We start from the raw sequence: 288,358 nt of genomic DNA, 5'->3' as shown, positions 1-288,358 counted from the left end.
TGTCAGGTATGTGCAACAGAAGCTGCAGGAGCCCCAGAGATTGTGGCTGTGCCCAACAGGACGAGGAAGGACAGCCAGGCTGAAGCTGTTCACACTTCTGCAGTGGACTTGTATGCTGGTAGCAGATACACAATTTCAGACAAGCATCTGCTCTTATCAGGGGAGCGTTCGCTACCACACAGCAAGAAAGAGAGGATGTCTATATTTCTCAGCCCTGAGAGCATGTCTGTTTGGCTTGTAGACTTCTGTTATTTCCTGACATGCAACTCACAAAGACTGTGAGCCAACATAACCCAGAAGCAAAATCCATAGGGATATATCTATGTACACGTTATTAAGCATCAAAAGTAAAGTTAGACTAGAAATAACCCAAATAAAATGCATTGTGATTGAATAATTAATTGAAGTAATAATAAGTAAAGCAATTCTGATTCCTTTTTTTTCTTTCACAAAGCTCTTATTATGCAGTGTGAAAATGATCAGAGAACTAGAAAACACAAGCTACAAAGGAAGATTGAACTAATTGGTACTGTGCAATCTATGGAAGATAAAATGAAGCAGAGATATAACAATAGTTTTCAAATACAGAAAAACTTGCTGCAAAAAAGGGAGACTTATGTTTTCTCTATCAATGATGAATAAGACAGAAACCAGCAGGTCTTATCTGCAGCAAAACAAGATTCTGGCAAGATATTAGGTAGCACATTGACTCAGTTAAGGGCAGCAAAGACAGTGAATAGCCCACTTGGGGAAGGTCCATCTGAGGGGTACTTAAAGAAGACGTTAGAGAAATATCCATCAAGGTATCTGGCCTGCTCTGCAAGACATTTTAAGGTCCTTTCCAGCTCTCTTTTCTATGATTCTACTCATTACTTGTATTTATGGTGATTATTTATATGACAGAAAGCCTGTCTCAACACATCACACTTAACTGAACATTCTGTCATTGCCATCTGTCAGAAAAGTATCAAGCTGATCAGGACCTTCAAGAACTGAGTACAAAGCAGGGATCAACACTGCTGAATGTTTTTTAATTTATCATATGTGTCAGGCCTTGCTGCAGTGTAAACTCATAGGACAATACAGTGAGTGAGTGATGCACACATCATGTATAGGAGCCTCACAAACCAGAGCCTGGAATAAAAAAGATGTTAATAATGTGTTAGACATTTCAGAATTATGGGACAATTCAAGAACTTGATGTCAGTGGCATTTTATATAAAGCCAATACCATAATTTCAGTTGGGAACGTCAGGAATCAATGTGGAACTGTATCTAATAGTAGAGTTACCCTGCTACCAAGGGATGACCATTGGGGCACCAGGCACAAGCAACCTTCTCTACTGTACTGTACTGTGGGGTTCAAGGGAGGTCTGTCAGCCTTCTGCAAGATCATACAACAGCTTTTTACAAGGAGGTTGTGAGAAATTTCATGACCAGTTAAAGTACAAGAGGAATTACAAAGCACAGAGGAGAGTAGCTACGTTCTCATCAATTATTTTAAATTCTCATAGATATTTAATTTTGAAGCTTTGAATTCTCCCTTGAGGGAATCAGTGTTTCTTTGCAGACTCTATAAGTGACTTGGGAGCCTAAATTAGCTCCTAAGTTATATAGTATGAGACCCTCCCTGTGTAATTATCTTGGTATTTGTCTGTGACACTATGTTTAACATCTTAACTGGTGAGCAATAATTCACTGAATCCAGAACTGGTGATCCTTGAATTCAGACAAAGTTGCAGCAGTAGCTGGGTTTCAGTGACGTGGCTCATTGCCAGTTTCTGGTCAGATCAGTGAGGGTCCTAGCTGAAATATCTAGAGAGGGAAGTTGGCCTCTTGCAGTCCAGTGACACCTTGCTCAGGGGAGAAGCTTGCAAAAGGAATGTTAACCAGTTATAAAACCTGACTTTCTGCCCAGTCTTGATTTACCTGCATGGGAGATACATATACATATACATATACATATGTAAATGTGACATATTACAGTATTTGAGCTACCTGCCACGTAGTGTGCACCAAATTTGTGACAGACAGGTAGTCTTTGCAGCTGCAAGTTTATTAGAGATTTACAAGCAGTCCACTGACTTGCTGGCTGCAGGGCTGTAAACCCTTGTTTCTCAAAAGAAAAAAATCAAAGAAGAAAGAAGTGTTTCTGAGTTTCACACAGCTCCTACCTAGAAAAGCCACATGCAAGCTTGGTAAACTGTACAGTGAGTCCTTGCAGTTACTCATCCCTCCTTAAACATGATGGGTAATGAAATGCCATGGTGGGACAGCTGTCCAAGAGCCTGTTTGGTGCAGACTCATTTGGCAGTGATTCTTCACAAGTAAACACCATGTAAGAGCCCAACAGGCAGAAATGAGTGCATGAGATGTGCATATTATCCTCTCATCTCTTGCTGATTTACAGCACTTCACAGTCATTCTAGCAGAGATACCCACAGCTTCAATGCCTTACATATTTATGCAGGAAAACTTCCTGGGCAGAAATTTCTACCCTGAGGTTTAAAACACACCATAAGCCTGCATCTGCTCTGCATGGATGCAAGAGTGAGGTTCCCTCAGACAAAGGTTTTTGGAAGCTATTTTAAGAGTCCCAGTTTTCAGATAGCAAATAAGCTGGTTTTTAAAGTATTTTAGCAGATACATCAAAAGCATTAGTATATGCTTGAAGTTAGCCCCTTTTTTGTCCTTAATTGGTATATTTTCTTTCCTATTTTTTAATAGCTACATCATATTCCTGTGTAAATTGAAGATTTGTACCGATTTCAGTGGGATCTCAATGGCACTCCTGCTTGCTTTATCTTTAGCCATGTCAACATTAGCTTTAAAATCTTTGAATAGTGTGTGTGCCAACATTTGCCTCCCTTTTATATCACCTCACTGATTGATCTGCATGGGGATTTGCTGTCATCTGTGGGTAACTGATGGGCCTTACAACAAAATTGTATCCCTTGGCTCTTAACTGTCAAGAAGCTTTATTTTCCCCCCTCATTATTTGAAGGGTTTCCAATTCAGGCAACAAAGTAATTAAGGGCACTGGATTTAACGTTGACTGTAACAGGACTATCCATCCAAATTTGACTTACATTACCTAATTTTGATTTTTCCCTGCAGAACATTTACAAGGCCAGGCAGGTGTATTATCTCTGCATATCATTCATTTTCAAGCATGACTGGAACAGGTGGCAACATACTGATGTGTGTTTAATGGAACAGACGTTCAAATGCATATTTCAAAACTGGGAAAATTATTTCCTTTGTAATGCTGTCAAAACATGAGCAGTGACAATTTCAGGAATATGCTACATCATCCTAAACTGTGTCTCACTTTCATGTCTAGCAGCTGCCAACCAGTATTTCACTTTTCAGATTTCTGTGGTCTTCACTGATGCCTTGGAAAAATTACATGAGGGGTTTCAGTGTGTACCTTACTTGTTATGATCCAACAGCATGTGGCCCTGCCTGGACTGAATGACCCCTGCCTGACTGTTGCCTTAACCTTCTGCACCTTTCAGTCCACCAGCATTTGAAGTCAGTGGCAGCTGTATTTATATCCTAAGCTCAGAAGCCTGACCTGGAAGTCAGTCTTGTGCCAACTGCTTCTGCATGTCTGGGGAGACCACCCCCTCTCACAAGCAGGCCAGATGGCTGGAGCAGTCAATGGGAGCATCACTGGGTCACTTCTCCCAACTGGGGACCCACACAGTTCCTGTGCCTTTTCAGAAAGGTGTGCTTCTCCCAGCTGCATACCTTCCTTCTCCTAGGAAAACATAGAAAAGACTAGAGGGTTTCACTAGAAGTGGAAGTTTATTAACACTGTTGGCATTAAGTATGTTTAGGTATTAAACGCAAGTGCTGGTAGCTCAGTTCTCCCCATAATTGGAGGAGGGAGGTACGCACTTCCAGTGTGGAGCATCAAGGGGAAATGACCAAAGTGCCCTTTGGTGCATGATTTCCACACTTACAGCTTTAGCTTTCACTCAGTGCCTATGATGCCTGAGTCTCTAATACTGTAGACTCAGAACCAATTTTCAGGTGGAGCAAGCTAAAACCCTCAGAGAGTCTCACTGGTTTCAGCAGAATTATTTGACTGTGTAATGCAAAGGCCGAGTCCTTTCTTTTAAAAAAGCACAACTAATTTTGGTCTATTTAAATGCTCCTGAGAGTCATAGGAAACTGTTTTCACAGAAAGGGATGCACAACAGCCTGATGGACATCACACTAAAGTCAATGACCACCTTTCTACCTTATTGTTACAGGCAACTGCAAGTTTCTGGCTGACTTGATACCACAAATAAGGTGTTTTATTTTATTATTACTGTTTTAGAAGCATAAGGAATTTTTTATTTCCCTGAAAACCAAAAATAGGTGAAATTATAAATATTGTGTAAGTCAGTTTTCATAATGGTAATATTCAGAACTGTTTAAATGAGCCAAGGTATTTGTAGTAACTGACCTAATTCTTGAAATGAGGGGATATTTTTAAAAAGAAATTTAATTAAATGTAGATAGAAGATGTATATTTAATCAGTATCAGATATTTCAGAAATAGAGCTATTTTTAATTCTATACTTTAAGTACTTCTTGATTCCTTTGAACTTTATTGTCAAATATGTAGAACATTAATTAAGAAATTTTCTTCAGAATCAGGTCACAAAGTGAGCTAAAACAACACAACTTATAAAACAATATCCACCAACATAGACTCCTCACAGCTCTGAAATCTTAATGCCACAGAATATTGACAATAATTTAAACTATGTTTAATCTTTCTCTTGTGACTTTCTTTTTGCCTAACCATGTTCCCACCCCATCAACATAGTCACTAGATGGCAGGTGTTCAAACATAATGTCAAAACATGGTACAAATTGATTTTAGCCCAGCTAAAATGGAAGGTATAGGAATTTTAGGCATTTTGAAGCAATGGACCAATAAAATGTCTCAAGAAGAATCAGTGACCAATGGGCCAGGTGGGAAAAGAATGTACCAAGCATTCCAAATACATTAAGGAAATGGCTTCAATTGACTGAGATTTTATTACGTGGTAATGGAGGCATCTCTACTTTTATTGTTATTGTTGTTGTTGTTATTGTTGTTGTTGTTGTTGTTGTTTTGGATTTTATGGAATTTTGGGAGGGTTTGGGGTTTTTTTGCTTTTGTAAGCTGGAAATCAGCAAAGACAAAAGATATTTTTTGTTCAGTGCAATCACTGAACTGTCTCATACAGATGTGCTACTATTTCCAGCTAGCTATCTACCTGAAGGAGCCTAATCTGGGCAGGCTTGAGAGCATTTAGCATCTATTTCCTCTACAGCTGTAGCACATCAAAACTTCTGATCTTTAACTTCATGTCTAAACACAAATGCTCTCAGCTGGTTCAAGATATTCAGCTGTCATGCTTTTTCAAAAACGGTCAAAAATAGAATAAAAGAAATGCAGCAGAATGTCATCTTAGGAAGAAAATGCCTGGTCAGATTCTTTTTTTTTTCACATTACATGTCCAGCATAATGTCAGCTGCTTCCTTGAATTCCTTGAATGGTGCAGAGATTATACCAAGCACTTGAAAAAGGAAAAAACCCACTTTTTAGAATTGTATACCACATTTAAAATTAATAAAGACACTGACCTATTAATAAATGCCAATTAAGTTTAATCATCTGACCAGTGACATAAATGATCTTGTTATTCACAGATATGAAAAAGGAAAAAACAAGATATTGAGAACTAATGAACTATTTCTGTGCAACTTATCGATAATCTTTGGAAACTCAACAATTGGGAGAAAAACCTTTTAGTTCATTCCTATCTCTTTAGAGTTACTCTGATGCTCTGGACATGCTCGGGATTTGGATGATGTCCTCACCTCAACCTCCATGCAGACCATAGGGCACATCCTTTGAAAACTGATCTGTCTTTTGGACATTTGTCTTTCTGCTGACTTTCACAGGCTTCACCCAAAAAAAGTCTCCATTTTGCTTGACAAAGCCTGGAGTGATTGCCACCAATTACTGGAAATTTATTCAGCAACCAAATTGTGTCAGCAAACACCCATGCAATAATTCTTTAATCCTGACTCAGTCATTCTCTAGGAAGGTCACAATTATAAGCAGTTGACTGTAATTTGTGTGCTTTATTTTCTCCATGGCTAATTCATTAGCTAAGATGTCCACCTTTATTTACTACACTGTTGTGGGATTGGTTGGTTCCTGGGAAGCACAGGTCTGACCCCATATGCTGAACATGAGGCTCATACAGATGATTCTTCTCAGCCCAAATGTTGGTGGCAGCTTGCTTACTGCAAGCTGCTTGTCTCCATTCCCTGATCACAATGTACCTGCCAGGTGATAAACTGATTTAAGAGGCCATATTGCGTGACACCACAGTATCCACAAGATCTTTTCAGATTTAAAAAAAGAATACATCGCACACCACCACCTCTTACTCTCCAAAAAAAGACTCAACTAGCCCCAAAAGAGCCAAACAGAGAAAAAGCAAAGTTGACTGTGAAGGACCCAGCCATAAAATGCATAAGATGAGAGATACTGATGGATCTCAAGCTGGAAATCCCAATTAAAGGCTGCATCACACTCACTGACAGTGTGCCATAAATTTCACTGGCCATATGGCACAGCAAAGAAGCTTCATGTTCTGTAAATCACTGTAAATCAAGTAACTTATGAAGTGGGGTAGAAGTAGACACCAATCAAACAAACCTGACACAGGCACAGTGTGGAGGGGAGTCTGGACTGTGAGGTCCAGAAGGTCATATGAAGCAAAGAAACTGGTTCCCTCTGGCTCTGTAAAGGTCTGTGAAGCACCGACTCTTGGTCTCAAAGATCCTGCTTAGGTTCACTCAGAAACACTGCCTTCACGTTTGGTGCGAGGTACAAGTAGGTGTTTTTCGGAAGGGCAGCACGAATGAATGGTGAATGGTGGCTGGACCCTCCCCTCCCCTGCCTTTCTTTCATCCAAACCTGCATTTTCCAGCTGGAAGTTCTGTCATCAGGACCCCTTCTCCTTGGCTTTGCTGCTTCCCTTTCCAAGAGAGGCCATAAGAGCATTCAGCTCACACAGATGGAACCTAAATTCAAAAGAGCACAGTCTGTCAGACTGAATAAAACCGGAGGCTGTCTCAGTGCATAAGTGCAGCTGTACCTTTGCCCAATTTACAGTACATTTTGAAATGTACTTAAATAACAGTCTTTTTCACTGCAGTCAGTTATAATGGTCATTAGAGTGCTCTGCATCGGCTTGATGCGCTCATGAGCCTGAATAGTAGCAATTTATTACCCACAGGGTCATGCAGCTTCAATCTCCAGTGGCACAATGAGTTTTCTTTCATTACTATAGAGACATTTCCGTGCGTTCATTCACCTTCCCTGAAGACAGCCAGAGTGCCCCAGTGAGAATTAAGTACACAAATTTTCCACACTGTATGATACACCTACCAATTTTTCTGCTGCTATTTTGTAGGATTTAGAAACCATTTTCTGAAAAGAATAATTTTCTGAAACCTGACAGTTTTATCAAGGGCTGACTCACACCTTCACTAGACCTTCCTGCCCACAACAAGCTGGGTAACCCAGAGGTCCAGTTCTGTCTTTCCTCATGGAAACAAACCCAAGAAGTATACTCTGGAAAGCAAACCTCTCTTATATTCCCTGAGTGAGATAAGTGTAACCAATGCAGCACAGCAGTTTCTTACCCAAGAGATACATGTCTTTTGACATTGTTGATGATTCAGGCCTCTCTAAAAGCAATGCTAAATGGTCCTTGCAGTCTCAAAGGCAATACCAGCATATCAAGTGCTGGTAGGACATGTTTTTCTGAGGCATCCACTTTTTTTTGAAAACTCTGCCTACATTTGAACTATTTATTTATGACATATTCTGACTGTAGACAAAATATAAACTGATTTATTTTTCTTTAGTCAGCCTGTTCCATAATCAAAATCATATTGCTCCATTTTTAAGCTTTTCAAGCTTATAGTGCACATGAGGCTCACCAGTAGTATTCCCAAAGATTCATAGATCCTTGCAACAAGTCAGTGAATACCTGAGTGACTCATGAAAAAGGAAAATACAGTTGTAAGACCATTGCAACTCATTGGAGTTTTATTCTTTAGGACTGAGAGTTGACTGAATAATGAGTCAGTCATAAAGTTTGTGGCCTGTGCTAAAATCAGACAGGGATGAGTTGCCTGCTCTAATGTGCTCATTAGGGACAGAGTAAGTACATCCTGGTATGCTTGAATAGAACAATTATTTTCTGCTGCAATTGAAATGAATTATCAAATGCCAAGCAAAAAGCTCTGTTCTGAGTCATCATTCATCAGGAAAGATTTGTTCACAGCATTATAAAAGCTTGCAGGATCAAACATTTATATAGAACTGCATTACTCGTGCCAGCAATCAACATTTGCAGCTCTTTCACACACCTAAATGAAGTTTGCTTTCATCTTTCCTGCCAGCACTCAGAATATACTTCAAATTATTGTTATCAAGATGTAAGTATAGTACTGTTGCATTCACTGGTATTTGCTTCACCTTTTTTGAATTTTCTTGAGTGGCAAAGTTATGAAAAAACAGGACTTGGCAGCATGAACCCACTGGGAACCTCAGCCAACTCACCCTGAGGAGCCAGATGGGAGCCCATGTCCACGACACCATCCACAGCCAACTGCAGACCCGTTTGTGGTACGATAGGAAATCCAAAGGGACTAAAAACCATCTACTTTTATTCAAAGGTTAAAGTGGCCTTGCCCAGCCCTTAAAGGCTGCAGGGCAAGCTGTAGTATGTGTGATGTTGGAAAACAAAATTAAACTTACCCTACTACAGGGCCCTTATTTTCAAAAGACAAAAAAGAAACAGCAAAAGCAGGCTAAAATGAATCATATCAAATTACCATAGTTCTGCTGGATTCCTTCTTATTTAGCAGAAGACAAGTTGATATTACTGCTGAACTTATAAGCTTTATTAAGTAAATTACATTGAAAGATAAGAAGCTATGGAAAGCAAAATTAAAAAAAAGGGGGGGAGGTTACATTATACTAATAGAATTAAATCCTGGGAATTAACATGCACAGTTTAAAATTTTATCAAGTACAAATAATCAAACTTGTTAATTCATTTCTTCTAGGCACAAAATTGCAATTAAACCAAAATTATCTCCTTGGTACACAGTGAATGCACTACTAGAACTAAAATGGTGGATCATTTTGCACCATTTTTTGCACATGAGGCAGTCACAGGTTTGCACTACCCAGAAAACAGCTTTGACTGAGACACTGTTCAATACCTAGTAAATAAACCTTATATTAAAAACACGTACACATGCTACAGTTCTGCTACTAATGCTTTCAAGTCACATACCCAATGGTTACCTGCTTCAGGCAAATCCAGGCAGGCACTCAAGAGCCTCCTTGTCAATCTGGGCCACACCTAAAGTGGCCTCTCACATTTTAGCACCATGTGGTCATCCTATGAGCCTCAACCCTCTCCTGTGAGGCTGCTACAACACTTTGCCCCCAGGTCTTGCACTGCCCTGAGAGTCCTCTTGCTGTCTCAGGCTGTTCTTGGATTTTCCACCATAACGTGGCCACTTTTTTCATGCTTTGCCTTACACTGCCTTGAATGCTGATTTGCTGGCTGGTTCCCACTCGCTTTTGTGGTGTGCTTTTAACTTACCCCAGAATTTTCCTTTGAAGTGAAAGACTCAATAGCTGAGCATTGCTTTTTTTGCTACAAATCTCCATTTAGAAAACAGTTTCGAGGTAAAATTTGTGTGTCCCTCACAGCTGTGGGCGCCCCATTTAGCATGCTGGCATGCTCTACCCAAGGGGCTCTAACAGAGAGAGCTCTGCTCTAACAGGATGAAATGAGGGAGAGCACAAGCAGGTAAGGAGAAGAAAACTGTCAGGTTTTCCTCCTTGTTTTGTAACGATTTTCCTGATTCCCTATCGTTCATTCTAATAAGGACTAGTTCTCAGCAGAGAACTCTGAATCTTTCAAAATATCCTGGAATTTAAAGACGACAATGAATGAACAAATAATTACATAAAAATGTTTGAGGTCAGAAGGCAGTTTCAGAAATTTTGGAGACAAAATGAAAGGGAGTTAAGGGGGTAAGAAACTAAAGAAGCATTTCCTCCCAGCCCCCTTTCCCGTCCTGCCTTCTCCTTTGGTTGCTGCTCATGGGAATGGGAATCACGTGGCTTTAAATGGTCATGATCCCGATACCAGATGCTGTGGTTGAAATACTAAAGCCATCTTGGTGGGGGCAATACCTCCACAGCTGCTGACCTCGGGCACGGCACTTTGACAAGGAAGCTGCCCTCCGCACCTGGCGGCCGTGGCGGGGCGGCCGCGCCGTCCCCGCTCCATCCCGGTCCGGCCGCTCTGTCCCCCCTCCATCCCGGGATCCGGCCGCGCTGTCCCCGCTCCATCCCGGGCCCCGGGCCGTGCCGTCCCCGCTCCATCCCGGGCCCGGCCGCGCTGTCCCCGCTCCATCCCGGGGTCCGGCCCCGCTGTCCCCGCTCCATCCCGGGCCCGGCCGCGCTGTCCCCGTCCATCCCGGCCGGCCGCGCTGTCCCCGCTCCATCCCGGGGTCCGCCCCGTGTCCCCCCGGCCCGGCCGCGCTGTCCCCGCTCCATCCCGGGCCCGGCCGCGCTGTCCCCGCTCCATCCCGGGGTCCGGCCGCGCTGTCCCCGCTCCATCCCGGGCCCGGCCGCGCTGTCCCCGCTCCATCCCGGGCCCGGCCGCGCTGTCCCCGCTCCATCCCGGCCCGGCCGCGCTGTCCCCGCTCCATCCCGGGCCCGGCCGCGCTGTCCCCGCTCCATCCCGGCCCGGCCGCGCTGTCCCCGCTCCATCCCGGCCCGGCCGCGCTGTGCCGCGGGCGCCGCAAGGATCCGGCCCCGTGCGCGGGCGGACGCTGCCACCTGCCGGGCGCGGCGGGGATGGCAGCGCAGCCGCGCCGCGCTCCGGGCCGACGGAGCAGCGACCCAGGGCCGGCGCACGGGTTCAGCAGCGCCGCGCCCCCTCCGGTGCCGGGGCTCAGAGCTGGCCCCGAACGCCGGGAGGCGTTTGCTGGAAGGTTACTCGGTAGCACAGGTTTCAGGGACCAAGGTGGGAGTCCCTTCTGGGGGCATTCCTGAGACGGAAAAGAGCTAAGCCCGCATCCGACAGAGGGGGATGTCGCTGTTGAATCGCAGAATGGTTTGGATTGAAAGGGATATTAAAGATCATGTAGTTCCAACCCCATAGTCCCTTCCAGATTGACCTTGAACATTTCCGAGGATGGCATAGCCACAACCTTCCTGGGCAACCTTTTCCAGTGTCTCACCACCCTCACAGTAAATAATTTCTTCCTAATATCTAATCTAAATCTACCCTCTTTCCACTTGAAGCCATACCCCTTGTTCTATCACTGCGTGCCCTTCTCTAGCTGCCTTGTAACATCCATTCATGTCCTAGAAGGCTGCCCAGGCACTCTCTTTCTCTATGTGCAAAGAAAATGCTGTGATGCCACTTGAATAAAAATCAAACAGAAAAACTAATCTGTTCACCTCCTTATCCATCTCTAAGCCCTGGCTCCAGCTCCAGCCACCTATACACAGGGACAGGATCATGGATGGCTTAGGTTAGAGAGTGCCCATGGCCCATCAACCCCAGCCACGTGGAATTCCCAGCACACTCCTAGTGCCCAAAAATGTTATGCCTACCCCAGTAATGTCTAGTGTCCACAGCAGGAGCTGGGCTTTTTCTTCTCCTCTTAGGAAAAATTGAGATAAGCATTTAACACATTTCCTGTTTCAGAATTAAACAGTGACAGAGAGTAATTGCTAGCTGGAGCAAATAACAATTTTGTAATCTATCCAAGTTCTTGGAGGAGGGAAAGTAATACAACACTGCACAACAACATGTAGGTACTTTAAGCTGTTAGGTAGAGCACTGTGCTTGGCAAGTTGTTACATTTCAGTTGTCTGGCTTATAGCCCCGTACACCACAGCTGCTCCGACAAACAGTGCTTCTTAGGAGCTGACTGCAACACATCTCTCCTCATCAAATTCACTAGTACTTCTATTGGTACTACTCAGAACAAGTATCAAAGCTCAAGGACTACTTATGTTAAGTAGTTCGATATTGGATATAAAACAATGGTGTTGGTGCTGAGGAAAAAAATGCAGCTTATTTGAAGAGTTATACCAGCTGAGGGAAGTCACAGGCGATTGAGTGGGGGAGAATTTAATATTTAACTTTCTCATCTGCTGTATTAATCACTTGATATAATATATAAGTCCTTGATCTTTGATATTTGGAGTACAGCATAAATTGTCAGATTTTTTGAAGCATCCTTTTGCATCCAAAGAAATGTTAGGTACAAAGGATCAGTCAGTAATTATCTGGCTAAATGAAATGCTAGAGGAAAACTCCAATAAAATAATGTAACATTACTATACAATACAGCTATTGTCTGATATTTGAACCCCAGGCACTTACATGTGCTTATACAACTACTGATAATCCATTTGAAGTGAATCTGCAGAATGAAGCCACAATATTCAAAATCAGCATCTTATCTGCATTTGCTATGAATGCTGAAACTGATAGTGATCTTCAGTGCCTCTATCTCTAACTTTAAGCCCTGCAAGATTTGTGTTTTCATCAATTTGTTGGCTTAGCATGGGGTATGTTTTCATGGCAGATACAGATTTATTTAGAGGAAACAGACACCTGAATTGTCAAGTTATTTATATACTTTGATGTTTTCCAAGTGCTATTGAGCTAGTATTTTTCCCCCAGATCATTTCTTACATTAAATATGCCTTTTTGTTCCTCACTTCTGCCTAGGTCTGAGATATAGATAGGTCACACACCCTCTCCCTCAGCGGTTACACACATCTATGAACCAAAGGGAGTTGAAAACTCGCATCAGTATTTAGAAGATTCAAGTATTGTTCTCCAGGCTGTGCCAGGACAGAGACAGAGAGGAATGCGTGGCACTGGTGAAAAACTGGGGTTGGTGACATGAACGTGGTTCTCATTCTGCAATATTCCTTGGTCAGTGCCAGAAGCATGAGGCTGTTTTTCCTTCTGTCCTGAGACAGGGAGCTGTCTGCCCCTGGCAAGGAAGAGGTTATGGATACTCTGTAACCTCAGCACTGGAAAAGGAGAGCTACTTCTTATTCAACCTGAAGTCTAAGAGGGTCAGATAAATGGTGAAAAGGAGACTTTCACATCCAAATTCTTAGTCTGGATCAACAGAGTTCCATCCAAGTTCGTTAACATTGCTGCTCTTGGGGGCTGGCAGCAGTGGGTTGGGAGGGGAGAGGCTTTCTGCTTAGAGTTATAAAGAACGAATGGTCACAGTGTCAACCTGTCCCCAGTTTAAAATCTCTGAACAGGGTGCAGGCCAGAGGGCTAAAACACATGCTCATCATTATGAGCAGGACAGACAGAACAGGCTGAGCTCAGCTCAGGCCATCTGCTACCTTGAAATAAGTGCCTGATCAATTCTGTTGCAATTGTTTTTAGGCATGAAGGAACTCTCCATCCCTTAAGACTATTCTGACATTTTCTTTCCTGTGCATTTTTTGGTTCTCTGGTGGTCTTTGACTCAGCAGCTGCTTTGATCTCTGTGTAGATATCTTTGCCATAGTCACTCATTAAAACTCCTTGCTCAGCAGTGGCATTAACAGAGGATGTATAAAAGTTACTTCATATGTTCTAGACCTTCCCAACAGAGAGCTGACCCTGCCCAAGTGTAGAAAACTGATCAATGTTGGGTTGATAGCTCTCTGTGTCCCACATACCTTTGCAGCACAGTCAGACAACCACATTTCTTTCAGACACAGAACATTAGGCCATTCCCACAGAAATATGTAAGACAAAGCTGAAGTTCATAGGGAGGCTGGATGCCTGCTCAAAGAGTTGCAGAACCAGAACCTGTCATGTTACAGATGAAGGAGAAATCCTTAAAACAAATTGAGGAATCACAAGAAGTCCTTCACTCCATACCAACATGTTCCTCAGTGTTTTCACCTAAGGCTTGATTTCTTTAAGCGTAGTCGAACATGGGGTACATACATCTGGACACCTTTTCCAGGGAGATAACAAAATGTGCAAACTCATAACTGAGATAATAAGAATGCCTAGCTCAACTATTATGCAGATAAGAAAGCAGGCATCAGTGCAAATTCATTTCATTCTGATAATTAGATCCTGCTGACATTTTCTGTGGGAGTAAGTTGAGGAGAGCCACTGATTCTAGCTGCTGTTCAGATACCAAGGAGGAATATGAAGTAATTGCAGCTTGTCATAAAGAAAGGTGGCATAGAGCAATGCCTATTTCAGACATGACTTTATTTTCCAAAAGACCGCAAAGAATAACTTTATATGTGAGAAAAATTATTCTTTTTTAGGTTAACCTAATGGCTTTTGGGGGACCATGTTGTTCCACTAGCTAATCAAGTTCCATGGTACACCAAGACCAGGTCCTAACAAATTTCAGTAAGCCAGAGGGGAATGGGGAGCTCTGGTGGGCCAATTTTGTGGTTTTAAGTGACATGTCAGGGAGGCAGGAACAGTGGTGGGTGGCGCTGGGCATGTTTGCCAGGGGACCATGTCTTTGTGAGATTTCCTCTGCAAACTTTATAAGGACCTGTCTACAACAGGAGTGTGGCTGCAGCTTTCAATCAGTGCAGCCTACAGTCATGTCTCTCCAGGGACAGAATGACACTGGGACAATCACTCTCACAATATTAGTTTTCTGAATGATCAGGATACTGTCTAGTGGTTGCTTAGCTTGGCACATCACAGTCTCACCTCTCTGCCTTCTTTCTACAAGGAAAAATTCTCAAAAAAAGGTGAAACTTGTTATTTGTATGATGCTTGAGATCCATATGCAAAGACACTTCCAGGGGCAAGGGTTTTGTTGTTTAAAACCTTAAAGATATTGTGCAGGGTGCTCTTTTTTTTTTTTTTTTTTTTTTGAAGCCATCAAAACTTACACTGTAAACACTACACTATTCCTTGTAATACCTTAGTCAGATAGTGTAAAACTGGGTGCATGTTTAACTTGTTGGAGTAGGACCTTTCAGCAGAAGGAATCTGCTGGGAGTCTTGCAAATCTGAGCAAGGACAACGCTAAGATAGTGGCTGGTAAATTAGGCTGGTAAATTAGGAAGCAGCTATATTTTCTTCATGTAGCTGCTAACAAAAGTAAGTCTTGGCTGTCCCAGATGCAACATTTGTCTTTGCAACTGTATTCTAACAGCAGAATTGTGGCACAAATCTTTTTTCTTTTCTGTCTATGGATTAGAGAGCTGGCAACAAACAAAGGCATTGAGGTGGTGATATGTAGCTTCACACAAAGAACTAGGGAGCATGTCTAGAGGAAGAAGGCATCATCAGGAATACTCTCAGACTTTCCCATGCTGGGGCAGTAGAGATGCTGCTGGCCAGCCATGGTTGGGCTGGAAGGCCTCTAGAGTTCAGAAACAGACCCTGGATCTCCCAGAAGGATCCTGGACTCTCCCAAAATAACTAAACTTCAGCATGAACACTGATTCAAGGTACTGGGGAAACTGTGGCAGAAACACAACTTTGTGCTTGATTGCTCTTATAATGTCTATATTTTATTTTTTGTGCTGCTAAATAAAGAACAACTGTGATTTTAAAAACTCAATCCTTTCCTAATTAGAACAAACCAAAAGTTATCTAGAATAATTTGAAAACAAGTTTAAAATGTGCCAGTGTCTTTTTATGTCCCAAGTCCCAGGTACTGAATTTGACACACTTTCCAGCTGTCTTAAATGAAGCACATGCAAACAGAAAAATTTCTTGAAAAAACTAACTTAGTATTCTTGCTGTTTAACTCCTTGGAGAGATCACTTCATTATAGTGCTGGTCCTTTTCTGTGAGAACACTGACTGTGCTTGCACAAGATCTTTAACTGGTTTTATTCGCAATGTTAAATCACTGAAGGGAAAGTTAAATACAGAAAGAAAAATTTCTGTGTGCAGCATTATAAGGCATGTCTGTAATAGACAACCTCTGCTTTTTTTTCATCTGCCTGTAAATTTCTGAAGGTGGAATATTACTCTTGGGGCTCTGAAAAACTGTTTCACAGATGCAAAAAATTGCCTCTAGAATATTCACCATCATGTACACATTATCTCGTCACCTTGGATAGTAAACTTCACAAACATATTTTCATCTTTTTCATGCTAAGTTTCCTGAATAAAAGAAGAGTACATCACATTCCTTTGATTTGTAGCTTGTATAGTTTGTAAACAGCTTTGCCACAAAAAATATGACAACACTAAGGTAACAGGACATTCTTTTCAAAGTCCCCAGGCTTACAGTCTTTGCTATTATTTACACATATCAGCTCTGAAATACTGCAATTAGTAGGATGAATTTTGGAGGAATGCATCCAGAGGAACAATCAAGGCTGATTGTCTTAAAAGATGCAAAAGCTATTAGTGATCCCGTGAAGTATTAGGAATGTTGATCCTGCTTCACTAAACAGCTTGGCATTTCCAGCTCTTGCTTTTTACTGACAAAGCTATCAGAAATGGCACATTTGTCCCATATAATTGAAAAATAGCTATCTGCCTACTCAGAACTTCCTTTCATTTAGGTTTGGTGTGAGATATGCAAAGCATATTTATGCCTGGCATATTGGATTGTTAAATTCAATTTTCTAATGTCTGCCACTAGCTTGAGGGAAAATAACACACAGGTTCTTTCATGTACCCTGAGGACCATCAAGGAAAAACAACAGCCCCAGAAATCACTTGGGCTGCTCTGTTTTCAGGGCATTGAGGTTAAGAAGTATCTATGTCCCGAAAAAACCAATTACAAACACACTTTGAGACAGTCAGCTCCTGTAAATGCTTCAAAAGACAGTTGCATGAATTTTCAAAGGTAAATTTATGCAGATATTTTGCATGCCTATCCTGTTTTTACCTCAGGTTTGAGTCATGGCCACACTGTTCAGTTTTTTGTCTAAGCTTCTGATATGCTGCATCAGATCCGTACATGCAAATACAGGCATCTGCAAAGGATGTTAAAGGTGTGAGGCTCTGAATCCCTGTAACCATCATGGCCCCAACCCCACTTCAACCTGGCACAAACCACTTGAAGGAACAGTTTGATTTCTATCACTCACCACTCCACCACATCAGTGGGACTAGTTGCAAATTCAGGAGAGAAAGAAAAGAGGACCAGAGCCCCATGGCAATAACCACATCTGTGATCTGAGTGTCAAGCTGATTCATCAGCTCAAACAGATGCTCAGTTTGGGGTTATTTTTTACAACATTTTGAAGGCAACTGACTTGTTTGTGGCAGCGCCCTATGCCACTGATCCCAGGCACTGCTCTTCATCATCCCTTCAGAAGGGCTTTTGCACCTCTCTAAGTGGAGATGAGTTTTTTGTCTCCAAGTACAGCATCTTCCCTAAACAATCAAGCAGAGGAGTCAGCATCCGTTGTTGTGTTTGAGAGGTGGTGATTCACTGCAGGGGGAAGGCAGGAGATGTTGCCAGTTCAGCACTGCAGGCTTGTGGCAGGACAGGGGGAGAAAGAGAATACTGGGATGAGAGAGGGAAAAATAAAACAAATTTCCTGTTTGTGGAGATGAATTCATCCCCTCTGGCCAAATCTACAATCACAGTGTAAACTCATCTGAGATTCATTGCTACCCATTCTGCCACACCAGCAGCATGAGGCAGGACACGAAGACCTCAGAGCAGTTTCAGCAGTGTCTGTGAGGAGGCAGCTTCAGCTGTCCAGCTGTCCCTGTGTTCTGAGGGGCCTTGGGGACACACAGCTGCCCTTGCCTTTGGTCTTCACTTTCTTGTCTCTCCCCTCCTGGCCCATGCCTTTGTGGCCTTGGTGGCACTTAGCAGCTACAAAATAGTACTGGAGGCTGATGGAAGTTGGTTGCTGTGACAGACCCCTTTAAAATGAGGATATTTAGAAGAAAACATTCTGTTTCTTTTTGGAAACCTTTTTCCAGCTGCTAGGACATTTTTTCAATGTACTTGGCTGTGGTTGAGGATGAGAAATTTATGAAATTTATGCTTCCTACTGGTATAGATGACAGCAAATCTCTATGGAGGAAAACAGCACACTATTTAGGCTCAGTAGTGAGGCCAAACTCATCAAGTACTAGGTTTTTGGGGACATTTTTTCCTCTGAGCTCTTCTACTTTAATGAATGCCATAACATCATCTCAGACATCCCCCATCTCCTTTTCTCCTATTTTACCTCATATCTTGCTGTGCTCCCTCACTGCTGCATGCATTCAAAGTCATTCATGTACATGCATCCAAAGAGATCCACAGGAGCTGTGCACCTGGCCCATTAGGCACTCAGGTGGCCTGAAAATCCAACCCAGGTGTGCAACAGCTCTGTGGAATCTTGATGGATGTGTCTTCAAGGTCAGACCCATCACCTGTGAGTACAGCCACAAACACAGCCATGGCACTGGTTCCTACAAGCAAGGCACCACTGTGCACACGCAGGCAGTATGATTCTGGGGCAGAAGGTTGTAAGGCCTTTCAAATGCAGCCTGAACTCAGTCCTTAGCTTTTCCACCACACCATTTTTTCCTATATTGCATGGTACCTACTGCAGGAGGAGCAATCAAGGTATGAAAATGTAGCTAAGTGGAGTGCAGATCTGATGATCTCCATCATCAGATGCTGAGATACATTTTTTTTTTAAAATCATGCTTTTAAGGTTCTTTAGAACTCACAGGAGTCTTTTTCTGGTTATTATGCTGATGCAAAATGATGTGAAATAGGCTGTTGTTTCACAGCGATGTTAAATAGGATCCTCCCTGTACCCCAGAGAATCCTGAGTGGATTCAGAAAAAAGGCAGCACAAAGGGAAATGTGACATTCCAACCTATCAGCTAGGATATTCAGATGAGAAGGGAGAGGACAGCCTGCTTGGTTTTGCTCCCTGCACTATGTCTATAGTTTACACAAGTATTGAATAAATGAAAAAGCTGCTTCTGGAGCCTGGGTCACACAATTTGTCAAGAGGGCTGGACCCACACATGTCCTTCCACCACTGCCTTCACACTACCACTTGAAAGGGAGTGAGTAAATCCCATGTCATCCCTGCTGCCTTTGACTTGACATCTCCAAACTCACACACTGACCTTTTATTTTATTTTAACTGTCTGAACTTTCAAGAAAAAGGTTCAAGGGCAGGATCTGGTCTACCAAGCTTGGTTAACCCTGCAGTCATACAACCCAAACAAGGCAGAAGCCAAACTGAGTTGCCCCAGGCAGCAGTGATAAAAGCAAATTTAGTATAAAAGAAGTGATGATGGTCAGGAGTGCTACCTAGGGTGGGATAAAATCTACCTAAGGATACATTAAAATATAGCCAAAAAGAATATAAGCTTCTCCTTTCCCTTCTCCTTGAATGCGCTCAGGTATTAAAAGTAACATGTTTCAGGGAGCTAGAGATTGTGTAATACGTTAGTGCTTAGGGAATATAACCTGAGAACAGAAGTGATGAGGTGGGGAAAGGAATCCTTAAACAGAAAAGGTTTGAGGTTGTTAGCAAACAGCATAGTGACATACAGGACTAGCTGGGGGTGGGAAGGAGCTCTCTGACTGCTGTCATTATTCTGTGCTTGAGGCCATATCTGTTGCTTTGAAAATGGCCCACACAGGAGCACTACCACTGGGTTCCCAAGTCTAGAGAATTTTTCTCTTCATGTAATTAAAGTACCCACTCTACCTGTCAAACTGAAATCTCCAGCTCATACAGCTCATTGCACACCATCACCATCTTCTTTCTGTGAAATACAAAACTGATTACAAATGGTGATTTTCACATAAAAAGCAATTAAGACTATCTTTCTTCACCTTATTTATTGCTAACTACTGAGCTAGCCTAATTCTACCATAAAGTAACCCTGATGATCTTCTTCATAATTTAAAATATATATTTGGTCCCTTCTGAATATGTACAGTGGCATCTTAAAGAAGAATGAAAGATCTTGATTATTTTTTTCCCTTGTGCTGTCAAGTGCTATTTATAAGTTTATTTTCTATATTCCTGCATACTCTCTTCAAATTCAGAAAAGACCCTCACGTGCTTCCCTTATTCTAGCACCCTAATCTGCTTGTCAGACCTAATGCTGCACAAGAGACGGGAGATGTATCTCCCCTCAAGACATCCAACCTCCCATTAACTGAAGGAGAGCTCTCCCTTTTGCAGGGAAGAAGGGGGAAAGTGTCTTTTAACTACATGGGAGGAAAACATAGCCTCAGCAGCCCACAGTAACCTTCTGTAATTATATCAGCCACCTGACACTGACATCTCACACTACTACAGGAAAGTTGTTACAGGATATGAAGAAAATTGCTTGCCTATACCAATGGCTTTTGCTGTATCAAGATAATCCACTGGGCCTCTGCAAACCGTGATGCCATCACCTAGGTTTGTATGTGTGCAGAACTGACTTAATGGCTTCAGCTGGTTTAATGATCCCTGACAAAAGGAAGGCTTTTAGCTAACAAAGGTGGGGGGGAAAAGGACTTTGAGGGCATTGAAGAGAAGGAGAGTAGAGGGTTTGCTCTTTACTGGTCCTATCTCCAGTGAGAGAAATATGCTCTTTATCAAAAATACTCAGTAAAGGATTTCTTGCAGAAATTACAAGAGCACACAAGTTCCTTCTTCACATTTTACACATAGAAATGTAAGTATTTGCATGAAAGTGGAGCCTAATAATGGAGAAGTATTGTTCAGTTTAATGAAAAGCAAGCATAAAAGGTAACATACAAGAATAAACCACTGCTCACTTACAGTTCCGTGCCCTGGAGAGGCCATGGCTGCAGCCTCCTTCCTTTCTGTCTATTGCAAATTTGAGAAGGGGCAATTTGCAACCTAGAAACGGATGCTCTGAGTGAAAAGACAAGACCCTGAAAAACCGAGGCTGGAGTTTGTTTCTTTGGTTGTGAGGCTTATGAAAAGGAAATCTTTCTGCTTTGGAGAATTTTGCTCATTTTTCGGAGGAAAAGTTGAAGAGATTTTGCACCAGGCTATGAAACAGTAAAAAGTTTCCTACTAAAAAGTAAGGAAGAATATGAGGTACCTTGTATCAAATGTACAAATGAATATGTTGCAGAATCCTACCACCAAACCAAGGCTAGAGAGACAGCACAGGTCACAGCTATTTACCTGTGCCACAGGACCTGCCACAAAATTCGTTCTGGCTGGTCTGAGGCCTGTAGGTGCTGTCATACTAAAGATGACCTGTCCCATAACCTTGCGAGGCACTGGGGTCAGGCTAACGAGCCTGGGGTTTCCCAGATGCTCCTATTGGCCCTTCTGGTGGATGGGTGTCACATTGGCCAGCTTCCCTTCATCCAGCGAGCTTCCACTCACTGGGACCTCCCCAGTGAGCCAGGACTGATGGTAAATGACGGAGAGTGGCTTTGCAAGCTCATCTGCCAACTCCCTCATCACCCTGGGATGGATCCCATCTGGTCCATAGATTTGAAACCATCTAAGCGGCTCCACAGGTCTCTGACTCCCTCCTCCTGGATAACAGCAGGGCTACTCTGCTCCCTGACACCATCTACCAGCCCAGGAGGACAGCTGTCCTGAGGACAACCTGTCTTAATGTTCAAAACTGAGGGAAAGAAGGTGTGAAGTATCTCTGCCTTTTCACATTAGTAGTAGTCTAGTAATTATATTTCTCCCCATTTCCAATAAAGAATGGAGGTTTTATTTGCCCTTTCTTTGGCCCTTAATGTATTTTTAAAAACATTTTTCATTCTCCTTTACAGAAGTTGCCAGGTTAAGTTCTAATTATGCTTTCACCTTTCTAATTTTCTTTCTTCATGACCTAATGGCATCCTGAAACACTTCCTGAATTGACTGTCCCATTTTCCTAAGGTGATGCACTCTCTTTTTTACCCTGAGCTCCTACAGCCTGGTCATCTTCCCCACCAGCTCATGTTTCAAAACATAGGGACAGTCTGTTCCTGCACCTTCAAGACTTCTGTTTTGAAGCACTTTCATCCTTCCTGGACCCTTTTTGTTTTTAAGGGCTGCTTCCCAAGGAACTCTCCAAATGAGTCTCTTGAATAGGCCAAAGTCTGCTCCCTGGAAGTCCAGTGTGAAAGTTTTATTGATGCCCCTCCTTGCTTCACCAAATATTGAGAACTCTATCACTGTGCCCCAGAGAGCCTCCAACCACCACATCTCCCACCAGCCCATCTCTTTGCAAACAGCAGGTCTAGCATAGTCCCTCCCCTAGCAGGCTCGCTCACCAGCTGTCACAAGTTGTCCTCCACACACTCTAAGAACCTTCTGGATGGCCTCTTCTCTGCTGTGTTGAGTTCCCCTCAGATATTTGGCAGGTTGAAGTCACTTACAAGAACAAGGGCTGTTGATCTTGAAATATCCTCCAGCTTCTTATAGCATAATAATACAACCACCTCTTCATCCTACAGACTTGGGTTGTCTATAACAGACTCGCCAGGTCGTCAGCCTTGTTGGCCTTCCCCCTGATTCTTGCCTATGGGCACCAACTTTATCATCATTAACCTCAATTTCCATGGTGTTGAGACCCTCCATAACAAAAAGAGCCACCCCTCCGCCTCTTCTCCCTCTCCTGTCTCTCCTGAAGAGCTTGTAGCCATCCAGCGCAGCGCTCCAGCTATGTGAGTCATCCCACCATGTTTCTGTGACAGTGACGGTGTCATGGCTTTCCTGCTGTACAATGCCTTCCAGCTCATCTTGTTTGTTACCCATGCTGTGTGCATCAGTGTACATGCACCTCAGCTGGGCCACTGATTTCACCCCTGACTTACCACCCTTGGGCTGATCTCTGGAGGGCCTGGTTTCATCCCATTCCCCCTTCAAACCTAGTTTAAAGCCCTCTCAACCAGCCCTGCCACCTCAGGGGTGAGAATCCTTTTGCCCTTGCTAGAGAGATGAAGCCCATAAGACTCTAGCCGGTCTGGTGCTGTAAAAATTGCCCCACGTTGAAAAAAAAAAACCAAAATTGTGCTGATGGCACCAATCCTTAAGGCACTTATTGGTTACATGGGTTTTCCCGTTCCATTCATCATTCATCCCTGCTACTGAAGAAAGTTAACAGAATACTACCTGTTTAGGGGACAGGGAAGTTGGAAGATAAACTGTTTTTTCATATGACAGGATTTACATACAGCCCATCAATCTTCTAAAAAAGCTTTTTGATTTTGGACTGAGGTTTTCCTTGTCACTTATTTCAGTCTTTCTTTGCTAACAGTGGTTTGATGTGATCAGTCTCTGTCATGTTTCTGGACGGGCTGACTCAGTTTCCTCAGAAGAAATAAGTAATTTAAAGAAGGAGGGAGGGAAGACCACCCTCTCTGTCACTGTCATGCATCTAAAGATCCAGAACAGACTCTGTCATTACCTGCTGATGTCAGTTTCTGGTGCTGCAGTGCATTTTTCCAATAGGCTGATTATAAACTCTGTAGCGAGGTTTCCTTTCTTAGAACCAGAAGTCATACCCCATTCTCAGAGCTAGAAGACATCCTCTCACCAGAAGAGGATTTGACTCTCAGGCTTTACTCTCACTTTTAGTTTTTGACCACCATCAAAAATAGAATGCAAGATGAAAAGGATTGTCATTTAAATCAAAAGACCGTTTGTTAGAGTGAAGCAGGAAAAATAAATCAAGAACAGCTAATGCCTATGCCTCAACAGCATTGTTTTCCATGCAGAGTTTTTATTTATTCAGCAATGCTTGCAATTTACAAAGAGAAATTTGCAATTCACTTTATAACCCTGCCATTAGTTCTTAGTCCTATCCAGCAATTACTTTCCACACCCCTGGTTTCCAATGCACGCTGACTGCTGAGCATGTGAGGAGGCTGAGCTGGTGTGTCCTGCTCTCTGCTTTCTTCCTAGGTTTGACAATCTTGCTTTTGAGATGAAAGCATCTGATGCATCTAAGATGCAACCTTTGCTCATCCATTCATCTTTGACAGCTGCAGTATCATTTGGCCCCTGGGTCCATGTTTCCAATTTATCTTGGTTTCCAGAGCAAACTAGTCTCATTCTTAGTGCTTCTTGTCAGATGATTTGGTAATGCCTCTGCTTTCTGCATATTCTGTGCCTGAGTTATTTTTATTTTTTGCTCTTTTTTTAATAGATATTAACTTTTGGCTTTTCTTCAGTGTTTGCCACAGTTAATGATGTGACCAATGGATAGAGCCTCATTTTTCCCATTAGATCTCCCCTTACATAGGGTCCCTCTGATCTTATTGAACTCTCCAGTGGAATAACCTCTTTACTGTCATTTAGGGACCATATTGATAAAAAGATACCATTATCAGATGTGGCATTGTGCACATCTTTTCATTTCCTGACACCTGCATTTCTGTTGCTGCCATTTGCCTTCCTTGTGCATGTAAAAATCTCACAGGATTTGTTTCAAATGTAAATTTTATGGCTCTCCAGTCCTCCCATGCATCTCCCTGTGAAGCAAATCGCACTGGGTAGGTAACTGCTCCCCTGTTCATGTACACACTTGTCCCTTCCTTTCTTGGATTGTCTCTGTAGTAGTTTCTTTGTTCATTTTGTACTGAAGTCAAAGCTTACAGACACCCAAAATTATCCATAGATCATGAGAATCCCAAGAGTGATATTGCATATTCAGGCCACATGGTATGCAATGCATCCAGCATTAGGGAATCAATTTCAGGGGAACACAAGATCAGCTTGCTAAAAGGTAATTCAGCACAATTTTATGCTCACCCTCTCTGTGCTTGTACTGTCATTTTCTGAAAGCTCAGATCATGGACTCTAAACCAGATTTGAACTCCAAACTTTTTAATGCTTAACATGTTCATCTTTAAGTGTCTATACAGATCAGTTGTAAAATGGCCAAAGTGTCTGTAAAACATCTGCAGTTGTATAAAATAAGCATAAAGCCAGAGTGCTTCAGAACAATGTTTTTTCAGCCTTATAGTAAAGCTGCAGTAAAGTCTGTCAACAACAACAATAAAAAAGAAAGTTCATTTCATTTGTTTTCACACTGAATTCATTATTTGTAAACAGCTAAAGTTCTTAACAATGTTTCACTGGAATCTAAAGCTTTCCCCTCTCCTCTCTTCCCCACGTCCTTTAAAAAATACCTGCACTTTTAAAAATCAGATGGCAAATGTAGGGACAGCAGGTACAGCATTTTCCTGCTTTGCTGCTGTCCCCCTTTCAGCTCCCACTGAGGCAGGCAGCGCTCCCTCATATTTCTCTAAGGTTATTTTCTCCCACATTTGCTCTGTTCCAGGCAACAGATGTCTGCATATCTTCTCTTTCATTTTTTTTCAATGTAGTCATTCCATACAATATCTCCCTTATTTTATAGGCAGGGGAAAATTAACACAGGGTAATTAGATGAGCTGCACAGAGTTGTGTGGTTTAGCTGGCAAAGCACTGTCACCCCAAATTCGGGACTGCTGCCACATCAACACCTCACATACCCTCCATACCACCCTGACCATGGGTGAATCATCTCATTGCTGTTTAACATCTTCAGCCCATCAGGTAACAGCTTCCCATTTCCTTTCTGGATCGCTCCATTCTTCCTAGCTTTGACATTTATTTATTTTTCAACAGCTCCAATTCTTCCCCGACATCCTCCAAATCATTCCAGGCACCCACTGTGACCCTGAGCAGCCAAACCTCTTTCTGCATGCTGGGGGGAATTGTGGGTTTAGTTCATTTTGGGTCAGGGCTCCCAGAAGGCAGGAGGGGTGACAGGTTCAGCCTGGAATGCTGCACCCCATGGCCATTCCTCTTCCTTATTCCCAGGGGGGTCTCAGGAAGCTGCTTGTCTGGAAAGAGCTGGTTTGATGTCAGGAGAGTGGTCAGTAAATTCTGGTTTGCTTTGGGAGGGAAGTGATGAATTCCCTGTGAATCAATGGCCTGTCCCAGGCCACTGAGGGGATGTTTGTAGCAATGGGGCAAACACGACCAAGGGATGCCCATTTAGCAAGGCAGGGCTGTACAAAGCACTAAGGTTTTCTGCAACATAGGCAAAGTCTACAGGGATGAGCTTATTTAATAGAGCAGCTCAAACCATTAGAGAAGTAGGATGAAACACCTTTAAAATTCATGTAATTAGTTAACAACGTGATGATGGCTAGAAGGATGTGCAGAAAAGAGACAAGAAACCTAAATCTCTTAAAGATCAAATTATTTCTTCTAGAAGTGTGGCGCAAAATTTTCCTGTCAAGGTCATGCAGAAGTACAAGGCTTGATAGAGGGTGAGCAATCTGGTGAGCAATCTGGAGAAACTAAAGTTTGGCTTCTGGAGAACTTCATAAGGAAAAACATGTCAACCAGGCACATCATTAAAAAAAAATCCAAATTTAGCTAGAAAAGCAAAGTTGTCTCACAGTTTGTCCTCTGCTAGATTTCAATAAAATCCCTGGCACAACTGGGGCTTGATGTTGTGTCTTGCAACAGCAACAGTGCTGGTCCCAGTGTGAGCTTGCTGTGCCACCTCAGGGGGCTGGCAGAACTTGGGCAAACACCGTCAAAGCCAGTTGTATTAGGAAAGGCAAAGAAGAATGAAGCAGTGAAATAAGTTCTGGACATCTGTTATCCAATGTATAAATATGTTTCCATGTATAATAAGAATGAAATGAAGATGTCAGCAGATTTTTAGTCTACTTTTCCTGACTTTGATTATCTTTTTTTGACACATGAAAGGAACATAACTGTCCCCTTTGTAAGGTGTTTGCAAAGTTACATAACTTCCTCCTAATAGTGAGTCATAATATCGATGCCGCTTATTCCCAACAAGCCATTAAATCTAGAAAACTTTTTATTTTCTTTAAATGTGGTAGATTTCTGCTATAGAAACCTCAGCTCGCTAAGGACATTACATTACGCTTTGTAGCGGGCTGGATGCATCACCCCTAGAGGGAAGCAGGTCCCCGTACCCATTTTTGCTGCGCTCGTTGTCCCTAATCCCATTCTCAGAGGTTTGTGCCCGGCTGCCCCGGCTGGGGACACTCGGCCCCGGCTGTGCCGCTGCTGATGGTGGCGGTCGCCGTCCGGTCGGGGCGCTGGGCAGGTTTCCTCGGGCTCGGCGCTTCCTGGGGCTGGGCAGGGTCGGCGGGGCCAGCGGAGCCTCGCCCGCCGCTGCCGGACCCCGACCGCGGAGTGAGGCGGGGGAGCCCGAGCCTGCCGGGGCCTGGGGGCCGGAGGGCCCGTGGAACAGCGGCCGGGAGGATGCGGATGTCCCCCCCAGAATTTGTACCTTCTTCTCGGCGTGCAGCTCCCCTCTCAGCCCGCTGGCTCTCTCTGTTATCGCGCTGTCATTCGGGCTTTCTGGGGCTGTGCTTGACAAAGCAAGGCGCTGTTGGAAGTGTTTGTCACTTCGGGTGGCTTCAGCTGTTGCGTCCCCACCGCGTGTGGGAAAGCCCTTCTGCACGTGTGTAATTTCAAGACTGTAGATAATCCCATTCCCTTACGAAGGCAGAAAAATCAACCCTTAACTGAAGCATCCATCCTCAGGTTGTTTGCTTGTAGAATTAGCTGGGCAGCAGAGATCAGATTAATAAGTCTTCCTGTGTTCCTTACGGAGCATAGTTTTAAATACAGTTACTGCAATACACCTGCCGAAAGAGCATAGCCCATCTCTCTGTTTGTGAGACTTTTTCCTCATTCTGTAAATTGCTGGAATGTTGCCTTTGCTTTTTCCTAGCTACCTATTTGTGGTTCAGTTTGAAATGCCTCTAACATCTTTTCCCAGCCAGACTTTTCAGCAGCAATTTTTTTTTTTTAATCATTGAAACACTTCTTAAGTGGAGGAAATCTGGGAAGGGAAACAGAATGAAAAAATTTGCCTGAGTCAAGGCAGAATCTTGCTCTTTTGGGGGGTTTGTAAACTGGAATTTTCACAAACGTCCCATTGTCTCATACATCTTCCTTTAGGAAATTAATATACACAGAATTTTAAGAAAATGTTAAAGAAATAAGAGTAAGAGAGAGGACATTACCCTGGCCCTTTCCAGGCTTTGGTATTGATAGAGAGAATAATTCCCCATTAATCAGATGTTTACAATTTGTTTAGTTCAAGCACACAGAAATTATCCTATACATCACTTGTTATTGTATTACTTCCTGACTGAATAACTGAAAAAGGAAATTCAGCTGTGCTGAATGGCATGTATTGCCGGTAATACAGAAGAAGAACAGATTTCACTGGAAGGCCCCAAACCATTATATGCCTAGGTTTCTTAAAGGTAACCTGTTATTAGACGTGTTGTATTAGTAGTGATAAAAGGATATTTAAAAAGCAAGGTTGGTAGGTAGGGGTAATATGGTCTATAAGATTAACTCATAAAACAAATCAGCTTTTGGAGCTCACGGGTACTTTGACCCCGCACAGAGAATCTATAAGCCTATATTTGCTTGTACTATGGGGCCTGTCACATATGGACCCCATGCTTTTTGAGGGAGTTTTTTTTCCACACCATTAATGCTGCAAAGTCACAGCTGCTGGTGGTGTAACTTGTGTGGAGTACTGCTGCGATGGAAAGTGGAAGCTTTCCAGTTGCTGCAGCTTACTGGAGGCATTGCTGCAGCTGGGTTTAGCCAGCTGCATGCTTTGTCCACCTTGGTCTGGACATGCACATCTCCTACTCCTGACAATCAGGCTCTTCCCCTACAGCCAACATTGCTCTATGCAAGGCCTGAAGGCAATTCACAATCCAACACCTGCATCCAGCTTGGATTCCCCAATGAAAGACTGAGAGCAGAAATTATACCTTCCTGTTACGGCACTTTTATAAACTCTGTTAAATTTTTACAGCCACAACTTTGTCATCCATTTGGATTTGGATTTATGTTACTGGGAAGTTTGCCTTTTGCACACCAACGCACAAACCTATTTTTTTTTTGCTAGATTCATGAAAATGATTGAGGAGAGAAAAAGGAGGGAAAACTCTTTGATACCATCCAATACTCAAAGAGGACAACTTGATATTTTTGTTTGAAGAACTTATATAATTCTACCTTTATGGTCCCTGTTCAATGGTCTTCGAAGTCGGCAGTGTTCTTTGAATCAAACTCTATGACTGCAGAGACTCTTAAAAAGCAATTCCACACATTACAGTAGTCTGGGATAGTGATTCCTCTTTTTCAGTTTAACTTGCTGAATGCACCTCCTCTTTGCATTAATAAAGACATATGGGAAGACAGGAAAGCAACCTTCCTGTTTTATGATAGGAGTTGTGATGTTTGCAGGCTGCACATGCTCCTCTAGGAAGACTGCCGCTGCTTTTCCTAGATGTGGGAAAAAATTGGAGGCCATAAGTTATTTCTATTTTTGTTCAAACAGCCTGTGGAAAGAAAAATAGAGTTTCCTGTGAAAACACAGTGCTTCCAAAGCCTTCTGAGCCTGCCAGTGACTATGGTACAGTGTCACACAGCCAGCATCCCTCGCTTTTGCCTGTGAGAATTTACAAAGGTGAACAGCAGTGCTGCTCCTTAGGGACCTGTTTCTCACACAGACTGGTAAGGACAACTCCACAGGGGTGACATTTATAGCTCTGTGTTTCAGAGAAGGTTGTGGTCATGATGCCAATGCCTATTGTTGCATGATTTCTGCTGCTGGCCAGTCAGCAAGTGTTCCCTGAAAAAAAATTGTTCAGACCTGCCTCATTAAAATGCTTTCCTCTAAAATGGACAGGGGCTGTTGCCAGGATGATTTTGTAGCCTCATTATAACCCTGGAATCCCCCATAGATTGTAGACACTTTCATACCAAGAAACAAGAGCTGAAACAACACCTCATTTTCAGTCAAAGTTGCAGACCAGAAGCAATTTTATTCACATTTCCCAGGCTTAAATTCATGGGATGCCCTTTACCTGCCAAAAGTGAGATTTTGAGCTGCTGCTTGTCCTTGCTCAAAACACACATTGGAGGAACACCCAGCAACTGCAACCAGACAGAGACATTTGTCCAACTATCCTGAGAGGTTATGAAAACTGATATGCTGACCATCATTTGGGGTGTCATTGCTAAATTTCACTTTCTTTAATCACTGTCCTGATCCTCTAAGTGCAGATTTCCAGGAACAGCAGATAATAATTTTGCTTCTGTCCTGCAACTAAGGTAAGGTGAGACCTCAATGGTAAGTACATTTTCAAAATAAAAATTACTTCATAAGTCAAATACATGCAGTGCAGTGCTTCAAACTAGCATTTCTCTCCTTTGCTCACCAGCTTACTTCTGTGTGTTACAAGAAATGGGCATAACCAAGACAGTCCCAGGTTTCTTGTAGAAACTCAGAAGTCCGCATCATTATTTCAATCACCATCTTTTTCAAATGTAGATATTTTGACACAGCAGATAGGATTAGTAGCAAAGGGCAGAGAAGTCCCCTGCAGTAATGGGCAAATACCCCTGTAATACCCTTCCCAGAGTATCAGATACTTCACAGTAACTAGCAGCAGAGAGCAAAGAAAGTCAGGCATCTTCCAGTTCCTGGTCTAGGCACAGCTACATCACAGGTTATCTATTTGTCCTCATCCCAGCATTGCTCTTCAGCTTAAACAGCCCTTTTCCTTTTTCCTTTCTCTACAGCAATCAAGCTCTTCTCCGTCACTTTGCTGAAGTGGCCAAATCCTTCCATCCCTCTTCATACCTGCAGGACAAATCATTGCTCCTCTCTGAGACAGTGGCTGCAAACAATATTTTGGATCCATCTTTCCTTAGATTCAGGGTTTCAGACCCATAAAGTCTTACCAAAGGTACACTAGCAGCTGACCTGAGTAGAGTGCTTCCTGACCAGAGAGGGTTAATCATCAACAATGTCCAGATGGTTTGTGACTGGGCCTGCTGATGATGCATATTCTTAGGGAATTTCCAGATTTTGTTCATGATTAATTCAGCTTTGACTTCCCTGGGTGAAAAGGGAAGATCTCACAGAACACAGCAATTCTTTGCATTATAGAGCTTTTCACACACAGCTTTGCATGAACTGAACTGGAGATTTTGAGATTACTATTTCAGGGCAAAGTTGTGGTATTATTTCATGAGACTAGATCTGTACCGTTTTCCTTTTCTGTTGTACACAAGCACAGTTTCCCAGGGATCTCTTTTAAAGCCTTTTTATCTGTCTCCAAAGCCATTTGGAGAGGCCTTAACTACCCTTCCAGTCTGCTGTTTTGCTTGTATCCCTGCTTTAATAATGACAGTAATGCAAACTGTCACTCTCCCTTTATTCCTAAGGCAGCTGACTTTTTACAACCTGACACTGGGATGGCGTCTTAGAATATAACTACAGTCATTCAAATAAGTGATAAGAAATGCAGGAGGGCATCCTTTTAGCAGCAGAAATACAGGCATTTACTGTTGGCACTTCAATGATAACGAGATGCACCTTGTCAGCGTGTTGTGCGAGCATCTGCATCATCCTTAAGGCATTGATCCCACTTCATCTAACTTCAAGTCTCACTGCAGCTAACTGCCAGGAGTATGCTTTAGTTAGAGGATGTGGTAGCAGTTTCAAGGTCAAATTGTGTATATTGCTCACAATCTCTGTGCCTGATATATTCTGAAGATATTTATGTAATGGGTTGGGCTTTGTTCTCCTCCTCCTGGAGCAGAAACTTGCAGAACCTTACAAGATGTTGCTTAGCATGAATGTGCTCAGCAACGTGAGCATTGCAGCACTGCTGGCAGCCATGCATATTTAGCACCGACCCATGTTTTCTTCTCCTCTGCCCTCACTACACTCACACTCCCTGCCTTCCACTGCGGGCTGATGGCTGCTTTAAACTCTCACAAGCCCCTGCCCCTCCAGACATCGCCTGCTTTCACCTCTGGGCTGCTGGGCACAGGGACACGATCTCTAGAGGTCCCAGTGCAGGATGTCCCTCCCATCACTCTCCAACATCCCGGCTGCAGACTGCATCCCTGGCTCTCCACCTGTGCCTGCAGGAATGCTCAGCTTGTATGGGGCAGCAGGAAAACCTCCTGAGAGCTGTAGCACAGCCTGTGTTCTTCCCAATGGCATACCCTGTTGCATGTCCGTTCTGTGGAAAGGCCCTTAACCAGTGAATGATCTCGCCCACTGGTTTAGTGTAGCCTGCAATACTCTGCTGGAAAGGCAGACCCCATTTCTCCACTGTGCCATTCCCTCCTTTTGCCAATGACTCATCTGTGCTATGACTCCTTTGAGATGCAAGCTAATACCATGAATTAAAAAGAGAAAAAAAAATATTAAAAAAGAAAACAAAACAGTCAGTCCTTCCAGCTTCTCAGCTACTTCCTTTGTATTTCTAACTGCCAGCTTTTTGAAGCATCTCATTTTGTGTGCTGAACTGCATCAAGCACTGGTGTCTCTTTCACAATGATCTATAGACAAATTAATTTGGATCATTGTGGTATTCTGTGGATGACTACCAATTAAATTTCAAAGAACTGTATAGCGGTAAGGATAGAGTTATGTTTACACAATCTAGAGATGCAGATTTATTTCTTTACAGCATCCTCAGTATCTCAGGGTGTGCTGCTGAGCAATGCAGCTTTCTGGCTCCTAAGATAAAGATACACTTTCACAGATATGATGTTTGAATATTGTGGTGTTTAAACATTTTGGGAGTTTGGAAAATGTGTCCTTTGGATTTAATTCTGTATTGATAATCAAACCACAGACCTAGATAAGAAAGAGATTTGAAGTAAGAAAAATAAGGTAGAGCATATCAGAAATTGAGGCCAATTCACATAAACCTTATAAGACTTAGAGGGAGAAAGCAAAAATACCAATCCCATATTTCCTAGAACTTTGTGATGAATCTATAAAGATTTTTAAGCCATAAAGGACTCACTGTCAAACTTCTGATTCTTTGAAGATTTCTTTTCATGAAATGGCAAACTTTTTGTACAGTGCTTATAGTATCACAGTGAGGACCTATTCAAGTAAAGAGAAATAGAAAAGTTGGTACTTAACTGTGGAGTCTTTCTAAAGTTTCTGGGGGTTCAAAGCAGATAATCAAATAGTTCCCTCTGCTGAAGTAGCCTTGGCCACCTGGAATTTATCCCATAACTGTGACATTGCTCTGAATTACTTTGGTAATCCAATAAATGTGAATTCAACCCTGGGGAAATAGAGCTGTGCAAAAATGTAATTATAGGCTTATAAAAATCATACTTTTCTAATATTGCATTGCTTTCCCAAGAGTAATATATTACCCTGGGGATTGAAATGGGCATATATTTGCTTCATCCATGATTATAATACATGTAATCAAATGCCACTTCTACCTACAAGTACAAGATGTGAGACTGAGGTCCTCTTACTGTAACAACTCCAGTAAAATTAGAGTACTTATGTAAAAAAAAAATCTGCATGCCTTTAGATGAGTATCAGAGCCATTAAAACAATTTTATTTTAGTATTATTTCCACTCATAACAAACAGTTCATGTCTTCATAGAGATGTGCTGGCTGCAGTGGGCCTACACCAATGTACACTAGCTAAGGGCCAGAATATGTGTGTTTAAAACTGGCAAAAAGCCCTTGAGAGGAGTATGTCATCAGGAATATGCTTTCATGGGGTAAGAACTGCTCTTCACCATTCCAATAAAGCAATGCAAATCAAAATCCTTCAATCACCCTGAAAAGCCTTAACAAAGTTCTGCCATCATCCCTACTGCTTGTAGGCAGACCTTGAGACTGAAGTGGCACTCTTGTTTCATGATTCACTTGCCCTGTCCTTCAGCAGGGGAGATAGATCAGCAACATTGTCCTGTGGGAATTGCTATGTTGATTCCTTCAAAAACATGCTAAGAAAATGGACCAGGATTTTTTGAAAAGATGTTTTCCTTTGGAAAATGTTGATATATTAGCAGTGATCACCTGTGATCAAGAGATAAAAATCACTCCTGTCTCCAGCACCTTTTTCCACCCCAACAGCCCAAGCATATGTATCCTGCAGGTTAAGGTGTTTGAGAATTGAGACACTCAAGTGGGCATCTCTGCTCTGTGACAGCAGCCAACCTGTTCTTGGCAGTTTCAGCATGAGTGAGTCTCACTTTCTGCTGTCTTGTGCACCAAAACATCAAAGTCTACTTCATTCAGTCATGGAGTGGGAAATGGTTGAACCCATCTCTCTTGTGTGTGCTTTGCAAGCTGTTGGCAGCTTAAGGGGCAGCCCCTGTGAGGAGCAGCCAGGTCTGACTGTGGTACCACTGCAGGGCCCAAGGGTGGCTCCTCTGAACTGACCAAGGGCACTTCTGTGAAAACATATTTAATGAGGGCTGGTAAAAGCTGAGAAAGAGGGAAGAACAAGGCAGAGGAGTCTCAGGCACTTCATGACAGAGCTGGTAACACCCCCCAAAAGTGACTGTGGCCCATGGATAATCCATGGCACAGCAGGTACTGTAGCCCATGAAGCACCCTGTTGGAGGATAAAAAAAGCATAATAAGGAGCAGGAGAAGAAAAGAGTGAGAAACAATAAATGACAGAAAGAAACTATTGTGCTCAGACCCCAAGCTCCTGTATTGCCTCATGAATGGGAGTGAGTGTAACCTGCAGCAATAGCAAGTGGAATGAAGACAAGAAATGAAGAGGCGTCTGGAGTGAAGGTGAGACAGGGAAAACAAAGGAAAAGCCTTTCCCTAAACTATTGAAATGTCTGACTGCTTTGTTTCATGGCACCTGGATAAGTAATTAAATGTTTATCTTAATTGGCAATAAATTAATTTCCCAAGTCCTGCTTCTTTTGCCTGTAACAGTAACTGCAGGCAACAAGTGATCTACCTATCTTTGCCTCAACCTACACATTTTATCACTCTCATTCCTCCTTGTTCTCTTCCCTTCCCACTGGGGAGGATGAGCAAATGGCTGCTGATTTGTTTGGCTGAGGTCAACCCACCACATCTCCCAGATATTTGTGGCATGAGAAAAACATTTCTTGTCCTCTTTGACTGGTGGAGTAACTGGTGGAGATTATGAAAGATGTGAAGAAGCTGCCTGAAAGACCTCTGAAGTCTCAAAATCAAGTTTTTGTGGGTCTGTAGGCGAACTATCTGCTAGGAATGACATTCTGACCTGGGTGAGTAGGGAATAGATAATTCCTATGATCATATTACCTGTGGTGCTTTAATGCTACAACTACCACAGATCTTATCACTGAAAAATGGCAAATGAAAGTGATCTACCTTCATGTTTACAAACACAAACAAATGGATAATTATGCTTTTATAATGCATAATCTCCATCAAAAATTAGTTTATTTCATTATGCCTCACATAAGAAGAATTCAAGGGTGATTAAGTAGCAGTAGAGCAAAGTTATTTCTAATCTCTTGGGAATATTGCTGCATATCTTATCTCAACATCTCATCAGCAGCAATTCAGATGCACCACATGGGCAAATACTTCCTGGAGTGCCAGCAGGAGTTATCCAGACTGGGAGGATTCAGGCAGAAGTCCAAGAATGGTACTGAGGAAAGTACCAAACACAATTGTTTGTTTGTTTGTTTGTTTGTTTGTTTGTTTGTGTAGTTCCTAAAGGTAGTAAATTGGCCATCCAAGAAAAGACAATTGTTAGTTATTTTTCTTCCCATGTTGTCTAGCCAGAACATTACATACTTTTACTCCAAGTTAGTGTGGATGAGGAAATTCAGTTTCTACAAAACTCATACTACATGTGGCCTCCCAGCAAAGTCTGTTGCTCTTTATAGCCTGGACCACACCATTGGAATTAGGTCACCCCAGACCTAATGTGCTGTGGTCCTGATGTACAAGTGTAACTGTCTGGTGCTAAAAACCACTACTAGTGATCTTTAAAGAAAAAAATCTGGTTGTCTTTGTCCAAATAAGCAGTGCAATGAAAATTAGTACAAAATGAGAATTACTTTCTATGTATTTTTCTACAGTCAGCAAGAAATTCTCAAAAATACTCGCTGAGAAGGTAGGAGGATAAGAAGTGTTTAGTAATTTATCTTGTCTACAGTGGTTTTCATCACAATACTTTACTCTCATCCCTGCACAGAGAGCATCAGCCAGGCATTGGTAACCCATGCTGCTCCTCAGAGTCTCACACACATGGGTTTGCAGCTGGGGAAAGAAGAATAGCTCTGTAACAGATGAACCTCTCTGTCAGCTTATTATTTAAAGAATTTCTCCATACTGTGTATGGTCTTAGGTCACAAAAAGATCTTTTTGCTTGGGTTTTTCACCCCACAGAAATAATTATTTTTAAATGTTCCCACCTCATTTAACAGCAATTACTGCTAGTATACTTCCATGGCAAAATATTATAACTTTTGCTTGACTACATGAGGACGCAGGGATTTGCAAGTATTATTGAAAGTGTTGCTGTGGGAACCCACACTGAGCTGTGAAAGTAAGATCCTACACTTTCTCTATAATAAAGCAAAAGGGTTCCTGAGACCTTCCACCTTATCCTCCATCCATGCCCTGCCTTCTGAAACCTGGATAAACCACAGCATGTAACTCAATCAGTCAAAAATGGAATTTGTGCTGGAAAGCGAGACCACTGGGGTAGCACCTGCATTTGTGTCAGAAAGATCCCATGTGTAAGGCAGATAGGAAGTACTGGAGTCCATCAGCTGTCATGCTGAGCTCCTGTTGCTTTAAATTATTTACAGACTAACAAAACCAAGCAACAGCTCTGAAAAACACAATGTATCTTTGGTGGTAGTACAGCTCACAACTCAACATTTTCTTTTCCCATCCTAATGGATTCCCTGTGTCCTGTCCTGGGACTGCAGGAGCCCGCAGTGTATGGGATGTGAACAAGTGCACTCTGGCCAGGTCGGACACCACAGCGCTGTGTGTGACTGCTGTGGATGTGGCTGGTGACAGGCACAAGGCATATCCAAACCCCATGGCCCAGCAGAGGTACCAGGCTGGCACCATGTGCCCTGTGCTGGAATGCTGCTGGCCAAGCTCCATGTGCTCCAAACAAAGTGGTACTTGGGCTTTGCCTTTGGCTTCAAACACACTGTGAAGGAGGAAAATGTCCTTCATAGTTTTTTTCCAAAGGAGATTTTGCTGCAAAAAGCATCACATGAGCGATGAAGGCAGCAGGGAGAAGAGAGAGTGTTGCATCACTATTTTCACTCATGAGATAAAGGAATTGCTGTTTTGCCTTTTTTCTCCCTAAGGAACATTTTACCATTGCCCAGGTGCACTTTGAAGAAAAGGGTCAAAGCAGCAGCAAGACAAGGTAGGAGCTCCAGACACACTGCAAGGTATGGTAAGCCCTGTTTAAGTCAAGGGAGGCCTCTTGCCATGACACTGAGATCTATAATGCCCAGACATTAGGTCACCCTGGCCTCTGTTAAGAAAAAGCATGTGTTCAAAGGAAGCAGATTGTCTTGGCTGTCAGTTCCTGAATTAGTCTCTATTAAGTATTTCCTATCTGAATTTGGCTGTCCCAGCCAAACCCTGCTTGGATGACTGACATTTTTATAAGAGACTAGCAAATAGCAGATGACAAATGACTTACATCTCCTGTACACTTATGAAGCTTTGGATTTATAAACATTTTCATGACTATGCCACAGCTATTTATACGTTTCCAAACTAAGAGAAACACAAGCTCCCAAGCAGAAAAGATTAAGTATTAGCTCATTATTTCAGAAACTGGACTTGTGTTAGAGAACCAGCTCCAACACTTGACCTGTCTTTTACCCTTTTCTCCATCCTGTCACTCTTTTGCTTTCCTTGCCCACTTCTCATTGTTTATCTTCTTTCTTGCCTACATGCTTTCAACTTTATGATTTTTAATCAAAGTATGCAGAGATTTTTTTATGTTATGCTGATTTCTCAGATATTCAGAAAGCTTAAGGATACTGTTTTTAAACACTTTGAATATGAAAGCAACCAATGCATTCACTTTCCATGGGAGAGTTTGCATTCCCTCCTCCCCATGCTTTACTGATAACCATGTGCTCATACAGAAAAAAAAATGAAATTAATCTATTTATTCAGATACTGAGCTGCAACCAGCAGGAAGTATTGCACAGTATCCCCAGTCCAGAAAATACCTTCCCACTGCCACGTCTTCTTAAACACTGTTAGACCTTCCAAAGCCTCCACTTCTGCCCTTTCACACAGCTCAGTATTTCCCCTTGCCAGCTCCATGGCATGTCCACCATAAAGTGCCCTTGGCTGGCCAGTTTTATGCTTTGGACAAATGATTAGGCTCAGTGTGGTGGCACAAAAGGTGCCAGCTGAGGTTGACTCTCCTGTATGTAAAGGATTAAGTGTGATGCTGCATCAGCAGTCATGGCCTATTTCCACTCAAACACAAACTTCCCATAACCTTCCTTTTTTAAGTTCCTTGTTCACTTAATTGCAGTTGTAAGCCTCTCTTTACCTTGTCCCTCTGCTAATCTAATTCACTGTAACCTCTTCAAAATGAGATGGGTGGGCTCATCATTGAAATTCATGAGTGAACTTTTAATCTCATTTGGTTGTCAAAATGGGAGGGCAGAGGAGTCAGCATGGAAATTCTCAAGTCCTGGTAAAACGTTATTGCAGCTCATTGCTCAGTTGTAGAGAGCATCAGGGTATTTTATGAGGTGCCCCTAAGATATACCAGCCTCTTCTGCCCCAGGAGTGTGCCCTCACTAAACAGAGAGACTTTCCTCCCAGTACAGACTGGGTCTTTCACGGGCTTTATTGTACCCCGTATTGGTTATATACCTGAGTAACATCTCAGATTAACATCTGGCAGGAACATCTTTAGGCACATGACTTCTTGGGGAATACATTTCAACCCAAAGCAAACATGTTTCCCCCTTCAGACAGCCACAAGACTCTTTGAATGCCCTGTGGGATGAAGAAGGGGTTGAAATCATTGGACACAGGTTTATTCTGGGTGTGCAGTTCTGTAGTGCTTTCTCTCACACTGCACTGGCTGCTGCTGGGAATCACATTCTCACTCAGACATGTGAGACAGAGCCTGAAGGGGGTTTCTGCAGAAAGGCAAAATGTTCATTCTACTACAAGGGGAAGAAATCACCAGGGACCTTGCTTCTGGAGCCTGATCTGCTCAATGCTGTATTTTAGAGTTGTCCTGTTCAGCTGCCAACAAGCACCATGACAGTGAGGAATTTATATCCTGGCAACCCAGCCAGTGCCACATTAGCAGCACTTTCTGCTCAGAGCTCATCACCACTTCCACAATTAAAAAACTGAGATCAGTATCATCTAAAACAAGCTTTCAGGAGGTCTTTTCCAAAGAGAGGAATGCCTGACTTTTGGAACTGTTCCATATACATGACTAGAAGCAGGCAATGTGTCACTGAAGTGCATGCATGTTTGTGCACATATACATACGCACTGTAGAGAGATTTTTGTTTTGAAGCATGAAGGCATATTTGCAAGCACATAAATTAAAGGCAAGGAACTGTATTAGGCAGGAGAGCCAGAACACAGACCGGCAGGGAAACATCACTCTCTCCTCTGAGCAACAAAGAGAGTCTGCTGATTCCTGAAAGTAGCTTTCTCGCTCCTCTAACACAAAATTTTCTGTCTTTAAAGGCAGTCCACAAGGATTTGCTGGGAAAAAAATATGAGAGAAGCATTCCTCCTGCAGCAATGCTGCTGGAGCCTAATAACCTTAACCAACCTTAGGTGTCTCCATGTTCCAGCTCTGTATCTGCTCTTAACTCATTCTGCAAGAGCTACTTAACCTAATTACACAGGAGAAGACACCTCAAGACTGGCATGTGAGGAAGTGGGGGAGGGTGGACAACGAACGGCTTTGCCATATGTCCTCAGGCATGATTTGTACAGGACGAAAAACATCCTCTCTTGCTTTAAAATAGGATAATCTCCACCTCTGCGAGCACGGGAGAGCCCAGCCGGGAGAGCCGCGTCCCGCCGAGCAGCTGCGCGGCGCTTCCCGGCAGGCTGCGCTCCCGCATGGCCCGGGGCTCTGGCGCTGCCGTGTCCTTCTCTGGGGACAAGCCCTGTGCCACATGCAGGTCTGCCTCTGCGAGCGCTGCACCGGGCCCTGCTCCTCCTGCGGGCGAAGTCTGCAGGGAAACCGTGAGAATGAGTAAAGGATCGCTGTGAGTTTCCCGCATGGAGATCTTGGCAGTAGGACCGCTGAGCTGGAGGCAGTGTGACAGCTGCAGAAAACAGCAAATGATTAAGGGAAGAGTGAGCAGTTTTGTCTTTAATTCTTGCTATGAAAAAATGGGAGAGCATCTATGAAATGAGCCTGGCAAAGCTTTTTCTTGATTTGCCTATGGGACACGGTGAGAGCTGGAGATAGGATGAAATAAAGAATTTCAGTAGTGCTTCAGGAAACTTTTCCTACATAAGAAAAATATACATAAAAAGAGGCAAATCCCTTCTGAAGTCATATACATTTCCATAACTTTCAGTCATTGTAAAGAAAGTTCTTCAAATGGCAACTAAAGCAAAAGGAATAATTCTCTACAATAGATCTTTTAACAACTTTTTCTGAAATATTTCGTTTAGTCATTCAGGGGAAAATATAATAATAGACGAGCAGTAAGAGTCAGTATGACAATAGCACTATTCCAAACATTTCTGAAAGCAGATCATTGGTAAATGGTACAAAAGTGATCACTGAGGTCTAAGCCAGCCTGACCAGACGTGTACATGTAATTTGCATTCCTGCCTTTTGCAGCACGATAGTGGTGAACTGCTTCAGCCATTGCTGCCTGCAGTTTTGAGCATTACAGGAAAGAAGAAGAATGCTTATTCTGTTGGAAGATGTAAGGAAGTGTAAGGAGAGCTGCAAATAGTTTTTCATGGTGACACACAGAGCAAATCATCAGCAGAAATCCTGCCACTGCCAGGTAGAGAGGAGCTGTGAAGTGCTGCTCTCCCACCCTTCTGTCGTGCTACCTCAGGTCCCCAGCAGGCAGAGAAGGCAGGATTGCCCTTTCTCTGCACCAGGCCTGGTGTCACAGGCTCCAGAGAGCCATGGGGACAGAGTAAGGACATGACAACTCTCCAGATTTGCACACATTCACACTTGTAGCCGAACCAAGTCTCCCAAGTATTCCTTTGTGAAATGGACATTTTTCAGTAGGTTGTTTTCAGAGCATCTCTGGTTTTCAGCTGAAGTGCTGGATGCCATCCCTCATGCATCATCCTCCTGCCCCAGGCAGTACTGCCTGGGGAGTCCCACATGTGATAAACCCCTTCCTGCTGAAACCTGGAAGACACTGCAGCATGCTGCACTGACAAAAACCTTCCACTTCACTAAGCCTTCACTAAACTGTGACACATTTGCATTTCTACAAAAGAGTTGTAGCTAGCTGTAACCCCAAAAAGAGGTGTGACTTTCAGGCCCAGTACAGTACAAATTACAAGAACAACAGCAGGTCTGATTGCTACGTAGCAGAGTGGAAAGGACTGCAGGAGTGTGGCTGATAATGAGTCCTGACCACACCACAGGGTGGTGAACAAGGACACTTGACCACATTCCTAAAAAATTACAAAGCAATGCCTATAGGAAGCTTCATTGTAATTCCCCTGGGATAGTGCCTCTTCCACAACATCTGTCTTTCAGATCTGGCTCATCCCCACCTCTGGATGTTGTGAGTAAATCACCAAATATGCAGAATGGGATTTTTGAAGCAAGCAGTAAGCAATGGGTTTGTGTAGGGGTGACTTTCGTTCTGACTTCACTCTTCTGAATTGATTTGATCTGCAAAACCCTACAGGCATGAAAGCAGGTCTGGGAAAAACCCCCGGTCTTGGCACAGCACTTTTGTCACTGCTATCAGCAGCCCCAAGGAGTCAAGGACATCTCTGCAGGGTGGGAGGTCAAGAAGAGATATGGACTCTGAAATTACATATAACTAGAAGAAAGAATCAAATAAAGGGAAAAATCTACCTCCTCTTTAGTCTGTCAGTTTAAATGGTACAGAATCATTCCAGCCACAAAGGGAAATAGCACCAATCATGTCAGATTTGCTACTGGTAAGTGTATTCCACCACCTGCAATCCTCCCCTTTCAGAGAGACAGCAACTGGGGAGATCCATTCACACACCCAAATTTCAAACCCTGATTTCTGCAGGTGCGGCAGTGCCCCACACTTAACCCCCTCAGTCCCACCGGCGCTTTTCCTCGGAGGGTTTTACCGGAGTTGCGCCAACCACGGGCTGTTGCCTAGGCATGCCCGCTTCCGATGTGGTGGGCATCGCGGCTCGGAGCCGGACCGCCTTCCCCACCGCGGCATTTCTCCGCCCGGCGCTGTGCAGGGCCCGGCCAGCGCCGCGCCCGCGTTGCCCTCTGGCGGCCGCCGCGGCACCTGCAGCGCTGGGCTGCGCTGCGCGTTCACAGCAGCGCCGCTACCGGGAGCGCGCACGGGACAAACTCCGGGCCGGGGAGTGAATGTAGAGGTGCAGGTGAATAACTAGGGTTTGTTGGTTTTTTTTTTTCACAGCAAAGAAAAAAAAAAATCAGGAAAAGAAATTTTTTCTGAGAACTCGAAAGGGAAGCCTTTTGCCTTCAAAACAAATTGAATTTTTTTAAAAAAAGAATACAATCTGGCAAAACAAAACACAATTTCCCTTTTTTATAGCCTCTTCTAGTTTTTTGTTGGTTTTTTTGATTTTTGGTTTTGGTGGGGTTTTTTTTTTGGTTTTTTTTTGGGGTTTTTTTTTGGGTTTTTTTTGGTTTTTTTTTTTTTTGGTTGAGTTTTGGGGGTTTTTTTATGCAGTATAACTTGAAAGTGAAATTTGAGCTTTTTCTAGTTTGGTTGAGGAAGTATTGTCCCATCTTGCATGGAAAAGCCCCAAATGATTCTGTTACACACACTTTAAAAAGTTTACATTTGTCCAAAAACTTTCACAGAATTTTTAGTGTTGGAAAGGATCTCTGGAAATAATCCAGTCCACTTCCCTCCCCCTAAAGCAGGTTACAGAGGAACTTGTCTAGGTGAGTTTTGAATGTCTCCAGAAAGCGAGACTCAATGGCCTCCCTGGGCAACTAGTTCCAGTGTTCTGCCACTCTCAACAAAAAGAAGTTCTTTCCCATGCTGAGGTGAAACTTCTTGTATTTTAGTTTGTGGCCATTGCTCCTTGTCCTGTCACTGGGCACCACTCAAAGGAGCCTGGCACCACCCTCCTGACACCCACCTTTGCGATATTTATTTGTGTTATTGAGATGCCCTCTCAGCCTTCTCTTCTCTGGATTAAACAAGCCCAGCTCCTGCAGTCTGTCCTCATAAGAGATGCTCCAGACCCCGAATCATCTTTTTGTCCTCTGCTGGACTCCCTCCAGGAGCTCCTTGTCTCTCTTGTCCTGAGGAGCTCCGAACTGGGCACAGCACTCCAGCTGTGGCCTCACTAGGGCTCAGTGCAGGGGAAGGGTCACCTCCCTTGACCTGCTGGCGCTCACCAACTTTCAGAAAGCAGCAAAGGAACACAGCGCTGGTTGGACAGGCATAGTTTCCTAGGGAGGTTTCTCAAGGTTGTTCTATAGAAAGAGTGTCCCTAGAGGAAGTAAGCTCTGCCTGGCCATCATAATGCCTCTGACTTCAGTATTATATTTGGGGTGAAATTACCAACCATAGGAGACTAGAGACTAACTACTCTGAAAAATAGTAATAATTAAAAAATAAAATATTTTTTAAATTTATTAAAATTTTAAAATATTTTAAAAATAAAACAGAGAGGTATAAAGCCTAATGATAAGGGGAGTATGCTTGAAATTTCCCAAAGAACTTCGCTGCTTCAGGAACATGGCACAGGAAAGAGAGAGAACCTCTGTGGGGTGAAGTGCACTTGTCCTTCCTAAAGGAAAAGAGCTTTTTCCATGATCTAGAGAAACCCATAGTAAATTCTGTTAAAATATCCTGAGCTCTACACTCAACAGTGTCCACATACCATGCTGATCTACATGTTGTTGATGTAAATACATACGATTCCATCTGACTGAATGAGTTGTCTCTTAATTTGGAGCAGACCAAATTTGTTGCACTGAAACCCACATGCATAGCAGACTGATTCGACACAGCTGAAATTTCAATAATGTGTCTAATGGACCTCACTGTAGGTTTCTGTGAGGGTTTCCAGAGAACTTCAAGCAATTTAATTGATTACACTTTCTTAATGTTATTAGCTAACATTTTCTGCTTGTACAAAACTGCACGGTAAAATGTTTGAGATGCTATCTCAACTTTGGAATCAAGCTAGAAGGATAAGCATTTTTGTGGCACTGTTACAAAATACTGGAAAAGTGAAGTGCAGTAACTCCTTTTCGTACAAATATAAAGTAGGGTCATTTTTCATTGGAAAGCACCAATTGCTTCTAAATCAATAGATGTAAGTAACAACAATGGACACCAGGCACTGACCAAAGCCTCTCTGTCACTCCCCTCTGCAACTGGACAGAGAAGACCAAATATAACAGAGTTCATGGGCTGAGATAAGGACAGAGAGATCATTCACCAAATCAATCTGGGCAAAATAAACTCAGCTTGGGGATATTAATTGAATTTGTTACTAACAAAATCAGAGTAGGGTAATGAGAAGTGAAATAAATCTTAAAAACACTTTCACTCCACACCTCCCTCCTTCCCAGCTCTAGCTCGTCCCCACCAGCAGCACGGGAGACAGGGAATGGGGGTTATGGTCAGTTCATCTCGTGTTTCTGCTGCTGCTCAGGGAGAGGAGTCCTTCCCCTCCTCCAGGGGGTCCCTCTCACAGGCAACAGTCCTCCCCATACTACTGCTGCATGGGTCACTCTTCCATGGGGTGCAATCCTTCAGGCACAGCCTGCTCCAGCTTGGGTCCCCCACAGGGCACAAGTCCTACCAGGAAACCTGCTCTGGTGTGGGTTCCTCTCTTCACAGGCCCGCAGGTCCCTGCCAGGACCCTGTTCCAGCCTGGGTCTCCCACGGGCCCTCTCGCAGGCATCCACCTGCTTTGGCCTGGGTCTCCTTCCCGGGCTGCAGGTGGATCTCTGCATCCCTGTGGATCCCCATGGGCTGCAGGGCACAGCTGCCTCCCCATGGGCTGCACCAGGGGCTGCAGGGGAATCCCAGCTCCAGTGCCTGGAGCCCCTCCTGCCCCTCCTTCTCCACTGACCTTGGGGTCTGTTGTTCCTCTCACACATTCTCACTCTGCTCTTCCCTGGTCACAAGTACTTCTGTGCAATAACTTTTTCTTCTTCCTCTCAAATCTGTTATCACAGAACTGTTACCACCGTTTCTAATTGGCCCAGCCCTGGCCAGGGACACGTCTGTCCCAGAGCCATCAGGGATTGGGTCTGCTGGACAGGGAGGAAGCTTCTGGCAGCTTCTCACAGAACCCACCCCTGCAGCCCCCCTGCTACCAAAACCAGGCCATGCAAACTCACTAGAAACATAAATACAGGAATGGCTGGGGTGCTTTGGACCAAAAGTCTTGCTTATCCATGGAATCATCCTCTGACTTTTCTGAACCACTTGAAATTCTGGCAGGTCTGTTCCAGGCCAAAAGACCATATAAACTTTTAATAAATAAACAAACACCCCTGCCTTTTGTCAGATCCAGGGCTGCAGGAATACAGCCTTGGCTTTTCTTTCCAATGGCCTTTTGGATCATGTTTGGCTGTGAAAAGGAAACTGAGCAGTGAGTGTGTCTATTATATGCAGTTTCCTTTGAATCCTGAGCTTGAATAAAGGAATTATTATTTTTCTTCCAAAGGAGGAATAAAAACCGGGTAAGAGGCAAGTGGAGGTGCTTCCTGGATAATCAAGTCCTCCTTTTGTCCCTTCCAGCAGCATTTTATTTGCAAATGCCCATTCTGCACAAGCTGTAAAAGGCCTAGCCTTCTAACAATGCCATGTCCTCATTGAGGCTGACCTGGAGTGGACCTCTATTTACCAAACATAAAGATGCTAATTATTTTGTGTATAGGCCTTAACATGATTACAGAGAGCATGGACACTGGTTGTTGTTATAGCAATTTGAATTAAATTATGCTCATGCCAGCATAATTAGGATTCCACCCACCAGTTTATTGGGCTGTTTTTTAACATGGCATGGTAAAAACAATGACATGGTAAAAACAATGACAATTTCACTTTTGCACCAACTAAAGCACGCAGGCAGAGAGATTGAGAAAATCAATGAGGCATCTTGATCAAACCCTGACAAGGGAAGTGGTCAGGGTTTTATGTGAAGCCCAGAGATGGCTTTCCTGCCCCTCTGAGCATTTCAATAAAATCTTAATTTTTAAAAAAAGAAAAATTGAACTGGAGTTATAAAAACTAAACTTGGGCCAGGCCTTCCCTGTTAAATTCCTTGTTTTCGATGCCACCTTTGCAAGATAGGAACAATTGCAGCATTCAAGCCCTGCGGCACAGTGAGGTAATGGAGTTACAAGACCAGGCCACGGGTGCATGTCGGGGGGCGCAGGCTGCCCAGGCTCCATCGAGGTGGGGGCAGCTGACCTGGCTGGTGGGCCGTGGGCGGCATGGCCTCTTGGGAAGCAAGGAGGAGACATGAATGCAGCAGTAGGCCAGGCTGGTGTCCTTGGCCAGCTCTGGTCCCCTCCATGGCCTCAGGTCCTTCACCTAAGGCAGGGCATCTGTGGAAGCCCAGCAAGGCCCCAGGGCCCTGCCCGCACCCCTCAGCAGCACACGTTCTGCAGCTGCCAGCAGGACAGGTCTCATCTGCTGCTGTCACCATCTCCATGGCCACAACTCCTTCCACCTCCATCCTGGGAAACTCTGCTGCACTGGCTGCAGCTGTATCACACAGCTTTGGGGACAGATGAAGGTGAAAGAGCATCTCCTGCCTCCTTTCTGCTGTCCCAGAGGACACTTTGTCAAAGCCTCCTGAGGGCCAGGCCATTGATGCCAATGCAGTCAAGAGGGAAAAGGTGTTATTTTCTTACAGGAACTACAAATCCAGCATGAGTAACTTGGACATGCAGTTTGGCTCCTAAAAGAGATATTAGTTCATCAGAATGTAAGTCTAGTGGTGTCAGCAGAGATGCAAGTGATGCATTTAAAGGCTGTGTGGTCATTTCTACAGCAGAAAATCACTGTTCCACTTCCAGAAACATAAATGCACCAAAGTCTAGGCAAATGTACTGTAGCCTATGGGATAACAGACACATATTTTGTATTACACAAGTTCTTAAGGAATTTATTAATTTTTGAAATCAGGGATTGTAGTTCATTCAGATTTGCTTTCATTTCCAGCACTTTGCATAATTTGATTCGCTGAATATATTCAGGAAATATTGTGAAGTCAGAAACAAGCAATAAGGTCAAGCTAATATACAGACAAGTATAACACATCTTAGATGCTTTTCAGGAATCCACCAGGAAAGTTTCTGAATATATGACCCTGCTAGACACATCTGAATATGTGACCCTGCTAGACACTAGGATCCCAGTGAGCCATGAATGTGAGAGAGGCTGTGAGGGAACCCGTTCACAGGGGACTTCCCATGCAGCAGAGCTCACTGATCTAAATGGTCTGACACTGTCTTTGAAACTGTGAAAAACTGTGATAACAGCAGAGCATCAAATACAAACTTCCTTGGTTTTCACTACATTCCGTTCCCCCTCATGAACAGTAACATGAATAAGGAAATATTACCTCAAAGGCTGGTACTTCGAAGCATGTATTTACATCATACAATTGTCATATAATCAGCAGCATTAATTGCCATAAGAATCAAGTATTGTGGGTGAAAAACTGTGCTATCAAAATTTAATTCCTTTTGGCGGGATTTGATAGGCTCTTATGAAAACCGCTCACTTGATGGCCCATGTTGGATTTTGCTCCTCCTTCAGAGCGCTGCTGGGACAATGCCAGTGAGGAAATGCTCAAGAGCCTTATTCAAATCCTATATGACTTCAGTGTTCAGTGGAAAGCAAGAGCTGGGGAAGACTTTTCTTAGAAATGGGATCACCATCTGATACATTTGTGTTGTCCAGCTCCATTAATTTCTCCAAGGTGACCTTGATGCTACAGATTGCATTTATTGCAGGCTGGAGTGTCAAACCAGCACACAGGAGGCTGCCCACTGTATGGGAAGCCCACACACCCTACCAGAGTCTCAGCAGCACAACCAAAAATTATTTTACCCTTCCAGGGATAACACTAATTCAGGTATCTCCCACCACCCTACGTGAGTAGCTTTATTCTCCTAGCAGTCCAAGGAAAGTTTCTCCATGACCCAAGCAGGCCCAAGATCCAGACTGCCAGGGCTTTGCTTCCTCTGGATGATGAGTTCTCTCTAGCTCCAGGAAACGGGATATTTTGACCCCTGGCTCCTGTACTTGAAGGAGCTTCTCAGAGGTGCTTCTCAGCCTCTCACCTAGGAGCAGGTAAGAAGATGTGTGATGGAGGTGGAGGAATGCCCATTGTGGGACTAGTTTTACACTGGCAGCAAAGCTACAATTGTCCCCTTCTGAGGCCTCAGACTGTGGCCAATGTCAGCCCTGTACTCCAGCAGCAGGGCCCACTCATGAAAGCTGATTATGCACCCTAATGATCATAGCAACTGAAGGGGAGACAATGACTATTTGTGCAAATAAATTGTGGTCGATTTTTTTTACTGTGTGGCACCTGAAACAGGAACGCCTTCCTTCCCTGCCTCCCAGCAGCGCTATTTCTTCCACACAACTTTATTCAAGGCAAAGCACCTGGGACATGGATTCACGAGATCTTCTTGCTGTCAGCAGTTACAGTGACTGCATTTTATCTAGATTCAATCTATGGATCTTAATATAGATCTTTGTTACATGAGACTGAGTACTGTTCCTATGAAAGCACTGCCTTTTGGAACAAGTTTCAGTGAGTTTATTATAGGAGCACTCATCAAATGGAGGGGTAGAGGGTGCTGGGTGGGGACAAGCTATTTTAGAAATTGAAAATGAGCTCATATTTAGCATAGAGCAGCCTTCTAGGCACCTTCAGACTTAAAAAGAAATAGAAGTAAAGACTCAGGCTTTGATAAAAAACAAATGCATATATTTTTGTGGTGTATGTTAGTTCCCTGTACCTCTTAGGGACAACTCAGCATAAACCCACCACATGAACTTAGGAAAGAGCTTTTATAAACTAAGCTGACACTTTAGGTCCTGGACTAAATGCAAGTAGTTTACTGAAGTGATGTGACACGGAAATATTGAAGGGGCACACGTAATAGTCTGGCTTTATTTTCACATCATCAGGGCACTTCGTCTGAAGCAAAGGAACAAAACTAGTTCATGATTTCTGCAAAGGTGTCCCGATACTAGTGCAATCTGAATGCCATTAGTGTAAGTGTCGCTGGTTATTTTGCACTGACTTGACTTTTACTGTTCCTTCCTGAAATAGAGGAGAATTATTTACCTCTAACTCTTGTGCCGGCATGCAGAGGCTGTACTAGGGAGGCAGCGAGACCGGGAACTGAAATGGGAGATACTCTCAGCTGTGAATTTCTCTCCCCACTAGATGGCCCCTATCCCTACCCATGAGTCAAGGAAAGGAAGATTTCTTCCCCGCATGTAATGCTAGCTACAGAGTGATCCCACGCCGGCAGAAAGCTCTGCAGGCTGACAAACCTTCTGCCCTACCCCGGCATCGCTGAAGGCTCCGTTTTAGAAATCTCATTCTCTGTATCTAGGTAGAGAGAGAGAGGCATGGCTCCGAGCCCTGATGTACCTCCCATTTCACATAGAGCTCTCCGCTGGAGAACCAGTGCCAAATCGGATGGTGTTTTTCCAGCAAACTGTATTTGGAAACTCGGATCCTGAATTTAAAGGCGACTCATTTGTTTTTACTGCACACAGATTATTTCACCCACACGTTGATATTTCTCTAGCCATTACATATTTTTACACCCAGTGTTAAGCAGGCCTGACTGACACTGGCAACAGAAATTAGGGTACATCCCCTTTTATATCTATGTACACATACTCTTTGATACCTAACTCCCTCCGTGCATTGAAGGGGAAAGAATAACCTCCTCTCAAAAAATCTCAAGCTACATTTTTCTCAGAAGATAAAAATAATATATGTTAGTTATTCTTTGTGCCCCAGTCAGGCCAGGAATAAAAAATAAAAAAAACAACAATTCCCCCAAAAAAAAAACCAACCAAAAAAACCAAAACAAAATCTAACCAAGCAAACCAAAAAAACCCCAGCCCACTGTAAACATATTTACTTAGAGTTACAGAGCAGGAAGGACTGGCATAATGGCATATTTCAGTATGTATAATTTGTTCAAAGTCAGGACCTTTGATATAAAAAATGGGAAGAAACTAGCATGGCAGCAAAATCAACATTTGTTTAAGCTCAAGAAATTCAGATCCAGGTAAATAAGAATATCCCCACCCCAAATCCAGGTACTAGATGCTACGAAAGGAATCAGATGCACTGTGAGGGAAAAACTCCTCTGTTACAGATTTTATGACATGACCATCTCATTGCATTACATCTGCACCACTTTCAACTATATGTCAAAATCATATAGCCCAAGGAACCCATGTCCTTATGGCAAAGGCATAAAATATACGTACACATTATTAAAGTTGCATTAGCTTTGTTCATTCTGCAACACGAAGCCTTGGAGGCATTGTTGCCTTGATGAGCAAAACACCAGTTTTGGTAGTTAGGAGCATAAATACTAATCCCTCCTCTGATATACACCTAGCTTGAAACTTCAGCTATGTCATTTGTGCTGTAATTTCCTTCCTTGTGAAGTATGGAGGAAATAGTGTTCTGTTTGCCTTGCAGGGCTGTCTTGGAACGGTTAAAAGTTGAACTCTGCCTGAAATGCATAGGGTACAGCTACTTAATAGCTCAGTATTTTTAAAAGCCACTTCTTTTTCAAGAACTCAGAGGTCTCTTTAGTGATTCATCTGATTTTCTCTTGGTCACCCTTGTGACAGGCTGTGAAGATGTTCCCAGAGGAAGGAAGGAGGGGACACTGAATGGCAGAGGGTAGTGCATGCTGGCTTTCAGAGGGACACCACAGCTGCCCATGTAGAACAGCCCGGTGATGCATCCAGCCCAGCACGTCTCCCACAGTGGCTTCTGCTATGTGCTCTGGGGCAAAGAGTAGACATTCCCCCACATTTCAACCTGTCAGGTGGTCAACATTGTATTACAGAACAAGCTATGCATTCCTGACTGCCTCTGTCACTCATGCCGAGGAAGAGGATTTTTGAGCCCTGTAACGACCAGAATATAAATGGTACAAACAAATATCAATCTCTCTTCTCTGTACTATCCAGATTTGTACATTAGCACAGGCCAAGCCTACCTCTGAAACTTCCCAGAATTCCTAACCAAAAGTACCAAAATCCTCATGCGAAGACTGCACTGTCAATGTGATGTGCTCGCATCTCCCCTTGGTGCTCTGGAAAGCTTTTTGTCCCCTTTGTTGGGGTGGTTAATATGCCATTGTCTTGCCTTCCTCAACCATCCTGTCAGACCTAGCACTACTGTACTCACAACCCCCAAGGAAGAAGTACAGCCATCTCCAGACACCACACATCCAGAGAGTTTTACCCTGACCATTGTTACAGAAGCTCTGCATTTCATGATACGGAAGACATGAACATCTCAGTTCCATTCAAGACAGGCAGCCATAGAGTGGATGTGTCTAACCATGGCTAGTCTGTGGAACACTTTGCAATTCTTGGGTCTTAGGAATAAAGGGTTGCACTAGCCTGATAGATAAAAATACAGTATAATGTATAAGCAGTCTGCTGCTGACCAGAGCACAGGGAACCTGAATAACAGGTAAAACCTCATCAGAGCTGATATAGGGCCACAGCCTTTCTCCCCTCCCAACATACATGAGAGAGACCTCTTTTTTTTCAGTAATTTGAAGTGAGGCCTTAAAGTATAAAACATTCAGTGTAATACAGCTGCAGCACTGATGTCAGATATGCATAACCCAGAGCATGGAGAAGGAAAGCAACAACACATTGCACATGAATAATGACCAGTCTCTGAAATCATATGACCTGTCAGTTGGTGGATTAATAATTTTAGCAGCTGTTCCAACCAAACTGGCTCCCCTGAGGAGAAGCATGAAAGAAAAGTTTCCCTCCCCACTGTCCCAACAGGGAGAGACCCTCTGCAACAGAGTCCTTAGTACGAAATAATACATCGAACTGGAACTGCAATGTTGAATTTTTTTATGTCTCCCACACAGCAAGCAATCTTTTGAGCCACCAAAGTTTGGTCACTTAAGAAGTCCAGTGTAAGGTAATATAGATGTATTTATCAGGAGGAATGACTGACAACTGATTTCCACTTTCCCATCATGCTATGCTGTTGAAATTTGATAGAATCATACATTAGGAATGGAGCTGTATATAAGCACTTTGAGGAAAAATAAATTTCTTTTTTGATTTTTCTTTCTAAGAAAACCAGAAGATTTAAATCTGTTCTCAAACACTGATATTTGTTTTAATATAAGATTTTTAAATTCATTCTGGTCCTCTGATTGTAGAAAAAGACCAACTTCAAACTGCAGTATTTCTGTCATGAAAAGGTCATCACTCTAATGTTTTATCATTCTATTTCATTTTCCATCCATGAGACATGTAGGACATGGAGAAAGTAAGGTCAGTTGAGGTCACTTGTTCCATTTTTTAAGCTTTAGGCAAGACACCTCTCAAAGGGGAGCAAGTGCATTGTAGACATTGGTGCTGATTGTCTCTGTGAGCTAACAGGTCTGCTGCAGTCCATCAATAAAGCCTTGAGGTCTGTACAAAGAGGATCCAGATTTTAGATGAATCTGAGCACACAGATACAGGAACTTGCACAGTAGATAAGCATTTGGCAAGTATGTTAGTGTTTCATATTGTGTTTCTTCTTAGTAACACTACTTAATGTGCTAGGATACAGAGTCTGAAATTTGTTTAGCTGTCTAATGAAGAGTAAAATCATTGGAAGAAAAAAGTCTTGAAGCACCATGGAATGATGGAGTTTTAGGTGTCACATTTCCACATTTCCAAGAAATTGCAACTTGCCAAATATCAGATTACTGACACTTCTTTAGCTCTGAAAAGTGCACCATGACCTTTTCCAATCCTTCTTAGAAGAGTTTCTGTGTTCAGAAGCAAGAATCTCAGGGAGTTTGTGAGAGCTTGCTATTGCTGATAACTTTCCAGGACAGGTGCTCAGAGCAATGGTGGGCAGTTACGGGTCTGCACTTGGGCATAAGTGCTTAAGTCTCTATTGTAGTTAAGTGTCTCCCTAAGCAAACCTGTGATGTGCCAATCAGAGGACAAGTCAGAGCTCATGAAATGTCTCTGCAGTGCTGAGGAACAGCATAGTGACTTTGAAGGCAGTTTAGGTCAACGATTGTGAAATTCTGCACCCAAAAGGACATACAGATAGTCTATATAAATCTTTAAAGCCCTCACAGGACTAAATTTAAAATTATCAATGATGAGACTAATGCTTTGATCTCAAAGAAGAGAACACACTTCTTCTGAGCAGGAGCTGTAAGCAAGCCTCAAACCATCCTTTTCCAACTAGTCACGATGAAGTGGGTTATTTATCAAAGTTTTGCTTCCCCTTCCTCAGGTGTCCACCTAGCAAAACTCTATTTCCAGGACAGCAAAACTGAAAGACCAGAGGAAAAAAAGCATCCAACATCATCCGTGTTCTACATGTTCTTGAATAGAATTTAAAAAAAAAAACCAAAACATAAATGTGTCTAAACACTTTTAAGGAACCAGTACTTCATTCAAAAGTTTAAGACACTTTGAAATATAACTGAGGTGAACTTCCTCAGCATACCTTGACAGAAAATTGTTGATTTCTCTCTTACCTACCACATTAATTCTGAGCAGGAGCTAGATTGGCATAGGTTGGAAAAGCAGCAGGTGTTGAAGAAAAAGCTGGGAGGACAAACATCCTCTTCAGCAGAAACTATGAAGCACTTTTCTAATCTTGGTGGACATTCTTTGTAGGCTTCCAAAAATATGTCCCCTGAGAAGATCAAGATATTATTTGCTCTTGCAACGGCTCCTCCACAAAGTGTAACATAATGCCTGGCTTTCCTCTAAATTTTCTCTATGTGTCTGTCCTTTGACTGGGTGCTTCTCTGATCAGAGCATTCTTGGCATAATTCTAACATGTACTTGTGATTAATTAATCGTAATCAAAGAGAGACCTGTAGGCACAGACAGATTGCTTTCATCCTGGGAGAAAACATTGCCTTTCTCATGTCCCATATCTGCAAAGGAAACAAGAGCCGCAAACACCACCTATTGTCATCAGTCTGTTGGAAAATTTACATTTGGGGCAAAATGATGGGAAAAACAACATGTCCTACCCAAGAGCTCAAAGTAAACTTCCATCCCCATGAGTACACATGATTCAATGTCAAGAAGATCATGTCTCAGCTACTGGAGATTACTGGTGAGTTCGCTGCTGCCCATAGACAGCACAAACCTAGCACTCCCATGGAGTAACCAAGAGCCCTAAACCAGCAATTTCTGCCTCCCAAGCAACTCTCTGCAATCAAAACACTCTCTTCCCTAAAAATCTCTCAACATGAAAAGCAAAAGCCAAACTCCAGAGGAAAGGAACAGAAGGAAAGAGTCTGAGGCGATAAGCCTAGAGGAGATTGCTCTGTTTATCCATTTCCATATCTACGTTAGCACAGCCTGCATCACACAAGAAACTTAGTCAGGGTATGAAACCAACCAAATACTGCTTCTCTTGGAAGATTTCTGGTGCAAAGGTACACTTGGACCAAATCACACAGTCACAGAATTACAGAACAGCCCAAGTTGGAAGGGACCTTGAAAGGTCATCTGGTCCAGTCTTTTGAGGGAAAGGGAGCATAAATAGGATTATCTAGCACTCTGAGCTGTCACATCTTGAAAAACTCCAGTGATAGGGGCTCTACAACATTCTTGAAGGGACACACACAGAACACAGAATGACAAGGTTGGAAGAGACCTACAAGATCATCAAGTCCAACCCATGCTCTAACACCTCAACTAAACCATGGTACCGAGTGCCATACTCAATCCTTTTTTAAACACATCCAGGGGTGGTGGCTCCACCTCCTTCCTGGGCAGGCAATTCCAGTACTTTATCGCTCTTTCTGAAAAAACTTTTTCCTGATATCTAACCTATATTTCCCTTGATGCAGCTTGAAACTATGTCCTCTGGTTCTGTCAATTGCTGCCTGGTGAAAGAGACCAATCCCCACAGCCACCTTTTAGGAAGTTGTAGAGTGTGATAAGGTCACCCTGAGTCTCCTTTTCTCCAGGCTAAACACCCCCAGCTCCCTCAGTCACAGGGCTTGTGTTCCAAGCCCCTCACCAGCCTCGTTGCCTCCTCTGGATGTGCTCAGGTGTCTCAAGGTCCTTCCCAAACTGAGGGGCCAGAACTGGGCACAGCACTCAAGGTGTGGCCCCACCAGTGCCCAGTACAGGGGGAGAATGACCTCCCTGCTCCTGCTGGCCACACTATTCCTGATACAGGCCAGGATACCTTTGGGCTTCTTAGCCACCAGGACACACTGCTGGCTCACGTTCATGTTCTCCAGTACCCCCAGGTCCCTTTCTGCCTGGACACTGTCCAGCCACGCCATCCCTAGCTTATAACACTGCAGGGGGTTATTGTGGCTAAAATGCAGGACTCAGCACTTGGACTTCTTAAACTTCATCCTGTCAGACTTTGCCCATCCATCCAACCATTCCAAGTCTCTCTGCAGAGCCCTCCTACCTTCCAACAGATCAACACATGCTCCCAACTTAGTGTCATCTGCAAATTTACTAATGAAAGGCTCAACACCTTCATCCATGTTATCAATAAAGACATTGAACAGATCTGGCCCCAGTGCAGACCCCTGAGGGACACCACTGGTGACTGGCCCCAGCTGGATGCAGCACCGTTCACCGCCCCTGTCTGGGCCCGGCCATGCAGCCAGTTCCTAATCCAGCAAAGAGTGTTCCTGTCCAAGCCATGGGCTGCCAGCTTTTCCAGGAGTGTGTTGTGGGAGACAGTGTCAAAGGCCTTGCTGAAGTCCAAATAGACAACATCCACAGCCTTTCCTGCACCCACCAGGCAGGTGCTCTGGTCATAAAAAGGAGATCAGGTTGGTCAAACATGACCTACCCCTCCTAAACCCATGTTGATTGGGTCTGATATCCTGGCCATCCTGCATGATGACACTCAGCACAAACTGTTCCATAACCTTACTAAGTACCGAGGTCAGGCTGACTGGTCTATAATTACCAGGATTCTCCTTCCCACCCTTTTTGTGAATGGACATCACATTGGCCAGCTTCCAGTCATCTGGAACCTCACCAGTGAGCCAGGACTGTTGGTAAATGATGGAGAGCAGCTTTGTAGGCTCATCTGCCATCTCCCTCATCACCCTGGGATGGATTCTATCTGGTCCAATAGATTTATGCACATCCAAGTGGCTCAGCAGTTCTTTGACTGCCTCCTCCTGGGTAACAGAAGGACCATTCTGCTCCCTGATACCATCAACCAACCCAGGAGGACAGTTGTCCTGAAGGCAAGTCATCTTCCCAGTAAAAACTGAGGCTAAGATAGCATTAAGGACTTCTACTTTCTCCTCATCTGCAATTACTAAGTTCCCCCTTAAATACTTCCTGAGAGACCTGACCGTCCTTCCAAAGATGATATATCCTTTTTTTATTCCTAAATTCCTCCAAATCCTCCTGCCCCATCTAGGCTGGGCATTTGCCTCATGGACTTGTCTTTCAGCACACAGGGACAGTCTGTTCCTGTGCCCTCAAGACCTCTGTTTTGAAGCATGCCCACCTTTCCTGATTTCCTTTGTTTTTAAGGGCTGCTTCCCAAGGAACTCTGAATAAGTCTCCTGAATTGGCCAAAGTCTGCCCTCTGAAAGTCCATTGTAAAAGTCTTATTGATGTTCCGCCTGATTTCACCAAATATCGAGAATTCTATAATTTCATGATCACTGTGTCCCAAGCGACCTCCAACCACCACATCTCTCCCACCAGCCCATCTCTATTTGCAAACAACAGATCCAACATAGTCCCTCCCCTGGCAGGCTTGCTTACCAGCTGTGACAAAAAGTTGTCCTCCACACACACTAAAAATTTCCTGGACTGCCTTTTTTCATCTGTATTAAGTTCCCAGCAAATGTCCAGTAGGTTAAAATTGCCTACAAGAACAAAGGCTGATGATCCTGAAACATTCTCCAGCTGCTTACAGAATAAGTTGTCCACCTCTTCTTCCTGGCTGGGTGGAAGATAACAGACTCCCAGTAGGATATCAGCCTTTTTAGCCTTCCCCTTAATTGTTACCCATAGGCACCAGCTTCATCATTATTAGTTTCAATAGCTACGGTGTCCAAGGCCTCCCTAACATAAAGGGCCACCCCTCCACCTCTTCTCTCTCTCCTGAAGAGCTTGTAGCCATCCAGTGCAGGACTCCAGCCATGTGAGTCATCCCGCCACGTTTCTGTGATGGCAACTACATCACAGCTCTGCTGCTGCACCATGGCCTCCAGTTCTTCTTGTTTGTTACTCATGCTGTATGCATCAGTGTACATGCACCTCAGCTGGGCTGCTGACTTCACCCCTGACTCTGGCTTACTACCCTTGGGCCTGCTTCCAGACAGCCCAGCTCTATCCCCTTCCCCCTTCAAATCTAGTTTAAAGCCCTCTCAACAAGTTCTGCCGGTTCATGAGCTAAAAACCTTCTGCCCTTAACAGAAAGATGAAGCCCATTGAGTTCCAGCAGGCCAGGTGCCATAAAAATTGCCCCTTGATTGAGGAATCCAAAATTCTGCTGATGACACCAACCCTTGAGCCACTTGTTGATAATGTGGGCTCTCCTATTCTTTTCACAGTTTTTCTCAGCCACCAAAGGGACTGAGGAAGAAACTACCTGTGCTCCTGCCCTATCAACCACTTGATCCAGTGCCCTAAAGTCCCTTTTAATTGCCCTGACACTCCTCTTTCCAGTCTCATCACTGCCAGCCTGGAGTATCAGCAGAGGGTAATAATCAGAGGGCTGAATCAGCCCAGGCAGTCTCTCAGTGATATCCCATACCCAGGCCCCAGGGAGGCAGCAGACCTCCCTGTGGGGTGGGTCTGGTCAACATATGGGGTCGTCTGTTCCCCTCAGAAGGGAGTCACCCACCATGATTCTTCTTAGATGGTTTATGTTCCTTAGAAGCTGCCTGGGTCTGGGGCAGATGAATACAAAAAAGAGCCATCCTCCTGCCTGTTGCAGCAAAGATTCTGACAAGACAGTAGGTGTAAGTAGCTACTCATGGGAAAATAATAACAACTGATCTATGACCAGAACCAGCCTGCATGACTTGGACATGAAGGACAGTGAAGCGTGTTAATATGACACACTCAGAAGTGTGCCTTTTCTGCCCTTTGTGAGTGCTGAGTGTAACAGAGGATATTTTCAACCCCTCAAAAATCCAGTTTCTTCCAGAAGAAACAGTATTAACATGCTGAAAGGGTGATGACTAATGCTGGACAAATTAATTTTTTTGCAACATTTGTTTTATGAAAAGCCTTAAATGAACCTATTTATTTTATTTCCAGAAAGCGTTGCTCCTTACTGATGGCTGACTTTTACTGATGGCATCCTTAGAAACCCACAAATGATTGGTTTGGGGATTGTCAATGTGGCTATTTGCAGGTGATGAAGAAAGGAAGTAAATAAAAATATGACTTGACATTTCATTAGTAATGCTAGAGATGGCTGTGCAAGGAACAGAGGCAATGAATATTGCACCTGCTGGAGTGCAAGCAATAAAGGCAAATGCATAGCCTGCTCTGACCTCTAGCCTTCATTACCCAGACCAATATGCCATTCCCTGTATCCAAAATCATACTATGCCTGTGATAGCAGCAACCAGTGGCTGGATTTACATCTACCCAGCCAGAGCTAAATTGCTATGATTCAGCTACCTCCTTCCTTTCTCTCTTGAACATAACCTGTCTTCTAGCTAGACTGCTGCCTTTCCAGTTGGAAATAAGCCACTGTTTTAAAGAAAAAGAACTGTGTGGGTGGAATGAAATGCTTGCAGGATACAGTGCTCTGCCATTTAGATCTTTTTTCCCTAATAAAGAGAGTGTGCAAAAAGACACCAGCATCCAAAGCACAAACTCAAGTGTGCAGCTGCATCTTTGAGCTTCTTTCTTGACCATTTAGCTAACTAGATAAAAAAAAAAATGACATTTCAGACTAACTGCAAGAAATCTGTGGTGACTGGTCCAAATATTTTAACAATAACAAAGATTAACAGTAAAGTGAAATTCCTCAATAAAGATTGTGGCAATTCATGCAATTTACAGTGGTATAAAGAAGATGAGACTTTGACCCTGTATGAACACATAATCAATCAGTGAGCTACCCTATGAACAAAAAGCCATTTCCTTGTACTTGATACTTGAGGAAACTCTGAGAAAATGACATGTTTTGTATAAAACAGAGTGCAAAGGCTTGTGCCTGGAAGGAAAGGTTATATGCACAACCCATTATTAAGAAGAACTTTATTTTTCTGCTGGTCATTTAGTTCTTAATTTCTTAAAAATAAGTGCCTCTATTAAACATTGTTAGTTTTCTTTATAGTGGAGGTGATAAAAATTCTTTCCTAGCTCCATTCTTGTGTGAGGCATCCACATTTGACTCTAACAGAACCAGTGGGCAATCTCAGTGAGAAGTGCACTGGGACAAGCTGGCATGTGGAGTTTACCAATAGTGAACTTTCCTCATTTCTCCTGGCAGAGAGAGCTGAGCTCAGCCAAATAACACAATCTCCCTGTCCCACAAACCATCACAGCTGGGTATATTATCATGGAAAGTATAAAGCTGTTCATGAAATGGTTGAGGCTTTGTAATAGGTCTGGGCTTATATTGACTGAGGCAATAAGATTTATGTTTGTGCCAATCTAGAGAGAGGGAGAGATATATAGTGAGTATACTTATACACTTTGCTATGTATACATAAGAATAGATATAAAGATATAAAATACATAAACATTATATATCCTTCTTTACCAGTGGGCTACAGAATATTTATTTTGGGTCCAGCAACTCCCATCTCTCTTTGGAGAGCTGACCAGTCTCTGAGAACATCTGCTTTCTGGCTTAGCTCTCTCTCTCCCTCTTTTGGCCACTGCCTTCCAAAGAACAAATTATTTAAGGCCTCATTCCAGTGTGGATGGAAGTCAATTGTCTCATTGACTTGGTTGTTCACATGCATACAAACACCTTTATAGGATAATTCAATGGCATTTGGGAAGCTTGTTTTAAGGCATGACATGATGGCGAGGATGAGAAAACTAAACAGTCCTTCTCTGGAAGCTAGTGAATGCACATCCAAAGTTATTCTGTCGGTATTTCACTTTCAGCTTAACCTTGCTCTCCGCTTAACCTTGCTCTCCAATTTGAAGGATTATTTCAGACAGTGAGGAACAGAGCTACCAGTAGTGAGCACTAAGGCTGCACTTAGGGTACCTGGTAGTACAGCATTTATGCCACTCATCAGATGGGTAAGAAACCCAAGCAAATTCACTCAGGTAGAAAGTGGAGCTGAACCACTGTCCCTGTAGGTGGGTACAAGCTGTGATCACAGAGTTCTAAGATGTACCAGCAATAGTCTCATCTCCCTTCCAGACTCTGTGCTACATGATAAATGGTAAGTGAGACATGTACAGTTGATATAAACACTGGGTTTGACAGTAAATAAAACATACCTATGGAAAAAGAGTGTTTAGCTGTACTCCAGTGTCATTTGGCTGTTTATGAAAATATTGGCCCAACCCAAAAGAAGCCCTTATCAGGTTTCAGTATAAAACAGAAACAGAAAGATAAATAAAGAAAATGAAACCTTTCTGAAATGATTTACTATTATTAGAAAATTAAGAGGGCAAGGAGCAGGTGGGGTATCTGAAAAGAGTGGAAGAAGTGTCACAATCACCTGGAAAAGTGAACTGAACAGTCCATCTTACTTTCAGATCTGTGCAGAAATCAGTCTGAGAACGATGGTTTCTGATCCCTTCTGAATCATACCTTCACTCTACAAAGCAGCAATAGAAACAGCATCTAGTCTTACATAGCCCTTAAAATCTGCAGCAGTTGAAGTACAGGACTCATGCTTTGAATGACGTACTCAAATATGGAGTTAGGAGTTTGCAATTTGTTCTCTAAAGAGGGAAAGTAGGAACTATGTTCTTGTTTTGTCCAGGTAAAATCAAAACTTTCTGTGGCACTGAATAAGCTGAGAAGCACAGGTTTAGGCTGCAATATCAATCAAAATATGGTCAAGATAGCAAGCACAGAGTCTGGGGACTGCACATAAGCATGTGTTCAAAACCAAAAATGCACCTTTGCTGCTGCATTCATGTAGGCTAATGTCCTTTGAAGAGTTTCTTTGAACCAAAGTCACTGGATCAGGGCTCAGAGAGAAACAAATTCCTGGCTCCAGTGAGCTTTGCAACCTGCTCACAGGTGTATAAATCTCAAGGCACCTCATCTAATTACAGTTTCAAGCAAAATATCAGAGGAAGTAGTTCTAAAAAAAAATGTTGCCATCACTCCTGCCACATAGATATTTATGATCTCATCTCTGTCTGCAGGGTCAACACTTCCACCTAGAGGTGGTTTTCCATACGAATGTCAAATTTATGTTGACGCTTTTGTAGAGCCATTCTGCAGAAATGAATGAGCCAGAGACTGGGGAAAGCTGATGCCTGCAGCCAATTATTCCTGTTTGGCAGGACTCCTTCCTTCTGTTTTTAAGTTGTGGCTTATCATTTCCCTGTGATTCACTCACACTTCAGTGCTAACCCAATGTACAGATCCAGTGCAAAGCTCAGAGTACTCCAGTGGGTGAAGCCAGTTGGCAGTTCAGAGGAGCTAAAACCTGACCTGTTTAATCTTAAACCATTCCTTCCCTGGCTTGCTGTAGGGCTAGATACTACATAAAGTGAGTTTTCTCACTCTTTTATTGGTGATCACTTCTAAAGTCTCTTCTGGGAGAGGATGAAATCTTCCTTCCTGCTCTGTTGGAGACCTCTGCAAGGCTAAAACACACTCCAGAAGTGTTGCATGGGGCCCTTTGCACAGAGGTGAATTTTACAGAGCAGTGGCACATTGATTCCTTTAACACATGCACATTGACTCTGCAAATCCAACAATATGTTCTTAACTGCAGAAATGATCAGTTAGCATAACATTTTTGTATTCTGTGTTTTCATGAGCATATCTTGTACCTTGTTGTAACTTTAAGCATATTCAGATATAGTTTCTCTGACTGTTGACAGCAGAAGAATGGTTCACATTTATTTTGTCTTTGTGACTTAATACAAAGGCAAGTGGTCAGAGTATTTGTTTTAAAAATAGCAAATCATTTTCAGCTTTAAGCTTTTTTTAAACAATTGGCATTATATTATTCTGAATTGTGAAAACCTCAACAACAACACTGTTCTTGGAATACCAGGAAAGCTATGTCTGTCAAAACCAGTGCTGTCCAGACCATGAGACCAAATCTCAGTCTCACTGAAAGCACTTGTACCATTTAACTTATTTTCAGAGAAGTTGAAATTTATTACCAACCATAATTACTCAGAAACTGGAAGAAGCAACATCTTCACAGGGGCTTTCTACAGAAAGGGTTTTGCAGAATTTAACGGAATGTAAGTTTTCTGAACAGTGTGATGGGAAACAGCCTGCTTTGTCATCTCCATGTTTACACTGACATTCCTTTTAATCTGAATGTATTTTATAAGAAAAGTTGGATACCTGAAATTCATGAATTTTAGAAACTTATAAATAAACAGCTTGTTGGGTCTTTGGGTGTGTTTTGTTTTGTTTTGTTTTGGGCCTTTTTTTCAGAAATGCTGTTCAGCCATCAGCTCTGTGCTGAGGAGGTTAGAGAGTTTAGTGTGCCAAACAGTACGCGCCAAGCTCCCTGCTTGCGCTGGGCACAGTACAGATGCCATTCCCCCTCCAGGACTTGGAGCCATAACACCAGACAGGTCACACTCCACAGAGATGCTCCCCACAGCCAGCATCCTGCTGCCGACCATGGAGCACTGGCCCTGGGGCTCACAGAAGCTGCTCCTCAGTCTTCCTCTGCCATGTTTCAAAGATGGTCCTGCTTTTTCTTCTGGTTTTCTGAAGGAAGAGGCACAAAGAACATCCTAGGTGAAAAAGAGGGATATCTGCTGCTTCTGTGTTTCAGAAACCCCATGAAGATGCGCCAGGGCTGTTAAAGTCTGGATGAGGTCTGAAACTTGCTGACATGCAACATCCAGAAAGCACAATACAGAAAGAATGAGATCTGTATCACAGAAATTAAGCTTTTGTGTTGCTGCCTGAGTCCGTGAGGCCTGTACTCTGACAGCTGTGCAGAGATGGAATCACCACCCAGGACATAAACTTCCACAGCAATGGAGAGGGGAACTTTCTTACTGTAACTGGGTAACCTGTCTTGGGAAGAAAAGCATAATCACCATGGGGAAAAAAGTTGCTACTATGTTTGGGATTTTGAATATTCTGTTATGCACAAAGTTAATAGTTACGATCTTGATCCACATGGTATGTTTGATAGTAGGGAGGGGTGTGAATGTGGAAGATTAAGGGTTGTAGAAACACAGTTGTGCAACTATTCAGCTGATTTATATGAATGTCCTGGTGGTTTTACCCATGCTTCTTCCTTTTTGTCTTTTTTTTGAGAAAATATGTTGGATGCAATCCTGGTCTCTCTGAGATGAATGGGAAAGAACATTGACTCACTTTGTGTGGGCACTGTGGAAGAAAGTGGTGGGATTTTTTTCAGGGAGAACTTAAATAACAGGCTGGATAGACCAGCGTAGTGAAAGACGACCGAGACTGCTGTGCAAAAGTGGTTGGCGGTGTTGTGATTTTTTTAAAAAAGAAACTAGGGCAGAAAAAATATCGTAGGTGGCTTGTTACTTCATTGGGGGCTGGGAACAGTGGGGTGAGCACAGCCATTTTGGAAAGCTGATCAAATAGGACAGTGTCATTAAGTAATGTGCTGAGCTAAGAATATGAGGAGCTATATTTCATTCCCATTTCTACTGGTAAATGCAGGCTCATGCCTGGCAAAACAATTTACCTGTGTTGCCTTCTCCAAGTCCCTTTTCCATAGCTGTCCCTCAGGATTGCCCTGCAGGGCAAAGCAACATTTCTGACTCTGTATTTCTCAAAGTATGGCTTAGCAAGAAAACCCCAAATTGTTTTCCTTTTCCTCCACCTTTCCAGCAGCCACTCTGCTGCCAGTGCTTTCACCTCCCTGCTCAATGGTGTGGCTCTATCCGTGGCAGCTTGCACTGTGCACTCAGGGATCCTGACTGCGCTCCCGGCAGTGATGACTTGGAGAAGTCCTCAATAATCGCCTGGAGCAAAGCTGTTTATGCGCCCTTCTGGCAAATCCATCTGATGTATTAGCTGTCCAGTTCTTACCCTCTCCTGTTGTAACATACACAGTAAATAACAAACAGAAATGGCAGGCACTCACCACGGCTAAATGCTATCCAGACCATAAAACTCAGACAGAAACAACAAAGAAATGTTCCACTTTGTAATTACAGCTGGAAATATTTCATGCATTAGAAGTGTGAAGTAATATCAATAAAAAGAGAAAGTGCACTCAGGAGCCTAAAAAAAATATTTATTTGAAAAGTGATAATTTCATAAATTATGTTCACATCCTCTTCAAAAGAGGCTGAATATTTACTGGTTAAGCCAGAGACCTGTGACTTGGCCATGGGTAAAACTGCTGAGTAGGTGATGTGCTGCAGGCAATTTATACTTTGCTCTTAGTCCCAGTTTTAAGGCACAATGATGCCTGCAAGCCACTGCCTGAGAACCACTTCTTTGCACCAACATTTTTCAGCCTTTTGACCTCAACAGATCATACCTCACTCTTCCATCAAATAAGCAGAAATTTCTGTCCAGTGTTCCTGATCCCATGCTTTCCCAACCTTTGAGGAGCATGTCATACACTCCCCAAAAACTAACTTGGCATAGTTCCGCAGTCAACCACGTGAATAAGGCAACATCTCTGTTTTGGTCACTTAGCATATCTGTGTCTTGTTAATACAGTTTGAGGTCCCTGAGAAAGAGGGTAGAAGGAAGAAGGCTGAGAGATACCAAACCTCTGAGCTGGGAACATTGTTTGTTCCCTCTCCATGTTTGACAGGCTTCAGGAAAAATCAGGAGCAAACAGTGGACTTGGTTAAATCTTGTGACAGGGCTGAACTCTGTCTAATGGAAATTATTACATTTTTTTACAATACATACTGTGGCAATTTATTGGTACCCCATACTTGACCCATATATTTTTCATGGCCACAATAACAATAACAAAATTGTAAATTTTTTTTAATCAGAGCATTGTATTGGGTTTGTGAGGCAATGTTTTGGTAGAGGGGGAGCTATAGGTATAGAAAATCAAGAGTGAAGTTGAGACTGGGAAGAAGGGAGGGCTAGGGGAAAGGTATCTTAAGGTTTGATTTTCCCCAAGTCAAGTCTGTTTTACCCATGATGGTAAGAGCAAAGTGATCTCACCCTGTCCCTATCTCGGCCCATGAGTCTTTCCTTTTATTTTCTTTCCCCTGTTCAGGAGGGGAGTGATAGTGCTTTGGTGGGCATCTGGCATCCAGCCAGGGTCAATCCCACACACACATAATAAACCAACACTATCCACCCATGAGTGGCACTAGCAGTCTTGCTATCTTAACTGCAATAACACCAAGAGATCTCTTTCACTGGTTAGGTCAGCAGTCACATCACTTCAATTCCTACCACAGAGTAGGGTATGATCAATTTATTAAGGTTCCAGCAAGTCATCTTCCTGGGAACAGTAGAATTTTATCATCACAACAGAAGAAATGTAATTCCTTTATCACAGAAGATAGGCAGGCCTGTGTCTTAGAGATTAGTGCTATGATGAACTCTACACTTTAATATGAACTAAAATATTATGTCCATCCTGAAAATATATAAATAAGATGTAGGAAAAAATCCTTAGCAGCTTAGAGCATTGTAGCTCTGTTGATTTCAGTGAGCTATAATAATTTGCATGAAATGTAGGTCCAGGCTGCATTCACAGTGCATCCTTCTCAGATGGAGAACAGAAAAAAATATAGAAAACACAAGAGGAATCATGGTAGCTTTAGTCCCTCAAACTGAGCACTAATCAAGATAACAGAGACATAAAACAGACAGTAAAATATGGATCTTATTTCTCATTGTGCATATTCTTTTCTTGGGATTTTTTTTTAATTATTTTCTCCATTTGGGTTAGGCACAGGTGCATAAGATGTAGATCATATCTTTAAGGCTTCCTCTGATTCTGCATCTAATAATGCTTATCAGTTGCTTATTTAAGGGAGCAAAAGTCATCAAGTCATCTTGCCATATCTGCAAGAAATAATTCTCTTGGTAGTATCTGAGCAACACAAAACCAATTATTATTTTCAGTAACTTTTAACTAAAGAAAAATGCAATCTAATTTCTAGTGATAAAACCTCAAAACTCAACTGTTTTCTTAATTTTTAATAATTTACAGCTTTTCCCCAGTAGAAAGCTATGTGCGGTGATCAGAGTGGTTAGTAAATGGGATGAGGTGAACTTTCTGAGACTCTTAATTAATTGTCCCATGACCACCGGTCTGTGCCTAATAAGAGCTTGTGGTGGCCTCATGAACAAGGATGTTGAAAAATAAAATAAAAAAATCACTGTTGTCTACAGCTGATAAACCTAGCCTGTTTTCTAAAGCTGTTCTTCCTCCTTCCTTGAAGAGCCGGATCAAATTTTCTGGATTCCAGCTAGAGGTTTGAGTTTGAGAAAGAGGGAACCATTGTAGACACCAAATCCCATCCACCAAAATCACAGGCAGCCATGCATCTGTTGTCACTGTCTGCTTATCCCACATCCTCAGAATGCCTTGCTTTTCCTCAAGATTTCTTTGCTTGGAAATCCTTGAATCACAAATGTTACAGAAGATGCCCAAAGCTTGACAGTGTTCTACTGTATCTCAGTGGTGAATCATGGAAAAGACTGGTAAGAAATAATTTTTATTAAAGGTTACATCGTAATTTTTCTCTAAGAAGCCTTGGAACAATAACATGGAGGGTGGTTGCCCCTGCCCATCTTCCCTGAATCCTCAGTAGTGACAGCTGTAAGTCAGAAAAAGCAATTGCAGTGAGGTGAAGCTACCATTTCCCCTCTTTTTCTCCTTGAGAGCAACAAATGCCAGATCTGACTTGTCTTTTCCTAGAGAGGTGAATGGGATGATTTCATGAGAATATGAGGAAATATTGACAGTTTGAACAACATATATAGCAGTTAATGTTTGAAAAAGTCAAACAAATGGAGTAGTCTCACTGTCAATAAAAATAAATTATCTAGAACTATAGCCAAATAATGAAGAAAAGAGTACTCTGGGAAAATGGGTGTCAATAAAAAAAGCCATTCTGGAATTATGACATTCCTTGAGAGGTTTTATAGAAAAGAACACACAATAAACAGCCATCAGCCCAAACGGAAACACAAATTAAGACTGAGTTTATTATTTTCTTGAACAAAATCTTGACTAAATCTTGACTAAAATTGTGACTGCTTTTACTTTTCAGGCAAAAGCAAGCTAAATCTCAAGATAAATTCAAGCTTGTATGCTACATGACATCTGTGCAGATGATCTGAAGATATTTAGAACCAGTCTGGTAGTTTGCATTAATATTTCCAGAATCCTGCTAAGGTTATTATCTGTGAAATAGTAAATTGCAAGATAATTCCATAATTAATAACCCATTTCTTTTTTCAGACTTGGGGCTAAATTCAGTGGTGAACTCTATGACCATGTGACACACACCTCAACAGCTTCTTGCTGGTCTCCCTTCCAAAGGGACCTCTCTGGTGCCACCACCCTAAGAGAAGCAGAAACACTTTTGGAGAATAAATGAGGAAAAAACCTATGTCAAGGCAAAAATTGACCATGGGGCATTTACACAGATCAAAAACTGTGCCTTCACTAACATCAGAACATTTTAAATCCATTTAGATGTGAGGTGGTTTAACTTGCATTGGATCAGCTGTGGATTCAGTGGAGATGCAAAATTTAGTCCTAAAGGATCAAATTCAGACTTTAGTTAATTCTTGCTAAACACACAAATAACGAGGTAAAAGTATGGCTGTAGGTATGAAGGAATGTATGGACATGGACTAAATTAGGGAGATGCTTGTTTTATAGTCTTTTACTAACACTGTTCTTCTGTCTCTTCAGTACGTCCATCATACTCATTTTGTACGGTCAGATGGTCCAAGCTGCAATGCCTTGCAACTTATGTGTTTTTTCTGACTAATCTGTGATCAACCTCATCATGTCTTCAGCTACCTATTCTAACATTTCTTGCCCGTATTTGATTGTTTTTCTTGTCCCCAGATTTTCTTTTTTAATCTCCTTGTACTTAAACACACTGTGAGTCTGACCTGACACCCATTCCACATATCTTCAAAGGCCTACAAGGTATAGATCCCAACATCTAGACTAGTTTTTCTTCACAGTCAGTGGAAGGAATCAGGTACTTACAAGATGTGATTTATATCACCTATTTTAGACCCACAGTAGATGCAATGAATCACAGCCTCAGTGTGCTTGTTTTGCCTTCTGTGGACTCAGAGGAAGCCTGGAATGACTTGTTAAGCTATGGATACCTACGGTTGAGATACCTACACCACAGATATCTATATAATGTTAGATAGGTCCTCCCTCAGATTCATAACCTTGTCATAACAGCAGTGTGGCTTTCCAAAAACTTTTTTTTATTCATCCCCAAATATTCTTTACTGTTAAGAGCAACATGTATCTTTTGATGGTTTGAGGTATTTTTAAAATTGCTTCTTACATGTGTTTTTCCTTTTTCCCTTTTTCCTTTTTTCATTCTTCCTCTTAGTAATGCTGCTAAACTATAAATTGAAAATAAAGAGCAAAAGCAAATCTCCATCTACCAAGGATCTGATGATGGGTTAGTCAGACAAATGATGGCTTGGATTTGTATACTAGGTGGAAGGAATTTATGCTGGAAAGCATAAGAATTCTAAAATACGTTTGCTCTTTAATAATTCCCAGCCTCTTCAGATCAAGAAGGCAGGTCTATCTATGTTTTCCTGTGATTCACCATTTTATGAATTCGGAATTTCTCTTTAAGCAAATCCTAATTTAGCAAAAATTTCTGTTTATGTGTAACTTCTTAACAATTTGCTGGGACAGAGCTCATATAGTCATGGACTCTGTAGTTCAATACTTGTGTTTTGCAGTATCCAAACTGAATTGATGGTGGAGTCCAAAGAGTCTACAAAGAAGATGGGAGGAGAGCTCAGCAACACCATGGGGTGAATAGCCAGTTATTTCAAAGAGCAGACTGGAGACTCCTTCCCTTGTGACTCAGACATCCTATTAGAAGGCAGAAGGAATACAAGAAGTAAATCACATCGTCAGCATTGCAATGTCAAGGAAATGTCCAGTGGAATAAGCAATAATGAAGATATATTCACCTGTTTGCATAGGATTTGGTCAGGAAAAAGTGTACAGTTCTCCAATGCAGAATTGCAGACTCTCAGTGCAAAATTTACCTCTACCTCAGTGCAGAAGAAGAAAGAGAGCTAGAAATCCATCAAAGGCATAGACAGAAAAAAAATAACGTCAAAAGCAAATTTCTCAAAGAAAATACTATATCTAATAAGAAACACTGAATTTGTAAACAATGCCATAGCAGATAGCTTCACAGGCTCTTAGGCTATCCAGAGAAAAAGGAGAGAGAAATGACTGGAGATTATTCTCAGAATTAATCTGGAGCATGTCTCAAGGCAGCAGGATCTCCAAGTTAGCTTCAGAGAGCCTCCACTGAGCAGCACATATAAGGGGCTGTGGCATTTAACTACTGTGATGACCCACAGAGGGCAATCCAGGAGAGACAGGGATCCATGCTTGTGTCAGAGTGGTGTAGGAAGGACACCGATTCAGCCTGAAAAATTCCTAATCAGAGAGTAGGATGACAGTCATGGTAATCCCAAATTCTTGCAAGATCTCCCTTTTGCCATCTCTTGTAGAGATCTAAACAGTCCATGCACAGCACAACAGAGCCACCACTACATAGTGTATATCTCACTTAAGCCATCTAAATACTATTTAGCTAAAGGGGAGCAGAAGGAAATTGGTTTTTTGCCCTGCATTCATTAGACTAACACATTATATACCTTCTCTTTCCCAGTATAGCAAATTTAGGCTTGTGGGGAGCGTACATTCAGAGATACATATAACTTAGGAGTGTGTTTAACCCAAAGGGCAATGCTGGCATGGAAACACAAAGTCTAGTTTTGGATTTTTGTCAGCTGTGAGTAAGCTGACAACAGACAGTTTGTACCTCCTGCATCAGAAAGGCTCTGGAGGAGCTCTCCAGGAGGAAGATGAGGAAAGGAATACTATCTGGTAAAGTGATACATTTATAAGAGACATGGTGTGACCTGTTTGCCCATGATAGAAGCGAGCTGAACACAAGGATTTTTATGCAAAGCAAGGTGATGAATATATCAGTTAAACCCAAATGATGGCTTTTGTTTGTTACAGTCTTCAGAGTACTTTCCCATTATCAATCACTGCTTCCAGCAAATCCTTGTAAAAAAATTATCACAGACACAATAAATGGAAGGAGAGGAAAAAAGACAGCATGGGACAGAGTGGGGAGGATGTGCATGCACTCTGACTGAAGGCTGAACTCTTAGCTCCAAACTACCTGAAGCAAAAAATATATATATCAGCATGTGAAAGCAGCAGCACCCATGGGATCAAGTGCTGGCCTAGCTCCAAGCAGAGCAGGGTGCAGTTCAGGTCTTGGCGTGCTGGATGACCTTCACTAAATCCCTTTATCTCCTGAGGTTCCCCATCAGCAGTGATCATCAATGTTAATGATTACAGCCCCTTTCTTCAAGGGCTTTGACGTCTACAAATTTAAATTACTGCATGAAAAAATCTTGTCACTTTGCCACAGATTTAGTGACAGGAGATTTAAACTTTAAATCCAGTAAACTTTATCTAGTACAATACTGAAAACTCTTATTTCTACATGAAAAAACAGGACCTTGGATATGTTTTAGAAGCTGTTTAAGAAGTAAACACTCCAAATGCCTTTTAAAATATCAGCCTTGGCTATTAAAAAAAAAAAAGCAAATTGTAATCAAAATTAGGAGCAAAATTACACAGGAATTCTGAAGCATAAGTATAAATAGATGTTCACAAAAAATGGCAAAATAGTTTGCCAAAGATTTTTATGTCTCTACAAATATGTTACCAATATTTCTGAGAATGTACTGACTAGCACTGGAGTTAAGACTCCCACAATGTCCTTTTAATAAAAGAAGTTTTGGTTTCAGCTGACTCTGGTCTGATTTAGCACCCAAGAGAAAATTAATTATGGTGGTTCACCTTTCTTCATTCTTCTTTAATGGGTTACCAAGAGCTCATACACAAAGCCAAATATTAAGATTTCTAGACTGACATTAACTGTCACACCATATAGATAAGGCATTGCAATTTCTGTCTCTGGGCGTTTCCTTTGTATATTTTCTCTCTTTATCTTGTCCAAATATCCTCACCCCCAATAGAGAGCAAGATGCAGCTACCTGCAACCATTAGAAGGAACAACTGGGCTACTCACACCTTCCAGGGAAAGTGCACCCATTAGAACTGCATAATTTTCTAAAGGCTGAGGCAGTCGTTGGGATTAGAGATCTGTAGGTGGCTTCCCTCTCCATTTACTTTACCTTTCGTCCCATGTGTTTAGGGCTGAGCTTGCACTTGCTGCAACGGGCTTTGTTTTGTAGGAACTTAATGGCTACGTTACTTACTAAAAATAAAGCTGACCTGGCACTACTGGTGAGCCTATTAAGCGCCTAAATTTGTTTTGGCACATACTTTGTGTTTGGGATGAGGAAAACATGGTTTTTGACTTTGTTTCATGGCATTACTGAATGACTGCATTTCTTCTTGGCAGGTTTTATTCCAACTGAATTCTTTTCTCTAACTGCTTTTGTTATAAAACTGCTTTCTTCCTGCTGAAGAAACAGTAAAATGATTAAAATACGCTAACCCAGAATAAAACGTTTTGAGTGAGGTCATATGAAATATATTTTAATATAGTTCTCTTTGATTTTTTTTTTTTTAATGAAAAATTAATGCAGCACCAGTCAGTTGTAAGGCTCTCTTCCCACTCCCTACATGGGGCTGCCAACCAGTGCAGTCAGACCTGTGGCATTTTATACCCACTTCTGTTTGAACAAATACAATTAGAGGGCAGGGTAAGATACAAGGCTATGGCCTATCAGGCCTTTTGTCTGTATGGGTGATATCTGTGCACTGCCTATACAATTTGGGCAGGAGTCCAGCAGCCAGAGTTGACACAGCTGGCCTCTAGAGGTAGTCTTGCTTTTCCATAGTGTAAACTATGATAAGGTCTATATTGTAAACCTTTGTGGAGACTGAAACAGATTATCACAATGTATTTGGGAATTATAACTGACACCAGTGTAATTCTTGCTATTTGCTACACTGAGTAGATTTAGATACAGTTGAGAACATGGCCTGGCTTTATTTCCTGCCTGGGAATTTCCTATTAGTTCATCTCTTTATGCCTTCAGTGAGAGCCTAGAGCATATTAATAGGTTTGATAGAGATCAACCATAACAATTTAATTTATAATAGTTTACAGATTCTAAACAAGCTTCTGCCAATAAATTCCATCAATTGATCCTAACTTCCTAAAGCAAAATTCACTGCCTAAACCAAAAAGTTGTTTTTTTTTTCTTGCACTCTTGGTTGACTTTTTTCAACTTCTTTTAAATAACAAGAACACATATGTGGTGGAAAATACACCAGAAGACTTTGGTTGACATGAAAGAGCTGCATCATCTTGAGCTGCAGACACACAACTTCATTTGTAAAATGCACAAGTAATTATGTGGCATAATTACATGGTCTATCCAGGTAATTGCAGGTGAAATTAGGCATGATGTCATGTGCTAATGAGGATTACAGCTACACTGAAATTTTTGTGTGTATAATTGCATTGATTAAGAAATTTTAAATCTGCTCTAATAGTAAGAGTTATTCAATTGTCTGGTCTAAACTACTCTCAGCAGGCTGAAAGTCTACCATCACAGAAGTTTAGCACAAGGCCTTTTTATCACTGATATTTTTCAAGCAGAAATTAAATGTGAGCTCTTTCCCCTTCCACTGCTGGTCCAGTCACTCTGTAAAAAGCTGTCTAGCAATGATGCATTTCTCTTGTGCCAGTGGAAACCAGGAATACACAGGAGAAATCAAGAAAGTCACTGAGGTCCTGCTGCCACTGTCATGTGTCAATAGGCTGTGTACAGAATGGCAGATAAAACATGTCATGTACAAACTGGGTGTTTAGTGCTGACATATCAGAGCAGTGCACAGATGGTTATCCCATTGCCTCAGGGAGAGAGCAGGAGGAAGGCCTGGTAGACCTGCCCCGATATGGTTTTGCTCCTTGGGGTGATGGAGGGTATGTTTAGCATCTCTCAGAAACCTGTTGCCCATGTTATTTCAGTTTATTGTGCAGCCCCAAGGGTTGGTTTGAGATTAGGTACCCTGCCTAAATCCTGCAGAGGCCACTGTCCCTGAAGAACCTGCAGCACACGCGGCTTGCTGCTGGCTGGGGTCACTTGCAACAAGCACCAGATCTCGGGGGCCTTCCCCCCTCCATCAGTCCCCAGGCAGGAGCAGCATCATCACCCAGGCGTGACAGCAGCTCTCCTCCGTGACCCGCCTGGCTTCCCCTCACAGTCACCAAGCACTGGAAAGCAGGGGAGGCTCCGCAGCAACAGCAAGGAAGGGCCAAGTGACCCTTCCTGCATCCGGTCTGTTCTGCGTGCCCATGGATAGGGCCGGGCTGGGCAGCCCAGAGGGCGGGCGGAGGGAGCTGCGCCTGACCTTGGAAATCAGAGCTATGTTAAAGGCTCGTTTACAAGGAAGGTGAGATCAGACTGGAAGACAGCACGTGGCCTTTCTTGCAAGTTTATAATACTAACACCTGCTAACATTAAAAAAACACCCCATTAGGAAAATTATTTCACCCACACCGTCTCACAGTAGTCTTCCCTTTCACTGAAAACGATACATTAGCACCAAAATCTTCTGCTGCTGTTTCCCCACTGGCTACAGCAATACTGGAATCAAGCCTAAATGTGACTATAATTGAGAATTCTTTTGAATAAAATTATCTCATTCAGACATACTGGTTCTAGGAAGTCAGGCTAATGTAATCATTACAGTGAGTCTAGAAGTCCAGGGCTGCTTACCTCTCCTTCTGATTTGCCTACTGACATGTTTTATGACTTTAGATGCAACTTAACTTTTCTGTGATTCATCTCCTTCAGCTGGAAGATAGATATGAAAATGTTTGTTTATTTCAATTAAGTCTTGAGTGGTTTAAAAGGGATTAATTAACCTCCATCAGACAGCTTTGAAAGGTACTAATTCATAGTGTTAATAATACCATAAAATACCTAAAAATGAGGAAGAGGAGGATATTTTAGAAGTTGCAGAGCTTTAAGCTTAGAGGTGCTGTGAATAGGAAGGACAGACACTATTTTGGTGAGTGGGAATAGAGAAACTGCTGCCATCTAGTTCACTCTTGAGCAAGACATGTTAGATTTTGTGTATTTATCAGTGAACCACATATCTTCCGATTATCCTTTGGCTGCTAATTAATTCCATTTAGTAGGGGGATGTTTACATCTGTTCTCATAAAATCCCATTCATACCCTTCATTTTTTCAAAATAATTATCCTGGCTTAAACTTGGGTGTACCATCTAGAGATAATCCTTTCAAGAGTATCTTACTCTGTTAATACATCCAATGCACAGTGCTTGGGATAACACCACTTTGAAATAGCATTAGATTTGCAGCCTACACCCAGCCAGAGTGGTTTTTTCCCAGCACAAATGTGCATTTTGGGAGCTGAAAGTTTGAGCTGATAGTCTAAGTGACCTGAAGCAAACCACTACAATTTCTCTGGAGACAACTGAAATACCATTCAGAATACCCAAGGCTCTAGTCATGCCATAATAATTAAGACATGTGTCCATGTAAAAAAATGTACAATCTGAGTCCGTACTTATTTGTGTATTTTTAACCAAATAATTTAGTACTAAACTCAGACCTTACAAACAACTGTGAATATGCACCTGAGGGCAGAGTTGATTCTTTTCATCATAAATGTGATCAGTCTTCCTCTGCAGCTTCCAGTGGAAAGCATAAATCTGAGGAGCCCAAGGCTGTAAGATCCATCTCTTTCCACGAGCAGGTGGGGAGCAAATGGTGCTCCAAAGGTAGAGTTTGTGAGTGCCAGTGTGTGTCACAAAGTTATCACGCAAGTTCACCAGTTGTCACTATAGGACACAAAAGAATACAAGCACACCACCATTCTCAAGGTGAAGGAAGAAAAAGGGGAGTTTATTTCCTGACTCCAACATTTATAGTTTTCCAAAAGTGACAGTGGATTGGAGGGTGACAGTGACACCTCTCCAATCACACTGGACAAACCAACAGTCCATCAACTTTCTCCTCCTCCATAAAGGAAGACAAAACAATGGGTTATTTACAGAAAGTGTGTGATAAAGTTCACTACAAGAATGTCAACATCAGAAGGCTTAGAAAATCTTAAAAAACCAGGGTGACAACCAGTGTTTTCTGAGGTTATTTAGGCAGGTCAGTAATTGCATTTACAGGCTATTTTCATAATAACTAGTGCCTTGATTCAGTCCTATTTGGAATAAAAGCAAATACACAGCTACACTAAAAATTATCACCATTGTCCATGCAGCTGACCACTTTCACCCCTTGTCATCAATAAGTTGAACTGAGAGGCAGCTCACTTATCAGTTGTTATCCATGGAAAGATTGTTTGTCTCTGTCATAGTGCTGAACTATATAATAGCTCCCTCTATATAATAGCTCCCTCCTCTGTTGAGCAGCTATTCCTCTCCAAATATTAGTTTGTTAAAATTAGATTCTATTGGTCCCCAAATGCACCACTTGGTCTCATATGTATGCAACTTCCACTCTTCTCCTTGGTGGATTTATTACGAATGCAGTATTGGTGGTATTTTAGTCTTCACAGCAAGTAGTTGTTTCTAAGTATTGCTCCTAGGAAGCTTGTGGTAATGTTTTAAAAACCACCTAAGAGGCCAAGTTCCTCTATTAATGGTGAGCAAGGTGACCACGTCTCTGGCCAAATGAGCACATTGACAGCCAGAGGGCCATTTCAGCCCAGCGTTACGGAATTGCAGAAATCTCCCATGTTTTGGTCACACTGGGCTGCTGAAGGGAAACTCATGTTCACAGAGCCTTCTGGATATCTCCTACCTCATTTGCATTCATTCAGTATCCCTATGGCAACTACAGCAGCAATTGCTCACTTGGAATAGTGATCTTAGGACAGTGTTATATCATTCCTTCTTTTAACTTATTTAGCAACTGAAAATAAAAGAACACAGTCAAAGAGCATCCATGACTTAGCAGGTCTGTGGAGACAACTCAACAGGACCAGAAGATGTCCAAGCTGCTTACAACAACTGCACTCAACAAAAAGCTACAGCCTTCCTCTTGGGCAGCAGAGCACTTTTCCTCGGCACTAATTAGAATGATGGCAGGGGAAATAACCCTTAAATAAGAAAGAAACCTCAAAAGTTACATCTAGGGGAGGAGTATCTTTTTTTATATCAGTGCTTCTGATGTGTCTCATTTGTAGCATCACTCGCTTGAAAGGTTTTTGTATCTGTGATCTGAAATTCTTTGTCATGGACTCTAAATGGCAACCAAAATTATACAGTGAAGGGTTCAGTCAGTATTGGGATATATTTCTCAGCTCCATCTTATTATTGATTAGAATCCATATCAATGTGGTGGTTCTGCTTTCATCCAGCTACTGCAGGAGCATTAGACTGTCTGTGCACCAATAATTACAGGATATTTTTTGTCTCCATCTGCAGACGTTTCATGGAAAATGTCTGCTAAATTTTTCAGGCCTTCATGCGTTGCAGAGGTTTATGATGCTTCATTTTGAAAATCCATAGCTCAGTGTCAGTGTCAGCAAAGGTGAAGTCAATCAGACTGTTTCAAGGCCTCTACACCACTTTAAATCCAATTTAATGATGTCAAGATATTTTAGTGACATACAGTACTTGTGCTGGGCCTTCTTTTGCTGTTTAAGAGCAGACATAAAAACATGCCTACTTTTTGAGGTCATTCCCAAACTGGGTTATTCCATGATTTTAGTTTTTCTAGGTACAGTTTTCCAAATTGGTATCACTTGGATTGATACATTTGAATTGCACTCACCTTCAGTCTGCCCAGGTTTCAAATTGAGTACTACAACATGCGAACATGCAGCAGGTCACCAAATTGTAAGCTTATCTTAATGGCTAGAAGATTTTAAAACAGCAATAAAACTATTCTAGAGAAATTGTGGCTTTATGAAACAATGACCTTTGTAACACTCGGTAGTAAATTTGACCATAACTATCTAAAATACTGACTGGTGTAAGACTAAGAAACAAATTAAAGTTTCTATGTTTAGCTCCTATCAAGCTTCATGGGAAAATATAACATCACACATGAGCGAGACAGTGGTCCTGACAACAGTCAGAGTCAAGCTGGGGAAACTTCTTCTTTGTGGAAGAGGTTTGGGGTTTTTTGTTTGGTTTGGTTTTTTTTGTTTGTTTGTTTGTTTGGGGTTTTTTTGGTTTTTTTTTTAATCTGTGTGAGAACAGGTGAAAATTTCATTGCAAGTTATATGTATGTTTAGAAATACAAAAACAACCAAAGAACACCATTTTCATGCCCTTACTTTGGGCATACCATGCGTTCTTCCATACTAAACATGAATGAGAGGAACCTCTTGTGTGTGCATGTCTGTATACATCTAATCACACATATACTTTAAAACATTACTGAAATTGAACATTTGAGGAAGAACTGTGTCCCCACTGAAGCCAATGGCCTAACAGCAACAACTTCTCAACACAGCCATCCATACCTGTAATTATGTCTTGAGGCTGAAACCTCTAACTTCAGGGAATTAACTGAAAAAGCTTTATTTGCTGGCAGTGATACCAGTCTCTCCCCTCCTAGTTTATTATGGATGGTTCCTCCCATGAAGAACAAGAGAAATTGTAAAAGGCAGGAATAAAAATCAAATTTTACATTGGTACATGGGAAATCTGGCTGGCAAAACCATTCAGGTATTCTGAGATGAAAATCTGAAGATAAAACTTGGCTCAGATTATTGGAAATACAAAGTTTGAATGATTCAGAAGTGAGAAATGCTGACAATTATAATTATTTCACATAATAACTTTATTTCTTTAGTTGTAAGTAAACAGTAAAGTTACAATACAGAAATATATGCTTTTACAAGTTTATTCTTAAAAATATATTATTTCCAGTGACTTTCCTTTTCCATATTATGTTAAACATTGTATTTCCATAGGAGCCACAAAAAAACCCACCAAAACATATATAGAGATGTACATACTTCTAAAATAAACATATGTTTAATTAAATTTTTGTTTTGCAATGAAATCAGTTTTCTGCTTCAGAAGCTTTCCCGAAAAATATATTTGTGTGGATGAATCATTTTAAGATTCAACAGTCAGTGGAAGTTGACAGAGTCTTTTCATATGAAATATGACACAACCTTATGAGCATCAAAATTATACAGCAGGAACTGTTCTGTTGAGTACTACATTCACTTTCCCAGGATCAGATCAATACATTTTCTGTCAAGGAAAAAGAATCTGCTAAAACAACAGGAATTTTTTTGCCAGAAAATGTTATTTTTTATACAGCTAACAGTATAATTCAGCAGTGCAGATAGATGTTTTAACATGGTTCCTGATTGAAGTAAACTGAGGAGGTACTAAACAGATTTCCTGCACATATTCACAGCATCAGACCCTTCTTGCAAAAGCTTGTGGACAAGCTTAACTTGAGCTTACACCTCACAGAGATGTATTTATTTCAATACTAGGTCTCTGCCTGCAAAGTGTGCACATACGTTAAATCTTTTCAAAATCAGCCACGCAGGGACTTTGGTTCTGATCATACAGGCAACTGCATAAGCTCATCCCTGTAACAGGCTAAATCCCATTTACAACACATGAAAGGGCTGTCTTCACAAACAGCTCTCAAGGTCCAGCCAAACTCTGGAAACATTCTACCTATCCATAGCTTTTCAGGGGTGCTACAATTAAAGACTGCCTTATTCAATCCCAATGGATCTAGCCACAGTTGCACAATTGTTTTTAAAGAATTTTTATGTGTCAGATGCAGCTCTTTTTGCGTAACTCATGTGGAAGCTTCAGAGCAGCTTTCAAAGAATGTCAAGACCTCTTTCTGTTTGATATGATACAAAAAGATAAAAGAAAGGATTGATATTTCTTTGTTTTTTCAGAAATGAGAATTATCATTTGAAGGACAGTTGTTATTTGCTCTCTTTTGTTTGATAGACCTTCACTCCCGTTCTCTGGCAGTCAATATCCCACTGTTTCAGTAAAAGTAACTCATGTCCTGTGTTGGATTAAGCATAATTGCATTGTATTGATGGTTGCAATGATTGTAACAGGGTGAGGAAATAAAATAATTGTTGAATTGGATCTTGGCTTGAAGAATGTGTTTGCACTGTATAAACTAGATTATTTGAGGCAGTCATCCCTGTATGCTTAATTTACATCCAGTAGATAGGAAATTTAAATATGGTAGGCAGGAAATTAGCATTTTTAGGTTCTCTGTTCTTCTAAATCTTCATACAGGAAAGCTAAATGGAACTGTGACATCACTTCAGGCATGTACATGACTCTGACAAAAGACACTCTCATCAGATTCTGTATGTAGACAGTAAGGGGAGCTGAGCAACCACCAAAAGAAATCCAGAGTGGGTGCAGGTCCTGTAGGTCTCTTCACCACTTACAGTAAGAGCTGAAGGATATCTAGTCTAAAGTGAATCACCACCTAATTTTATTTGTTCTAGGCCTTATAATATTTTGCTTACGTATTCAAAGGACCCAATCACTTAACAAAGACAGCTACAATGCAACTTAGTCTCCCCATTCACAAATCCTTTAGTTATGAATCTGTACAAAGACCCAGTTAGTCATTCATAGATTCTTCTTAAAAAACTGTACCCAAAGTTCTACATTTTTTATGTGAATTACAGCACATAACTGGATAACAATGCCTTTGTTTGTCCTTCACCTCTTTTAACAGATACTCAGGGAAAGCCATGGAGTGAGGACTGAGGGATTCTTGTGAAGCAGCCCCAGAAGATGGCAACAGCTGCAGCGCCAGGCATCTCAAGAGGGAGTTGCACATGAAGCCAAGGTCTGAGCTTCCAATGCCCACATCCACTCTGGTGGTGCTTACTTGGACATTGAGGCTCCAGGAGGGTGCCTCACCTGCTTTCTGAAGAGCTGTCATCAATTTAACCACTTTCTATGAAATAAACCCAGCACGAGTATCTGCTGCTGTCCATGTCTGCAGACCAGCTTGCTCCTCGCCTCAGAATAAATTTCTCTGACAGGAAGGACCAGTTGTGGGGACTGAAGGCTGATTTTTTTAACTTCTGCCAATGCCTGAATTTTCTTTAGTTTCTTAGCTACCATGCAGACTTCCTGGAAGCTGGGGAAAGGTACATTCCCTTTTCTTCTCAGAGGTCATAGGGGTCCATACCTTCAGTAATGTCACAGTCCATTCTAGTGTGTGGGGGATGCACACCATGGTGTGAGAGTCTCCATCCTCCACTGTCTCAAACTCTTTCTCCTTGCAAGAAAGAGAGAAGCAAAGAAACCAATCCCTGGGCTTTGCCTCCTCTGGGGACACCAGGGAAGCCATAGTTCACCTTGGCAACCTTGGACAAGTTGACCCATCAGTCTGCAGTACTGTTTCATATCATCCCACACACAAATGAGGGCTGGGTCTGGTAGAGACAACTGTCCACACCTTGAGGATTTAAGTGGTTCTGTTCTTGATCCTGGAGTGCCAGCAACAGTGAATGCTTGTGTTCAATTTCAATTCAAGTTCTCTTCAAGGATTTCTTTGCGCAGACCTGTGAGGCTTCAAATTTTCATTGTCTCCAGCCAAGAGAGAATGTAAAATGGCCTCAACAGGTGCAACAAAGAAGCACTTCAGAGTCCTCTCATAACTCAACAGACACAAAGTAAATGTATTCAATAAATATTTTATTTTGACACATAGTACATATTTGTACTTTAAGAAAATACTATGACTAAAGGGATGCTTACAAAGAGATTGACCAAAAAAAAGAAGGAAAAGCATAAAATTATAATTTTCCTAAACAGAAATATTTTTGTACTTAGAAGAATTTTTATGCTTATCACTGAGTACCATTTATGTGTTTTGTACTGCTGAGAATGCAACCAGCCCTGGGATAAATATTTTCAGAGTCATCCAAGTGATTTGGAGATGAAGACCTACTGACTGTCAGTAGTTATTAGGTGCTTTTGATGGTGTTACCTGTCTTGTGCAGTCCACAGGGTGCCCTATCTAAACCCTTGAGGTCACTGGAAGACTTTCTGTTTACTTCAAGGGCTCTGTGTCGGGTCTGCAAAGTGCTGTAAGCTCTCTATAAGGAGATAGGAACCTTTCTGGAACAACAGATTGCTTTGGACTACAAGAGGTCCTTTACTGAGGACAATATTAAGTATTTTTAAATAGGTGACACTCACTGCTAAAATGCAAATAGCTGAGGGAGTGGTACTAGGGTAGTGCTGCTTTCCAGTGAATTAAGAAGAAAAACCTGCAAAACCAACACACCACTTTGCTTCACATCACTTCAAACTGCTGCAGTCTTCACTCACACCTTATCCATGGAAACCTCAAGTAATCTTTGGCACACCTTCAGCATCCCAACAAGATTAGCAAGGAAAAAAATATTACCCACCTTGCTCTCTTCTGTCTATTCAGATTTAAAAGAATGAGGGATGCCTTTTGTTATGAAACCCAACCTTGTGGGGATTCCAAGCTGGAGAGCATGAGTGCCTGAAAATATCAAAAAACTGGCTTAGCAAGAGAAATAGGGAGTGAGCGAAGGAGCCATTCTTTTGATTTTGGAAGGAGTTGCAAAAGTTCCCCTGACTTCAGCTGGGCATCAGCCAGGCCCAGTGGGCATAAAAATCCACTCTGCAAATCTTCTATCTGCCATACACAATACTGACAGGGGTCCTACAGACAAAATTTAATTGACTGTGGCACTCAGACACCACCAAAACTTGTTTCTTTGTGGTAGAGTTTACCCGTGTGTAAAAAGTCAGCACAAACATACATCCTTATGTACTAGGGTGGTACAATAAACCTTGTTTGGTTCCTCTGAATAATTGAATTCCACCCTTGGAGAATAAGCTAGGAAGTCTGCTTCTTGATGGTTAGTTTTCTGTTACAACACATGAGGGATGACAGTTTTTAAAATATTTGTGAAGGCATGTACGTATTATACTAAAGAAAGGTGCTATTTTGTTAGCATTGGGGAATGAAACCTTAGATTTAGCCAGAGATAAGAAATAATCCTTTAATACTTCCATAAAATCTCTGGTTGAAACAGAGACACAGCAGCATCCTATGCCTTCATCAGTCCCCAGCACTAAAACAGTTTCCTAACAGCTTTTTTAAGAGCCTAATACAGAGGACAAAGATCAACAGGATGCTATTATCAAGCGCCATGTACTGTGAAAGGCTAAATGGTGAAACAGTCTGTGCTAGCATCCTTGTTTGTATTATCTCTGAATCCATGGATAGTGAGAAAATGAGGGCTTCTAAAAGAGCACCTAAAGAAATTGGCCGTTGTCTTATTATAATGCTAAAATACTACATCATACATAAAGGAGTCTAAAAGTGGTCTAGGACAGTTACTATACTGAAACTTTTGAATACTGTAGGATATTATTCTCTTTTTTTCACACATACACACATGCCTGTTCAGCATAAAATTGATTAATAAGTGATCCATAAAATTTCTCAAAGCACACAGAAATTTTGAAAAAGAAAGAAATTAGTTCCACTGTCAAGGTATGTATTTGGTTACTGCCACAAGGAAAGCAGGCTACCCCATAGATGTCTTTGCAGGGGTAACGAAATCACACTCTGGGCTTTCTTCAGTGTCATTGTAAAAGCTCTGAATAAAGCTGGAGAACAAGAGGTCACAGCAATATTTTAAATGAGAGGTTGTATTCAAACAAAAACAACAAGATTTTACCAGCTAGGCCTTTTATTGGGAAGGTGATGAACAGTAACAGGGAAGGTAACAAATATGCAATTTTCTTGCCAAAATCTAATACTACCTTTACAGACAGTGCATCACTATTCATGGTAACAGGAAAATGCCTAAAAAGTTTTTGGGCCTTTTCATTAAACCATTGCAGTTGATTATATAAAAACTACTTTTAAGGAAGGATTCTCTATCTGTTACTGGCCCTAAATCATAAAGGAGAATAAATGTGAATAAACTCATTTTTCCTTGATTGAAAGCATTCCAGAAGCTGTGTTTGGCATAAAGAGAGATTCTGAAATAAGAAAAGCAATAAAATAAATATGTGGGAACAATGGACAATTTCCACCCAAGCGTGATCATGGTAAAAAACCAATGCAGAGAAAAGACAGGGAAGTGAAGGTAGTGAAAATAATAAAACAGAGTGTGCCCCAAATTCCTACTTGAATGTGTCTTGGAGGACAAGGGGCGCTCCAGCCTTTCCTACTGTGATGGAACAACTCAGCAGAAAACACAATACATCAACAGTCAGCAAAACTTTTTCCCTTGGGGGGCAATACTTATGATCAGAAATCAAACCAAGTCAATACAGAGGCAACACTTGCAAAAGAAGAACTACAAAAAACCCCCTAGCACAGAACTACCTACTTCAATAACACAGTTTTGACATATGGTGGCCCTTGCACTCTCATTTTCCTGAAAGCTACTTTCTTATAGGACTACAGACAGACTTGGCCTAACCTGAATGTTAGGAGAGGTCTTATTCTCCAGCCATTCTGCTGGCAAGGGCCATGCAAGCCCACAGCCTCCCAGGTATGTGCTGTACCCAGGTGCTGAACCAAGTAGAGGCACTGACATTCAAAGCAGCTCAGGGAGGCATCCGTGGGACGAGGCTCTCCCACCTGGCACTGATTTGAGGCCATTGCTGCCAGTTCATTTGGATTGGTGATACTCCATACAAGAATTCATTATTGTAAGACCTCTCAAAATACTAAACTAGCAGATAGCTGAAGTTATTCTTGTCCTAGCTCCCAGTAAGTTTTTTCCAGTCATAACTGATGTCCAGTAGTTTCAGTCCACATTTCTGTTTGTGTACACCATATCTTAATGGTGTCTTTGTTTTCCCTGTCCCATTTCAGAAACATGATAAAACATTCTGGAAATAGGTTTGCCAATAAAACGTTTGAATCCTCAGGGACATATTTGGTTTTAATCCATGCACTTTCCTATTTTGAAAGGCACAAAATTACAAAAAACTATTTTATTTTGGTCATGTTCAGCCTTGTGTGCATAGGATGAACCCCACAAACATGCTGGAAGAATGTATGTTTTGTGTAACTGAATTTACCCCTGGCAATAATCTGTATTCAGACCTGCATGCTTACCCCATTTCCATGTATTTAGCTCTTTCTGCTTGTTAACTTGTGTGTACAATGGAGTTCAGTCCAGTATTCACTCTGTAAGTGTATCAACAGGCAGGTGGAACTGTGAGGACCTTTTCTGCGCTGGTGGGCATTTACTTATGTCATTGTACCTGCTGAGAAAGTGCTTGCTAACACATATTACAGCTCCACAATCCAGCCTCACGTAATCAGGTTCTGCCTGTATGAGGTTAGAGGCCTTCACAATGAAGCATTCCCATTCCCTGAAAAACAGCTGCATGTGGAATCAAGCAAGCAGATATTTTTACCCACATAATTTTCCTCTTGCCAGACAGCTGCTTGGGTTTTATTTGCTTTTTGTTTGTTTGCACATTTGTTTGTTTGTTTGTTTGTTTTTATGAGAATGTCCATAGGGAAATGTCATTTACATTTAATGTTTTTATTTACTCATTTTGATAGCAAATTCAAACAACTCAACGAAAATAAACGTTCTGCTTGGCACATGTTGCATAAGAAATAAGAAAAATTTCTAGTGAAATGTATTCATTTGAAATTGTAAGGTGCAGGGGTTCCTGTCAAGTATGATGTAAAATACAAGGAGGATTTTTCCTTAAGGAACTAACACTTCCCACAGCAGTTAACACTCTGTGTGGTAAGGAAAGGAAACAGAAGAGGGTGCATGGTCACAGCTTCTGCTCCACTCATCTACACATGCCTGTTACACCTGCATGTGAGGATACAAAGATGCTGAGATCTAAATTATACCAATGCCAGCAGAAGGGCAGAGTTCGAGGACTGCCCTGCATTTATTGACATGAATGTGATCCTTTCCAAGAACTTTTTCAGGGTTTACTACAGCAGCCTTCTTAGAATGGGTTCACACAGCATTGCTACTTTGAGTTTCTGGGGGCAGCCAGGAAGAGGCTTCACCTTTGTGGACAATTCAGCATCTTATTTCAGGCTTATTTATGAAATAGTGAAAGCAAAGAGAGCACTGTATACAAGCACTCAGGAGCACAATGAGAAAAATTATAATCAACTTAAAGCTATATAAGCAAATGTTACACAAACTAAATCCCTCAATTCTTTCCATTAACAAAAATTTGGTATGTGACACTGGCTGAATGAGAAATCTCAGACCAGATCTTCTCTCTAGCTGTTGCCATCTGTATTGCAAAATAAGAGATCCTGGCAAGTATTTACAAACTCATGATAGCAGGAGAAGATTCTGCAGTAGTGAATGAGCTCTATCACTGCTTTTCACACTGTCAGGATTTTGCTCACCAACTGTAAAGTTTTGAAACAAGAAGTGTGTCGCAACACAAAGCTCCAGCTTCACAACAAAGACGAAGAAGTGACAGACCTTTGAGGCCAAAGTCACTTGTTTCTGGGCAGGTCTTTTTGGAAAAACCAAGATCATGCAGAGACTTAACCTCATATGCATGAACAGTTCCCTCAAAGTCAACAGAAGATATATAAACCTCCCTTTACCTGGGACTTAGGTTTTAACATAAGGAGCTCTAGTACTTTTAAAAATAAGGTTTTAATAAGTGCAGAAAAAGTGGAGTGGAAATTTAAGGATGAAGGGGAAAAAATTATTAATCTGATCACTGCTGAGCATGCATGACTTGAGTTCTTCTCAGTAGGACTTCAATAGAGGCACAGATTTAAGGTTTCTTTATGAACACTCAGTTCATCACAGACCATAAATCTCACCATAGATCTCTTCATGCCTTCCACTAGGCAAATTTTCAAATTTTCAATTTGAAAAAAATGCAGACATGGCAACAAATACCACTGATTTTTCAAAGTGCTGGAAGTTAAAAAAAAAAAAAAGAAGACAACAGATCACTTGTGATAACCTGGACTGATTATTTTTCAAAATTTTTTGTTGAAAATTGATATTTAAGGCCACGAAAATGCTATGTTTCTGGTTGGAGCATTTTTAAGGATGTTTTAAAATTTTGAAACATGAAAATGCCTAATTTTGAAAGCATCTGAAAATTTAAAATTTGCATGCAGATATAGGTACTTCTACCTCCCCTTCCCTTCACAGATATAAATATAACCGCCCCCCAAACAAGCAATTTACAAAACTCATAATTTGAAAAGAAATGGCCTAGTACTATCAAACTGGTTTTTTTTGCTGATGGAGTTAAAACTTAAAATAAGGATCAGCTCCACCACTTACGTTTAAAAAATTATAAGGAGACACAGCATTACAACCAGTGAAGGATTTAACTTCTTAGTGATACAGAGATTTCAACACAAACAAGCACTTAAGCTAGAGCTGCAGACAATCAGAACAGGGGAAATGCACACCTACTACCAGTGTTTGAGGGCTAAACCAAGCAGGGCTGACAGAAAGACAGTGTGGAATTTGCCTGCTTTCTAGAGTAAAGTATCTTCCTTGCTGCAGCACTTGGCATTGGGGAAAGCCACAGGAACCTGCTGAGTTCAGTAAAAAGCCCCATTAAGAAGGCACACAGGAAGGCACACCATATATTTCCAAAAGAGCTAGTTCTTACAGGCTGGTCTGCCAACAATTCTCATGTTGGAACAGGGAGGAGCAGGAGAAAGTGCCCTTCTAAAGTTTCACCTTCTTCTCCGTTTGAACCTAGTGGGACAGAAACAATGCAACGTTCTGATTTAATTTCCTCTCACAAGGCCTCTCACCTGGATGCACTGAAGCAGGGCACAGCCTTGATCCTGTAAGAATATTTATAGTAGGTGTCACTAGTCCAAGACATGAATTTTTATTCCTTCCTTTTTTTTCTCTAGAAGGCCTCAAGATCCATCCAGTTTTGCTCCCCACTCTACATATTTCTTTAAAGCTGAAAATTTTAATTCCAAAAGCAATGCTTCTAAAAGAAAACACCAGATGTGGTTCCCTGTCTTTGCGTTCCACTGGATTGGGTGCTTTTTTCTCTTTGACAGGAGCTGAGCCAGGACTTCTTCACGGTGTCCGCTGTCTTTACTGTGTCACATACCCACCACCTGAAGGAATAAAATTCTGATCTCTGCCTCTTTCCTCTCTCTTGCAGAGATGAACAAGATCCCTAATGCTACATCTGCAGTGCTCTGTATTTCCCTAGATATAACAAGAGTCAAATACCTTGTCTTTGAGTAGTACAATGACTAATGCATGCTCTTGTTATTCAGGGTCAAATGGTCACTTGCTTTGTTTACTTTACAAATGGTAGCAACATTGTGTGGCCAAAAAAGCATGCTGTGGTCTCAGAATGAACATAACTCCAGGCGTGGCAGTGGGCCAGTGAGACATGCATCTGGGAAGCTCACCAAGCTGCAAGGATTCATGCTCGAACCTAATGGGTGCTGCTCATTCACTTGAGTCACTGCAGGCACTTGGCACTTGTCAAGCACAGACTCAACAACATCCTCTTCAGCTAAGCAGTGGCACTACCAGGCTGAGAACTTTTTGCTCCTTGATTGTCCTCATTCTTCTAGACAGAAGTAAATACATATTTGTCAGGTAGCGTTGAGGTCTCTGGTGGTACTCTGGAGGTTGAAGAAAGACACTAGAACAGAGCTGCAGTTTCTTTAAAGCACTATGAACATTTATAGAAAAGGAAAAAAATAAATGTTTGAATAATACCAGAAGCAGAAATAGGAAAAAGAGACCCTTGGGTGGAAGAGGAAAAAACCTACTTGATGGCACTAAAATGTAATAAGGGGCAAACAATCTAAAATTGAAATATGAGTTCCAATTACATTTTATGCTCAAAGCAGTTAAATATTATTGCAGTTTACATGAGGATTAAAGCAGAATTGTAGAAATTGGAAGTGTGGTGTTGTGGGAAAGCTGCTATGGCCACACTTTTAACAGTGAAGGAATCCCAAGTTACTGGGTGTGAATGACAGACCCACTGCTTTCGTGTGTCATTGGCTATGGAAACTGATTTGCTTGCACTACACTAACTCAAAAGGCTACACAACATCAGGCAGGCAGGTCTGACCCGATTTACATATTTTGTGTACTGCAGCATACTTGTATAAAGACAAGGAAAATCTACTGAGTTTAGCGATTAGCAGACAATTGCTTCACTATTCTCGACATTGTATACTTCATGTACACTAAAATGGTTGGCTAATATATATTAGTTTAACATATACCGTTATGTCTTCCAGGGTCAGATGGTGGTTTTTACAGAGAAGATAGACTCAAATGGATGTAGATGTTCTGGCTAACCTATTATTCATTCCTTCTGAAACAGGAAAAAATGGTAAATAGTTCCTCAAAAGCTGTAGTAATATTTTTCTGACAAAGGGAGGCACTATGAAAGAAATCTCAGAGCGGCAGACAAAGAAATGGATGGAACAATGTGCTGGAATTTAGAAGCTCAGATTTGATTTTTTACTTTGCTGCTTCCAAACTGTGCGACTCCTCGCAGGTCATTTCACCTGTCTGTTCCCCTTCCTACTCTTGTGTCTAATTTGTCAAATGAAAGTGGTAGCAGCTTAGGCCAGAGGTTGCTTGTAGGATCTAATGCTCTTAATGTCTGGTTCTGTTAAAGGGTTGCAGTTACTAATGCTCCTCCAGTAAAAAGAGGCATTAAAAAAACCCCAAACAAACCACTTGATAGGAGACAGTAGGAATTAGATAACTAGATGCACTAGTATAGAAAAACAACACTCAGAAGTAGAATCGCAAAATTATGAGGAAAATACCCTGATTATTTTAATGTTGTGAAAGAACAGAGGTAAGGAACAGGAACAAAGAAATATAGTCAGAGTATAACTGTCCTCCTACAGAGAAACCAACAGAACAAGTTGGCCCTTTCTTTGACTTCTATAAACTTCTGTTGAGTTCTCAAGAAACTGAAAGTGGAGTTGAGGTGGGAACAATAGACTTCCTAGAAGTGTGCTTGTTGAAGAATGGCTGTCCTGCACTGATCCTGTGGCTCTGTTCCTACTCTGCAGTGAATATTCTGCAGCTTTAGTTCAGCTAAAATGCCTCCTCCCTTCACTGCTTGCACATAAGTTGCTATTAATGTTACCATGTTATACAAGTGCATTGGGGAGGAAAATAGGCCCACTAATGCATTGTCCTGCTCCAGTGTTTTTTAACCTGGAGGATGCCATGCTATTCCATGGACTGTGGGTGGGCATAGGCCACAGGAAAAAAGCAACAGAGGTGGGACATGCTCCACAAGGCTGCATCTGCCTCACCCTTTCTTCCCCATGCTTCTCCCCGGGCTGTGTGCAAAGCTTAACGCAGATAAAGCATATGCTCCCAGAGTTGCCTTATGGCCTTCCTTCCCTGCTCACATGACAACCGTCACTTGTAGTCAGCCATGGTAGCAGCTCAAAGGGATCCAGGGCCTGCAGGCTCAGGCTGCAGCTGGCTAGTCCAAGCTTCCTTTTTATTATTGGAATAAATTTACACTGGCCATGGAACACATGTCTACCTCAGTCCGGAAGGACAGGTCAGTTCCGCAGGCAGCAGGTATTCTGCCCTGGGCAGGAGAAGAAGAGAAGATGGCAATTCAGGATCTACTCAGTCCCCTCCCCAACACTACTGAGCTCCATGGCAGGCCACAAAGGAGGGGAGTTAAAAAAAATATATATAGTATAAATTACTATTATTTATATCAATGCTACTATTTTTTCCTGTTATTCTTAAATAAGAACAAAGTGAATGGAAATATTTTTTCTCTCTTGACAGACCACAGACACATGTCTTTCATGTTGTGCCACAGATTAACTACGAGAGGACATGCAGTTGAGAGGGAGATACTCTGCTGCCAGTTGAGCGCAAAGCAGACAAACCCAGATGAACTCACACAAATTCCATGGACGTGCAACTTGGAAGACCCAAATCCCACTGTGCATGCAACAGAGCAAATGCTTTATCTGAGCTGAACTGCACTGACTTTAGTGCAGGCTGGCTGTGCACAGCAGGCCACATGAACCTGCCACAAGGTAGGGTCAGGGCATCACTCTCAAAAACTAATACCAGTTATGCAAAAGTGACAGAAAAGTCCCATCTTATGACACAAGTTTTTGCAGAAAAATCTAGAAATGCAAGTTGTGTGGAGTTCTAAAATACTAATGAGCAAGCAACTAAAAACATTTCAGCACTTGCTGTCCCTTGAAAAATTCCGCACAGACACTTGCTAACACCTCAAAACTCTTGGTAACAGTGGCTAATGAAAGCCAAAAATATCTCCAAGTGGGCATAAAAAGAGATTAATTTGCTTGAAATCATATACAGAAAAATAGAAACCCAGAAATATTTACTATCCTCTCCCTCTCTTCATGACTTCAGTGTTTGCAAAAGGTCCTGTATTGACAACCCAAGAAAATACAGTTCTCTCTTTCACTATGAACAGAAGAAATCAAAGGCAGTGGAAATGCAAACATTCTGTTTTCTGAACATACTGGCATACCTCAGCTTACTCATCTCTCTTAGAGGGTGAAAAAATCCTTGTGCTTCTACAGACCTAATAGGTGGCCTGCCTTGCGACTAACTCACAAGCAATTTGTAACTGTATGAAGCAGACACAAAACACAATTGTTCTACTTAGGAGCACTGTATATCCATTTTGTACAGCTGTAAAAAACTACATTACAACCAATGTGTCCTTATCTTGGCCTCTTTTCTGAAAGGGCCAGCAAAGGTATCAAGTATAATAAAGAGATCTGTTAACAACAAAATAGAACAGCCTTTAAAATGAGGTTCATGTATACTGTCAAGTGCCTACATCACTTATATTGCTCAGTAATTACCTGCTTTGACAGGATTTTAGCAATGAAGAGGTATGAGAAGCTCCATGGTGTGGTGGTATTAATACGGGTAAAAGAATCCAGGACACTAATAGCACTAATACTGACATGCAAGAAACTATACCATGGAAGTTTTAACTGTCTGGATTAGGCCTCTTACTCTTGCCAGCAACTGTTTATGCATACTGAAAAGATGCTGCTTACCCACTGCTGCAAAGCACTGTACAATCTGGAAATGACAGGAGGAAGCTCTGCCTAAAAATTAGGCCAACCTTTTTATATGTGACTAATGAAATGTGTGTGCCTTCACTTGCCAGTGTCCTAGCCTCTGATACCTGACGTGCACCTGACTTCCAGTGGATAGATGGTCAGTTCTGCCTTCTTAGCAATGAAAATGAAATACTGAAGTAGAATGCATTAATTACAAGAATATGTTTATGCTGTTATTTTTATATTATTCAGGCACTGACAAATGCACCCCTGCTTACAACAAACAAGAGGGTGGGGCATTTACAATACTTTTGTCACATCTTAAGAAAAAATGTGCAGGCTAATTTAAAATGTTTTCTCAGAAACATGGATACAATTTAGTTTTCTAATATGAGCTTATACTTTACTGCACTGCATTATTCAGACATAAGAAATATTATTTCACAGTTATTTAACATAACTCAGCCATACTGAAAAAAGGGGTTGGGGAATGACAGAAGAGTAGACAAGCCATGGAAAGATGCTGAAATTAACCATATTACATTGGAAAAAAGCTCAGGACTGCGAACATATGGAATACACTCTGCAACATCCTTGGATGTGTAAAGTCAAAATGAAACACAAACATTGCTCTCTTATTGGAAAAAAAAAGACTACATGTCTGTTGCTTTATAACTATTATTTCTTAATTTATTATTAAATAAACTATTATTTCTTAATTTATTATTAAATAAACTTAACTATTATTTTCTTATTAGAACAATTTTACTTTTTTTAATATGACAATTGCTGACTGGAAGTCAGCATCCTGCCTAGAGACAGAGCCACACAAAAAAATTAGTTCTTCCTAACTCCAAGAATAAATGCCATGTGTCTTCTGCGTAAAAACCATGAGGGTCTCATGTTGCATATATTCAAGCCCTCACGAACATTAATACAGAGGGTCAGTGTATGCAGTATGCTTCCACACTGTGTTTCATTTCTGTAGTGATAGGGAGCTTCTCCCAGAAAGTTGGACTACACTTCCAACATCCATCACGACAATCGCCATGCAGCCACACAAAAGCTGCTGGCCTCACACTGTCGCTTTGTGCATATCAGCTCGTCAGCCACAGAAATTCTCAAATGAATTTCACATCCATGTGTTAGGTACGGTCCGCGAGTGCAGGGCAGAGGACCGGGCAGGACACGGAGCGTGGCGCGGACCCCAGCGTTATACTCGGCTAGTTCTGCCAACAGAGCGAACTCTGTGGGAAGCTGATGTGAAGCCGGCCGTGCTGTCGATGCTGGCCCGGTGAGGGCCTCTCCGCCACGCCTGGGCGAGGATTCCTACGGCAGGGGGCACCGCCCGGAGCTCCGCCGTATGCCCGCGCGGCGCCGCCGCCTGAATCCCCCTCGCCGGGTCAGGGGGCAGCGCCGGCCCGGCCCGTCCGTCCGCGGGCCGCGGGGGTGCCTGCCCGTGTTTACTGCCCCAGCAGGGACTGCGCGGATGCGCTGCTGCCTCCCGCAACTTCTGGCTCGCCGTGCCGTGGCCTCTGAATGAAACTCGCCCAACTCGGCCGAGTAAGTTATCAGGAGGCTGCTCGGGGTGCGCCGGGCCAGGCCGAGCCCGCACCCCGCTACCCCGCGGCACTGCCCAGGGCAGACGTAGTTTACTCTCGCGGCGCTGCCCGAGCGGCCAGTGGACAGTGGCTCCCGGTGCTGTGGGCTCTAGGGCTCCGCGCTGCCCTGGGCGACCCCCGCTCCCTACCCCGCTCCGGCACCGCCGGGGGCTCCCCGAAACCTGCGAGGGGCAGCGCGGCGATCTTTGTGTGAGTGTGTGCGGGGAGTGTGTGCGCCGGCGGCTCCCTCGCGGGCCGCGGGTGTAACGGCAGCGCTGAGTGGCCGGCGGGCCCGTCGCTCAGCGCGCCGGCCAATGGCGGGGTGTCTTATATCGCGGGGAGTGTTGTGGCGCTGCCCGGGTTGCATGGCTCTGTGTGGAGCCGCGTTCCGCGGGCGCCGAGGCGGAGGGGCTGCGCTGCGAGCCACGTCCGGCCCAGCGGCGCGGCGCGCACCCCGCCGAGGTGAGTGCCCCCGCCCGCAGACCCGCACCGGGCGGGCGGGCGGGCGGAGATGGGCAGCGGCAGGGAGGGAGAGATAGGGAAAGGGGTGCCCTCGCCCCTCGCTTTACGCTCCGCGCCCCAGCGGCGGAGCAGCCCCCCGCACCCCTCCTGCGGCGCTGGCGGACGGGAGGGACGCGCGGAGCTTCCCCTGCCCGGCGCGGCGGCTGCCGCGGCTCCCAGTCACTTTTCCTCCCTCTTGCCAGCCCTGCCTTCGTTTTGAAAGTTTGGGCAGCGGAGGACGGGTGGGTTGGTGCCGCCAGCCCTCCGCCCGGCCGGCAGGGTAGGGGTGACCGGGGGTATGTGACGGAGAGGGGGCCAAGTGGATCGCGGTACAGCGCAGGGCATTTAAAACACCAGCGAGCTGAGCCCGAGAGGCGGCGGGGGTAGGCCAGCCAGTGCCAGGCTGCGTTGGAAACCAGGCACCTCTCTCCGCCACAGAGAGAGGCAAGAGCAGCGGCGGAGAGAGGAAGGGGAAGGAGGACGAGGAGGAGGAGGGATGGCCACCGGCCGCCGCTCGGTGCGTTCCTCTGGGGGGACTTGACAGGGAAATCGCGGCAGACAGAAACGAAACTTCATCCCGAGGGGCGGCGAGGCGCGGGGGAGAGTGCGCGGATCGGTATCGGCTGCCGCCGGCCTGGGGGGCTCCGCGCCGCCGGGAGAAAGGGCGGGGGGGATATAGAACCGGAGAGGGGGAAGCAGCCGATCCAGCGGCCGCACGGGGAGCGGGAGGAAAAACCCCGGCGCCGACCCCGACAACAACAGCGGCGGCCGGGCTCGGCCGGAGAGTTGGGCTGTGCGTTTTCCGGTAGTCATCGGCGATGCACCCGGGGCGGCGGCGGCCCCGGTGGGCAGCGGGGGGGCGTGCGGGCGGGCGGCCCTGCCGGAGTTTCGCGTGGATGCGGGATTATGTTGTGTCAATAAGTTTAAGGTGGAGAGGGAGGAAGGGAGAGAGGGAGGGAGGAAGGCGGGCGGGGGCCGGGGGGAGGTGGCGGCAGGCCTCGGCCGCGCGAAGTCCTATTTCTGAAGGTAAGTTGTGACATTGGGTGGTCGCGATGACAGAAAACTTGGCGAGGGGCATCTTGGGGAGGGGGCGACTGCCTCGGGGGGGGTCTCTCTCGGCCGCCGGGAGCCGGATGGGTGCTCGGCTGTTATTTGCTGCTGCGAGATCGGGTCGCTGGTAAATTACAGAAAGCAGCCCTCCTCCTCCTCCTCCCCCCGTTCCCCGCCAGGCGCTTCGCTCTTCCTCCTCTCGGGTTTATTTGCAATGTATGAAACTTGCATGGATGTGAGGACAGCCGATCCAGTGTGGGTTTGCGAGGAGGAGGAGGAGGACGGGGAAGGAAGGGTTGGAGGCAGGGGAGAAGGAGGCAGTCGCGTTAATCCCGGGCGCCTCACGGCAGCAGGTTTGCGTTAGGAATATCGGTGGCAGCCCGCTGCCGCCGCTGAATGAGGAAGGTAAAACGAAGCGATGCGAGAGCCGCCGAGGCGACATGCACGGCGGCGGGGCGAGAGGCACCGGCAGGCGGCTGCCCGCCCCCTCCCTCCCTGCCTGCTGCCTCCTCCCTCCCTCCCCGCCGGGGCGGGGAAGGACCGTGCCCGGGTCTCCCCCGCTCGCCGCCAGCCGAGCCGGGGGGCCGCGGGGCTTTAACCGTGTGCGGGGCGGATTCGCCACTTTTTCCGGGGGAGGCCCGCGGTTAAAAGTTTTCTGCGGAGGTGAGTGTGTGCGGGGAGGCCGGGGCGCCGCCAGGCCGGCGGTGGTCACTCGGGCCTGGGGCGCCGAAACCATTGCCCGTCCTGCTGGTGACACGTCCAAGTCCCGCAGCCCGGCGGGGCGGCGGAGGGGCCCGGCTCGGCCGCCGGGGCAGGGACGGGGTGCCGGTCTCCATGTGGGCTCTCCGGGCGGCGGCACCTCCTCCCCGGTGGCAGCGGCGGCGGCAGCAGCGGGATCATCGCCCGGGCCCGCGGGGAGGAGGAGGGGAGCAGCAGGGTGGTGTTTGCTGCCAGCCTGCCTCGCCGGAGCCCGCCGGGGAGGGCAGCTGGGAGGGCCGGGGAGCCCCCCGCGCCGCCGCCCCTTCCCTGCGCGCCCGCCCGCCCCCAAAGGTGTTGTGCAGACTTTTCCCCCGGGAGGGTGAGATTTATGCGCTGCATTATTGCTCCTCTCCTCCCCCCTCAAAGCAAGATGGACTCTCTCGTCTCTCTCTCTCACTCACTCTCTCCCTCTCTCTCGTTCTCTCCCCCTCTCCCTGTGTCTTGTCAGCCTTCAAGATCGACATTTTGTAACTAGGATGCAAACTTGATGGTGACCGGGGGCGGGGGCGAGGAGGGGAGACGGGAAAACCCTGGGTCACGGCGGTCTTTCTCCATATTTAATACCTTTTCTTTCCACCCCACCCCGGAGCCCGGATTCCGGTGGCCCTACACTTTGCACGGGCGAGGGTGGGTGGAGGGCGGGCGGCGGCTGCGAGCGCCGCTCCCCCGCGGCGGCCGGGGGTCGCTCCCCGCGGGCCGCGGTGGCGGAGGGGCGGCTGGGCGGCCGCAGCACTCCGGGCGGCTCGGCTGGGCTCTGCCGGGGGGCAGCGGGCATTACCTGAAACTGCTCCAGCCTTGCAGCCTTCGTCCGTCGCTCTGTCTGTCTGTCTCTTTCTCCTGGTGGTTCTCGTACCTGCGGTCTGGCAGCTTATTCTTGTTGTTAATTTTTGTGTTGTTTGGCTTATCCACGCGCGGGGATTGATCGCTCACTTGTGTAAGTTCCCGGGGGTTATTGTTATGTATGCCTCCTTTGCAGATGGTGGTCAACTTTCTGTCTTTTATTTTGATAATACATGTGAGTATTACTGTGTGTGCGTGTAAATAATAACGTGATGCATCTCTGTGTGTATGTATGTGTGTCTGTGCGCGCTCATAAACATGCATCCGTGTGAGGGAGAGAGACAGAGGAAGAACAACCCACCCTGCTGATGCACACTCAGATGATTTGCTCCATTTGCCCACTCCTAATGCCCTCTAAAGACACGGTGCATCTTTGTTTGCTCCTTACGGTTTCCTGCGACTGTCATCTTGTTTTAATGACAGTTTAGCTGGGATGGGGGTGAGGAGGAAGCAAGTTTCAAGTTTTGGGATCTCTCCTCTTGTTGGCGATGTGGTGAGTTGCAATATTGTAAAATCATGGTGTGCTGATGATGTGCCTTTATTTGATACTTTATAGGTTACTATCACATGACAAAGACTTTGAGACAGCTTCATCTTCGTCTGTCGGTAATTTCCATTTGCCTTTGTGGGTAAGTATTTGAACTGTACACATAAAAAAAACCTTGGTTGTTGTTGATAAGATAGAGGTCCTCGTGCTGCCACTTTTTATGAGGAAGATGCTTGTTCTGGTTTTAGCACCTCAGAAAATGTGTCTTCTCCAGGTGCTAATAGCTACTGCTAGAATACAAAGTTTGTATATAGGGGTTCCTCCAAGTAACCTGGAAATTAAAAGGTTGTGCATATTCAGAGCTCTCTTCTGCTTATTTTTTTTTAGTGGTGTTTTTTTTCCCTTAAACTTTGTGAAGACAACCAGCTGATTGACTTAGGGCAAAAGTTTTAGACCAAAGGAACATGCAAAGTGCAACACACAGGTTAAAAATGTAATGAACATGTAAAGTCCTTTTAAAATTCAGTGATAGAAAAGTTTGAGAATGTAAACTGAATAGGTAATTAGAAAACTCTGAAGGTCAAGAATCAATGACAAGTTTAGCAGAGCTGTAATGCTGATGCAACAGGAGTTTGTTCAGTTTTAACACGTAAACTGAGAGCTAGTTAGAGTTCCATCCATGCTCATTCTGCATTACTGTTTTTACTTTTGGCATTGATGAATGCAGATACCAATCAATTTGAAATATGTATCTTAGTGACTAATTTGCTAGTATTCCTATGTTTTCAGGTACACAGTGATTTTTTTTTTAATCTGCATTCTGGGAAAAGTTATGATAACTATTGAAGGGTTTGACACCTTTTAAGCTGAAGTGGAAGTGATAGTTTAAAGAAGAGGTTCTAAATTTTTGGGGTCCCGTTTAAAAATGACATAAAATGAGTGGCATTTGGAGCACTTCTCATACCATTGCCCGTGCTGTCACTGACCTACATTTGGCCCAAAATGGTAAGTGGGAGGTAGCATATCTTCTTGGTACTATTCTGCACATAATTAAAAACAAGACAGGACATGTATTTGGGGTAAGCTTAGTACTCATAAGTGCAAATGATTAATAACATACTCCTGACCTTTTGCAGGAAGCGTATAGCAGACATAGGATAAGTGATGGTCCCAAACATGCTGGCTTGAAGGGGGCTGTTGGGAGCAGCTGTTCTGGTATGACATTATAACCACAAAGCTAGTGTTGAGGCTGGGGTAGCCACTGTGGGCACTTGGTTTGAAGGGAGAATTCTGCTGTTCTCCAGTTCCTGCAGATTTACACTCAAATTTCAGGTTTTTGGATTTTGTATGTGTATGTGCAGGTCTCAGAGTATAAACACCAATTTCAATTACTGATTTTTTTTGTGACAGACTAGTTGCATAGGAGAATATTGCTTTTGGTTTTATAGCATTACTGACAAGGATTGTGTTCTGTGAAGAGTAATTTTTGCAACAGTTTTTTCTAAATAAAAATGCATGTAGAAATTCAAAACTGGCAGATAGGCTTCAAAATGTTGATCAGGGCTGAATACAAATGTTCTGATTTCTGAACTTAATTTTCTGTGTTTTCAGTTAAGAGTCACATGAGAGTGCTGTGAGTGCTAAGGACATTTTCTTTATTTTGAGTAATAGTAAAGGATACTGAACAAGAATAGCTCAGAGACCTTGACTCAGGTCTTGAGTCATTATCTGGTTTTAGTTTTGTTATGAAGTCTTTTGGATGCATGGAATGTTGATCTGACAGTGAAGTGGTGATCATAATCTTCCCACACTTGGAGAGAAGTGGACCTTGGTTTTGTGCATCGTGCTTAATATATGTCTCACCTGATGTTGAACTGGCTTGAACAAAGAAAAGGGTAAGGTATCATTTTTACAAAAAAAAACCAAAATAGGAGCTTTAGAGGAAGACAAGAAATACATTTCATTGTAGCTTAAAAAAAAGCGATAATGCGCCTAGTTAAGGTGAGGATACAGATGTTGTTAGGTTTGTCCATGACTAGAAATCTCTGTTTACTTTAGGGAGCTTTTATTTTGGTAAAAGGGAAGATTTATTTTGTTACACAGTTCTCACTAAAGTAACTGTTCATGGCTAGATTTTAGTCAGTCCTGACGTACAGGAGTTCTGGTTTGCTTGGCAAGTGCCAATGCAGGGCTGGTGTGTCACAAGATAGAAGGCAATGAGCTGCTTTGCAAGGAGCCTTGTGGATGTTTCAAAAATTGGCCCAAGCTCTCAAAAGTTTGTTGCACACTACTGTCTCTCTTGGCACAGCAAGCTGCTAAACCATGTCAAGCAGGCATGTAATTTAGCAGAAATGTAGCTGGTTTCTGTGTGGAGGTAAACTCAGAGTATTTAAGAAGCTTGCCCTTGACCCTTTGGAGTTTTGGGGGGCTGCTTGCTGTAAGCTCATTGCCTGCAACTTCCATTGGCTTCTGCAGGAGGTTTATTTAGGAAAGGAGTGTAGGAGTGATGGTGAGAGGAATTTGTCCATGTTTATTTTTCCCTTCAAGGAAGAAAACCTTTCTCTTTCATAGCTGTTGTGTGAATAATTAAATATATTAAATGTCAGTTTTCCACATAAAATATCAGAGGTAATCATGCCATTATTTTATAACTAATGTTTTTCCTGTTCATCCAGAATGCTCTTAATACACTTTGTTCGTAAATTAGTGGTTCTGTAATTGGCAATCCTGTAAGCATGTGAATATCTTGAAACAGATGACAAGTCTTGTTAAATTCACTGGTATTATTGCTCGCATTCGGAGCTTAAAGTTCTTCCAGGTGGCTGCCACTCATGGTCTAGGGGCTGAGGATGCGCAGTGTCTCTTGAGCTCATGAACATGGCATTAGGCAGGGCAGTCTTCTAGCTCAGAGCTGGAGAAAGAGTGGTGTGAAGAGAGGAGAACTTGACTGAGTGAGCTGGGCCGAGGTGCTCTTCCACCACATGTGGTGGTGGAAAAGGTGCAGGTAAGGTTGATGAGACCTGTGGTGTACAAGGCTCTGCTGTGATGTGAAGTTTGTAAATACACCTGCAGTGAAATTTGGATGCCTGGGAGGTGAGACACTGCTTCTCTTTCAACAGTACATGGCTTGTGTAGTGTTCAGATCCCCCTCTTTATCCGAAGGTGGTTTCTTGGTGGAGGAAGGTACTATAAATTAAAATTAGAGCTGAAGTGAAACTCTCATTTTATTTTTTGAGTGTGTTGCAGGCTGTCTCTGTGAGCTCTCGCAAGCTTCAAAACCAGAAGCTGCTTTACAAATTTTGGACCCAAGTTGGACCTCCTGTGAGCTGTCGTGATGATGGCCTGCTGTGACCACCAGTGGAATCAGCAGCACAGCTTTGGCCTGCTGATGTCTTCCGAGGTCTTTACTTTTAGAAGCATAGCCTTCTGTCCCTTGGTCACTTCTGAATGGAGAGTGACGATACTTCCCTGTATCATTAAATCATATGGTGCCTCTATATTTGGACAGTTTTCATGAGTGATTTAAGTTTTTCAAAGCAGTATAGATACTGTTGTAGCTTACTGTAAACTTAATAATTTATGTTTTCATTATTATTTAGGGGTCTATAAAGCTGGCTTGAACTTACTACCATATGTATTTCAAAATATTCTTGAGAAGAAATAGGTTAAAGTCATCCTTCTAAGTTCTGTAGTGTTATTTCTTTTCCTTGTACCATGTTTCTCCCTTTCCTGGGGTATTATTGCCAGAAGCCTTTTTGTTCAGTTTCATGTCAAAAGATTATTAGGACTTACTTCCTTTTTATTATTTTGGTTTTGGTTTGTTTTAAGATCAGTAATGATACAGTGTTTCTGTCTGAGAGTAATGGAGTGAGTGTGGTCCTGGTGGACATGGGAATTTCACAAAAGGCTACTACAGTTTTGGGTAGTTTTGGAAATGGTAGTATCTGAACCAGCCTAAGGATTACTCTGAATTTAAAAATGGCTTGATGGGCTGCTTTTTTGCATTGCTTGAAAAAGAAAAAAGCACATATTATTTTCTCAATAATAGTGATATTATTAATAATTGGAGGTTGTAGGCCTTGCCTTATTTATGTACTTCTGTCCTGTTTGGTGAAGCACACAAGCCATACCGTAATCACACACCTCAAGATCAGGAACAATCATTTTTTTCCCAGTTTTAGGCATCTGAGATGAAAAGCTGCGAAGGAGTGTAGGCTTTCCTGTAGTCACTTAGCAGGTTAGCAGTAGCAGGGAATGGAATAAAATCTGCATCTGACTCCTTAGTTTTGTGTCCTTTCCCTTGCTCTGAAGCTTTCCTGGTAAGTGCTTGTCTTGAGATGTGAGTAGACTCACTGAATTCTGTGCCACTTGGACATCTTCTGCCAATACTCCACTTTCATTCATAATGCTGTTTTAAAAAAATATCCCACCTTCAGAATGTTGTGAAGTTACTGACTTACAATTTGGTTATATTTATTGACAAGACAGTGTAAAGTAGGAGGAGAGCTTACTTAAGAGCTTTTGCCAGTAAACATGGTATTTAAACTGCTGTTTATTGCAGTATTTATTACCCCTATTTATTTAATACTAACCTGGTAAAGTTAATGCAAGGAAGAAAATGATTCTTCATAGTGATGTTTTAAAAATGTGATTAATGTGAAATAGTTCTTCACAATTAAATTATTTTTTCATATTCATAATCTAATGTAAAGTGACAACTGATTTTCTTATAAAACATGGAATTGACAGAAGCAACTACTTTGGCACTCTGGCAGTATTGTATAGAGTAACTTGCTTACCGTACTTTTATTTCTAGAGACGGTGTGTGTGAGATTTTCAGATTTGCTGTTTACCAGTGTTTTGTTACTCAAAATAAAAATTTGATGTAAAAATTTGAGGTGTATTTGAGGAGTAAAGCACACTTTACTTAATGCCTGGGTGTAGACCTATTTGTAATGTTCTCACAGTGATAGCAGTGTTTTATTATTTCTAATATTTACAAATTTAATTACCTAAAAAATGAATCAACAAAGAGGAAAAACATGGTTTTGACACTTTCCAGTGTTCATGCTTTTTCCTTTATAGCACACAAATGCATAATGTAATAGCAAGACCTTATGAGCGTGGACAATTCAGCATGTGAAAATAAACTAGCTTCAGGCATATCTGAGTACAAAGAAACCTAGTACAACAACATTTCAATTTTTAGCGAGGGAAAGGAAAGTTAACAGGATTTTATGAGGCTACACTAAGAAAATCAGTTGCTTAGGAAGCATGGGATTTTTATTGTCAGAAATCTTTCACGTGGGTGTCTCTAAATAAGACATTTTATAAAATGTAGCAAATGCTGAAAGTAAGAAGCAGCATTTTATTGACCCTTAATGTCACAGAGCCTCATTCAGCAAAGATAAAAATAATTCAGTGGACTTGCACAACATGGGATCTATGGAACTTAATGCAAGTGGAAGCTCTCTTGACAAGAAGCTTATCGAGTACTGTCTACACCTTCCCTTTCTGAGGGAAAGTGGGAAGGTGTCTTCCTTCTGGCTGTGTGGTGTTTTGTTTGAGGGTTTATCATGTTTTCTTTCTGAAAGGCATTATGTGTGTAGCAAATTGTCTGCTTTGAAACTTTGTGGAATGCCCCTAACTGCTTCCTGGCTGTGGGATCGCTCTCTTCTTACACAGGTGTAGCAACCAGAAGATTTCTACCACCCTCACTCCTGGGAGGGGCTTTGTCCTGTGCTTCTGAAACCCCAGGGTCCCCAGGGCAGGATTAGGCACATGCATTAAAGGCCTGCTCCTCGGTTCTGTTCCTGAGAACTGAGCTGGCCTGTTGCAGGATTCAGGTGAGGAAGTCTTAAGCCTGGTTCTGTGCACTGGTGAGCTGGGTAAAGGATTGGTGACTGTACCGTGCTGCAGAGTGTCAGGCAATGTTTCAGTGTTTGATGGCTTTCAACCAATACCTTTCACTTCATTCCCCAATATGTTTTTTCTGCTGGCTACATAAGGACTTTTAAACTTAAACCTTGCTGGAAGTTGTCCATCTTTTTGTTTCGAATATTTTGTTTTTCATTTGTACCCATATCTTGCACAGTCAAGAGATACCCAGCAATGGGAGTGGGGAAAGCATGTCACACAGTAGTAGTTAGGATTACGTCTCTTGCAGTAGAATAGTACATCTTCCCTCTGCAGCCTGTGCGTTCTTCTGTGAAACAAATAATTCTAAGTTTTTGTTTGTGTATGTCAGAGAATGCATTGTTTTGTGGTTGGCAAAGCAATGTTTAAGAGAGACTTCAAGAGAAATTTGAAGGTGAAACTGGATAAAGAAAACATTAGATGAGAATGGAAGGACTGAGGGAGGACTTGATTTCTTGCTTCATTTCATTTTTGTGGGTGGCTGTGTTTGGGTTTGCTTTCCCTAAGTGGTGGTCTTTGAGCCACATCCTGCCTACAGTGAACTACAGTTGGCAACATCATGCTGACTTACGGGGAAGTACAGGAACATCAGTTTCTCTTAACCTCATGGCTGAAGAGCCTGATCTTGCAGTTACAATTGTACAGGTGAATTCCTGAACAAAAAGCCAGAACCAGACCTGCATCATCGACAATGTGCACCTCTTTGCAGGTTTGCTGGGTGAAGTTCTGGTGGCCTGTAATTCCTCAGGAAAGCTGCAGGTTTCACATTATTCTTAGTTATTGCTGTGCAGATAGTCCTGCTAGGGACTGGCACCTGTTGTACTCACAAAGTTATAGGCCATCCCTGACCTGATGGTGAGCTGGGAGTAGAGAGAGACATTGCTTGAACATGCCAAGTTCCTGTAAATGAGAAGAGGGTGGAAGAGCATGAAGTGTGAGAATGCCATTTGGTAGATGATAAGTCTCCTGGCATGTAAGCCATTTTGTTCAAGTATGTTTGCTTTACAAGTTGGCTGTCTATGTCGAGGGAAAGAAAGCGTTCTGATGTACTTCAAATCAATGGGCAGAGATTATAGATTTGGAAAGAAGTACCATTTTCACCTCCACTTCCTTGGTAAAGCTATCTTCAGCTGCTCTTTCTCTTTCCAAAAGGTTTCTTTATATCCAAATTTCATGTGGAGTAGCGTAAACTTCTTGCCTAGCTCAGTTCTAATCAGTCAATGTTCCATGTCGCAAACTTGTGAGTTCCAGGGTTTAGCTTTTGTTTGAATATATGTGTAATTCTTTTTCTTATTTAAGTTTCTTTGTTTGTATTCCCTCTAATTTGTTTGAGATGCTCTTTCATACATTGTGTTAAACATCAATCATCAAGTGCTCATAATGTATTTTGAAACAAGTATGCAAAATTGCAGCATGATCCTGCACTGATTACAGAACTATAGCATATGAATTAATAAGAAAATAAAACCAGCATAATTAATTTCCAGCTGCTTTTGGAGAAACAGAGGTATTTATAAGGGGAAATTTGGTGTGTGCAAATTAAAGAATGGCAAAGCTGGTAGCAAATATATTAATGCAGACAATTATTCACAATTTACTTCCTCTGTTGTATTGATTAAAAATGTGTTTTAGTGCTGAAAGAGTAAACAGAAGCTCCATTGCCATTCTTCTAAAATGGTTGGACTAAATAAAAAGCACAAGTGTCAGAAGTAGAGCAAGAAAAGGAAGTTTTTAACTTTAAAATAAGGGAAGTAAATAAAAGGTAACTAAGTGTAATGGTGGAATTTGTCCATTTCTCATTACCATGAGATTTCCATTAATATGAGAAAATTGCCCGTTTGTGTGTGTGTGTTAAATAATTTTTAAGTGTTATTTCCCTTGCATCTCTTGTATGTGCTTGTGCTTGTCTGTCTTGCCTCAGCACTGTGTACCAAAGCAGCAGAGGGTAAAAAAAGTCCATGGTTGAAAGTGACCCAGGTAAAATCTCACACTGTGAGTGCCCTTGCCATAGTTTGGTTCTTCAGAGTCCTTTGGAGGAAGCTGTTGAGGGGATCTGGATACTCAGTTGTCGATTTTGAAATCACCTGGTTTGCTGCTACTCAGAGTGGGCCTGTTGCTCAGGTGGGAACTCCAAACAAAGCTTTTGGGTCTGTGTGCCTGCGATGTCTTCCTGGTTTTTAATCAGCAAAGGAGGATCCTGCCCTCTAGAGAGAGATGTCTAGAGGAAATGGATTATTTATTTATATAGTGAAGTGGACTCTCGAAGATGTCCCTGTCGAGCTTTCTGTTTCGCTGCGCCATGTGCTGATGGGGCCGAAGTGAGTGAGAGGATGCTGGAGTGCGCAGAGGGAAGCACCTGAGAAAACTGACCAGATACCGTGTTTTGTCTAGGAAGTGTTCTGCTGGTTTCACTGCCACAGCTGATCTGGTTTCTGTGTGCAGCCTTGCTTTTCTAGATGGACCCACAGGGCTGCATTTGACGTTTGCTGTTACTCTTCACAGAAAGAAGGAAATCAAAATGGGAGGTGAGGTTGTCATCACAGACATGCCCATGCAGTGGGTTACACAAGAGAAAGGCACAGTTCAGATCTACAGTGGGGACAGTGTGTGTTCTCTTATTCAAGGATCCTAGAGGGGAAAAAAATATCTTTGAGTGGGGATGGTGTTTTGTGGAGCTCTAACAGGCATTGCAGAGATTGAGTAGGGCTGAAGGAGAGAGTGGGGGCAGGCACACTGAAAGCAGGGGAGGTTTTATGCCTCCTATTCCTGGCCATGGTGAACCCCTCTCTACGTATGCTCCCATGTCTGCAGCCTTGACATTCCAGTTATACCTATTGAACTGATTTAAATCAGGATTGTGCTCAATAAATACATGGGTTAAATTGGTGCTTGTAATCTCATTTTGCTTTGGTATTTTTGTTTTTTCAGGAGCAGTCTCCATTGGTAGACAGCATTAAAATGTGTGGCCCAATTTATCCTTTACACCAAATTAGGCACTACTTTTTTTTGTTATTTCAGAGCATGCACTGTATGCCTCTACACAGTTTCTAAGTGATTTCATGGCCTATGTGCATTTATCTAGATTGCAACTGTTAAGAAAGTTTTTATTTAGGACATGACAAATTATGCATTTTTTTGATTGTGGCCTTTAAAAATGTCCTACTTAATAAAATTACACTCATGCACAAACACAAAAATAAATGCAAATAGATTTTGCACTTAAAATAAAACTAAAATATTATCCCTAGTAAGGTAACTAATTCTGCTTAAGTGAATGCAAGCTTTTAGAACTAACAGAACTCAAACTTCTTTGTTTTCTCAGAAGAGAAGGAAAACAAATAATCCTACTCTTTGAATTCCCAGTTACTTTCCCAGCTTTACAGGAAGTGCCATTAAGTGACATACGGAGCAAAGACTCAGCAGATGCAATGGAAGATATTAGTTTCAGATAACTTAGTTCTAAACCTAATACTTGTTCTTGGTACTTCAAGGAAGACTTACCTGTTGAGTGTTTGAGCTTTGCTTACAGTTTTGACATCAAACATTTGCAATTTATTTTAATATAAATTGAGTTACATAATATTACAGTGGAATTTAACATTGGTTTGTAATTTAATGGCGAATTGCAATTAGATTTTTTTTTGCTAAAATACATCTAGCAACAATAACATCTGAAATGCTGATATGATTTCTTTGTTCAGAAGGAGTTCATTTGTAACAGAATCTGTTTCTGTTAAGCAGAATATATTTTTTAGATGACTTTAGCATCTATTATCTGGTTCCTGTTTGTAATAGCAGATGCCTTGGACAGTATCTTCTGCCATTAAGGAATGCAGAGTAGCTCACTAGGTAACACTGTGGCCATATTTTGTTGTTGTTGTTGTGCATGCTAGACCCCTCTGTAGCTTCTAAAAGATAGAGATCAACAGATCTCTGTTTACACAGATATGTACTTAACATTAAAAAAATTAATTATTTTAAAATTGCTGTTACAAGCTTTACATTTGACTATGTGGTATGTGATTGTGACTTTAATGGTTGAGGGGGTACTTTACAACATCCAGGAGGGAATCTAGCACTGCTGGTCAGAGAAAGCAAAACATGAAACCAAGTTGTTACTGGATGCTGCATGTATTGCTAATGTATTAGAGGGAAAAAGAAATAAGGAAAAAGAAATTGGTATATATGCCATAGCAGCTCTGTGGCTGACACGAATTCTACCCCCCACCCTACCAAAATATTAATAGCATCCCTGCAGTCAAAAAGCTTGATAATGTGTATTGACTCTGCAGCTCCATGCATTTTTTCTGTAGCAGGGGAACTGTGTAGCAGTATTTGCGACCATTAAGGAATGCAGAGTTAGACCTCAGGTAAGAGAAGAGTTATGCTCAGAAATGCAGTGTGCCTGAGGCCTGGTGGTACAGTTACACAAACTGTGTACAAATGCAGTTTTGCCCTTGCCTCCCAAAAAGGAGGAATTACACACTTGAAGAAGTGGTTTTATGTCCTTCACTCTCTGGTGCAAACATAGGTTTCATGATCTTGTCTTTGTCCTGGTTTTCTATTTTCTTTTGTATCAACGTATAGGGTATTCAAAGTCTCAGCAGTTATTGTGGTCTAGAAGAACTAAATATGATAAGATTAGAAAGCTGAATAGAAATCAGAGGAAAATTGGAGCAAAGGTCAAAATGCTATTGCAGGTTGCAAATGTTTAAAATGGTCAATTTTTATAAAGAAATAAAAAGAAAACCTTCCTTAAAAATTGAAACAGGAAAATTACTGACTATTTCTTACTCTTAAGAGAACAAGCTAAAGTAAGATGAATCACTCATCCTGAAAGGGTCGTCATTTTCGTTTTCACATACATTTGATTCAAGATCAGTAAGAAAATAGCGTAGTCATATATTTAGGTAACTTTTTTGATAAGAGCTGTTTATTGCTGAAGCATTCATGTTTTTAACTGCTCCAAAACAATTCACTTTTTTTTAACATAAGCGTTCCAACAGAATGCTTTTTTTACTTCTCACCCACCGTGCTGTTCTTGTGGCACTCCACCTGGAGAACTGCATCCAGCTCTGGGATCCCCAGTATAATAAAGTCATGGACGTGTTGGAGCAAGTCCAGAGGACGGCTATGCATTTGATCAGAGGGCTGCAGCACCTTTCCTATGAGAACAGGCAGGGAGAGTTGGGATTTTTTGACTTGAGGAAGACATGGGTCCAGGAAGACCTTGTAGCAGCTTTCCAGCACCTCATGAGAGAGATGGAGAGGGACTTTTCGTGAGAGCAGGTTGTGACAGGACAAGGGGGAATGGTTTCAAACTGAAAGAGAGTAGATTTAGATTACATATTAGGAAAAAATTCTTTACTGTGATGGGATGACTGCACTGGCTGCGCCATCGCTCATTGTTCAAGGCCAGGCTGGATGGGGCTTGAGCAACCTGGTCTAGGTGAAGATGTCCCTGCCCATGGTTGGGGAGTTCAAATTAGATGACCTTTAAGGTCCCTTCCAACCCAAACCATTCTGTGATTCTTCAATGTGGCTGATTTTATAATTACTGCACTTTCATAGGATTGAATTATTCTTGTCCTAACTTGCTTCTTCCTCCCCTCCCCTTATAGACGCATGAAATGTTGAGGCTTTCGTTCCTTTCAGAAAATAAATATTGGAGCCAAGATTTTATCGGGAGAATTTGTATCTTTGACAGTGTTCTGTCTGAAATGTCTCAGAGAAACCTGTTAATCTGCATGTGCTTAGCAGTGTTCTCCTGCTAGGTTACATTGGAATGGAATTCTGGTCAGGCTACAAAATCTGGGTGTAAATTCACTTTGGTCTGAAATCAGAGTTGATATGAACTTGTGCAATTCCGCTGAGGCTGCTGAACAGAATTTGATTGTGTTTGTCTGGGGGATTGTGGCAAGACCAGTTAAGAGAAGTGTGTGTTTAAAACATTGCTGAAACTACATCAGTAGCACTTGATCAGAGGAATGAGACACCCTCATTCCTTTCTATTTTTTATTGGGGGGCCAGGGAAGAGGTGGCATTGGGTAATGGTGATGGTGGTGGTGTCCCATCACTGCAATTAAAACTCACTTCTTTCCTTTTTCTTTTGAGAGTTAGTCAGATGGATGAACTTAGTGAAATAATCAACCGGCAGTCCATATTTAGATGATGGGCCAGTCTTTTTTTTGGAACAATTTTAAACTGAGGAACCAGAAGCATTTCTGCTAGTGTTGAACCAAAGTAGTCTCTGCCAAGCAGTCTGCTTTTGTGGTGGCTGTAGCCAAGCACAGAGGGAGTGGAAAAACAGGTGCACTGTCTTAGCCTGAGCGCTTCAAGTTTGTGTAAGGTAAACTGTAGAGGAATGTCCTTTGCACATGTTGTGCACTGTCTGCAAAACAGATTCTGTTACTTCCCCAAGTACTTCTCCCACACACCAAAAGTGATGGGGGCAGCTTACCTGATTTCGCCCATCTCCCATCCAAAAAAGAGCCGTGCTGTTGCCCAGGAGCTGCACTCCATTAGGTGTAATCACTGTCATGCTGAGTTCAGTGAGAACTTTGTTACAGACTTCAGTGGAAATAAAGATTTTCTTAAAAGTCAGAATTTGTGGATCTCATTGAGATCTTAAAGGTTTGTGTGTACTCTACCAGTGTCTGGTAGATCTGGTGATTGGCATGAATTTTCCAGTTTTACAAATGTGATTGAAAGTATACAGTAGCCTTAGAATAAAGGTAGAGTAGAGTATGCCACTATAGCCTTTTCAGCTATGGAGACCAAATAAAGCAGTTTAACCATTTGCAAAGGTGAGGTGATGATAACTTCTGCCCGTGTAAAGTGTTGTGCAGTTTCTGAAAGAAGCACTAGTTAGTGAGTAGCAGGGCAGAAGCTTGAGAAGAGTTGTCCACATTTGTCGGTTGGTTTTTTTTGTTAGCCCTGTCAGGGTAAAATGGCAGTTGCATTAATTGTAGCTGTGTGATAATACTTGGGGAAAATTTTACACTGAGGGTTGTTGATTGTGAAGATCTAGAAAAAGATCTTTCTCTGATTCTTTCTCTGGAGAGATGGACTTCAGGTCCACCCTACCAGAGAATCAAAACCATTCACTTTCTAAACAGGTATGTAACAAATCTTTTAAGAGTGTGTACTGTAGAACACAGGTAGTGTTGTCATTTATATATTACATATTTTGTTAAACAGCATGTTTTTAGGGTGTAATAACATTTTACTGTTCTATTGTGTGCTTTTGTAGGCATCAACTAATTACATTTTACAAACATTTCAGAACCAGTGCTACCCCACCCCCATTTTGCAGTCTGCAGAGTAGACTCAGGGATATTCAGGTAAGACCAAGATGATAGAATGAAGTATGGAATTCCTAAACTTCCTGCAAGTTCTTACATAACTGTTAAACTTACTGCACTGCCGACCTCTTTATTACTGAAATATCTGCCCTGTGCACATTACTTTCCTCTATTGATTGGTGGAAAAATGGTGATGAAGTGTTACCTGTTGATTTCTAGCTTCCTGGTTGAGTACATGTGAACTTAGACTTGAGCAATCTGTTCGCATCCAAATTCAGTTCAGGATTCTTCCTCCACCTCTAAGAGCTTGTGCTGCCTGATAGGAAAATACCCTTGCAGGTCAGAGCTTTTGGGCCTGGTCTTCTGTTCTTCCAAGCCCAGGCCTCTTCTTAATGTAGTGCTGTGTGAATATTGCCTTCTGTTCTTCCTAATGCTCTGAAAAAACTTTTGCAAGGATGCATAGGCATGTTTTGTTTGCTGTACAAGATGTGTGAAGGTGATAGAAACATATTTGTGCTGGTTCTAAGAATGAGCTAAAATATCCTGTTGCTCAGAAGGACTTTGTAAAGTCAGGCTTTGTTTCTACCTACATATTTCAGTATGTTCAGTTCAGCTCTTCAGCCAGAGCTTCTTGATGTAAGGATTGGCACAAGTGGCCTCGAAGGAAATCAGCATTGTGGAAGTGTGGGATTTTGCAGGGTACTTTGTAATTCAGGTGCCAAGTTTGAACTTATAGTTTAGTATTGGGTCAGTACAAGCGCATCTAATGACTGTCTTTCAAAACAGATAAGACTGAGAATCCATAGATCTTGCGCTTTCGTTTCTTAGGCTAGTACAGTTAAGAACTGTGGACTTGTGTGCACCTAGGGTTTTAAATAACTTCTGTTTTCTCAGTTGGTATACAGTCTTGGGCATACCAGAATCTGATTTACAGAAAACTCTTAATATCTTGTTCACCTCCTGATTTCAAATTTAACTATCTGTATGCTATACTGTGAATCTGTAGATCCCAAGGAAGTTATCTCGCATCCTTGTTCTACAGTTCCAGCTAGCACTATCAGGTTTTTTAACTACTCATCTTTTTTTTTTTTTAATGTGATCAAATTTGCATCTTTTGGACTGAGTCTTTTCATCTCTTGGGTTTATGCTGCCTGCAGCATTATTCTGGTAATTCTGTCTGCTGGAAAAAAAACCAGAACAACTGAAAAACAAATTCTGAAAAAAAAACCCCAACAAAACAAAATATGGGAGAACAGCCTATAGATTTTAAGGAGCTTGTCCTGAAGAATGCTGGTCCTGCTTGTTGTCCAAAGAATTGATTTTTATTTCACAAATACAAAAGTTTTTTGTCCATTCATTTTTAAGGATTGTGCTTCAGTTGTGGAGAGCACAAAGATCTTTATATACTTGATTATTTTAGGGCCCAGTCCTGCAATGCCTCTGTCATAGCAGTCTCCTTGAGCTATTGCAGTTGCAGGATTGAAGCTGTACATGCAGCTAATCTTACAGGGGCCTGATCCTGCTCTGAGACCTTTTGGCACAGCTCCTTGGCACGTGCACAGTTCTGGGTAAGCTCTTGTGGCTTGGTATCAATTAAATAATGGTGTAGATGGATCTGATTGTGTATTCCGGTTTATGTAGCAGTGAGGTTCCGCTTGGAAATCTCATAAAGCAGGCTATGTGCAGAAGTTGGTAAAGTCTGTAACCTGGGTGATTTTAGAGGTGCTTCTCAAGAAATAAGATAATTAGATTCAGAACTTTCCTCGTTTCTCCTTGAAATGTAAAGCTAAACAGTTGACAGGGAAAGTAGATCAATAAGAATATACATACAATAAAAAACAGAAGGAGCAAGTGGCCCAGTAGTGTTTGGTTTGTTTTGTGGGTTTTTGTTTGTTTTTAAATACTTCTTTCTCCAGTAAGTACATGAATAAAGTAATTAATTTATGTGACTTCTTGGAAAGTTCCCTTAATAAAAGTTTGCAAAAGCCAAATAATGTTTTTGTAGAAAAATAAATATTCTGAGAAAATGTAAAACAAATCTTATCCTGACAGCTAGGCAGTAGTGCTTCAGATGGGAACCAGGCTCAAGCCATGTCATGACTCTTCCTTGACCTGGAGCAGATGTTTCTGTCTCCTTGGAGAACTCACAACTTTAAGCGAAGTTAATGCCGGTCAGTTTTTGCTGCTGGTGTTCAGAATACTGTGCAATACTTTCAGGAAGATCTGAAAAATTATCAGGTACTTTTCAGTCTGCCGCTGCTTGAGAGTCCTGTATTGTCAGGTCCAAATGACTTACACTTACGAAGGAGAGTATGTCTAGTCAGGGTATGAGAATTATGTTTATGCTTCCACTGGTTTCAAAGCATCCTGAAGAATATGGTACTATCTCGACTCTCTGGTACTGCAATTAGACTGCCATGGGCTTGCAGACATGCAGAAAGTTAGCTCAGGGATCTTCTTGCTGGACTAGTAACACTGCAGAATATAGGACTCGTAGAGAAATGAAAATAAAAAAGATATGTCAGAATATGATTCAAAACAAAATTTCTTACAAGGTCCTAGTATTTACTTCTTATGCACTATGGTGTTATTGAGACCTGCAGTGGATGTTGGAACCAATCCACTCTGTTGCTAGAGCATGCTCTTTCTTTTTCTCTGTAGCCAGGGACTGAAGGTGGCTCTTAGGTACATGTCTGCAGTTACAGTGAGACTGGCATAACGTCAGGGCGCTCCAGAGCAGGGAAAAATCTGAAGCAAATAAGCTCTGGGTTAGGAGGTGTCTATATTCCTAAGGCTCACAGCGAGGTAGAGAATAGTGATGCCTGTCGTGTCCTTGCAAGGTGTTGCCTGTGTTGGGGTCAGGTAGAGTATGCTCTGTGGTTCTGATTCCCTCGTCATCCAGACTGATGACTCTTCTAGAGCTCCTTACCAGTTTCTGTCTGAATTTCCTGTAGTGGAGATAGGGATGGGTAAGGACAGCTGTGAGAGTAGCGTTTTGGTGCCTTACAGACAGCCAGGACACTGACATACCTCAGTCTGGGAAAGATTCTCAGTGTTGCAGCAGAGGTGTGGTCAGAGATTGTTGTGAACACCTATGAGCTTTGCCTTGTAAGTTAATTGTGTTGCTACTAGGACCTTAAAAATATATAAGAGATAAGGGGTTGTGTGTGAGGGAATATGATGGCTGTCAGACACAACCTCACTTCTGAAGCTACCAGGGAAGCTAGTGAGACTCTGAAACTTTTTATTTAGAACATACAATTTATGTTCTTCAGGTATGCTGTGCCAATTGATTTATAGCCTGACATTTTGTTATTGTTTCAGTCTTGAGCAAAAATTCATTCTGTTTATGGATTAAAAAAGATGCTCTTGCTGCATTTCCTTTTGCTGTGGATCTGTAATTACTGTTCTTGTGTCCATTTATGAGCGAGTAAAGGCCTTTAGTAGAGGTGATTTGCTTTTGACATCAGGAAGAACTGTTCCTGTTTCAACTTTGTTGACAGTTTTTTCTCTAGCAGAAGGAAGTTCCGAGGAGTTAAGTTTGCTACAGTTAGCATCAAGTACACAGCATGATAGATCTCCCAAGTTCACTGAAGCAGTTGTGGGATGGGGGGGGAGAAGAAGTGCTCCCTAACTGGTCTTAAATTTTTCTGCATCCGTAACAAATCACTCAACTCCAAGAACAGACAGGAGCTTGTTGAGGTTGTTGGTTAGGTTCATGGAGTCACATCATCTGCAATCCTCTGTGCTCTTTCAGTTTTGATATTTGGAATAGCCAAGGTTTGGCTTAAATAAAAAGAGAAACTCATGCCTTCCCACTGACTGCAGCTGCTGTTGTCTTGTGCATCTCCACAAAGTAGGTGTGAGAAATTGCCTGTCAGAGGGGCAGCAGACAACATGTAAGATGTGAGGATGAGGATCCATTCATCTTCACCTTCCTGTTACTGTGGTGGAAAAGTCTTTCTATACCAACTGTCTTATTCTTCTTTGGAGAACTCATTCATTAAGTTGGCCATGTATGATAGAGATGGCTGGACAAGGAGAGGAAAAACATAAAACAGGAAGTCAAATTGCAATTAAAAAGTAAATACATGGAATAGGGTCTTTCAGGAGAGCTAGACATGTTATCACCATATAAAAAGTTAAGCATATATGTAATTCTTTATAAGACTGAGCTTATTATTTGGTTTAAAAATTGCGCTGGAATGCAAGAATTTTCAGTCTAAATTTGTATTATTTCTGTGTGGAAACTTTTGAATATGTGAAATTTGCTAGTGGTGACAAGTATTTGATCATAATGTTATTTTAAACTTGGACGCATCAGCTTCCAAAATTTAGGACTCTTGACAGATACTTAAATATTTAAAACACCCTCTATAAGATTACTAAATCCAGCAGTTCAGCTATATAAACAATGCTAAGGATAATGAACCAGAAATATTCAAAATGGCATACCCTCTCCTATTTCAACGTTCACCAGGGTGAATCACAAGAAAAGTAACTCCTAAATGTTTATTTGTTTTAACTCACTACTTTACTGATGATCCAAGCTTTCAGGGAAACCCATGAAGTCCCACAAGGTGGCAGGAGCTAACTGTTCTATACTAGACCATTATATGATCTAAAGGAAAAGAAAGATAAACTCATTTTGCTAGTGGCATGTATTCAGATCGTAAGCCAGTTAGGCCAACATTTCAAAACCCCATCTTTGTGTTTCTTAGACTTGTGAATAATTTTGGCAAATGAACAAGATTCTGACCTCAAGAATCTTACTTCCAGACAGAAAATCCAAGCATTCTTACTTGGTCAACAAAACAGGACCTTTATTTTCATTAAGTGGTGATAATTTGCTTATAATTTGCATTGTCACTGTAAATGAAGAACGGGTGAATCCATTCAGGAACTTGGTGATAATTGACATTCAGAGTTTAACAAATTGGCAGTGAGCATCTCCAACTTGCACATTCACATTGACACTGTAGGAATGCTGATCATAAGGTGGGACACGGGGCTGAGGAACTGCAGAAGCAAAAGGATTCTCTGCTGCTTCAGTGAGGCTGCAGAGATATTTTGCTTTGGAAACTGAAGAATCAAAACGTCACTAAAAGTGTTAGAGTTAGGGGATTATTGGCAATAATAGCTTATTGTAACTAGTGAGACAGTATTGGCTAGTATAAGGGACATAAGGCTGAAATTTTCTTTTTCTTTTCCCAGTGCCCCAGTCTTTATTTAGGCTGCTGGAATTCTTATTCTGCTTTTCTTGCTTTTATTTCCATGCACCTGTTGATGGGCCAGCACTTTCCTGAAACATTCTGTGATCAGGATGTAAAGCACAGCAAAAAGAGCAAGGGGGTTAATCAAGTATGTCTCCTCAAAAGCATGATTTGAGACCTGTGGTTATATCCCCATGCTTACTTAACCTTGCACTTGAGTTCCAAATCTTGTTTTTAAAAAACCTCTTTGAACTGCCTTAGAAATCCATGGACTGGAGGGGTTTAGTTGGCAGAAGTAACACTGAAAGAAACAGTAATAAGATGAAGTAGTTATCTCTGATTGAGTGGACCACAAAGTGTTGGTTTGAGACTTGTGAATCTCTTGATTTGTGTTTAGAGATTTTATTTTAAATCAGCTGATGTCCATTTTTGTTTTTTTGAGTGAGAGGACAAATATGTATATTAACCAGGTATCTTTGGGAATGGGAACCGTGCTGCTTACGTGGACAGACAGTGCAATTCAGTAGGACTAAGGTGAAACAGCTACCTAAAATTAGGTAGCTTTATTAATCAGTAGACAGATACTAGGAGTAAAAATAATTCAACTTTCATAAGAAACTTAAAATTCCATGCCACTCGGTGTCGATTGCATGCCATTATGACGTAGAGAAAGTTTCTAAGCCTGTGTTATGGGGATATCTGCAGTAGCCATATAAGGTGAATGAAGTGAAAATGCTTCCATGCCTGATATGAAATAGTATTGATGAAAGGAACTTGCTACACAATTGATTTTAAATGTTTTTGACTTACAGACCTATTGTACTAGTGTGTTGTCCAGTAAAATACCTACACCTCACTGGTGACAGGGGTGATGGGATGAGATAGAGATGAGCATTCTCAGCAGCTCCCACAAAGATGTAGCATAAACCATTGTCCTGCCAAAATATGTGAGCTTCAGGAACATTTATTTTTATACCCTTATTTGCAGGAATGCTTGAAATTTAGAAAAACCTTTGGGTTTAGAGCTAACCTGAGTAATTTTAGTGGCTGTAGTCAGATGATACTTATAGTTTCAAGTGAAAATTCTGTGATTTTCAATTGTGACACCTTTCATTTGCCTCTAATTTGAAAGAAAGCCTAGTTTTTACATATAAATCTTCAAATAATGATTAGAAAGTAAATCATTACCAAGGATTCAGCATTTGATGGATGTACTAGTGAAAGTTGTTCAATGCAGTTGAAAAGGTGCATGATTTACATAGTAATGTACCAGTAGGATCAGGAGTCTGAGCTGCAGATTATTAAGTAATTGTTGCTTATTGAAACAAGCCTGGCTATATCTGTCATTTCTTCTGTTTGAAATTTCTAGTCACACAAGTGAGGTAGATGCCTCACTTCCATTGCAACTCAGAAGCAGTGGGTCACTTATACTGATGTGAAATACTTGAAAGAAACCCTACATACCTGTATGTAAATATGATGAAAAAAATCCGTTTCAGACTTTAAGATGGAAGATCGTGTATTACTGTGATGTCTGTGTTCAAGAGTGTTAAGTGTAGTTCCAGTACGCTGCAAACGTGGATGTTAATGTGGCTTGCAGAGAGTTTGCTGCTGCTGCCTCTTCAGACTACGGTGTCAGGGTAAAGTTGGATTCTTACATTTCTTTATGCACAAAAAGTCAGCGATCATGATAATGATTTTCTAACCCAGGGTTAGAAAGGGTAGTGCAAGCAACTCATTTTAGTTTGACCACACAGTCAATACAGAAAAAGGCTCTGGAGTGTATAGTGGCATATGTCTTTTTGGGCAGAGAAGTAGCTTTCCAGAGAACAGTGGATGCTGGGGGAATGGTGTTTCTCAGCAGGGGCAAATAAATGATCATGAGAGATACCTGCTTTGTTGGTGTACTTAAAATTGTTATACTGAAATGGGAGGCTTAGAAAAGATTATTGAATAATTTGGCAATTGATGGCAATTGCTGTATAACTCCAAATTAATTGCAGTATTGCTAGAGGAAACAGGTGGGAGGTGAAGAGGACTGCACAGGGCACGTGTCCCTCCAACATAAGTATCTTCTTCCAGGGAACCTAGGGTCTTCTCTCCCTATCTGCCAAATCCTGTCTGAAATGCCTCAAGTGTTTGCTGAGTTTGGTTAATTCAGGGACAATTGTAGTTGCCCCATCTACCAGATTCCCTGCTGGTGCTGAGTGCCCTCTCTTCTCTGTGACCAGCTTGGGAATGCTGGGTGTCACTGGCCTCTGATAAATGCCCAGGTCAAGAAAGAGTCCAGCCAGACAAATGGGCAAATATATACTGCCTGTTTAGGAACTGAGCCAACAGATCTATGCATCCCTCCCAAGTCTGATTTGCGGTCTAGAGAGTTGGCTGTGCAGTATGCAGGGTCTTAAAAAGAAAAAGTGGAAAGATTCTTCATTATGAACTTTTTGGAAACACCTTGCTAAAATGTAACATTTAAAAATACATGTTGATAAATCCCAGCATCATCTCAAATCTTAAGAGTATGTCTTTACATGGTTTTGTGGTCACCCAAGGGTTCTTTCAATAAGGCAGAACAAGTATCAGTAGGGGTTTGGCGGTGGTTTGGCAGTGATAGCATGGAGCTCTGTATGTGCTAGTTTAACCTGCATTGAGTAAGGGGAGGTTAGGTTGTGCAGTGTGGGGCTGGGCTGCTGCACTTGGGGTTCCTGGTACTTGATTTGTTGGTTTAAATCAGGTTGCTGTGTCTAGAAGCTACCAAAACTACTGAGTCTCTGGGGCCAGTCACTGACAATTGGTGCTGATGAGACAAGGACCTGTCCTGGACATTGCTTCAAGAGGCAAGATCTGGTTAGGCTTTAGTAACAACTATCCTGGTGCTAGGAGGTTGCAAATCCTGTTTGTGGATTTCTTTTAGAGCGCTGGATGTTGAAAACTGTACTTTCTCTTGGGAAATGATTATTCAATTAACTGGGTATTTATTTGGATAATAAGTTTTGTTGTTGTTGAAAGTGAAAACTAGTTGGGGTTAGATCTGCTTATTAGAGGGCTTGTTCTTGGGTTTTATAGGAGTGGGGGAGGCAGGGGAGGATGAGCTTACTGCCTTTGGTGCTGGGGGTAGAATTTTTGCCCTGTTTTTCTGCCCTTCCATAAAGAAGCTGTCACTGAAAACTGGAGTCCTTGGGAATACTGGAATGGGAAATATAGAAGTAAGCGCTAAGGTCTCAGCACTGAGACCAAGTTACCTCTGTTTCTCTAAAGTACCTAGTGTTTACCAGCCCATTTAGTATCAGGGCTGTGTTTAACATTCTCCCCAGCCCTCCCTCCACTCTCTGGTAGAAAAAGTAACATTAAAAAAATAATAGAACAATTAGTATGCTGAAAATTTGCATAGGTATCTATTGACAGGGAGTTAATCTTTGTGCATTGGTTTACAGGTGATGCTGTTAAATTCACAGGCCACATGTTCACCCAAGCAGAAGATCAAATTGTAATACTGGAATTACTTGAATATAAATGTAAATGTTGGAGAAGATGCTGAACTACACCAAATCACTTGTTACTACAGTTTCTTGCTTCTAGAGGAGCACACTTACCCTTGCTCAGGTGTTTCCAGCACCAAAGCTAACAGTTGCTTTTGTTCTGCCTTTTCCTGGGCTGTACCAGGCAGGGTCCCAAAGAGCAGCAATGGTGGTCAGCTAGTTGAGAGATGCAGGTTGCAGCTGATGACTTCTCTAGAGTTTAACAACAGCATCTTGGAGTTTTTTGGTCTCCTATGGGCCATTGTACCTCTCTGCTGCAATTCAAAGTGCAGTGGTGGAAAAGTATCAGTGGGTCAGCTCTGCAGCAACTGCACTTCACAGCATGATGTTTTTTGTATAAATAGCTCTTACTGTGAACCTGTGTTTAACTTAAGGAGTGCTGGACAAGTGCAGGAATAGGACAGTTTGTATGACTGTCAAGCCAGTGTTGTACCCTGAAAAGTATAGTGGCTTTTCTCTATATAGAACAAGGACATATGTTGGGCTGGGGGTCTGTAAAGCCCCTTTGGTAAAGAGTAGCCTATCTTAAACCTTTCTTCCGGTCAAAGTTAAAAACGAGAAGAAAAAAAACCAAAGTGCTTGTATATGTTAATGCTGTTTGTGTGTTGTATTTATACGGGCAGCAGTCTAATACATAGATTGGAATCTGTGTTCCTTGCATCCATACTGGAGTGGCAGGAAGAGACCCACCCTCTTCTATGGTGTTCCACACATGTATTTTAGACTTCAATGCAAGCATCCTGTATGATTTTTCTTGATGAAGAGATCTGCTGTATTTCTATGTGCAGTATCACTTTGCATACTTCATTGACTTCTGGTGAGTGAAGCTAGAATGTAGAAAAATGAATTGGTTTGTGGAATTTTTTAAGGGGGGGAGTTGCATTTTTGAAGTAAAATACAAATTTTGGCAATCTTTTTTGTATTCTCTTAAAGTGAAGTGTTGCGTAGTGAAAAGTTCTTTTAACCCTGAGTCCCACACAAACACTGTGGAGAAAACCATGGACCAGAGGATAAAATAACACCTTTTTTTTTAAATTAATGAGAAGAATTTCTCATTTAGTTTTAGATGGTATGTGGACAAAACATAGAGAAGCTTTTAGAGGAGACCATGTAATAGTCACTGATTCACATCTGGCTTTGGTGTCAGGTCGTTAGACAAGAGCAGTCATCATCACAAGGGATGTTACAGCAGATATTTTGCTCTGGTATAAGAAACAGTAAGCAGCAGAAATTCCTAGGGGTAGTTAAATTTTTTTCTTTTTTTTGCTGGATTTTCATGTTGTCTACTGTATTTATATGGTGCATGCTAGTATAACCTCCCCTTCCTCATGTTTCTAGGGAGGAGTCCTCTGTCCTTGCTCACAGCTGTGGTGGCCTTGGCTGGGGCCAGCCATCCTCCTGCAGCTCTGCTTCCCAGGGATGGCTGTGCCAGGCCAGCTGTTTCCAAAACCATGATGTGTGCTGATGTACCCCTGCAGGCACCCTGGGGCAGGGTGGGCTCTCTCTGCCAGAGGGCAGGGGTGGCAGGGGAGGCTGTGGAGATGGGAGAGCAGCCGTAGGTTAAAGCAGCATAAGGGCAGCTAAAGGTCAGGCAGGGTTTGCTCTTAAGTAAAACTGAATGAAAATTATTTCCCTGCTGCTTCTGCTGCCCTGCTCACTTTTCCAGCGAGCATGTTTATGGAGGAAAATATAACCTGAATATGCCAGGAATGGGATGGCAACCCACCTGCAGGGACCTGACCTCTCCTCCATGCTTGCTCCCTCTCACTCAGTGCTGCCACAGAGACTGATCTCATCTCCTGCCGTGGCTGGCGCAGCCGCCAGCTGTCCACAGATGCAGGCAAAATATACTTCTTTAAGTCACTTCCCTGTTTTCTGAATCTTGCCCACTTTGTTCTCCAACTTTTTCCAGTGCCTACAGAGGTCTGTCGGGTTTTTGAGCCTTAAATGTAAAAGGAAATCTAAAGGTCACAGATTACATCCCCAAACAAAGCTAAACTTCACAATTCTGGCAGAAGTGACACCAGTGGGATCAAGCTCCAAAAATCTGAGCTGTAGTTCAGGTGTTCATGTTTCACATGGCACTTGATCACTGTCTTAATATACAAATGGGTGCCCAACTTGGGCTTTCTAATGTGCAAGCTAATACTGAAACCTGAAGAAAATTGCAAATGTATCCTGAAAGCAAAACTCAAGCTTTTGTAAGGGTTTTTCAATATTTCATTAAAATAAGTTAAATTTGAAAGATTTATTTATATATATATTAGGATTTTAATTCAGTGAAGTACTTAGTGAATGATATGTGAAACTAGAGGGTGTGTGGGTTTTTTTTTTCCCTGCAGAAAAGATGACAAGATTTGGTCCAAATACTGGAGGATTCTGTAAAAACAATTATACATACTCTAAAGGAAATTTCAAATAAATGTGTGTAGTGGCTGTTTCTAATTGGGCTTGATGCTTTACCACAATTAGTTTTCCATTTAGCAGGGAGGATAGGAACTATAAAACTTGATGTAAATTAGCAGAGTGAAATAGTTTTCTTTTCAACTGCTCTTTGCGTCTTTGCATACCTCTTTTAAGCATATGTTTAGAAAATATTGCAGCAGTACATCTAGGAAGAAAACTGGGTTGTTTTGGAAATCAGAAGTGTATATACTAATAAATTGTTTCTGATAGAACTAGAAAATAGAGAAGATTATACTAATGGAAGTTTCTCTTTGAAACTTGGGATTGCATTTTAACCTCATGGAGAACAGCTGTCATTATTCTTAAAGTAAAAACTAGACAAAACCCTCCTAATTTTAAGAAATTTTGATACTGGTGATGTGTTGGTGGTTTTTTGCTGCAAGTAATATGTGAATTTACATTGTGAGAAGTAAACTTCTGCATCTGTAAATTTGCCGGTAACTTGTTCTCATAATTCTAAAAAGGGGGCAGCAGTAATAGGATTTTATTCTGCCACATTATGTAGTATCTGAGTACCTTCCACCTATAGCAGAGAAGACCTGGGATTTAACTTCTCAGGATAACAGTGTGGGGGAGGGAAAAGAAGAGACAGCGTGCTGCTTGTGGGCAGGATTTTTGGCTTGGGTATTTTGTGCGTTATTTAGATATGATGTTTGTACCTGAAGTTTTTCTGACATTTGAGATATGTGGGTGTGTGCAGTAGGTAACAGGGCAGTGGCTTTCTGTGATGGAAATGTGCTGTTAATGTACTGCATAGCTCAGAAAGCACCACTGTGTATGTGTGCATATGTGAAAATATTGGATACAACGTCTAAGAAGTGCTGAGATCCAGGAATCATAAAAATGGTGATTCTGCTATTTCTGAATACACATATTGTCAAAGTTTTCTGGAATATTTTATCAATTAATGTCTGTTTAGTGGTATGTTAATTGTGTGATATTGCAGTGTTATATAAACATTGGATTGGGACATTGCATCTGTTTTGAGGTGAATAGTGACTTAGTTTACATTTAGTAATTAAAATTGTATTTCTTCATGGAATTGAAATAAAATTTGGAGCTTCAGTGGAGAGGGTACTTTATTAGTATTGCTGCAATACTCCCTATGTATATGTGAGCACAGTTCAGGTCTGAATTTTACTGGAGACAGGCTTACAATAGTAGACTGAAATTGCAGATTTGATTGGAGAATTGTTTGGATGTCTTCACTGATAGTCACTTCCAGGTTAAGTTGGAGTGTATTAAGTATACTCTCAAGATATGTTTGTTTCATTAATGTTTGTTTCATTAATTTCATTGTTTGCTGCTTGGAACACAGCTGTGAACTGATATATTGCCTTGCTATATAGCAAGCGAAAGCCTTCACCCAGGCAAGATTAATCAGTGTTACTTTTTCTATCTTCTTTGACCAGATCTTCTCCATCCTGGTCACTTACTAAGTGATTTTAATGCTCAAAAAGTACCCAAGCAACAAGCCAGGAGAAGCTGTCATGTCATGTCAGTTCAGGACAAGATAGATAAACTGATGGCGTGAGTAAATGTGTGATCAAACCACCTCTGGCTTGGTTTGTTTTAAATAAATCTGGAGACAGTTTGGTGCCTAATCTCCACCTGTCATTAATGTAGGGAATGAGAGGTGAGAAATTGTCACATAGGAATTTATTTTGACATAGTTTAGGCAATACAAAACATCAAGTTTGTTTTAAAGCAGTAATTGCTTGACTGAAGGTGCTTGGACTTCTATGTTCATACCCACATATTTAGTGCTTGCTACTTCCTTCCTTGTGCCTTCTTGTGAGGCAGATTTTTATCTAGTAGCTAAAGGATGGTCCCATTTGACCATTTTCAAGCTTTAAAAAAATGTGGATCTGCCTGCAAGAAAAAAGCTGACACAACTTAGTGGGTTTTCCTCTTTTCCAAAATTACTTTAAAGACATTAAAACATTCTCCTGTAGATATATGGGTGCCTGAAAGAATGAATGTAAGCCTACCAACAGACTCATCTTCTTAGTTTCTTTTGCAGACCTGTAGGAAGTAATGAGTGCAGTGTTAAAGCCTTCTCATGTACTGCTGTATCTGTACTGCAGTGGGAGATCTCTGGACAGGGTAATAACACTAGTCAGCAAAGATAATGACAGAAGTCTAACTGTTTGGTAGTGTTAAGCACAAACTGTTTTGCTTTGGAAACAATGGTGGCATAACGTGACTTCTAACAGTCCTAGCTGTGAAATCATACTGAAATGGTAAACTTTGATTTTAAAATGTACTTGTTCTTTTCTTGACCTCAGTCAAGGAGACTTAGAAGAGACAAATGAGAAGAGAGTAATTACTCGAAGTACAAGCAGATGCTACTCTTGTTTCTCAAGGAAGTTTCTTGCATAGAAAGGCAGGGTTAAAGAAATGGAGCTTTTTGTACTGAAAACAATGCGATACTTTAGCCTGTTTTTCCAGCTTTTTCTTTGTATGACCTGTCATCTTAAGGATGAAGTGCCTTTAATAATGAAAGACTGAAGTGGGCTGGTAGAGGAGGGTCTTTCAGAATAGTTTAAAGTAATTTGTAAAATAAATAATAGCAGGTTACTTAAAAAGATGTGAGAAAGTTTTATTTTGTTACCAAGTAAAGATAGACTGAATATGTACCTTAGTTTTTAAAGATATGCCTTAAGTGATTTGTTAGTTAACCTCATAACAATGGTCAATTATATTTATTTGCTACTAGAAGTACTTCCTTTAGGGAAAAAAAAGATGCTTTTGTTGCTTTTGACTTTGCTGAAATAAATCGTCCTTGTCTGTCATGTCAGGAGTGCCAGAGACTGCTCGTCTGTATCTAGTGAAATACTCCCAGGTGTACCTGTGTACCTGAAGTGAAAAAGTAGAGGGGAGGAAGGAGGCTGTACTGTACACTGTAGCAACACTTACTTGTCCAGTGTTGGTGAGGACTAAGAAGTGCCCTTTCAAAACTAAGTATCAAAATGAGAAGCAGAGGGAAAACAGCGCTCATTGCTGTAGAATCTTCTCTATACAGCAGGTAGCAAACAGCTTCTCTGAAATACACAGAATAACCCCGAGACTGATGGTGGGCTTGTGAGCTCATTTATCTCAAGTGTTCTGGACTCCCAGTGCTGTGAGTAATGCGGTACAATTGTTGGTTTTGATTTGAACAGAAACCCAGGTATTTATGTAACAATAATTGTATCAGAAAATACAGATACTTTGGGAGTATCTTTGCTGTTTCTCTTGTTTACTATTAAGAGCTCTTAACTGTATTTTCACCTTGTCTGCTGTTGGTCCACATACCACCGTAGCACAATATTCCATGCAGGTTTTGTGGTTTCTTGGCTTAAATGCTCATTAAATCTGTTTGGCTGAGTATGTAAATCACATTTGCAGTTTTGATACAGTTCTGTGTTTCTTTAGTAAGGAAGCAGCTGTATATCTCTCCAGTGCTAATAGTTTCCCCCAAAATGAATCTTTAAGTACTCGTGGGAGTAAAACTAGTGTCTCGAAGAACAATTGAAAAGGGTTAAAGCTGCCAAACTAGAGGGACACCAGTGCAGAAATGGCATTGATATTAAGGTGGATAGGATGCGGTGTGTTGCTGCTTATATGCTGGCTAGCCTAGCCTGCATGCTGAGATCGAGGCTGCCTTTAGTCTCCTTGTGGCTATTGTGATGTTGCTGCAGCACCTGAAGATCCCGCTGCAATGAGGCTTTGCATCCGCTTGGTCGGAGCTGGCTGCTCCATCAGAGGAGCTGGAGATGGGGATGTATGTCTGCATCAGTGACCTGCTTACAGCCTGAGGATTCAGTGTAACTGCAGTCACCACAGGCAGGCTGTGAACGGGGAAGCCTTGGGACAAAGGCACAGGTCCTGCCTGTCCACTCCTGGAAATGAAGGCCACAGGCTTTGGAAAGGCCAGGAGAGAGGTGTGATTGTGTTTCTAGCTCAGTATGGATTTGTCTACAGACTGAGTATAGGACATACTTTGAAACAGTGTCAAAAAGTGAAGAAGCCTCAGTGAATTTAAAAGGAGTCATTAAATACTTTCTTAGAAGTTGCTGAGTTTCATAATCTGGAATGGAATCTTCCAAATGGGAGTTAGACATGCTGCAGGTTCCTATACTGAGCAGACGAGAGAAAATATATGAAAGAAGTGGTAAAAATAAAATTGGTTGGCCGCCTTGCCTCTGTTTTCTGTTCTCCTGTCAGTATAATGTAGTATATAATATATAGTATAATGTAGTATAATATAATCCCATCAGATGTGATTTTTGAAAGTGTAAGAACTTCACTTAAACTGATTTACTGTTTCATTTTGGCCGTGTATCTGCTTTGTACCTACCAGTACAAAACACCCTGCATCTTGCCATATAGAGCTAATGGGGCAAAACATTGAGACCTGAAAGAGGGCAAGACAAGTGTAAAAGCCATGCAGTGTCCCTACTTACCTCCACAGCCTCATTAGAAAAGCCCTGAATGCATGGGAGTTGTCTCCTTTTGGCTGAGAGGTATAGATCAGAGCCTAGCCATGTGAGTGTTACAGACATCTACTGCCATGCTGTTTCCTCTTACGACTTTTAATTATTACTTTGAAACATTTGCTGATGGCTCTCACGGTAGTCAGTCCACCCTCCCTTGTGGTTTTTTGGCTTTTGTTTTCCAAGCTCACCTTTCTTTAGAATGCTGTATATCACTGTTTTCTGTGGGGATTTTGTAACGCTGTCCTAATGACCCAAACCAGCCTTACTGCTGAGGAATGTGGGGGACAGGCAAGCAGCAGAAGCAGCCCGACTCTGGCACAGGCCAGGACGGCAGCACCAGCCTTTTCGGGGTTGCCAGCTCCCGCAGGGAGCGAGCTCCCGTGGGCTGCCTTCCCGTGGGAACGGGAGCCCCGTGGAGGTAGAGAAGGCTCTTCAAGGGTGGGAGATGCTGTTGTCGAGGTCAAGCCCTGTTTGGAGTCAGTTTGAGTTTTAGAGTGAAAAGCCTCTGAGTGCTTGAAGCTGTTTTCCTAAAGAATACCTCCCTTTTTCTTTTAAACTTCATCAGAAGTTATTTGCGCGCTAGACGCGGCAGTTCAGTCTTTCAGAAGATGCCATAATCTGTTGCTTTAGGCACGCCGGAGGAGTACCCGCAGTTGCAGAGCAGGAGCGTTGAGTCCGTCCCGCAGGACGTGCCCTTTCAAGCCGGCTCACGCGTGATAGCGGGCTCGGCGCCCACGGCAGCCCTCACCCGGGCCGGGGTGAACAGGGAAGCATCCGGGGCGAGCGGGGAACCATCCAGGGCCGCTGTGGGGGCCGCAGGGCGGGCGGCGTGTGGGGGCCGCTTGCGCAGGGCCGGTACCTGTGCGGCGAGTGCGCTGCGCGGGACTGCCGCGGGCCTGCGCCCCTGGCGAGGGGCTGCTGGCGTCCGTGTCAGCCCCGGCGCCGGTATTTCAGTAATGCGGTGCTGCTTGGTCATACTGCCAAAGCCGAGCTATAAGCAGCGAGTCTTTGCTCCACTTTTCCTCGCTCCGTGCCTCCGCTCCGCCCCGTCCGTGCTCCCCGCGCTGCTGAGATCAGCTTCCTGCTTTTCGTTTCCCTCGGAACAGCGCTGTTACTCCTCCCCCGAAAGAGTTATTTTCATCGGGCTGGAGTTAATGTCTGAGTGTGGCTGCGGGCTCTGTTTGTGACGGGCGAACGCCGGGCTGGAGAAGCGGCGTCGCGGTGGTCGTGGTGTGTTGCCGAGCGCCAGGGCAGTGGGCAGGATGGCAGAGCGCTGCGCCGCGAACACTGCTGTGCCAGCTCTGTGAGCGGGACGGCAGAGGAGGTGAGTGCCGCTCCTACCTCACTTGGGTCCCGGCTGTTGTTGGAGGAGGAACCAAAAGTCACAATCTTGCCCGGGTCAATAACGAGAGACGAGCAATTATGTTGTTACCGTCTCCGATTAGATGGTTTTGCTCCTACTAATGCTGTAATGGAGTATACTCAGGAAATGATGTGTAGCAAAGATCTGTAGTCAATAAAAGTTTATAGTTTGTAAGTATCTGGTTTTTCTCATTGAAAAGTATGAATAGGTATGACACAAATACAGCCCTAAAGGACAGATGATGAAGGTAAAGTTTACTTTAAACAACTTTAAAAACCCACTTACGTTATTTCAGAGCTTCTGGATGGATTGAGTAATGCAAGACAAGAGACTTTACAGTGGTTTAGTAATAACTGTGGATCTAGAACAGTGATGTATTTGAGGGAGTGATGTGATGTTATAACATGGAAATAAGATTATAGACACGAAGAGCAAAAAAGAAAAAAATACTTTTTACAGTTGCCAAGCATCCTTCAGAAAGGAAGCCAGGTTGGTTTAGAGAAAAGTGTTTGTAATGATCTCAGTTGCAGCAGATGGACAATTTCTATGGAAAGGTGTCTTCTTATATTGTTGCATTGGATTTTTAAAATTATTTTTCTTTACAGAATGGATAATGTAAATATCACAGGTTCATTAATTAATTTTCAGCTTTTCAAACAGATGGGCATCATTCTCTGTATTCCCCCAAATAAAAGCTCTAAAATTGCTAATCTGTAACTGGTGGTAGGTTAGACAAATACTTTGTATTGTCACGTTCTGCTTTTGCTGTGTTTTTTTTACTACTGCCTGTTAACAGTCAGATTAATGGGATGACTTTGTTTGCTCTGGCCATGATGCTCTGAGTGATTTTGCAGAGGACTCTTCCTGGGAAGCCCCTCAAACACGCAGCTGTGGTGGACCAGCCTGGTGCTGGATGCTGCCACCACAGCTGCAGGGCACTGTCTCAAGGTCTGAGCTGCTCCCCAGGTGACAGGGGACAGTAGTAACAAATCAAAGATCTTGATCAGGATCATCTGGGGCCTAACCAGAATTGCTTGTGCTCATGATCCAGACAAGGGTGTGTGATTTGAGTAGCTGTTTTCTGTTCTGAGAAGTTTAATTTATTGATTGTTCTATAAAATGAAAGACATGGAACCCATTATTAGATCTTACAGTGAAGTTCTCCAGTAGTCTTGCTGAAAGCCATTCGGGAGAAGCATGTGTTTTAAACTTTGATGCATTGTGGTGAAAAATGAGAGAGGTACAGTAAATTAGAAATTGGGGGTTGATTTCTGGTAATATTCTTGATGGTGACTGATTTGCCATTTTTCCTTGGTGGAAGTTAGCTCTGCTTCTTACTAGCAGCCTTATACTTTAAGGGATCTTTCAAGAAGGCTGGAGAGAGACTTTTTACAAGGGAGCATGGCCTTAAGCTAAAGAAGGGTAGGTTTGAATTAGATATTAGGAAGAAATTTTTCACTGTGAGGGTGGTGAGGCACTGGCGCAGGTTGCCCTGAGATGTTGACCTATCCCTGGAGGTGTTCAAGATCAGGTGGAATGGAGCTCTTAGGAACACCTTACACTAGAAAGTACCCCTGCCTGTGGCAGAGGGGTTGGAGCCAGATGATCTTCAAGGTCCCTTCCAGCCCCAATGGTTCTGTGATTGTATGTTTCTGTGATTCTTCAAGTTTCAGGGCAAGTAGAAGTCATAAGGGTATTGTATTACTGGTTCACACTTACTGCTTGCAGTTGAACGGCTTTGTAGGTAAAGGTATAAGGCCAAAATGAAAGCAACAAATCACTTTTATAGCCCAGTCTGTGGCTTCCACTTGAGTATTGGTGGAGAGGAGCATTGTATAGGAGGTAATAATAAAATTTCCAGTCATGTGTGGCCTTGCATCTTTTATATTTGTTTTCATGTGCTGGGTATACTGCACTGCATGGTTTTGCCCCTATGCAATCTCTAAATTCATTGCTGCTAAATCTACTACTTGGTTTAGACTTGTTCTCAAGAAATTAACCCTGTGTTACGTCATTACTCTGAGGGATAAAATAGTAGCTAAAGACATTTTATGTGCTGTGCACATTTTATCAGTGTGTTAAAAAGACGACACAAGCCCATTTGTTTCAGTGTGTTGAATATAACGATAATTCTACATGCTAATGTCTTAACAAGAAATGTGTGGTAAATGTGCTTTTGCTGTAGATTTCCATTTCCATTGTGGGTCCAAGTATCAACCCTTATTTGCCAAAGTTACTGCCTTTTTACTTGCATTCTGCCAGTAAAGAAACTCTGTAGCACTGAGTACCTCAGCATAATGTCAAGCATCAAGCACAACAGCTATCGGACCTTTTTGCTGTTTTATTCAGTTTGTACCTATTTTCAGCATCTCAGTTATAATTGATAGGAGGCTGCTGTAAAAAATCCAACCTGTATCAATTAAGTGGCTCTACATTTGGTTCTTACAACTGATTTTCCTGCTTCAGACAGCTAGAGTCAAAGCATTTGCTGCTTCTCTGTCATACTTTGGCAACGTAGTTTTCTCTTAGCTTGTAGAAATTGGTTAATGTATTTTGGAATCCATCAAAGGGGGATAAGAAGTTGTGTCTTAAAGCTGGGTACTTCCTCGCTGGAGAAATCATGAGGGTACTAATAAGTGCTCTGTATTTGTAGGCATGAAGAATGAAGGGAATGGCTCCCAGAGTATTTTTTTTTTCACCTTCAGCATGTGTAATGTTGAGCACCATCTTCATCGTAGATAGAAGATACAGACATTATTTGAATTACAGCTCCCTGATAAGGAAGTGGAATAAAACATATTTAACAGAAGTAATAGTGAGTCAACATATTTAAATGGCAGCACTATTACTGAAAGAAACAGTCCTTGCATCTTGGGGCCTTGCTAGTGTTTTTCTTGTATAATGCACTGGACTGGAGGAATGGCCATAGCTAAAATCAATGGTTTTTATTAGCTTAACTCCTTCTACCTAAAGATAGAACTGACCACTGTTTGGTAGATCAGCAAGTGTATTGTGAATCAGACTTAAGAACTGAACAGTTCTGTTGCCCCCTAAAAAAGGGTCTGGGAGTGTGTAGTAGAAAAGCAGGACAGGGGACACAACTCATTTTGGTTTCAGAGCTGGCCTATACTTGCTGCTTGTCAAGCTAGAGCCTTAAGGGCAGGCTAAGTAAAGTGCAAGAGGAGGAGGATATATCTCCAGAAATAGAGCACTACTGTCTATTTCTTCTACTAGGGATTTATATGTGTCTTCTAAACATGATTTTGCAGTCTGGATAGTTTCCAGAGCAGATAGCATCAGCTAGTTAGTGATGCTGAAGATAACATGTCTTAATTGTGATGCTGTTTTTATCCTTCTCCTGTGATCCTTTCCGAAGTTGATGCTGTAATGTGTTAATTTCATCAGTTACTCTTGAGATTTTCAGTAGTGGTGAACTACCTGAAGAGAGCAGATCCTCAAGTGGCCTGTAAAAAGAGTACATTTCTCTGGCCGATATTCTAATATTTTTTTGTTTGTTTTTTAAGTGGCAGGGTGATATTAGTTGCTCAGACATTATTTGTGGCATACAGGAAGTTTTTGTTAGTAGCTTTCAAGCTTTTGTCATGTGTCGGGTGCTGGCAATACCAACAACAGGTATTCATCATGCATTCACTGGGGCTGTGTTTTGGTGAGGGAAGTTGAATGTTATATCCCAAGGTAAAGTTCCTGTTCTGGGTCTTGTTACTTTCTGTGAGACTTCATGCAAGTACAGAAATCCATGATAGTGGATTTTGACAAGGGATAAAAGGATGAATGTTTACTTTGAAAATGTTGTCTCTGCTCCTTCCCTTGCCCTATGAAGGTAAACTGAAAGCCTTGGAAAAATGTGGCATATTGAGTGTTAAGATTTTTAAATAATATTTTAGGGTACCTTAAGGTGAAAAATTATACTGTTAATTGAAAACTTTATACAAGCCAAAAATTATAATTGTGGGAAAGTAACATGCGGAATGATAGTTTTAGGATGAGAAAGAAAACTTACTTTAATATCCCTGTCAAGCTTTATAAAGCCAAAAGGACTGAAACAATGACCTAGAAATGCAAACACAACAAAAAATTATAAAATTGTCTGCTTGGTTTGATTGTATCTTTCTTTCAGAGGGAAAAATAAGATTCCCCCTTTTTGTTGTGAGTAAAGAGTATGAAGAGGAAACCACAAAAATAATGCTGTCTTTGGTAGCCAAGTTATGGCACAATACAAGGGACCTTAAATGCTCTAGAACTGATGCAGCTGGGCCATCATCTGTTAAGTACACAGCTTCTGTGCACTTTGAGGGGCACTGCCCCTGCTGCAGCACCTTCTCACAGTGCTGTGTCCAGTCTTCTCAAGGATGTGGTGTAACGGCAGCAGCTTAGACCCTTCTCCTTGGACTTCTGTGCAGGACGATGCTGGGAGAGCCTCGCTGGAGGGACTTTGCAGGGAGGGACTTTGCAGGGAGCTGGGGTCATGTGCTGCTTTGGGACAGTATTCCCTGATGGCCAGCTAGCCTGAGTTGAAACCATAGCAGCATCTGAGATTCTTTGGATGTGAAACTTGAGTGTGGGAGGGCATGGCTTTTGTAATGCTCTGCAGATTGCTTCTTTTCTCAAAAGCAGCCACAGAAGGTGCTGCCAGAAAAACCTGTGCATTTCACCTGAAGATGAGCAGGATCTGCTGCAGGGGAGTTACTCAAAATGTGTCCACCCCTTTTTATCTGTTAGTTCACTGCTGCACAGTAAAGTGCTTTTTATGGTATCAGGAGGTTAAAATACTTTCAAATTTAAGGGATATCTTTATGCAGATGTTCGAACAAAATATTTTTCTCAAACTAATTTAAAAATTAAACTGTCTGTAGAAATGAAAATAATTTGAGTTTTCCTGTTCCCTGCTAGCTACAGGAATATATAAGGGTGTTTTAAATTTAAAATTGTACTAATGTAGCTGTAACTGTTCCATACTTAACTAAATAACTTTCTTTTTGTAACTAATGCTGCCGCTCAAATCTTGTTAATGTATGGAGTAACTTGGAAGTAGCAATCAGGTGTGTAAACACCTGGAAGTTTTTTGGTAAAGATGCAGGCAAATTCCACATGGGCCTATTGTGCCTGGACAGAATCTCAGTAAACAGAATTTTGGTGCAACTCACTCAAGAAGCAGGTCAGGAGCAGTGAAGTGTTACTAGATTTCAGGTATTTCCTTCTCCCTTCAAGGCTCCAGTAAGGCAGGCAGCTAGCCAGGCCCCATTTGCAAAAAACCGATGGTATATTCGATCAACACGGCTGAGGCCTTCCCATCTGTAGCGGGGCTCATGGTTTATTCAAAATGACCACAGGAATAAGACTCTGGTAGAGGTTTTCTGAATTAGATGCTGGGCTTTCACTGGATGTCTGACTTGAGTCCCTGCTCTGTGAATTCTGAATCTGCACCTGGAGATGTTTGCTGCAGGTGCTGACTTCTGCTTTCTGGTGGACCTCTAGTGAGACAAGGAATCCAAATTGATGTGTTGAAGTGGTGGTTAGGCAGAGGAAAAATAGGTACTTTCCAGGTGAGCTTTCATAAGAAGTGAATATACTCTAAATATTTCATCAATTTACACTGTTGCTTGTGACTACATTTTCTGCAGTATGAGTTGACAAATGCACATAAAAGCAGATAAATCCTTTGCTCTTGGCAGTTCTGAGAGGTATTTCAGCTTGTCCTGCTGGTCCTTAGAGAAAGACATCTTCAGTTGACTGATAACTCTTTAACACATTTCTGCTGAGTAATTAAGGTGCAAATAGAGAGACTGTAGAGATGCTTAGGCTTCAGTCAATAGTGTGTTTGTTTTAAGATGGTCAGCCTCCTTGATTTATACCTAGAAAAAATTAATTCTTTAACATTGTGCCATCTCTTGAAGATGAATAAGGAGCATAATATGCTCCCTTTGTCAAACCTGGTGGGGAGCAAGGGAGCAGGCAGCTACCCAGCTAACCAAAGTTCCCAGGTAGTCTGTGTGTGGTAAGACCTCTAGAAAAGGCAAATTATGGCTGTCTTTTGGGGTGGTAGAAGCCTGGTCAATATCATAAACCATTTATCAAAAGGAAGTATGCCGAAGTCTGTATTTGCAGCACTAACAAAGTGTGTGTTTTGTACAAAGTACCATGGTTTGGCTGATCTGCTTATTAAGAAGTAGTAAAAGGTTCAGAAGGAGCTTTCCATTTTAATGTTAATGCACAGAGTGAGGGGCTTAAAGAGCAGCTGTGGTATTTTGCAATTTCTTGTATTTCCAAGTCTGCCAGTAATTTTGTTTTCTGTACATCGCCTTTGCAAAACAGGGTTACTGTGTGGTGTTCACTTTCATCTTGCATGTACCTGCAAAAAAGTGTGTACACATACCTACACTTGTAAACACTTAGGTGTGAATATGTATATAATAGAAAAAGTATGTTCATCTTTGCTGTGGTAACAGGACAAAATGAGCTTTGGTGGCTATTCCTGATCCCTATTCACTCTTGCAGTTTACTGAAAACATGAGACAAGGCAATGAGACTTGACCTAACACAGTAGACAAGAGTAGACCTCTGGTACTGTCTGCGACTGATTTCATCAGTGACATTTTTTGGCATGCTGCGTTAGACCAGTAGTGAACTCACACTTTCACTGTTGTAACCAAAGAGTATCTCATTTTTAAAGTACATAGATAAAGAAATAAACTTGAAGTGAATTAAATTTGTGTCTAAGTAAAAATCCAATTAAAGTCAATGTCTCAAAAGTGGCCTTATCTGTCATATGATTCTGGCTAGTTAAGGATAAAAAATACTGATATTACTTTTGTTGATAATACAAATTAGGCCTGTTTAACTAGAGAAATAAATCTGGGTAGTGCAAACCTTGTACAAACCTCTGAGTGCTGCAGAACTGTTTTCTCACTTTCAGATACCTCTGTGACTGGACTGCTGAGCAGTGAGTAGCAAGAAGTAGCTCTTGGTGATTTACTGACCTAAAAGGATAAGATGTCCCCCATCTTGGAGAAATAAATATGATTTAGAGTCCGTCTTTCTGCAGGTCCTCCACATAGGGTGAATCTGACCAACACATCTTAGACATGTAAAGCAAGGTGCAGGTTTTGCCTGCTGGGATCAGAGCTTTAAACGTCACTTAGCTGCTGCTCATGCCCTCACCATTTTGAAGGAATCTTCTCTCTTTAATTCTGACATTAGGGCTTGCAAGGATAATTTTTTTTTTCTTTTACATCTTTGTATAGTGTGGTACCACTGTTTTCCATCTTCATCTGCAGATTGAAATAGGCTGGGGCTCCTTAACCATACCAGAATGATAATTTGCATTTTATAGCATTTTTCACTTGTTGTACCTGATTGATGCATAGGATTGATTGGAAAAGCTAGGTGACACCTTTGTGACTGAGGTGATTGAGGCAGGTGGAAACCCTGACTCACAGGAAGGTTAAGTATGAATTTAAGGAAGCCTTTTGGCTTCCTTGAAATGTTTGGAGAACCTATGGTTCCTTATTTTGGGGAGTGGGGAGGGGAAGCTGCTGCTGCTGGGATTAAGTTATAGGATGTTAAACCCATGGCAGGGTGTAAGGGGGCATATTATAAAATGGTGTGAAAGTTGTGTGTGATGATTAGCACTTGATGCTCACTGTATCAGATTCACCTCTGATCAACAGTGCAGACATCCCATGTGAAAGTATGCAAATAGCAGCTCCTAGTCTGTGAAGGAAGAGTAGCAACATGTTCTTCCAGAGTCTGGCATTAGTGTGGCAGCAAAAAAGATTTCCAGGAGCAAAAACAAGCATAAGACAATCCTGCCTAAGGTGTGTTTAGGGGTCTGCAATTCAGTCATTCAACAGGTAACACAGATTAACACAGAGTAAAGACAATGGATCTGAGTTTGTTTTGAAACCAAGGTGTTGTTATGAAAATTCAGTGCCAGTTTTTCACTTTCTTACATAGTTGAAATGGCCATTCATTTGAAGAATGATTATTTGATGTTTCATTAAAAATTCTACTCCTTAATTTCTGTAGCATATCTGGCTGGAGGGGTTGTACAGAAAACTGATAGCACATTACAAATATTTATGAAGCTTAGTAAGATTTTTATAGATGTTAATACTGTTTATCAAAGCGTTATTTTAACTCGCACTTCAGATACCTGTTTAATCTATTTGGTTTCTTTCTTTTGCATATTACTAGGTAGCTGGTTCTCCTATGGCTGAGAGAGCTTACCTAAGTACCCACGTGCTTTGTCCAAGCCTACACAGTGGGTTTCTGGCAGAGGAGGGATATGGGCCAGGGAAGATCCTTTGGCTTGCCCTGCTGCTGCTGCTTAGCAGTTTAATCCATGTCACCTGAACTAGTGCTTCCCAGGGGTAGCAGCTTTACTCTACTCAGCAGGTTTGCCCACCCCTGAAGAGGAACAGGCAGCTGCACAAGGGTTAGAAATAATACAGCCATGTCTCCTCCCAAGCATGAGGAGAGAACTTGGTTTTGGCCTTGACATGGGCTGGAGGTGGGAAACTAGTATCTGGTGCACTAAGGAACATCAGCAGGGAACATCATGAGCAAGGCTGCAAGGACCATGCCGTGGTTCAGATAGTGGACCTGCAGTGGACTCTTGTCTGTGCTTGTGTGCTTTAAGCAGTAAAAAACCTTGTCTTGCCCTGGCAGCTGGACTACAGAAGCTGGTGAGGCTGCAGGAATTGTTTGTGGCCGCTAGATGACTCCTTCAGCCTGCTGGTGGATACTCAGAGCTGAAAAGAAGTCTGAAGAACTGGTGCAGGAAGGAGGGGCTGTTCTGAGTCCCGTCTGAGAGAGGTGCATCAAAATTAACGGCTTATGTATCTCCCAACTGATGGAAGTGTTAATGTGGTTTTTAGTTTGAGGTGAAATAGTTCAGGGTAATAAAACTCTATGATCACTAATTTGGGATGTTTGTTAATTAAGTTTGCATTTTCAAAACAAGGGTCCTAACCTCCATAAGGTCAGACTGGATTCACTGAGTAAGTAAACATGTGAAGAAGCTAATTTTACAAGTTGTGTAACTTGTTGACTAGACTGGAAGTGACACCTGGGTTTGTGAGGAGCTCTGGCTCTTACTTTGCAAGCTTTCATGAAAAGAAAACTCACTGAACACTACCCAAACCAGCAGCAGCATGATGTTGTCTTTGCCCCTTCTTTGCATCTTGTAGATGGGCAAGACAAATCCTGTTAGACTGAGAAAAACGTAAACAGACTCTACTGAAGTTAAGGCCTAGGCAGAATTCCCACAAACTCGCTACAAATTTTGTTGCATAGAGGGTCCGCTCACCTTATGATGCTCAGGATTATTTATTCTTCCTGTCATTTAGAGAGTTGCATAAACATCTATCTGCCAGTGTCTGTAGTAAGTGTATAGTCCCTTTATCAAGGTAATTAGGTGGTGAGGTGGTTCTGATGTTGCTCTGTGTGTTTCCTCACATCTGTTTTTATTTCTGAGATGTAATAATGAATTACTAGTTGCCATTAAACGCGACCAGTTCCTGGTGCAAAGTATGTGCTGAATAAAACAATAGTGCTCATGGCTGATTTTTTAAAATTCAAAACTGTTTTTTTAAGCCAAGAATCTCATAGTAATAAGACTTGGTCCTCATCTAGGGCTTGATCTGTGAAGGTGTTTTGTTATTCTTTGAAGCTGTGAAGTCTGAGTGCTTCAGTGTTTGTGGTAAGCTAATTTTGTTTTTAAACTTAATGCACAGTAAGAGTGTCATGTTTGGAAGTTTTCTTTAGCTAAAGTTTTTTCTCTCTTAAATACAGAAGACCTGTTGGTAAGTCCAAAACTTCTTCTCAATTAGCTTCCAAAAATGCAATTCTGGATTGAGTCTTTGCAAACCAGGGCTAGAATTTTCTTGGCCCATGTTTCTTTTGAGGGTTATGTTTACCCAGTAGCATATTAGGGTTTAGTTCTTTGGATGTTTCACAAAGGCATGATATAAAAGCAGCTGTTGTATGAGATTTTCAGTTACTTTCTATTTATGCATGTAGGATATGTATGTAATGCAGTTCTTTGTATGAATATATGCAAGCATCCCTTGTCTCTTGCTTTCCAAATATGCATACCTTGACACATACACACAGGCATTCTTCCCCTCCTCCCTACCTTGTTTTCTACCCCAAGACCCTGTTTTTGAGATTGTGTTTAAAAGCTTTTGTAAATTTTGTACTGGTCTAAAGGGAATCTGCATAACCTGTAATTTACACTAATCATTTGCAAATAAACTATGACAGAATTGAAGAGGAGAAATATTGAAAAAAAAAACTAGGTTTTGGCATTTGCTTAAATCATTTCCATCTGTCTTGTTGCTGTGTCAGTATTTTGTTACACTAAGTGTTCTGTTTAACTTGCTTTCTGAGATTTCCATGTTTTTATCTGTTTACTTAAAAGCTGTAGTTCTAAGGAGATGCCTTGCGTGGTTTAATTGAAAGGCCAAGGAAGAAGATTTAGGGGCAAGGCCAGGAGCAAAGCTAATGGCCATCTATTTAAGCTTGGTTTGGGTGTGTATAGTGCGTTGATCTCTTACATGCTGCAAGAGAAATAAAACTGTGCACCATATTAAGATCAGGCTAATAAAATGTAAAGAAAAAAATTAAAGGAAAAAATACCTAATCCTGTATTTCCCACTAGATTCTCACTCTGAAAAGTGTTTTATTGTTGGATTTATGCTTTTTCTGCTGCTGTCAGTGATGGTTGTAGATATGAATAGAAGGTAGCATGTGTAGCATGGATCAAAGTGAGGTGAATGAGCTGAACTGGAAATTTACCATGCTTGAGCTAAGCTGGCAGTGGAAATGACATGAGCGGCTTAATTTTATTTAGAGCTGTGTAAAGGGAGAGGCATTCATGTGTGTGCATGTGTACGGCTCCTATCTCCCCCAGCCACTGCCTTGTCCCTCTTCTCGTTCTCCGGGCCCCAAGTGACGTGCTGGCATGTACAGGTTATCAGTTCTGAGCACATCTGGCATTTCAGGAATTAGCTGGGCTGCTGCAGCAGTTGGGAGCACAAGGGATGGTGGCATATTTTATGTTCAGCTTCCTCTCTGAAGTGGCTGAGCTGAGTCAAGCAGCAGGGAAAAGGCTGAGCAAGGCACTGATGTTTCCCTGAAGACTGTTAGTGTGCTTGTCTGCCTGCCCTGTGCACTGACTGGGATCTGGTGATGGAATAGCCAGTCCCTTTGATATTTCTTTGTCCCAGCCCTTAGCATAGTCAGTGTTCAGAATGGTTAATAGGCGTGCTTTGTAATGTTATGTCTTGTTGTAGAAAGACCCCAGGAAGGGAGTCCTGAGAATGGTCAGGCCAAGACAGATAATGAGCATTGCACTGTGTTTATTTAGGGAAGGGAAGAAAAAAAAAGAAAACCTAAACTGAAAACAAACCCTTTCAGTGTCTGAGAAACTTCTAAAAGAAGAGAATTTTGTTTGAAGCCAAATTGTATGGCAGTTCTAATTAAGCAACTTACTGCATTTAGGGTTAAGAAAGAAAGCTTCAGGTATTTCTTACCCGTTCCTATTTTCACCTCAAATACAAGTATTTGATTATGAAGCAAGATTTAACTGGGAACTTGAAATACTGTTGAGGACTGTTTACAGAAAGTTTGTCTTTTTCATTCATGCATTGAATTACATAACTCTAAACTGAATGTGTCTTAAAACAAGAGCTCCTAAAACTTCTAATTTGTCCTGCAAAACCTCGGGATATCTTCATACCCTAACATTGTATTTTGCAAAGGTTTATACCTGTATTACCATCATGTGAAGCACAGGGAACATTGCACTAGTGCTCTCATGAAGTTTCTGTCACCTGGAGTCTTTCCCAGCATCAGTTTTAGAAGTCAGGTTTCATTTCCTGGTGCCAATATTGACACAGTTGTGATTTGAGTTTATTTAGTGTTCACTCTGAAGAGGGTATGTTCTTTGATGTGCATCCAGAAAATTGTTTTGTTGTGGGTGGGATTTCTATTGTACATGGGCACCAGGGTTCCCTCTAGGATTAGATTTCCTCATCCTCCCAAAGCTGCTTTGAGGAGAATGCTTTTTGTACTGCTGAGAATTGGATTTGGCGTCAAAGCCTGTTCCAGTGCATTGTGTACCAGCTGCGTAGGGCACCCGACGGTGCGCAAGTATTCTCCCCAGCCACAGTGACCAAACTCCTGCCATCTTCTTTACCCTTCCTAGTTCTCACAATGGGAAACCCATGGAAAAAGACTGCTGAAATGCTTAAATTGCAGCTGTTAGTACTAATACCTCATTTTAGGATGATACCAGTGCTAATTTCACTGGTTTATTTGGACTCCTGAGAAGTCAGTCATAATCTCAGTCTGTCTCCTTTCCAGCCTTGTATTTCCAGGTAATGTGCAACTAAAAATCTGTTTATGGCTTGTGCCAATGTATCACACTGGATAAGATACCACATAATTTTTTTGCCTGTCAATTAAGGAGGGGATAAAGAATCTGTGTTAATTTAATAAGGCTTGATTCCCTAACTGAGTTGTGGCAGAAACTCTACATGAGGCGGTACTAGAGACATAAAAGTAACACCTCACACTGGCCAAGCCCTTTTAGTGCGGATGGAAGTTGTAATCAAGTCTCCAAAGAGATGGACTATCTCTGGCAGAGGTTTTACAGCCTGAGATGGGCAGATCCCATGTGACAGTGGGATGCTGATGGTAAATAGTTGAAACTTATTCTGAATTTTGGAAGTGTTACTGTTTTTCCCTCTCTGTTGTAAAGAAGCAGCAAACCAGACTTCTAATACAGTGCTAGATATTTATTTGTTTATAATAGCTCTCCTATCTAGGTGACTGATGGGCTATCTCTGTTTATCTTGTGGTATATTTCTGCATCAAGCACTTATTTAATTTGATAGAGATCTGTAGCAAGTCACTTTGGGATAGACTACAGAGCAACATCTATAGATATGATTGCAGAAACCTGTTAGGTGCTATTAATGACAATTTTTTTAATAAACCCTAACCTAAACCTAAAAAAAGCCTAGCACCACAAAACCAACCCCCCCCCCCCCAAAAAATCCCCCCAAACAGTCAACAATTGAATATGCATAATTTTGTCTATACAACAGTTTTCCAGTCATCCTTGATGTTCTGCTGTTGACTATCTGCACTGCTAGAATGGGTAAAAAATACTAAATAGTGTTCTTTACATTGTATTGTTGTTGTATTTTTCTTTTTTCACAACTGAATATTACGGCAAAGGCTTTAAAATATGGTAACAATACATTTTAATTACGCAAGAACCAACTTAATTACATTTATGCTAAGTTGGAGACTCAAAGTATGCTATTATTTTGTCTAATGGACATGTACACAGATCAGGCATAGTAAGAAAACCCAGGTGGAAACTTGAAGAGTTGCCTTGGTGTCACTTTTTCCTATGCAGGTATAGGCACAAGGACTGAAACTGGGGTTTGGAGTAAGTAAGTAGTCCCATATTCAATTATTTCATTTCTTGATAAAATTTTATTTTAAATTGTCATTTTTATTTTAAAAAGTTTAAATAATAACAAGATATTTGTGGCTTTTCTTTCTATCCTCACAAAAGCTGTTTTAGTTGAGCATTCTGATAAGGTCTGTATCTCCATTATTACATTGAGGAATGAAGGAAAATATCATGCTGTTCAGCAAATACAGTCTACAAATACAAGTTAATGGTTAACTACATTTAAGTCTGGAAATGATTGTATATTAATTACAGTTAATTATGAGGTGATACAAGCACATTGACGTGCAATGTGTTCAGAACACATGTGCTTTAGAAAAATGATTTGGGTATTACCACCTCATATTAGGACAGAAACACAGTTCTTCACTACAAAAATCACCAAAGAACCTTTGCGGCCCTGCCTGGTCTTAACGTGCAGGCTTGTATTCTTCAGTGAGCACCCCTAAAGAAAAATTAATCCATTTCCATTTGGGCTGCAGTGACAACAGCTTGCCCAGCTGTGTGGTTTGCTACCTGTGATTGGCCCCATAGAGCAAAGGTAGCTTCTCCTGAAGCAAAAGGAGTTTTGGAAGCACTTTGAAACTCATCCCTGTTAGAGCTGCCTTTAGGCAACTCCTAGCATGCTATGTTTTGGCTTCTGCATATCTATCTTCTGGCTGCACACCAAGATGTGATATTTGTGTGCTGTGTTCCCCTCTGACTCTACTCCTCTGGAGCAGCCTCTATGAAATCAGGATTTTTACAGCCAGTTTTCCCTTACTTTCTGCCCTTTATCAGAGGCTGTGTCAGGGGAAAAAAAGTTTGCTTTCCAGATTTTTTTTTTCAAGACAAAGTTAATCTGTTCTTCATCCCATGGTCTTTATCCTTTTTATAATATTGCTACTAATAATACTATTTTTGGCTTGCACCTTTTGCTGAAAGTCAGATTCTTTAAAAAAAGTCAGCTTGTATGACAAGGATCTTCTGTGTGCAACCGACATCATGAAAATTTCACAAGGTCTGCAGGAGTGCTGCAGCAAGTGGGAGGTCAAAGGCCACAGCTCTTAAGTCTTGATCTTGAGAATATTTACATGTAGGCATAGCTTCTCCACCAGAGCTCCCTTCTGTTGACCTCAGGGCTGAATTGTGTATTTGAAATGGAGCCCAAATATTGCGAGTTGATGACAGCAGGAAGTGGTGTAAATGCAGGGTGTAAATGCACTGCTGGGAAGGGTGACATTCACTTTCCTTTCCTTGGCTATCAGGTGCCCATCCTGGTGGTCTGACTACTGTCCAGATATTGCTCCAGAAGGATGGGCATCTTCTGGGGTTCCGCTGGCATATTTGCCACCCCATGAGGACGTCGCAAGTACTCCAGTCGTCCTTACATGCTCACAGGTACTGAAGGACAGATTTTAGGAAACAGTATCCATTTCTAAGTAGCTTGACTCTATTTTAAGAGTAAAAGTAACTTTTCTGAAACTCTTAATAAAAAAGCAGTAGTTACTGAAATCATTGCCAGGGTCATGACCAGCTGCGGCTTCAATCTCCCAAGGCAGTCATGATTATTCTGTTTTCTTTAATACGCTTGGGATGCTCATGGTGTTGGAACTCACCCTGACGAATAGATGCAGGGCTGATGGATGATAATGGTTGAGTTGGTCTGTGTGTGGTATTGATGGAGGGGGAAACAATGCTTCAGCCGTTTCAGGTGGCTTTGGTTTTCTGTCAGCACTCCCGGTAATAATGTTGTTTAAAAAACAGCTCAGTGGTATCTGTAAATGCCTTTTATGAGGTGGGGAGAAAGTACTTACATACTCTTACAGATGCTTTCAGTTACCACATATTAATATAAATACTTGCACCTCTTAAGTGATTGCACAAAGCAAGTAGGCATCTAAGACATCAGCACTTCCTAAGAAAAAACGGGCTGTTTTTCACCCTTTGTAAGTTTGATTTGTTTTCAAGTGGTTTGTAATTGGTCACTTACTGTTACGGTGCAACTAATTTTGAGTACCTAAGCAATGAATTTTTTACATCATAAACAGCTACTTCTGCAGTGAATTTAAAGCTGCTTTCTGCTGTACAGTACAGAAACAAATACATGACTTAGCACTGGGGAATAGTAATCCCTACCTGACGCCTAATGCTTCTTGTATACTGCATTATTGTGACTCTTCACAGGGTAGTTAACAGCTTTTGGGAAAGCCATGAGATCCTATGTAGGCATATGGGCCACCTGTCTTCTTGCCAGCAAACTGTTACCTGATCCACAGGAAGATGAAGCTCCCATCCTAGCACACTTCCTTGTTGTTGCACCCAAATTTATATGAGGGCTACCTTGCTTTTACCTCTTCTGCATAATTTCCATGAATCTGAAGAGGAAGGATAGGAATGTAAATGTACTGAAGGCATATTCCGATCAAAATTATCAAATATCCAAAAGCATCACAAATCTACACATTTGTAGCAAGTTTATGTAATCTATTTGTAAAACTCGGTACCATAGTATAGTTTTAATGATGTATTCTTGAGGTAAAACAACCAAACCAACTAGGATTATTTTTACCTGAAACCAGCTCTTGTAAGTCTAGTTTCAAATACATCTTTATGGACTTGCAATCATACCTAGTATATCTCTAATTTCTTGAATTTAAATGCAGTGCTTCCCATTTTGAAACAAAATTGGACTGGAGCAGGGGTTGTGAAGATTGCAGCCTTACTGTGAGAGTCCCTATGTTCCTTCCAATTAGTTTGAAAGAGAAATCTCACTCAGGTGGTGTTTTTCAGTAAGACCATTGACTCTGACAGAGCTGAGACACTGAAAATGTATATGGATACAAATGTACCAGGTACATTTGGGGAAGGATTGTTTTCTTTTCTTGTCATTTACATTGATTGTAGCCTTTCTGTACAGGTTAATCCTGCTGCTCTCAGTGTGGATGGCTTTAATGGAAAGCCTGATAGAGGGTATGCATAAAGTCTTCCAAAATGCACACAACAATGTGGGTAAATGTAGACCTTCTTTAAAACAAGTCTTATCTGCACTAACTAGTAAAATATTTTTCTGCCTTATATTTGTACACATTTCTGTACTTTTCCAGATTCTCAAAGTGCCTAGGGTGTAGGTTTTTCAGATTTTTTTTCTACTTTAGGACTTCTGTTGGGAGTCAATCCAATAAAAGTTGAAGATAACTTCTTACAAAAACAGTTCTGAGATTTTATTTTTGTACACCATTAAAGAAGAGACTGCAAAGCTGTTGACTGATACTGGAACAGCATATTTGGGGGTAAAATAATTTATTAATGCTAAATGGAAGGTGGCTAGATATAGATATTTTATAAACACAGATATTTTTAATACCCTGTGCCATTATTTAGAATACCTTTTATAATTTGGTTAATCACAAGGTGTGAAAATAGATGTAGCTATTCTAGTTGATTTTAGAAGCTGGCGGGGCAATTTATTAAAAAAACCTATTTTAATGTTGGGTATTTTGCTGTGCTGCGTTTTTGGAGTGGGGGTTTTCTGATTTGGTGTTCTGGATGTTGTTTGCTTTTTGTTCAGAGAGATTTTAACATTTTTTTGATGTGTCTTTCCTTCTTCTCCTCATGCATCATCATTCAGTATCTAATAGTGTTCTGTAGGATTAAGATGAATTAATAGTCATCATTTTTCTCTTCACTGTACTGTTTCCCAGTCTTTTGTAAAAGAACTTTAATTTTTTAATACTGAAATCTGTCAGATTATTTTAAAACAAAACAATGGATAAGATTTATAGTTTTATTTTTTCTTTCTGTTATGAGAGTGTATTAATTTCCAATTTATTTTTTGCATTAAAAGAAAATCGGATCAAGATAAGGATCCCATTGAGATGAACATGGCAGACCTTGAAAGATATATTGTACTCCCAAGCAGTAACCACCTGGAATCACAGTTACTTTAGGCTATTAAATGCTGTGGTTAAAGTTCCAGACATAGGAATGCTGCAGTGGTTTTGGACACCTGTCTGTCCATTCCACCAAAATGCTTTTGCAAAACTAGAAATGGAGCTTGAAGGTAGCTAGTAACTACAGAAGTACATTGGTGGGAAGTGGAGGAGAATGTTCAGGAATTCCTGGCAAAAATGGGGTTAAAAAAAAAAATCAGGTTTGGCTGTGGGCTGGTTGTAGGGTTTCTGTGACAAATCTGCTGAATGCAAAAGCTGGAAGAATGGTAGGAATGTGCATTGTTTGTCCTGCACAATTCAGACTGGGGGAACAGAGTTAATTGTGTTCTTCCTATGGTTTTACTGTGATTGATATAGTTAATTTTAGGCCTGATTCTGCCTTGTCTGGCAGCTCTGCTATCCTGTTGGGCTCCGTGTGGGAGAAAGGGAAATGGGTCGCACGCACAGAAACTGGTCTTACAGACAAAACCTGGTGGGCAGCTTTGGTGACGCAGAGCTGGGGCTGCGATCTGTTTATCCGCTTGCTGTTCTGCTGGCTCGGCCCGGGAATAGCACTGGCAGCTAACAGGACTCTTTCTGTCCTTAAACACAGCGCTGACAGGGAGCCTGTCTGCTGAGTCAGGAAATGTCAGGTTTGCATCACTACTTCTAGGAGTGCCTATTGGGGGAAAGGATGTTTTCTCCTAACGCAGTTTTGTGTTCATACACTTTCTCTATTTATTAGTAAATAGCAGGTTGTCAATGCAGAATTTTTATTTTGGAACATTCCACTGACTGTATGTAGTTAAATAAATCCAGGGGAGATTTTGAAATGGTTCAGAATAATAAAAGGGTATATGTGTGTCCATGCTGGAGTTAAAATGCTTCTCATTTCTACTGTTTGCAGAATTTGAGACAGCAGTGTATTTATATATATACATATTTTAATAACATGTAGGTTGCTGTTGCAAATAAGAAGGAAAATTTAACAAGAAAATGCATCTTGTGAAGTATAAAGTAGGAGTATGAAAGATTTCACAGAAAGCTTACATTTCTTCCTTTTGTGGTCTCTTGTTTGTTCAGGTTATATGTTTGTATATCTATATATATGTATATAAAAGATAACACATATATGAAGGTTTTTACTATATATATTTTTCATCTTGCATATTAAATAGGAGACTTGAGAATTTCCTCTCCAGGCGCTGAGCTTATGGAAGTAAAATCGGAGCCCTTTCCAATGTTTTTCTCTTTGTATCTTTGTGGTTCTGTCAAACTTTGCCCTGAGCATTCTGGGCTGGGAGGGACCCACAAGGATCATCAAGTCCAACACCTAAGGGAATGGCTTGATTCTGTGGCTCTGTTATGCCCAGTGTACAGGCATACTTGTGCAGTGTCAACTGCAAGAGTCTTGCATCTCTGGGAGCAGCTCCGTAGGCTGGCTTGGGGAAATTTGGCAGAGCAAAGAGGCTGGGCCCAGGAGTTCAGAACAGTCTGAAAGAGCCCAGGAATACACATATGGAAATATGAGTGGTTTTTCAACTTCCGTTTCACAGCTGTGTTTGTAAACATGTCCAAGCTATATCAACCTGCAAGCAAAAGTAACTTCTGGTCATATGGGTAATATTAGGAATTAGTATCCCTTATGCCGAAGCTTTGTTTTAAAGAGAAATTCTGTTTCATGAGAGAGTTAACCTATGAAACTCAAGGTTTTTCTTTTGAAATTCATTATCAATTAGGTATCTGAGCAGCTTTTTTACTACTGATTATGTTCTCCGCAAAGGGAGAAGCTGTGGAGAAAGGAGGAAAGACTTTTTTTGAAACTCGGGATAAACCCACTTTCTTCCCAGTCCTTTCTCACTCTCTTTCTTGGTAAAGCAGGTAGCAACAATCTGTCCTAATTCTGATAGATCCATGAGCATCTCAGTAGGTATTCAGATGTGTTGCTATGCCTCTGTTACTTCCCCTTTTTTGCCTTTTTTTTCTTTTTTATCCCTCACCCTCTTAGATTTAAAGTATCTTAGGAGTTAGCAGGCAAGGTTTGGGATCCATTGAGGGGAAAGGGGGTGATGGTGAAGAGCATTTCACTTTCCTTAGTTATATACTCTGTGTATGACTTTCAGACAGTCTGTGTGGATAAGCCCCTAAGAGTTTGGGGGGAACTGTATTTTCTGGTTTCTGTAATTCTGAGCTATACCCAATATCATAAAACATACTGTGCTGAGTCAGGATAGTTCTCAGATCTCTGGTTTCTTTGAGAACATTTTCCAGCTGGAGATTGGCTTCTGTTTCAGGTACTCTTTTAAGCTGTGAGATGCTTAGATCAAGGATTTTGTTGCTTGAGTATTTGAAGACCGTATGTGAAACGTAGAAAGTTTTGTTATTGTACAACTCTCTCCTGACAAAAGTTTTTTTCCTGGGGATTATGCTTGATGCACCAGTGCCTCTTAGTGTGCCAGTACATGAACCTGGGCCTCTTCTGTGGCTGTTGTGAGCTACAGGGATACACCCGCAGGTCTGCTTGCAGTTCCTACATGTATGATGGCATTTCTCAAACTTGATCTACTTTGAAGCACTAGCAGGCTTGATCATAGCTTTCAGGCTGAGCAAACAGGTGAGGAGCATCCTGATGAGCCTTGGGAGTGGCCATGCAGTTCACAGTTACTTGTGTCTCTGTGGCACTTCTCCTTCTCATGGGGAAGGCGCCTGCTTGGGTCCTGGGTGGCTTCTGAGCCCTTGGCTCCAGACTTGAGCAGGCATCTCCAGTTTGCAGCATTTCCAGACTATAATGTCTTCCCCAGGAATAATCTCTTTGCTACAGATTGATGGATACTCTAATTAACATTGTTGCCCATTCATCCAAATTTCCTGATGGGGGAAGAAGGTGGGTAAATTTCATGCTTGTCAAGCCAATGGTTTTAGAGCTCAGAGGGCACAAGGAGTTCATTGATAGCTTAGATCGAGTTCCTAGATCCTCTAGGTACTGTGAATTGGTGTAGTCAGCTGAAGAAGGTGGCCTTGCTGGGGTTATGGTCTGTGACTTAAAATAGGTTACAAGATTCAAGATTGTACTGGTTACTTACGGCATCTAATACTGTCTCTCTGTTTAGGAAGAGGCCTGTTTCCCCATTTTCCTCCAACGCAAGTTTGTAACTTGTATCTTAATATTGTCTTAATTTAAATCTCAGCCAATCCAGTATTGTGCCATTCTCCTTTAAGCATAAATTGAGGTGTGCAGGGCACAGACAGAATTCCAGATAATCCTTGTTTGCTTTTGACTACTGTCAACAACTTTGTTGAGTTAGGATGAGATGGATTACTTGTATCTGGCCACCATCTGATGATGTGTCTGAGCCTTTTAACAGTGCATTCAGTCATGAACAAACGGGCTGTGTAATGTGTCACTGATCTGCAACCCTGTATCTCAAACTTCAGCTGTAGTAGGAGAGCTGTCTGTTCCTATGGCAGTGGGCAGCCCACTGCAGTCACTTAGCAGGTGCTGCTGTGTCCCTCTTTGTGTCATCATGAGAGATGCATTAGGAGCTAGCTGTTGTGTTAGGTATGTGGCCAGGCATGTGGTGGGACACACCATGCAGAGTTTTCACATGTGGAGAATTCCTGATGGTCAGTGCTCTCTGGCATGTGGACACCTGGTGAGTGTTATGGTGTGAACACCAGTCCATGGGATGGACCTTGCAGCAGATCATGGGATAGGGATGTTTTGTTGATTGGGTGTCTGCAGCTTCTGCTGGGAGTGCTGTTGTCCCAGTGGTGAGGTGAAGTGAGTAGACTCCATAAATCCCCTTTCTTGGAATTTTCTTCATTCAAATCTCCTATCATTTGACACTCAGAAGGGAGAAATGTGCTTGGCCTGGCTTTTGCTGTAGGCCAGAATGTGCATGTATAGTCAGCTACACAGCTCAGCTGCTCAAATTACAATAACTTAGTCCTGTTTCTAAGCTCATAAATCCGTTTAACCTAAATCAAAGTAGTGAACTCTCTAAATTATTTGTCTTACGAGGCTTCAGCTTTGTGGATTCTTTGATCAGAAATCAGCCTGGTTTTTGTGACACACTGACAATCACATGCCATGGATGTAAATTCCAACATTTGGTACAGCTGTATTTCCCTGTCATCCTCTGAGCTTTGTGGTGTTGAGGAACAAGCCTAAGCTATCTGAGAGTAAACAAGCCTGCCTGAAGTAAGAACTGAAAACATCTGAGTTGATTTTAGTTAACTGTTCCTGTGTAAATAAGGGCTTGTTGTTGTATATGTAAGATAACTTCCATAGCCTAAAAAGTAGAAAATTCTCTTTGCTGATGTGAATTTTTGTAATGGTGTTTGAAAAGTTATGTGACACAGGTAGTCCAGAGAAAACAAAATGTCAAATACCAAACACTCACTGAGTGATGTAAGTGCTTTCTAATCTGATACAGAGCTTGCATATTGTGCATCTTAACACTGAGCTCTAGCAGGCTCCAGCATAAGTGGTCTGAGATGCATCTTGTTAGGGTTTAATGTCATAAAGCAATTCATAATTCAGAAGAGTCTCTCTCTCCAAGGGTGAAATTCCCCTCTCCTGGCTCTTGTAAATATGTGTATACAGTAAAATAAACAAATTTGATAGAGGTACAAAATGCAAAAGTTGTACATGTTAAACTGTATCCCAGCTGTTCCAATTTAGTAATTTCACTGTATGTATAATACAACAGAGTAGAAAGTCTGATTTCTGGCAAATTACTTATTTTATACTTTCTCCAGTGAGACCATTTTAAAAGACTGCATTTCAGTATGCTTTTATTGTGCAAAGCAATAAGAATTACATTAGAACTTTTTTGGATAGCACTTGAAAAAATAGCAAAGTCAGTCTTTCTTCATTGAACATCCATTCAAAGTGATAACAGTGCATACAGGATGCTCAGTTAGAGTCTACAAAATGTGAAATTACAAACCTGAATGCATTTATTTTATTTATCCTGATTTATCTATTTTATTTATCTTTGGCTTTGCTGGGGACTCTTTGTGGTGAAGAGCTAGCTGCTCCAGAGTGAAGGCATGGAGTGATCCAGTAGAGGTTTTCAAACATTATGTAAGCTGTCAGTTTGCTTTTCCTCTTTCTGGATCTTTCTCCTTCTATAAGATTTTATTTCCATAACCTGGTATAGGTATTGTGGGTCATTACCTGCATTGTGAAGGGTGCTTTTCCATGAAGCACGGAAGGCACAGTCTCTAATTGTCTGAGGTTGAATAAGAAAACCCTTTGAATACAAAGGTATCAGTAGTTCAGTAATGGTCTGTATTCCTATCTCTCATGCATGCTGATTTAAATTAGCTTTGAGTCTAAGCTTGGTGTAATATATATTTGTATATAGTTTCTCTGGTGTCATAATAGAGACTTTTGGGCTTCCTTAACAAAACAAGACAAAGAGGTAGAAAAGAAAGTAACCTGGGATTTTTGTTTGGTTTGATTCTCTTCTCCAGAGAGATGGTTTTGTGGGTCTGGGTTTTTGTGTGTGATGATTACCACACTCAGCTTGTTTATAATCTTGTCTGTGCTGTCCAATATATCTGCTGTCACATCCCCTCCCTCCACAGACACTTGTGTATCAATCTCAGAGCAAGCATCTAAATAATAACTGGAAGGAGTTAGTCTTTAGGGCCTTTTTTGTTTTGGGGCGGGTTTTTTGTTTGGTTTTTTGCTTATTTATTATGCATCTTCTCTCCTGATAATTTTAGGCTGCTTTGGAGTCAGTTCACTACTGTTGCAGGTGTGAGCCTTGCAGATGGGAAGGTGTGCAGCGACCCTAGCTTTAAGCCCTTGGAGAGGAGGCTGGCAATGCGCTGAGAGTGGGCATTGTGGAGCAAATGGGGCCACGTATGGCCCCAAGCTTGGCATTGCTCTGCAGGCAGCTGAGTCCGTTTCAAGTGAAATCTCTGCTGACTTCAGTGACGTAGGAAGAGCACTGAGTTATGTAGTGAGGAAAGGAATCTGCAGCATAAAAAGCCCCAGTGCCTCGAGGTTGATGCTGTAGCTGGAAGCACTTGTCAGCCCTGCTGCACAGATGTCCCTCTTGGACGCTGGAGGTTTGCCCACACTCGGCTTCCTGCAGTCCCTCATGCAAGGAAGGGAAGGGCGGCCGAGATGCTGTTCAGGTCTCCTGGTGTCTCTAACAGGGTGTTTTTCCCCGTGGTAGCTGCAGGCAGAGATGTGGGTGACAAAGCCACTCACCTGCCATGGGGTAGTGTGATCGAAGGAACGCTGAGATGGCAGCTGCTGTATTGAGCAGGGTGTTTTCAAAGAAAGCTGCCTTCATAAGGACACAGCAGGAGTAAGGAGACTTGGCAGTTAGTGTTTGGGTGCATTGTGGGCTGCTCATTATTCTTTATTCATCAGCACTGGGTGGTCAGTGTCATGCCCATCTGGCTTCTGCTCCCCTCTGTTCCATGTGGTGGGTGAATGTTCTGAGCAAGGCAAAGTTTGAGGGGCAAATAGTTTTCCTTCTGCAACAAGTGAGTTCACTGCAGGAAGTGAAAAGGTGGAAGGTAGTTGTTACTGTTCTGCTCTGCAGTTTAAATCTCTCTGCTGTGGTTCCTAGTGCAAGCAGAAAAGGTAGTCTGATCAGCTTTCAAGAAAAACTGAAAGCAGATTTGCCACATTTGAGTAAATCAAATTTATGGCAAATAGAATCTATCCTGTGATCTTTGACTTCGTTGTATCATTTACAATTACTTAGACATGATCAATTCCTTAATTGAAAACTGGCTGTACAGCAAATCGTTATTAAAAAGATAAACCTCAATAACATTCCTGTACCCCTCAACAGAAAAAAATGGAAAATTCTTCTCTATTCAAAGAGATTCATTCCTTAAATGTAGAGGAAGGGATTTCATCAGCAATTACTCTTTTTACGTGAATAGTTTTGTATTGATAGTTTCATTTCAGTAAACTATATTTTGACTTGTCTGCGGGCACAGCTGCCACTTGTCCTATAGAAGAGCAGCTGGGTGGAAAACCTTGAGTTTATGACCTGACATGTATGCAAAGTTAGATGTAGATATATCTTGTCTAAACTTATATCTGTATTTCCATCTAGGAATATCTGCATAAGCATAATAATGCAGTTTGTAAAGCTCATTAAAAGTTTGGAGGCATTCACAAGTACTGCATTCTATATGTGTTATACAATCAGCGAAGATTCCCGGTAGTGATCAAAAGAACTGAGAAAAACAGTATTTCCATCTTTGCTTCTCTGTGGTTATAAAGATAGGAAGATAAAATCCATAAAGCCTACCTGTAATCTTAACTATCCAATCTTGTTTGAGGTGTGGCTTACTTGTGAAGTGGCTTTTTTATGTTGGCTGGAAGTTTATTGTTTTGGTTTTTCTCTGCTGGAGAACTACAGGAGCAGTTTTCACCACTCAGCTGCAGCCAGAATGTTTGAGTTTTTTTCATGAAGCCACCTTTTCTTTGACTGTTGGGTAAGAAATGTGAGTTTTAAATAGGTAATAATAAAAACATGAGAACCCAAAGTTTAAATCATCCATTTTACTAAAAGAACTTCTCCTTTCAGTTTTTATGGGCCTCTGGTACTTTCTTGGGGGTTCTCCAGAAAATCTTGCCAAAAGGAGATCTAACAAAACAGTACAAGCCGATATCGTCTACTTGTGGCAACATAGTTTTTGACTACCACTCTTTGGTTTACAGTTTTACTCAGTATTTTTGAGGTGTACAAGGCATTATTAAAATAGAATAACTGACAACAACAGACCCCCAAATTAAAAGGCAGATGTTTTCCACACTTTTCATATTCACTCGCACATCTTCATATGCACTCGAAGAGCTGAATCACAGACTATGGGACTTGGCAGTAGAGGGAACCTGTGTTTTATGTGTTAGTGCTCTCCTTCCAGACCTCAGTGTTTCTTAGGAATGCCTACATCAAATGTTTTCCTACAGTTCTTTTTTTACTTAAATCATCCCTCTGGCTGATTGTATTGTACTGGAAGTTACTGTTGCTGCCGTGGGTGGTCCTGAGGCATCCTTCTTTTTCTTTCAGCCTGTAAATGTTTTATATTGAATACTTTGCCTTTACGTTTTGGGAATCTGCCTTTGCTGTCTCTGGATTTCTCCTGCAGGGATAGGCCCGTGCACTGGAAGTGTGAATTAAAGGTAATTGACTGTGGAAGTGGTGTACTTTTTCCTGTGAGCTGACTTTGCCCTTGTACTAAAAATGTTTACAATGATGAGAACTCATTTGCACTTCCTAAGCTTTAGCCAAATGTTTGACTTGTTATAATTTAACTGTGATATACAGCAAACTGAGGTATTTAATGCCAACATCAGGAAGAGTTACCAAGAGCCAGTTTTTACAAATCCAGTTTTAGGGATGAGTCATTTAATCTGATGCAATGAAAACAGAAAAGATGTTGAAGCACAGACATGTGAGTTCATCTTCCACTTTTCGTGTTCCAGAGGGAAAATTTTCCTGTCTGGAGGAAATTTTTAAGCTGTCTGTAGTGTTAACTTGTAACTTCATGAACATCCCAAACATCAAGAATTCAGGACAGTGTTAACATTGATCATGGAAAAACAGGTCCTTAGAACCCACTGAACTAAAGGAGTCTCTCTTCTGAGTTTATATAGTAGTGTGAAGAAGGTAGTGTTGATCAAATAACCTGGCACATCCACAGATAAGTCTGCTTCTTTCCTTCACCACATCATTGCAATTTATGTAAGCAGAGGAGCTCGGGTCACAGATAATGACCATAGGTGATAGAACGTACTCATTCAAAGAGCACAAGGAATAATAAACTACATAACAAGTACTTGCTTGTGTACAGAAGCCTGCCATCATTGATACCCAGAGTATTCAGGAGAAACCCACCTGTTTCCCCAGTCTTTTGAAAATGTTGGATACACATGGAGATAATTTTTTGAGAGTGATGACAGCCTAAATGGATTGTGGTTTGTTGGTTCATATTTTAAAAACTTTTTATTGATGAAGTTTGTTTTATTTTCAATTTGTTTATTAAATGACAAAAAGGGTCCAGCAATGTGAGTAGTATTACATTGCGAATGGGCATCAGGAGATGAAGACAAAGGGCCACTCAGTGTTTCTGTGTTGCTGCTTAATGACGGGTATGTGTTCGAGTTCACATATGCATGAAATCCACCCATTCTGAGAGGGCTTCATTAAGGCCCAGCCTTTAATAAGCAAGGATCCACGGCCATGTTTGAGAGCTTTTTGTGTTCTAAAGTGACCCTCCAGTAAAAATCTCTTTAAACAGAAAATAAAAATCTCTCTCTGCTTCTTGTGGTGGTTTCAGTGCAGACCTAGACTACTCATAGTAGGAACTGTCTCAGATGATTTCAACTGTTTGATTCTTGAGTGGGCTGACGAGTCTCTTGCAGTGAGATTATTTGTGTCACCATTCCAGGCTTGTGAAAGACCCATGCACCCCAGAGATAGCTGCCAAATTAATGTATCCTATGGCAATTCTAGAGTATTGCAAAGGCCTCCCACCTGTTTTCTCCCAGACTGCGAACTGTGGCAAACAGAGCAAGTTATTTTAAAAATTAGATTGGAAAGTCCTGTCCAAGCTTATTGACATTATTTGGAATCTTCACTGATTCTGGTAAGTTTTTGTGAGGAAATTATATGTGGTTGTTTGTCCAGTTGCTTACCAGCTCATCAGGGACCTAGACTTTCAGGGAAAACTTGTTTGTGTTTAAACCCTTGAGCCTAGAACAATAGACTTGTGAATAACCTGTCCATTGCAGACCTCTCAGGATGGCAAATATCTGGATTTTAGATTTTGTTCATTAGGTGCCACACATTATTTGATGAGGAAGCTCACTTGCTTCTTCTTCTTGTCTTGCTTGCTGAGTTGAGGTTTTTTTAGAGCTTGCCTCAGAATCACAGTAACTTCTTGTTCTTCCCTCTATTTAAAACCAAGCTTTTTAAAAATTTAGAATGCAGAGGAAAGCTTGGACTAAATTGGACTCATATTTTCAAACACAATTAAAATACCTTGCTGTGTTTAGATTTCATGGATTTTTAAATTTTTTTTTTAAGTGAGGCTGAGGTGTTTGCAAGCTTCGGTTTGTAGTATTTGGGTAGCTTCTTGAAAGAAACAGGAAGGATTGAGGCAAACTAGGTGTACTGCTTGTTCTCCAGATACCAGTATTTCCAGCTCTTCTGCATTTGGAATTGCTGGGAAACAGGTTGCATGGTTGTAATCCTAGGTCACCACAGGTCAAATGAAACAGTTATCATTCTTGTGGATCATGCAGGCAGAAGAAATCAGACTGAGGTGTTTCATTGTGCTCTAAGGCACTAAGAAACATCTGGGAAACAGCAGGCTGACCTCAGCCTGGTCACTGAGAGGACTGCTGCACTGGTCCTCCTGGAAGTCATTTCTAGATACATGAAGAGCAAGAATAAGACAGGATACAGTTAAACATGAATTTACCATGGGCAAATTCTTCCTGAGTGTGAAGAAGTGGTGGAGAGGAAAAGATGTTGGCAAAGGAGGAGCAGAGGACCTTGTTTACTTTGATGGTACCAAGTTTTTTGACACTTTCATTAGCATCCCTAGAGCTAGATTGATTGTTGGATAGACTGCAGTGTGTGGAAAAACTGGCTGTGCCAGCACTGAACTGGCAGAGAGTTATTGGCAGTGTTCCTTGGGGACTGATACTGGTGCCAGTGTTTAATATTTTCATTGGTGGTACAAATGACAAGTTGGAGTGCACTATCAGCAAATCAAAGGTGACTCTGAATTGGTGGAAGTAGTGGATTACAGGAGCTGCCATTCAGAGGAACTTGAGAAAGTTGATGTGGGCTAGCAGGAACCCAAGAGGTTTAACAAAAAGAAAGGCAGAAAACAGCTTTGCAGAGAAGATCTGGTGATCCTAATGGCCTGTAAGTTGACTAGAATTCAGCAGCAGGACCTGTAGCCACAAAAGCAAAGGGTAGGCTGGGCTGCGTGAGCAGGAGTGTAGACAGCAGGTTGCGAGGAGGGCTTTCCTGCTCTGAGCTCCTGAGACTGAATACACACACAGAGTGACTGTAGGGAGCACTGTCGAGGACCACTCAGGGGGTTGGGTCAGAGCATGTGACATACCAGGAAAGGCTGTGAGAGCTCCTTGTGTTTCACCTGAGAAGGCTGAGGGGATGCTCCAGCTGACTCCAATCTCTGTAGGATCATTATGAAGAAGAGGGACTTTGATTCCTTTTAGAGATGTCTAGTGAAAGGACAGGCATGAGGTAATTGTCAGAAGTTTCAGGTGGGGAAATTTGGGTTAAGCATAAGGAAAAATACCCTCCATTGTGAGAGTGGTGAAAGAGGTGATGGATTCTCTATCCCTGGGTGGGGTCCTGAACAATGTGGTTCAGCTTTGAAGCTAGGTCTGCCTTGAACAGGACTAGAGACCCCCAGCTGCTGAATTTAGTATTTAATATTGCCCTTTTCTTGAAATAATGGTTTGTTAATGCATAAAAATTAATAACTGTATTATGGTATTTTAAGAGGAGCAATGCAAAAGTAATTTTTTTTTCTAAATCTTTCACATGCAGCTCATGTCACATTTCTAGCTTTAGATCTTCAGAAGTGGATGTTGCTGAATCCTGTGATTGTCTTTCTATGAATTAAAAATAAGCCAAGTCTCGTTCTCCTTAAAAGAGACTGTTATGTTCAGCAGAACTCGAGGTGGTGATGCATTTTTGCATATGAGCATGCATATGCTTGAGAATGGGAGCATTGTCTACAGCCCTGCTTACTTTTGATGGTTTAGTTCAAAGCTTATTTGAGAGATTGTTAGGGAAAAACTCTCAAATGGCTTCTAGCATCAAGCTACCTCCGTGGCAAATAACACATTTTCTTGGTAGCTTGTTTTCTTCAGGAATTTGAAATCATTCATCCTCAACATCCATGGAGCTTCAGGAGAATGTGGCCGTAATGCTGCAGTGAATTGCCATCAGTGAAATACAGGCCTACTCAGTTACACACTTACACATTGTTTCCCCTTATATAGGGCTTTCTAGCTCATACTGGTATACATGTAGCTCTCAATTAAAGCAATTTTAAAAATTGTGGTATGAAAGTAAAATTACTTTTTAAAAATTTCATAAGCTGTGTGGGTTTGATCTTTAGACCTTTTTCATCAAGTGAAGTACTGTAAATCTCCATGCAGAATTTTAGCTCACATTTCACCAGCAAAAAGAGCAGTAGACTTACTGGTAGTGTGTAGCATCCTGGGGGAACTGCTTTGCTAACTTGGCTCGTATCATTTTAACACATGGGCTCTTAGACGGGACACACCTGGGGGGAATACACAAAGTACTCTCATCCTAGAAAGAACCCGGAGCAGTGTAGGCCAAAATTTCCATGCCCTTTTAATGGATTAACTGAATTAGCTGGGTACAACAATTTAGCCAACGGGATAATGGAACTAGAGAACTTTAAATTATTTTCATTATTTTGATAGGTGTTTAAAGGGGAGTTTAATGTGCTAAATAACTGGGGCTGCTTTATTGAGGTTATACATGGTATAAGATAGCGTTCTACCTTCTGAGGGCTTTTTAAGTAACATTGTTTTTTCCTTTCATCTGTGTGTTATGTAAGTTTTTTTTTCAGCCATTGCATATGTATGCCCTGTTCTTGTGTTCAGGGGCAGCTTTGTGATTTCCTGCATCTCCAGATCTTTGTGTTGCTTCTTATCCAGTTGCCATGGGGTAGTTGCCCTATCCTGTAAATTTTCCAGGGCCTGTAGGTGGGTTATTACACTGAGGCTGTTGGATGAGCTTTGGATCAGGGAGGTTCAGCAGTGTGTGTAAGGAGTTGTGTGCACTTTGAAGAGTGGGAGCCAGGGCTGGGATCTCGAGTGAGGTGCTCCCAGGGCTGTCCATTGCAGTGCCAGCTCACACGAGCAGATGGGGGTGCCCAGCGAGCTCCTTGCTGTCAGTGCCATGGTGGGATGACACTGCTGGCTCGGCAAGGCTCTGAGCAGGGGCTGTAGGGTGCAGGGGCAGCAGTGTGGCCCTGCCAGGCGCATGAGCTGCCTGTCACTCCACTGCCTCCTCTGAGCTGCATCCAAAGTGTGCCTTGCTGGGCAGGTGTAGTGTGTCTGTCATTACCCACGGAACAAGCACACAAAAAGGTTGCTGAATGTGGAAGTTTTCTTTTCAGTTTCTTTGTTTTCTGGAAGGGAGAGACAGCAGAAGGGAGCAGGGACTGGGATCAGAGTTAAAAGCTCTCTTCCCAGTTTGACCATGAATTTGTTTCTGACCTTTTGTCTAAGATTTTTCATCTCTGTTAGACTCTTTCCAAACTGCAAAAGTCAGGAAGATAGCAATGTTCACACCTTTTATTGAAGTGCTTTGAATTCAAGACAGAATTAATAAGATTGAAGCATTTTTACTTCTTTTTTTCCCCAGAGAATTTGTTTCTGCCACAGCTAACAAGTCTTTCAGTAGAATAATAACAAAGATGATGTTTAGTTATGATATGTTTTTAACTTTGGCTCTGTCTCAGACTCTGAGTTCTAATACTTTTTCTATAGCCATAGGTGGGCACAAAATTATTTGTGTGTTACTGTAGCTCTGCAAAAGTATATTACAGAAATAGAACCAGCTTACTTTTAGGCTCTCAGAGGTTCATTGTGAAGAAGCCCAGATACTTTCCTTTATTGGTTGGCTGCCTGACACAGTCTTCCACAATTTTCCAGGTGGAATGGAAGCGCATATAGGTGTCTTTCCAGACATATTGGATTCAGGATTTTATATGCTCTGCGTGTTTCACACAGGTTGTCTGCATGGTACACATGGGCGGCTTGATGCTGTCTTGGGCACACCACTGCATGTGCACATTTAGCCATTTTCTGAGATACCTGCTGAGCCCAATTCCTTATACTTGGAGAATAAGAGGGTATTTGAGATGGGACACAGAAGACATGAAGTAATTGTTCCCATTGAGAGACTACTATGTTAAGTAGTCAGATTTTGCTGAGTATTTTAAGTTTTGGGCCTGTGTAATATCACAGGTTAGGTTGAGTGTAAAGCAGAAACTTTTTGTTATGGCCCTGTGGATTTTTTTGCTTTATCCAGTGTGAGGAATGCTTAGAACATGCATTTTCTCTAGGATTTTCTTGTGTGTTTAGAATCAAATCAATCAGAATTGATTTGACACCCTAGTTACTTACAGACTTCTAGCAAGTCAGAATTTTCTCATGATAAGAGGTCATTGAGTTGTACTGAAAAAGCTCTATATAATGAACTGACATTGGTGCCTTGTTTCCATGGGTAAGAGGGATAAGGTTGGGGTTTTTTCACCTTTCTCTTGCAATTCTTTAGTTCTGAAATCAGCTGTTTTCTGGCCCAAATTCAGTTCATCAGAATGCTCAAACTTAGGCTTAATTCAAGCATCTATTTACCATTGCATGGTCAAGAGTCATGTTATAAAATAACAGGAAGCAATAGAAATAACAAACTTTTAAAAAATTTTAAGGATAAGGAAAAGGGAAGGTTTATTTTTAGATTCCAACGTGAAATAAAAAATAACCACTAGATGGCACTTGAAAATTGCGTATTGATATAATACATTTGCTTTCAAAATCATTACAAGTGTTCATAGACCCAAAACATTTTCATGTGGATCTGCATAGTTCTGAGAGACAGTGATACTTCTGAAACTAGAATTAAAGTTCCTTTAGCATCTCTTTCTGTGATTAGACTAAACCACTGCATTAAGGAATCTAGTCTGAATTAAAAGCTCATTCCTGAGTCTTAAAATGCTGCCTTTAGCAAGATGATAAATACAAATGTAACTGAAAAATGTGTGCAAATTAGTTTGGTTTCCACTTAGTTTTAAAGGAATCACAGAATTGCTTAGGTAGGAAAAAACCTTGAAAATTATTGAAGTCCACCATTAAGCCATGTCCCTAAATGTCACATCTACATGTCTTTTAAAAGACCTCCTGGGATGCTGACTCAACCAGATCTCTGAGCAGCCTGTTCCGATGGTTGACAACCCTTTTGATGGGAAAATTTTTCCTTGTATCCAATCTAAACTTGAGGCCATTTCCTCTTGTTGTTTGTGAGAAGAGATTTGTAGCCATTTGTTTTAGCAAAATTCTGCTCTTCTTGGCATTCTGTTTACCTACTTGGGTTATGCCTAATGTGAGATAAAATGTATTTTGACAAAGTGTTACTGGTTTGAATATGGTCAATAGCTTGGAAATTAACTCAGAGTTTGGTAGGGAGGGGTTCACAGAGGAAGCAGACTCGCAAGGGTTCACTTCTCATTTTTGGCTTTACACACTTGCCCCTCTTGGTAAAGGAAGAGGATGAAAGGTGATTGTCACAATTTGATACTGAAGAAAATATTTTAGTAGCCTAGAATTTATTATCAAGTCAGTCTTGCGGTATTTCTGTTAGTGAACATGGCACAAGCCCTTTTAATTGAAATTCGTGTGTCTTTATGGTTGTTTCTGAGATGCATAAGAGTTACATTACCATGATTTATGGGCTTTATATTGGAGATGCACAAAGCTGAGTAAATACTTTCTGTAGCCATTAATTTGATTCTTTTTCCATAGGAGTGGTGGACAGCAGCTGTACAAGGGAACGTTTAGATAACTGCCTTAGCCTATTGCACTTGAATTGAAGACAGCAGAAGTAGACAAAGTATAATATGGGGTTGTACAGGGATATTTTATGGCCTATTAAATATGTATTAAGGGAGTAATTCTTTCATTTGCTCATACAGCTGTATATGGTTCCCCTGACACTGGTGGTAATTATGAGTGAATTTTATTATGAAAGCTCCGTTAGGCACGTGGTAAAACTTAGAATGGGTTACAGTAGTGATGGACACAGCTGCACTGTCCTGGTTTTGCAGAAGATATTGGGACACAATCAACAAGAGGTGAAAAGGAGAGTTGAACAATTTTACCATTCAGCTGTGCTCCCCCTGCTATGTCTGCTGCAGGAACGTCTCCTCTTTGTGCTGCTCTGCACTGCACAAAAGCACTTGGCTGTGTTTCTGCTATGACTGCACCCTACAGCAATTTGTATGCCTGCTAATCACAGATAAAAACGGAGCTTTGGGAGTGGCAAGTCTAGAACATGTACTTTTTTACTTTTTTTTTCTTTCATTCATAGGGTCTCATCCTCCAAAGGCTGTGAGCAGAACTTCAGGCCATCATTCTTCTTCACATAAAATTCCAATTTGACTTTGATTTCTTACCTGATAGGCCCTTCAGTGAGGAAGCTGTTGCTGAACTGCAGATGCCCTCATGGGAATGATCTGATGAGAATGTCCATGCACTGAAATTCATTAAATGTTTTGTGTGGCCATCTTACCTGTGAGCTCACTGGCTCTAAAAACTCTTCATGCAGAGATTAAGCATTTAGTGACTTGCAAAAGCTCGAGAGCTAGAACTCCTGGTGATCCAGGTGACAAATCACAAGGACTTTCATTTTGCAACATTGAAATAATGGGGAATGCAGGAATGACAGCTGTCTTTCTGGAAAAGCAGCTCCCCATGCAGGCCCAGGTAGTCTTGCTTAGACAGGAACACAAAGCAAGTTTTTCATGGTGTGCTCTCTCAGCTCAAACTTGCTGAAAGTCAGTGTTTTTTGGATTGTGCTGTTGCTATGGTCTGTGATCCTCTGCAGACAAGCACTCATCTCCTCTCTGAGAGGTGGTTGCTCTTTACAGTCTATTCCATGAAAAGTGCTCCGCTGATAAATTACTCTGGTATCAGTAGAGGGCTCTGAAGTGGTTGTTGTTATTATCTTCTCTCTTGTGGGAGGAAGTATTGCAAAGTAGGTTGGGCTCTGCTGCCTCTGTGTTTTGAATTTCAGGCATTTATTCTGTTCACCTTCCCAGGTTCCTTGGTGCTCTCTCCTGTTGCGGCAGCAAATGTAGAAACAAAAAGAAATGCTGCTTTGGAGCAAAAGGATTGCCAGAATTTCCAGGCTCTGTGGGTTACATCTTCATCTAGGAGCAGAGCCATGTTTAGTAGTGCAGGTGTGCCAGTGTGTCCCTCTTCTGGGTAAGTGACTTCACCTACATGTGCAGGAGGTCTTGCCCTGCTCCCTGGTTTGTGGTTCCTTTGCATTAGCACTGCGCAGAGCATGCAAGGAGAGAACCCCCTACCTGCTCTCCAGGAGCTCCAGGCAAAGGAAGTTACTTGGCTAATAATCCCTGTTCCAGCAGATGCACAGGGTTGTAGGCAGACCTGCTGGTGATCCTTTGGCGTGCAGGGTGGTTAGCACCTCGTGCCCAGAAAGGTGGATGTTACCATAACAAATGCTTGTCTTCTACACTTCATGACCCAGACATTTTGGCTAGCAGAGTGTGTCACTGGAGTCTTGCTTGGTGAAGTAAGCATAGCTGTAGCCTGTGACTTACTGGGTTTCTGGTTTTTGTGTTCCTGCCTCTGCAGTTGCTGAAGTCTGAAATGAGTCCTACAATACCAAATGTCCTACTGTAACTTAAATTGAAGACAACAAAAAGTCCTGTTATGGTTAAGACCTGAGTCTTCAGACAGCTGCTTTTACCTAAGTGACTCTAGGCTCCTGTTAATATGCTTCTATTTGAGTAAAGATGTTAGTGATTTGCAGCCCCAGACCTTTTTCTGCAAGGCAAGCTCTTCCATCGATTCTTTCCCTTTATCTGCACCAGTGAGCCACTTCACAGAGGCAAAAGGTGCTACAGTGAGTACAGTTGTTTAACACAGAGTGTTTTTCATACATAGAGTTTTTTTCATACTAGACAAAGCTTGCTTGATTTCTTTGCATTAAAAAATGCCAAAGAAAATGTTTCTTGTTTTGCATGTCTGAAGGAAAAGAGAAAGAGTAGAGTTAAAGTTTAAACTCTATTGATTTGTGTAATATGTTGCTTTTCTTCCTCTTTGGCAGGTATGAAATGGATATTTTAAAAACCCCCCAAAATTAAAAAAAAATGCTGTTGACATTTTTCTGTGATCTTGGGGTTTAATTTTATGTATTAGAGAACAAAGAAAGCAAGCAACTGAAATCTGAGTTTGAGAATAAAGAACAGTTTAAAATAATTTCTGAAGATGGAAGAGTATGTCATTAAAAATTAACTAACACTTGTAGCTGTGTTGCTAAGTGTTTCATGTGGTGACAGTCTCTCCCAAACCTCCACTGGCAAACAGGACCCCATTGAGTCTCAGCATGTCCCCCATTAAGCCATCACATCTCTGAAAATTAGAAAGCTCATTAATGGCTTTCTGCTGTGAAGCAATAAAGAGTATATTCACTGAATGGTCAGCAATTAGTGCCAACTAGTTTTTGTCTTACATTATAGAAATATTCCGGTTGATTTATTCCAGAGCTAAAAGAAACTTATTTAAAAAAAAAAACCACACTTTGTATTTGTGTAGGTGTATTTTCCAGCCACAATCTCCTTTTGCTTTCATGTGAAAATTCAAATACCTCTTCAGCTCACTAGACTGCTGAGAACATGAACTCATTTCCCAGTCTCCTGCTTCTTTATTGAAACAGCTCAAGTCACTGACTCAGTAGTCCCCAAAACAGCAAGCTATTAGTGTCATAGTCCACTCCTCTCTTTTCTTATTAGCATTTGTTTTCATCATGTAGTAGAGAACTTAGATAGTGTAAAACAGAGCAGAAAGTGTGGAAAATCCACTTGAAACTCTGCCTTTGCTCCTTTGTACCAGTAATCTTCATTGAGTCAACCAAGAGCCCAGCTGGCCTCCAGGAAATGTGAGGGTTTTTTTAAGGTAACAGGAAATCTGAAATTTGTTTCCACTGTCCTCATGGAAATGAAAGTTACTGAAGCTCAAATGTTCTATGGAGAATCTTCCCAACAGGGAGCATACCATAGTCACAATCCATGGGGTTCTGCTTTTGCAGGTCTTGAATTTCTTTCTAACCTGATTACAACATGTGCCTTAGAGCACTTGGCTGCTTTTGAAGACCTTTGTAAATGTAGTTTATCAAGTGTAGCTTATTTAGCACATGCAGCATTCTCATTGGCTGATCAACATCGGGATGAGATAGTCCCAAAATTAGTATTGCTGAATTAGTACTTGGTCACCTGTGTATATAAGCTTTTATAAATAGCAGAGGAAGATAGCAGAAAAACAAAACTTAGTATTACCAAACGTAATCAAATGCTTGTTATTAATGAACATTTTAAAAAACGAAGACTTGTAAACAGTTATGTATTTGAAATAGAAGCAGAGCCAGTAAGAGCTAAATGTTTTCTCCCCTGCTTTCTCTCCATTCACCTCTTTTCTTAAGGAATATTTTTTTCCTCTGAAGCTCTATTAGCTATACATATTTATAAGACATCCAAGAAGAATGTGATTCTTTGATTAATGTTTCTAGGACCAGAAGGACAGCCAGCACACACACACACACACACACACACACACATGAAAATTCTTAGCTTTTTTGTACTGATGTAATATTTTTGTAATGTTTGATCTGTATATGCACTAAAAGTAAATGTAGAATGTCACCCTGAAGGTATCTTGCTGTCAATAGATCATGAATGTCAGCCTTGACAGGTATCCTCTGGTGACATTATAAAGCATATGTGGCTTATTTTAAGGAAAGCTGTCCGTACCTTTGTCTTGCCTTGTTGAAATATTCCTACTTTCTCCCTAGTGGCTGTCACTTCATTTTTGTCATCCTTAAACTGAGAAGTAACTTGTAAAATCTTGTTGCCTGGTTTTAAGAATTTTTACCCTTGCAAACTTCTAAAAGCCATTACATCTGCCTTAAAAGATACATTATATTTTTACTGATATCTGTAGGAGAAATTACTCCTTTTTTTGTGTTCTTGTTCATAAATTCCAATTATTGCAAACTTTGCACATCAGGTGTTGTGTATCTTCTCTACTTTGAAGCCCAAATCTCTCAAAGATTTGGCTTATTCTGTGACTGCGCATGGCTTATTGTGTGACTTTCTATGGACCTTCTCAATTGCCAAGCTTAAATGTGTGCGTCAGCTCTTGTAGGGTCCAAGTCTAGCTCTTTTTTTAAAAGCATGCTGGTAGAGATGCTTGCCAGCACTTGAGGATCCCTGAAAGAGAAACAGGTGGTATTTTTGCTTGCTTCTGTTTGCCAGCTTCCAGTCTGTCATATAAAACAAGCAGCTAACATGCTATTGACGATGTGTCAAGGGGGAAAAAAAATCAGATAAATAAATAGAATCTTAAGAGTCAGGTAACTGGATTCCATTGATGTTTTGCCATTTAAGAAGTAAATAATTCCACTAAAACTTTAACTGTCGTTTATTCATAATCATACATGCATTCTGCTACATCTTGCCAAAAGGAAAATGTCCATGTTAGCTGTAATTTGCATTTGCCTGGATTTTTTTATGGGTTTCTCTCTAATTATGTGAGTATGTTAATATATCCAACAATTAGGAGACAAATGCCCATGAAGTGCAGGCATAGTAAAGTAAAAGATGAAGCAATCCAGAGAAAACAAGTTTACCACACTATGTTGGCATCCATTTTTAACAGGAAAAGTCACATGTGATGTAATAAAGAATTAGAACATTTTTCATTATGCCAATCCTATATTTGACAGAGGGGCATCAGCAAAAAGTGCACCAAAAAAAAAGTCTCTGAGAAGTCTCTGAAATCTCTCTCTCCCTGGAATATAGGTCAGAACATACGGGGACCTGAATAAATAAATATGGGGAAAGAGGATTTGGAAATACAAAAGTATGTAAAAATAGACTATGACCCACCCTTAAAGGGAAGGAAATAATTTTATGTGTTTGTTATGAATTACTTCCTATTTAGAGAAAAGAAGATCAGGCACAGAGGGTAGAGCATATAGCTTGACATACTTAAGAAGTGAGGGACTTCCAGGCTATGATGTAAAGTTTGAAGTCTGTCTGTTGCCTCAGTCCTTCCATCAGTGGGGTCAAAATCAGGATAGGTTTTGTTGTTGACCATTGCAGAGATTCTTTCCTGAGCAGAAAGAGTGACTATTTTTCTGTGGTAAATAGTGCTTGCATGACAACTAGGATTTGACTGACTCTTGTGCTGTAAAATGATTCACAATTTATTAAAACAACATAATGAACATCCCTTCAATTCCTGAAGCTGAATGTACATTTTTATTTTAGCACTAATGAGCTTTGATCAATTAATTTTAGTGATGAGAGAGTTTAATACCTAGCCTTCATGCAAGGAAAACAAAAATTATTTGTGAGCTCAGCTGTGGTGAAGAGGTGTAAGGTACTGAGAGCCCCTTAGGGATTTACAAGGTGACCGGTGCCTGGCTCTGTGCTGCCTTGCCAAACTCAGCACAGAGCATAGGCGGGGTCTCGGGGGTGATGGAGAACACATGTAAAATACACCTGAGTCCTGTGAAGTCTTCCCTTGTTCATCCTTTTAAGGGCAGCAGACAGCGAGGTACCAGCTCTAAAGGTGGTACTGTTGTTGAAATAGCCCTGAGGCTTCAGCTGAGCTTTGTAAAGAAGGATCATGGAGCATTTCTCAAATGTTAATTTAGTTTCACACTAACAAGGTAGAAGGCTACTGGTAGTACTCATCATACTTAGGGCTGATTGTAGACAGAAGCCATATGATTAGCTCATGTACGAGTACATGAGTGGTGAGGGCTGGAGTAGCTCTCCCTGTTGTAGTGTAGTGTTTTTATCCTGCTCAGAAATGGGCCACATGCTTTATTGACTGCAGAAATAGGCAGATCTGTATCACTTAGCAATCTCTGAACGAATCTCTGCTGCCCACGGGAGCTGAAGTTCCTGCTTGAACATTAACTCATGATTTGTGTGTGAAAATACCCCAAACAAAAGCAAATGGTGGTTCAGCACTTTAGGAAGAGACGCAGATGGTGAGCACAGTGCAGTGTAGTACATTGCAGAGGTCACAGTGGGATAAAAACAATTTCAAACATACATTTCCTGATACTGGATTGTGGCTTAATTTTCCACACTTTAATGGGTTTATTTAAGACAAAATGGTTAGTGTATTTGGATCTGTTTTTTGCAAGTTATGGATGAAAATTTAGGTAAAATGGTGCATGGTTATGTGCTGTATAAAACTCCCTGTAACCTACAGAAGTTGGTTACAGAAAATGATCAGAGGAGTGCATGATACAAAATCGAAGTTTGTGTTTTTCTAGGCAGATGTAGATACCAAAGTATGTCACTTAATGGGACAAAGTTACTACAAAGATACAATGTTTCCCTAATGAGTAGGGCGGCAGATACTGCTGACCAGTGGGGAAGATCTAACAAACTTCAATATACATCCGGGAAAATGCTATTTTAAAATGTAGGTTAAAATTTGTGAACCCCCTTCCTTCAGGCTTCAGTTGGTCCTCCAGTAAGCACATCTGCTTACTTCAGACACAGTAAGCAGTGTCTGAAGGTACTTTAGCTTTCTGCACTCCTGAAGTCTGCAGGGGAAGCAGCTGCTTATGCATGTTTCTGGTGCTAGCAAGGACACATTGCCAAAATGCCGGTGAAGTTAACCAGCAAGAAACACCTGGAAGAGATCATCCAAAACCAGAACTAGTGCTCACTAAATGTAGGAATGTGGCTGGAGCGGTGCAAGATGGTTCTTGGGGGCATTTGCCCCAGAGGTGGCTCAGTGGCTTGGGCAGCTGGTCTAAGTGCAAGTGTGGCAGCTTTCTTGTGTGGCCCTGCAGGCTGAAACATTAGTGTTTCCCCAGGCATCTTACAGAAACCAGCATCCTAAAATGCACTGTGGCCTTGCAATTAGAAGGTTTGATTCTTTCTGTGGCCTTTTCCTGAGGGTCAGCAACACAGCCTCTTCTGGCTTTGCCCATGAGACCAGGGCTTATGCTGGTGCTTTATCCTGCTGGTGAGAAACTCGTGTAAGACTACATCAAATTTATTTGCTTTATTGGATAAGATGTATCTGGCTAACAACTCTTAAGTTTGTTTTGATGTTTGTGTTATTTTCTTGGAAAGCTGGCCATGCTCCTGTCAGGATTGCCGCTAATACTACACTATGCTACCAGAACAAGGGACCAGACTCTGTGCTAGCAGGACTTGCTGTGTGCTTCAGTACTTTGGTGTAATGTGCTGGTTTTATTTGTTCGTATCTATTAATTTGTCCCTTAGTTGGGTAGCACATCTCTTAAGTCAACCCTTAAACTGATACTTTGGATGTGTTAAGCATGTATTTTTATTAAGAGGTAGTTCTGAGGTATTTTTTAGATACGGACTCACAACTAAATATGATTTGTCTTCTGTGTGCACTTGGCTCAGCACATGGTTTTTGTTTCCTGTGCAGTACTTTGAAAATGTCAGCATAACTATCTCTAGTTGTTTGCTTCAAATCTGTTTATTAAAATTCATTTATCTTAAGGACTCAGATTTCCCTATTGCACCTTTTAATGGCTCTGGACAAATCTTAGCTCATAGTATCATGGGGCTCTGTATCAATACTGGTGTATATAAGTGCATTAACACATGAGTGTTTCATGATATGTTCCACTGTGAGAAAGAGGGATGTCCTGACACTGATATTTGTAGTGGCAAAATATGAAAAGCTGCAATGGATATATGTGTGAGAGAGCTGTGGAGTCACTCACTTGGCTAGTGAAGGACTTCTCTGCTATCCTTCAGACAGGGGCACATTTGAGAGCTGGCTTAGCTGGCATCCTTACTTCATGCTCTTAAATTGTGTATTGGTAGTTACTCTAGGCATTACGTGGAAGTGTTAAGAATGCATAACGTACATCTGTGCTTATGTTGCTAATTGGAATAAATCTCTATCTAATATCTTGCCAGAAAATTCTGAGAGTCTTGCATTGGTGCCTCATATATTTGCCACTGGTTTGATGGTCATTTATGCCTAAGGATTTGTTGTGAATTTATCAATATTTTTGCATGACAGGTCACAGTAATGAAAGGCAGTAGTAGGAATAAGGATCACTCAACAGAAGGTGAAGGAACTGGGAAGCGACCAAAAAGGAAGTGTCTTCAGTGGCATCCCCTGCTGGCCAAGAAACTCCTTGACTTCTCTGAAGAGGAAGAAGAGGAAGAAGAAGAGGAAGATATTGATAAGGTAGATTTAATTGGATGCTTTGACCCAAGATGGTTAATGGTGGATCAGATTCTCCCTAGCTGTCTTCTATATTTTGTGTTGTCTTGTTCTCTTCTGTGAAGAAACAGCCAACAAAAAGTGATGCGATGTGGTGCCCATAAGGTTGTAAAGGCAAGAAAGTGAGTTGTTAATCATGCCTTTAAAATAGTGGACAAATTTTTGTAGATTGGAATAGTTTTATCTGCTTTGTTTTCTTTGTTTTAATAATGTGTTGCACATCCTAATCTTGATTGCTCATAGTGGGTTTTTGGTGTTCTTTTTTTTTTTAATTGCTTATTTTAGACATGACTTCGGCTTGTGCCTGGTATCTGCTTCTAGCAGCTCTGAAGAGCATACCAAACTAAAAGTTTTCATTCTTCTTTGTTTAAGATTAAAATTGCAAAGATTAAAAAGGGAAAAAGAAGGAAAAAGCTGTCTACAATTTTTACTATCTTTGCATGTGAAATTCAACTTATCCTCCAGAGTACTGAGTGCACAGCGGAAGTAATCTGTCTCTGGTTTGACACTTGGTATTTTGGTATTATTCAATGACGCTGACCTTACCCTTTTTTAATGCCATGTGGCACCTCACACTTTTCCAGTTAGACTCATTCTCTGTAGCAAGAAGTGGGAACTGTTTATGCAGATGTGATGATTCCATCATGTGGATGGCATTCATGTCTGTATCTCCTTGGTGCCTTCCTAAGGCAGGAATGGAAAGGTCAGTGTTGAGGAGACTGCCTTGAGCCATACGCTGAGAGGGTGACCTTGACAAGGATAAGCAAGAGCCTGATTCTCTGATGGTGCTTTCTGTTGCTCTTACAGGTCCTTTCACAACATGGTATAAAATAGCAGCGTCACAGTTAGGTAGGAGGTGGCTTTTTGTCTCATGTAGTAAGTTCTGTGGCTTCTCCCTTGTAGGAATACTAAGCCGGCCTGTAAGTGGAGAAAGCACATTTTGGCAGTGTACTCTGTTGGGATTTGCCCTCTGCCTCTGCTGGGCAGCTTTGTGGTGGCTGCACTGCTGTCCTGCTCACAGATTGAGCAGTGACCAGCAGGAGATGGGGAAACAATGGATGAACTAACAAACTGTTAACCTGTTCCTCTTTGTGTGCTCTGTAGTTGTGAACATGAATAATCAAGGTCCAAGGTAGCTCTGGTTGGCTCATCCCACTTAGGTATCTGATTTCTAGGTTGTCAGAAGGAGAGTGGGAAGGATCTTGTCCCTCCAACCCCTTTAGGACTGTTAGTAGAGAATGGTCCTCAGCTTAGAAATTTTTCCACTTGGAAGTTGGCGTTAAGTCTTGCAGAGAGCATGAATGAACCTGGGACCATCAGGTGAGGAGGTTTGATGTAGAACTGTGCACTGTCTGGATGCAATGGATGGCCTTTGGAGGCAGCTGTGTGCATCCATGTGCCTCTCCCTCACTCCCATGCAGTGCGCACAGTCTCAGTCTTTGTGCAGAACACAGATAACTGAGCTTACACCCCTTCCGTTTCGGTTCTGCCAGGTGCCGCTCCTTGGCCCTGATGGTTTAGAGCAGGATGCTGATGAGACTGAAGATGACGAGTCCTCAGAGCAACGAGCTCGCCGACCAATGAATGCGTTTCTCTTGTTCTGCAAACGCCACCGCTCTCTTGTGCGGAAAGAACACCCTCGCCTCGATAATCGTGGCGCAACCAAGATCTTGGCAGATTGGTGGTCTGTTCTAGATCCAAAAGAAAAACAGAAATACACTGACATGGCCAAGGAGGTATGTTCTGTCTGAATGGTGGATGTAAAGGGAGTTCATTGCATATTGTCTTCTTTTTCTTTGTGTATTGAATGTTTTCTATGGGCTCTTTCTCTTCCCTCTGTTTCTCAGCTTCACCATGGGATCATGATGCCCAGAGCAGCTCCTGTTCTTGCTTTAATTCACTTGATCCTTTGGACCAGAAGGGAAAGCAATTGGTCTATGTACACAAACTAACCTGGTTCCAGTAGTCATTGTTATAATTATATGCACTTTGTGATTGTATGGCCTGATAAGTTCTGCAGTACAAGCATTAACACAAGGATTGTGACCATTGTAAACACTAACATACAGTTCCGTGTCAGCTGACTAGTGATACTTACCTGTGCATTCTCTATCGGTGATGCCAGCTACTGGTGGACCAAACCAATGGCACAGTCAAGAAATGTAGTCCCTTTTCACCTTTGATGCTAATGAATTAAAAAATTACTAGTGTTTCTTGAAGTCCATTCCCCATTAACCAGTTTCTGATGAAGCAAGATTTGGTGAGCCCAATACCAAGTCAGAGAGCAGTGCCTAAGCAGAGTACGTTAACCAGGAGCAAGGAAAGGAGATTTATCCCTGTATTCACAAAGTATCTTTATGTCAACTTAAAATTCAAATGTGCCTTTTTAAGAAATAGCTTTCTTGATAAGCTGTTGCCAAGAAGGCTGTGGTTATTGGTAGTAGAATGAGAAAAACACAGCCAATTACTTAGGCTGATAACCTGACCGCAAAACAGATCCCTGTGACTACCTGTATGATACAGATTGTGGATAACCTTTGAATCTTAATAAAAATAAGGGAACAGCAGTGAGAAGGAAAAAATCTCTCTCCTTTTCTTGAGTATGCTAACACACTGTGGGAAGTATAGATGGCTGTGAGATGATTGATATTACCCATGCCTAGCCTGGGATCTGAAGGTGTCTGCTACTGTTAACAGGCTGTAAGGTCTGATTGTTCAGTAACTCATGTAAACATGGAAAGGTCCACAAGAAAAACAAAGTGTTTAGCATGGCAGGTCCTTTTTAAGCAGGGTCTGTAGGACCTCTGTAGTTTCTCATCTGGGGCAGAGTATAGAAACCTTTGAGTCTCAGCTTTGTCCAACCATTGCAGTTTCATTCTGCATTCCCTGCTTACGAATTAGTGATATTTCTCTAAATGTCTAGAGAAAGGGCAATTAGAAGGTTCAGTACAAATGCAGAGAAAGGAAAGATGAGAATAAATTAATAATTTTTGGAAGAAACAAACCCAATGCAACTGTTTTTCTTAGCCTTTTGTCTTGCTGAAAGAAACTTGTTCATTAAGAAGGAAAGTAGTTGCAGAACTTCTGTATGAAGTGACAGATCTGAAACCATTAATCATATTGTTATAGAAATCATTGTTCTTGTAGTGATTTTTTTTTGGCATGAAGAACAAATTGAATATTCAACGTCAAAGCAGAACAATAAATCTAAGTAGTTTACATCATTATAAGTAGTACTAAGACTATGAACTAGAAGAGAGCATATAATTTTTATTCTGTAAACAGTGTATGTTACAGCAATAATGAGCAGCTATAATGTGCTGTTGAATCCATTTGGGCCTTCTTTACCAACAAGCCTATTCTGTGTGCCAGGATTGGTACTTTTATTGTAACACTTGCTTTTCACTGAACCACAGAATGGTTGGGGTTGGAAGGGAGGCCTCTGGAGATCATCTTGTCCAACCCACCACTCAAGCAGCTTCACATAGAGCAGGTTGAACAGGTTCACCTGTAGGTAGGCTTACTGCTGAGACTGTCAAAAAGAGGTTAATGTCAACTGTAGTGAGAACCACCTGTTGGTACTTTGCTTTTTCCTAAAGAGAATTTATTTAAAAACCAAGGTGAGTGTCTTTGAAAGAAAATAAAAATACCATTGTACCAATGGTCTTCTGTTTGAGTACCTATATAAGCTCACTGAGATTTAAGATACAGTGAGTAAGCTTCTGTTGCTTAAAGGTAGCTTTTCAGTGTCCTTTGACTTTCACTGCACAGCCTGTAGCCAGCTGGACACACATCTCCCAGGGAACCCTCTGTCATATCTGCTATCCCTACAATGTGTCTTGTATACCCTGAGCATCCAAACCACTCCTGCAGAGATACATGTGGGCCTTACAGAAGTGGTCCTTCCTGCAGTGGCTACAGTCCCTGCTCTTCTACAGTCTCTAGAATGTTTTTTTGCTACTTGTTGCTATAGCTCCCAAAATCATTTAGATTAGGTCACGTGCCATGCAAGAAGCTTTCCGTTTCTTGCCTGCTTAAGACTAGCAATGATATTACCTCAGCAGTATGCACATAAAGGCACTTGTATATTTACTTATATTTGTGTAGCTGTATGCAAGATGTATCATTTTGGGAGATAGTGAGGCCCCCAAACTTTTTGCTGGCTGGAATTATGAGAAGTTTCCTAGTAGGTAAGGTACCTTGGGGTACCTTAATTATCAGGAAAAACTGGCTCCACACTCCCTCTATTTTCCATCTTGTGGTATCTGGTCTCTTGTAGCAACAACTGCCCTGGAGACCTGGTGCTGCACCTGCAGAGCTTGATGTCTGCTTTTGCTGGTGTTACTTTATTAGTAGGCTTTCTGTTTCTATCCTGCAGACTTCCTAGATGAGCTTAAATTTGAAAGTTTTGCTGTCTAGGATATAAGCCCAGTAGTTGATACATACTCAAAAAGGAACCAGAAGTGTTGCTGTATGTTTTAGCATTTTCCTTCACCAAGAGAAATTCATCTGGCCACTCATAAATATGCACCAGCATTTTTATTCACTTTGGTAATAAGGGTAGTGTTCTTCTGTTAGCTCTTACAGGACTTCCTGGGAGTGTTCAGCTGCCTTAGGAAGTATCTGGTGAGATTGTTACTGTTCAAGCCCTATTCCCTTGCTAGAAGACACTTCATTTTTAAATATGTTTTTGCACCAGCAAGATCCAGGTAGTCAAGATTGTTTCCTGTAGGGAGCAGCCTGATACATGTGATTAGACATTGTAGTGGATTGTCCCAGAAGGTGGTGGAGTCACCAACCCTGAAAGTGTTTAAGGAAAGACTGGACATGGCTCTGAGTGTTATGGTGTAGCTGGCATGGTGTGTTGGTCCGTAGGCTGAACTCAGAGGTCTTTTCCAACCTCACTGATTGTGTGATCCTTTTGCCATTCAGTGGCTGAGCTGAACACTTCTCCCTGCTGGTCCTCGGCCAGTGGTGTCTCAGGTCCAGTCAGCCACACTGGGAGCATGCTGGCCTTGTGATGCCACTGCTTTGGCAGCTCCTCAGGGTAGGAGGGGACAAATGTCCTGGCCTGCTGGCTGGAGTTTGGCAAGGCCAGTGGCTGACGTATGGACCATAACATGTATAATGCAAACCCTGCATCCTTCAGGAGTGAAAAATGGAGTGCTGTATTTTCTAGGGAATTTTTTTTAATGTTAGGTCTCTGGGATTCATGTGACATTTAATAGCATGCATTTAAAATTAAACACATGCTAACAGCTAGCCTGAGGTGTAGCTGAAATCCACTTGTGAGCTCCTGTTCCTACCACAAATAGAGGAAGCAAATCTTTTTTATTTGGTGATGAAAGCATCTTGGGGAGTTTTAACCTCAGTTCTGAAGGGGCATCGGTCCTGCTGCATAACATAACATTCTTCAGGCTTTCACAAAACAGAAATAAGGCATCAGACCAATCCCACAAACACTTCTTGTTCTATTTCTTACCTGAAACTTCAGAACATGACCCTGCTGGGCAGTCCCTGCCGTTTGCTGTGGAAAGCAAGGTGGTGTCTTTAATTCCAGGTTAGGTAATTATGTTTGGTTGGGGTTTTTTTGTAGTTTTCTTTGGTTGGTTTGGTTTGCTTGTGTTTTGGGGTTTTTTTAATCAATTTTAGACATCTGCTTAGACTGCTGTGTTAAGTTGCACAGTTGGTGAAAGGGAGGAAAGCAGTAGATTACACTATCGTCTTTGACTTTTTCTTGTTACTTTGTAGCTCATTTAATTTATCTTCTATGACCTGGTAAGCAAAATCTATCTGTTTGTTTTGGGCCTTGGTCTAGTAGTCACAAAAGTCAATACCAAAAGGGTTTTTAAGATTTGGATCAGGCCCCTGTATGCATTTATATAAAGTATTTCTTGGCCATTGTTTAACTTTTAAATATTCTCTTTTTTTATTTTATGTGTTGAAACTGAACAGTTCCAATGAGTTGTCCTCCCTCAGTTTGCTCCTTTGCCTTCAGAAACTGCAGTTAATGTTAACCTCTTGGCTTTGCACAGAAAAAAAAAAGACATTAATAGACCAGCTCACTTGAATTACTCTTGTTGAAAACTGATTAAAAGCTTATTGCAGCCTCGTCTCACAAATGGCATGCGTCCTAGTTCTCATTTGATGGGCAGCCTGTTGGCTTGTCAAATTACTCAATAGAATAATTCAATTACTCAAAGCAGCATTGCTGATGTGAAGAGCTTATGTAGCTCATTGCTAGCGACTCTATGCTTTTCACTCTGCAGGCTGGTAACATGATTTGTGAGTGGGCTGTGGCTTTAACAATGGAAGGCAAAGCTGCTTTGTCGTGTATTTCCTTTCCTCCTCTTCCCTTACCCTCCCCTTCCTATCCCTTCCCTCCACCAGGCTATTTTTGTGGTGTACTGAGCTCCCAAAGCAAACCGAGGGAAACGGAAAAGGAGTGAGGCGAGCAGTGTCATGGTCCTTGCTTTGCAGATTTAATACATACACCCTATTCAGAAAATACAGCATGTATGTGGGTCAGCGATCCCTGCAGATTTTTATTATTTATAGCCATTCCTATAAATACAGGACTTCCCACAGCAGGGTTCACGCAGTGCTGTGTTTCTTGTAAACTGAAACGTTTTTATCTCTGCTACAGTCTGGAGGTAGCAAGTGCCAGCTCAAAGGTGAAGACAGAAATGAAAGAAAGCAATAAACGTGCAATGGTGACCCTGCCACAAGGCAGACTGTTCAGCTGGGAAAACACTGTAGTGTCTCTAGCAGAGGACAAGGCTTTCAGTGCTATTTCTGTATTTGATGCCCAAGGGATTTTTTTTCCTCTCTATGTTTCTGTGCATGCATGTGCATGAAATGTAGGTGCTTCTCTGTGCCATGACCGGGACTGATGGCAGCTGTGTGGGTGGGAATGTGTAATCACAGAACAAACTTCCTGCATCTGCCCTGCCATGTGCTTCCAAGCACAAAGCTGCTCTTTTGGTCTTGTGCTGCCCCTGGGAGCTACCCAGTCATGAAGGGGTGTTGGGTTCATTCTCCCTGTGGTGAGCACTGGTACTGGCTGGGTAGGCTTCCACAGCAGCAAGTGCTGTACACCCCTATCAATTGTTAGGCAAACATCTGCAGCTGGAATGTGTGGCATGTTCCTCTGATTTGCCAGTTCTCAACCTTGCATAGCAACACATGTAAAATACTGAAATGCAGTCTTTCTGTTACTGTTAACGTTCAAAAATCTTGGTTTAATGTTGGTGTTTTGTTTTGTGAATAAAATAGATCCTGGTCCTTTCCCCCACCCCCCAAACCGTGGGATCCAAACCCTTTCTCCCACTGCCCATGTGTAGTTTGGCTTCCTTTGTTTCGCTGCGTCACACCAAAAACACAGCAAACAGCTGAGATGTGTGCTGGGTGCTCAAGGCCAAAGAATGTTTTAAATGGTTACATTTTGTTTTATGCAGTCATACAGCATTGTACATTTTGGAAGGAGCACTGGGATGGTGTTATCACAAGATACTGAATATGACATTATACTGGTTGCAGTTTGTTTTTGGTGCCTGGTTTGGGAAAGCATATACTCATATTCTAAACTACAGAACTATTCGAGAAGAATTAGTGCAAGTTAAGGCATCATGCTGCATTTATTGCTAAATGTGTGTTTTTATTTAATTCAAACTAGAAAGAAAACCTGCAAAGAATTCAAGTACCTGTTTCTCAGAGCATGAGCATACAAGCACTGGGGAGCAGTTTGCAGGATCAGAACTTCAGCCTGCTCTGGGTAATAGACCCCCAGGAGAGGAAAGAGAAAACCCACTTTTTAGATACAACTCTCCTTATCTTAATACTTCTTCTTAGCAAATTTTGTTGGTGGTTGGACTCTAAGCATGTGATTAAACTGTTAAAAAATCAAGATATTTAAGGATTAGTTACTGTATTAAATCCTCTTACATGCAGTGTGCTCTGGTTGCCCTGTGTAGAGTACAACGTAATGACTAGTAATTTTTCTTTTCTTTTCTAGTACAAGGATGCATTTATGAAAGCAAACCCAGGGTACAAGTGGTGCCCCACAACCAACAAACCTGTGAAAACCCAGGCATCCAGTGTTACAAACAGGAAAAAGCTATGGGCCATTGCATCAGACTCTGCAAAAGACTTACCGAGCCCAAGGAAAGTAACCAAAAGTGAAGAAATGCCACAACTTAACTTTGGGATGGCAGGTGAGATTTCTATCCATGGTACTCAGCTGCAGTTCTGGGGATGTGGTATTGAAACTGAATTGGGATATCTGATTTCTTTACTACACATGGTCCTGTAGTGTCCCAGATTAAGTTGCCGAAACTGTAGTTAAACCTCTGTGTAATGGTTTTCTAAAATTTTCCATAGTGCATGATTTATTTTCAAGATGTGAGGCATCCTAACTCTTACCCCCTGTAGGGCCCAGATTTGATTGATTTTTTGATTCCAGTTTATCTGCTGTCAGAGACTTCCATTCTCTGGTTACTCTGGTTAAAAAGGAAAGTGCTGATTGTGTGCATTCTGTTTCTCTGTCATAGAATGCTGTACTCTTTTAAGTAATTTACTCTTTGCAAAAAAAAATTAGGGGTGCCTCAAGTTAATCTAGATATGATTAGATATGAATACAAGATATGATCTTGTAGATTAATGTTCCAGTGGGGCTAACACTTTTGTGTTTTCATCAAGAGAAGCATAATTTAATTTCACTTAAATGTGCTCTTTTGCCCATTATATCTCAGAGGAGCAAATTCTAAACTTCTAAACATTTGGAAAAAAAATTTAAAAAGAAATATGTGAAGAAGTATAGGTGGAGTGCATGAGCTGGTGAAAAGCAGATAATCTCTCACTGATATCCATAAATAGCAGAACTGTTGTAATCATGACCTTGAAATACAGGCACATTAATGTTAAATACTGAAAGCTTAAGAACCTAGCAGTCAATGTTAAAAAAAAAAAAATCCCTGCCATTGTTTTTTGCTTTTGTTTCCCTTGGGGTTTTTTGTGTTTTGGGGTCTTTTTTGTTTGTTTGTTTGGTTGGTTTATTTTTTTGCTTGTTTAAAGTTTCAGATGCATCAGTAGTTATAAAATTAGAAACTTTGTCATATCCTACCTGGTTTATGACAGGTGTGTAGCAGATAGGACTTCTCTGCTTAGAGAGATTGTGAGCTGGAAAGTAGAAAATGTTTTTATGGAGCAAGTTTAAAAGAATGAAAAGGAATAAAAAGGCATGTATATCTTAGTATAGTGCTATGAAAATGCCTGTAATGAAATTTCTTCTGGCTCTTAAGGAACTGTGAAATGTGATCAAAATAAGTGTTTCATTCTGCATAGTTCTGGTATATGAGAGAGCAGTTCGAAAAATCACAAGCCCCTTCAGACCATTCTGCTTTTGCTTTTAGAGGAGTCATTTCTATGCTTCTTAAATATTTATTGACTTAACACAAAGAAAAAGTAACAAACCTTAATCTACATCTCATCCATCCCCCAGTGGTCCTGCTGGGCTATCCTAATGTCAAGTTTTTGAGCACAGAGGTCTTGAATCAACACCTGTCAGAGTAGGGGACAGAGAAATTAAGAATTAATTAGAAACTAATCCATTGTTCTATCTATAGAGCCATTTATATCTGAAAAAAATCCTTTAGTGCTACCTGTGATAGTTTCTTTGGTTTTTTCCCCTGAAGGCTGAGTCAATGAGCATAGTAATTCATAGGATCTTGCTCCAATCCTCATGCCAGTGAAGGCTGGCAATATCTTGGGTATAAGAATACCTTATAAAATAAAGACAGCTTCTGACAGAGATGTTAGCAGCATCCACATCATGACAAGTGTGCCATACCAAATGGATTACTGCTTTGTCAACTATATACCAGTTCATGCCATATATGTTTATTGGGCTTTTCTATGGTTGACTTCAGATGATAGTTCAGTTCAACTCACATTCTTCTCCCCAGTACAATCTCCCCAGTACAATCTCTTTAAAATCCAGGCTGTATACTATCTGATGAACTGGAATGTAGCTGAACCACCTCAAAAACACTTTTACCTTTGAAATGCCACTGATTCACTTGTATCTTCAAGGCAGGTAACTTCCTCAAGACAAGGTTTATACGAGTCTAGAATCATGCCAGGAAATCTGTTTTGGTTGTTGGTCATTGCTAATCATGTCTTGATTGCTTTTTGTGTACTATATTTTACTTTGGAAAATCTAATATGTAGACAGTAAGATCTTACTTTGTTTTTGTAACTCCCATACAAGCTGTTTCTGTCCTTTTTTTTGGCTTTACAAGAATAACCATGCCACATTTAAGTTTGTTATTCTGACCTACATTATATCGAGAAAATGAGGTATGGCACCAGCATTGGGCTTCTGACCTGCAGACCCACTAGTGGTGTCCTTGATCGTCCAGCTGGGAAGCTGTAATTGAGCATGTTTTTCTCATGATATGGCTCACCTGTGTAGGATGTGGGGCAAAGAACACTGCTGTTTGCAAAAGCATTGCCATACAAATGTGTGAGATTCGCAGTACTTGCATGTTTTTGCTCACAAGAAAACCATCCATGCCAAAAAGCTTTTTAGTGAGGCAAAGGCTGGAAGAAAGACACTTTTAGAGTAGGCTGTATCCCTATGGAAACACAGTTTGTTTTTCAGAAAGAAGCTCAATTATGCACCCAGGTAAAAGTTGGTTGAAGCTAGTTCCTGCTGGCCTTCTTCCTCCTTAGTACTTCCTCAGTTTGTTGTTTCCTCTGACAGAGAAATGATGAACAAGCCAGCCTGCTGAGTCTGTAACCAGCCCAGAACTAACAAAGTATGTCATTCCCAAACAGAGAGATGGTTTTCAGTTTCATCAATATTAAAAGCTGTTGAGAAAGTCACGAATCACCTGCCATTCTGCAAGTCAAATGTGTGTGCTATTTTCCCAGTACTGTTGATTTAAGAATAAATTCTGTAAAATACCCCTTAAAATTATTCTACATACCAGTAAGCTCCTAGTGCCAGAAGAGAAATATTATTGTGCTGAGAAGGCACTATAAGCATAAGGCAGTGTTTGGATATGTACATTTTGTCTTCCCTTAGGTGAAGTTATTTTGTAATTGAAACACTTAGTAGAAGGATTTTTGTTTTTATCATGAACAGACATCTAAGCACCAACCCTCTGCTACAGCTGCAGCTTAAGTGTTCAAATTGTTTAAGCATCACATTAAACTTTTGTTTCTAATTAATCTGTCATTTTTCCTTCCTCCTAATTTTTATATTTAAATAAACAGTTTAAGTATTTGCTTACTTAGGGAGAAAAACACTAAACCGCACTTCCATCTTTATTCTCTTATGATAAGCTACTTAATTGAAAGGCAGAAAGCCAAAACTACCAAGAAGATATTTAGAAGACAGGCAAGAATTTCCCAGTTGTAAACTGGATGTTCTTGAGATGGCCAAAGCTGGGGAGGGGGAAAAGGACCAACAGGTAAGGAAAATAAAGCACAAAAGAGCAGTTGGGAGTCATCAGGGTGATGCAGGCATGAGAAAGTGCTATACTGCAGTTTGTCAGGCAGAGTGTTTTCAGGACCCCCTCATCTGATGTGGTTGCACTGCTGGTCATCCATATACAAGAAAGACAAGCTGCACCTGCGATAACTACAGAGGAGAGCTATAGGAATTGCTGAAATTGTGGGAGATGGATGTGCTTTATGACACTGGGAGATCTTGAATTGTTTAGACCAAGAAAACAAGTGGAAGAAAAGTAGGAAAAGTCCTGTAAATACAGAAAAGGGAGATACCATTTAGGGAAACAGTTACTGATCTTAGAGATGCAAGTACCAGAAAAACATGTACTACCTGGCCTTGAGTATATTTAAGCTAAAACCTGGAAGAAAGCCCTTAATGCTTAGAAGATTTTTATCCTGCAAACATCTTCCAAAGGGAGTAAAGAAACTAGAAAACAACCAGCCAAGGCCTTACTATTTAATATGAGGCTCAGTAAGTTTATGGAGGACCTGGAGATCTCTTCCAGTCTCTCCTTCCTCCAAATCATCTGCCTGCTCAGGCATTATCTTTCAAGATATGTGTTGACTTTTCACTTCCTAATTGCTCTGATGTCTTCTGGTTTGAAGGACTGAATGGTTTCTGATCAGCTGCTTGAATGTCAAAAAGTGTTGCTGAAAGGATCACTTCACTTATGAATTGTGTTTAGATACTTACTGGCCCTTCACATTTTCTGTGTCTCTTCCTCTTACTAGATCCTACACTTCTGATAGTGCCTTGTCTTTTCATAGAAGTATGATTTTTTTCCCCTTTTTAATTTAAAAAGGCAAACTTCTTCAAAAAACCTAAAACCTCCAAAACACATGTGTTCTATGTGTTTATTGTGGTGAAGGAAAAAGTTAATCCCAGTTGAATACTGGGTTTAAAGCTAGGTGCTATTTAGGATGTCTGTTTAATACTGTTTAATAATGTACCACTCTTCTGTCCACGAGGTAGTGAATGAGCCTGGTTTATTTACCTTGTTCTCCTCTGTTTCTATTTAATACTCTTCTAAAAGACTATTGGAAAAACTTATCTTGGGAATGTGAGTGAGAGATATTGTGTGCAGGAAAACTTTGGGCAGCATCTGTGATATTGAATTAAACAGCATTGATGAGTATTCCCATGAATTGGACTGTGATCATCTGTAGCCCTAAACTGTTTGGAGGTTACAGGTACAGGTTTGGCCCATGTCAGCTGAAAAGATAAAAAAAATCCACTGACATTGTGGCTGTTGCGTGAAACATTTGGCCACTGTGTCTCCCTGTCTCTACATGACAGTGTTAAATCAGGTGCCTGCATTGCTCCCAAGGCATTCTCCCAAAATTAGACAATTAGTCTTCATAGTGATGAAGAGCAACCACTGTTCTGAGTGGAAAAGCTACTCCATGAGTAATGCACTGTCAGAGTTTATTGCTTTCACTTCTTGTCATTTTCTGAGCTCCTGAGGTGCAGGAAGGCTAGAGGGAAAAAGCTGTCAGTACCAAATACTTGGAGAAAGAACATTTATATCTCCATTTTGCATTCCTCAATTATGTATTGTATTGGCAGGGCAACAAGTAGGCAGGCAGCTTGCCTGGCCAGTGCTTGTGCTGTTCTGGTTTCATGCTTCAGAGCTGTCAGGCTGGCACTTTTCACCACTAAATGCAGCTCTAAATTATAGACAAATGAAAATAGAAATTTTGCTTCAGAGCTTGATTGTGTTGTTTTGTTCCATCCTTCTATTTGTTCAGTTGCCAAGGAAGGAACCGCTCCCTTGGTAGGAGCATCCACCAACTTATAAACCTGTGCATTATTAGAGCATCTTTGTGTATATTTATGTGTGAGATCATTACAGTTGCTGTTTTAAAGATATTCATCTCTGTAGTACATAAAACCTTTGGCAGTAGAATTGTAAATCCATGCAATGGGGTGTTAAGCACACAAATCCAATTAAATCCTTCAAACAGCTTTGAAAGCCTTCCCAGAGGGTACAGAAATGGTTATTTGTGATTCTCTTGAACTGCCTTTTATGGCAGCTTGCTGAGAGTGTCTGTGACAAATAGTCTTCTGGGTCTTTAGTGGTGCAAGTGGTAGGTTTTTTAAACAAGCAAATGAATCAACTTAAGACTTCGTTTTATTCTTTTAACAGATCCTACACAAATGGGAGGCCTGAGTATGCTGCTTCTAGCAGGGGAACATGCACTTACTGCACAAGAGGTAAGGAACTCTCTTCTCTCCCTTACCATGAGCTCTCAGTTTAAAGAGCTTGTAAGAGGAATATTTGACCAGTGAGGAATTAAAGTTTAGGACACACCTCAGGTAACTTCAGCTGGGAATGAAATGTGTGTCTTGTATCCCAGCTGTGAATGTGGGTTGAGCATAGTTTAGTATTAACTCTGCTGATACTTGAACATACCAGTCAAGCCTGGCCTATGAAGAGACATTGTCAGAGGTAAAAAGGTTGAAATACAGTGACTGTGTTAACAAACAGGTGGTTTGCAAGCTTTTCTGGGCAAAGATTCTATATGCTTGTGCAATGCCTGACACAACTGTGGCCTTGTCACTAACAGATGAATAAACAAGTAATTTCCTAGAAAGTCAGCATCATTGTATATACATTCTGAAACCCTGCAAGTGCTAACAGGTAATTGAAGTATTGCAGTCTGCTCCTATTCACTAAATCATTATGTCTAAAAAGAAGTTTGTAGTTCAGTTGCCATCACAAACATGTTTTTACAAAGGAATCTAGTAAGTGTTTGTGTATATCTCCAGTAGTGCAGAGATCTCTGGTCTTTCTTTAGACTGATTATTAATATAATCTGGTTTTTAGGCCAACTTTGAAAATTGTTCAAAAGGTGGCTTCTTTGTTGGATATAGTAAGTAGTGCTGCCATAAATCTCTAGCTCTAGGAAAGAACTCTCTTTTGTTGTTGTTGGTTTTATTGGGAGGAAAAGTAATAATTAACTTAATCTATATGTATAGTGCATTTGAGATGTATTGCTTCTGTACTGCCAGGACTCCTCAATGCTTTGCACACCAGTTTTAGCCATGGACGTTTTGTGCTGTGTGGGTACTGGCCTTTCGTGCTGCAGCATGAAAAATAAGAAACATTCAAGCCAAGTTGACAGAGAAGTGAAAAGAAATACATTATTTTGTGCTAAAATTATACTGTCCTTCTCAAACTTGTAGTCTCTGAGCTTGGAGCATACAAGCTGCTTTTACTATGCTGTTATGTTTAAATGTGAGGAAAGGTATATTGTAGCCACAGAGACTGCATTCCTTTAAAAAAGGTCTTTGCTATGACCTTGAGAGCTGAGGTGACTTGATTCTACAAGAGCCTCAGTAGTATGATTTCAGATGGCAATGTAGGAATAAATCCACATGTAGATTTTGAGTCAAATAAAAAAGCATGTTTTGTGATTGTTTTAGTGCATAGAAGTTCTTTTAATCAGAAGTTTCTTATTTTGACCAAAAGATATGTTTCCTGTGTGCCTCAATAAATCCTGCTTTTCCTGATAGAAGTGTGCAATACAACTTGTGATGAAATATTCACTTTATGTATAAACTACACTCTACTCTTCTGGGCCTGTAGTGTTCTTTTGAAACCTGGTCCTCCACATCAAAGAAGCAAGCTGTGTAATCTGCTTTCCCCAAAAATGTAGAGCAAAATAATTGTCATAAATACAGCCCAGACAAAACTAGTTGGGGGATTGCTAGAATTGTGATGAGCCATAATGTAACCCATACTCACTAATGAATTACCATATTTTAATTGTCCTGCCCTACCTGCGAAGTGGTTAAGGGACAGAGCACTTTCCCAGGAAACTGCACACCTCTGATTCTTTTTGAGGGTCCCCTTTGTAAAATACCTCCTCCAGATCAACTGGGGAGATTGGTATTCTTAAAGAGACCCAAAAGAACAAAGTTCAGTCCTCCTCATTGTGTGTTTGCAGGAGTTAAGTCTCCAGCTGTGTGTCCAGGTGCTGAGAGACTTTCTTGGTTTCTTTTGTGTGGCAGCCCTGGTGTGTCTTCCATTTGTCCTTTATTTTCTTATGTTTCAGTGATGAATCAGTACAGAACAAATATTTCTTAGGCATGTCTTTCTCAAATGCAGTAATGATCCTAAATCTGTTTAGACCTGGATAACTAAACAGCTCTTCTGTCTTCCCACCCTCAAGCGTGTCGACAGAGGAGATGTAAGATGGTCATCTTTGCATGCCTTTAGAAGAATCTATGCTTGGATTTCCATGCTTATGATCTCACACTTAAACCAGCATCTGGGAGGTTAGCAGAACATGCTAGGAGGTGGTATGACAGACTCAGAAAGCAGCTCAAGAATTCATTGTAGAGCTGGGAAGCTGCTTTGCTCTTGAGTGGAGAGGAGGAGTCAGTTGTGTTGTATTAGAGTTGGTATTCACATGGGAGAGAATATGGTGTGCTAAGGTGACTACAGAGGTATGGTTAGTGAAAGAGGTTCAGAAGTTGCTTTATTATGGAGAATGTATGTATTGTTTTTATATGCTTGTGAGTATATAAATATACCTTGTACATCTAAAGCCTTGGCATTTTCAATTTTTAGAAAAAGGACAGACACTGTCACATTTTAAAGAATGCTCTAAATTATAACATGTAGTCTAAATTATCATGAAAGTGTGTGTATACACTTAAGATACATGTGCACATATATGATTCTTAAACTGGAGATCTGCCAGACACAGGATTAGCTGTCGCATGCATATTGACTGCTGTGCGTATGTATGATTATGCAGCTTTGGGTGGCGTCGTAAGCATACATACTCCTACAATTTTAAAGTTGTTAACAGAGGGAAGGGTAGCACTGGCACAGTTTTGCTCAGCACTTGAGAGAGGATGAAGGACATTGTACTTAGAGGTCTGCTAATCCAATGAAAAGTATTCAACATCTGCTGATGTTCTGGCCAAGTGTATGCTAAATGAATGGATAGGGGTTTTTCAAGTGAGGTGTTTAATCTTCAAGTTGTCAGAAGCCCAGATGTCAGGTAACCAAGTGACCAGCCAGCAGGAGGATGGGAAGAGGCACAACAGTGATATTTACAAAATTGTTTTGAGGCTTCAGTTGCAATCTCTGTATGTTGCCAGTATGTTCCCGGTTTTGCAAATTTTTGTAATAGACTAGAGAGCTTCTCTTCTGGTAACAGAATTCAGTGGTGGTGGGTGATTGATTTCTAGGCAGCAGCTGGCGTTACTAAGCAGATAGGCAGAGAAGCTACAGACCTTACAGGCAAAGGACATGGATATGCAGTGAGTTTCCCCCTGCATTTTGAATGCTTTCATCGGTTACACAAGACAGTGGTGTGTGAGCATATTTTACTGAACACCTGAGCAGAGATGCCGGACGGATCATCTGCAGCTGCTGTGGCTGTGCCAGGCAAAGCCCAGTTCTCGCCGCAGGTTATTGGCAGCAAGGCTGAAGCCGGGTGAGCAGCGCTCCTTGCTTGCCCGTTCGCCTCCCTGCACATCGCCCGAACTCGTCCGTCAGGCCCTTTCCTTGCCTTACAGCAGCACCTAGTGGACTCTCGGTAGGTTAGTGCCCAGAAGTCCCGACATCCGGGGCGGCCTCCAAAGCCTGCCTGTCTGCAGGCGCCAACGCCTCGCAGCGGTCAGGGTGCGGCCGGCCCAGGGATTTTCCTCCACCCTCGTTCCGTGTGGTCGTTTCAGAGCAGGTTGTGGTAACCTGCAGGGAGAGGAAGGCCTGTGGTTTCCTTCTTTTTGGGAGCAAAAGGCTATCTTATATGTGATGCAGGGTCTGTTCAAAGTGTGAATCAGAAGTGAAAAATCTCTCAGTGCAGCTCAAGCGAAGGCTTGGGGGAAGAAATGGGATGTTGAGGACATTTTACCAGAGCAGGAAATGGGATGTACAAAATGGCACTATCTGTGCATCTGCTCCTTCTGGTAATTATTTTAATGCTTTGATCAGCTTCAGCCTGGCAAATGGTAGAAGTAGTGGAGATAATAAGTTTCCCACAGGTCAAGAGTGTTTGGGGAGCAGCAGAGTAGAAGAAACAAGGTCTAACTAGTGCTCTGCCAAGTAAAAGTGACAGCATTAACTTTTTAAAGAGTAGCAGGAATTGACAGGAAAAACATAGTGGTTCCAACCACAAAACCTCCACTGAGTTACTGAGCACCAGCAATCTGTCCTCTACACACAAACCCGTAGAAAACTGGGCTTCATACCTCCCACAGCAAGTGGTTCTGGTACCACCAGGTGTACAAGCTGTGCCCAGCCCACAGCACATGCCCTCCGAGGCAGTGAGAAGGCTCATCCTGAGTGTCTGACAGCACCTGTGTTGTGGCGGCTGAGCCCAAATAGCCCCTCTTGGAAGGGTACTGCCACTCCAGCATGGTGCTCCTGGGGTCCATGGCTCAATGGCTCCAAACTCAGAGCTAAGCAGTATAAAACAGGTGGTTGAACTCCAGAAAATATGGGAAACAAGTCCAAAATTTGGTTATTCTTGTAAGAATCCCACCAGTGCAGTGGCCTAAAATAACCAAATGAATGCTCAGATGTGCAAGCAGCAACTTTAAATTTTTGCACCTTTGCAGAATCTCAGACCTTTGGAGATAGGTCTCTCAAAAGCAGCCGGATACTTTTCTGGTGGTAGTCCAGACTACTGTTGAGGCACAGCAGACTGTACAGAAATATGATAAAAGTCAGTAATAAACATTACATCAGTGAAAACAGTGGCACAACCTACTACAAAGGCAGAAGACAGACATTAGAATTACGTTCTTTGTAGCCCTTTGGGTTGCTGTACTCCCATAGTACACCTATGAAACATCCTGCTCAGTGTTTAACAGGAGTCACTGTTGCTGACGAGGTTTATGGCAGGGAAGAAAGAAGTTTGTTTATATATGTAAGCAAATTGTCACATTGGTGAATTTGCCCTTGTCCTCTGGGTTGCTACACTTGGATTTTGTGTTTCCAGGGGAGCGTGGGTAGCAGATTCCTGAAGGCAAATGCTGCTGTTGCTATTGCAGTGCTTCAGGATCTCAGACAAACAGCAGCAGGGCAAGCTGCATGAGCTGTGGGGCTTTGTGCTTACTACCAACAGGTGCAGTCAGTAGCTAAATCTCATGTGCTTTCACCAATAAAAGCTGTTGATTTACTTGCTTAGGTAATGAATAAGAAAAAGCCCCACATTTATTTTTGAATTTGTTAGGTAAACTGAAATTTTGAGGGGAAAAAACTTCTTAGGGAAAAAAATTCCATCCTGTTACTTTTTATAAAATCTTACAAAGCTTCCCTTTTTTTTCTGTTTCTTACAAGCCATGTTACATACCTTATTTTATACTAACAGTACTTCATTCTCCTAGGAGTTACACATGTAAATCTTTTACACTCAAATGTGACACTTAATGAATGTATCATATTTGATAGAATTCCTTTGCAGAATAATGCTTGATTAACACATTTCTAGCTAATAAGAATACCATGGCTAAGATGTGTTAATTCAAATAAGGCTTTTGGTTTTGAACAGTCATTTGTTTGCATGTTGTTTTCAGTTATAATGACTTTCTTGCACTGCTTCTCAAAAGCACCCCTCAAATGTATGTTTAGGTACATGATTAGAGAAATTCTAGGCTTGTGCTACCCTTATCTACTTATTTTCATGCTGTTATGATTGGAGATTATTTTTCTAATTAGTATTTCTGTCATCAACTGTGTCTTCAAAATATTTTTTTACCTTCTATGTACTCTTACTCTGAATTATAGCACAAATTACAGATATAGCAATGTTGATAGCATCACCAATACAAGATGGTTATGTGTGTAGTCCAGTATAATCCATTGAGTATTCTATTGTATAAAACTATTCTGACAAGTTCAGAATCATAGAAGGAGAAGAAAAGCCTGGTATTTTTGTGGTCTTCTTTTCTAAGACAGTTTTCAAATGCATTATAATGGGTGCTAAACAATGTTTTCATCTGTAAATATGATTTAATCTTTCCAGGACTGTGAAACATTAGCTTGCCCTTCTTCTCTTAAATGGTTTATTTTGCTCACTGTTGTTTTTAGCTTGAGGGAAGCACCTTTGAGGTCCTACCCTGCACTCTCCTTTTTTCAGGTTTCCTCCAGTACTTGCCAGTCTGATACATCTAATTCTACAGAAGCCTGTCAGAAGTCATCATTGTTTCAGTTTGCAGAGGTGAGTTTCTTTAAAAGGGGCTTTTTTTCTGAGTGTATCCTTTTAAGAAGCATCTGATGTCCAGCTGAAAGAAAAATCAAATGTAATTAACTAAAATTGATGTTTTTATTTGTTCCCTCATTTTTGGGTTTATGCTGTTGAATAATTTATCAGGTTGGTAAGACTTGAAGTGCAAGAGAGTGTGTTTAGGACCCTGGTGGAAACCCAGGTGCAATAATGGAGCACCTGATTTAAGCTATAATTTGGAGATATGTCATTCCTGCACTTAGTTTTAAACTAGAGACTTACTAACTAAGGTTTTAACATGTATTTGGATGTTTCTAATCTAGTGTGGCTGCTTTAGTCATTGGCTCCATCAAAAATCATTCTAGTTCTTGACTTTCCAAAATTTTCTTCTAGAACCACCAAACAGCTCTATGCAAGTGTGCTTTGATTTTGCAGTGTACAATATTTTTGTCAACATACTCCAGTTATTGCTAGAAGTGTAACTGTGGTGTGTGTGTTATTGCTCTTTTTCTTTGAAGAGTTTCATCCAAGTCTTAATGGGTTTCATAGATGTAAATAACATGACAAAAATGAAATTGCAAGGAACTCTGGCCCTCTGCAAGCATCATTTGTTTATTAAAATAATCATAATACATGACACAGAAATATTTAGTTGTATAGATACTGATTTTACAAGACACTGGGTAGTTTTTAAGTAAGTGTATAAGGAAATAAATTTTGTCGTAGTGAGGGCTTTTTATTACCTGTATTCACACCAGCTGTGAATCTGACTTGTGCGTCTTTATTACCCATTGCCTTGTGCACTTTCATACTCCTCCCTAAAAGATCATCACTTTGGGAGCAGATACATTGCAATCCTAGCACACAAGAAATGGGACTTCTTTTTCAGTTGGATATTTTAATATCAGTGCACAAGCCCTTGAATTCCAGCTTAAGATCTGAGTCTTTCAAATATATTAGAAGTAAATTGGAGCACTGATCCTTTATTTCTGATCAAAAATAATGGCTAGAGTGAAGTAGATAACCTGTAATTAGGCTCTTAAACAGCTAAACAGCCTGCTGGCTTTTCTTGTTAGCAAGAGGAAATGCCTGGTGTGCCAGCAATGAAAAGCAATACTTAGATGCTTCTTAGAATTGGTTAATTCCAGTATCACTTATGACACTTTTGTGGTAATGATTCAACATCCATCTTCCCATATTTCTGAGATGCTTCTGTGTGCTTATACTGTCAGTAGAGTAATGTCTTGTATTGAATTTCACTGCTGAATCTTTTAAAGAGTAAGACAAATACCAGCTCACCTTATTGTTTCAGTTCATTTTACAGTGCCGAAAGAGGAAAGGGCCAGACTCACGTGGTAGTAGGCAGGAATTGTGTGCTGCCAGATATGCCCTTGCTAAGGGTTTCTGACCTCAGGCTTTTCCTTACCCATTGAAGAAAATTTTTAGGGGGTGCCAGGAAACAAGCTCACCTGTACTGCTAAAACATGTGGTTTAGAAGTAGCCTACTGATGATCAGTAATTAGAAATGCAAATTAGCTAGTGTTATTTTTCAAGGATGTGAAACATCCTGTGGAGAGGGTGCACCTAACCAGTGCATGGTAGGTATGTGTGTCAGTGGCAAAATAATTGATACTTGTAGTGAAGTCTACCATTAATCAGAGGTGTCATTTGCAACAAAACTAATTGACACAAGTTAAACAGTATGAAATGCAGTTACCTTAGTGTGGGGGATAGATCTGGTATCACAAAATACGTGCGCACATCGTGTTTCTGTCTGCGCTTACCTTCTGTACTAAGTAGCAATTTGTGCTCTGTCATCACCACCATTCTGCAGTCTCAGGTCTTCCACTGAGCTGTGAAATACAATACAGTGTTAAGTATTTGTTGCTAACCCTTCTTTGATATATCAGCAGGCAAATAAAAGCCCTTCAAAAAAAGCTTATTTTGTAGATTCTAGGAAGGATTTTCCTTCTGAAAAGTAATTCACGATTACCATTTCACAGATCACCTGTTTATGTGTTTCCTGGAAAGCAGATACTGTTTGTTCTAAGGGTGTGTTGGAACTTGTTTGCATACTCTGGAGTACCAGGAATCTTTTTATGACAGATTATAAATTTAGCATGTTGAAGTGTGATACTGAAACTGAACAGTTAGGTAATACAAGCATAATTGTTTTCCTGACAGATCTCTTCCAACACGTCACAGCCTGGAGTCCTGGGAGCAGTAAAACAAACGGAGGAGTCTGCATTGTTTCAGTTTGCTGAGGTACAATGGCTGAATGTGGTGGGGGAGGATGGGAGGAAGCAAGGAACCGGTAAGAGTTGGCAGTGAATGGCTGAGCACTCTGTCTTATCAGAGATTCCCATCAGGAGATGTATATGTTCCTGACAGTATTGTGTTAAGAAAACCGTGGGGTGAATTACCAGTGACTGGATGAGATACTGGCCAGTTCTACCAGCTGAGAGGTACTGGGCTTGTGAACATTACCTAGCCTTCCATACCCAAAGGATCACTGCAGACTTACCATCCAAATGGCCTTTTAATTTACATCTAGGAAAACAGCAATTAAAAGACATTCTGGAAATGACACTGCACTGCCTGTGGAAGAGGCTGCAGCAGGGCAGAATGGTGATTGCCCTAGAGGCAGGAATCATTTGGAGAATTCCTTGCAGGTCAAAGAAAGCTTAGCACAGCAGCCACAAGGATATTTAACAGCATCAGTTAAGTGGTGACTTATCAAGTCTATCAGTTTCCCATAAGTACATAGCTTTTCCACCTTCCTCTACATATTGAAGATTTAGAGTTTGTGAAATGCTGCTTTTAGGAATTTCTTCTCCCATGTGTTGAATGTGCTTCTGTGAATTGACCTTCCACACATTTACTCTTCTTGCCCATTTGGGGGAGTCTGATACTGCTTGCAGAATCATTTAAGGCACAGGTGCATTTTGTGTGTGCCTGAAAAGGCTGGGATTGGAGCTGGTGCTATTGCAGAGGAGCATAAAGGGATTAAAAGATACCCTGATTGTTATTCTGTGTGTCACACACTTCCTTCTGCGTAATGTTGAGCTGATTGTCTACTATATTTTTTTAGCTTGGCTGGAATGGGCCTTGGTGTTTTTCTTAGGAGGGCCTAGGAAGACAAATCAATTTACTGATTCAGGTGCCAGAAAATAACTAGCTACAAACACTCCTATAAAAGATACAATGCAGTTAATATCTCTGATCATGAAGGTGTTTTCATATGTACCACAGTTTTGTAAGTTAGAAGTCAATTTGCAAAGCTCTTTTGAGAAAGTTTCATCCTGCTCAATTCTAATTATGTGGTGAAGCTAGACTTTTAAACCAAGTTAAAAGATACAAAATGGAGAACATTTCTTGTTAATTTTATTGCAAAATACTGGAATAATACTTCAAGTGAATCTGCTACCTTAGTTGTAAAAATCTCAGTCATTCTGGGTATCTGCAGAGTTGAACAGAGTATGTATTGCATTTAGTACAACATTCTTAAATTGTCACATAAAACCTGGCTTAACCATACTCAGAATTTCACAGAACCTAAAATAATTTCCTCTCCTAGTTGAACAAACAAAATGACAAACCTGAAAATTGTCATACGGATGTGATAGTGCATTTATTTGCATTCCACTATGCTGAGTGAGCTCCTTTGGCACATTGGAGTACACATATGAATCATCAAATGTTAGGTAGAAGAGGTGCTTAGAAAGTTAATTAGGATTTACTGAGGACAATTTTAGAGTCAGGGTTAATCTCTTTTTCTTGTAAAAATATTTAAATGTGTGTGCAGTCTGGAGGGGTTGGTTTTGTTCTGTGGCTGGAAATAGGAGGCAGAAATCTGGTAAAGAGAAAAAAAAGAAAAAAATTTTAAAAACCCACCTTGTTAGCCATGGTTATTCTTCCTGCGAAACCTTAATGACAGTGATGAACATCATTTTTTATCTATAGCAGTAGAGAAATGGTGTTTTTTTCTTAGCTTGTAGCCTGATGATTTAATTTAGGTTGCTCCTGGAGAAAGTATTGAGCATGTTACAGAACCTCTTTAAGCTTTCCCCCCTGCTATTAAAGCTGCTTGTGCTCTTTCAGCTATAAGGGCTTTCATTTGCACAGGCTGTCTTTGTGAAATTTGGCAAAAGTCCTATTCCTTACTGTGCCACTTCTTATTGCATCTTGTCTATATGAACGCATTACTGCATTTAGAGAACTAAATTATGGCAAGCACTTTGCAGTGGGCTGCTGTGAGCAATGTACAGTGCTACAAAAGAAAAAAGAGAAGGAGAGAAAGTAGTTATTTAACCAGTAGCCAAGTAGACCTGTGAAGAAATGTGAAGTGTGCTCTGGTCTGATGTGCCTGGAGATTTCTGGCAGCCATCCCAGCTCAGTTTTGGTTCTGGCTGGGTGTTCCTCATATGTTGCCTTTCTCTTCACCGCCCTTGCAGCAGGGTGAGTAAAAGTGCTTCTTTGTGAAGACAGTGATCCCATTGAGTAGGTTTGTCATTTAAAACAGACACCTTTACCCCAGGAGTACAAGTGCCCTGTCACTCAGAAACAGCTCATTAGGTGTAGAGTAGCATGGGATTCTTTTTGTCTTTACAGCCTCAGTTAGTCTTTCATCTGGTTGTCTAGCCCAAGTGCTGTAGTTGTCAATTAAAGCTGTTCAGGATATGCCTAATGAGGCCTGCCCAGTGACTTGCCACAACAGATGATGAAAATCCTGGAAGCAAGACTTCATTCGGTTTTGTGGGTGCACAGGCAAGTGCCTTGGAGGTCTTCAAAGATGATGTGACATCCTTATAAGAGCTTTTTGAAGTTTGGATTGTTGTCAAGTTATGCTTTTGGCCTTCTCATGCTTCTGACCTTGCAAGTGGTTGTCCCTACTTTTGTCCTCCTCATTTGAAGCTGTATGGAAAGGCTGTGATTTCTGAGCAGTGGGCCGTGTTCCTTAGGGCAGTGGCTGTTTGCAGGCTGTCTGCTCACAGGGACTGGTCACTGTTCCTTTCCTTGCCATGAGAGGGAAGCAGAGCAGATGGGACCCCTTGCTCTCGTGGTCTTACTGCATCTGTGTTTGGCAAATCTGAACAGATGGTGGTGATTGCTTCCTTGAAAGATGAGTACCTCTTGGATTTACTTTCCTAAACTCTTATTCATTATTAAAGAAAAGGCTTCTGGGGTATGGAAGCAAAAGAATTGCTAGTTGAACCATCTTAAAAATAAAATTAATCCACAACCACCAAACTCTTTGCTTTCAGCAGCTTTTCTAAATTTTTTCTCAAAGTGATTTAATTAAAAAAAAAAAACAACAAAACCTGTCATGTGCAGTATGCAACAAGGTGAATTTTTTTTGCTAGTCCAGCGTGTTATTTTTATTTAAGATAAAAAGCATGACTCAGGAGGATTTTGTCCATGTTGCATTCTCACATGCTCACTTTGAGAAGGTTTGCTCTGTGTTTATTTCTGTGCAGAACAGAAAGTTTGAATCCAAAACTTTTAGTCAAAATACCTTGAAATTTGGAGTGTAAAAACTAGTGAGTGTTTTGTCTTCCAGCTTCCGTATGTAATGCTGTAATCTTCCCAGGTGAAGAAAAATGTATTTGCTGTTTGCCCACATACTGAAATTATTAAATGTTAGTGTTGGAATGAAATGCCTGTTCTAGGAGGAATATGAAAAAGTAGTTCCAGCTTCTTTTGCAAACTAAAATGTAATATAATAGCTAAAGTCCCCCCTGTATTGTAATAAAAGATAGTAACTTGATCCTAATGATCCTCCAGTTAAACCTCTACATCAGTAAAGGGCTGTTTGTGGTTGTAGTACTGGGGATTCTGATTATTTTTAAGTCTAGGACATGTCCTTAAGACAGGGAATGGGATCTGTAACCTCACTGAGGGCTGATTGATCAGCCATTCTTTTCCTTCTGACGTTTGGCCAGTAACTTCATCAGAATGAGTTATATGCTTCTGTCACTTGCTGTTTGTTTTCTTAGCTCTTTAAAGGTTGACTTTTTTTTTTTTTTTCCTGAGATGAAGTGTCTCCTTCCTCTCTTTCTTTTAGTACTATAAAGATCTCATATTTTGTTAGGAACACCTATTGTCTTGTCAAAATTTCTTTACTGTTTCCTCACTTTCTGCATCAGGAGGCAAGATATGCCTGTATATTCTCAAGTTATAATTCAGTGTGTGTGGGTGTTGTTCTATCCTTTTTCTGCCATTCATGTTATGTGGAAAAAAAATCATTGAGATGAGCATTTGTTAAAATAGATAAAAAAGTTGAAGTGCGGTGTACAAGATCACTTAGTCAAGGGGGGTCCTGAGCAGGTTCACTGAACTGTCTCAAAGCAAAACTAGGATGTTGAAAGATTTCAGTTCAATATTAAAAATTACTGTTAGTGCACATTTGAGTATTATTTGCTGTACTTAAATAGCTTTAAGTGAAATGGATGTCCTGGATTTTGGTGGAGGAGGATGTGGTGGGGAGTGTAACAATAAATTCTTTGACAGGTAATTGAAAGATAAATTCTAAAAATAACCTAGTTCAAAAGAGAGAACTTATTACAAGGAGAAAGGCAAACATGATAATTTTTGCATCTGGAAGATCATAGAACCGTCATAGGATGGTTTGAATTGGAAGGGACCATAAAGCTCATCTTGTTCCAGCCCCCCTGCTGCATGCAGGGACGCCTTCTACTCCATGAGGTTTCTCAAAGCCCCATCCAGCCTGGCCCTGATCATCGGCCTCTCTGGGCCACCTGTTCCAGTGCCTCACCACCCTCTGAGTTAAGAATTTTTTGTAACATCTGCCATAAACCTGCCCTCTTTTGTCTTAAAACCATTGGCCTTGTCCTGTCGCTACCTGCGTAATCATGGTCCTAAATGTGATTTTTGTGGTGAGGGGCATACCATAGAAACACTGATGATTTTGTCCCAAGGCTTTTAAAGGCTTCTAAGTCAAATACTACTATGCAATGCCATGCCAAAAAAGGTCGCATATCGGAAATTTCTTGCATTTCTGAATTGATAATGCTGCCCTGGAAAGCAGGTCTGAAAAAATTTGGCTGTAAAAGCAATTCCCTAAAGTGATAATGGTAGTTATTTACTTATCAAAGATGCTGGCACACCAACAGCTCTTTGGGAAGCTAGATTTAATCTCCAGACGTAGGTCTTATTTCCTTTTTCATAGCTAAAGAAAGTGAAACAAGAACTGCCTGTGAGGACAGATGGTCCTCTTCTATGTCTAAATAAGGGGAAATACTGCCCAGACCTTCTGGGAGAATTTAATTTAACCTTAACAACTAATAGGGCATATTTTTAAGCAACACGTATGATTTGTTCACTTGGTCACATAAAACTGATGTAAAACACACAGCATGACAGAATATTGGCTGTGGACAGTACAAACATAGAGTATCTGTGAACATAATCTAAGGAAGGAATGTGGTATTTGCTTGTGTTCTTCTGTTTTCTACATATCTGTTAAGTGTTTCTTGGGTGGGGTTCCCTGTCTGAAGTAGGGCCTTTTGCCAGAAAGAACTAAAATCTAACTAATCTCTTATTTTCCATTCTTTTTTCCCCTTCCTTTCTGTCTTTCCTGTGTGCTACTGAAATATTTTCTCCTCTGTTCATTTGTAACCTAGATCTCATCAAACACTTCCCAGTTGCCAAGTCCTGAGCCAGTAAAGCACTGTGGGAAGTCGGCACTCTTCCAGTTGGCAGAGGTAAAGTTATACCCACTAGTGTCAGAAGGGGAGGATGTGTATAACTTTTCCACAAAAAAGTATTAATTGTTCATGGTTTGCTCTAGTATCAAATTTCGTGTTTCCAGAAGCATAAATTAGTAAGTAATGGCATACCAAGAGAAGTAGGCAGTGGCTATGGTCCCAGGGACCTAGTCTTTTAGACACTTGTGAATGTGCTTATTTTCTTAGAGACAGCACAGAAAGTTACACTTCTTTTTGGGAAAGTTAGCTTTATAACAGTAATAAAAACAATGCTCAGGAGAACAGCAAAACCAGGAGATAACAGTATTCTTAATGAGGAGCTGGATACCAGGATTAGAATACAAAGCTTTAGTTATGACGATTGGAAGGTACATTACTTAATCGAGGACCGAGAATAGGAAAAGGTCATCAGGAATCTGTATGAAGAGTTGGAAGTTGATGCAGTGTATTAAATTCTGAAATTGGCAGCTGTCAGCAGTAATCAAGAATGCTGGGTCAGGTTTCCTCAAGGTCCTAGAAATTCTCTGTGAGTCTTAAATATAGCCTTGTAGAGGTCTTCTCTTTGGTATGGATGATTCACTCAAAAATCTCCAAGGTTTGATGTGCAGATGCTGTTCTTTGTGATGATTGAAAGATGAAGATACATGCTGTATTCCAGACAAATAAGGAAGTATGCTAGCATGTTACTTGTACACTTCTTTTGTTGGTTTTTGTTGTGGTGTTTTAGTTTATTTCAAATTCACATCCTATTTCAGTACAGAAAATGGTTCTCTGGATCCTCTCTAGTTGCAGACTGCCCTATGTTCTTGCTGGTGAGATCTGTCCCTCTCAGGAAAAAGGCAGAGGTTGGAAGCATTGAAATGAAAGTATTTCATGTCTTGTTCTAGTCTTGCAAGGCTGTGGCTTTATAGGAATTTATATGAGTGGAAGAAAATCTGCCTTACTGTACAGGCAGTCTCTGGCAGTAGTAGAGTTTGTGGCTATGCGCTCTATTGCCAGCAGTGCCTGTGCAAGGGTGATTACACCCAACTGTGATCAGTGATCCATAAGGGTATTTGGCTGTTGCAGCTCTGGGCCAGCAGAAGGGCTGGTAGTATTTACTCAGGACACCAGAAGTTTCTAACATGGCCTCTAACAGGACAGCAGCAGGCTGAGTAGTGCTGCTCTGGAGTAAGATTACTGCCATGTGCAGCCTGATCTTTAGAAGTCAGCATTGGAAGTTGTGATGTGACCATAAAGCTTGTGAAGCCCTAATTTAGTAGAAGGACAGATGCTTGTCCACAGGAGTGCACAGTTTGTACTGCAGGTGGCAGAAAAAGCAAAGCTAAGTCTGGCAGCATGACGTTGTGTGTTGGACAGGTTTCCGTGATCTCTCAGTGATTGCTCAGATGGTGTCCTTTAAGCCTAATTTAATACACAAAATGGACGTTAAAGGCTCTGATTCAAACAGGCAAAAACACAGCAGATGTGCTAGGCACATCCTCCATGTCTCTAGCTCTTGTAGGACATCAGTGCTATTGGTTTTTTTCTTATTTTTTTCCCCAGTTTTGGAAATCTCTAATGTTGGATCATAGTTGAATAAATGATATGTGAGAGATTCAGCTTGAGTTTTCAGATGCAGTTCAGTCCCTGGTTTGAAGCATCCCAAATAAACCATTTCATAATCACCTCGAGGGTGTTTTAGGTTTGCAAGTGGATTTGGCAGACAGCTTGCTGTAACTCCAAACTGCAGATGTTGTGCACTGGAGGGGACTACCGCTTCCATGCTGCTGGCATGGCAAGTGTCTGGTGCGTGGGAGTCTGTCTTCTTCAGCATACCACACTGCTCTGCTGCTCCTTCATCTGTTTGCTATGTAGATTAAACAATTTTATCTTCTTTTTTACCCCCCTCTTCCCTATCCCTTCCTTTTTGATATTTCACAATATTTAACAGATGGTAATTAAAATAAAATGCAGAAGGGGGTTTAATTATTTTCTAAAACTTCTGAGGATTTCTAAGTTTCTACAAATGGTTGGAGCCACTCTGCATTTGAAGCTTGGGAGGTTGTTGCTGTTCAGCTCTGCTGAGTCCCTTGCTGTGTTTAACCTTCAGTGCAGAGGCACACGAGTAAGGGAGGCAGTGCAGGAGTGGAGCATCACCTCACCAAGCAAGGAGGCCACTGCAGAGCACTAACAGCACCTGTCAGCAGCATGTGGAGGCCTGAGCTCTGATTATCAGAACTTGGGAGGCACTGTGAAGAGCTGCACCTTCCAGGAGATGTAGAGACAGTGTTGGTTTTTGTTTATTTCCTTTATGGCAGTGACAGGCCAAATTCTGCAATCGACTTTGTAGGCCCATGTTGATTGAGAGCAATGAAAACTGAGTTTGTGGGGACAGAGAGAGACAAAAGGGTGTAAATATTTTGGTTTCCCAGTCCCTTATAACTTCACATTCTTGTGCAGCCTAAAGAAGGAGGTATAAGAAGCCCATAAGCCTTGTCTGAGATGATGGGATATGTCCTTAAAAATACAACATTTTCTTCAAAGTAGTGGCCAATCCTGATACTGATACTTTAAAGTTGTTTAGAAAAAGATAATTTCCTTGCACCTATTTCAAAACTGAAGCAAAATACTCTAAAGTACTGAAGAGGATCATGGCCTGATGCAGGAAAAAGATTCTTGGAGGATAATCATCCTGACAGCCTTCTTTTATTCTGAGGAATGCTAAAGATTACCAAAGGCTTAAGGGCTTTAACTTAACTTTGGGTTTAGAGCATGAGTCCTATAGGACACCAAAAGGCAATATCATAACCTGAAAGAAATAGCCTCCTTAACCTGTGATAATGAAATAATTAAAAATTTTGGAATCCAGTGTCCTGCTAAGCCTTTAAAAACACCACTAGCTGGGCTGCATGCTGGTGTAGATTGTTGTTTAACTGCTGGAGTCTGTTCCTGTGTGAGAGAGCATGTGTTTCAGTTCATCCTGTTCCTCAAAGGGAGTCCTGACAAGAAAAACCCCAAATGTGCAAGTATCGTTTAGTGTACAGTGGTGTTGCCCATCAGAGCAGTGTTGGAGTGGGTTTTTATTCGTACCAGCATGCACAGGTCTACACTTCTATTTTAGTATATAATCTTATGAATTAATTTTGGGAAGAGGGGAAACAATCTGTTGAAAAGCTGTGTCATAAACATGAAAGAATTGGTAGTGATCAAAGAATGTTTTATTTGTGTTGATTTTTCTCTCTATAGATTTCTTCAAGTACATCCCATTCAGGACCTCCTGATTTAACGAAACAGTGTGGAACATCAGCATTATTTCAGCTGGCAGAGGTAATACTAAAAAACTGGTGATTAATTGCCTCAGGTGCAGTGGGGTGGAGAAGTTAAAGCTATTGATTGCCAAAGTCTGCAAGGCAGAACAGTGATAGAATTATAATTGCACCACTTCTTATAGAACCATAAATTATCATGGCTCAGATGCCACAAGTCAAGATTTCCCCAGATTAGCCATCAATTTATAGAGGTTTCTAAGAGTCTGGTGCAGCTGAGAAGTACTGTCAGTTCCTGGTGGCAAAGGGACTTGGTTGCAACTGAACTTGATTCAGTTTCTTAGTTTAGGCTTTGAGGTCTTAGGGCTTAGCTGAGGAACACAAATAGTTGAGAGGACTGGATGACTGTGTTATAAAATTCCGACATTGCGATTACAAATTCATGTTAATGGTTATGAGCGGCTTTCATTTATTTTTGCTTTTCATGCCCATTTTATTTTTCAGGAGAACTAACAGGTCAATAACTTACATAGAAGTTCTGCTATGGTACTCTCAGCAGATCTTCCTACTGGGAACAGTTAAAACCAATGGCACTTCATTGAAATTTTGCCTTTTTTTGTTTCTAAACAATTTTTTAAGCTTTCTCAGTCTTGAAGATTGTTTAATTAGAGGTTTATTTGCTGACAAGACAGGAGTCACTTCTTTTGTAACCACATCTGTAACTCTGTACTACTGGCTACTGCAGAAGAAGCAAATGTATAAAAGGAAAAAAATCCATTTCCTATGCGATGTATGTTGAATTGACAAAATATTCTTTGTCCAGCAAGCTCCATCTTAAAGATTGAACTTTAGCTTTTGAAAATCACAGGCTGTGCTTAACATTGCAGTGTAGTAAAAAAGTCACAGAAATACCAAGAACTCACATCAGCACAGTTGTGGAGTTCTCCTTTGCCTAGTCTAACCTGCTTCCCAATAGATACTGTGTGTTGGCCAAGCTCTGGTGCTTTACAATGCTCAGCTCAGCTTGTCCTGAACCAGATCAGTAATTTCTACCTTGTGTGGCAAGAATTTTGGAAACCTGCTACAAAACATCCCAATCGTTGGTGTTATGTTCTTACATAAATTGGTATGAGAGACTTTTTTAGCTTGCAAGGAAGAAAAGCCTTGCCAATTTGAGAAATCTAAAATGGACCTAAAGAGAACCCATGTGTCTCGTGGAGGTACATCCATACTGACCACATGGCCTGTGGGCTAAGCTGCGGGAACCTTCTGATGTCTGGTTCAAAGCAAGCCTCCTTCATCTTCTGGTTTTGCTCCAGGTGACTGGTTGACATTTGTTCTAAAAACAAAACTGCACTGGGAATTCAGCTTGGGGGCTTTGAGAGAGGACAGTAAGAACAAAGCATGTCTTCCCAAGGGCTGTTGGTTGGTGCCGTGAAGGACTACCTTCTGTAGATGTGTCTGCATAGCTTACAGGAGATCCAAAACAGAGATGATCTCCTAAGTCAGTGCTGCAGGAACATGGAAGTTTGTGGACCTTCTGACAGTTCTTTTTCTGAATATTGATGTTCCTCAGATAGTATAAGGATTTTGGTTTCCATTAGTGTTATCTCCAGGAGGAGATAACCATGGCAACCACTACTTCTTTGCAGGTTTTTTTGCAAAATAAGTCTGTGACATGAGAAGATTTGGAAGGCTTTTTGTACTACCTTCCAAATTATTTCTTACATTCAAGTAAAATAAAATAACCTCAGAGAGATTCAGTAAACATTTTTTCCCTTACTCCTTCAAGGCCATTTGGAAAATGGAGAAAGGAATTGTATTAGGGACATTTGAAAGTTAAAGGGGGAACGGATGTGAGATTCCAAGTAGATTGTCTGTAGCAGTAGTCAGAGATAACTCTGTTCCGTTGCATTTCAGATATTCTGAAAATCTGTCTAGCAGTGGATTTCCAGATGATATAAAGAGCTTTAAAGGAAACATCACTGAGATCAGTTGGGAGTGTTTTTCTATTACAGCAATGAACCTACCAGCCTTATTCTAGCACTTAGCCCTCATGCCATTGCATCAGTTTCAGCATGTCTTCAGCCTGTTCTTCAGTACTGTCCTGTAGCACAGTTTGCTTTCCTAAACTAGAATGCCAGAGAGATTCCCTGTTAAATGCTCCTGTTAGTATAAGTAAGTAATGTTAACAGTTGATGTTTGTTTCATGGGACTGTTTTTAAACTTATTTTAGATGTGCCTTGCTTCAGAAGGAGTAAAAGTGAAAGAATCTGGGAAAACAAAAGTGGAAGCACTGGAAGATGAGGAAGGGGAAGTTTCAGAGGACATGGAAGTAGAACTGGAGAAAACAACAGTAAAAGACTCCAGTAATAGAAAAGTAGAACAATCAGAGATAGAAAATCTGCAAAACCCAGATGAAACAAAAGCTGAGGAATCAGAAACTGCAAAATGCAGAAATTTTACTAGTCTTGCAATGGAAAACAGTCCTTTTGAGAGAAAGGATAACACAAAGGATCACATGTGCCGTTCTCCAGAGCTTTTCATGAGTGACATGACTATCCTTGGGCTAAAGCCAGAAAAGATAAAGAAGAAAAAGAAAAAAAATAAGTTGGACCGGCACACAAATGAAAAATCCACCCCCAAAAAATCTTGTAAAAAGAGGCAGTCCTCCGAGTCGGACATTGAAAGTGTAATGTACACAATTGAAGCTGTGGCCAAGGGGGACTGGGGTGCTGAGAGACTTGCGGATACTCCCCGCAAAAAAAACCGCCCTGTCTCAAATGTGAAGGGAAGCATGTTGGATACAAAATCACCAAAGAAAAAAGTGAAATCGAAAGAAAAGAAAACGTCAAAGGAGAAACCAATGGAGACCACCAAAGAATCCAAGCCTCCCGATTTCCTTAGTATTGAAGCCAGCAAGGAAGTACCATGTGAGGTTTCAGATAACATTAAAGTGGAACCGCTGACCCCAACAGAGGAGGTGGTACCCCAAAGCTTACCAGAACAGATCAAAACTGAGGACAGTGACTGTGTTAAAAAGATAGAAACCTGTGGCTCCAGGAAATCGGAGAGATCTTGCAAAGGTGCTCTTTATAAAACTCTGGTGTCAGAGGGCATGCTCACATCTCTGCGCGCTAATGTGGACAGAGGTGGGTGGCTTTGAGTGTTTTGTTTACAACATGAACTGCAAAAGCCTGCCTGGAGTGGGAGGAAAAGCAAAAATCCATGTTTAAGCTGGAGTTTGAGCAGTGTGCAGTGGGAATATTGTGTCTGGCGACCTGAGATGCTAGGGACAGGTGGAGTGGCTGGGCTTCCTGTTCCACGGCAGGTCTTTTGAAGTCCTGCAATCTGTGTTCCTGCTTACCTCACAGACTCCTAACTGCTCTATTTTTGTCTTTCGTGATCTGAGTTTTAAGTTCTTGGCTGAAGGCTTTGTTGTTTAATTTGTCAGCCTGCTGGTAGGTGTGTGCAGGACTTGTGATGTATGTAACCCCAAACCATTACCTTGTTTCTATATAAACAACTCTTGTGGTTGTGAGCATAGTTCTCAATCCTGCAAGAAGCAAATGTGTTCTGGTTTTGCTTTGGTTGTTAGATTTGCTGTAGGCAGTAAGTGAGAACCCTTTATCCTGTGTAAGGACAAATCTGAGATAATATCTGGAAGCTTTCAGTGAAATGTCTGGAAGTGTATTTTTCCAGCTGGTAGATTTACATGTGTAATTAGAACAGTCAGAAAAGAAAAAAGTAGTTTGTAATTTAGGGAAGCTTATTACTGTATATCTCTTCATCTCTTTCTTCTTTATACCTTAAGAGATCCTGCCTTTTGAGATAGTCCAGGAAAAGACAGGAGAAGGGATGCAGAATAGTTGTCAATATCATCATTGGCCAGTTTAAAATGAAAAATGTTTTGTTACTGCCTTAGAGAATGTCAGGCTTCATAAGTTGCCGTACTGCCTTGGTACACAAGTTTCTTTTGCATTTACTTTGTTTTGGAACATTTTTCTAAAGATGAGAAACTATTTTCTTCCTTCATCACAGGAAAAAGAAGCTCAGGAAAAGGTAACTCCTCAGACCATGAAGGATGCTGGAATGAAGAAATCTGGGCCTTTTCCCCAGGTGGAACAAGTGGGAACAAAAAACTGAAAAAGACTAAGCCAAAGGAAGAGTTTGTTTTTGGGTAAGTTGTGGCTTAACACTGATGTTTTAGTTAGGTCAGCCTAATAATTTAAGAGTGACTCCTGCTCACTGCAGCTAAGTGATCTGCCTCTAACACACAAATAATTACAATTCCAAAAATGAAAAACCCTGTGGAACTGAGTCATGCTCTAAATACCTGATGTTTATATAGCAAAGTAATTCCTTTGAGATCTTTCCAGGTTTACACCACTGTAAGTGAATTTGAATGGTATTATTTGCTCAGTTCTAAACAAACCACACAGTATTTACCTGCTCAAATAGTAGTGAAGAGGGTTACTTAGATTTTCAGAGTACTTTGCAAGCACTGTTTAAAGTTCTATGTAGGTGTTCAATCATCATAAACCAGATTAAACTGGAAAGAATAGATCTCTTTGCCCACTTGGAGAGATTGCTTACAGAGGAATAGTAAACAGTGTTCTTATATTGGCAAATAATTATGATAAATAATGTCATTTTTCTGTTGTAGAGAAAAGATATTTAAACTGTTTATGTCTACCATGATGAAATTAAATATATCTTAAAAACAATAAATGAGTATAGATGCATTAAAATTTAGCAAGGTTGCACAGAATTATTTTCTAGTATACAAGTAATGATTTTTGTCAGAGTATTACAGATTTATTTAGTTGCAGGGGTAGTAGTTAAATCTGGGTTGCCATTCATGCTTGCAAATTCTTGCAGATGAGAAAATATATTTAAAAGGGGGAGGTTTTCCATGGTTCATGCTTAAAATTATAATATGTTTGGTTTTGCAGGTTTGCAGTACCCTTTTCACAACCTAGTTTATGTGACATCTAATTGCAGCTCACTTTCAGCAAAGATATTAAATCAGTGGGAATCCCCAAGTCTTTTTTATTGTAATAGTCAAGAAAAATTAGTTAAGAAAAAATGGAACACTTTGTATTTTTAGAGATTTGTATAGGTTTTGGAAATATTTTAAGTTGAAAGATTGAAAAATTTTTCCACATAATGATGGGAAAACTCATCACATCTTGTAGCATAAAAAAATGGTTGTAAATTATTTATTCAAAGAGTACCTAGGAAAATTGTCTAAATAATTCATTCAACGCTACCCTCATTAGCTGGCTGGATGAGAAAATACGTATTTTCCAATCTCTCATCTTTATTCAGTTGCATCATTAATGGATATTATTTAGTGAACTCTGTAAAGACAGAATTAAGAGTTTGTGAAGCATAAGTGCTGGAGAAGGTATCCAGTGTCCCTTTTCATTGCATTACCCGATCTTCTGGCTACTTGAAGAGCTGGTTTTACCTCTGCCTGCTCCACTTAACTCCCTCTGCTCCCTTCAGCATCACATTTCAGCCTCATTTTGTACGTGCATTGGTGAAAGGGTCCTCACCCCCTTAGAATGACATCATCTTCTTAATTTTCCCTATGTCCTGTCTTCCCCATCAGTAGCTTCCCATATTTCCCTGATGGTCTGGGTCAGATGTGCTTTCCCCACTCCTTTGCCAAGCAGGGCTCTACCTGCCTGTATCTCCTGGCAGAACTAGGCTGTGCAGCATGAACACCTCAGCTCAGCTACACATGTCTAACTAGGCTTCTGAGAGGCTCTTAAAATTCATGACAGTGTGGATTATTTTTTATTTCTTTAAATAATTAATCGCTGACGTAGACATAGCAGCACTCCCCATTGCCTGCCTGCATGTCACACAAGTTATAAATTACTAGCAAGGATGGCAGCTCATCCAATGTCAAATGAGGTTTGGTCTTCCCAATTAGAGCTGCAGCCCCTCACATGCCTTCAGGGCAGGAGCTGAGGCAGGTGGGAACAGACAGTGGGAGAGAAGCTGAGTCAGAGCAGAAAATCAGATGGTTTTGTGGTTGTCAGGGAACATCCGTGTGGAAGAGAAAAAAGTAGCAGTACCAAGCACTACTGACGTAAGAGACCTTTGTGATTTAAAACCAAAATAAACCATTGTACACAAACAAACAAATCCCACCATGCACCTGGTCTGCAAAGAGCCAAGGCTGTATTTTAAGATGGAAAATTGCTTCCTGAGAGAAGTAATAATTAGAGAGAAAAAATGAGGTATCTTCATATGTACCAAAACTTTCAGAATGCAATTTGTTTGAAGTGCTGCTTCAGAAAGCATAGAGAAGTACCATGTTTCTTGTGATACTTCCAAGTGTATAAAGGGCCATCCTTCCAACAGTCATGCCAACTTCTGTCAAATTGAGGTTTTTCATAGCAAGGAGAATTAAAAACAAGTGGAAGATGTCATTGTTCCTCTATCATTGACAGTGCTATTTATAACCTGCCTAACTGTGTGCTTGCCTTTTACTAAAACACAATTTCTACTTCTGCCTGGCTGCAAAAACTTGCAGGAACAGAGTGCTTATGCAAGCCAGTGTAGTCATTACAGCTGGAAATGCTGTGCCATCCTCTTTTGAGTGCTTTGTTTTCTTCTGGCTATTAGGAACAATCATACCTTGTCTGTGGATTTCTTGAGTTGTAGTTAATCTGCTGATGGTCATTCAGGTTAGGCTGCAGTATGAGGCGTGTTGGCTTTCATGAAAGCATAAGCTAGTAGCATTTTTCATCTCACAGCAAATGAAATACAAGGGGAGAAGATCTAATCACCCAGAACAAATACAAAACTAATTCCCACCCCAATGCTTCATGTTTCAGAATATCCACAGAAGATTGATTAGTTTGACATTCTTCTTCTGGTTTGAAATGCTGTTTTCGTTCTGGTGTAAGAACTTTTATGTGAAGTTATTTCATTGGTTTATTTATTGGTTTTACTGTCTTTGTTCATTCCCCTCACAGAACACACAAATCTCTTGTACGAATCTGTGCAGCAAACAGAGCTAAATGTCACCAGTATGACATTGATTATTTTTTTTTCTAATTTTAACATATGCTACTAAGGTAATCCCTTTGCACTGTTACAAATGCAGAAGCAAAAATGTACATTCTCATTCTAAAGCTGGATTAATATATACTAGTTTGGTGTTTACAGTGTGTGAATTTACCTGATTTTCCCCTCTCTCTGTGTAGAAAGGTGTGTGTGTATACACAGACATGCTCTTAAACAATATATTTTTTTTCTCCAGAAAGAGTTACATTTAATTTGAATGGTTTTGTTTCCCATTTAGCTTAGCAAAATTGGAAGAAGAATTTGCAAAGAAATTCAACAGCCTTCCTCAATACAGTCCTATTACCTTTGACAGGAAAAATTCATCTGTTTCGAGGAAAAAGCGAAAGATTGGAAGCGGCTCATGTGAACTACCAAAATCCAACAAAGGTAAGTTGTCAAGTGCAGGAAGTTCTTAAACAATGGCAGTACTGTAACAAGCTCAGGAATTTATACATTCTTACTTCACTGTTACCTGTGGAAAGTCTGAAGTCGAAGAATTACCTAGCATTGAAGTTAGTTGGTTCTCATCTGGTTTAGTTTTCAGGCTGATTGTTTTCAATCTTGATTCCTCGTTTTCATGATAAGTAGAACTGGGTAGAGTTTGTACACTAAATGTATTTCTTGTAGCAAGAAAGGTTTTCAAAAACATGAGTATTTGTGAGGTAAGTGAATTTGACAGGTTTTCCCAGGAGAAAATGGGGAAAAAAGGGCATATGATCAAAAGTTACATTTTCTAAGCTTAGTTTTAATTTCACTGTAATTTTAGTGTCTGTAAATTAAAACATAAGATATCAGAGATGTTTGAATGAAACATCTGGTATTTTTCTTCTATCAAGATTATAGTTCTGTTATAAGTTTTGAGCAAAAATGTCCTGATGTGACTAAAAAAAAGTTAGAGGACATGAAAACCAATTCCATACCCATTCCATTGCTGAGGCTCATGGAGGGAGAAACTCATGACACACGTGGCTATTTTTTTAATACAGGAAACGTGTGACACAGAGGTGGTAGAGAAGTGACAATGTGCTAGGATAAAACTACTTTTATACTGTGGCAGAAATACTGATGCAAATATACAGTATAGAAACATCACAAAATGAAGGAATTATATACCAGTAATTCCACAAGACAAAAGGATGCTCAAAAGGATCCTCATCAGGCACAGTTTGCAATGTGAAGCTGGTTTTCTTTTCTGCAACAATGATAGTTCCACTGAGTGACAGGTTTTAAGATCTAATACGGCTGTTTTAGTCAGGTGACCCTGGATTAGATCTGTGCCTTTTGAATGCTTCACAAATAATCACATTACAGTGTGCAGGATTGAACAGCTGTTCTTTTCTAGTGCATGCCAGTTTTGGTATTGATTTTTGTAATTAGATGTGGAACAGCCACTTTGCAAAATTAGACTTGTGCTAATACCAAGCTACTTCTGACTTCAGCTGACGTTTTGTTTTATGGTATGTATTTGACAGAACTTCTTAAATGAGCATGAATTAATTACTTTACAGCATGATAACACACTGGTAATTAAGCAACATCTGTTGGGAAGAAAACCTCCTCAACTACAGTGATCTAGCAATTGAAGTTGTAGTAGCAGCTCACTGGATTTCTTGCTACAGTATTTACCTGTTCGGGTGTCTGTGTATTTAAAAATTCTGCAGGCCCTGTGTTGTTTGGGAATGGTGGACTAGAATTCTGCCTCAAGCCAGGTAGCCCAGAACTGCATTCTGCTTTTAGGTAAGCTCATACCCAAAGGAGAGTTTAGTTTTTGTCTTTGTTAGCATCACTTAAAGAGCTTTGGAATATATTTGGCCTTGTCTCAAGGGAAGGTCAAAAACATAACTGCAGGCTGGTTACAAGCCTGATATGAGTAGCTTTGGCACAGCCCTGCAGAAACAGTCATGGAGCATTTGCCTCTGGCTGACAATAAGGGCTCTTTAAATTAAGCCAGCTGACTTTGCACTGAGCAGATGGTAAACAGTCACATGAACTTTTCCACCAACTGAGCTGTGGGGTTGCAACAAGCAGCCCCAGGGCAGGAATACTGGATAGTAACACTGCTCCTTCTGTAGTGCATATCTAACCACAGCCCCAAACTTAAATCCAGACAGAGCTAGTGATACCTGCTCCTAATTCCAGTGAATGTTGAATTCACACACTTAAGCTGGGCAAGCTGACAGTTTTGTGGCAGTCATTCCAACTCCCTGAAGAGCAAGATTCAGTCAGTTCTCAAGAGGTAGTTGAAAAACTTTCCAGCAAACCATTTTTCTTCTGGAAAAGAGGGATTGCTAAAAAGTAAATATTTGGTGGCAGTAGGTCAATTTTAAATGTGTTTTATTTTCTTAGGATGTGTAAAACTGGGATGTGAGTTGTGGATTTGAAATTATCTGACCTAAAAGTGAATATAGGCGAGCTTACTAGCTTAGTAAGTTAGGTTTGTTCCAGTTGAGTCAAACATTTATTAAGCTGAACCCTCAATTTAATTTGTGATGTACTGACAGTCTATTGAGCCTCATTGTGCTGTTGTCTGGTGAAGTTTGATGAATATAAAGACTCTTAGAGAAACCTGGCCTCCAAAAGTATAGCACAAGCAGATCTGTGTGCTAGGCTACTGCAAGTACTGCAGGAAATGAAACTGGCATATTGTGCAAAATAATAGAGCTTGGTTTGGTGTGGTTATGGGTCTTTTAAATTGTCCTGCTTTTTTACACCATTAGAATTAAAAAAAAGTAGCATTTTTATGCAATGAGCATGAACCGTGAAGGGTCAATATAATCTTTTGAGTGTGACTGTGTGTGGATGTGGGAGACCTTAGCTTCACACTGCTCTGCATTACTGTGTTGTCTGGAGCTGTTTCTGCTGTGAGGCTTTACCTTGGGTGTGTCTCTGCCAGGTAATTAGAAGAGTTGATCAGCACAAATAGTGTCTACAAGTGTTTTCAGCCTCTGGGTGTTTCCAAATAACAGATAAAAATCAGTAGGGATATGTTTAAGTAAACACTCCTTGAAATGATATGCTGCTTTTTCTGAAGAAGTGTGTGCAGGATCATAAACTATCTACTCATTTTCACTCTGCACAGGTAACTAAATTTTTTGAAGTCTACAGTGTCTACTGAACATGTAAAATTTAGAAAATATGTTGGAGTGCTGCACTATAAGCCTTCCTCAGGATGTTGAGTGAATAAAAACAGAGAAATGTTTTTGTTTGTTGGGTTTGGGGTGTTTCTCTGCACCACACCCCCAAATGTAACTGTATGCTTTAACTTTTATTTTGTGCTGGATTGATTCTCTATCAAATGTCATTAGCCTATACCTACAACAGGCTTGATGTGCTAACTAATCACACAGCCAGATTTGTCAGGATGTTTTCCTGCTCTGGAAAATCAGTCGGGCAGTGCCCACTGGCTACTTCTGTTGTGCTTGTCATTTCCAGTCCACACTTCAGCCAGTTCTTTCACATAAAAACACCTGAGGAACCCTGTAACATGAAAGCTGTTTCACATCCACACGTATGAAGGAAAATTTGAACCTTTTCTTGAATGAGAGGCACTTTTTTCCCCAGAGTTTCCAAATTGTCTAAATTCTGCTCCCACTGAGCAGAATTCAGATTGGGGGTCTTTCTTCAATGGGAATAGGACTGAACAAGCTATAAAGCTTTGTTAAAATCCACATCAAGTGTTCTGAACTGGGAACATGCACATACAATAATAATGCCACAAAATGGCTGAAGAATACAGCTATACTGAATCTATGCAGATGGCCTGCTCCAACATTTACTGGAGCTGTGACTGTTTCCTTTTTTTTTTCCTTCTTTCCAATGGCATATGTGCCAAAACATCCCACCATGCAGAAGTCAGCTGTCTGCAGTGAGTCACTAATATGCTTGTATGCAAAAGTGAGCAACAGGCAGAGTCATTATTTCTGCTTTGTACTTTGAAGAAATGCTCACTTATACACCAAGCACTGCACTAAAGCTTTCATTTTGGGAAGGCAAAGAGGGGAATGCACAGTGTGCTCTTATGTGGGGAAGAGATTGTCTACTTTTTTTTTTTTTTTTTGCTTTTTTGTCTGTGGCCTCTAGGCCTAGAAATAAAACATCAGCTTAAATTGGATGCTGCTTTGTGGCATTCCTCTTGGTCTTAGCTCTGGGGTTTTTTTGGCTTGGTTCAAAGCATTCAGATGCTTGGAGATTTCATGCTGTAATGTTCCAAGGATCATGACCTAAAAATACAGTGCCTTCCTCTGAGAGATGCAGAAATGCACAAACTGTTTGTCCTGATTTTGTTAGGATCTTATTAAAACATCCTCTATTTGATCAGATCCTTTAAAACAGGGAACTTTATGAGAGCAAAGGGGGCCTATGCCCAGAAATTTGGAGGAAGTGCAGTTATGGTTCATTTTCTTGCCTGCTGCTTCCCCAGGCAGCTGCCGCTGGCCATAACAAGTATTCTTAGGAAGAATCCGCACTGCCCTCAGTGAGCTCTATGGACAAGCCAGGGATTAAATCCTGTGGCAATTCCTGAAGTGCTAGGGAGAGGAGTAACCGTATAGAACATTTCCAACAGAGCAAGATTAGTAGATGGCTGTACAACAATGTCAAGTAAACTAAAATGAAAAGGGTTTTTTTCAGCTTTCTATAGCAAGGCACATCTAGGATCCATTGGCTAACAGCAAGACTTTTAGGTTAGTTTTTTCAGTCATGGATTTTCTCTGGATTGAATGTTCACAAGTGGCATTTGTTCAAAGTCTTGGAATACTTGCCTGTTGTCCCCATGAAACAGGTGTAGCCCAGCCAGGCATCCTGTCAGCTCCAGCATGGTGACTGTTAAGGCAAAGGGTGTGGATGAAGTTTCTTGTGGAGTCAGAAATTACATTGTTAAGTCCAAATATGAACTGTTGACTTATTTAGCTATTAGCCTGTCTTCTCTTTCAATGCATTTATGGCCAAAGGGTATCCTAAGTGTCGCTGGGCACTGTCTCACATGACTAACAGCTAAAAGGGAGGGAAATAGAAGGTTTCCTTACTGAAGGGCATATTTTCTTTTGGTTCTACTAAATTCCTTGGATTTTCCATATGGGAAAATGGCATTTTGCAGATACAGGCTGATGACAAAGGTGCCTTTGACGTGGGGAAAAAAGAGATGAAAGACACAGGTTTCCCCCTGTGTGCAGTGCTTGTCATCTTCTGAATTTTTCATCCCAGTTATTCTGCTTAGAGTTGCTGACACTGGCTCACTGTCTGTCATAATGATTGAAGTGGTTTGTATGGTGCAGGTTGAGCTGTAGAAATTGAGACTTGGGTGATATGTAACATATTGCTTCTTCCGAGCACCTGAAAAAAATTACTAATCAGCTAAGAAAGAATAATAATAACAGAAATGTCACAAGAATCATGTAGTTACGTACCTTGTTTCTGTTGATGTGGATGAAGTATCTGAGCTTGGTATCAAGAAAAGCTTAGTTCTTTCACTTAGGCTTTTGCTCAAGCTCTCCGAGCTTTTTCATTCCTTGTTTTACATTTTTGTTGCACTGACACTAGACTAGTCCTCTGTGATACACAGGAAACTGTTGTAAAATTTGCAGAGCAACTCTTCAGTAAGTTTGAGTGAATATGGCCTCTTCTGTTGTACTTTCAAGTGTTTCCTATACAGGTTCTAGTAAAGCTGTTCACATTCAAGGTGATGTTGCCCAAGATGATCTCTTGCTTGGACTTTATTTGGTTTGTTGTTTGGCTTCTGGATTTTTGGAAGTTTATTAATCTTTCTCCAAAGTTTTGATTTCTTCCATATTGAAAAAGAAGTAGCAGTGAGCCACAAATCCAACAAGGGCAAGATGCGAAAGTTTCTATGCCTGCCTCTGTTTGGATTTTAGCTTTCTCTCAGTAATTTTCAGTATTGATCAATGTTCTGGTTTGAAAGCAAAACCAGTGTGATACTCTAAGTCAGAAATATAATTTATTAGGAAAAAGAAAAAGGAAAACCATAATACATGCAATAATAGAAAAGAAAAAAACCACTGACAAAGTCAGAATACAACCTGACACCCTGTTGGTCAGGGTGTTGGTAGCAGTCCAGGCGGATTGGTGGCTGCAGTCCTCCTGGAGTGACAGATGTGGTTCTTTTGGAGCAGTGATCCTGTAGAAAGGATGTAGTCTTCCTCTGAAGATCCAGTGGAAAAGATGGCTGTTCCTCTGGAAATCCAGTGGAGTGACTGCTCTGTCCCAAACCCCAGATTTTATCCAGATGGGGATGCTTAGCTCCTCCTCCCTGGGCAGAGCATCTCACAATGGGCTGATATCATTCCGTGAGTCATGTGGTGGTCCATTAAACAGAAATGGCTCCTGGAGGGAGTTATCTCTGAGTCATGTGGAAAGGCATTGATGGGCCCGTTAACAGGAGATAAGGAAAAACAATGCTCCTCCTGGTTTCAACAGCTCTTGAGGATGGGAAGAGAATACGTCTTTATATTGTAACCTAGGACAATGAGACAGCCTAGTGTCTGTGAATGGCTTTCACTTAATAAGACTAAATACTTCTTCCATGTGCTACACACTTTACTCTTTTTTTCTTCGTGTATGGAGTCTGAGATGGCAAATTGCAGATGTATAAGTAGATTTACCCTGATTGCACATTCCTGTATGGTTGCAGTTGTGTCCCAGTAGTCAGTGTGTGTGTCTGGTTCCTTTTAAGGATGAGGAGGAGTGGAAAAGGCCAGTATTTGTGGTGGGTAGAATCCTGTTGCAGGTGAGCTAGAGATGGGAAGGACACCTGCTTGTTAGGCTATAAATCATCTTGTCACGTGCATAGCATCTCATTTCTGTTTGGGCTGGTCTGTTCTGAACTAGTCTGAAGAATTGCTTGTCCACTGTGTCTTTGGAAATAAGATTTTGAAGTTCAGATTCTGTAAACTTCTGTAAAAATTTGCTTTGCATTGTGGAGATTATGCATCTCTTATGCCTGTGTTGCTGTTATATCACTGCTCCCCTGAGGCAAAGGCTAACTTCTTGATGACATCTGATAGTGGCATATTTTGTGGTCCAGTGTCACACAAGATGTCTTCTGACTGCTCCTAGTGAAGACTCCACGGACAAAGTAGGAATGATACCATGAGCTGGACTTAACCTCACCTTCCTCCTCTGGGGGCTTTAACTTTTGCACTTAGTATATCTCATTTCTGGTCACCAGAAAGGCAGTTGTAGCTCTTGCATCCTGTGGTGGGTTGGTTCTGACTGGTAAGTACATTTCCACCCTGTTGCTCCCTCCTACAGTGGGATATGGAAGATAATAGGAAGGGCAAAAACAAGGAAAAATACTTCCTGGGTGTAGTAGTTTTGCAAAACTATTACACTGGATCAAGAAGAAGACAGTTTTATAAGTTGGAGGGAGGAAACAATGCCAAAGCCAGCACTCACTACTAGCAAACTGATGTCCAGCCAGTACCTGAGCAATGGACAACTTTAAAAAACACTTTCCCCAACATAGTTTTGTGCTGAGTATGGTGCAAAATGTGTCTTGGCCCATGTGGGCCAGCTGTCCCAACTATGTCCCCTCCCGACCGCTTGAACACCCTCAACCTACTTCCTGGGGTGCCAGAATGAGAGAGATCTTGATGCTCTGTAAACACTGCTCAGCAGTAACTAAACCATGGGTGTGTTTCCAGCGCTGTTAAGTTTACTGCCTGCCAGCCAAACCCAGTATACATGCAAAAGAGAGTATATCTTTAAGTAAGCAAGAAAACCCCCTGTTTTATTGTATGGCTAGGCTTTCCTAAGGGTTTCATTCCCCAAAATGCATTGTATGCACTTAAACATGGGGAGGTGGTGGATTGAACTATAGCTTGCTGAAAGCCTCCAGAGTCCCTTCAGGCAGAAGGTCAGGTTTGTGCTTCCCTGTCAAATGACAACTTGTATTATAGGAAGGGGAGGTTGTGCAGTACATAGTGTGACTGTTGTACTCTTTTTCAAGCTTCTGATTAAAAGTATGTATTATTAATGTTGTCTGTAGGTTCATTCCAGTCTCAGAAAAAGAACTTATTCCACAAAATTGTCAGCAAATTTAAGCACAGAAAGAAGCTTAATGTTCCGGACACAGGTACTGGTGCATTGCTTAATTAAGGTTTTCAGCTTCCTTCTTTCTCAATTCAGTCTTGGGGAAATGCTTCTAGGCAGAGACACCTCAGCTATCTAGTCTTTGACTGCTTTGGTTCCTTATTTTCCCTGTCTGCTGTGATTCCATTGCCTTCTGGCTCCAGTTGATATTACTTTACTCCAGTATGATGCTGTTTTGTTTTTACTTGGTATCTCCCTTTAATTACAGTTTCCCTGCTCCAGATGCCATGCAGCAGAGCTGACAAAGCAAGTGCAATTCTGCACTTGGCCCTGAAAACTTCTATTTTCCACAGCTCACAGCTCTGTAGTCCTTCGGTTGCTCTTATCTGCTGTATTCTTCTGTATCCGTGACCATATTATTTTGCCAGAGCATTTTTGCATGTCCCTATCTACTATTCCTGTGATTTCTTGCTGTCTGGAACTTTGCAGACTCCACCTGGTCAAGGTGTACGAGCCTGGTCGGGATGTAAGGCGCTTGTTTCTGCACCAGATCTCAGAAATACCAGCATCCAACCCTGCCTCTGTAGAAATCTTAAACCAGCTTTCTGTTTGCTTCATACTGAAAATACCTCTTGCAGTTTTTAAAGTTATGTTCTGGACCTTGTCTGTCCGCTATCCACTGTTTGCTCTCTAAAGTATTTTTCTTGTTACAGTATCATAATCCTGTGCACTAGGAACTCACAACTCTTGAGGGGCATTTTTGAGTGTACAGTATGTATAGGATTATAGCTTAGCCTGCTTCCCTGGGCTCTTTTTCTTTTATCATCATGTTGCCCACACTATTCAAGTCATGCCCAGGCTGTTCCTCTGTTCCACAGTGGTGTTCTCTCTTGCATTGTTCCTGTAATGTAGGAAAAACCTCTCTAGTTCTGCTTACTTAACTCCATTAATTTTGTCTGGTTTCTTCCCCACCCATGTTCATCTCTAAGATAATAATATTATTGTTCCCATCTCCAGTTTCCCCAGCTACCTTTATGGTTAATATCTTTTCCTAAGACTTGGCCATGTAATTTCCTCTCCTTTCCTGGTGCTGTGTTTTCTGTCATCTTTGTTGCACATACTCTATTTTCCCACATAGGCTCTGCCTGCTCTTCTGCATTCCATGGTACAAATAATTCGAAATTACTTGCTCTGTCTTGTTGTATTTGTACAACGAATATGTTGTGGCAGTTGCTTATGAGAAGTGACTATCTTGCTTCCATGTTAGTGTAAAAAAGGCACCATACATTAGCGTAAATTTTATTTGGCATCATTCAGATTTTGTTCCTGAATTATTTATAGACAAATTACAGGGAAATAGACAAATTATTAAGAAACATGGGTGATTAAATTCTCCTGGTAGAAAAGAAACAGAAAGCATTCAATAGATGATTAAGAGTAAAAAATATAAATACCTGAAAATTTGCAGACAAAAATGTGGGTAAACAAAATGTCAAACCCTGCATTTGTTTAAAAGAAGCCAGCCTGTTTTGATACAAAGTGAAGTGTGCACTATGATCAAAGATTCAACCCTGGCAAGTGTTGAGTACCCTGGCCTCGTTCCAGCACAGCACAGAGGCATGTCCTTGGAAGTTAAGCATGTGAATAATGTCATAGTTTCTAAACATTAAAGATGTCTCTGTGCATATGCTGAGGCAGAGCCAGCTTGCTAAATTCCTCCCAAGACTAAAGCAAAGACACAAACTTAGGAGCCTTACACAGCCCACATACAATCATCAGAGGAAAGGCAATGGATGTCTGTATATTGATGGGGACCTGCATTTTCCCCTGAATTACAGAGGGGAGAAAATTTGGAGTCTTGCCTACTCTGAAATGTACGGTTAGTGACTGAAACCAAAATGTTGATCAGCAAAGGGCAGTATGGGCATGGCCTCAGCAAGTGCTGGACAGACAGCCTCTCCCTCATATGCTGCCTACAGATCTTCATCCTCTATCCAGGAGTTCCTAGGCAACAGGCCCTAACTGTGTGGCTGAGCTGTCTCATATTCTGCAGCATTCAAGATGGGAATCTCAGAATCTTCATTTCAATTCAGATAATATTTATTTGAGCATTTTGTGAATCAAACAATAAATGAAAACTTCCACTCCTTTCTGTGGTTAGTCTATACTTGTGGTGAGTCACAAGTCTAACTAATGTGCGGGTTTGGTTTTTATGAAGTTAATTTTGCAGAAAGAAGGAGCTTGAGTGTTTGTATAGCTGCAGAGGAGACACTTGGAAGGATTGCTGTCAGCAGAGGTCATGCTGGCTTCATGTTTTTTCATCTTGAAAAGTGTGTGTGCCTGTATGCATCTGTTAGGAGTGAAGGAAAGTAAGTGCAGTAGAGGCAGATTTAATGGGATTGTGTTGTGTTGTGTTGTCCGTGTGTCTCTGGTATGAAAATCTGAGTGAATTTTGACCACACTGTACACAGCAGCACCAGTGCACGTCACTATGTTAAGAGTTTGCAGCTGTTCATAGAGCAGGATACAGCCCAGTTAAACCCCAGTGAAATGGTACAGAGAGCACACAGAAATGCAATTTAATATGTCAATAGGTACATCTCTTCTTCAGGAAGGCTGACAGAAGCACAGCTGGACCTATGCGTGTTTGGGAAAATTAACAGTCATCTGGGAGTTTTATTTTTCTGCCACACCAGAAAGGCTTTCCGATGGGACACAGTACTTAAAATAACAAGTCACAGTGATTGCATCTTTGCAGGTACACTTAGTGAGCTGTGCTGAGGCTCTTGCATGGTCTCTGTAGCAGCCAACTGTAACACTGGCCTTGGCACAGGAAGAGAAGAGAGGAGGAACACATGCACTGGCCTCAACACCAGCTCACATGTGAAGCAGCCCTGTTGCTGTGCTTGCTCCTACAGCAGCTCTCCCACACACATCAGAGCCCTGTTTTGTGGCACTTGCAGCCCAGAGGGAGCCAGTTGCTCTGTGCCTTTGGCAACCATTCTGGTTGGAGGTGGGCTGGATCAGGACAGGCTCCTGCAGCAGAGCTTCCCACCCAGGCCACTGTCTCCTACACCTGGTTTGGCCATCTGCTGCTTTGTATCTCTGCTTGTTAGTCCCCAGTCTTTGCTGCATCTCTGTGTGCTGCCTGGCCCCAAAGCAGTATTGTAGCAGTTTCCTATTGTTAGAAGAACTGGAATTTCTGCTAGGTCAGTCTGGCATCACTTCCTTGGTAAAGTGGTTCTGTAGACACTGATGACTTGAAGTGATGCTCTGTCTGGCTAGATTTTCACTGTTTATCTTCATAAAGACAATTAAATCTTCCAGAAAGACAATCAGATCTTTTAAGCCCATCTTTTTTCCTTGATACCAGCATGCTTAGACCCACAGAGCGTTTGTTCTCCACTAAGTGTGGTTAAACTTCTGCAGCTCTCTCTCATAACAGGCACCACTAAAGAAATTCTTTAAAGTTGTGGTTTTTTGGGGTTTGGTCTGAAAAGCTCATCTGAAAAGCTGTGGTGTGGCAAGTCAGTTCAATTGGCTTTGTTTTTCTTGTTCACAAAGATAGGGGGGAAATAAGACTACGTGTCCTCTGCATGCCTGCAGAATAGGATAAACTGTCTGTGCAGACCTTTAACAAACCTAGCTGAGGAAACTCTCTGGCATTGACCTCTGGATATGTCTCTCTCAGAGTCATTTCTGCCATGGTGTAGTCATGCCTGAAGGCCCAGACCTTCATGGCATATTCTCATCTCTGCTTGCAAAGATAGCCTAGTAGTTCTGCCCATGCCACTGTCATGGAGACCTGTTGGCAGGACTGCACAGTAACTGCAGTTACTGTATAAATGTCTAGACAATGTTCCCCTGAAAAATTAGCTGAGTTCCTCTTGGGACAGCTCTTGAATGCAGGACAGTGTGGAAGCAGAATGGATATCAAATGGATTAAAGAAACCTGGCTAGCCCTATCCTTCCTGCAAAACAAAACCAGGTCCTGATTTGGAGCATGTGTATACCCTTGTCACTTGAAGCAGTGGGATGCTGTTCCTCTTGAAGAAGGTGGAGGAGCACATAGTTTAGATGTAGAGTTGTTGAAACATGGACTCCTTTCTCCTTTAGTGGTCAGCACAAAGGCTCTTGCAAGTAAAGCCTTTGTGTTATTTCCAAGTTAGGTTTTATGTCTGCTTGAATAATACTCTGTAAGTCAGTGAAATGATTTCTAAACCCAGTGTCCACTAAGACTGCTAGAGAAGAGGAAAAGATGCTCTTCCCTTCAACATTCACCCTGCACCCACACACACAAAATACTCATTGTTCACCTTTAATCCTTCCTTCTTCAAGACCGTATGGCAGCAATGTTATGTTGAAGTGATAAAGAGTTTCTTCTAGAGCTAGAGGAAAAAAGGAAAGTAGATGGACTTTCAAGTCTTATTTCAAGAATTAAAATAAAAACCTGAGAGAGGGAATATAAAACAATATAAAAGCATGGAGAGGGAATATACTTACTGCATCTGAGCTTTTACAGCCACCTTCTGCTGTTTTTCTGCTGTTTCTTAGTCAAACATGCCAACATCATATCCTCCTTATGTCTTCCACTATTGCCTATTTTACCTTTCAAGGTTTTTTTTCTCTTTATTGTTTTGACACATACAATATAAGAAAGAAAAATATAAAAGGGAACCCTCAGCTGTAGTGATCAATGAAGTTAATTTCTAGTGACCTGACATGCAACGCATCTAATTAAATGCATACCAAATCAAGTCTCTTTTAATTATATGTTGTTCATTGTTTGAAATCATGTCTTAATGTTTTTATTAAATGTAAAAAAAATAAAATAGTGGGTTGTAGTACTAAGATTAAAAGCATTATAAACTCAATCAAGCTAGAAGTAGACAGTGTCAAAGTGCTAATTAGAGCATATCAGAATTAACAGATAGTGTTGGACTACAACCAGACCATTACATTAAAATATAATCAACACTTATGAATTGCCAAATAAGAAATCTGGAGAGAAAGCTGCCTATTTAATTATACATTCCAATTAACATCCTGGTCTCGATGCACAAAGCTTATCTGAACATCTCACTGTTTGCCCAGCTGAGTTACTTGAAAGTCACATTTGCAGTCATTGGTGCTTCTACTTAATTGGATTGTTACAGGGTGGATCTTTTCCTGTGCTTTCTCTTGAGCACTCTTTACAAAAAAATTAGTTTTATGGCAAAACTGTGCTCTGGAGAGGTTGGCAGCTAGAGCTAAGCACTTCAAAAGGCTAATTAAAACTGTGTGCTTTTTTTTCCAAATAAACAACATGCACAAGTTCAAAAATATTTTACAGGAGAACATAGGTGAATTAAAATCATAAATTAAAGTTTGAAATGTTTCAAATGTCTGTGCATGTATGTACTAGATCTGATTGTATTCTTAGACAATGAAGCATTAAATGGTCCTTCCCATTCAAACAGAAGAGCAAAGGGCAGCTGCTGACAAGATTAAATGTGTTAAAGTTATTCTCTTCATCTAGTCCACATTCTCATATGAACAGTTTAAAAAGCCAGCAAAATATAAAGGTGTTATTAGCTATATCTTTGAATAGAAAGTTCATTAAATCTACAAAACTAACAATAAACAGTTTCAAACTAACGTGAAAGGCAAAGGCCATGCAGACTTAGGCCAAAGGTTAGGCTGTTGTGCACAGTTTGTGGGGCTGGATGCCACTGTGTGACACCACCAGTCTCAGTGCAGGAGATTGGAATTGTTCCGTTCTAGGCCCTTCTTAAAGAGCAGTTGCTTGCACTCTAACTTCAGTTCTGTGTGTGTAATTTTTGCTGGTCAAACCACCCAAAAAGTGACATATGTGTCTTTAAAAAGTCTTCAAAAGAGGGAGAAAGATTAAAAGAAACTGGAGGGAAGAGTAAGCTAACTGTAGACACAGCAACAGCTGTGGAAAATATATCAAGGACTGTTGCAAAGAGATGGGGTATAACCTGACAGAGAGTAAAGAAAATAATGAGTTGAAAATGCAGCAGGAGGGATGAAGTGCAGGCATTAGGAAAAAATACATAATCATTCAGGATGGCAACATACTGGGAAAAAATACCTCAAAAACTTGGTGCAGGTATCATAAGTATTCCCAATTTCAAAACAGGTTGGACAGGCACGTGTAAAAAATTACTTGAGCATTTGCTACCTGTAGCCTCTTTCTAACCCTAGCTGACAGTGATCACAGATGGGGCAGGCTTCATAGCACTTTATCACAGGAGGGAAAAAGATGTCACAGATTGCCTTTATGTACTAGTGATACCCCATGGGATCAGCAGTATGGCTTATTGAATCAATGCAAATTGCAAACAGTTGACTACTAGGCACTGAGCTCAGACTTTGGAAGCTTAAATATGTTTTGTGATTGCTATCTGACCAATTTCTTTGTGAACAAGATTAAAATAAACTCTTTAGTTGAGTGAAAATTCAGGATCATGTTCCAGTTCGGGGTAAAAAGCTACTTCAGAACATCAACACTGGAGCTGCTGAGAAAGATTTAAACTGTTCCTTTCTCATGCTCTGAATTTATATGGGCAGTATTTCTGTCATGGTATTCTATCCCATGCTTACTTCCTTTTTTTAGCATGCTTGTCTTCAGCTGTGATCCAGTTATGCTTTTTTATTTGCAGCCTTTGGGGTGTTTTTAAAGGTTTGTTATTTTGTAAAAGGCAGTATTTCCCTTTCTTAGAGGAGTTGATGTAGAGTGAGTAAAGAGGTAAGACTAGGTTTTAGTCAGGAATTGCTGAATTCTGCTTGTCAGTCCGTCTGTGAGCTAAGATAAGCTTATGTGAGCATCCTTGTCGTTCCTTAAATACATTTTGTCTCTTAGCCACTTGCTGACATCTTCTGTTGCAGGATGTTTTATACAGAGCAATACCCTGCTCTCACTCAAGTGCCGCTGCCAATCTCACCATTTTCTTGGCAAATATTAGAAACTTGAACCTTCAGTATTATCTTTAAGATGGATTCTGTTACTTCACTGCAAACATCTGTGGCATTCAGATCATGTCTTGGCATGGGTTATGCTCTTAAGTGCCTGTGAGGAACAGTTTTATGCAGGTAGATGCAAAATGAGCATAGCTAGTGACTGAATTATTCTACATCTAAAGTTGTGTTTTTATTCTCTTCCAGCCATACTATTAGAAGACAGAAATTCCAGTGAGAGTGCCTGGAAGAATAAAATTTCTATATCTGCCCTAAACACTCCAGAGCCAGCAATGATGCATGAGCCTTTAGTTGGCAGCCAGAAAAGGAAAGCAAGGAAAACTAAGATCACACATCTTGTCCGAACAGCAGATGGGCGAGTGTCACCAGCAGCAGGGACACTGGGTAAGGAAATTGGAATTAAAATTTCATTGAAACTGAATGGTTGGAGAGGGTTTGAGGGTACAAGCAACCTATCAGGGCAGTGGTTTTTAATTAGCTTGTTTTCTTACCTGCTTAGAATGGTCATTATTTAAAATACAGGTATCCACCAACTGGGAAATCACTGCGTCCATAATGGCCAACTTCTTTTATTTGAATGACCAAATTTATCTTTTCTCCCTGGGTATTTCGCTCTAAGAACTGTGAACTGATGCAGAGAGAAATGGAGAATGGTTACCTTTCACAATTTGTTTCCAGTAATGCCGCAGTCCCTGTTGGAGTTCTCCAGTAAGATAATCTTTCAGGACTGCTGTATCTAAAACATACAAAAAAGCTCTCTTGTCTGAGGGAAAGATCAAATTCAGTTGAATGCAAAATCAGTAAACTGCTTCATAAACCTGAGTACTGTGCTTCTGACTCAGTAGCTTGAGTCAGAAGAGGTTACAGCATGAATCAGATGACATTGGCAGAATCAAAATCCTAAAGGTACAGGTTCTGTTAACACCAGACTAGTCAGCATATCAATAGGCTGCAGTGAATTTATGGGCTATGTCTGCATGCTTAACTTTCTTTCTTTGCAGAGGAGAAGCCAAAAGAGCCACAAAGTACTCTTCAAAAATCATCAAGTGCAGAAGGAGATTGCAGCAGTGAATGCTCCAGAAACACAGAGACAGAAGAAAATCATAGTATTACGTCAGATATGCCAGCAGTGTCTGCATTCTTTAGCTTAGCTGCTCTGGCAGAAGTAGCAGCCATGGAAAACGTACACAGGTATGGATTTCTTTTCTTCTTGTTGTCTTAAGTAAATAGCATGTGGCTGACAGCTTGTTAGAAAGCATGTGAATAGCAGACTGTTTAATTTGGCCTGCGTATCCCCTTCCACAGCTTTCTATGAATGTCTGCTTTACCCCACTTGCTTAGTAGTATTAAGTCTTCACCTAAATGACTGTGTAATCTGTTTAGCAGTTAGTAAAATGATCCTTCTCAGTAAGCTTACATACCAAGTTTTGTATATAAACAGGTTCATATGCTCCTTGAGATCCTAATGATTGAGAGTTATCAGATGCTATGTGTCAGATAATAGCAGATTTGAATAGCTACTGCATGGTGATTTGCATTTCACAGTGGCCTAAAACCTAAGATGGTGGAGAGAATTTAATACATTTTGAGATCAATTTTTTTATGCTGAACATGGCTGAGGGAAGCTAACCAATTATTTTTACTCCTGTGCTTTGCTGTGTAAAAGGCAAAGCGTCTGCAGAATTGTATGGGGCAGAACTACTCTGGCTGATGGAAAGCCATGGTAGCTTAGGTTGGTCCTCTCAGTTATTAAGTAGGCCGTCCATACAGATCAGGTGGAGAATTACTTACTTATGAATCAGTACAGAATGGTCAGACCTGTGATGGGAGTAAATCAATTACAGCAGGTCCTCCTTGGCTCCTGATTATCCAGTGTTGTTCTTTCATGGAACTTACTAGATATGAAACCCCATCCTCTCCTGCAATGAAAACTTGTTGAGGGAGCATTGGGCCAGTTTGAAATCATCACAGCCTCTACAGATGCCATTTTACAGATTGCTGGCTGCCTAAGCAACTTCTCAAGGCAGCAGTTCATTAAACCATTCACAACCTCAATTAACTGTTCCTCCCATGAGCCCCATTGATGAACCCAGTCCTTTGTGTTCAGGCTGCACATCAAATGCTTAAAGGCTTTTTAGAAGCTCAGGGACCCTAAAAGAAATAGATCTGCTGGTTCCTTTCTGCAGAAGGTGTTGTCTTGCTTAAGCAGTGTTGGGTGAGAAGTGATTTCACACTGCAGTCAGGCTGTCTGTCATAATAAGCCACAAAATGGAACTTATGGAAGTGCTGTGCTAAGCTCTGCTCTCACTCACACCATTGTGGTTTCATTGACTGCCATTAACACTGACCAGAAATGCACAAAACAACAGGATTTGCTCTGCTGTGGTTTTTCTTCCTTGTGCCTCTTTAAAGTTCTTGTCCTCCTCTTGTCCTTGTTGAAGCAAGCTAATGTTTTGCAGAGCTTTGTGCTTGGGTCTTTCTCTTTGAATCCCATGTTTTGTCATGTCATTATGTAGCTTGGGCAATGCAGCACCTTTCATAAGGCCTGAAAACACCAAATGGGCAAATATCCCACAACTGTTGGAAATGCCAGTTGGTAATCATCCTGAGGAATGTGAAATGACAACAGGGGTGGACTCTTCCAGTAGAAAGTTAGCTACATCTCTCACTGACATGGCAAATGGAAGTCAAAACAGAAATCTAAATCTTACAGGCTAGATGCTTCTCTGTTTTCTACTCTGCCAACTATTGTTACTTTTTGTAACTCACTTTATTTGCAAGTGTCCAGAAATGTGAAGAAAAGAATTGGAGGCTTGCTTGATGTGTTTCTTCAGTGTCTGAATGTATTTTTTTTTAATAGTTTCATAGAGCCTTGGGACATGGAGTCCTTCTGGCAACGTGGTTTTCATTTGAAGTCTTCTGCTTGTCTTCATTTACCTTGTGCATGCCCTGGTTAAGCACTGTGAGTCTGAGCTGCATTTTGTGCCAGGGCCACTTCATTGCACTCCCCTTGTGTGAAGCACGAGTACCTCTGCTGGGGGTTTCTGCTGGGGGTCTTAGCTTGGCCAGAGTGAGGTAAAGTGTCCCTGGTGTAAATAAGAATCAGGCCCCAGATTTTCATTACTACCAATGACAAATACTGTAACAAAAATAGAACCTCACTTGTGAGAGTAAATAACAGGCGGTGACATGCTTGGCGTATGTATTTTAAAAGGCAAGCTGCAAAGGAGTTCTCCCAAGTCCATTTGATACCATGACTGATGTTGATTTCCAGCACATAATTCTGCCACAGTTTATTTTTATGATGCCCTGTGCCAAGAGGTCATTTTTAAATTAACACTGCTGTAGTAATTAAAGAGATGTGCTAGGCTGATGTAGTCAGGTAACGTGGAGGAATCCCAGTGCAACTCTGCTGATGAGTATATTTCCATATTGCTTAAAAGCTGTCTGTTGACTCACACTAACATGATCTGTGCCTCTGTGCATTTACCTTTTGCCACACATGCTATCTGCTCTGCTTCTGAGGACTGCAGCAGCTCCCTTACAAAATGAGTCACAGCACTTGTGTGCTCTGAACTTACTCTAATGCTCTGGATTTTGCTTTCTGTAGTCAAATACCATCACATCTGGTTTTTCCTGCCTTTGCATTGGGATGTAGGTTGTCCTGTTTTATGTATTACTGTTGCAGGGACTCCTCTGAAAGCAGGTGTAACCAGAGTATGTGAGCACCTGCAGCAGTGAGGAGTTACCATACTGCCGTGTCTGTGTCGGGTGCTAAACCCTACAGCTGCTGCTTCCTGTCTTTTCTGGTCTGATAACAGCACCTCCTGTGCTCCAAGTATTGATGGGTGGCTTTTCTTTTCTTCTTTTGCAGAAGTCAGAGGGCCACACCTCTCCCACATGATGGACAGCCAAATGAAATGTCTCAGGCTCCAGTGCTTATTTCCTGCGCTGACCAGTGAAGCTCCACTTTATTGTAAAACATTGTGCTTTACCTAATATCCTAGCCTTGTCTTTACCAAGGGAAGCTAGTCAGTCCATATGATGGAACTAGAGACTGCAATAAAGTGCTTATTGCTCTGAGTGGCCCAGAATTCACTGGAAGCCAGACGTTAGCAACTTGGGCCAGGTCCTCAAATTGGAACCCAGTATGTAGGAGGGTGATATTGTCTATTAATGAACTGAAATGGAGTGGAATGATCCCAGAGTTTGCTTTCTATTGAAGGCTTTTAAACAGTAAACGGGTGGTTGGTGTGAAAAAGGCTGCCTTTACTGTTAGCTCACACAGCATCTCTTTTACCAACCAGAGAGTACAACAACTAGTTTCATATAATATCTAGTTATTCTAAATGAAAAAGAAAAAAAAAAACCCAACAAAAACACTGACGCACTGCACTAGTTACTATTAGATATTCTTAGTCATTTTTGTACATGAAGATTTAAGTTCTAAGATGGTTTATATTAATAGGTTATGCCTACGTTTATATTGTAGAATGAATTTAAAACCTGTTCCAGAGAACTCAAGGCAGCCTGGACAGATGTACCATTGTTAGCGGTGTTTGGGCAGCCACGTGGTCCAGATGTTCTGCACTTTTATATTTGCCACCAGAGTGGTAGAGTTTACTGGGAAAAGTTCTGACAGGCTATGTTTGGGTTTGTTTCTTTTTAATTTAGCTTTGAATAACCAGGATGATGTGCATTAGAAAAAGGTGTGGTATATGGAAAAGAAAATATTGCAGATAATTGACTTGTCTTTCATGCCTTGGACGGTTCCTTTATTTTTGCATAGATACCTGAGCGACTTGGTGAAACTTTCCTGTAAACAAAAAGTACTGCAAATGCGTTTTTCAAAAGTGACCTTAGTATTATTTCACAGTTCTGAATAACTTAAAACCATGACTTTTCGATATAGTGTACACCAATACACATACCTTTTGCATTTTACAGACACTGGCATTGTTGTAGTTACTATGCACAGTCCAAATCGGCTTCAGAGTTTGCATAAAGGGCCAATTACAGTTTGTGTTGGTAAAGTGGAAAGCTGTATACAGTTAAACTACAACTGAAGAGTAGCATTTGACTGAATTCAGACTATGAAACAGATCCATCTGCCAGTTTCTGTCTCTGCTTGTGTTGAATTTTTGTGTTTTGCTATCATAAATACATCCCAAAAGTAGGCCAAGTGTATCACTTGGCCTGTTACCTTCACTATTCTGACTTACACTATTGTATAACCAAGCATTGATTCCTACCAATAGATGCAAAATGATCACTAGTAATTGATCTAAAGCTACAAATTCAACAGGGTACTTCTTCTATAGCACAAGATGTTTCCCTACTTTTTGCATTGTAGCACAACAATTTACCAAATTGGACTCCAGCAATAATTTTCTATTAGTCTTCGTCATACCGGCTGAACTTTTGATAGTATTAGATTGAGTTGAAGTTCTTTGAATTAAGTCTTTAAATGATGCAAGTTTACATCATTCTATCAAGCATTCTTATTTATACTTGACTGAATTGATAATGTGTTTTGAGGTTATTTTGTAACTAATTTGATGTAATAGCCATATGGACAGTAACTATTAATGCTTGCTAGGTTTAGCCTTTCATTGTTGTAGTTAAGTGAAAGTCTCTGGTTCAGTGTCAGGAAACAACATACAGTGTACCACAAGAGTTTTAAGAAAGGATTAAAGGTCTGACAAAAGGCATGTAGCTGGGGAAGGGTCACTGAAACAGCAACATTGAGGATGCATGTGGTGAAAGAAGGGAACAAGAGAAGAAAACAAAATGTACAAACCAATGAGTCAGTGAAAAGGCTTTTTTAAAAATTCAGGTGACTAAATGTCTAAGAGCCCCTAGAATGCCATTGCAGCTTATGGTGGTATTTTAAATAAGATTTTATTAAAGTTTTATAAGTTATTTTAACAAGACAGGAAAATTTTAAAAGACTTAAAACTTGTGGGTCACAGCAGGGTGGCTTTTGGAGTTTTGGACCACTTTATAATTAGCTGAAATCCAAATATGTTACAGTGCAGGCCGTTCACGTTGACAATGGTACTAACTTATTTCTCTAGAAACCTTTAGAGTAGATATATTTTTGTCAAAGCACCCCATCCTTCCTCGATTTAAATTTCAATATTGTTCCTGGAGATATTTCTGTATATTAATGGTACCTTTTTTAAAAGAAACAGAAAATTACTTTTTTCTATATTAATTAATATCTTACTTGATCTGCTTTTCCTTGACTTTCCCTTAGAGAGGGGGTAGGGTTGGGTCAGTTTACTGGATATGACTGTTTTCAGATACTTACAAACCTTTTTGTAGATATGCTTAATTTTTAAGCGATTAGGCACTGAGAGTAGCAGAAATCCTGCAATGCTTTATAGTTCACTAGGCATTTGCCTTTGTTGGTTCTATGAGTGATGTCTTGATTTGAGTAGCTAGAATTTTCCCTGAATCTACTAGAAGGGGTATCACTATTTTCAGGTAACAAAGTCTGTTAGCACAACAAAAACTTCAGACCAATATCTTACTGTATTGGGGTTGGGTTTTTTCCTTGTTTGTTTTGTTTTAATTTTTATTAATTTCAGCTGCTTTCATTTTGGAAAATCTTACTGCTATTGTGTGTACTTCAGTATACCAGCAAACACTGTTACCTGTTAACACATTGTCCACAAATGCCTCTAGAGAAGAAATTGTTGCACCTTATGTATATCTCAAGCAAACCAAAATATGATGCTTTTCTGCTTTGTTTATTCTGAATATGTTGTATCATACTTTACTGAACCCATTTTAACTTAGCTAAAGCTATCAATATTTATGCATTTCACATTATTTTCTGGATCTGAACCTGTGTATAAATCTTTCTTTGAAAAAAAAGACAAGCATTTACTGTAGTTGTCCTCTATGACTTATCCATGGGAGGGGGGAATCTTGTCTCAAGTGTAAAATGCAGTACTGTCCCAGTTTTCCTTGGCTTTTATTTATTTAGTCATCTTCAGTATTTCATAGTTCTGAGGTATATGAAATGCATTGTCATAGCCGAAGCTACAGATCTAAGAAGCTGGGAGAAAATTACTGTAATGTCTTCTTAATTGTTCTAGTACTGTATACAAATATGGGAAATATGTTCTGCAGAACATTTGAGATGCAGATTCTTATCCCCACAGTAGGCTGTTTTCCAGGTATTAGACCAAATCAATCAAAACTTCATATCTTACAGGTCTTTTTTGACTAAATTATTCTGAAAATATTTATGGAGATTACTTAATGCTCTGCTTTTGGCAGTAAGTACCCCTTGAATGTGCTGTGATTTCAGAAAAGAATATATTTATTTAAGCTCTCTGAATGCTCTTTTATATTAATACAGTATCCCAAAGTCAGGAGTAGGAGATTTCTTGGTAGTTTGGGTTTCTATTTTATAGCACTGGTGCATGACTTTTGAAATTAAAGTGATAAGCATTGTTGGAAAGGGGCACAAGAACAAGGGACTAGTAGAAGTGTGTGGATTTGTGGTGTTTCAATTCCAGTTTTGGTCTTTATTATTTGGGTGAAAGCTGCCTTTGTAGCACAAGGCTGAAGAGCATTCTGTAGTTTGTATCAAGTAGAGAGTTGTAAGTCACGTCAGTACAAGGGAATGCCTTATAGTTTGGATGTTGTCTTTTACAACAGGATATTAATTGAAGCAATTTTAATTTCCACTGCCTGTTTAGCTACTGTACAGATACTGAACCAACTGAAAGCAAGTTATAGACATGGGGCAGCTAAGAGCATGTAAGGAAAGCTGTCCTTTATTCTCAGTATGGCAACATTATGGCAACAAAGGGGAATTAGAAAAGAATTTAGATGTGTATATATAGGGGTGTGTGTGCGTGACTCCGTGTGTGTGTGTGCGTGTACCTGTGTGTGCCTGGGTGTGTACATTCTGAAAAAAAATGATGTAGGAAACCAGAAACATGATGGGTCTACAAGACAGTATAATGTATGTTGACCCTTTTGAGTGCACTCCCTTTTTTTTGAATGCTGAGTCTAATATTCCTACCTCTCCTAAAAGACTACTTTTGTTAACTTCCATTTGCTTTCAGGCATGATCATGTAATCTTTTTGGCCATTGATACCATTTGTATATCGCTGTGTGCTTTATTTTCCAAGAGCAACATTTATATAGCGCAGACACCATAAAGGCTGAATATACAGTAGTAGCCAAACTGTGTTGCTGAAGCATTTTTGTTTAGCCTCTGCCACAGTCATATGGGTTGCAGGACCCGCTAGCTCTGCTTGGTTCAGTGAGATCAGTTTCTGTAAGAGCAGAAGATGCAGTGCTTGAGGGGTGGTGGACTTGTGATGTTTCCAGAGGTGTCGAGTAAGCCACGTGCTGCTCTTGAAACAACTTCTGGAGTTTACGTTCACAGTCCTGATTTTGCAAGGAAACATAATTGTGCAACTTGGGTGTTGTATACCCTGCATTATCCATTAGATGCTGTTTGTTTGCTGTGCTTGTTTGATAGGTTGTAGACCTCTTTTGCCATGTTTTGCAATACTCATGGCATTCTCTCTACCCTGTATGTATTTTTGAACTGTCAACTACAGCTGCCAGAGTGCTGAGGCCCTTCAGGACGCTGAGTGCGATGAACAAGTACATATTTAGGCTGTGAAAGGGTTACTTGCCTCCTCCCCTGAATTCCCCAATAAAAAGGCACAGTGAGGTTTATGGTCTCACCGAAGTACTCCCATAGTCATTTATATACTCAATATAATGTACTGAATTGACAACTTTGAAGAAGCTTATAAGATGGATGTCTATTTCATGTTCCCCCACTGATTCTTTGATGGCAGAAATCTAGGAAGACTTGACATGAGGTCTGCACTCAGCAACACACCCAGGTTTAGGCTGGAAACCCTTCTTCCTTAATGGGCAGCATTGTTGTTGGCACCGTGACAGTGTGGGAGCCCCGATCACAGACCACTATGCTTTTGGATTTAAGCTTGGGCTTGCATGGTGTTCCTGGGGGAAGCATGTCATCATGACCTAGGGCCTTCATTGAGGTGGAATTTTAAAACTACTGCAAATAGCTTAACATCTATGGAGTTCTTCCAAATAATTATATTGTAGTTTCTGAATCTTGGCTGTTTAGCATATACCAGCAGACCTGCGCTGTACTCCACTGGAAAAACCATCTGTTCAGGAAAACTGACTGGGCTCCCAAATTTAATGCTCGTCTGCTCTTTTCAGCTCCAAGCTGAAACCTCGTTTGCCCCTCAGTACTGCTATACTTCAATCAGTGCTTGGGTCTTTGAGGGCAACAAAAGCAGGAGAGTCATGTTACGTGTATGTCTGCACATGTGTGTATATACACACACACACAGCGGAGTGCAGTGACTTCCGGCATGTACGCTGTGCTGAAGTGTTCCCGTGTTTGCTCATAAAACAACTTTGAAGTTTTTCAGACCATAGTTTTCCAACTTCCTTGCTAGATTTTGGTATCTTTTCTTCACATTAAACAGAATAAGGTGTGAGTTTCAAAAATCACATCTGAAAAAAAGCACAGATCCTGCTGACCTGGATGCTACAAAAACCTTCTTTCTCAGCAGTGCTTGCTTTTAATAACCAGTATCTGTTGACAGTTTCAACACAACTGATTTGCTATGATCTTTTTTCTTGGAGCCAAATCCTTCAACTTCTATTCTCACATGTATTTTCACTGAATTTCGACTTAGTATATAGTTTTATTCTCTCCAAAGTTTGGTGTAAACATGCCTTACAATGGTTCATCTCCATCAATGGTATAACAGAGCTACTGCCTTCTTAGTTGTGTGTAGTTAAGTCAGGAAGCACATTTATAGAATGTCATACTTTACTCAAAAACCTCTAATTTGATACTTCTAAGTGCACATGTTAAGTCATGTGTATAACATGCTAAAGTACATCAAACTGTGATAATGAAGCTGAATAAAAGATTTAATAAAATATTTGAAATATTTGATAAGGACCTTTAATAGATTTCTTTATGTTCACTCTATTTTGGTTATCTAGTGTGTGCCTGTAAACAGTTTCCCGTTTAAAACTAATGATTGCAAATAAATACTATTCAAATGGAGCTTCTTTGATACTTCACCTGCTTTACCATCAAATGATTGTTTACTTTAACATATGGCTAAGTTAGCAGTATTTGCAGAATTTGTTTTTAGCTACAGTACAAACTTGTTGGGTTGTTTATATTTAAACAAGCTCATTTTCACCAGAAAATGGAAGATGCCAAAACCCAGAGATGGATCCTCAGAACTGTATGCTGTAGTTTTCTGTCAGACCATCCACTCAGCTTCTACACAATGACTGTGAAGATGTCATGTACTTTGCAAAGAACTTCTGCCCAGTTGTTCTTCCTTACATGTGTCTGTACTGGGAGCTTCCATTTTATTATTTAAAACTTCTGAGCCTGGCTCAGCACTGTTGACATTGCTTAGAAGATCCACAGATCCATTCAGGTGCCCTAGAATTCTGTGGACTTACATTGCATGAAACTGGAGATGGTGGGACAGAGAGAGCCAGGACTCGGTGCAGTTAGGCTTTTGAAGAAAAGTTTGCCTTTTCTTCTGAGCTTTCTAGGTATCTATTTCATTTTTGTGGATTTTTTCTTCTTTGCACAGTTGGGAAGCTTGTTGATAGTCAACAGAGATAAAAGCAAAGTCGTCCCACAGAAGAAGCCCTTGCTATGATTTCAGTCTTTGGACATAAGAGAACTTAATAATGGTTTATCTTTTAGAAATAAGTAGCAAGTGATGCCTAAACGTAAAGGTAGTAGGTTCCCATTGCTTTGGAAACTTGTTTAAACCAGGAATCTGCTCTGCCCATATATTTTACAGTCTTGAGGCTTGAAAATTAGACTGTTTGAGATCTTCTCTTTTTCTGTCCTTGGATGCCTGAAACCTCCTTGATTGCCATGTACTTTCTGATCACAGAAGACCCCAGAACAGACTTCATGAAGCCAATAGACACTGGCTGTTCACATGGGAGCAGATCTGTCTCTGAGTCAAAAGCAGCAGAAGGGAAACATTTAGGGTTTTTTTTAATCTATGTGCTATTTACTCAGGAAAGAAGAAACGTATGCCATCTTGCACTGGCTTTACTGAGTATGCATCAGTATCTCTGCAAAGAAACACCAGGAATGGAAAAGCTTCAGCCTTAAAGACCGTGTAAAGGTCATGGGAAAAGGGAAGGAAAGTTCTGATTCAGTGAGCAAAAAAGTGGAAGAAATTTTAAGAAATGCATGTTCTGTCAATATCCAATGCCCTGTTAAGGACCTTGAAGTCACTATTCACTTTTTTTTATTACTAAATTACCTTAAACAGTTGTCTTTATTCCTTGAAGTCCCATCTTTTCTCCTGTTTTCATTTGGTTCTTCCAACTAAAAACCTGCCGAATTCAGCTAATTCACAGTGCATCTAGATCTGGTTTGTTACCCAGCTCTCACTCAGGTAGCTTTTTCCAACTGCATGGCATTTCACTGACTCTTAACTGTCAGGTAAGGTAAATTTCCACTAATACTTCTGGAAGAACACAGGATGGAAAGGCATCATCCAACTAAAGCACCATGCTTTGCTAGACACTTCTATTCTCCCTTCGATACCATTGTTGGGTCCCTTTCATTGTTCATTCCGGAGTTTTTTAATATACAGCTAACTCTGCTTTCAGAGAGACTTTTTTTTCCTACAGTGTGACAACATGGAGTGAGACACACAGTCTACCTGGGCATACAGTAGCCATGCTATACACCAGCTCATGTGGCTGTCAGTTCTCCAGTAGGACACTAGCACTTTGTAACAAAATATGAGATGTGTTCCTATCTCTGCTGCAAAGTTCTGTTTTGTTTTGTTTTCTGAAATAAAACCTGTAAGATAGAACATCTACCTTTTATCCAGTGTCAAATTTTTTTTTTTTTTTTTGTGGACTGTTCTTGGCACAGCAACAGTAAGAAATGGAGCTCTAATACAGTTGTATTTAAAATATACTTGAAATGTCATCAAGGCTTTATTGGTTGTTTTCTGATTGGAGAATTTATTAGATGTTCAGCAGAAGTGCCCACAGTGTCGCTGCTGCAAGCCCAGCTGAAATTCCAGTTGAAAATCCAGCCTATATGAAGTACAAAATACAAAACATGTATTCCATATAGAGCAGCACTTTAGCTTATTTGTCATCCTGTGAAACAAGGGGAACTAATTGAAATAGACCCAAAAGTCAATCCAGTTGAGTCAGAATGACATGCTTAGCATTGCAGCACACTAAGAGAAGGCAGGTTGCAATCAAACAACATCCAATTTAAGAAAACAAAAAGGGTGGGAAAGAGAAAACCTGAGGTCCTGGGAGGTGTCCTTGCAATCCTAAAGAAGTTTTTGGAGTACATCTTTGGAGTACAAGTTTCATATATGGCCCACCAAAGGCTTCCCAGTTACAGCAGACCATCAGCCTTCAGTCAGACCAATCTGAGCATCAATTTCCTTCCTTCCTTCCTTCCTAGTAAGGATGAGTTCCCTTAATACCTGGTCAGCACAACTGGGTTATTAAGACACTTTGCTGTTTTTAGGAGTTAAGGAGAATTTGGAAATCAGATAATGCCAATCTGTCAATAGTTTAGGATACATAGTTTTGGTTTCGATGTCCAATAATGGCTTTTGTAATGGCTTTGGAGTTTGTGTGTTTTCAGTCTTGCAAAACCCATGTCATTGATTCAGGCAGCCTGCAGCATGCCATTGCCATTGGCATCAGTCACAGTGATGTCATTTGAAGCAAATTCACTGCACATCTCTCTCTTGACAGACGATTCCCTGTTACATTCATGATTCATCTGGTTTGGGACTCCCAGCTATGGCGTTTGTCATGAAGGTGAGCTCTGGCAGGGGGAGGTTCTTTTGCTACAAGCCTCTCCAGGATGGCAAAAAGTTTGTCAGTGCCTCAACAACTTTGTGTGGGCTCTGTGTTTGCCTGCAGCTGCTGAGATGGATTTTTGTAATACAAAGTGAAACAAACCCAGCTAGGAACTTGATGGTGAAGTTGGACCTTCATGAGCTTCCAGGTTTCAGTGGGCGGTGCAGAGATTGACAGGTTGTGGCAACAAGGCTGTGTTTGCTTTTGTTTTGAAGAGCAGAGTTTTCTAGCAGAACTAAGGTGGTAGGGAAATTACCATCACAGCAGATGGACAATTCATTGTCTTCAAGAGGTTCCAATTTCAAGAGCAAGGTTTGCCAAGTGGTCTAAAAAAAAAGCAGAATTTACAGTTTAAGTCTGTGGCTTGGAATGGATGCTGTGTTTTGCTTCAGTGACTGTAGCAGTAACTTTTCAGAAGTAATGTGTGAGCTGCTTAAGGGGTGATGCAGTTTGAAACCATCCCATTACTCTCAGATGACAGATGTATTTGGCACGTGGTGTAAGTGTTGCTAATGAGTGCTTCCCTGCAAGTACATCATAAATAATATCAAGTGCTCATCCTTATTTGAATCAGTAATTAAGAGAATTCTTCTTGCTCTCTTAAGGAAATACACTGTGCTTGGCTGGCACAAGGCATAGTTGTACACTGGAAAGTAATGGAGGGAAGCATTTGCCATGTGACTGTTTAATCTTGATACATAATTTTTTTCTAAATATCTTTGCTAGTAATTGTCTGTAGTGCACCAGATTTAGGACATAGTTAATTGAACTCTGGGATCTTTCAAAGTGAAGGTAACTACTTATTTCTCATGCAGGAATCCATGCCAGCAAGGAAGTCACTTAGGGATGAAGGGTTGCATTTTTGAAATAACTAATTTATGAGGATTTTACTCATGGTATGTTTCATGGGTGAGAACCTTGAAAACAGCATAATACACAATAGTCAGTATAAAAGCATTAGTTTCATATTCCTGGATTCTGTTAATCTACAACTAATTTAAAGAACCTAGACCAAAAAATAGATAGTTCCTGTCCCACCTTGACATGGTGGTTCTCTAGTTAAAGGCCAAGGGTTGCCAGCAGGGATTTAAAAGAATCTTTAATGATAAGATAAAAATGTATTCCTAAATAGAAATTTCTGGGCTTTTAGACCACTCAGAAAATACTCAGTGTGCTTTGCAAGAAGAGCAATTTTTTAGTACTTTTGATAAATAAAACCACAAATATAGCTATTTCAACAGTCTTAAGATAAAGTGAAAGTGGCAAATGGAATTTTTTAGATGCTGTGAGTTGTCTCGGACATAGATGGGAGTCCCTCAGCAGTGCTGGCTTGTCACACCTGACAGTGCTTGTGGGAGGATGTGGTGGCGTGCCTGGAATGTGCATTTGTATCCAGCAGTAAACCACCATCCCACAAATCTCAGCCGCTGGAAATCTGTTTCCATCAAGATACAAGGGACATGAACAGCATAAAAACTGTTTAAAAAGAACTGGTTGGGTTTTTTGTCCCACTGAAAATGTTTTATATTTGGTAGAGAAAGATCTCTTCCATGGATGGTTTTCTTTATGTTGTTGCAGGAAGTTGGGAACACCAAGCTTCACTTGCAAATCTTTCACCTTGCTTTTCAATTATCTTGCCTTTCTCTCCTCTCTTTTTTTGAGAGGCTGAACACTTGGTAGACATCAGTAGCAAAACATACCACAGATTTTCAGTGGGATGGATAGTATCCCACACCTTCCCAAGCATAACTCTGAAAAACCTGCAGTGGTTTTTTAATTAGTATTTTAACAACAGTTTTCCTGAGCTGTGGCTGTGCATCAAACACAGCTTCTGCAAAAAGGTAGGCAGAGGGGGTGGGATCCTGCTGGGAAGTGGATAGAGCAGCAAAGCTGGGCTCCCCAGGCCTTTCTTGTGCCCCAGTTCTCTATGGGAAAACCCACCAGTCCCAGAGCCAGGTAGCCAGCAGGTTTTTGAAACCTGATAAATTATTTCCTCCTCCTAGCAGTTTATTGTGAGAGTAGATTCACAGTTTATGGGAATTTGGCCTGGTTCATTTTTTAGTGCATGTCTTAAGTTCACTTTTTTTTTTTTTAAACCCAAACCAAACCCCCTTCAGTAGTGCATGTTAGACCTAAAACATTCAAAAGAACTCATGCTAACCCTTAACTTGCAAAATAAAACTCAACTCATCTCTAAATTTCTTTATTACAGGAGGAAAAGGCAGCCCCCAGACAATTACACTTTTTTCTCCACACTACAGAAGAAATCTTCAAATAAATCTAATATTGGTTTTTCCAGTTGCTTTGCTCGTACAGCCTCGCCTAAGGCAGCAGGCACACGTGGGGGCAGCCTGTGGGATCAGACATGCAGCATTATGCCTTTCCCTCCAGTGAAGGCACCCTGGCCATCAGAAAGCTGTGCAGCAGGCCCCCTGCATCCAAAGGGATGGGGTAAGGGATGCCAGCTGCCAGGCACTGCAGTCAACTGCAGTTCCAGTTGCACCTGCGGGGTTCACGTAGCCAACGGCTCTTGCCCTGCATGTCTTGTCAGTTTGTAAAATGTTGCTTTTGATTTCTGTGTCTTTCACCTGCTTGTGTTTGAAAGCTGGTCTAGGCACTTTGCGTGGCAGAGGTTGTGTTGGGAGCACAGTTCCCTGCAGATTTGAGTTGTTACAGGCAGAGATTGGCAGTGGAAGCACCAGATATTTGCTGTTGTAAGCGTCATCTGTCCCCTTGAAATACTGCTGTGATGGTGGTTGTCTCAAGGCTCTGTGCACATGGCATAATTGCTGATGTAAAGGCATTTTTTATCCTCCTGTTATTGTTACTGAGCAATGCTTTCATCAAGAAACATGAACTGGGGAAGGATGCCACAGACTTTGACAATTAAATCTGTCTCTAGATGGTCTTTTTTCACCCATGTGAAATTTATAAATAGGGGTGGGGGAATTAACTCAGGGTGCAGACAAGCCTGTAAGGAAAGATCAGCGCCTCCATAAATCAAATTCTGCATTTTCTGCTTGTGTTTCTAAGTTGCTAAAGTAATTGCTTACTGCAGAAATGGTGAACAGATGGATTCCCACTGCCACCTGTAGGTGAGCGTGGCAGACCAGTGTGACCGCTGCTGTTTGTTCACTTCCTTTCACTCCTTGTAGGTTGACTGCTGTTACATTGCTGCATTAACTGTGCCCCATAAGCCAGCTGAGAGGAGCTGGAGGTGGAAGACCAGCTTTGGGCAATCATGTTACGTGAAAGGCAGCATCGCACATGATCATCACAGTGGTGTTGGTATTTCCTAAAGGTCTTTCATCTTGATGCTTGTGAGTGCCTGTTTTAAAATGCCCAGGTTCCTAGCTTGACTTGTTAAAATTTTCTTATTTTTCTTTTCCAAGACGGAGTTATGTCTCATGTAAACCACATAATTATTTGGGCTACTTGTAGCAGGTTTTAGAAACCAGATGCTCCTTGAATGCCCAACCCACGCAATCCATGGGCAAGAGCCAGTGAAGGGTATTTAAAAGAGGCTGTGGTTCTTGTCAGTGTGGGGTTTTCTTGTTCATTATCAACTTGTCAGAAGATATGTCAACATTTTTCAAGGTGGAAAAAGGCTGGAGGAGGGCTTTCTGTGACAGCTTTTGAATGTCAGGGTGGACATTTCCGTATATTCTTCTTTGTTTGCTGCTCCCCATTTCCATCTTTTTTCAGGGTGATTATAGAATTAGACAGGGTTTTGGTAGTGTGTGAGGAAAGTGTAAGCTGACTCTTAATAGGATGTCTGAAGTGCCTGCGTGTGTTCCTGGGCAAGCAGCAAGCTAAGGCAGAAAACCAAACAGCCAGACAGGATATTAAACACATCCTGGGTTGTGGCAGGATGAGATCTTGGCAGTATTTACTTGGTGCGGAGTCACAGGGCCAGAAGGGACTTGGAGACATCAGCTGGACATTTTCCAAGGCAGATTAAACTATACTTAGCACAGACCTGATGGGTGGATGGGTGAGTGTTGAACTTGTCCTTGAAAGCCTCTAATAGTGGAGAATCAACCATTTACCATGCTGTTTTTTCCAGGGTTTGACTGTCTTTTTGAGGGTGGTTTATTCCCCCAGTGCCTAAGTACAAAATTTTAGGGTATAGGAGAAAAAGACAGTGCCCTCAAATGACACTAGATAGAGGAGCATTTTAGCTGCTTTTATAAATGCAACCTAAAAAATAATGGTCAGATAAAATCTGAGACAAGATTTTCAATGAGCACCAGCCCAAATTTGCTCACTACAGGACTCCTCCATGCCTTTAAAAACCTCTTTCTTCAAATGGTGTGTCAGGTTGATGGTTAATAGCCATATCAGAAAGGTTCAAAGAGACCTTTCTCCACATGCTGTGTTTTCTATCCAGTAGTTGCCTTCAATTTTTTTTTTACAGAGTTCAGACAGTGAGAAAACAGAAAGCCAAACCAAAAAATCCCCAGCCCCAAACCAACCCAGCTTGCCATCCTTTTTCCTTGCTACCCTTTTCAGACACTACAAGGCCATCAGTAAAGCCATATTACAAGGAGGAAACCAAAGGAGAGTATGATCCATTTATTTAGGCAGTGCTTGTGCCAGCCACAGCAAAAGGCTGGAGAGCCAGCAGGGGCCACAGCCTGGCCTTGGCCTACAGCTGTCCTCTCCCTGCTGCCTCCTGCCTTGGAAACAGCCTTTTTCCTAACTGTCCTCTGGTGAGATGCTGCTGGCAAGGCATCACTTGTGCTTGCAGCAAGGTCCCTGCCTGGGGTCTGATGCAGCCTCTCCCTGAAGACGTGGGAAAAGCTGCCTGCAGTGGTGTTGGCAGTGCAGAGACCAGGGCATGCCTGGGTCTCTGCTTTGAGACAGGGACCCATGCTGTGCCTGCAATACTCTCTCCAGCTCCAAACTAGGACTAGTGGAATAATTTTGAAACAGTTTGGAGACTAACAGAGCAGGGCCAGTGTGTTACAAGAGCTGTGCACTCCCCTGCTACCTCTGCACCAGTTTGGCTGGAGCAATGACACAATTTATTGAGGAGTCTCTGGGTGACAGTCCATGCTGAGAACCCATTACTGGAAATAGGCACCCAGTGGGGAAGCAAAGGGTAGAGCATGTCCCTCAAGCTGGGCAGTTACCTTCCTTTTCTGCCTGTTGTGGTTCATCAGGAGGCTCTCAGCTCGGACTCCTGGTCGCTGTGCCTGGTGCCCTGTGCCTGGTGCCAGGGCTTTGCCGCGCTCACCAGAAGTTGCAGGCTTGCAAGAAATGGGTTGGCAAATCTCTTACACTCTCCTGGTCCAGGCACCAGGCAGAGATCACCCCAGCCATGCTGGCATGTGCTGGGACCCCACAGTCCTGCTCTTCTGCGTGGCCACACAAAGCTCGAGGTGGGGAAGGCAATGGCAAAGCCCCCTGGCCCCCATGGCAGCCAGCACTGGTGCCTCCTGCAGTGCACAGCAGCAGCCCTTTGTAGCCCCACAGTGCTGTGGTCAGAGCCAGCAACGCTCCCCAGGGCTGCCAAGGCTGCAAGCACCAGCCCTGCACAGCCATGGCCCCATGGCATCGGCAGGAACAGCTGCAGGCAGTGCACAGGGGGCCCTGCTGCCAGAGGCAGTCATTGCCTCTTGTCTGCTCTGGTACCCCACGGTCCCACTGAGCTGCTCCATGTGGTGGCACAGAGCTGGGCACTGACACCCAGGGAGTCACAGCAAAGCAGCACAGGATCGTGTGCTGTGTTCAAGAGCTGAAACAAGTGGTACCACTGGCAGGACACAAAGCTGAGGCTTCCTATAGATGTTTGCTCCAGGTGACATCTGGTCCCAGTTATGGGCAGGGATATGGCAAGGAGCTTGGATGGATGTGGCACCCAGGTCTGTTCAGTTCCAGGATGAGCCTTTGATGAAATCCCTGTACTGACCAAAGACTGACTTTGAAGGGCAGTATCTCCACAGACAACCTCCTGCAGAAGTTGGCATTCTCCAAGCATTGAGAGAGAAAATATTTAATGGCTTAAAAAGGAAAAGGAGGCAATGGAGCAGTTTAGAAAATGCAATTTCTTCAACAACTTTGTGATTGGAAGAACTGGCACTATAAAAGGGCAAGCCAAACTTGTGGGAGGGATGAAATTATTTTCCGCAAGCCCAATAATCACCCTGGCTTAGAGCTAGGAGTTTTTGTTCCTGTGAAATATGGTGCATGCCTATCAGGCTGCACTTCAGTTGCAAATTAACCAGTACATTCAGTAGTCCTTGCTTTCACCATCAATGTAGTCTTTAGTGATGCCTGGGTAAGGAAAAGTGCTTTCCTCCATGTTTCACGGTTTTTCTCCTGCTCTCACAGACTCTTAATCCTTTATGTTCCCCTTGATTTTCTCAGTGCTGCTCCGCCCTGGGAACCCTACCTGGAATAAGCAAAAACAAGTTACAGTGGAGACAAAAGTGACAAAAAAAAGTTGCACTTTACAGCAGATCTACCAGAGTCAGCTAGGGTATGATTTCCAAATTATACCCTGTTACTCAGTAGTTGAAAAACACAAGACCAGCTGGTACAGATGAATAGTCACCTGATTTTACAATGTAATTGCTTCTCACTTAAAATTTGCCCTTTTTTTCGCCTTTCTCCCAGCATAACAACATGCTTCCTGCATTTTCCCTGCTCTTGAGTATCAGCATGTGCTTTGAGTCCTGTAGAACTGGAGATGAATTACTAAAAGAACTGAAAAATAACTCTGATCCTCTTACCCTTGCATGCAGAAAATTCTTAGCAAAATACAGAAAAAAAAAGGCATTTCTCTTGTGTTGTGCTTGCACAGTGTCAATGCCAAAGCGAAGTCTAAGGGCATAAATAAGGTGAAGTGATGCTCTGTGGCGATGCAGAGACTGAAGTGACTGAGTTTTAAACAGTGTCCCTACACATTGTCCTTCTTGATATAGCCATAAAGCTCAGCTTCCAGCTTTTGTGTGCACCCCTATTCTGGTGGTGCTTTCCTGCCTGCTCCCAGTGGGTACCTGGATAAGACAAAGAAGGATACCTGCTGCTCAGATAGCTAAGATTGCTTCTGAATTTGCTTGAAATCCCAGTCAGGAACTTTCTGTCTTCACTGTTTTGTAATCAAAGATGCAGAGGGCACAATTCAGCCAGGATGCGTTTGCCAGGCTGAGTGCTCATGCCATGTGTGCTCTGGGATACAGACCATCCTTCCTTCCCTCACACTGCAATACATCCTGTTCCATTGGGGCATCCTTCTTTCAAATACCTATTTTTAAGCTCCCCTATCAAAATGTCAGAATTCTTAGGGGAAACTATTTGTTTATTGCCACACTTTCCTTGATATATCTCTTGTGCTGTATCAAAGATGGCTTCTGTTGAGTGTGTGCTTTTGTCCAGATGTTGGAGCTTGTTCTGGAGGTTGTTTCTGCCTGGCTGGGAGGCCCAGGGGAACAGAGTGGTCACTTGTGCAGGTGGGACCATGCTGAGTCACACGGGTAGGATCCTGGTTTGGCAGGAAATGCGGCAGGCTGTGGGGGATACCCTCAACGCTGGTGTGATACCTGAGGCAGAGCAACTGCCTATCAGGATGTGGTCACTGGTTTGGGAAGAGGCTTCTAGAAACCCTCAGGCAAGGAGTGTGTTAAGTGACATCTGTGTCATGAACAAAAGTGATGTGGCATCTTGTGTGAGCAGTGAGGGTTGGGCTGAGAGCAAAGTGATACCACTTAGAAGAGGGGCCTCACCCCTCCATCCCTGTTTCTAGGAGCAAATCAAGGGGCACTGCCTGTCTGCATGTGTGTTCTCCCACTTTGCCTTGGTGAGTGGACCCCAAGACACAAACAGGGAGCAGATTGGAAAAGGGTGGCACAAAAGGCACCCTGGGCCTTACTGGGCCTTTATGGTGCTCCCTGCAAATGCCTCTCCCTTCCTCATCTCCTGCTGGCGGTTTGGGCTTGGCTCTTGGGCAGCAGCAGCAGCAGCACACAGCGCTCTGCCCCCTGCCTGCTGTGGGGAGCACAAGGCTCACATGGCCCAGTTGGAGATTTGACCAAAATGTGTTAAAAGCATTTCCTCAGATAGTCAGTTTTAATTTTAATAAGTCATATTTACTAGCCTTAAGGGCACTGGCTGTGTGAAAGGGAAAGGGTTATGTCCTGAAAGCAAAGTCGGATGAATGGGTGCCATGTGAAGGGCTGCTGAGAGCTTGGTGTGGGCTGAGAGGCATCACATCTTCCTTAAGAGAGAGGAGCCCTTGCCATGTGGTTGAAAAGCATGGTGGGATTGACAGGGGAAGCACTTTGACTGAGAAATGTTCTTTTAGATTAAACAACAAATTTCTGCATGCACATACAGACTAGATCTTCGTAACGCGGCAGGCTTTGACAGTGTACTGCAGCATTATTGCTATTTATAATCGACAATTACTAACACTATAATCCAGTAAATTTAGTGGTAGCAATTACAGCAACATAAATAGCAATCCAGATGACTAAAGGCATTGCTGTCAATGCAGGTGGCAGCTATAACATTAGACAAAGAAGTTGGAGGGAAGATATCAGGACTCGATATGTGAGCTTGGGTCTGCTAGTCTTTTATATACCATTTTTAATATACTTCCTGAAATGAAGCTTCAGAAAGGTACACTGCCTCTTTAAAATTAGTCTAGGAACTACAGGTAGTTCACATTATTTTTAAAATAATAAATCTCTATATATATCTATATTAAAATATATATGTATACATAAGTTTGCTAGCCTACCTTGTGGAAAGGCTGCAGCTAAACTAAGTCTGAGCTAATATTGTATTACCATGGTCTTCTGGTTTGTAGATAGCCCTTCCTTATTAGATGAGGTTCTGTTCTTGCTCCACAGAAGGTGCCTGTGTATATAACTCCTTTGTATTGCTTTCTGCAGAGTCCTTATATATTTCTTACTACCAATGCTGTGTAGAAAAGGAAATCCAGAGATTTTACTACTGATAATTAACTATTAATGGCCATTAGCAAAATAAAGATTTAGTTGTTTGGGAAACAGATTATTTATATTGTGTATGGTTTATTGCCTGATAACTTGTTTGGTGACTGGATATTCTTTTCTTTCTCCTGGTCCTTTTCTGCTTTTTCCAGCTATGGTGTTTACTCCTCACTTTGATTATCTAGCAGGCAATAAAGTATATTGTATGTTTTGAAGCCAAGTGGTGTGCTCCTTACTCGTGCACTGCAGGGAGCCGGGGCTGCTGCGGGGCACAGCTGGCACAGCTGGCACCTCTGCTGCTGGAGAAGCCAAGGCCCAGGCGGGCACCGGGACAGCAGCCTGGCAGCTCCTGCCCCACAGGAGGGAGTGCAGCCAGGAGCCCTCAGAGCCTTGGGGAGACTGTGTGGACACAGAAGAGTCACTGCATATCTTCTAAACTCATAACCACCCTTTTACGTCTCTGGCATGGACAGCAGCAGCAGTGGCAAGTATTGTCACTGTCACTGACAGCTTCTGGCTCTCTTGACAGCCTCATGCTGCTGGTTTTTCACCTCTGGGAATGGACATCAGCAGAGCTCCGTGCTCATGCCAGGCTCGGGTCCTGTAACAGCAGGGGCACTCTGTGCTCTCCTACACAGTGCATCCTCCATGCCCAGCAGCTGCACAGCCAGGCTGTGTGTGCTGAAACACTACTCCAGGCAACACACTCGCACCCCAGATGGACCTGATCTGCTTGTTTGGGGCTGCACTACTTTGGGTTGCTTTGCTTTGAATGGGGAACCAAGTTCTGCATGGCAGTTTCTTCCTCCTGACACCTGGCAGATTTTTTCTGTCGTTCAAAAACTTCACGGCCAGATGCAGCTGGTGGGGGTGCAACCTTGGTGTGTTTGCAGGAAGAGCACATCCTTCTCTGCTGCATTCTCTTCCTCAACTGTGCCTGCTCAGAGGCCACCTTAGTGCTGTGTCACGCCCCAAGAGGACACAGAGCACTGCCCTGTGCTTTGTCCTGCCCTCAACAGCCCTGGTGCAGCACAAGGAGTTGCAGTCAGGCCACTCACCTGACCAAGCCAGCTCTTCTCCAGCAGCTGGGATGTGGGTGCATGGCCCTGCTCCTTTGCAGCAGCTCGGGGGACAGGGCAGTAGAGTAAACCCACCTCCCAGCAAAGATCCTAAGAAACAAACAGCTTTGGCATCTGGGGAAATGAAGCTGCTAAAAAACTCAGCCTTTATCAGTCAGCATCATTTTCTGGTGCTGGTTTTGCCCCATTCCACCCTGAAGCAAAAGTCAAAATAGTGGCACTGCCTGTGCAGAAAAGCTTCCCAAAACCAGTAAAAACCTCTCATTTGTAAGTCAAAATAGAATTTTTTTTTGTTTCAGTTCTGACCTTCACATATTTTGCTGCTTTTTGTGTGGCTGTATGTGTAAATGCTACATATAAGTACACCTTAGTCCATCCTTACTCATAATTTAAAATAATGGAATTCTTCCCTGGGTACTGGTGTTCTGGATGGTGGCAGTTGTGAACATGACAGTATTTTTGCAGTTTTGCATTTGTGCAGCCCTGCTCAAGCTCCTGCCTATGCCCCTCTGGTCCCTGCACCACAAGCTGGGTTTCTTGGAGAGAGGGGACAGGCACAGGCTGCTGCACATGACCCCTTGAAAACTACAAACCTCCAGTTTGGTCCCTTACCATCTGCACCTCTCCTGCTGGGGAAAAAAAATGTGCTTTTTATAAGTATCTATGGGTTTTTACAATTTTTTCTTTTTTTTTTTTTTTTTTTTTTTGCATCAGCAGAGAAGATGAACCAGAGACTTGCATCCAGGAAATGGCCTGGCAGTGAGGCTTCTCCCTTGGACCTTGACCCCCTCAAATAATCTTCTTATGTCCTTAGATGCCTGTGCCAGGAATTGGCCTCATTTTCACATCCCACCTGGAGAAATCAGTTGGTGAAGTAGGCAGCAGCAAAGCTGGTGGCTCTGAGTGGGTACAGCAGCCCACAACATCTATATTCAGCAACTAATGAGCACTGGAGAAGTCTCAATTATGAAGCATATTTTATATGCATGTATGTGTCTGTATTGTATATTTTTCCCTTTTAAAATTGCTAATTAGGGCATATTTATGACTGACAGTTTGATGTTGGTTTGTTTTTTTCCATAGGGCAAATTGGATCCTCAGAGGATTTTTTTTGCCAGCACAAATGAGATGAGCAAAAAGAAGGGCTGCTGCAGGTACTTGGGGAAGGTAAATGCCTTCCTCTCCACATTAGTCCAGCTGGTAATCACAGGGACTGTTTGTACAAACGAAATGAGCCTTGCGTTTGTGCTGGGCCTGGTGTCCTCAGAGGAAGCCCAGGGCAGCAGGTGCTCCCAGGTTTGTGGAGGGAAGGTTTGGGTGTGCTCCAGGCTCCTCCAGAGCTGTGGTTTGGTAAACCCCACATCTTCAGCCACAGACGGGAGCTCTTCTGTCTTTTGTTGCACCACTTGGTGAACGGTTTGAGCCAGCTTGCCAAAGCCAAGATCTTGCACCCCAGAGAACGAAGAAATGCTTTCAGATGGAAGTCTGACAAATGGCAGTGAGGAGCTACTTGGTTTGGGTGAAAGCAGAGAGAGGCAGGGTGTGACCCACCAGGCTGCCCCAACCCAGTGGATTCACGAAATAGCGCTGGTTATCAGCTCAGCAGTCTCAAGACATCTGACTGGCAGGGTTATGGAGAGGTCCTTCAATTAAAACAACTGGTTTAGGGCAAAAAATGGGCACTGTTTCCACCTGCAAGTCCTGGGGATCAACTGTGTGAGCGTCCTGATAGCTCATGGGTTTCCATCTGCTGCACAGGGGCTGGGTTGAACAAGACCCTTTGAGGCAGGGGCTCATTCCTGACCAGCCAGGCCCTCTTCGAGCAGCCAGATCCTCCAGGGTGGTTGGTGTTGAAATTCTTGATGTGAAGGGAAGCTTCAAATCTGTGTCATTAAAAAAAATAAATAAATAAATAAAGCTGGGCACCATGAGCCATTTGGGGCTGGAATCATCATCCTCCTGCCCCCCCTTACTGTATATCATCAGCTTCCTCTTCATTTAGATTGGAGGACACACCTGGGCTGGAACTTAATTGCCCATCATAAGGACAATTAAATTAATTTGAAGCCTGATACTGCAAGAGAGGGTTCCTCTCTGTGCCAGTGGTGCTCATAGATGAAAAATCTTAACCAAAGTTCTCCACCTTTTCTGGTCCTAATTTCTCTCTAGCTAACTAGAAGGGGTTTTGTCGCTAATATGTCTTACTCATTGTACTCCCTTGAGCTTTCTATGCTGTAAATGGTTGATACATAGCCTGTTCTATGGCACACCATGAGATTTAAAATACCATGTGAGAGGGAATTTGCCTGCAAATTTTCAGCAATTCTTTTTTTATTCAGGTAGACTTGGGGAAAGAAAAACCAAATATGAATATTTTCAGTGCTAGCCTTCCCTTGGAAGGGAAATCTAGAAGAAGCCTGGGAAGAAGGTTTTTCTCCCAGGATCTCCAGCAGTTGTGCACAGCAGGAGGGATGGGAAGCTCTGCAGTTTCTTACTGTGTTTATACTGCTTTTAGTTAATGAGATTTAACTGTGCCAAGCTCCCAGGACACGTAAGCAAGTCATGGTGGCGTGGCAAGGTGGCAACAGCACGCTGGTGCTCATCTCTCCTGGTGTCCCTGTGGCTCAGAGGCCAGTTTTGGCCCACACCACATCTCCACCATCCACCCAGAGATCTGTGATTTGCAGGAAGCCAGAGCTGCCTTCGACCCAGAGCCCATAAATCACTTTGCCAGGGGTCTGGAGCACCCCCTTGTGAAAGCAGAGTGACAGAAATCCGGCCGTCTGTCGGGAGCCCTGGATTTATGGCATGCACATCTCATTGTCTAACAGTGTGCTGCTGCTCCTTTATTAGCTGTGGGGTCTTTTCAACAGGCACCATAAAGGAGATGGCAGGATTGATGGAAAAGCCTCAGCCACATGGCAGAAGGCAGCACACCAGGCAGCCCTCAGAGGGATTTAATTCTACCAAGCATTTCTTACTCCTGTTCTTCCTGGGAGGGATGCTTTCACTGCCCTACCCTAAATGCACATGTACTCAGTGGAGTTTCACCACATGAGAAATTGGCCTGGCCTGGCCCCTGCTTTCTTAATCTCCAGATCCTTGGTATAAGTAAATGACAGTCAGAAAAGATCTCTTTACAAGCAGGTCCTTTAAAGGCCAACAGAAAATATGTAATTGAATGATTTCCTTGCTTTGCACATTACTGAAAAAAAACCCAGTGTGTTCATAACTCATGGAATTCTAAGGCAAATTTTAGTTGTCTGAAAAGTGTGGATTAGTGATATACTTGATTCATCCTTTGGGGGCTGCAGTATGGTTGATTCATCACTACAGTTTTAGCTGGGTGTTCAATGTCCTTTTTCTTTTCTTCTTCCCCCAGCTGGCTGCATGTCTAGTTCCTGTTGATTTTAATAGGAGTTGGAGTTGCTAATCCCTCTGAAATGTTTGAAAAATCTCAGTGTTTTCCTTAGGGAAGCATGCAGAGCACAGGGATGCAAAGGCTGAAGCCAGCAGCCACCCCACTGCCCCCCAGGGCTGACAGCCTGGGCTGCCACCCATTTCCCATGTGCTTTGCTTTCTTCTTCCAGAAGCACCAGGGCTGGGCCAGCAGCTCTGAGAAAACACCAGTGATGAAGAAGATTGACTTTGGAGATCCCCTGCAGCACAGTGGAAGTGTCTGCTTGAGTGGAAAAAAAAGGAAGAGGGAAGGGGAAAAGGGGAAATATCCCTGGTGGGAGTTCAGTAATCCCAGTGAAACGTTTATGCCTTCAAAGGCATAACTGCAGAGCTGCACTGGGTGTGAATCCCCAACCTTGCAGGGTGCTGCCACCCTCCCCTTCTGCCAGCCCCTGTACCAAGCCTTATCCCTATTTTCCAGGTGTCTGTGTGAGCACTGGCAAGGTCTGGCATCTTGCAGAGCAGGACTGATCTCCTGACTGAGCCACTTAGGATGAAGAACAATGCTGCTTGCTTTTCCCTGCTCCCTGGCACATGCTCTTGGCCCCACAATCTTCTCCCAAATCAGGTCAAAAGGGGTCTGTGAATAGTTTTCTGGAAAGCTCTCCAGCTTTTCTGTGCTGTACAAGTTCAATTCGATTGACATTGGCTGAGGAACCACATCCCCTACCCGGAGCAGGGAGAATATTCATGGTCTAATGAAATAAAACCCAACAGGTTCCATTAAGTCAGTAACTGTGTTACTGAAAGGCATAATCCCAATTAGCTAATTATTGTTAATTTTTTTTTTACCCTTTCCGTGCTTTGCTACTGCCTGCCTGGAGATGTATCTTATTGCTGAGGTTTAACCCAGTTCCTGGCTCTGTCCCTGCAGAGTTTAGGAGCACCTCCAATGGCTTCCCTTTGCCAAGCAAAGCATTTCCCAAAATATATCTAATTTTGAGGCAGCTTTTTCTTTTATTTTTCCTTTTTTATAACTAGCCACTAAAGGTAAATCACCTCCCTCCTCTACCCAGAGCACTGGAGGGAGGAGGACAATGACACACCCTTCCCACCTGGCTCATCAAACTTTTATCAGAGTCAGTTTAAATTGCCATAAGCCCAGGAACATGCTGGATATTTCTCAGGTCTCACCTATGTTACTGCAGTTCTCAAGAGCTGTTAAGCTGGCACCATTTATATTAATGTAAACCAGTTTATTTCACCCTTATCCCTATTCCCCAGACTTATTTCAGCCAGCGAGGTGATCCAGGCTGAACCCCTGCCTGAACATGAAAAGGCTTTGGCTGGCTGGTACAGGCAGAGTGCAGCTACAGCATTTGGTGGCAATGCAAATATTCACAGCAGCCCTGTGGAGGAAGTGGAGCTTCGCCCCAGCGAAACACCTGAAGTGTATGTGCAGCGTAAAGAACCCAAGGTCTGAGGCTCAGCTGTAGTTTCATCACTTTTTGACACTGCAGTCAAGATTTAGGGGTCATGCTTCTGAGAGCAGCCTCAAACACCAGGTGTGACACTCCTGGAGGCACCCTGGTGTTGGTGGGAGAGGGAAACGCTATTGAGCAACTTCCAGAAACACTAAAATCAGCGCAGAATCGTGAAAAATAATGCAGCCCAATCCAAAGCTTTCTCTTAATTTTAATTATGTAGGAAATTCAGTGGTTCTCAAACTGTGTGCCCACAGGTTATCAGTCTTCTGCAGATCCAGGCAAGCCAGTGATGCTTTTCATGTAGCACAGTACATATTTGTGTGAGTACACTCACGTTGTGGTGTCAGAGCTGCCTGTATCCACAGTTTACACTCACTGGGTGCTGTTGCAAGTTGAGCCACAACAAGCTCTATCCTGATGTCCACACCAGATATTATTCAGGTTATATCACAGGCAAGCGGACCTGAACCAAAACACCCAGCAAGGGGAAACAAATCCCATTCAGACCCAAGGGATCCCTTGCAACCACCAAATTGTGCCAGATTTGCTACAAAACTGGTGCACTCAGTAATGCTTTGGCTCATGTTGGATCCTCCTGGCAGGGGGATGGTGGTCCATGTGCATTAATTTTTTTCTGGCATGTAATGAGCTGGCAGCTCCGGACTGGGCATGCACCAAACAAAAGCCAGCTCTAAGAAGAACATACAGGATCCTCCTTTGGGCATCTTCCAGCCTTCTGTGCATGTGCATGGGGACAGACAGACAGACTACACCCAGTGGTATGTAAAACCCCTGAAACCTCGATACAGAGGCAGTGACTCAGCTGTCTTGTTTTAGTCCATTGCAGGAAATTATTTGCTAATGAGTCATTTGAAAAATCACCCATGTGTAAGGTTGTCATGCTGCTTTGCCTTGCTGGCTGAGGGGGAGGGAGAGGGACCTTAGGGAGAGCCAGCCTGGGCTCAGGGCCTGTCCAGGAGGGCCACCAGAGCTGTGTCAGTCATCCATGGGTGCAAAGGAGTGCAAGCACAGGCAAAAGTCCAACCTTGCCACCCTTCAGCAGGTGCACACATGAACACATCCCAGCTTTTAAGTGCAGGTTGTGCTGCAGAAAGGGAAAACCAAAACTCTGTGTGCAGAGCTGGCTTTGAGCAGTGATAAAACTGTGGGCAGACACCAGCCCATAAAAATAAAAGCAGCATTTTCTCTGTCCCATTCCCAGAGCCCTCCCATCTCCGTGTGCTGGGGTCTGGTGGCTGGTGTGCAAGCAGGGACAGAGGCCTCTGGCTGGGTCTGTGTGCTCAGGTCACAAGGGCTGAGCAAAATCAGCAGCAGTGGCATCTCCATTGGGACCATGTCACTGAGTGGTCTTCAGTTGCAAGTTTGGGCTCTCTTTTCCTGCTGCCTCCACACAGCATCAGCACACATGGGGTCTCCAGCACTGCTAACTCAATAAATGCAGCCGTCTCTGGAACAGCTGCTTTTCCAGCAGCCAGTCTACTGCTATTCAGAAGAAATGTTATTTCTAACTAACTGCTCTATGGCTTTCTCATGCTGTTTCCATGGAATGTTTTTATCAGATCAGATATTTATATCACATCAAGTATTTGTTGTGAGAGAATGGCAGGGCTGGTGGTGAAGAGCCAGTGTCTAACACCACCCTGAACCAGCACCGGCAAATGTCATTTGAGAGCCAAGGGAAGGAGACAAAACTGAAGCCACCCAAACCCCATTGCAATGAGGGGAGGAACTTGCTGTTTCAATAGCTGTAACCTGGAGTGATATCCAAGTGCTGCAGGAAGCACACACAGGTCAATGTTTTGAGGAACCCCCACTCCCACATGATGTACTTACACCCTGAGCAATCTGCAGGGAACTGAAGAAAATTGTTTGCAAATGCCCAGGAAGCAAAAACATTTCTTTTAAAACTTTAATTCATAGTTCAAACACAGCTTGAAAATCTGCCCACAGACATTGTAATGTTTGGTGGTGTTGAAGCTGGGTGAGGCCATGGTTTAATGCCAGCTTGTGGAGGGAGGGTGAGCGAGTCAGTGAGAGACCACCCTGCCTTTGTCCTCACATAAACAGAAAAATAAAAGCAGTCTAAGTAAGAAAGAGAGATCATTCACTAAAGTATTTGCCTAGACCAGATGGCTCTGGTGACTCAGACAAAATACTCCCCCTGCTACAAGCCAGCTGTAAAAGAACCGTGGTTTGCCATTTAGGAAAAATGACACAGCGTGGTGCAGAGCCTATCTAGGAAACATGGAGGGGGGAAAAAAAAGCACTCACATGTTCCATTTAAAAATTAAGAAGGTTTATCTGGATCATTTCTCCAGTCTAGCACCAGCTTGGTAGCACCTATGTGCAATGATGGGGTATGGGACAGATCAGGAATTGATTGGTTACTCAGCATTTTTTGCTTTAATAAGTTAAAATAAATGAGAACTTTGAAGCAGGTGTTTTTAAACTGCTTATTTTAATCATCTGAATTTAAATTTTGGCTCTATTTTTCTGCTTCCATAAAGAAATGGCAGAATTTCAAAAGCTCAGGGCTTCTGTTCAAATGATTCACTCTGATGCAGATACCATCTGAATCAAAACAAAGCATGGACCCAACAATCACACTCACTAAGGGAGAATTAAACCACTAAAGACAGTTTCTAATGGGTCTTTATGAATAATCATGACATTTTTCCCCAAATGCTCTCTTCTAGCTTTATTTTAGTAGATACAATCCTCTGCACTAAGAGAATTCATGCCAGTTTGAAAAGCGTTCAAGACAAACAGCCTCTGGAGGCAAGATGGGCCCTGCTTTCCCAAATGCATGGACTGGTCATTAAAATGTAATGCTGACCTCCTCATAGGATGGCTGTCAGCCTTTTTGGCATTTGGCACAGGACACACACAGAATTTCAGAGCTTCCCAAGAAAACAACAGTGTTTTTGTGAACTGCAGGCTGTACCCAAGAAAAGGAGCCACAAACCGCTGTCACCATGATCTGTCATGACCCAGAACGCTATCTGGCCTCATGCATGGATCATCAAGTCCCCAGTCTTCTTCCAGCCAAAAGCACACCTTGCCCATCCCAGGAATCACAAGGGGTTTGGGTTTTTTCCCCGTTCCATGAAACTTTGTTTCAGACTATAACTGTAGCCTTTCTCACACACTTCCCCAGCTGTAGTCATGTCCATCCCATCTTGACAGGAGGTTTCTCCTGCAGTCTAGCTCCCAGAACAGCAGCATCCATCCTGGCAGTCTGACTACCATTTTTACAGATGTCTCTGACCTGCTGCAGGCTGAGATAAAGTCATGGGGTTGCAGAGTAGCATTGCAGATGGAGAAGTGCAGCAGTGCAGCCCCGAGTCCTGCATCTCCAGAGCTGTGCACGTGCGGGAGCCCCTTCTGCTGCGCTGACCTGCTGTGTGCGGAGTTCAGTCCATCCCACCCTTCTGCTTCAGTCCCTCCCTGTGTGGTCCAGCACTGCTTGTGGCAGCAGCTCCCTGTGCAGATGGATGGGAAGAAACCACCATGGTGGAAAATTTTTCCTTGGTTGCTCTTCTTGAACTGTTGAAACACTAACATGAGCACCGGCAAAAGGAGTTTTAAAAGTGTCTGGTCTGTCTCTCCATCCCTGTGCAGAGTCAGCTTTTTGTCTGCTCTGCTGCAGGTCTGGGGAAGTGATTCTTGCACCTTTCATTCCTAGTGTTGTCATGCCCTGCTGAGACGTGGTAAAATCCCCCCTAGAGCAAAAAGGGTAAAAGGTGCTTTTCTGTGTCAAGTTAAGGCCAAAGAGAAAAGCTGTTTCGATAGAAAAACAAGAAGATAAAGAGGAGACAGTGAAATGAAAACAGAGACACCACGGGAACAGGACAGGGACACAAGAAATTCCTTCTGATAATGAAAATTAGCAGCAAAAGTCACTGCGAAATTCATAGAAATGAATATGTATGAGCCTATTGTGAAATTGTATGCATATGCATTTGAAAGGGGGATAAAAAGGAGGACTGAGGTTCGAAAAGATGCGCATGCCCTTTTAAAGAGAGCAGTCTCTCTGTCTCTCTGGCCTGCATCCAGCGCTGAATAAACATACCGGCCCTATAACTTAAAAAAGTTGTAGAGTTTTTTTTCTCTCTGCACAACACTGCCCCAGCTTTTTTTTCTTTTTTTTCTTTTCTTTTTTTTTAAATTAACTTGTTCGTTCCAGTCCTTCCTCCAAGGCCATGTTTTCCTGGACTTAGGGTCATTTTTATCCTGGGCACCCCTGGATGCCCTGAAACAAAGTCACAGCTCCAAAAACCCAGCTGTGGCCTGAAGCCTCCATTTGGCACATTCCTTTTTTCTTCCTTTTCTTCCAGGCAACTTGTGACTTTCTCTCTCTCTGTGGCTCCACAGTTCACTTCAGACTCAAAAGCCCTAACTGGCCCAAAAATCACAACATGTCTGGGACTACACCACTGGAGGGGAGTAAAATCTAAACCAGGAACCTGATCCACCAGTCACCCCTTGGAGGCTCATGATTGTGTGCAGGGGCACTCAAGGGAAGTGGGGAAAGCACTCCCCCCAGCCTAACTATTTTAGGCTAGAATGCAGAGAAACCTACTAATGATTAACTCTGCAGAACCAGGAAGAGTGACTGCCTCTTTTGCCAGGTGTTCTTTTGGACGGAGAAGCCTGGAACAAGCACTGGCTTTGAACCACCCACATGACCCAGTGGCACTACCTTCAAAGCAGTTGTCTTCCCCACCCCTTCCACTGGTCTTGTTTATTTATTTTGGGTGACCTGATCACACACCAGAGTTAAAAGAAGGCCACTTTGGTATAATCAGACAAGGGAAGCATGATCCACCACTATAAAGGAGAGGTCCTTAGTGCTATGGCAAAAAGCCACTTTTTACTGCATCAGGTTGGCCATTATTATAGTTTGTTAAGACCCCTCTTGTGGCAGGTGTGGGGAGCTATGAATAAGATGAAGGATGTGGAGCTCTGCTCCTGGCCACCCTCCACGCCCCTTGTGTCACTGCACAATGACAACACTCAGCCCTCCTCTCATCTTCAGACCTTTGCTGGCCAAACTGGGATTTGCTTCCTTTGGGGTCACCAGAACACCCTCAGGAATCCAGACAGTAAGAGATGGCCACAGAGTTCTCTCCAAGACATCCAGATAGTAGACGATGCAGATCTCAAGGACTTTCAAGTGTCATCAGTTCCTCTTGGGCACTGAGGGAACTTTGGCACCTCATGATGTTCAGAGTCCAATGGGGTATGACTGTCACCTACATGTATGGTTTTAAAAGTCTTTCCCTTGACAAAGGTACTCTTTCACTGGGTTTCTTTTCAGACCTTTGAGATCACTATGTTAAGGAATGTTATGCTAAAGACATGCTTGAAACAGCAAATGCATTTAAATAAATTTTAGCACAGATTGACTTGGCTTGCAAAGGTACCTATAAATCCAGAAAGTAGCTCCCTTTAGGAACTATTCCAGCAAAAGGTTCACAGGTCTTCAAACGTGCATGACCATTCTAGGGCAGTGCTTTCAGAGCTTGCAATCTGGACACTCCCCTTTTGTCCTGTGGGTTTAGCACCTCTCCAGTTCCGTGGTATTCAAGTGAAGCACAAGCCTTGCAATGGGCCCTGCCTCACTTGCCATGTCACTCAGTGGGAGGAGTGGGACACTTTCCAAATGAAGGTATTTATACTAAGAAACAACTCAACAAAAAACCTGGTCTCACTTCTTCTCCTCAGGATGGCTGAAACCAACCTGAGCTGAACTGGAGATGGCACACAACAGGGGTTAAGTATCTAAGTAAGACAGAGGTTTCCCTCATCAAAAGCATCTTGCTGGAACAGTGCCAGGGAAGTTAAAGGTGTTGGAGCAGCATGAAGGCAAGGGAAGGCCTTTCCCACAATTTGGTGAACTGTACCAGCTACAGCTACTGCTGTGACACCCCCACAACCAGCTCAGCATGGAGAAAATACTGCTGGAGCCTCTCCCTCCTCCTCCCTTTTGCCAGTCCCTGTTCTTCACTACAAAGCCTTGTGAGCTCCCAGCACTTTCTCTTTGCTGCTTCCCAGCCCTTGGCCTGGAAGTTCCTGCTATGCACTGAGGTTGTTTTGTTCAGGTTTCAGAGCCCCAGGCTGCAATCTGGATTAAGAGCAGGCTCAGGGCATGGACCAGTCCCTCACCAAGTGCACATGGTAAATGGGCTGTTTTCTATGGTGGGTAAATAAATAAGTAGTGACTTGTACCAATTGTTTTGTTTTAGCATCTTTTCCCTCCTTGCCTTTGATATGCACTGTGCTATTAGTGCACCCACAGAGCATGTCAAGAGCTCACACTGTCACCAATGAAATAGATGCTGCTCCTTTAGCTGGCCTTGGGGGACAGGAACCACATTCTCCTCTGTCACCTTCCCTGTGACTGCCAGAGTCATGACGTATTTTATCCCACGTTAATTGTACTTCCTCATTGATGCTGTAACCAGCTTCATTTCCTGTTCAGCAAGACATTTAAAGCTGTTTATGCTTTGGTGTTCTCGTGTACCACCACTGCACATGCCAACAGCTACTGCATGGTTCAGGATATGGTGATTTTATTCCCCAGTTGCCCGTTACTGCATGGTTTACATCATTCCCAGAGAACTGGTATGAGGAAAAAAGGGCAGCGTGAAGGGCAACCTAACAGAGCTAGGGCAGTGTCAAGGCATCACCTTTGTTAAATAAACAGAGCTGTAAGGGTGGTAGGGTGCCACATCTAATACCCTGCTCCAAGGCTCTGCTGAGCACCCATTCCCCTCTTCCCACTCATCCTCTTCATGGAAGCTTCTTTCGCCCCTGCTGGAGGCAGGAGAGGAGCTGCATGTCTCCCTCTCCCTGCATTCTGGCAGGAGCAGCCGTGCTGCTGCTGTGGCAGCAGTGAAGGAGGCATCCAGGGTGGAACAGCAGGCAAAGGCAGCAGGGCCCCAGTGCCCCCTACCTGATCTCCTGCTGGGATGAAGTTGTCCAGTGGCCACAGCATCAGAGGACAGGGGAAGTAAGGGGTACTGTACAGACAAAACAATTGCCCTCCTCCCCATAACCACCTTTTAAACCCACACTCCTTTACACTGTCACATTAAATAACATCAGAGTAGTTTTCAGCTTGCTCACTCTACCAAAAAAACCTTTTTTCCTACCTACAGACCAGGTAAGGGAGGACATTTTAGGTTCCTACAGTGGTACCTGTTTATCTGTGCCAGCCAAAACCTCACAAACTTCCTAGAACAGTAAGTGCCTGGCTCCGTATTCATTCTTAACTCCAGCTACAGAGCGACTTTTTCTGAAAACCTGTTTTGTATTTACAGTGCAGGATACAAAGGATTCTATTTCCATGCTGGGCTCCTTTAATTACAATTTATATCATTTTATTATGATCCTTAAATTCTCAGTGTTTCTTGATGTGAGACAAATCAAAGCTTCCAAGTTCTTAGGTTAACTCCCATACCTGCAGAGCTCTGCACACAACACAGTGTCTTTACTTCAATAGGCGAATTTTCTTTTTCATTGACATGAATGCCAGAGAAACATGATCACCTTTTTCTTCAGTGAAACTAAGTTTGGCTATGCTCAAACTTAGATGAAATAAATTGCAATTAATAGATCTTAAAGGTCCCTTTTCTCCTTACTGCTGTCTGAACTTCCATTTGTCCTTGGATGAACCTTTGGTTTAACAGCACCGTGGATTTCCACTGATTTGCTGGGTTGGGTTTTTCTTCCCTCTTTCCCATGTACCTAGTTTATTAAAGAATACTGCTCTCACACAGAAAAAAAATACAACCAAATGTTCTTGCTCTAAAAGCAATTCCTGCAGCACTTCTGGAAGAAAAAAAGGAAAGTTAAATTAATGCAACCAAATACAAGTACCCTCAAGCCAAATTCTGAAAAATGTTGTATCCTTTGTTTTTCCCCAGGTCTGGTAACCATTCCAAGTTTAACCTGCACCCACCTATTGTGAAGCCTTGAAAGAAAGGCAGAGAGGGTGTGGGATGGGGTAGGAAAGGGGGAAGACTAATTACTAGAGGAGTTTCAAAATCTTTCACAATCTGCAGGTACATAAATTGTGAATGACAGTAAAATTCAGTACTTTAATTCAAGTTGAAGGTGTGCCAGACCTTACTCTGCACAAAGCAGTTGCTGTGCCCAGGGGACATCACTGAGGTGTGGAGGTAGAGTCTGACTTCATGTGACAACTGCACATGCCCAAGGACCTCAACGTGCTCAGCTGCGTGGTCACATGCAGACAGCAGCACTATACAGAATAATGGAATTATTAAGGTCAGAAAAGACCTCCAAGATCATCAAGGCCAACTTTTAACTGAACACTACCCTGTCAAAAAAACTGTATCAGTGAGTGCCACATCCAATGACTCCACCACTGCCCTGGGGAGCCTGTTCCAGTGCTTGACAACCCTTTCAGTGAAGAAACAAAATTAGTCCCATAACTCTGGAGGGTCCAAAAGTACCAATTTTAGCAATGTTAGGAGAAACTGTTCACACTCTTCTCGCAAACTTGAAGTTCCTATGCTCTTTAATTCTCCCACCAAACTTGTATTCATGGCAGACTCTCTCTTCCCTTCACAGCACCCACTCTCCAGCCCAATAATTTCAAAAGCCTCCTGTCTGTAGTCTTTAAAAAAAGCTAAAGAACAGAAGAAACCAAAATTTGTTTCAACACTGCAGCTTTCCTCCCCCAGAGCAGATGATCCTTGTCTCCATGCTATTCACATTTGTGTATTAATTTTTTTTGCCAATTCATCATTTCATTGAAAAATAGTCTGGTTCTGCCCTTCTCTTGTACTTTTTGAGTACTCCTTGTCCTTTTCCCACAGCCCAGCTGCAGAGTGAAGGGTTTGGGGTGCACCTCCCAGGCCATGCCCTACCCCTGCTGTGCTTCTGCCGCAGGCACTGTAGGGAAGCAACATGGAAACTAGAGGAAGTCCATCTCACACTTTTTCATCCCAAAAGCTTTGCAAGAATGCTCAAGGATACAGGAAGCAAGGAGGTACTGAAGTCCAAGACAGTACTGGCTGCATCTATGACAAAGGCACAGAGCACTAGAGCACAAAAGCATTATTTTCCATAGGAAAGAAATATAAATTCTTCTGCAAAGTGGAAATGAACCAGAGGCTGTCCACTTCTACTCTTAGGTAGGTAACTCGGTAGCAACTGCTGAACTGCAGAGCTCTGATCAAGCGCTTTCGGAAGGCTTCTGGACTGGAAGCTCACATCTGGGTTGGTTTTCCTGGTTGAACTGACTGGAGCAGTCTGGATCACAGGTACTGAGCGTCACTGATGGTACTGTGTTGAGATATTCTCCAGTCACATACATTTAGATTAGCACTATTTCTCTCACCCAGAAATTCAAGCATGCAGCTTTCCTGAGCTTCAAGACCAGTTTTCCTGAGCTTGCAGGTCACCATGCAGTTGGGTCCCTGCACAGAAAATTCTAGAACTGTTAAAATTCTGTTTAAATAGCTCAAATTGTGGTTCATGGCTCCTTTAGAGAGGAAAGTGTGTCTAGAGAAGTCACAAAACATTTCTGTAGAGACACTGAAGTTCAACAGCCACAGTTAAAAGTCACCTTGAACAAACAAGGGAATTACCAATAATTTCCACTGTTCCCATCAGCTCAGCTGCACAGAAGAGGATGTGTGAGTGGAAAGCCTACCAGGCACGACTTGCAGCTCCCTCTCTCCGCAGTCAAATGAACATTAAAGACAACTTCAGGAAATCCAGAACTCATCCAGCAGTGCTTCAGCAGTAACACAAGGGATCCTCTTCTCACAGAAATACCATTGCAGGGCTACAAACACGGACTGAAGAGAGGTGCTGCACTGCCGTTTCTGAAGTTACAGTGGCAGCAGCAGCTTGATACTCCTCGTTTCCTCCCACAGCACTGGGGCGACAGCACTTGATGGTTGATGCTGGAGAGCATAATTGAAGTCATTACAAGGCAGCCTACACACTCACTTCACCATCTGGATGACCTTTCTAAGGAGAAACACACCCAAAATCATCTGCTGCAGCCTATGTAACCCTGATAACATTCCTGTAGATCCAGTAAGTAATACATAAAGACAGGGAGAAGAGCAGCTATGACTATGAATTTATGGAAGCAGCCACAGAAGTTCAATGTGCTAGCAACAAGTAAATCTCCTGCAAAAACAACTTAAAATGACTTTATTTTTTAAGAATATTAGCACAATATTTACAAAATAATTTTATGTTTCATAAATAAAAACAGTTTCTTGGGTAAAGACTATAGATCTATAGATATTTAAAATGTCTATATATTTATATATACACACATATGTACACACACAAATGAAAGCATACAGTTATGAATAACTTTGGTTTAAATTACTGGTGGGAAAGGGCTGGCTAGGTGTACCAATGACTTTTTGAACTCCCACTTTTAAATTCCCACCTACAAGAAATCCAGCCCTTAATGCAACAGGATGGTGAGTTTCTCCCATTTCTGGGGCCGCGTTCTGCAGCACATAGCCAGCCACTGAGCTCCTCAGGTCTTGACAATTCCTAGGAACAGCTCCGCCTGATCCCACGGTGACACAGGGGGGTTCTGCTGCAGTTTGCTTTAGAGAAATTAACATAAAGCTATTATACATAATTGCTTTTATAAGGCAGAATACCTCAACAGAATTCCAGTTAATTTGGTTTTTTATTCCTCTGCTGCTAAGACTTTCAACTTGACAGAGGGAATCACTAGTTATACACAGGGAGCACTGCACAATACTAAATTAGAAAAATTTTTATACTGAATTGTAATGGAGCACCATCTCCCATCTTTAGTTCGGTATCACTGAGATTATGGAAAAACCTGCACCAAAAGATTCATCTGTAAGAGCTCAAACCTTATGTGAATACTCCCACTGGCAAAGTAGGACAGTAAATGAGAGCCATACATGTTTCTCCCATATCTTATCGCATGGGTGACCCTCTTCCCTGCGTCCAGTTCCACTGATCCCAGTGAGGGCTGGCCCATAGCTTGCTTTAAATGGCTCAATCCTGCAGCCTTGGCAAGAGGGACGATATGACAGCACCTACTGTAAAATACGACACCTCAATTTTGCTTTGTTAAATTCTTAATGCGACTCGGAGTTCGATGTGCAGAGACCCAAATCCCTGCAACATGCACCCACAAAATGGATATGAACCTTGGTTTGTAACATTCAATTTTGAGAACTGCCAAATTACTCAGGATCTTTAAAAACATGGATTTTATTACGTGACTGTTCGGCAACAGCTTTCCAAACCAAGTTTTAAATTGTTAGAAGGAGAAAACCGTGTGTGCCTTTGAAATACAGTACCTTAGTACAAACAGGAAACAGTGTCAAGATTTCTACAAAGCATACGCAAAGTCCAAGAGCAGCCAACTATACTGGAACAACTCTCAAAATAACTGTAAAACATAGCAGAATCTCATGGAATGTGCAAGTCCTAGTAAACTGATTTTTAACCATACCATTAGATATATATACAGAAACTGAGCTTCCTCACTCCTCATCAGCTCTTCCTACTTTTTATTCTATGTATTTGTGATGTAATGGCAGCAACACAAACCTGGGCCAGAAATTATATAGCTCTTTTCCATTCAAGAAAACAAGGTTTTAAACTGTCAAAAATATACTAAATAGGAAACTTCTATTTTTATGAAGCATCCGCAACTTTCACAAATTCACTGAGTTAAGAAAGCCTGAAATTGCTTCCAATTCCACACACTGCACAACATGAACACACACAAGAACCCCATTCAGCATTAAGATTACCAGCTCCTGTGCTCTGTAATTCCAGTGCTGAATTAGGCTCCAACAGCTAAGCAGTTTCTCATCAAAGGATACAGAGGAGGCACTGAGAGCCCTCTCACTGGACAAAAATATCAGCCACCAGAGCACACATGACTACTGTCCACAGAGAGGAATACTAGCATCTCGTGGAATTAGAACTTTGTTAATAATTTCAAGAGAGCTGGGAATAAACTTTGTACTTATGCAACTTTGTGACTAACTTTGTATTTCTTTAATAAAAATTTGATGAATGTCAGAAAATATGTATTTGTACAATCTCTACTTCCTGCTTGTATCATACACATAAACCATACTTTGTCCATGCACACAAATAAAGAAAACAATAGTCTAAATGGTATTGCAATTTCTGGGCTCAGCAGGCCCATTATCAAAGCAGTGACTAATGATACTTTTTGAAAATAATACCACTAAGGATTACTGCAGGGAGACTCTGTACTGGGCAAATAGCGCTTTTTATAGTCTCACCCTCAACCATCCCATATACACCCTAACAAAAGAAAATAAAGATCACATGTGGGCAAACACATATGTTCCTTGCTACAGCTGCTGTGACTATAAAATTATGTCATTTATATCAAAAGCACTTTTGCCACACATGCAAAACAACTAGAGTCCTGAATTTCTTCTCGATGAGTAGTGCATCTTCAAGGCCACGGTGTATCAACAACGGTGTACTTTTTATATACGCATCACATAACTCTGCAGTTCTGGGAATTTAAAAAGAAAGAAAAAGAAATATTGTTTGGGAAGAACAGCAATGCTATGCAAGTCACAGCTTACAGATTTTTTTCATTTCAAAATTGAAAGCACATTTAGCACTATTGGGAAAAGATGTTACTAACAGCAAGTGATGTTTCAGCCTCTCCACAAAAGAAAGGTGGACACTGTCTTGGAGCTCTCACTCATGAATTTGAATAAGCTGAAGTGGCTCACAGGCTCAGCTGCCTGACCCACCCTGTCCATATATTCTAATGCTAGTTTACTTTCACATGCTATTTTGTAAGCTGGTCAGCTTCAGCACCTGATTCATCCCTGCTTCGGTCTGTGTGTGAATCTTCCAGGGAAGGTTAACATAGAAGCGGGTAAAGCTCAATAGTTTACTGCCTCCAGCATGTGAGTCAGAACATTTGCCTTCCATTTGTAAAACCTTCTGTCACTAGTTAGGAGCCATCTTTCAGAGCAGAAAAAACAGAGACAGACTTCTACCTCTACCCTAAAATTAAATAGGTAGTTGACAATTTCTGTGCTTTTGGAAGCTCCACCTCAGCACTAGAGTGTAGGTTTTCATAACCTAAATGAAACCCAAGAAAAAAACAGGCAACTTATTTAAAATTGATCTCCAATCAAAATTCTGCCTTTTCTTCAGCAGGCTGAGGTAACTGCAGAGAGCCCATCCTGATCTTCCTTCTGGTCTGCTCTGAATGCAATGGACTGGCAAATATCTACTTGTTTCTTGGTCTCAACTCTGTCAAGAATAAGCAGTAGCCAGTCCTGGAGCAGGCCCTGCCTTCCATTCCATCCAGCTGAGATTACACTAACTGGTATACATTTACCAATGTGTTTATGAGACACCAATGCACTTGTCCTTTGTACTGTAGAAGTGTAATCCTATTGGTTTAGAAAATAATTATATGGGATATTTGGATGAACCAAATGTAGTGGTCATAAGTAACACAAATTGAACAGCACGTGGTATTTGTAAGGAGATCTGTTTTTAAAACTCATACACCTTTTTTCCAATTACAGCTAACTAGTACCTCATTTATTTGCTTGTTGTCAATTCATGCCTCCTAGAAATGGCATGATATAAAAGTATTTCAAGTGAGCTACCAGATTTGGAGTGAGTTTACTCTTCCTTCCAAGTAGCAAAATGTTGTAATTGAATGCAGGAATACTAGGCTAAGGGTCTAGTGATACCTCATGACAAGCTTGCTCAGTATTCAGGGAGAAACCTAAGTAACAACAGCATCAACAAGTGCTTTTTTTAATCCTATTTCCATGAAAAGTATAGCTGCTGAATAGAAAAGACTCAATAGTACTGTTTTCATTTTCAAACCTTATCATCTAGCCTAAAATTTAAGCTCTTAAATGAGAGCTATCTGAAAAATAATAAACTGAGTGAAATCTGATTGGAATACAATCTAACAAAACTCAGAGAATTCAAGTAACACCTAAAGGGGGGGAGAGGGAGAGAAAGTTAATTTTAAACAACTTTCCTGTGGTTAACCATTGAGGATCACCAATTAAAATGCAGAGAGAAAGCTTAGTCATACCAACAATAATATAACAAACAAACAAAAAACAAAAACAAAAAATGAAACAAAAACACCAACCAAAAAACCAAAACAAAAAACCACCAAAAACCCAAAACCACACCCAAATAGAACAACCCACCATCATTCCATGCATGTTAAATATTCCACGAGCAAAAAGGAAACATAAAGCTATTTGACTTTCCACATTTGATCACAAACACACTATTGCACAGTTCTCTCACTGACTCATCCTCTTCACTGTTTAGGAATACACATTCTTCCCCTATGTTTAATATAGGATACATGTATTCTTTCTTTACCATTAAATACAATTTGAATAAGAACAGCACCTGCCCTGAAACCTGTCCTCCAAGTTTCATTGAAATAGCACTGGGTTACTCTAAACATCAAAAACTCTCAAATGCTTAGCCATTAAAACAAACATCTGTTAGACTTACCATCATTCCAACATCACTCCTTTTGCATCTTTAAAAGTCAAGAAGATGGATTAGTAATGAGTGAAAAAGAAATACATGCTTTACAGGTTAATATTCATGTTAGTTCTAAAATTCAGGTTAGAACTTGCTACTACTCAGCATGCCAATTAGTGAACATAATAGCAAAACAAAAAAATTCAAAGTCATCTCTTTTTCACTGTAAATTTCCCTCGCCTTAAGTGCTATCAGTCTCTCAACACCATGAGAGTTGCCCCAACCCAAGGAAATACAGAAAGAATAGAGTGGTAAGGATAGATTTTGCTGTGATCATTAAGTATTTCACCCAAATAAATCTTTATGCATTAACATCAGTTTTCAATACAAGTCCCTCTTCTTCCCTTAAAAGCTGGACATTTTTGCAAAGCAAAGAGGGTGCACATAGTATAGTGAGATGCTAGATATGTCCTAAAACAGTCAAACAGCATCTCTGGCTAGCAAGCATGGTGGCATAATAAAGGGAGTCTGGAGCTGCAGGCAATCTTTGATTGAGAAATCAAGCTCTTACTGACTCACAGAGCCACGTAAGTTGCCACACTGATCTGCCATCTTAGTGTTGTGGTAGTGGGAACTAGAACTATCTTTATCCATAATTAATCCCTTAATGAGAAGATAAACCTTGAATATCACCTACCATTTAGTGGTTCTTCTACAGCTTTCTGCAAAACATTTAAAAATACATATATGTATAAAAAGCCTTCATGTTTACTTCTGGCTGGCCACAGTTAAATTACTCTAATTGACATATACAGTAAGTAGTGATTCTATAAAAATGAAGAAAGCTTAATGTTAATCAAATTAATGACTAAAGGTCTGGAAAAAAATTATCAGTCAATAGCTGCATTCTCCAAGTAGTTTTCCCTTCCTCTAATGTTTACCCAGATTAGATACCCCTAGGTGGCAGCAGAAATCATGCAGATACTACTTTTAAGCTCTAAAACCTAACTGATAATTTCTGTCATTTGATCAATGGTTAGTAACAAAGCAGCACGACTAAAAAAGAAAAGAAAATTAGTAGCCAAGCAGATCAAGTGAATCTCCTCAGAAAGAAATACATGACAGTTGTGCATTTAGTCTGGTAGACAATCATCAGAAACAACACATGCAACCTACAGAAATACTAAAAAAAAAATCAGTACTTGGTTAAGATGGCAGATTTCAAAAACACACCTTTTCGCCCTCTGACTCAGGAAAATCTCAGTAATAATTTTTTAAGCGTGCCCCAGTGTCAAAATTATGCCCTTCACCAATATTAAGTTTTCCATAGTCATTAGATGACACAGAATCAAAGTGTATTCTTAAAATTACTTCAAACCTATTTACTGCCTCAAAGCACAGCAATATAGGCTGAAGAGCCCTTGATGGAAACAAGCAGCATGTTAACACACTCCAGTTTCCCCAGGAATTTCCCTCGCAGCTGTAAGTTCACAAACAGAAATTATAACACTTGAATTCTTCTGTACTAGCCCTCACCTATCTGCAGCTGCAAAGAATATATTTGTACTAGCTGAGGTATCTAATGACATCTAAGTTTTAAAAACTTCTTTTGATTTCATTTCTGTCCCAAATTCAGAGAGTAACATGCTGTTCATTCCTGTGCTGCTGTGGCTATTTATTTCTTAATTCTTTGCTGTCATGGAAGATCACCTTGTGAGGAGAGCAGCTCATAAAGAGAACAGAGTTCCCATCAAAGGATGCTATTTTGCATGCTTTTATTTACAAGCAAAGTTTATTTACAAGCAAAACTAAGTTAAGGAAAAAAAACCCACCCTCCTCTTGCCCTGTTTACTTCCATTCTACAAGTAAGCACAAGGATGTTAGATAAAGGCAAGATTTCATTTTGAATGAAGCATACTTTCAATTCACTTCTCAGCTCATTTTTATAACATCTCTTAACCTCTTTTCCTTCCATTTTGTAAAGCTCTGTGCACTTATATTCCTTCCATAAAGAAAGACTAATCCTCTAAAATACTATTCCTTACAATGAAAATGGATGAGCAAAAGGAAATTTAAAAAAACCAAAACAAAAAACAAACAAACAAACAAACAAAAAAAACCAAAAAAAACAACAACAAAAAAAACCTAAAAATCTCTTGTCCTAACTGCAGTCAGCTCTCACTGTTAGAAACCATTTTCCTTCAACAGCTGGGTCTCAGGCTTTAGACTGGAGACCTGAAAATGTGTCTCAAATGATGGCTGGCATCCAGGAGGTGGGATGAGTTAGTATTTGCCAGATCCCCATGCTGCAAGGAAGTTTTACTGGTATTCTACAGTTGCGCCTCTTTCCTTGCTTCTGGAAAACCCCAGAAATCAGGCAGTTCACATTCATGGATCACTCAAAAGCACTGCGTAAGTCTGTGAAAATTACTGTTTTGAAAATTATTATTCTACAATTCGAAACTACCAACTGAAAAACCTTCTTAAAAAAAACAACGTATTTTTCAATTTGTTCTGTGTTACCTAAAGACAGGCACTTTCTTTTCAGAAGGTCTCATCAAATTATGGGGCATTATAGGAAAATCAGAAAAAAGTTCAAGGTTACGCCATCTGTATAGCCAGGAACTGAAGAGAATATCAAAGGGTTCTGGTGTACAAGACCACAGGAAAAAACCTTTTAAGTCTTTCTTACAAGCCGCCTGGATGTTTTACACTCACGTTAATGAAAAAGCTTTTTAATAAGGTGAGCAAAATGGCTTTTAAATATTCAGGTGGAAGAGTGCATTGTAAAAGAACATCAAACTTCCACCACCTTTCAGTGACAGCAATGGAAACTCCATCTGGGCACAACAGTCAGAGTAACCCTATGTCAGGGTGGCAATTACAGTACTACAGACACACTCAATAGGGACAATGGAGACCACCAACTCACTCAACATTAGACATCCGTTACACAGCCAGAACTGTTGCTTGCTACCAACCTGGTCTGAATTCGAACTAGTGAAGAAAGGTTCAGTATCTCACTACAATCCCCTGAGCCATCTAGTCACCCCAAATTTATTAATTTTAAGCTTACCCCCGGGCGAGGATGATCTTTCATTCTGGAACCTAAAATAATTACAAAAAAGTGACCAAGCAGATGAATAAATGTTACAATTAACCAAATAAAAACACAGAACCATAGAATTGTTAAGGTTGAAGAAGACGACCCAGAACATCAAGCCCAAGCAACCAGCAAGCCCAACCCAAGCAACATCAACACCACTAACCCATGTCCCCCAAGGGGCTAAACATCACTTCCAGTGATCGTGATTTCACCATGTCCTGGGCAGCCTGTTTCAATCTTTGACCACTCTTTCAGAGAAAAAAATTTTCCTAATATCCAATCTGAACCTTCCCCAGCACAACTTGAGGCCATTTCCTCTCATCTTGTCACGTGTTACCTTGGAAAAGGTATTGTCTACTGATAAAACTTGCAACAGAGTTGTAACACACAGAACTGCAGCTTCCCTGTCCAAAGGTACTTATGATCCAGAAATCTTAGAGCCTCTAAGCACTCTTCTGTTTAGGAAACAAATAATCTTATCACATACAGCATCTGAATTGCTCCACTCATACACTCAGCTCTAAAGGTGAATTAGGTTATTCACTATTCATTGTGCTTATTTTGGCATGCTAGAATCTACCCCAACAGTCACATTTGACTTCTTCAGCCAGCAAAATCAAACCAGAAATGCAACATTTATGCAGACCATGAGCACACAGCATTGAATACTATACAAGTTTATCAAAGTAAACCAAAGTCAATAAAACATAAATTTATTGTTGTAATTAAAAGGCTTGATTCACATCTGCTGTATTTTTGACTCATCTTCATTTAACTTGGATATCAAATATTAGGCACTCTGCCTTAATTTCTTCTCTACTGGAAATTCTCCCTGTCTCAGGGTCTATTTTTGGCCATGCCCACACACGGTGTGCACACATCAACCTGGGAGCCTGCATGGTTCAGTGCAGACTTGTGACTGCACTCACTGCAAACACTTCAGCAACCTGAACCTGGAAGTAACATATCCTCAGTTGCACAGTTCTCTGTCAACAGAGGGTGGACAACAACGAGGTGTTTGAAGAGCCTGTGCACAGCTTGAAAACAAAGCCACTCTGACCCAAGCTGTAGAGTCCCTGCAATGTTATGCTGTGGTGTGCCAGCATTCCAATCACACAGCATTGCTGGGTTTTGCTTATTTAGCACATCTTTAAATCTCTCATCTTTTTGAGATCTGATGAACGGATCAGTTTCTGAAACAATGCTTTGCTATTCTTTTCTCCTGGGTCTTAAAATTAAGCAGGAGGAAAACTAGGGTTCACTAAAATGAAAGGTGTGCCTTCAAATTGCTCTTCTTTTAACCTACCTCTAACTAGTGCAAATCAGTAGGCAGATTTTTGCTTCTTTAAGTCCATGTTTTGATAAGCTTTTGTCACCACCATCCCACAACCCACTCCACAGAATCCTTTACACCCTTTTGCTCTCTTCATTCTAAGATCCAGCTGGCCAACTGTGTAAATGCAGAACTGAAACAGCAACACCCCTCCTACAACTGAAATACTCTTACTTAAGAAACCTGGCTGTGTTGATCTTGAAACAGTTTATGATGATAAACTGTGGGTTTCTTAAGATTCCCCATACACTTTATGAAACAAAGCCAACACATACAGACAACTTCTCAGTAATTTTTAAAACTATGTAACTGTGAAATCACATCTTGTGCTCAGATAAATTATGTCTACTTGAAAGGAAAAAATGCAGAATATTAGGTGCTACTTACCCATAATAAACACGTAAGCCAGACTAAGCAAACTTGCAATAGCCATAATAGCTGAGCCAGCAATCAGAACAGAACCATGTAATGGAGGACAGGCTGGGAAAAACACAATAAAAGAACTGTGTCAACTGACACAAAAAAAGCACAAACACTTATTTTCAGATATAACTGCTTAGTAAAATAAATAAACCTGATACAGACAGGCATGTTTAATTTCACTTGCAAAGCTATCCCAGAACTACTCCTGCATATTTCTTTTTTTGTATACATTCTTTAATGATATAGAGGTATTTACTGATTTATCCTGCTTAGCTGATACATCTTCAATCCCAACTGGTTTGGCCTGTAATTGTATTACATGACAGAATACAATACTGTTGTTGTTACAACAATCTGTCAGCTCAACCCAGGACAAGCTGATTCTTCTGACAGTTCAGGGTCACTGAGCTGAACTCCTCAGAGATACAGGTAACACTACAATGTATGTATTGGCGAAGAATACCCTGAAAAAAACTAGCGACACTTTGCATTTACAAGCATTATAAAACATCCTCAAAAAAATCCTTGTATTAATGCTTTACCAGAAATCTCTCATCAGTTTATTTTACTATTATAACTTACAGAACTTACAAATACTTTTGTAAATACTAAACAAAAAGCGTAAAATTCAAATCACAACTCCACTGAAAGGGCTGTCATTTCACCCAGACTGAACAAATCTTTAGAAACCACTTCAAGGAGAATAGGTCTTAAACCCCCAAAGCAATGTCTAAAATGAAGAGTATCTGCACAGAACAGTAAATCAGGAACCTAAATTGCCTACAAGGAACACGAAAAGGCATTCTCCTACTAAATTTATTGCCAAGGACAACTAGTCCTAAGTTGACCCCTTTCTCTGCTGTGGGGTTCTCTGGTGGCACAGGGGAAGGCAGGGAGGCAACAAAGGGAGGCCAGAGGCAGGGATAAGAGACATCACTGTGTGTGGTGCTTAGCTGGGGTTCCCTCACCACAGTGACAGTTTTTTCAATGATGAAAGAGTGTCAGCCACAACCCCACTTAAAACAGCCCGAGAACAAATCCAGGTTTACTGTTTCTACATTTACATTCTTAATGTGTTTTAATGGTATTCATTGAAATATTAATGGACTCAGTTTAGCAAGGAATGTCTGATTTAATCACTTAACATGTGAAAATTATTATTATTTAATTTCTAAATACCCTAGGCCCCAGTAAGAATAACAATAGTCACCCAAAATCAACACTAACATGCAAAAAAAATTAAAACAATTAACTTTTTTTAAAGCAGATGCTCACAGAATGCAGTCATTAAACTGATGTATGTAATACTTCCTTTAGCCTATTCTTCTTTCACCACATAAAAGTATTAGCACAGTAGTCCTAAACTACATTTACAGAAGTTACTAGCTAACATTCCATGTAGTAAAGCCATTTTCACAAAGTTTTAGTGTTAGAAATAAACAAACATCAGATGTAGACAAGAGTAAAAGGCACACTTTCACAGAAGACTTAAGTGCTTACCTGCGACACACAGTGCAAAACCAACTACAGCAATTATAAATCCAAGAAGTTTTAAACCTATCAGAGCCAATGTTGCCTGCAGTAGACTGTCAAAAACTGGGGAAAAAAGAAATAAAATTATAAAATTTAACTACAGAGATGTAAAATACAGATAACTGCATAAAGGTAGAAATCAGATTCTCCTAAATTCTAAGCTCAGCCAACCAGCATGGTAACAAATCTACAAGTCACTGAAAGTCAAGGCTCCTGTATGTATACATACACACACAATTTTATATATATATATATATATATATATGTAAATAACATTATAAACAAACCACAAGTAGAAAAAATGGAACCCACATTCTCAGAGGAAATTATCCAATCCACTCCCTAAACCCAGGAAGGGTGAGCAGAAGTCACTCAGATGTGCTACCCTAAATTTACTGTTCAAGCAGGCAACTCCTACATCTTCAGTGAAGCAACTCAGCCCAACAAACACAGGCTAAACATTTTGTTTCAAGATACTATAAATGTGATGAACCCAGCGTGCTATTGTAGCACCTGTTTATAAAAATTAGAATATTTTGTAGATTATGGGAGTAGCTCAGTTTGCTTCAATCCATGTGTTAGTGAGTAAAGAAATACTCACCAATTCCAAACATGATGTACTGAAGTGGTACCAGAATCACAGCAGGGATTACAATGAGGCCAAGACCAGCCTGATTCTGTACAGTATAGCCATCTGCAAACATTTATGTGGGAATCAGTAAAACCAAAATTGTTAGCTGGATAAACGCATAAAGCAACAAACATAAATCATTGGCATCACCAAATTTCCCACTGAATGAACCAGAAGTCACTATCTAGTCCCTAATATTCACCCAAGGCAGTAGGACAGAAAATATACATAAATTTTGAGTCAGTATCTTCCTATGATCACTTGAGGGCCTGACAACTCCAATGCTGTTTCTGCTGTAGTCTGTATATTCTTTTTATTTTAAAATTTAGTAGATGGCAATTAACAGGTGGTACTAACTTCCATACTACAGAATTGAAGAAATTCTTTTCAGCTCTTATTTCCTTAAATTGAGAGCAATTTTCATCACTTACCTTGGATAAAAAGAGCAGCACCTACACCAGCTACAACTGCAAAGATGACAAGCGCTACAATAATGCACACTTTCCTCTGAGATTCAATTTCATATTTTAATCCTTAAAGAGACAGAGGGGAAAACAATCAGACACACAGATTCTCTCACTGAAATACACAGATTTATGACTTGGACTGTCCCTAAGTAAAGAAACTCACACTCCTAAAATTTACAACTATATCCACTCCCAAGATATAATTTGTGTTTATTAATTGATATGGTTAATATGGCTTACTCAGAAAAATGACACCTGGCATCAGGGTTCTAGTCAAATTCTTACTTTCTCCTTTCATGCAATTCAGCTGATATGTTATCAGAATAACTCTGGGCATGGTACAGGTTAATTCAGGTAGATGCACTGCTGATATTTAAATGCTACAGTAAATTTGTTACTCGGGTCGATGTCAAGAGAGGGATTAGAAATTTCAGATTTCATTCTCTTCTTTATGACACTGTGTGAGCTCAGACACATCACATCACCTCTGTCCCCAAAGGAACTTAAATCCTAAAAACAGTCATGTAAACGGAAGTCACAAAAACCCACCTCAAACAAACCAATACAACACCTCCCAACACACAAAACCAAGAAAACAAACATTTACGAATAGTACACAGAAGAATCATGCCCAATTTAAAAACCTAATTAAAGGCATAAAGTATCATTGGTGGATTCCCAGGTTACCTAAAAGAGTAAAATCTAAAGAAAAAAAAATGCACCAACACAAAAAACTCCCAACAAGCAATACGCACACCCACATTTATTAAGTTAGAGATAGGACACCTCATTTCCCCACAGAAGCCAAGACTTTTCAATGAATTGCCCATGTGCAAAAACATCCAAGCACGCTAAAATTACTCTTATAAAATGACAGTGCTTCTCCATTAAATTATTTTCCTAAAAATGTTGTAAGTTCTGCTATGAAAGCAGTGCAATGACAAGTTCTGAACAGATCAGAGTTCCTATACCATTATAAAATATGAAAATCAGGAATATAACAATACAGAGATAAAATAATTTTTTAAAGTATGTATTAGTTTTCAACCTTGGACCATGGATAGACCTTTGAAGAGTAACAAACACTTCCAGAGATTCACGAAAAAGTAATAAAGGAAGTTATACATAGATAGCTGCATATGTGTGTGATTACTACAAATCACTCAGTGCAATTACTTTCCATTTCTCACTGACTTGGCTCTTAGCTGAAATGTTTCTTTTTTTTCATTTGTTTACTTTTCAGAGGTCTAAAAATTGAAAAAGACTGAAAAACCTCAAAGACTGAGGTAACAAATTGCACCATCTGAAAGACCAGGACATAAAGCACACTCTGCATTGCACAGATATTGGACAACAGTGTTTAAAGAACATCTAAGGATGTCTGTCACTGGAAAATTTATGTATTGCCTCTAAAGACATTTAACAAAAGCACTGATGTCAGTGTTGAAGTATAACTAAGCCAGTGCTAAAAGACTAATGAAAATATTTACATTAAGAAGAAAGCACACCATCCTTCTATCATATTGATTTTATGGCCATATAATGAAACATTTTTGAATTATTCAATAATGTCATGGTGAATCAACTGTGAAGAAAAGCTTCACAATACCACGCCTCTGTGTATTATCTGGATCAATTTCCACACATCTTTTAGATGTGAGTATCACCTTTCATTTTACATGGATGCCTTTATGCATGGAAGTGATTTCAGGACAATCAGCAACTGCAAAGAATTAAAGAGTAAATACTTACCAATAACAGTTAACTGAGCTGCACATAAAATAACAAGTAAGCACACCAATGATACGATGACAGCCCTCTCCACTAGAAGGAACCATGATCCTAGTGAATAAACAAAGAAAAATAGTAGGAAGAGAACAAAAACTGAGCCTATTTGCTTTGTATTTATCATTCCTCAGGCTATGCTGTAGATTGCCCAATACTATATGTAATGCAGCATTAAGAATTATAATAGGCTAAGAAACCTACGTCCTCTACCTTTGTATTTTTCTGTGTGACAACCTACTTTTTCAGCACTTCCAGCCATCCCAGTATTTTCCAAACTGGAACTATTAACTTCCACTGGAGCAGAGAATATGCTGGTGCTAATTTGCGGCACTACAAGCTACTGAACTTGTGGAACGACAAAAATCTCTGTAAATCAGAAAAAAACCCCAGTATTTACGCTAAGCAGAGAAGATATGAACGGTCCAATCTGATGCCTCCTCAGCCATTCTATTTTACTTTCAATGGCGGTAACTCCAGAAGAAATCTGGATGTGTGGTAAGGAATACAGGAGCTAGCCAAATGAGAGGAAAACTATTTTAAGTCCTCCAAACATCATCCATTTGGATTTTTTTCCCCTGCATTTTGGATGCCATAGGCTGTTCAGTCAGTCATGCTTTAAGACCCTGTAAGCCACCTTCCAACATAAAATTCTGACAATATCTCCACTGAACTAGAAAATGCAGTTAATTCTTGCATCTCTGCTCGTATATTTATTTAGGCTCACTCAGTGGAATCCAAAGTCTCCATTGCTTATACTTTCCACCATTCCTCTGCCTGCACATTTGCTTCCAAAGAAATTTCTAATCTTCATTAAGATGCATTTGCTGCATTTTTCTCCATCCATAAGAGTTGTATCTGTTGCTCCAGCAATATGTAATTATGCAGCAATACCTCACAATTTTAAATGCCAATTAAATACCCTGAGGGCAGCTTCTAAGTTCACAAATTTCCCTCTTTCCCTCCCCTCCTCCCACAAGAAGTCACAGAAGTAGATATAGCACATACAACAGAAATACAAGGCAAACATTAAGCTGAAGGCAAGAAACTTATAACTCACTGTCCTGCTTTGAAAAGGAAGTGAGTTTTTTTGGAGTTTGGTGGTCAAACCAATAGGTGCTCAGATTTGAATATTGGCATGGCCACTGAGGACATGGATACACCTCTGAGAACACAGGGGGTCAAATGCAGAGAACTCGCAGGAAAACTTTCTCTTGGTTCTGGTGGGTGAAAGAGGTCAGAGCTCCCCGGCCCAGCTCGGGGCTGGGCGGGGGAGGGGAAGCCATGCAGCCGAGAGAGCGCCTGTGCCATCTTGAAATTTGATATTCTGTGCTGGCAGCATGGCCGGCCGAAAAGGAGAAGTGGGGGGGGAAAGGTGCCCAGCAGGGCAGTCATGACAGTTCTGGACAGGCAGAGTCCAAGATTTTAACCCTTTTCTTGGATGATGGAAACCTTACAAATGCTGATCCAAGAGAGATAGAGATGTAATAGAAGGAAATGGGCAAGTGTGATGGAAGTTTGTGCAAGTGAAAGATGTCGGAAGAAGTTGAGAAGAATCCTAGGTGGGAGGAGGTGATGGAGTGGCCTTTGGCTGGACTCTTCTTATACAGCCATGGACAGAACTATTTATTTTTCCTGTTACACAGAGACTGCTTAGGGGGAGGCAATGGCTTGGAGCCAAGAGAGTGCAGTGATGCGATGTGAAGGAGTGCATGAACAGACAGTGGGTGAGGAGGGTGGTGGTGCCCTCCATCTTCAGGGAAGAAGAAGAAGATCCCTGTTCTCGAGACCCCTCGGCCCCAGGGGGTGAATTTGGTGGGGGACAGGTGCCCTGAAAGTGAGAGAGACTGTGCTTTTTTTTGGAATTGGGCAAAGCATCCTTAAAAGGGGAACCCTAGATGCAGCTCTGGTCCATGCACAGTGGCGAGAGCACTGGGCATGGAAGGAAGATGTCACAATGGCAAATGTTCTCCAGGTGGTGCCATGTGTGACATGGAAACCCAAGAGGCCTCAACTGTGTTTCCAGGAGAAGCCTATGGTACAAGAGGGACTCATCTCTTCTTGATGAACTGAGAATTGATTATCTGAAGGGTAGTGATGGACTGAGAGTTGGTGATCTGAGGGGTGGTAAGCTGAATTGAGAATCCAAGGTTTTGTCCTACTGTGATGTATTGGAAATTTGGCGGCAGAAGGAGGAATGTTTTTGGAAGGTTTTCATTCTGAGTCCTGTGTGTGTTTCTTTTTACATATAGCTGCAGGTTAATAAAGTTTTTTTTCTGTATTTCTAAGCTGGAGCCTGCTTTGCTGTATTTCTGATCACATCTCACAGCAGACACCAGGGAGAGTATATATTCATGGGGGCACTGGCATTGTGCCAGCGTCAAACCATGACACTCACCAAAACAAGGCTGATTAACTGAATTGTTTAATGCAAGGCTTTTTGCTTTATTTGCAATATTGAAAAAGCAACTAATACTGAACAGTAACTTGTAATGCACAGTGGCTGCTCCCTAGATAAGCCAAATCCCAGTGATGCTGTTTGATGCAACTGAAAATAATTAAAGTAACTGCAAGCAGAGACTCTGAGAGCCACTTCAGTTCCTCTGCAGCATTTCCAGCTGACATCATCCAGCGTAAAGAGAAAGCAACCAAGAAGCCTGGTATCTGCTAGAGCTTCAGCATGCAACACAGAACCATGTGTGGTCCTGGAGTCTGAAAGAATTTCCTGTACAGAAGAGTTTGCAATACTGCAGACACATGCAACATGCAAGGAAGAGGAACTGCTGAAAGGGGAAATATACTTCCCTTACTCTGGTGCTTCATAGTAATCAACTGAACTCCTGGCATAAAGCAGTGTTTTGAGACCCAATATAGGGCAGTCAGCTCCAAGCTAAGAAGAGAGACTTACAGACTGGGGAAAGAAGAGTGAAAAGAAGAGTAAAGGGAAAGAAAACGGGGGAAAAAGGCAAGGAAGAAAAGAAATGAGAAGGATGATGAGAGAAGAGAAGAGAAAAAGCAGCAAGAAAAAAGATGAAAGATGATGAAGAGAGGAAAAAGAAAATGAAACAGGAAAACTTGACAGTCACTCTCCTGATCAGGAAAGTGTGTCTGTGCACAAAGACGAAGGCACTTGCACAGAAATCTTGCTCACGCTCTTACCCACTGCCTAGGTGAATCCAGGAATTCTTTAAGAGAGATGGAGGATGGCTGCCTCTTGTATGACTATCTTTGTTAAAGCATCAACTGGAACATGCTAGTAGTGACAGTATGAATTCATTGCTCAGAAATGATGCAGTGAAGACTGGTACAGGATTTCCACTATCCACTAACCCTTTTCAAAACTCACTCACTAAACTTTCTTCTATTAGCTTATTGTCTCAAGAGTTTCTCTATAACACTGCGGAGGAGCAAGCAACAAAAAGTTGTGCAGAAGAAGTGAGAGAGAGAGCAAGCGACTGTGTTTTCCTTCACCCTCAAACCTAAGTTTTACATTTTCTAGCATATACTCTCAAACCTAATGCAACCTCAAAACTATGAGTTTTTCACTAACGATATTTCTCCTTTGATGTTTCATCACCACAACTGACAACTAGAAAATGAAATTAGAAAAATTATATCAGTTTCCTGCTCTGTTGTCTTTATGCCGATTTCTTCATTATAAACACAAAGAAAATAAAACTTGCAAATGGGACTTGATTCTCCTACATTCTCAAACCTTGCTTCCTCTTCTGGAGAGTAACACTGAATTGCATAAACAGTCAAAAAAGTCTGAGTAAGCTGTAAGAGAATGAAGGAAACAGAAACCGTGTATACCTCTTCCCTGTTTTTGCAGCATTCTAAGAAAAGAATGATATTCTAGCATCTTCCCTTTCAGTGGCTGTGCCCTTCTCAATTTCAGGATCACGTTTTCTATGCAGGGTATATGGTTAACTCAACAACTAGATCCAAATGAGAATTACACAAATGCCTGCAGGAGCACACAAACAACATCTGTTTGAGCTTCACAAATATTTTATTGTGAAGCGTGAAAACTAATAGCAAAAACAAAAAAAATTCTGGAGTGCGTGGGTAAGGCTCCGTGTGCTACATATATGCAACACATTCAGTGCTTCTGAGCAGCTCTCCAGAGGCAAGTCTCCTGCAAAACAGATGAACAGGGCACACCTATGTCCAGTGAAGCTGTCACATCTGCACAGCACTGGACAGATAACACAGGTACAGCAGAACCCATTATCCAACAGCTGAGGCACTGGAGAACATGGCTGGGACCAACAAGATAAAGTAAAACAGCTCTCTAGATGAGAAATTAATTTAGTGAACCTCATTCATTTTAACATCACTTTAAACACCATCTTTCGAAGATGACATTTAATGCTAGAAAACCACAACAAGTTGCCATCTAGCAATAGCATTTTCAACCTCGCTAGAAAACTGCCTACTTTCAGACTGAGTTTTAGAGCTCTTAAAACAGAATTTCTACTAGTTCTACCTGTAGTTTTCCAGCAGAGTTAAAGGCTGCAAGAAGCAATTCTTCCAAGAAAAGATCTCTGCAAACACTGTGATGGATGTATACATTCCAGTATTATGAAGTTGATCAGAAATATGTCACACAATAACATGAGACTGCTGAATATATCAGCATCTACATAATCAAAAATATGTGGGAAAACATAGATTTTCCTATATGGGACCTAAATCATGCTCAGACATTATTACAGAATGAAAAAATGTGTTCAGATCTTTCCCATGGAAGCACTCCCCTCTAACTTAAACCTGAATAAGGTATATTAGCTTACAAGTTAGAAGGCCTGGGTGCTACATATTTTATATTTCACTTTAAAGGATCACATTGCCATATTCATTATTTTCCCTTTCCCTTAAGATTTTGTTTGCTTTCCCCTTCCAATAGGTTCTGAAACAACAGCAGGCAACTCACCTGAGACGGCTATAAGTTGCATTCTTATTTTTCCTTCTCTGTTTGATTCTGTTACTTTACAGCTGTAATTTCCAACAGTCGCTTGTTTACGGTTAAGCACCAGCGAGGCCACACCCTTGATTAATTCCGGCGGGGATAGAAGTCTTGCAGACGAAAATGAGGGATGAGTATTAACCTTCTTGGTTCCTCCATGATAAGAAAAAATTATAACTCCTTGGCTTGTCCATGTAACAAACATGACATTTTCATTGTTCTGGATTAGATTAGTCACGTAACAAGGTAAAACTACGGTTTTATTACAGTCGCTTTTTTCTACAATACTTGTCCCAGAAAGTATCAACTGGGCAGAACCTACAAAGAAAAATGAAAATGGACACATTCAGAATTATTTCTTAATACTCAAAAACAAAGAAGAAATAATTGCAACAAGTGAATTGGAAAAAAAAACAAACTCTCCCATGAAACAACAAAAAGAGAATCATGCTTTAAGGGATCAACAGAAGATGAAAAAAAAGACGTTATTATAATTCTACTTACTACACAATTCTAATTCTACACAAACTCAAGCCATTCTCACCATAATTTAATATATAGATACGATAACCCATCATACACTTGAAAAAAAATCTGGGTTGCCATTTATTTACTTGGACACTTCTATTTCACAAGGGGAAATTCTGTCTGGTTTCTGCAGAACATATAGATAACATCAACCACAGACTGTGCCACTGATGTTCAGTTTTTTGCTGCTGATCACACAATATAAACTGAGGTCCAGTCATCAGCTCCACCCAAGCTCCCTTTACAGCCCATTAAGAACACAGGGAAGAAAGTCTCAAAAATTATTACACTTCTGAGAAAAGGCAGGCCAGGGCAGCTTAGTCAAGAAAGCTTTATCACTTGTTCCCTCTTATGTCTGAAGGTGGAGCCAAATGCCCATAGGTTTAGATCACTTCTTGCAAATTCTCTTTTCCTTTCCAGTGGAGAATGTGCACATGCAATACCATCTATTAAATAAGATGACTACTTAGTATTTGACTGCACAAATACACAACAAAATGGAGAATTTGTAAAAATCACCAACCTGTACTACAAATCACCATGACTAATGTCTCTAACAATCACATTCAATGCAGGTGAGGAAAAATAAACACCTCAAAGGATTACGTTACCATTGCTGGGTTTTCCCATCTCCCACATGGCACCACAGTTCTAAAACAATAGTATTGACTGACAACTGTTTCAAGACCGACCTCAGCCCTGTGCCAAGATTTCATCAGAAATGAAGATTTATTCACTAGCTCTTAAGAATATCAAAAATTGTAACAGCAGTATATAAATTACATCAGAAACCAGAAAAAATAGGTTAATTAAACTAGATTGGATGTAAGCTATGAGGACTTTGAATATTTTATTTTCTCTATTTTTCCTTGTTTGTATGAAATCATAACAAAGTTTAATAGCTTTCTTCATAGTAATTGCTCCCCAAAGTCCCAGAGCCATTAATAATTCAAAATGCTTTACTACATCCATCTGATAAAACCAAATATGGGAAAGGATATGACAATCCCCTAATACTATAAGCACTGAGACTTACAAACTGGAATAGCTCCAGAGACTTCAGGGAAACTACTTATACTCACATGTATAAAACCAGCTCAGAATGATGATATATATTTAATGACTAAACTTAAAAAGGGCAAGGGGAGAAAGAAAAAAAAAAAGGAAAGGGGAAAAAAAGTTATGTCACTATTCGCAGTAGCTCTTTAATTTTTCCCCCCTCAAGTCAAGAGTCTCAGATCACATTAAAAAAAAACACTCCTGTTTTAAATATTGCTTTAATATTCTAACACTATTTCCTGGATTACTACTGAGTAACAAAAGCTTAAAATAAACTGGCTCTGTATGTATTATGCATGATGGCATTTCACAATGAGGAAGAAGTATTCTCTGGTTTACTCATTGTGTTGCATTTTTAAACTAATAAAAGTAACAAAAGCAGGACAAAGGAGTCACACACAAACCTCAACCTATGCCCTAATAAAAATCAAACATATACAATTAAAACCTTCAATGGTTCTTTATGAAATAAACTTCACATCTGTTTCACACTAAATCATGATAATAACTGTTGGAATTTTTCTTCTTTTTCAGAGCCAGCACATTTACATTTTCGCGTGCTCAGTCCTCTGCGACCCGGGTGCTTTGACGGAAGAGGTTGTGTGGCTGCTCTCCCACTAAAGGGAGCCCCACGGCTTCCTGCAGATGGTACTTCCACTACCGACTTCCCAACAATTCTGGTGCTAAGAGGAAGCCAAGAGAACCCTCTCCCACCAGTTATCAAATCCTGCAGGCAGTGGATTACTGGGTGGGCTCTTCGCCTCCAACTTTCTTGTAGATTATAATCTTAGAGGTGTCACATGAAGGTGGCAATTTTAGAGCCTTACACTACGCAGTGTGGGGGCTTCTGAAGAACTCGCAGTTGCGAAGCTGCCACAGAAAGGCTCTGCACACGCAGAGCAAATTCAGAACTGCTACACGCAGTTGGCAGAACTGGTTAAGTGTGGTCACTGCACCTGATGGGAGCCGGCCCTTCTCACCTCCTCATGCAAACCACGCTGGGGCACTTGACATTTAAGCCAGCCTACTGCTAACCCCGGAACCGAGACTGTGATTTCGACATGAGGTTTAAAAACGCAAGTTTCGATGTGCTGCATACTGACAAAACAACACTACAGCACCTGCACCTCGCTGAAATCTTTTTAGCTCTGTCCCCCGACTGAGCTTCTTCTCAAGGCAGAAAAATAAGAATTTAAGACTGTGCAAAGTCAACTGCACTTCGATGGCACACAAACCTATTAAAGATCAAGAAACGTCGCTAACCCTAGACCCTGTGCAGCGGGGGACCAGCGTGGCAGTTTAGGAAAGCACAGCGAGCTGAGCTGCCCTAATGCACAGGGAGGTGAGGAGCAAAGCTCTGGGCACGCTGTCTCTCCTCTCCCCCGCAACTTCTGAGGGGAGCAGCCCATCGCCTGCCCCGGGGACAATGCAGGGAGCGGCGGGGGCTGGATAACAGCGTGTGTTTGCGCGTGTGTATGTGTCCCCGCTCCTTCCCAAAGGATGGCGATCTACCACTGCGGACCCGCGGTCCCACAGGCGCCGGCTGCCAGCAGGAACTGCCGGGAGTTCCGAGCAGGAGCGCCGCGAGTCCCCTCACCGAGCGGCGAGAGGACGGGCGGCGGCCGCTCCGCCCCGCTGGCCCCGGGACCGGCCCCCGTCCGCCGCCACCGCCAGCCTACCCTCCCCTTCCCTTCCCGCGCTCGGGGGACGGCTCAGCCCTTCCCTCGCACCCGCCTCGCACTCCGGAGGCCTCGCCGGAGACACCGCCGCGGTACTCGCGCCGGGACCACACGGGTTGTGCCTCAGGGCGATCGCTGCGGCCTCGGTCGGAGCAGTCAGGACGACGAGGGAAGGGGAGAGAAAGGCAGGAGAGCGGGCGCGGCGGGCACTCACCTGCGCGCAGGGCACCGAGCAGCACGGAGGCGGCCAGCAGCCACATGGCGGAGCGGCGGCGGTGGCGCGGCCCGGCGCACCGACGGCTCGAGCGGAGCCGCAGCGGGTGGGCGGCGGAGGATGGGGGGGCGCGGGCGCTCGCACCGCTGATTGGCTGCGCTTCTGGCGCGGGGGGCGGGGCGCCTTCACGGACAGCCCCGCTCCACCCCCCGCCACTCGCCCCGTTACTCCGCAGCAGCCCGCGGGAGTTGAGCTTCGATAAGACTTGGTTTTGGTGGTGTTTCGTGTCTTTTTAAAGTGATTAGCAAGACATATATCCCATGCCCGCCTGAGCTCCGGAGGCGCCGCGGTGTTGTGGATCGCGTTTCCCCGCACGCACAGCCTGGCGTTCGGGGCCGCGTAAAATGGCTGCCAGGGGAAGATGCCGGCTCCAATAAAAGGGGAAGCATTGACAGGGTGACTCCTCCACCGCTTTGTTGATTACGAAACATCTTGATTTTTTTGAAGGGCCAAAACCCCGTTGGGGTGGGCAGGGCCGCGGCCCGGTGAGGTGGGGAGGGGACGGAGGGAGCGCTTTCGTTTGCCCCGTCCCTTCCCCTTGGTCAGCTGACGCCGGGGACTGAGGGCATCCTCCTTATCGCTAAAAGCCTGTGGAAGACCAGCATTGCCAGGGGTACATTTGCTCCTGGTTGTAGTCATGGTTGTAGTCATATGCACTAAGTGCAAGTGAAACACAAAGTGTTCAAAAACACTGAAGAACTTGTAAGTGATCAGTTGTTGCACTTAATTTAAAAGGGAGGATAAATGCTCCTTTTTCCTATGTTTGCAATAATACATACATTTGACTGTTTCAGCAAATGTTTCAACGGGATATTTTTTTTCCAGGAGTAGCTCTTCTTAGAACTTTTAATGTAGAGGTACCTTAAAATTTTGAATCTATGCATACTTTGTTCTCAAACATACGTGTTGGTGAGGCATTAAAAAAGGAACAGATACATATTTGGGGAACACACCTTTATGTATATTTATAGATATGTTTATATTTACAATGCTGTTACAAGTCCCAAAGTTCAACAGAGGATGAAAGCCAGGGCAGAATCAAAATTCTGTGAGAAACTGGTTTCCATAGGTTTTATGTCTCATGCAGATTTACTACATTTATGGGTTTTTGCAACATTTATATTGGCTTTATATTGAGTGGGTCTACTCCACAAACACACCCCTGCTTCCTGAGTCTCTATTCCCTTAAATTCTCCCCCGGCAAATTAATCACTCCCTAAGTGATTAATGGGTACCAATGCCTTGGCTGCCACATTTGTTTCCTCCAGATATTCATAAAGCACTCAGACATCCTCCGGCATTCAAGTTTAGTAAAAAGCCTTGAGCTGTGGGAGCCATCTGACTCGAGAAATGATGGAGGGGGCTGGCACAAAGCTGCTGATCCTGCTCCTGCCAGACTGACTCAGATGATGTTCTCTGGAGGCCAGAAGAGACGAGCTGGAGGAGGGGGTAGCAGGGAAGACATGTCTGCGTCAGCCATAGCTCATATCTGTATTTGCCCTGCGTGCCAGCACGTTGATAGCCACAGGCACCAGGGTCCCCTTTGTGGGGAGCTGCGCAGCATTTTCTGTAAGAAAAGCAGGGATGCTCTCCTGCTGCACAGAGAAGGCTGCAGCTGCAGCACGCACTTGTCCCTGTTGCTAAGGTAACACATATCACACCCACACTGGCCTAGAAGCAAAACAGCGCACATGGGAAATTTTGGAGGGCCAGGAGCCTTGCGTGGGAGAGCACTGCTCTCTCAGGTGCTGCGGCCTCCTGTACTACTGAGCCAAGTCTCACAAATCCCTTAAAGATAACTCTTTGCACGCAGTTTCCCTGATTGTGTTAGAGGTTGCTATGCCATCCAGCTAGGTGTGCACCTGAAATACTTTGTCTTGTAATGCTCTGCCTTCTGCTGCCAAGAAATGTCTGCAATGCCTCTGCTTGCTGATGGTTTTGGGCAGCAGGACTGTGCAGAACAAGACAGTTCAGATGCCCACTGAAACAAAGGTTGAGCAGCTCTGCTTTCTGTTCTGAACCAGGAACACAGAGCAACGCCTGCTGTAATACGAGAGCTGCATGCTTTTAACCACTTCCTAACATCACTCTTGTTTTGCACAGCAGTACATGGTGTAGAAGCTCACAGAGAAACACATCTCAGCAGCTGTGAAAAGCACAGTTGCTGTCGCAACGCTGTGTTTAAATCCAAGTGCTCTAAAAGTGAGAGGTCATATATTTTGAAAACTGTCTGAGTCTCTCATTTATGACTTTCAAGGCACACTTCTGGTCTTTAAATTAGGCAACTTATTTTATTACCACTACTAGGCACGGATCTGCCATTTTATACTGGTTTACAGCTCTTTAGAATGCCATTGATCACTCTCTGGGGTCAGCAAGCTGTGACAGGCACGAGTCACATACAAAAGCCAATGTACAGGAGGCAGTGGCTGCTGTGGCTGGCAGGAAGCTGCTGAAGAGTGACATAAAAGCCTGAGTGCCTAAAGCAAAGGGTGTCAGTAGCTGTGATTTGTCAAACCGACGGTGAGGGCTGTCTCCCTTGGCAAGAAATGCAGTGGCCAGGCCTCCATGTGTGTTCCCGGACTCACTCACCACAGGTACTCTACCCTAACACAGAAACCACCCACACCAGAGCTCACAAGGCAGAAACATGATGGGTAATACCTTGTTCTCTCTCAGGCTCCACACAGGAGCCACAGAGCAGCCTTTTATCCCTTTCCTTTCTGATCTGGAAACCTAAGCGTGCCGAGGTTAAATGAACTGACTAAAGTTGCATAATTAGCCAGTGGCAGAGCTGAGAATAGACACCATCTCCATTTTTTCAGGCCTAACATCTAACTCTCAGGCCCTTCTTCGGGGCATAGGCAGGCTAGCAAAACTGTATATTACAGTTGTATAGAATATGACATTTTTAGAACAGGCTCAACTTTGAGCTTACTATGGTTCTGAAAAAAAAAAAACAAACCAAAACCAAACCCAACAAAAACACAGGAAAAAAAATCTTTTTACAAGTGCTCCTGCCTGGATAAGAAGGTAAAAATGGAATTCAAGTGACATTTATAAATATTAATGGACTTCTAAGCACTAGCACATTAAATAAGTTCCCAAGGGCCAAAGCCTGAATTAACTTTGAGTAATACTTGCTAAAGACTTAGGCAAAAATAAAGCAATGCTGTGAAGAAATGTTAACCTTTCACAGATGTTTGGTAGGGCTAAAATGCAGTCATTTGTCCTTCGTTTAAAAACAAACTGTTTTAGGGAAACAGTGCTTCTTTCACGCTCCCAACCCTCCCTTTCTTTGCTTACTGTCTTTCTACTCTTGTGTATTTGAATGCATTTTTTTGCAATTTCCTTTCTTCAGCTGCTGCTATAGCTGCTGGGATTCATCAGGCAACTTAGTGACATTAGTGACTTAGTGGGGGATGTGGGAGACAAGAAATCCTGTTCACTCTTGCTCAACAGAAAGCACTCTGGGAAAGGTTCAGCTAACAGCGAGATAAGGGGGGCAAAACTCCAGCCTGTGAAACTCTCCTGCCATGAGGGCTTCTGAAAGCAGATTTGTGTTCCAGGTCACTGAACTCCCACTGCAGGCTGCAGCTTAGACAGCCGGGCAGACAACCTGGGGGTTACCTGCAGCTGTCCTCCACTTACATAAGATCTGGAGAACTGGATCAGGTTATTGACAAGCCAAGAGGAATTACATGTCACAGTAGCTAGGCAGTGAAGATGGTGATCTGCTTTCATCTTAGGCATTTTGCTCCTTCCAAGAACATCCTGTAATGGTGAAGCAGTATGTCATTCCAGGGAAAGGTTCAGCTAAGTTACTTGGTTCTCAAGGGTTCTAGAAACCTCTCATTTCACACCAGATTCACTCAGAGAGAGGGTCAATTCTTCTATTCTTCAATTTAAGGAGAAATGTTCACAGCTTTGAAGCTTTTTAAAGACATGACTTCCATGCAGTGCGAGTCAGAGTCCCTTTTGATGTCAGAGAGAATTAGGTTCTACCTGTCCTCAAATATCTGGCTCAGTCACCTAAATGCATTTACAAAGCTGGCCTTAGCAGCTTTCATTAGTGGCTGGCAAGTCTCTGAGCACAGAGAACACTCTGTCCTCCACACTAGTGAGTCTTTGTTAGCAGTGCACCCATTATGTTCAATTAGTCTCAGCATGGAGCATATGCTGACTGTGCCTTGCACTTTGCCTGTCTGTCCTGCCTGGGGGCACCTAGCAGCCCAGCCCAGCCCAGCCACCACCCAGGTTCTGCAGACTACAAATGCAGGCCCAGGGCAACACAGTGCCACTGCCTGCATCAACACAACAAGATCCCTGCATCACAGCCAACAGAAAAAAAGGCTGTGCCTGCTTCTGCTCAGCACCGCAGCCACAGCCACAGTGATGTCCCCTATGAAATCACACCCGTGGACAAGAATGGTTCGTTTTGTGAGATGTCTGCAGAGACACCCATGCCCACTGACTCTCCAGTGCTGCAGACTGGCTGGCTGGCTGCCTTCAGCCAGGATGGGCTGAAGATCAGCTGAGGCCTCCTAGACTTCCTTGACATGGCACACTCTCAGTGTGGTCTTGTGCTTTGTCCTCTCCCTCCTCCTCAGCCCCAACCCAGTCTACTGCTGTCTTTCACAAAATCCATAGAAATATCATGAAGATGTCTGCCTCTGGCAGTTTTTTTCTTTGGAAATAATTATGATTGGCTGCGGCGGTTAAAAACTTATCGGTGTAGACAGATGACAGACAGTGCAATCACATAAGCTTCCGTCTGAGAAAATCAAGCTAAAACCCATTTATCATCCTGGATGGAAACAAAAGGTCTTCCTTTGAAGAGCCAGGCTGTGAAAATACAAAGAGAAGACTGTTATGCCCATGGATTAAATCTGTGGTAGGTAACCAAGCACAAGCAGTCCATTTGCAGCATGATGATACAGTAGTAATAATAACATCACTGCTTTCATCTGAGGAATAGACAGGGACATATCACCCCCCTCAGAGGCAGTAACTGAGATCCCAAGAGGATAATTAAGCCACAAGGACCTGAAGAGTGACTGCACCACAAACATAGAAAAATGTAAGCATATTCACCTAGTGTCTATAAGGACTACTTGCATGGGGATCCACTGCTGGACATGGATCACTTATTCCTGGAGTAAGTCATTAACTGCCCTCTCCCAGAAAACAGAAGAGTTTTGATTCCTAGGTATATCTCCAAAGCTCAATCTCCTGGAACCACCTTTCCTGTGGCAGTTCACATGCCATCCCCAGGAGGAGTCTGTGCCATCTTCACTAAGCTTCTTAGAGGAGCCCAGGCAAGGACTGTGCGGCTCTTAGAATCACAGAATGATTTGGGTTGGAAGGGACCTTAAAGATCATCTAGTTCCAATTCCCATCACACCCCTGCCACATGCAAGGACAGCTTCTACTTGACCATGTTGCTCAAAATCCCATTCAACCTGGCCTTCAACAGTTCCAGGGATAGCACATCCACAGCTTCTCTGGGCAGTCTGTTGCACTGTCTCACCACCCTCACAGCTGATAATTTCTTTCTAACATCTAATGTAAATCCCTCTTTCAGTTTAAAGCCATTCCTCCTTGTCCTATCAGTACTTGCCCTTGTCAATAGTCCCTCTCCAGCTCTCTTGCAAGTCCCTTTAGGTACTGGGAGGCTGCTCTAACAGCTCCCTGGAACCTTCTTTTCTCTAGACTGGACAACCCCAACATTTTCAGCCTTTTCCCCCCTCTGTCTTGGTTCAGCAGCTCTCAGTCTCCAACTGGGCAGGAGCCACCCTACACAGTCTTATTTTTTCAGTAGTTATTTTTTGCAAATTTTAACATCTGGCATCTCTTTGGCCTGAACAGTTTCTAATGGCATGCAGGTTGGCATTCATTGATTTTATTCTTAATGCATCCAAATTCAGGTTGGGTGCAATTGTGGAGGCAAGTGGGAGGGCTTCTTTTGGTGCTAATTTGAAACAGTTAAACAATTCATAAGAATTCCTGAGATGTTTTTAAGCAAATGAAATTTGGGTGAGGAGAATGGTTGTCTTGTGGAAGTTGCTGACTACCCAGTACATATGAACAGATGATAGCCTCAAATTCCATGAGGCATGCTTGGATCTATTGGTATTTGCAGAGACACAAAGGAAAATATTGTTAGCATGTAACCAGTTGTTGTATGGGAGAGGGATAAGAAGGGAATAGAGAGGAGGGAGGATGGGAGAGATAAGGATACAGAAATACCAGAAACAGAATGGTACAAAATGTTTTTTCTAGGTTTAGTTCTCAGGATTACAGACAGTCCACCAATAAATTCACTAATTGACATATCTTACGTGGAGCCACATTAATGTCACAACTATGTCACTTGGCCAAGTGTTTGATTTCACAGACAAACTCTTCTGCCTTTGGATGACATTGTGGATAGTTTCTACATTTTTTTAAAATAGTCTTCTTGGCTTCCAACAGCTTTGCCTGGTTAAATTTCCCCTTCTAGCTAAAAAAAGAAATTAGACTGATCTCTTTTGGCAGCTGTGAAATGGTTGCATATTGTGTATGTTTTCTTGATAAGCTTGCATGAAATGGAATTGGTTTTCTTTTGATGGG

The 288,358-nt window shown here is 41.7% G+C and overlaps 2 protein-coding genes across 15 annotated transcripts; one reads left to right on the top strand and one right to left on the bottom strand.

Annotated features, from left to right (window-relative positions):
- The first annotated feature begins 93,004 nt into the window (after nucleotides 1-93,004).
- On the top strand, nucleotides 93,005-233,472 carry BBX (BBX high mobility group box domain containing). Of its 13 annotated transcripts, none has more exons than XM_030960832.1 (17): nucleotides 93,005-93,265; nucleotides 97,010-97,082; nucleotides 168,558-168,728; nucleotides 170,258-170,500; nucleotides 176,779-176,977; nucleotides 182,426-182,493; nucleotides 188,382-188,462; nucleotides 190,653-190,733; nucleotides 196,112-196,192; nucleotides 199,424-199,504; nucleotides 201,680-202,595; nucleotides 203,485-203,623; nucleotides 206,768-206,916; nucleotides 214,532-214,618; nucleotides 221,743-221,940; nucleotides 222,558-222,747; nucleotides 225,431-233,472. In XM_030960832.1, exons 3-17 carry the CDS (start codon nucleotides 168,567-168,569, stop codon nucleotides 225,516-225,518), a joined length of 2,763 nt encoding a protein of 920 aa, XP_030816692.1. In that variant the 5' UTR covers nucleotides 93,005-93,265; nucleotides 97,010-97,082; nucleotides 168,558-168,566; the 3' UTR covers nucleotides 225,519-233,472. The 13 variants fall into 13 exon arrangements, with proteins under 13 accessions (XP_030816692.1, XP_030816746.1, XP_030816680.1 ...); XM_030960820.1 differs by lacking the exon at nucleotides 93,005-93,265 and adding an exon at nucleotides 93,728-93,765; XM_030960827.1 differs by lacking the exon at nucleotides 93,005-93,265 and adding an exon at nucleotides 94,292-94,321.
- A 26,138-nt stretch (nucleotides 233,473-259,610) lies between these two features.
- CD47 (CD47 molecule) lies at nucleotides 259,611-281,795 on the bottom strand. 2 transcript variants are annotated; one of them, XM_030954655.1, is made up of 11 exons: nucleotides 281,687-281,795; nucleotides 278,174-278,524; nucleotides 273,205-273,294; nucleotides 271,417-271,518; nucleotides 270,956-271,048; nucleotides 270,322-270,417; nucleotides 268,786-268,878; nucleotides 267,036-267,067; nucleotides 264,657-264,681; nucleotides 263,987-264,014; nucleotides 259,611-261,980 (listed from the first exon to the last, which is right to left on the bottom strand). In XM_030954655.1, exons 1-10 carry the CDS (start codon nucleotides 281,730-281,732, stop codon nucleotides 263,989-263,991), a joined length of 954 nt encoding a protein of 317 aa, XP_030810515.1. In that variant the 5' UTR covers nucleotides 281,733-281,795; the 3' UTR covers nucleotides 259,611-261,980; nucleotides 263,987-263,988. The 2 variants fall into 2 exon arrangements, with proteins under 2 accessions (XP_030810515.1, XP_030810523.1); XM_030954663.1 differs by lacking the exons at nucleotides 263,987-264,014; nucleotides 264,657-264,681.
- Between the last annotated feature and the right edge of the window lie 6,563 nt (nucleotides 281,796-288,358).

This window comes from Camarhynchus parvulus, chromosome 1 (assembly GCF_901933205.1).
Source record: "Camarhynchus parvulus chromosome 1, STF_HiC, whole genome shotgun sequence".
Classification (NCBI taxonomy): Eukaryota; Metazoa; Chordata; class Aves; order Passeriformes; family Thraupidae; genus Camarhynchus; species Camarhynchus parvulus.
Note: the sequence above shows the minus strand (reverse complement) of the source record. Positions and strands in the feature narration are given on the sequence as shown.

Coding starts and splice junctions, on each gene's coding strand:
- BBX (XM_030960832.1), top strand. CDS start 168,567: ATGAAAGGCAGTAGTAGGAATAAGGATCACTCAACAGAAGGTGAAGGA. Junction 188,463..190,652: donor CATTGTTTCAGTTTGCAGAG/GTGAGTTTCTTT, acceptor TTTTCCTGACAG/ATCTCTTCCAACACGTCACA. Junction 221,941..222,557: donor ACCAGCAGCAGGGACACTGG/GTAAGGAAATTG, acceptor CTTTCTTTGCAG/AGGAGAAGCCAAAAGAGCCA.
- CD47 (XM_030954655.1), bottom strand. CDS start 281,732: ATGTGGCTGCTGGCCGCCTCCGTGCTGCTCGGTGCCCTGCGCGCAG. Junction 268,879..270,321: donor TTTTGCACTGTGTGTCGCAG/GTAAGCACTTAA, acceptor TGTTTTTCCCAG/CCTGTCCTCCATTACATGGT. Junction 267,068..268,785: donor GGCTTACGTGTTTATTATGG/GTAAGTAGCACC, acceptor TAATTATTTTAG/GTTCCAGAATGAAAGATCAT.